The sequence below is a fragment of the Scyliorhinus canicula genome, chromosome 8 (genome assembly GCF_902713615.1).
Source record: "Scyliorhinus canicula chromosome 8, sScyCan1.1, whole genome shotgun sequence".
In the NCBI taxonomy this organism is placed as follows: Eukaryota; Metazoa; Chordata; class Chondrichthyes; order Carcharhiniformes; family Scyliorhinidae; genus Scyliorhinus; species Scyliorhinus canicula.
The window spans coordinates 116,195,019-116,483,376 of record NC_052153.1 but is presented as its reverse complement, the minus strand read 5'-3'; the positions used below and the strand labels follow the sequence as shown (position 1 = coordinate 116,483,376).

At 48.0% G+C, this 288,358-nt stretch overlaps 2 protein-coding genes across 4 annotated transcripts in view; one reads left to right on the top strand and one right to left on the bottom strand.

Moving 5' to 3' along the window:
• The window catches only part of man2a1 (mannosidase, alpha, class 2A, member 1), a 245,702-nt gene extending 202,794 nt beyond the window's left edge, over positions 1-42,908 (top strand). Inside the window, exons 17-22 of one of the 2 annotated variants that reach the window (XM_038805125.1) lie at positions 1,349-1,482; positions 9,389-9,530; positions 13,791-13,924; positions 23,936-24,136; positions 38,939-39,049; positions 40,407-42,908. In XM_038805125.1, coding sequence (XP_038661053.1) covers positions 1,349-1,482; positions 9,389-9,530; positions 13,791-13,924; positions 23,936-24,136; positions 38,939-39,049; positions 40,407-40,559 — 875 coding nt within the window. In that variant the 3' untranslated portion in view covers positions 40,560-42,908. The remainder of the gene's footprint in view (positions 1-1,348; positions 1,483-9,388; positions 9,531-13,790; positions 13,925-23,935; positions 24,137-38,938; positions 39,050-40,406) is intronic. The other variant, XM_038805126.1, reaches the window with a different exon arrangement.
• Positions 42,909-100,569: 57,661 nt separating this feature from the next.
• On the bottom strand, positions 100,570-242,540 carry tmem232 (transmembrane protein 232). Of its 2 annotated transcripts, XM_038805123.1 has the most exons (15): positions 242,383-242,540; positions 227,935-228,111; positions 220,344-220,415; positions 210,901-211,012; positions 208,750-208,855; positions 200,224-200,381; positions 190,458-190,557; positions 186,327-186,496; positions 176,934-177,112; positions 155,407-155,533; positions 143,261-143,477; positions 125,169-125,347; positions 115,570-115,817; positions 112,381-112,474; positions 100,570-100,852 (listed from the first exon to the last, which is right to left on the bottom strand). In XM_038805123.1, exons 2-15 carry the CDS (start codon positions 228,066-228,068, stop codon positions 100,634-100,636), a joined length of 2,115 nt encoding a protein of 704 aa, XP_038661051.1. In that variant the 5' UTR covers positions 228,069-228,111; positions 242,383-242,540; the 3' UTR covers positions 100,570-100,633. The 2 variants fall into 2 exon arrangements, with proteins under 2 accessions (XP_038661051.1, XP_038661052.1); XM_038805124.1 differs by lacking the exon at positions 220,344-220,415 and having other exon boundaries at positions 242,383-242,539.
• Positions 242,541-288,358: the final 45,818 nt, after the last annotated feature.

The window sequence follows — 288,358 nt, the reverse complement described above, 5'->3', positions numbered from 1 at the left end:
ATCTAACTGAATTGTGATAACAATGCCTGATATGGTCACCAACTGTCACTTCACCCCATTTGCCCTTCTTTGTTCCCCAAGATTAGGTATAGAATTGCATCTCCTCACGTTGGGTTGGTCACTAATTGGATTAAAACATTTTCCTGGACACACTGCATGAATCTTTCTCCCTCAGTTCCCCTTATGTTTTTTGATTCCCAGTTGATATTGGGATAGTTAAAGTCTCCTACTATTATTGCTCTCTTCTTCTTACAGGCAGAGATTTGTCTACATTTGCTCTTCTATCACCCATCACCATTTGGGGGTCTGCCGTATACTCCCAATAGTGTGACTGCCCCTTCTTTGTTGCTAAGTTCAAACTATAAAGCCTTGTTTGCTAATCCATTTCGTATATAATCCCTTCTCACAACTGGAATGGGTTCCTTAACCATTAGTGCTACTCCGCCTCCTTTCTTATCCCCCCTCTGTCCTGCTTGAAAACTCTATATCCAGGGATATTGAGCTGCCAGTTTTGCCCCTCCTTTAGCAGGTTTCCATTATACCAGTGGCATCCTGCTGCCATTTGTCTACCTATGCTCTTAACTCATCTACCTTGTTTGTAATACTCCTTGCGTTGAAGTACAAACAGTTTGACCCCACCATTTTCCCTTGCTGGACACTTTTAAAACTTTGCTTCTTCTGTTATTCCAAGTCTATCATTACATTTTCTACATCACTAGCTAAAGTTCTACCTCCATTTTACTGATCTGACTTTGACCTATCTGATCCTATTCCTAGGATCCCATCCCCTGCCATACTAATTTAATACTCCCCAACAGATCCAGCGAAAATCTCTGCTAGGATATTGGCCCCAGCTCTGCCTGGGTTCAACCCTTCCGGTTTGCACAGGTGCCACCTGTCCCAGAACCGGTCCCAGTGCATAAAGAATCTGAATTCCTCCCGGCTACACCATCTCTCCAGCCACACATTCGTCTGATCTATCTTCTTATTCCTTCTCTCTCTAGCGTGTGGAACTGTGCTGAATGATTCTCTGTTTTAAAGGACATTTTCATATTGTTTAATTCACACTTGTGTAATATTCATACAGAATCACACTTTGCATGAAGGTTTACAACTGTTGAGAAAAATGTAATTGGCAAGGATCAACAATCTGTGTTTTTCCATTAATTCTTAAGACAAAAATTGCTATCTCCTAAAGCAATAGCAAACAAAGTTGTAAATAAGATGACATATACAAGATGATTTGGTGCTTGATCTGGAGAAACTATGGAGTGCAGGAATGTAGAATCGCCCATATAGTTTTTGTGAATATGTGTATTCAATTTTAATTCTTTTTTTCCGAATACAGGGATTGATGGACTGTCACTGGAAATCTCTAATATTGTTGATATTAGGAGTGAAATAAATCAAGAAATTTCAATGAGGCTGATCACAGATGTTAAAAGCAACAATCAATTCTACACTGACCTGAATGATTTCCAGGTACGTAAACCATTTGAAAATAATGCATAAAGCTTTAAGCACAGTTCTGCCCAACTTAAATTAATGATTAATCTTAAGTGTTACAGAGTAGGATTTATACCTCACTTTCAAGAAACATATCATACAATGTTGTGAAATCAGGTGTGGCTGTTTTTATTTAGATTTTCACAGCGTCCATTCTTTTTGCTTCTAATTTTAAAGGTGGCATGCTGATGGAATTGTTGTGATAATTTAATTGAACTAAGTATTTGTTTTACTCATTTTAGTTTTTAATGCGTTTCTCACTATAATATTTATAGATTGCAGTATAAATATTTACTGTGATTATTGCTACAATATTCTGAGTGTTGTTACCAATATTCGCATTGAGAATACATACTCTCTATCGTGTTGTGCGATGCTACAACTGTGCCAAATGGGATAGACTTCGAATAGATCTAGCAACTCAAGACTGAGCACTGTGGACCATCAGCAGCAGCAGAATTGTATTCAACCACAATCTTTAAGCTCATTACCTGGTATACCCCCCACTCTATCAATACCAGCAAGCCAGAGAATCAAACCTGATTCAATGACGAGGGCAGGAGGGCATGCCAGGAATAACACCAGGTATACATAAAAATGAGGTGTCAACCTGGTGAAGCTACAATACATGACTACTTGCTTGCCAAACAGCATAATAAAAAATAATAATCTTTATTAGTGTCACAAGTAGGCTTACATTAACATTGCAATGAAGTTACTAAGCAGCCAGAAATAGACAGAGCTAAGCAATTTCATAACCAATGGATCAGATCTAAGCTCTGCAGTCCTGCCACATCCAGCCATGAATGATGGTGGAAAATTAAGCAACACACTGGAGGAGCATGCTCCATAAATATCCCCATCCTCAATTCTGGAGGAGTGCAGTACATCAGTACAAAAGATAATACTGAAGCATTCACAACAATCTTCAGCCAGAAGTGCCAAGTGGATGATCCATCTTGGCCTCCTCTGAGGTTCCAAGCATCACAGATGTCAGCCAATTCGATTCACTCCAGTTAATATCAAGCTGGAGGCACTGGATACTGCAAATGCTATGGGTCCTGACAATATTTCAACAACCGTACTGAAGACTTGTGCTCTCGAACTTATCGCATCCCTGACCATGTTGTTCCAGTACAGCTGCAACACTAGCATCTACCCAGCAATGTGGAAAATTGCCCAGGTATATTCTGTACACAAGAAACAGGGCCAATTCAAACCCAGCCATTTGCAACCCCATCAACCTACTATTAATCCTCTTTCAAGTGATGGAAGGGGTCATGAACAGTGATATCAAACGGCACTTACTCAGCAAGGACACTCACTTTGGGTTCCACCAGGTCACTCAGCTCCTGACCTCATTACAGCCTTGGTTCAAACATGAACACCTGAGGTGAAGTGAGAGTGCCTGCCCTTGTCATCAAGGCAGCATTTGACCGCGTATTGAATGAAGCAAAACTTCATTTTCTTCAAACTTCAAACATTTTCTGAAAACTTCAAGAGATAGAAAATGTCATTCCTAGCAAAACTGGAGTCAGTGAGAATTGGGGGGGGGGGAATACTCCATGATTTGGAGTTATAAAATCTGGTACAAAAGAAGATGGTTGTGGTAGTTGGAAGTCAATCATCTCAGCTCCCGAACATCATTGCACAAGTTCCTCGGGGTAAAGTCCTGTAGGCCCAACCATCTTCTGCTGCTTCATCAATTATCATCTTTCCATCAGCAAGTGGGTAGTGGGGGAGGGGTCGGCGTGGGACGTATGGAGGCTGTTCATACAAGGGCACCATTTTGGGGGCGTGGTAACTGCGCCTCTACCGTTCCTGCTGGCATGGTACTCCACCAGCCCCGTGGTGGTGGCGGTCCTGAGAGTCTGGGTGCAATGGAGGAGACATGTGGGAGCAGAGGGAGCATCGTTCTGGTCCCCAATCTGTGATAATCACCGGTTTGCCCCGGGAAGTATGGATGGGGGATTCCGGTTATGGGGGAGAACAAGGATTGAGAGGATGGGGGATATGTTTATAGAGGGGAGCTTTCCGAGTATGAGGGCGCTAGAGGAGAAGTTTGGGTTGGCGAGGGGAAACAAATTCAGGTTTCTGCAAGTGCGGGACTTCCTACATAAACAGGTGTCAACCTTCACGCTCCTACCGCTAAGGGGGATTCAGGATAGGGTAGTTTCCAGAGGGTGGGTAGGTGAAGGGCGCGTCTCGGACATTTACAAGGAACTTATGGGGTCAGAGGAGACGCAGACCGAGGAGTTGAAGCGCAAGTGGGAGGAGGAGCTGGGAGGAGAGATAGAGGCTGGTCTATGGGCGGACGCATTGAGTAGAGTCAACGTGTCTGCAGCATGTGCCAGGCTCAGCCTGATACAATTTAAGATCGTTCACCGGGCTCACATGACAGTGGCCCGGATTAGCAGATTCTTTGGGGTGGAAGACATGTGTGCAAAATGTGCGGGAGGACCAGCGAACCATGTCCACATGTTCTGGGCATGTCCGTAGCTCAGGGAATTTTGGCAGGGGTTTGCGGATGTCATGTCCACGGTGTTAAGAACAAGGGTGGCGCTGAGTCCAGAGGTGGCGATTTTCGGGGTGTCAGAAGACCCGGGAATCCAGGAAGAGAAAGAGGCAGATGTTCTGGCCTTTGCTTCCCTGGTAGTCCAGAGACGGATTCTATTCGCTTGGAGGGACCCAAAGCCCCCAAAGTCGGAGACCTGGCTATCGGACATGGCTAGCTTTCTCTGTTTGGAGAAAATCAAGTTCGTCTTGAGAAGATCACTGTTAGGATTCACCCAGAGGTGGCACCCATTCGTTGACCTCTTCGTGGAAAATTAATCATCAGCAGAAGGGGGGGGGGTTAGTTTACCTTAGAGTAGGGGGTTAATAAAGGTGCGACCTGTAAGGGAGGGAGACGGCTTTTGCACTATGTTTATAATTTCATGTACATTGTTTATTGTGTTGTTGTTATAATACCAAAACATACCTCAATAAAATATTTATTAAAAAAAAAAGAATCTTCTTTCCATCATAAGGTCAGAAGTGGGGATGTTCGCTAATTATTGAACATTGTTCAGTACCATTCTTGATGCTGAAGCAGTCCATGTCCAAATGGAACAAGACCTGGAAAATATCCAGACTTGGGTTGACAGTGGCAAGTAACATTCACGCCACACTAGTGCCAGCCAATGACCATCTTCAACAACAGAGGATCTAAGCATTGCCCATTACATTCAATGGCATTTCTATTGCTAAATTCCCCACTCTCAACATGCTAGGGGTTACCATTGACCAGAAACTAAATTTTACTAGCCATATAAATATTGCGGCTATCGGAGTTGATCAAAGAAAGAATAGAAGAATATGCAAATAGGGTTATAAGAAGAGGGGTGGAAGGAGGCTTGCAGGGAGCACAAACGCTTGGGCCAAATTTGTTGTTTTTGCACTGTAGGCGTGATGTAACTCACTGTAAACAAGCAAATAGTGGTAATAGAAAACTCACTGTAAACAAGCAAGTAGTGGCAATAGAAAATGGCAGACATTTCCAATTTCCCTTCTCTCTCCCCACACCCTCTATTCTCTCCTCTCTCCGCCTGCGACATGGTGCCTCACCCAGGGTTCCCGGTCCAATTCCAGCTTTGGTTGACTGTGAAGTTTGCACTTTCCCTCCGTGTCTGTGTGGGTTTCTTCCAAAGTCCAAATATGTGCAAGTTAGGTGGATTGGCCATGCTGAATTGACCCTTAGTGTCCATGGATGTAGAGGTTAGGTTATGGGGATAGGGTGTGGGCCTGGGACGGGTGCTCTTTCAGAGAGTCGGTGCAGACCTGATTTGCCAAATGGCTTCGTTCTGCTCTGTAGAAATTCTATCGTTCTAATAACCAATGTTTTTTTAAAATAAATTTAGAGTATCCAATTCATTTTTCCAAAAAGGGGCAATTTAGCGTGGCCAATTCACCTTCCCTGCACATCTTTGGGTCATGGGGGTGAAACCCACACAAACACTGGGAGAATGTGCAAACTCCACACGGACAGTTTGCCAGGGAAGGGATCAAACCTGGGACCTCGGTACCATGAGGCAGCAGTGCTAACCACTGCGTCACTGTGCTACCCTCCAATAACCAATGTTAATGAAAAATCTAAATCGGTTCTTGAAGAACAAAATAACTAACATAAGGCACTGAGAAAATCTTTACCAATTATTGAAATGGAATAGTTGACTGATCAAAGCAGGCTTGACGAGCCTTTTCGTCGGGGAGCCACATTTCAAAATGTTTCTTACTCAAGGGGCCAATGAGCAAATTTCAGAAAGAGTGTGTGTGTGTCCAGTTCACTCCTAATTTCAGAGTGCTTACTCACTCATCTTCAGCCCTGGGTGGGATGGCAGCACAGTGGTTAACACTATTGCTTCACAGCTCCAATGACCCGGTTTGATTCCTGGCTTGGGTCACTATCTAAGCAGAGTCTGTATCTGTGCGGAGTCTGCATGTTCTCCCCATGTCTGCGTGGGTTTCTTCCGGGTGTTCCAGTTTCCTCCAACAAGTTCCGAAAGACATGTTTGTTAGGTGAATTGGACATTCTGAATCCTCCCTCTGTGTACCCGAACAGGTGCCGGCATGTGGCGACTAGGGGATTTTCACAGTAATTTCATTGCAGTGTTAATGTAAACCTACTTATGACATTAATAAAGATTATTATCTACTGTGAGAGTGGATGAGAGCGCATGATGGTGTGGAGGTGGGGGGTGGATTAGCGTGAATGAGCAGAATTGCTCATTTAAATACCCAGAGGCTGGATTCACCCAGTACCCAAGACTCACCGGCCGTGCTTAGGAGACCTCAGCAGGATGGCGTTTACCACTGGTACACTCAAATGTGAACCAGTGGGAGGTCAGGGACAGGACGGGGTGGCACCGTGGCTCTGCCTGGCACCTTGGCGCTGCTAGCCTGGCACCTTGGCAGTTCCACCTGGGCACCCTAGCCCTGTCAGGGCGACAGGTTGGCCCTGACAGGTTGGCCGTGCTGGGAAGGGGCGAGGCTTTCCAGATCGAGGTGGGAGTGAGGGGGGGCTGAGGAGATTCCCAGAGCACCCCCCAACCCCCCCTCCCCCCACCCCCACCCCCCCCCCAAACCAAGATTAGGGGGATGGAGGGAAGTCAAAAACATGGGGAGGGCTTGAAAGGAGGGGGGTAAGAAGATTAGGTCTGCTGGACGACATAACACCCCCATCTGTGAGGAGCCTTTCCTGTTGCCGAGCAAGAATTCCTCAATGGGGAGAAACTTTCCAAGGCCAAAGAAAACAGCAAAGTGCCGCTGGATAGCAGGATTTTTCTCGGTGCTGAAGCTAAACGCCCGTTTTGCAGACTTTATCTTGAGTCTGCTGAATCGCGCCGTAATCCATCACACCTCGTGGATCATTCTTCCCAAGTAAATCACTCCCATCCTGCCAGCACTTATTTCCATTTTCTCAATAGTGCAACAAGAGAAGCCAGTTAAACTAAATTAAACTAAAAACAATTGACGGCTCCAAGTTGGGCACAAAAGTAGGAAAGAGTAAATAAGGATTGTTAAAATTGGAATAATTCACACTTCTACCTCCAACACTTAATCTGCTGATCACAAATAATTTCAAAATTGTTTGGTTTAGTTCTCTCCATCTATGTTACCATAAAATAGCTTGTAGATGACATTTGTGTCGAACTTCCATTGCAAGTTACACCAGGTGAAGCCACACGGAAATTCCAAGCAAAGATGTCCCTTATTGGTTTGGGACAATAGACATGCTGCTTTCCTGTAGAGGGTGCACTGTTCTTGTAGAAAGATCAGGATCTCATTGTTGCTTTGGCTGCAACAGGAATTGAATTTTCAATCTGTGAGAAAGTTGTGAATAAAGAACAAAGAACAAAGAAAATTACAGCACAGGAACAGGCCCTTCGGCCCTCCCAGCCTGCGCCGATCCAGATCCTTTATCTAAACCTGTCTCCTATTTTCCAAGGTCTACTTCCCTCTGTTCCCACCCGTTCATATACCTGTCTAGATGCTTCTTAAATGATGCTATCGTGCCCGCCTCTACCACCTCCGCTGGTAAAGTGTTCCAGGCACCCACCACCCTCTGCGTAAAAAACTTTCCACGCACATCTCCCTTAAACTTTCCCCCTCTCACCTTGAAATCATGACCCCTTGTAACTGACACCCCCACTCTTGGGAAAAGCTTGTTGCTGTCCACCCTGTCCATACCTCTCATAATTTTGTAGACCTCAATCAGGTCCCCCCTCAACCTCCGTCTTTCCAATGAAAACAATCCTAATCTACTCAACCTTTCTTCATAGCTAGCACCCTCCATACCAGGCAACATCCTGGTGAACCTCCTCTGCACCCTCTCCAAGGCATCCACATCCTTCTGGTAATGTGGCGACCAGAACTGTACACAGTATTCCAAATGTGGCGTAACCAAAGTCCTATACAACTGTAACATGACCTGCCAACTCTTGTACTCAATACCCCGTCCGATGAAGGCAAGCATGCTGTATGCCTTCTTGACCACTCTATCAACCTGCGTTGCCACCTTCAGGGTACAATGGACCCGAACTCCCAGATCTCTCTGCACATCAATTTTCCCCAAGACCCTTCCATTGACCATATAGTCCGCTCTTGAATTTGATCTTCCAAAATGCATCACCTCGCATTTGCCTGGATTGAACTCCATCTGCCATTTCTCTGCCCAACTCTCCAATCTATCTATATTTTGTTGTATTCTCTGACAGTCCTCCTCGCTATCTGCAACTCCACCAATCTTAGTATCATCTGCAAACGTGCTAATCAGACCACCTATACCTTCCTCCAGGTCATTTATGTAGATCACAAACAACAGTGGTCCGAGCACGGATCCCTGTGGAACACCACTAGTCACCCTTCTCCATTTTGAGACACTCCCTTCCACCACTACTCTCTGTCTCCTGTTGCCCAGCCAGTTCTTTATCCATCTAGCTAGTACACCCTGAACCCCATACGACTTCACTTTTTCCATCAACCTGCCATGGGAAACCTTATCAAACGCCTTACTAAAGTCCATGTATACGACATCTACAGCCCTTTCCTCATCAATTAACTTTATCACTTCCTCAAAGAATTCTATTAGGTTTGTAAGACATGACCTTCCCTGCACAAAACCATGCTGCCTATCACTGATAAGTCTATTTTCTTCCAGATGTGAATAGATCCTATCCCTCAGTATCTTCTCCAACAGTTTGCCTACCACTGACGTCAAGCTCACAGGTCTATAATTCCCTGGATTATCCCTGCTACCCTTCTTAAACAAAGGGACAACATTAGCAATTCTCCAGTCCTCCGGGACCTCACCCGCGCTCAAGGATGCTGCAAAGATATCTGTTAAGGCCCCAGCTATTTCGACCCTCGTTTCCCTCAGTAACCTGGGATAGATCCCATCCGGTCCTGGGGACTTGTCCACCTTAATGTCTTTTAGAATACCCAAAACTTCCCCCTTTCATATGACAACTTGACCGAGAGTATTTAAACATCCATCCCTAGCCTCAACATCCGTCTTGTCCCTCTCCTTTGTGAATACCAATGCAAAGTACTCATTAAGAATCTCACCCATTTCCTCTGAGTCCACGCATAAATTCCCTCTTTTGTCTTTAAGTGGGCCAATCCTTTCTCTAGATAATTAAACATTCAGTCCCTATGATTTGGTTCCCTTAAGCAAATGCCTGTCAATATCACTGTTGTTATTGTACCTACTAACTTTTGCCACTGGACTTTGTCTGCAAAAGTTAACTGTTAAGGCAAGTATTTCTAATAGATTATTCATACAAGTGTCAATTGATTTATAAAAGGTGTTCTTCAAACTGATCAGGTTCCATTATGATTCCAGATGCAGCCAAGGCAGACATTGAGCAAACTGCCTCTTCAAGCTAATTTTTATCCTCTAACAACAACAGCATACATTCAGGATAATGATGTACGTTTGACTCTGCACTCAGCTCAGTCCTTGGGCGTCGCTAGTCTAAAGAGTGGTATGTATTATTAAATTTCTTTCCTCATTCTGTCTAAAGAGTGATGTATTATTAACATTTCTTTCCTTTTTCTATCAAAATAACTGACATCACAGAAGTCTGCATTAATTTTCATCTGTTACTTGTCTACCTGGTCCATCACCCTACCTGTATCGTCTTGAAGTTTATCACTATCTTTCAGTCATTAATATGTATCAAGAAAAGTAGGGTTCTAACATCGACTCCTGGAGAACCCCACTATGTAATTTCCTCCAGTCTGAAAATGAACCATTCACCGCACCCTTTTATTTCCTCTCATCAGCTAATCTTGTACTACTATCCTTTTTATTCCATGGGCTCTAACTTTGCTGACAAGCCTGTTACGTGGCACTTCCTCAAATCTCTTTTAGAAATTAATATACACACATCAACTTATCAGCCCACTCTGTTATTTCATTAAAAAACTCAAGTAAGTTAGTCAAACATTATTTTCCCTCATCTTTGTTGGCTTTACTTAATTAATAACAGATTGATGAACGGGATGTTGTGGATGTCGCCTATGTGCATTTGAGGAAAGTGTTCGGCAAAGTCCCACATAAAAGGCTGGTCAACAAAATTAAGGCTTGTGCAATAGGAAGGCCAGTGTGCAACTGGATTTAAAAATTTGTCAGTAAACAGAGGTCGGCTTAAATGGGTTTAATTTAGTGTTTTGTGCAGGAAGGGGTACCTCCAGTAGAATTCACTTTAAACAAAGGTGTTTGCATATAAGGGGTTTTAGTTTCAGTTCAAACCGTGTTTCTATTATGCTAAGAGAGGATTTACGAGGGGAAAAGTAAACACGAGCTTGGAGAAAGAATGAGATTTTTGCATAACAACCAGGGGCTTCAGGGTAGAAATACCTTTGAGTGTTTTAAACTCAAATTAATGGCAGTTGGAAAAATGAAGCGGGACAGTGAACGATTCTCAGCTCTGCTAGAAGCAGGAAAGCTGCACAATAGAGTAATTTACATGAAAGCAAAAGGGCATTAGTTCTACAAGCCAGGGAATGAAAAAGAAGCTCCAGGGGTATTGAAGTAAAAATTAATAGAGAAGAAGTGCCATTGGAACTGGGTACCGTTTATTGAAGTAAAAGTCAGACCTGGGAAGTGAAGAGTTGATGAGGTTGGCTATAGAAAAGCCACATGTCTAAAGCAATCGTAAGATTTGGTCTCCTTATTTTCAGTTTTTTGAAATGATTGGGGACTGAAACTTTTGGGGACTGAGTACATGAGTTTTTGTGTTGGAGTTCGGGTGCATGTTGTAATTCAAGACAAAAGAATACTGAAAGGAGAGTTGTAGGGTGCGATTTATCAGCCTCATCGCACCTGACTTCCAACGCGAAGAGGCCGTTGAGTCTAGCAAGATTCATGACGCTCAAAATGTCTTGCGAGATTCAACAGATGAGATGTCGTGGTCTGGATCTCGCCCTCGTTGGTCAAGATCCACGTATGCATATTTAGATGAGCCATTAGGCTCACTTAAATACATCTATGCCAGATTCTCCTGGAACCTAACGGCTGGGCCTGGGAGACCTCACCTGAGTGCCATTTTGCAGTGGTCCACACAAACGTAACTGCACCTGCGGGAGTCTCCCAGGCAATTAGAAACCTCGGGTGGTCGGGCTCTGGACAGGGTAGAACCCAGGCACTCCTGTTGGCACTTGGCACTGCCAGGCTGGCAGTGGCTGGGTGCCAGATTGCCGGTGGCAGGGGTTGGCATGGGCTGCTTTGCCAATCAGAAGTGGGGGGAGGGAGGGTCTTAAGGACCCTGTAAGAGGAAAGGTGGGCGCAGTGGGGGGGGGGGGGGGGGGGGGGGGTGGTCCGGATGTCATGGTGAGGTCGCTAAGGGGTAAAAAAATCGGGGTGGCCTTTAAAAATGACAAAAGGATATATTGATGCAAGTACAGCCTAGATGGGGCATTCTCCGTCCAGGCTAAAGTTGAATAGCAGGGTCTTGGCTGAGAAAACTCTGATAAATGTGCCCTTAGTGGGACTCTTCTTTTGTCCTGTTGAATCGTGCCCACAAAACCTGGAGGCAGATTCTTGCTAAAACTGAGACAAAACCTTGCTTGAAAGGATATTTCGAAAACCTGGAGGTGGATCATTGATCGAACAGCTGAAAGAAGATTTTAAAGCATGTCTTTTTAAGAGTGGAGTTTGGAAACACTCATGTGACAAGGGGCAATTTGAGGAGACATCCACAGAAGTTTGAGTGAGTGGCATCTGCCACTTGGTTTCAGAGTGGGATGCTGACTGACCACAGTTAGGCTCTTGGGTACAGGGACTGCCTATTTATTGAAAACAGCATAGCATAAGATATATTTAGTACTTGTATTATTGTTAAAATCTGTGTACATTTGTGAAGATACATGGGAGTGAAGGTGTGTTGTATTATCGTCAAACATTTCATGTTAAATAATCTTTTGTTGTTAACAGCTAATTTGGCACTCCTGTGACTCTGTTCCTCTACATTTTATTTAAAAAAAATAAAAGTTACTGTCTTATGAACCAGGGTTCCATTCTGGGAACTTCCTGTCCAGTTGTAACATCAACTGGGATCATAACAAATTGGCTTCAGGACAGAAAGCAGTGAGTTGTGGTAGTTGGTTATTTTTCAGACTGGAGGGTGGTAGGCAGTAGTATTACACAAGTATTATTGCTGGGACCATTGCTTTTTTGCTAGATACACATGACCTGGATCTTGGAATAGAGTAAAATTTCAACATTTATCAACATTCAACATTCATACCATACTTGGAGGTGTGGAAAACAATGTGGTTGATACTAAATGACTGTAGCAGGACATGGATAGGCTGGTAGAATGGGTAGTCAAGTGGCAGATAGAATTCAATGCAAAGACGTTTGAGGGAATGCATTTGGAAGAAGGGATGGGAAAGGCAAAACAGTCTTAATGACACAATTCTAAAGATTGTGACCAGCACCGAAACGTATTGACTTACCTGAACCAGTGGTTGGGTTTTCACATGCATATACAGTAAACCTAATTGAGACCTTATTGCATTCTCTCTTGCTCTGACCTCCACTAATATCTTTCTCTTTCCCACAATAGCGCTATCATCTCTTTGAACACTCCGTGCCCCTTGTTTTGCCTGTCTCATGTTGCCTTGATTGAGTTATACTTCTGACATGAATGAACGTCTTTCCTCCCTGAGGTGACACATAATTCCAGAGATATTCAGATTAATTTACTTCCGCCAGTGATTAGCTGCAGTCTGGGTTGGAGTCTTGCTGTAACAGGTCGTAGGTAGCCTGCTGTAGTGCAAAGAATGGGCAGCTGTTACCTTTTTCAAAATGTGAATGATAGGGCCAGTGGAGAACTGCTTTTTGCCAGATTTTGCACAAGTCTTCTTCTTTTCATGTCCTGAAGCAAGTTTCTCTACCAACCTCTGGACACAGGGAACTAACTGACTAAAGGATTCAACAATTCATGAAGGCAAGTGGAAGGAAACATAGTGTGATGATTTTTCTCTCATTTTTCTCTCATTCATCCAACAACATATGGATGGATGCCGTTTACTTCATTTGGCTTGGCGAAAGGAACATTTAAATAATTTATTTAAGATTCTGGTATGTCTTTCATGTTCAAAGTGAGTAAGGCAACAAGCTGTTTTAGAACAAACCAATGGTGCTGCTAGAATTTGACACCACGAGAAAAATATTTTATTCTCATGGTGCTGTGGAGGGGGAAAAGCATGGATTTGGCAGAATTTGGAGACTGACCTCAAGTACAGTAGTGCTGGCGACAGATGTAGTATTTGGTTCCCTGCTGGATTCCTGGTGAGGTTGCAGTGGGGTGGCGGGGGCGGGGGAGGGGGGGGGGGGGGGGGGGACTTGCTCACTGGCCTCTTGTCTAAGTATCTTGACCGCAACTTTACAGTCAAGGGAAATCATCTCCTGTGATACATGTGCCAATGCAGTGTACTCTTTCCAGAGGGGTGGTTTATCCCACTTATGTTGTTAATAAATATTGCTATTTGTACCATCGCAATTGTTTAAATAATCCACTTTGAAAAGTGTGTGGGGTTAATTTTTCAAAAGTTTTATACAGGAATCCAGTACGCGTAACCATTAAAATCTATCTTATGTGCTAGTTTGATTTTGGCAAAATATTTAGCGTTTCATGGTGTCTTGATGTCCAAGAGGTTATTGAACATAGTAATTATATAAGCATCCATAATAAACTTGCAATTAGTAGTAAGTTAAAACTTAATTTACTTAACAGGTCAGCTGGAAGTCATAATGGATCGCAGACTGATGCAGGATGACAATCGTGGCCTAGGCCAAGGTCTCAAAGACAATAAAATCACAGCCAATTTATTCCGAGTTTTGTTGGAGAGAAGAATTGGAGGAGATATGGTAAGACTAATTGTGCAATGCCAGTATTAATTTCCTAAGCATGACTAACTAAGACATCTATATTTTTATAAAATATCTGAGCCATTGACATTTTCTCATCAGAAATAATAGAATTGAATGCAAGTGACATTTAAATCATTAAATTTAACAATTTTTATGGGAGTGCACATTACAATCATGGATAAATTGCGAAAATACATCCTAGGACATATTTTCCATTTTTATGTCCTCAGCAACATTGGTTACCAACAGCCACTGCAAGTCACTGGAGTCCAGTGTTGCTAAAGTCCTGGATGAGGGTGGGGTAGGGGGGGTGGTATTGGGATTATTTGAACAACAGAAGAAAGTCAGACTTCAAAACGTTTTTTAGGCCAGCTCTGTAGTACTGCGGATCCACAGCACAGTAATAGTTGAGGTATTGCTTAAGAGGTGCCAGGAAAGGCTCAAGCTGTTGCCTGCAATAATCAAAATAGTCTGATTAGGTCAGTGATATCGGTTGCAGGCAGGTGGAAGTTCTGTTCTGCTTCAAATCTATGCACCAAGGTCACAGTAGGAATTTCAGGCCCATAACATTCTATTTATTAGTTTGAGTCCAGTGGTAGAACTTTTAGGACCAACATGGATTCAGACCTGACTGCAGAGATTATCTAGACTACTTGAGAGAATTGCTACAGGAGTGCTGCATTGTCAAAGAGTTGGGTGGGATTCTCCTTTGTTCGACCCTGGACGTGATTGGATGGAGAATCAGTTTTGACGCCAAAATCATGGCCGCCGTCTGTTTCATGCCAAGTCGCAATTTTCTGGGTCCTCAACAGCAGCTTCAAGCGTTCCTCAACGCGCATACAGTAAATGCCGTTGGCATATCATTAGCGGGCCTTACCCAGTATTCTCCGGGGTCTCCGCGATTCTCCGCCTACACTGGGGCAAATTCCCGATGGCGGCGTCCACTTATTCTTTTAAAAATCATGAAACAGGTGCCGTGGCTGCTGAGGGAAAGAGAGAACAGGTATGGAAAATGTCCAAATTCACCTTAGTTTGTTGACAGGTGTACCGCTGGCTGGGGGGTGGCTTCTGCCAGGGCCAGGGGAAGTAGCGGGGATGTCCAGGAGGTGGGCCGTGGGATTGGGATGGACGGACACGGAACACCATTGCCGCAGCTGGAAAGGCAGCCATGCAGCTGCGCATGCTGCTGACTGCCCATTGTGAACTTAGGGCCACGGGTTGTATGGGTGTCCCCCCAGACCACTCAACCTAATGATTGGAGAATATTCCATTATATTCCTGACATGCCTTGTAGATGGTGGGCAGATTTTGGGGAGTCAGGAGGTATGTTACTTGCTACAGAATTCACAGTGCTTGACCTACTCTTGCAGCCATGATATTTACATAGCTGGTACAGTTTAGGTTTCTGAGCAAAGGTAAGCCCCCCAGGTTGATAGTAAGAGACGTTTATTGTTATTATTATTGTTCTTTACTGTTATAAACTTTTAACAGATTGTGGTATGGGGAGCACACAGCCCAGTCTACAGGTGTGGTACAGCAGAAATGCAAAAGTATTTTTTAAAGCAAAACAATGTTTATTCTATGAACTCAAGTTAACCTTTTTAAAACATACAGTGAACATCTTAGCAACCATTAATTCAAATACAACCCCCAAAGAATACAACACTAGGTAATCCTTAATAACTTCCCAAACAACATCCAGACAACAAAAGAAACACATTTTAACAGAAGCACATCAGGTTTACATTCATTACTGAAAACATTTATAATTCTGAATTCACCAAATGATCAAGAGATAGACTTTTCATGACAGAGAGATCAACAGTCCTGCTTTGTCTGGCTTCAGCTCCAACACTGAAAACAAAACTAAAACACAGATACACCCAAACTTTTCTCAAAGTGAAACTAAAAAGCAGAGCCAGAACTCAGCTCCACCCACACTCTGACATCACTGCAGTAACATGAGCATTCAAATATTTCTTAAAGTGACATTCTCATGACAGGTGGTGTTACCTGTTTAAAGTCCAGGGAAGGTTTGGGTTTGGACCGATGTTTGTGGCATGGGTGCGCCTGTTATATGTGGCATCAAGGGCGAGTGTGCGGACCAATGACATAGGTTCACGGAGCTTTGAACTGCAGAGGTACCTGCTGTTGCTGCTGCTGTTTGCGCTGGCTATAGAGCCTCTGGCAATGGCTCTTAAGGGGTCGGCAGAGTGGCGAGGGATTATGAGGGGACGAAGGGAGCATCGGGTGTCGCTATATGCGGACGACTTGCTATTGTATGTTTTGGACCTGCTGGAGAGCATGGAGAGGATCATGGGCCTGTTGGGAAGGTTTAAGGCATTCTCGGGATATTGGTTAAATGTAGGGAAACCCGAGGTGTTCCAGTGAATGAGTTGGGTCGGCCAGCCAATTTAGGGGGGATGCCATTTAAGGGGGCCAGAGACAGGTTTAGATACCCTGGGGATTTAGCTGGCATGGGAATGGACGATACGACACAAATGGATTTTAACAAAACTGGTGGAGGAGGCTAGGGAGGATCTCAAGAGGTGGGACACGCTACACTTGACTTTGGCAAGGAGAATCCAAGATGAACATTCTGCCAAGGTTCCTATTCATATTCCAGACCGATCTGTATACCAAAGGCCTTCTTTCGAAAACTAAACACGATTATTTCAGAATTTGTTTGGACAGGGAAGGCGCCAAGGGTTAAGAGGACCCTAATCAAGAGGCAGCAGGGAGGGTTGCCAACCCTGCTACATTACTATTGGGCAGCAAATGTGGAGAAGATGAAGCAATGGTGGGCAGGAGAGGGGGTAGAATGGGTTAAGGTGGCATAGGAATCCTGTAGGGGGTCCAGCGTAAGGGCTATGGTGACAGTGGCATTGCCAATGGCAGCAAGCAGATACTTGGAGAGCCTTGTGGTGCAGTCCACGGTGAAAATCTGGAACCAGCTGAAGAGGCACTTTAGGATAGAGGGGATGTCAGTGTTTTTTTTTTTAAATAATTTTTATTGGAATTTTTTGAAAAATATATATCAACAGAACAATAATAATAACAATAAACACCCCCCCGGCACCCGGTATCGTTGAGCCAGAAAGTCGAGGAAAGGCTGCCACCTCCTAAAGAACCCTTGTACCGACCCCCTCAGGGAAAATTTGACCCTCTCCAGCTTAATGAATCCTGCCATGTCATTGATCCAGGTCTCCACGCTCGGAGGTCTCGCATCTTTCCACTGCAGCAACATCCTCCGCCAGGCTACTAGGGACGCAAAGGCCAAAACATCGGCCTCTTTCGCCTCCGGCACTCCCAGCTCCACCCCAACCCCAAATATCGCGAGTCCCCAGCCTGGCTTGACCCTGGACCCTACCACCCTCGACACCGTCCTCGCCACCCCCTGCCAGAATTCCCCCAGTGCCGGGCATGCCCAAAACATATGGACATTGTTCGCTGGGCTCCCCGAACACCTAATGCACCTGTCCTCACCCCCAAAAAACTTGTTCATCCTCGTCCCGGACATATGAGCCCTGTGCAGTACCTTGAACTGGATGAGGCTAAGCCTCGCACATGAAGAGGAGGAGTTCACCCTCTCCAGGGTGTCCGCCCATGTCCCCTCCTCAATCTACTCCCCCAGCTCCACTTCCCACTTAGCCTTCAGCTCCTCTACCGACGCCTCCTCCACCTCCTGCATCACCTGGTAGATGTCAGACACCTTCCCATCCCCGACCCACACCCCCGAAAGCACCCTATCCCTTACCCCCCGCGGGGGCAGCGAAGGGAACCCCTCCACCTGCTGCCTAGCAAACGCCTTGACCTGAAGGTACCTGAACATATTCCCCGGGGGAGCCCAAACTTCTCCTCCAGTTCACCCAGGCTAGCAAACCTCCCGTCAATGAACAGGTCTCCCAACTTCCTAATGCCCGCCCTGTGCCACTCCAGGAACCCACCATCAATGTTCCCTGGGACAAACCGGTGGTTCCTCCGCAGCGGGGCCTCCCCTGTGTCGCCTCCACTGCCCCCAAATTTTGAGGGTAGCCGCCACCACCGGGCTCATAGTGTACCTCGTTGGAGGGAGCGGCAACGGCGCCGTTACCAGTGCCTTCAGGCTCGTGCCTCCACAGGACGCCCTCTCCATCCGTTTCCATGCTGCCCCCTCCCCATCCATTACCCACTTACGTACCATCGAGATGTTAGCCGCCCAATAGTACCCAGAGAGGTTGGACAGTGCCAGCCCCCCTCTATCCCTGCCCCGGTCCAAAAAGACCCTCCTTACCCTCGGAGTCCCGTGCGCCCAAACAAATCCCAGAATGCTGCTGTTCACCCTCCTAAAAAAGGCCCTCGGAATGAAAATGGGGAGGCACTGAAACAAAAACAAAAACCTCGGGAGCACCGTCATTTTAACGGACTGTACTCTACCCGCCAACGACAACGGCAGCATGTCCCACCTTTTAAACTCCTCCTCCATCTGCTCCACCAACCTAGTAAAATTAAGCTTGTGCTGAGTCCCCCAACTCCTAGCCACCTGAACCCCCAGGTACCTAAAACTCCTCACTGCCCTCTTTAGCGGGAGCCTACCAATCCCCTCCTCCTGATCTCCCGGGTGTACAACAAACAGCTCACTCTTGCCCAGGTTCAATTTATAGCCCGGGAAACTCCCAAACTCAGCAAGAATCTCCATCACCTCCGGCATTCCCCCCACCGGGTCTGCTACATACAGCAGCAAGTCATCTGCATACAGCGACACTCGGTGCTCCTCCCCACCCCGCACCAGACCCCTCCACCTCCCCAACTCCCTGAGAGCCATGGCAAGAGGCTCAATTGCCAACGCAAAAAGCAAGGGGGACAGGGGGCACCCCTGCCTCGTCCCATGGTGGAGCCTGAAGTACTCGGACCTCCTCCCATATGTCGCTACACTCGCCATCGGGGCCTCGTACAGCAACCTCACCCATTTAATAAACCCCACCCCAAACCCAAACCTCTCTAACACCTCCCACAAGTACCCCCACTCAACCCTATCAAAGGCCTTCTCCGCATCCAATGCCACCACAATCTCCGCCTCTCCTTCTGCCGCCGGCATCATTATTACATTTAGCAGCCTTCGCACGTTAGTGTTCAGCTGCCTCCCCTTCACAAAACCCGTCTGATTTTCATGTATCACCCCCGGCACACAGTCCTCTATTCTAGTGGCCAAGATCTTCGCCAGCAACTTGGCGTCCACATTCAGCAGTGAAATTGGCCTATATGATCTGCACTGCAAGGGGTCCCCGTGACATCGTCGGAGGCAAAACACCCCCCTCCCATGCCTCGTTAAAGGTCCGAACCAACAGGGGGCCCAACAGGTCCGCGTATTTCTTGTAAAATTCAACCGGGAACCCATCCGGTCCCGGCACCTTCCCCGACTGCATGTGGCCAATCCCTCTGACCAGCTCCTCCAACTCTATCGGCGCCCCCAGTCCCTCCACCTGCTCCCTCTGCACCCTTGGAAATCGCAGCCTGTCCAAAAAGCTCTCCATTCCCCCTCCCACCACCGGCAGCTCCGACCGGTACAGTTCCCTGTAGAAGTCCCTAAAGACCCCATTGACCTCTGCCCCCTGCCGCACCACATTCCCACCCCTATCCTTCACTCCACCAATCTCCCTAGCCGCGTACCACTTGCGAAGCTGATGCGCCAGCATCCTGCTCGCCTTCTCTCCATACTCGTAGACCGCTCCCTGCGCCTTCCTCCACTGTGTCTCCGCCTTTCTGGTGGTCAATAAATCAAACTTGGCCTGCAGGCTACGCCGCTCCCCCAGCAATCCCTCCTCTGGGGCCTCCGCGTACCTCCTATCTACACTGAACAGCTCCCCCACCAGTCTCTCCCTCTCCCTCCTCTCCCCCCTCTCCCTATGGGCTTGGATGGAGATCAGCTCCCCTCTAATCACTGCCTTCTGAGCCTCCCACACCATCCCCACCCGGACTGCCCCAGTATCAATGACCTCGAGGTACCTCTCGATACATCCCAGGACCCTCCTACACGCCTCCTCATCAGCCAACAACCCCACGTCCAGACGCCAAAGTGGGCGCTGGTCCCGCATCTCCCCCATCTCCAGATCCACCCAATGCGGAGCATGGTCCGAAATCGCAATAGCCGAATATTCGGCCTCCTCCACCCTCGGGACCAGTCACCTACTCAGGACAAAGAAATCAATACGGGATTAAACCCTGTGCACATGGGAGAAAAAAGAGTACTCCCGAGCCCTCGGCCTCCCAAACCCCCAGGGATCCACTCCTCCCATCTGGTCCATAAACCCCCTCAACACCTTGGCCGCTGCCGGCCTCCTGCCTGTCCTTGAACTAGAACAATCCAGGAGGGGATCCAGCACCGTATTGAAGTCCCCCCCCATGATCAGGACCCCCACCTCCAGGCCAGGAATGCGGCCCAACATACGCCTCATGAAACCAGCATCATCCCAATTTGGGGCGTACACATTTACCAACACCACCCTCTCCCCCTGCAGCTTACCGCTCACCATCACATATCTGCCGCCACTATCAGCCACCACCTCAGACGCCTCAAACGCCACCCTCTTCCCCACCAGGATCGCCACCCCCCGGTTCTTCGAGTCGAGCCCTGAATGGAAAACCTGCCCCACCCACCCCTTCCTCAGACGGACCTGGTACGCCACCTTAAGGTGGGTCTCCTGGAGCATGGCCACGTCCGCCTTCAGCCCCTTCAGATGCGAAAACACCCGGGTCCGCTTAACCGGCCCATTCAACCCCCTCACGTTCCACGTGATCAGCCGGATCAGGGGCACCCCGCCCTCCTCCCCCGTCGACTAGCCATGGCCCATCGACTGTTCGCCCCTGGTCACCCATTCGGCCCGTTTCCCACGGCGATAGAACCTCACCCCGACCCCCCCGACCCACACCAGCTCCTCCCTGGCCAATCCAGCAGCAACCCGGTATCCACCCCCCAAGGCTAGGACCCTTCCTAGCCGCGACGCTCCCTCCATTGTACTCCCGTGAGCCAGCTGACTTCTGCTGACCCCGGCAGCTCTCGCCCAAACTCCTACCCCTCCCGATATGAGGTCACCCCTCCCCCCTGCATCAGCTGCTTGGCACCGCTTCAGCGCGGGAAAACGGATCTGATATCCACGCCCCTTGCCACCAGCTCCACCCCCCTCGTCCCGCAGCACGGGAAACCAGAGGAAAGCCTGCGCTTTCACACTGCCCCACCCCACCCCCCCAACGCAGCTCCCAAACAGCAGTCCCAACCCATCCACCAACCCCGTACAAACAAAAACAGATCAACCACAAACCCCAATACCCCCCTTAAGATACAAAACCATAACCAACATCATCCGAAAGCGAGAGAAAAAAAAACAAACAGAATAACCAGCAACAGCATAAATAGTGATACAGAAAAAAACTCCCACAGCCCCCAATCTCTAGTTCGAGTCCAACTTTTCAGCCTACACAAAAGGCCCACGCCTCCTCCGGGGACTCAAAATAGTAATGCCGGTCCTTGTAGGTGACCCAGAGGCGCGCAGGCGGCAGCATGCCAAACTTCACCTGCTTGCTGTGGAGCACCGCCTTCGTCCGGTTGAACCCTGCCCTCCGCTTAGCCACCTCCGCACTCCAGTCCTGGTAGACGCGCACTACCGAATTCTCCCACTTGCTGCTCCTCACCTTCTTGGCCCATCGCAGCACACACTCCCGGTCACTGAACCGATGGAACCGCACCAGCACCGCCCGCGGGGGTTCATTCGCCTTAGGCCGCCTGGCCAGTACTCAGTGGGCCCCCTCCAGCTCCAGGGACAGATGGAAGGATCCTGCCCCCACCAGCGAGTTCAGCATCACGGCCACATAGGCCGGCAGGTCCGTCCCCTCCAGCCCCTCCTCGAGGCCCAGGATCCGCAAGTTCTTCCTCCTCGATCGAAACTCCATCTCCTCGAAACGATCTTGCCACTTTTTGTGGAGCGCCTCGTGCATCTCCACCTTCCCCACGAGGGCCGAAACCGCCTCCTCGTGCTCAGAGGCCTGCTGCTGCAACTCAAGTATCGCTGCACCCTGAGTTGCCTGGGTCTCCAGCAGCTTACTAGTCGTTACCTTCAGGGATTCCAACAACTCCCCTTTCAACTCCGTAAAATAGCGCAGAAGGGCCGCCTGCTGCTCCTCCGCCCACTGCCTCCACTCCTCAGGGGCTCCACCGGCCGCCATTTTGTCCACCTTCTCCCGCTTTTCCAGGGGAGCTGCTGCCGTTTTTCTCCTCGTCCCACTCCGAGTTCGCACCATAAATCTCGGGGTGTTTTGCTCCAGACCCCTTTATCCACCGGGAATCGTCGAATCAACACCGTTTGGGGCCCTTAAAAGAGCCCACAAGTCATTTAAAGCGGGAGCTGCCGAACGTGCGGCTTAGCTCCGCATAGCCGCAACCGGAAGAGGGGATGTCAGTGTTAACGCCGTTGTGTGAAAACCACGGTCTTGAGTAAGGAGGAATAGATGGCGCATATATGAAGTGGAGAAAAGTGGGGCTGGTTAAGGTGAGGGATTTGTATTTGGAAGAAGAGTTTGCCAGTATAGATGAATTGAAGTAGAGGGTAGAGTATCCGAGAGGAAGTGACTTCAAATACCTGCAGGTAAGGGACTTCGCGCAGAAGGTTTGGAAAGAGATCCCCAGGTTGCCGAGGTACGCCCTGTTGGAGCGACTATTGCTTCCAGATGCGGAAGGGGAGGGCAGGATTGGAGACATGTATAGGTGGCTGGGAGAACAGGGAGGTGAGCGGATGGTGAAGATTAAGGAGAAGTGGGTACGGGAGCTGGGAGAGGAGATAAACTGGGGAGTGAAATGAAATTAAATGAAAATCGCTTATTGTCACAAGTCGGCTTCAAATTAAGTTACTGTGAAAAACCCCTAGCAACCTTATTCCGGCGCCTGTTCGGGGAGGCTGGTACGGGAATTGAACCCACACTGCTGGCCTTGGTCTGCTTTACAAGCCAGCTATTTAGCCCACGGTGCTAAACCAGTCCCTAGTGGAGTGAGGCGCTACGAAGGGTAAATGCGACCTCCTTGTGTACAAGAATGAGCCTGATGCAATTCAAAATGGTACACAGGGTACACATGACTCAGACAAGAATGAGTGGGTTCTTTCAGGGAGTGGCAGACGTGTATGAGAAGTGTGGGCGGGGACCAGCGAATCACGCACATATGTTGTGGCGGTGTGTTCGCAGCACTAGCAAGGATAGTGGGGGAGGAGATTGAGCTGGATCCTTCGGTGGCAATATTTGGCATATCAGAGAAGCCGGAGCTGATGGAGGAGCGGGAGGGCTGATGTTGTGTCCTTTGCCTCTCTGATTGTCCGTAGACTAATTGTATTGGAGTAGCGGTCAGCAACGCCGCCGGGGGTAGCGGCCTGGCTGGGTGATTTATATGACTTTTTTCACCTAGAAAAGATCAAATATGAGTTATGGGGTTCAATAGAGGGTTTTGAGGCAAGGTGGGGGATGTTCATGACCGTGTTTGAGGAGTTGTTCGTCGTGGGGCGGGAGGGGAGAGGGTGTAGCATGGCCGATAAAGGGGGAAAATTTGTACAAACTGTATAGTTGTGTTTTGGGAGTTTGTTTCCTGAATTGTTTATATGTTGTAACTTTATATACGTTCGGAATAAAATATTTTTTATAAAATGTAAATCAATGTAAGTAACAGAACAGCTTAAGCATCTTAATTTATTCACAGTACATATTATACTGTATAACATTGATGATTTTTGCTATGGTTTAACTACCTTTTTGATAGTAACTGCAATTTATTTATGAGGGACTAGCAGGTAGATGGAAACCTTTATAAAATGATATAAATACCTTTTCAGACATTTGCACGGTTTCGCTTGAACATTTGTCACCATAGAATCCCTTTAAAATTCCAAGTAGATGTTCTTTACATATATGTAAATACATTGCTGTTCCTCATTGATTGTTGAAATTGAAGCCCAGATATTAATTTTTCATGTTGTGCATTTCTTTTTTAAGCAGGATGAAGGTAATAAGGCAGTGAATTACCCTTCTTTATTGAGCCACAAAATAAGTTCCTACCTGAATCACCCAATCATTCCAATGGTTGTGAACCTAAATGTAGATGGAATTCCTCCATTATTAAACTTATACAGGCCTCTTGTATCGTCCATGCCATGTGATATGCACATACTTAACCTGAGAACAATAGAAGGAAAGGTAAGGCCAAAAGTTTTGATTTAATTCTAAGCACTGATAACATTTGAAACATAAATCGTTATATATGATACATTGTAAATAAACTGTAACAGCATGAAAAACCTGCATTATATAGCACATTTAATATTGGAAGATGTCAAACAGTCGTTTGGTCGTGCAGAACTTGAATATTGCTGAAAAAAGAGACATTGCCGAAGTGTTTCATCTTGCACTCAAGACAAATGCAAGAATGGCAAATTTCAAATGATCACAACCATTTATACTAAAAGAGATTGGTTGGCAAGTCGACTCTAATTGGCTACGGTGTTGCCTTGGAGAAAGCAACAGCAAACTATAGGCTCCTCCAAGCACCCAAGCAATTTTAAAAAGGTCCAAGGCTTGAACATAGTTATTTTGTTTACAGAAATCGGTTCCCTGCGTATAAATGTATTTTGCTTCTAGCAACAGAAATGAGCCATATTATGAGCTCAACTGATTATGTTAGATTTGTTGTTAGTGTAGTTATTGGCAGACTTAGGATAGTTCAGCAATTTCTACCCAATAATAGAATTGCATCGAACAAATATTTCATTTTGGGTTTTTCACAAATGGGTTGGTTGAGTATGGTCTGGCCTCTGTCTACTGTGAACAATTGAAGGAACATTCTGTTTGATTCAATCGGCCAATTATTGGGATGTACAGCTTACGTATCTGCAATTGCACTGGCACTGAAATTCTTTCTCAATTGTGTGGTAGGCAGGATGTCTTTTTGGACTGACGCCATCATCGTGTTAGCGGAAAATACCACTCATATCACCACTGTTTAGTAGCAGCATGAAATGACTTGCTTAACTTGTTCAAATTTTTGAGATACTTTGCCTTTCCAGGGTAATTTGAGGTTAAAGGTCATTTTTCAGGTCCAAAGGCTTTCGGTCCTTCAATGATTGAGTGATATAAGCGAACAATGATCTGAACAAGATAGTGATTGTCTTTCAGGATGGGCAGGTTTCTCCGATTCTGCGGCTATGTCGGCAGGATCCGTCTGGGCTTACAACCAAAAAGTCGGTGCCGCCACCACACTGATGCTCTGCCCCCGCATCGGGGGCGGAGCATCGGGGGAGGGCCTCAGGTGACATCCTGCGGCCATCCCGACGGCGTGCGCCGTTTTTCAGGGGATGGAGCCTCGGAAAAAAGACACCACCCCTGATTCCGGCATAAAAATGTATTCTCCGGCCAATTGTTCAATGTGATTTTGGCGTCGGCATTCGGAGAATCCAGCCCGATTAGTTTAACGCACTCTACTTCTGCTTCAAGCTTGCACGGTGAGCAAATACCCAGGACTTTTTATAAGATTTGGATAAGGTCAAATCTTATGGCGCAATATGAATCCGAATGTCTATTTTGACTGGAGAAGGTTGGCTTGCGGTGGATAATAGTGCAGGACCCTGTTGTAATAAAACTTTAATAGTGATAACCCTTTTAAGAAGCTGACCATACAGATGAGCCAGGAACCTGGATTTTGTCAGGGTCTCTCTCTGCACTATAGTACCTGAGATGCCACTTATACCCTCCCCGACCTGTCCAAACCTGGTTCAATGACCGTGTTAAAGTCCTTACCATGATCAACCCCTGCAAGTCCAGGTCCGGGATCTTCCACAATCTTCCACAACACCCATCTCATAAACTCCACATTGTCCCAGTTTGGGGCATAAACATTAACCAAAACCACCGGTATTCCCTCTAGCTTCCCACTCACCATCATGAACCTCTGCCCCCCCCCCCCCCCCCCCACCCGAATCTGCCACAATGTTCTCAACCTCGAACACCACCTGCTTGTTTACCAGCACTGCTACATCCCTAGTCTTCATGTCCAACCCTGAGTGAAAGACCTGCCTGACCCATCCTTTCCTTCACCGTGCCTGATCCCCGACCTTCAGATGTGTTTCTTGCAAAAAGGCCACATCCACCTTCAAGCTCCTTTGACCGTTTGACTGCCCCCCCCCCCCCCTTCACCCCATGTCGATCAACCATATTCTTTCTTGAGCCAGCCCCTGACCTGTGTCACGCGACCCTCCAATCTCGCCCTTGGAAGCCCACCGTCATTACTCCTTTTCTTGCTGCGCCACAGCAGCCACACTTTGTCAGCAGCCCCCCCTTGCCCCATCCCCAAACAAAACAACAATCCCATTCCCCTGTTCTACAATAACCACCTGGCCACCCCCTCACTGTGCACCCGTTAGCTAGCCCGCCCAGCTAGCCTGGCAGCCCCTGTCCAAGGCTACTAAGCCTCCTACCCACCCCCCTGCTCGCATATCTCCATGGAACAAACAACAAAGAAACAAGAAAAAAGGTGCAGTCACCCTCGACGCACCCCACGCATCCCGCCATCTAACCCAACAAAAAACCTCAGAGGAGAAACGTTCTCCAACAAACATCAATCGAAAAGACAGAAGAAACAAACATCTCCTCACACCTCCTCCAAAGTTCAGTGTCCTTCTTCTCCTGCCAGTCCATTTTCTCTTAAAAATTCCATTGCCTCCACTGATGTTCTGAAATAGTGTTCTCGGCTGTTAAAAATCACCCAGAGGCGGGCCGAGTACAGCAGCCCAAACTTCACCCCCTTCTTAAAAGGGAAGCCTTCATCTGATTGAACCCAGCCCTCGGCTTCACCAGGTCCGTGCCCAGGTCCTGGTACACCCGAAGCTTGTTCCCTTCCCAGGCGCACCTCCTCGTCTGCCTCGCCCACCTCGTCTTCCTTATCCAGGAATCAATGGAGAAGCAACACCATTGGCCTTTGTGGCTTGTTCGCCTGTGGCTTCCTCCTCAGTGCCTTGTGTGCTCGGTCAACCTCCAGGGGCCAGTCAAAGGCCACCTCCCCCATCAACCTCTCCAGCATCTTGGCAACATACATGCCAGCATTCGCTCCCTCAATGCCTTCAGGCATCCCCACGATTAGTAAATTCTGTCTCCGGGAGTGATTCTCCATGTCCTCCATGTTCTCCTTTAACCGTTTTTGAGTCTCCCGCGTCACACCTATTTCGGCCGCCAACGAGGCAAGTTGTTCCTTGTTCCCCACCGTCTCCTCCACCTTCCAAATAGCCTCGCCCTAGGACTCCCGCCTCTGTTCCACGCAGTCAATTCCCGCCTTTAATGGTTCCACCTCCTTGGCTAGGTCCTCATGGGCTTCCGTCTGCCTGCTGAACTTCATGTTCAAGAAGTTCACCAGTTGCTCTGTTGACCACTGGGCGGGCAGGACAGTTCCTTTACCCTCCACCATCTTGACCTGTGTCGCAGAAAGAATTTCTTGCTCCAACTGCTTTCTTCTTTTTGTCACTTCTGGTCCGTGGATCCATCTACCAGCCAGACCAGTGGAGTTTAGCTTTTCCCAGTCACTTCTGCGCATTTTTTCAGCCAAACATCTACCCTACGCGGGGAAAAGGTCCAAAAAAACCGTCTCGAGCGGGAGCTGCCAAATGGGGCAGCATGGTAGCATAATGGTTAGCACTATGGCTTCACAGTGCCAGGGTCCCAGGTTCGATTCCCGGCTTGGGTCACTGTCTATGTGGAGTCTGCACGTTCTCCCCGTGTCTGCGTGGGTTTCCTCCGGGTGCTCCAGTTTCCTCCCACAAGCTCCAAAAGATGTGCTATTAGATAATTTGGTCATTCTGAATTCTCCCTCTTGTGTACCCGAACACGCACTGGATTGTGGCGACCAGGGGCTTTTCACAGTAACTTTATTGCATTGTTAATGTAAGCCTACTTGTGATAATAAAGATTATTATTATATACGTGGGACCACTCACTCCATGGCCGCCACCGTAAATCTGCCAAATGAAGATTCTTTGACGAAGAGGATGATGGTGGCAGATTTGAAAGGGCAAAAAAAAATACCTGAGGAGTGGGAACCATTTTTAGTGTCAGTTAGGTTGACGGCCAGAAAATGAAGTTGGATGGCTAGCACGTTCGTGAGAATAGAGATAAGAAAGCAGATAATAAGACGGGCTTGGCAAGGAGGTATGGGGAAAATAAGAGAGAAGCTAAAGGAAGATGATGGTTCAGGACCAGGGTAAAGGAGAAAGATGGACAAGGGATATGGATCCTTGCAAATGTTGGATGTGAGGTGGAATGGGCAGCGTGGATGGGTTTCAGGAGATATTGGTCATGGAGAAAAGCCAGGGGTATTTTTGCATTCCAGGATCATTGACTAGTGATTAGTTTTGACGAAGGGAGCAGGGCGATGATTTAGTTCAACCAGATTTAATGATGAATGAATAAACCAATGGTGCACTATGCCCATTGGAGTTAGGAGAGCAGAGATAAGGAAGGACCAGGACAGGAGGGAGTAAATGGTTTACTGGGTGCAAGAGCCTCAAAGATAGAAGTGAGTGATTCAGCAGCTGAAAAGGTGCAGAAGTATTGTGAATGGAGAGCCAAATGTTAGACAGTTGGAAATTGGAGATGTCTTGGATGTGAGTCTTTTTTCAGGGTCAGGCACAGAAGAAAATGATGTTGGAATGGGGAAGGGAAATGTGAGTTGATATGGAAGTTGAAACATGGAGATCAGAAATCACTCATTTTAGAGGTTGAGAGAGGGACCGAGCGAATGGAAGGAAACCTGCAAATTCCCCTCCAGATCACCCACCATCTTGACTTGAAACTTATATCACTATTGCTTCAATGTCACTAGGTCAAAAACCTGGGATTCCTCCTAATAGCATTTTACCAACATCACAAGGACTGTAGTCTGTAATATTCCTCTGAGTAGCATTGTACCAACATCACAAGGACTGTAGTCTGTAATATTCCTCCGAGTAGCATTGTACCAACACCACAAGGACTGTAGTCTGTAATATTCCTCCGAGTAGCATTGTACCAACACCACAAGGACTGCAGTCTGTAATATTCCTCCGAGTAGCATTGTACCAACACCACAAGGACTGTAGACTGTAATATTCCTCCGAGTAGCATTGTACCAACACCACAAGGACTGTAGTCTGTAATATTCCTCCGAGTAGCATTGTACCAACACCACAAGGACTGTAGTCTGTAATATTCCTCCGAGTAGCATTGTACCAACACCACAAGGACTGTAGTCTGTAATATTCCTCCGAGTAGCATTGTACCAACACCACAAGGACTGTAGACTGTAATATTCCTCTGAGTAGCATTGTACCAACACCACAAGGACTGTAGTCTGTAATATTCCTCCGAGTAGCATTGTACCAACACCACAAGGACTGTAGACTGTAATATTCCTCTGAGTAGCATTGTACCAACACCACAAGGACTGTAGACTGTAATATTCCTCTGAGTAGCATTGTACCAACACCATATGCACTGTAGTCTGGAATATCCCTCCTAATAGTATTTTACCAACACCACAAGGACTGTAGTCTGTAATATTCCTCCGAGTAGCATTGTACCAACACCACAAGGACTGTAGTCTGGAATATCCCTCCTAATAGTATTTTACCAACACCACAAGGACTGTAGTCTGGAATATCCCTCCTAACAGCATTGTACCGACACCATAAGGACTGTAGTTGGTCAAGAAGGTGGCTCACCCGCTTCTCAAGGGCAATTCAGGATGGGCAACGAATTCTGGCCTTGCCAGTGATACTCTCATGACATGAACAAATAAAAAAAAATGTTATTGAGAAACATGGGATCGAACACGTATGGGTAGTAGGGAACAAAAATTTAAAAAGAGATACAGGAGGGTAATACAAGGCGAAATACTCAAAGGAGCTTTTCATGGTAACTTAATTGCAGTGTTGATGTAAGCCTACTTGTGACAATAAAGATTATTTTTATATCATTATTGGGCTCATACCCCGGAGTCATACCCCCACAACATGGTCACAACGTGTGTCCACAGCGGCATAATGTCAGAATGGTGTGATACATGACTGGTCTCAGAAGGCATGCACCTTGCGAACAGTATTCCGAGGAGGGCTTGGAGATGAGCACAGAATTCACAGTGCAGCTCTGCACAGTGAGGGAGAGGTTGCTGCAGAGTGAAGACAGTTGGTGCCAGGGTGATGCCAGAGGTGTGCACCTGGGTGAAAATTGTTTCTTGGAGTACTTGCTGTGCGCTGGGGCGACCTTTAAAAAATGGCACCTGGATCATTGAAGCACTGGGGTGATGGTGGTGGGGGAAAATCGGAGACTGGCCTCCAGAAATACATCGTGGAACTCCTGCCTGCCATTTTACACTAAGACCTGCACTGTATGGCACTATAAAAAGCCATCATTACTGTCAGCAGGCTCAACACACATTTCCTGCCCGACATCGGACTTTGCCAATATCGGTGAAAATCTCGCCCTTGGTGAGTCTATATTTTGGAGCATTGCATTAAATTTTGGATATCCTACCTATAAAAGAATTTAGTTATGTTAAAGTATTCAAGCATTGAATTAAATTCCAGTACTTCAACCTCTAAGTCAGTGCTTCTCAAACATTTTCCTGGTGTGATACCAATTTAATGCCTCAGACTTTGTGTGACCCCCCCAAGTAAAACTTTGGGACTTCCGCTTGCGGCTATGCGGAGCTAAGCCGCACGTTCGGCAGCTCCCGCTATTTAGGGACTTTTGGGCCGTTTCGAGGGCCCCAAACGGCGCTGTTTTAATGCATCCCGGTGGGGGAAGGTGCCTGGAGGAACTTGCCCCACACTATATGGTGCTCACCCGGAGTGGGACGAAGAAAGAAGCTGCAGCAGCTCCCCCAAAAAAACGGGGGAAGGAAAACAAAATGGCGACCGTCGCAACACCCAAGTCTGGTGGAAGTGGGCGCAGGAGCAGCAGGCCTCTCTCCTGCATTGTTTTGCGGAGCTGAAGGCTGAGCTGCTGGACTCCATGAATGCAACTACGAACAAGCTGCTTGGGACCCAGGCGGCACAGGAGGAGTCTATTCGGGAGTTGCAGCAGCAGGCCGTTGAAAGGGAGGAGGAGGCCGTGGTCCTCGTGGGGAAAGTGGAGTTGCACGAGGCACTTCATAAAAAGTGGCAGGACCGCTTGGAGGAGCTGGACGTTCGCATGAGGCGAAAGAATCTGAGGATCCTGAGCCTGGCGGAGGGGCTGGAGGGGTCGGATCTCCCGGCGTATGTGACCACGATGCTGAGCTCGTTGATGGGAGCGGGGTCATTCCATTCGCCCCTGGAGCTTGAGGGAGCTCACAGAGTGATGGCCAGGAGGTCCAAGGCAAATGAGCCCCCGAGGGCGGTGCTGGTATGGTTCCATTGATTCAGTGACCGGGAGTGTGTGCTGCGCTGGGCCAAGAAAGAGAGGAGCAGTAAATGGAAGAATTCGGTAGTGAGGATCTACCAGGACTGGAGTGCGGAGGTGGCTAAGCGGCGGGCCGGGTTCAACCGGACGAAGGCAGTGCTTCATGCCAAGCAGGTCAGGTTTGGAATGCTGCAGCCTGTGGGTGACATACAAGGACCGGCACCACTACTTCGAGTCCCCGGAGGAGGCGTGGGCCTTTGTACAGGCGGAGAAGTTGGACTCGAACTAGGGTCTGGGGACATACTTTGGCCGTCGTTGTTTCCGCTATTGCTGTTTTGTTTCAACTTTTTTAACTTCGACATGTGTGTTATGTATGCTTGTTTTCTGTTTGCTCTGTTTACGGGTGGGTTTGTTTGTTGGGTATGGTTGTGGGTTAGGTGGGGAATGTTGGGGGTTTGTGTTTTATATGTTCTCTTCTGTACGGGGCTGGGGATTGAGGTGAAACTGGATTTTGGGGAACTGCGTCAGAAGGGTGGGGTGTGGCAGTGTGAAAGTGCGGGCTTTCCTCTGGTTTCCCGTGCTGCGGGGCAGGGGGGGTGGAGCTGGCGGTGGGGGCGGGGCCTCTATTGGTCTTCTTTCCCGCGCTGAAGCAGTGCCAAGGAGGTGTGGCAAGAGGGGGATGACCCCATGCCGGGAGGGGATAGGTTTTGGCGGGAGCTGCCGGGGTCAGCAGAAGTCAGCTGACTCACGGAAGTACCATGGAGTGTGCGTCGCGGCTAGGATGGGTCCTAGCCTGGAGGAGGTGGGGGGGGATACCGGGTTGCTGCTGGAATGACTAGGAAGGAGCCGGGGGGGGAAGAGGAGAGGCGTTATCGCCATGGGGAACGGGTCGGGCGGGGTGTGCTGGCCTGGGGCGAACATCTGATAAGCTATGGCTAGTCGGCGGGGGAGGGGGGCGGGTTGCCCTCTGATCCGGCTGATTACCTGGAATGTGAGGGGGCTGAACGGGCCGGTTAAGAGAACTAGGGTATTTTCTCATCTGAGGGGGTTGAAGGTGGACGTGGCTATGCTCCAGGAGACCCACCTGAAGGTGGCGGACCAGGTTCGTCTGAGGAAGGGGTGGGTGGGGCAGGTTTATCACTAAGGATTGACACGAAGAACCGGGGGGTGGCGATTCTCGTGGGGAAGAGGGTGGCGTTTGAGACCGCTGAGGTGGTGTCGGACAAGGAGGGCAGATATATTATGGTGAATGGTAGGCTGCAGGGAGAGAAGGTGGTGCTGGTGAACGTATATGCCCCGAATTGGGATGATGCTGGCTTCATGACGCGATTGTTGGGCCGCATCCCGGACCTGGAGGCAGGGGGCCTGATCATGGGGGGAGACTTTAACACAGTGCTGGATCCCCGACTGGACCGGTCCAGTTCAAGGACGGGTAGGAGACCGGCGGCGGCCAAAGTACTGAGGGGATAAATGGACCAGATGGGAGGGGTGGATCCCTGGAGGTTTGGGAGACCGAGAGCGCGGGAGTATTCCTTTTTCTCTCGTGTCCATAGGGTTTATTCCCGGATAGACTTTTTTGTCCTGAGCAGGGGATTGATTCCGAGGGTGCAGGATGCCGAGTACTCGGCCATAGCGATTTCGGACCATGCCCCGCACTGGGTTGATCTGGAGATGGGAGAGGCGCGGGACCAGCGCCCGCTCTGGCGCCTGGATGTGGGGATGCTGGCGGAGGAGGAGGTGTGTAAGAGGGTTCGGAGAAGCATTGAGGGGTATCTGGATACCAATGATATGGGGGAGGTCCGGGTGGGTTGGTCTGAGAGGCTCTGAAAGCAGTGATCCGGGGGGAGCTGATCTCCATCCGGGCCCAATGGGAAAGGAGGGAGAGGAAGGAGAGGGAGAGACTGGTGGGAGAGCTCCTGGATGTGGACAGGAGATATGCGGAGGCACCGGAGGAAGGGCTGCTGGGAGAACGGCGCAGTTTGCAGGCCAAATTTGACTTGTTGACCACCAGAAAGGCGGAGACACAGTGGAGGAGGGCGCAGGGCGCGGTATATGAGTATGGAGAGAAGGCGAGCAGGATGTTGGCGCATCAGCTCCGTAGGCGAGATGCGGCTAGGGAAATTGGTGGAGTGAAGGATGGGGGTGGAAACGTAGTGCAGAAGGGGACAGAAGTAAACGGGGTCTTTAGGTACTTTTACGAGGAACTGTACCGGTCGGAACCTCCGATGGGGAGAGAGGGGATGGAGAGCTTCATGAACAGGCTATGTTTCCCAAGGGTTCAAGAGAGGCTGGTAGAGGGGCTGGGGGCGCCGATAGAGCTGGAGGAGCTAGTCGGGGGGATCGGACAAATGCAGTCAGGTAAGGCCCGGCCGGACGGGTTCCCGGTGGAATTTTACAAAAAGTACGCGGACCTGGTGGGTCCCCTGCTGGTGCGAACCTTCAATGAGGCATGGGAGGGGGGGGCTTTGCCCCCCAACGATGTCGCGGGCACTGATCTCTTTGATCCTAAAGCGGGATAAGGACCCCTTGCACTGTGGATCATACAGGCCTATCTCGCTCCTTAACATAGACGCTAAATTGCTGGCGAAGATCCTGGCTACCAGGATAGAGGGTTGTGTGCCAGAGGTGATTCACGAAGATCAGACAGGATTTGTCAAGGGGCGGCAGCTCAACACGAATGTGTGGAGACTGCTCAATGTTATCATGATGCCGGCAGTGGAGGGGGAGGCGGAGATAGTGGTGGCGCTGGACGCAGAGAAAGCGTTTGATAGAGTTGAGTGGGGGTACCTGTGGGAGGTGCTGGAGAGGTTTGGATTTGGGGAGGGATTCATCAAATGGGTGAGGCTGCTTTACGCGGCTCCGATGGCGAGTGTAGTCACAAATGGAAGGAGATCGGAGTACTTTAGGCTCTATCGTGGGACCAGGCAGGGGTGCCCCCTGTCCCCCCTGCTCTTTGCACTGGCGATTGAACCGCTGGCTATGGCGTTGAGGGAGTCCGGGAGATGGAGGGGTCTGGTGCGGGGTGGGGAGGAGCACCGGGTATCGCTGTATGCGGACGACCTGCTGTTATATGTGGCGGACCCAGAGGGGGGAATGCCGGGGGTGATGGAGCTGTTAGCGGAATTTGGGGGCTTTTCGGGCTATAAGCTAAATTTAGGAAAGAGCGAGGTATTTGTAGTGCACCTGGGAGATCAAGAGGAGGGAATTGGGAGGCTCCCTTTCAGGAGGGCAGTGAAGAGTTTCAGGTACCTGGGGGTGCAGGTGGCCAGGAGTTGGGGGACTCTCCATAAGCTTAACTTCACCAGACTAGTGGAGCAGATGGAGGAGGAATTTAAAAGGTGGGACATGGTGCCGCTGTCATTGGCGGGCAGAGTGCAATCCGTCAAAATTTTTTTTTTTTTTTAATTTAGATTACCCAATTATTTTTCCAATTAAGGGGCAATTTAGCGTAGCCAATCCACCTACTCTGCACATTTTTTTGGGTTGTGGGGGTGAAACCCACGCAAACACGGGGAGAATGTGCAAACTCCACACGGACAGTGACCCAGATCCGGGATTCGAACCTGGGACCTCAGCGCCGTGAGGCAGCTGTGCTAACCACTAGACCACCGTGCTGCCCGCAATCTGTCAAAATGACGGTTCTCCCGAGGTTCTTGTTCCTCTTCCAGTGCTTGCCCATCTTGATCCCTAGGGCCTTTTTTAAAAGGGTAACCAGCAGCATCATGGGATTTGTTTGGGCGCATGGCACCCCGAGGGTGAAGAGGGTCTTCTTGGAGCGGGGTAGAGATGAGGGGGGCTGGCGTTGCCCAATCTCTCGGGATACTACTGGGCGGCCAACGTGTCGATGGTGCGCAAGTGGGTGATGGAGGGGGAGGGGGCAGCATGGAAACGGATGGAGAGAGCGTCCTGTGGGGATACAAGCCTGGGGGCCCTGGTAACGGCGCCGTGGCCGCTCCCTCCCACGAGGTATACCACGAATCCGGTGGTGGCGGCTACCCTCAAGATTTGGGGGCAGTGGAGGCGACATAGGGGAGAAGTGGGGGGCTCGATGGAGGCTCCGTTAAGGGGGAACCATAGGTTAGTCCCGGGGAACATGGATGGGGGATTTCAGGGATGGTACAGAGCGGGTATTAGACAGCTGAGGGGCCTGTTTATCGACGGGAGGTTTGCGAGCCTGGGGGAGTTGGAGGAGAAATTTGGGCTCCCCCCGGGAAACATGTTTAGGTATCTGCAGGTAAAGGCATTTGCTAGACGGCAGGTGGAGGGATTCCCTGCGCTCCCCACGAGGGGGGTGAGTGATAGGGTACTTTCGGGGGTCTGGGTCGGGGCGGGGAAGATATCCGATATCTACAAGCTTATGCAGGAGGTGGAAGAGGCGTCAGTAGAGGAGCAGAAAACAAAGTGGGAGGGGGAACTGGGGGAACAGATCGAAGACGGGACATGGTTAATTCTGGAGAGGGTTAATTCTTCCTCCTCGTGTGCACGGCTTAGCCTCATTCAATTCAAGGTGCTGCATAGGACCCACATGACTGGGGCGAGGATGAGTAGGTTCTTTGGGGGTGAAGATAGGTGTGTCAGGTGCTCGGGGAGTCCAGCGAACCATGCCCATATGTTCTGGGCATGCCCGGCACTGGAGGAGTTCTGGAAGGGGGTGGCGAGGACGGTGTCAAGGGTGGTGGGATCCAGGGTCAAGCCAGGATGGGGACTCGCGATCTTTGGGGTTGGGGTAGAGCCGGGAGTGCAGGAGGCGAAAGAGGCCGGTGTGCTGGCCTTTGCGTCCCTAGTAGCCCGGCGAAACATAAACTATGTTTGTTTATTTTATTTAAATTTGATTTATTTAATTTTAATTTATGGTTAAGTTCTCTTGTTGGGGTGGGTGGGGGTGGGTGGGATACATGTGATGTTACGGTTTGGGGGGAGTTGCGGGTGTTATGGGGCAGTTTGTTGCATATTATTACTTGTTATATTTTTATATTTTCTGTAAAAAATTCCAATAAAAATTTTTTTTTTTTAAAAAGTAAAACTTTGGGGGGTATGAGATTTATTGAGCATGGGTGGGGAGGTTTCTGTTGTTGAGGGGAGGCTTTTATTCTTGACCAGAGGGGTGGAGGAACAGGGTTTCAACATGGGAGGAATTGTAAAAGCAGGGGGCTGAATTCTCCGGTCGCCAAGGCTGGAATCGCATTCGGCAATTGGCCGGAGAATCAAATTTCCCGACCTGAATCGGGGGCGGCGCCGCTTTCACAATGCACTGCCTCCTCCAAAGTGGTATACTGATGGCCTCAGGACATTGCCTGAGGCCCACCCTTGATGCTCCGCCCCCGACCGGCCGAGTTCCCGATGGTGTGGGTCTCCCATGGTCTCACCTGTCGGGAACTTGGCGTGGTGGCTGCGGACTCAGTCTAGCGCCGCCACAGTCGGGGGAGGTCCAATCCACGGACAGGGGGGACCTTTTATCAGGGGCTGAGGGCACTGTGGGGGGGGTGGTCCAGGGAGCGCGAGCCAGCCAAAAGGGGAGCACTATTTCGAGGACTGGCCTCCGCCATGTAGCACGCCGTGGCTGCTGCAGGCGTGCGCATGCGCGGCCATGGACCCGGCAATTCTCCAGGCCATATCGGTAGCTAGAGCCAGGTGCTCTACGCTGCTGGCATGCTAGCCCCCTGCCAAATCGAGGATCAGTGGCCGTTTTATGCCATTTTGCCTAGTGTAAAACACCACTGTTCCCACGCCGGCGTGGGGACATAGCCTCAGAAACGGAGAATCCAGCCCAGGGTTTCTCAAAAAAGAACAAACACCAACCAATTCACCAGCTTCTTGTGCATTAGCAATCAGGCCTTGGAAAACCATGCCCACCAAGAAAAAAAACAAGCATTAAATGGGCCTTGCAACTGTCAAAGCTCGATCCAAGTTCACAAACCAACATTTGGGAAGCCCTACTCTAAGTTATGGGATTTACTCACTGAATAAAAAAATATTTTGTGTTGAAAAAAGATTTAAGGGTAAGAAAGGAAGGAGAACTGTCTTATAAAACACTGAGAAATAATGGAAGAGTTTATTTGCATTGAATAATGAACAGAACTGTAAAGTTGTCATAGTCCCGGTTGACCATAGGCTGCTTCCCCCTTTGAGAGAGAGAGCTGACTGGTGATGTAACCTGATGATCACCACACCTCAGGAGAGGGGCAAAGTTGAGAAGGCGAGGCCTTCAAATTGTAATACACAAGTTTAAAATGAAAAGCCTCAGTGAGACTGGGGATTACTGGTTTTGCACAGATAGGAGATTTATTAAACATACTCAAGATAAAAACAGTTGGTACAATATAAATTAACAATATAAATATGCCTATTGAGCCTTCTCAGTCATTAAAAACTCGTGGCTGATCTGATTGTAGCCTTAACTCCACTTTCTTTCCATCCATAAACCTTATCAGTAAATAAGGTGTGCAGGTTAGGTGGGGTTTGGGGATAGGGTGGGAGAGAGGACCTAGGTAGGGTGCTCTTTCAGAGGGTTGGTGCAGACTCGATGGGCCAAATGGCCTCCTTCTGCACTGGAGGAGTTCTATGAGTTCTAAGCTAAGTCCGAATTGAACTAATCAAGTAGTCCTTACCCTGGATGTTTATATTTCACAGCCCAATTCCTTAGTTAATTAACTCTTTAACCTCTTATTCTAAAGGATGGGATTAGACAACAGACTCATAGATGCAGCATGGTGGTGCAGTGGTTAGCAATGCTGCCTCACGACACTGAGGTCCCAGGTTCAATCCTGACCCTAGGTCACTGTCCGTGTGGAGTTTGCACATTCTCCCCGTGATTGCGTGGATCTCACCCCCACAACCCAAAGATGTGCTGTGTAGGTGGATTGGCCACACTAAATTGCCCCTTCATTGGAAAAAATGAATTGGGTATTCTCAATTTATAAAAATAAAGACAACGGACTCGCAACCTTCTTGTCCCAACCACAACGATGCCCACCATTGGCGGGAATAGAAATTCCTGGCCAAAGTTTTGAACAGTTAAGCCTTATTGGTGACACTGGTTATATATTAATCAGTATTATAATGATTTGACACATGCCTATGTGTGAGCAGCAGTAGCAAAGTGCAACAACTTGCCACTATTCCTTGGGTAGAAGCGTGACCTCCATGTAATTAAGTTGTTGTTTCAAGCACTTGGAAGGATAACCGTTTTGTTTTAATTGTCGTATTTTCCAAGGAGCTTCAAGGACAATTAAAGAAACTTGGTATTCAATGCTATCTCCTGTCAAAAAAATGAAAATATCATCCAAGAGCAAAATCTGTTGGATTAGCGAACAATATATAAACAGAATAGGCCACTGCTCATTCATGACTAGAAACATTTTAAGTAAGCAATGTCTCAGTGGTCTCTAACTTGATCTCTTAGGTTTACATAGTAACCTATTAATTTGTATGTGGAAGTTCAACTAATTTAAATAAATAAACAACGATAGCTGTGACAGCATTCGAAATTTTGTTAATTTATTTAACTGAAAATGTTACTGCACATAAAATATTCTATTCATTGTAACACATTAAAAAAGCTATAAATTGGGCCTAATAAAAAGTGATATGCCATTTCAGGATGAAGGAACTCCATCAGATGAAGCAGCCCTGATCATCCACAGAAGGGGTTTTGATTGTCGATTTTTAAACCAAATGACTGGATTATTTTGTTCTACCACTCAAGGCAAGGTAAGTGGTTCTGTAGGTAGCATCTGTATTCCTGTTATCAGGACAGGATTACAACTGTTATGTTTCTAGATATAGAAAGCTTAGATTAGTTATTGAAACTTACTGCCAATGTGTAAGAGAAATTTTGAATATTATCCTCCACAGATTAAAGAAATAGAATATGTAACTATTGAAAATAATTCATATTGGAGTGGATTTTTCAACCTGTGTTTGGCGGGCAGGAATGGCGGTAGGGGCAGAGAATTGAGGAAAGTCCCAAAACGGTTTTCACGGCAGCTGAATTTCCCCACTCAATTGTCCCTGCTCCCTGCCAATGACGTAATAGGGATCCCACCATGTAAGGTTGGGAACCTCATTAGCATATATTAACTTCTGTTGTATCTTTCCCACCACATAGGGATTCCCCCTAACTCCCACTTCGGCAGGCTATATAGAACATAGAACAGTACAGCACAGAACAGGCCCTTCGGCCCTCAATGTTGTGCCGAGCCATGATCACCCTACTCAAACCCACGTATCCACCCTATACCCATAACCCAACAACCCCCCCCCCACTTAACCTTACTTTTATTAGGACACTACGGGCAATTTAGCATGGCCAATCCACCTAACCCGCACATCTTTGGACTGTGGGAGGAAACCGGAGCACCCGGAGGAAACCCACGCACACAGGGGGAGGACGTGCAGACTCCACACAGACAGTGACCCAGCCGGGAATCGAACCTGGGACCCTGGAGCTGTGAAGCATTTATGCTAACCACCATGCTACCCTGCTTCCCTATATAACAGGTTTTGCAAAACAGTGACCTGAAAGATGGTCCCTGCGGGGGGGGGGGGGGGGGGGGGGGGGGGTGCACAGGTAAGTACAGCCTGACGGTGGGGGTGGGTGAGGAGGGGTGCGGTGTTTATACCTGGGCAGTATCCTGTCAGGGGACACTGCTGGAAGGAGTCTTCCTTTGGAGAGGTCTGTGGGGAGTTATCAGGGGTGACCTGTGTCCAGGGGTGGGGGGGGGGGGGGGAGGGGTTCCCTGGGAGGTGGAATGGGGGGATTCTATGCCTGTTGTTTTTTTTTAAATGTCACCCCGATCTTTTGAGAGCTATTGTTGCTGACAGGGCGGGTGTGACATCGTAGGACCCACCTCCTGGTTTCTTTTTAGTAAAGTGTTTGAAAATATGGCGGGAGAAGACGGCAGTGTGGCTGGCGGACAACACTCTGCTTTTCCTGCCGGAGTTCACACTTGGCCGAAAAATGGCAAATTCCTGCTCCGGCAACAACTGTGCTAAAAATGTAATATCTGCAATATATATATCTTGGACTATACTCAATCAACTGACTTTCAAACTTTTTCTTTTGCAGATTCCTGTGCACAATCTCTTTAGAGAATTAAAAATTAAGTACCTAACTCCATCAACTTTGACTTTGATGCATACAACACAAGATCACAATAATACTAGAGATATAAATCTGAATCCAATGGAAATAAGTACATTCAGAATTCGATTAAGTTGATCCTATCACCTCTTGGAATTACCGGACAACCTGTTTGAAGATCATATTGCAAACATTTGTCTGCTTGCAGTTATTGCAACCCAACAGAAAAGTAAACCATGTCCAAGACCAGTCGTGAATTTGAATTTAACTTTGTGAAAAAATAGTAAAGTTATAAAAAGGTTAAAAACAATTCAAGCAACAATAAAAAAAATTGTGACTACAAACTGCTTCCTTACAATGATGTAATTCTCGGGTTACATTATCAGCCTCATGCCTAACTTAATGCTGTCAGCATTTGAATGAAACAAATAAAACCCGTGAGAGTCTGCATGAAGGAGTAAACCTCACTCATTTAACCTTAACATTTCTAAGGTCAGTTTAGTTCTTATTGACTAGACCCCACTGTTCAGTTAGGAGCATGACCAAAAGGCTTATTGAATTCCCAAGTGCAAGATAATGATTTATGAGGCAAGGATTATGAGACCAAGATGACGTCTGAAATGAAAGCAGATTTCAAAATTAACACTGGAATATTTTTGAATTTGAAGTTCAGAATTATTGAGCATTTAGAATTCTGTCACATTACATGATTAGATGGGATAAGTGCAATGCTTCAACAATCAGTTGTAATGATAAACCTACCCACATGAACAACTAACACAATTAAATTATGTGTTAGTAAATGACATACGGGTGAATTTATGCCCCCAGCCTATTTGTGGGGTCACGTAACAAAGGACAGATGAGTAACCCACCTTCTTCCCGGCCACTCCCAAACTGTCCCCCATAATACTGTGGGTGGGTGAGATATTGGCCAGCCGGCCAACCCTTAGACCTATTGAGGGCCTTAACCACCCAATTAATGACCAGTTAAGGGCCTTCTGCAATAAGGTGTATGGTTGTGGAAGCAGAATGAAGAAGACAAACTCACCCTTCCACAACCTTGGGTTTAAAGGTGGGAAGGAATGGGAGTGTTTCCTCCTTTCGGGATGCTCTATTCCCATTGGTGACCCCTGCAAGATTGCAACCCTCCTGTACATTGTGCTTCCTCACTGGACTCCTGAATCGGATCTTCTACTGCTGTTCCACCTGAGGTTCCCAATCCCTCCTCAACCATAAACCCCAGTCTAACCTGTAAGTCAAGGATCCTTGGATTTTCTCTGGGCTGCTTGTCGCCCAAGCAGTGGCCAGTACTGAGTCCTGGTGCTGTGGGATTACTCAGCTGCTGGCCAATCAGATTGCCTGCAACAGTTGAAAGCGGAGCTTCCTTTCCCTGAGGGCAAGAAGTCCCACTCTCAACTTGTTAAAGCTGTCACCAGCACAATAACTGCTGTACACCCCTGTGAACATTAATCAGAATAGATGTTTTACTCTGAAGTTGCCACGTGTGATTCTGTGCCTTACAGATTTTGATGTACTGTTCTCTTTGCCCATATTTTGTAATTCAATCTCATAGTGGGATCTTTTGTACCTTAAAATTTGAATTTTATCAAAAATACATTGCAAGATGGATGCATGACAAAAGGTCATTCAGCTCATTTTAGATCATCTCTCTAGAAAAAAAACTCTCAACATTCAACTACTTCAGTTTTTGCAACCACCACCCTATGGAGAAATCCTCTTATTCCGGATATCAATTCAAAATTTTAATTTCACCAGTTTGATCTTGCATCCTTTCCTGCGTCATTTAATATTTTACTTACTTCTACAAGTCATTCTTTCAGTTCCCTATGAAGTGTATCCAGTCTTTTCTCATTATAATCTGGTCCGAGGGATCAGTCTGGTGATTTTCTCTGCATCACCTATAGGACTTGAATGTTTAACTTGTATCTCAGCAAACAAAACAATACCGAAAGTTTCATCTCATTTAACAGGGTCATAAATTCAAAGAATATTTAATGAGACTATATGTCATTATCTGGATGATATATCTTTTCATCTTTCATTTTCCATTTTCCAATGACCATTTGAATGTACCGATGTGACATAATAAGGTGTAAAAAAAGAAATGCTATTGACGCTATCATATTCTCAGTATTGCCACGGCAAATAAATGTATTAGAAAATTTTACATGAAATTGTACATAGTAGTCTTTCAGTTTTAAGTTACTTGCATGATTTTACCTAATGTAATATCAGAAGCATTTTGCTTATAAAAATGCTGGCAAATGACTTTTTTTCTGTTTTTAATGTGCATTCAATTTATCGAGAGATCCCAAAACAAACAATACTTGCACAATACAACCTGACCAGACTATTTTTTCAAACAATGCTGTAATACATTTACACTTGTATACAAATTTACACTTGTATATTGCTGTGACTACTTTTGGCAACACCCACTAATGTTAGAATAGTACTTGGCCTGCACTAAACTAGCAAAAAATGTCTTGTGCGTAATTGGCTGCTTTGCTTAAAGAGGCTCTTTGGGGGGAAAAGAGTAGATATCTGATAAAGCTAATGTGGCTTAATTTTTAATCACAGGCCATTGAATATTCTGAATGCTAATTATGTTTTGTTTTTACACATGCATTTCATATGCTCTTGTGTTATTTGGTATAATTATATTTTATTGGTTTCATGGGCCTTATATAATTTCAGGTTTGTGTACAAAGTTTATCTCACACAAAGTCATAGCATTTATTCTTTTATAGCAGATATTATTATTCATCTTGTAAAGAGAAGTCATTGGTAGTAATACAATGTATTTTCAGAGTTTTAGCTATTATCACAAATCAGTTGTTAGTAATCAGTTTAGCACCATTTTGGGTGAAAATCATTTTTACTTAACCCCTTAACCAGCATAAATATTTACCTACCTTTGGAAAGATTTTGTATAAAATGGAATTTTTGCATAGAAATGGAATTTAAGCACATTGTATAAAATAGCACTCAGTTGAATTAGGACAATAGAATCCTTACTTTTTATGCGGTGATCAAACTTTCATTTCAGAGTCTATATTTAATTTAATACAATATTGTTATATAATAAATAAAATGTTTCAAACAAAATTTCGTACCACTTAAAGTAAATTGAGGTTTTCAGTGTATGCTAGTAAAGGGGCTAATTTAATTTAAAGTGATTTCTTACAACTTATAAAGTTAATTATTTTTATACCATTACAGCAAATATTCTGACCTCACAGTTCAAATTAAAAATTATATTCAGCATAGAAATGGAATTTAAGCACATTATTATTGTATTGCATATGTTTAATGTAAACTATACATAATTTTTAATTTGGAAGGAATGATTTATCAGATTCAGTTCTAGAAAGCGGTTTTTTTGCCTTATGTATAACTCATAGAATATGGTAGGAAGAATAGGCCTGTAATTAAAAAGTTATGTACTATGGGGTTCCATTATTTGTTACTACATTTATTTTTTAATATACATTGTATTAGGAGGATTTTCTACTATGTATATCTATAAAATATTACATTTTAAAATGACATGATCAACTTACGGCGATTGAACAGGTTGTGCATTTATAGAGCAACAAAGATAATTTTGATACATCTTACAACTGATGTGGAACTGGTTGAAATGAAATTGAAAGCCTTGCTGTTTTGCATTACTATGTACTTAAGAATTTTTGAGCTTATAATTTACACTATAGTACTTTGTGTTATACACATTTACAAGGTTTAAAACACTTTTTCAATTGTTTGGGTTTTTCTAATATTTGGCAGGAAAATATCCTATCAAATAAACTGAATGTTCGGATTTACTTGTGTGTCGTTTAATACGAGGTTTAGTTTTGATTTACATGGCATCTTGTTATGACAAATCACTTCAAAATGTTTCATCTCTTGAAGTACACTGGCTGTGATACAGACAAAAATATGACAGGAATCAAAGTGCTCTTGGCATATTAAGACATAGGGCGCGATTTAATAGAGAGGTTTCTAAGTGTGGTAGCAAGTGGGAACTGTGGTGAGCTTCCCGATGGTCGACCCGGCAAGACTGTCAACAGTACCAAACATGAATTGGGCAACTTAGGCCGCAAATTATTGTCCTGAGGGATTTGCTGCCTGCCAGCTCCCCGCTAACCCCGCTCCCCGTAAGAAACTAGAGAGTTGTGAACATAGCCCAGTCCATCCCGCGAACCCACCTCCTATCCATTGACTCTGCCTACACCTCCCTCTGCCTACACCTCCCACAAAAGACCCCTCCCACCTGGGCTATTCTCTCTTCCAACCTCTTCCATCGGGCAGGAGATACAAAAGTCTGAGAACACGCACTAACAGATTGAAAAACAGTTTCTTCTGCGCTGTTACCAGACTCCTGAATGACCCGCATATGGAATGAACTGATCTCTCTACGCATCTTCTCTACTGTTGTAGCACTAGATACCGTATGCTTTACCCAATGTCTATGTCGGTGTATTTATATTGTGTATTTATATTATGTCCTATGTTTTTCATGTACGGAATGATCTGCCTGGATTGTACGCAGAACTACACTTTTCACTGTACCTCGGTACACGTGACCATAAGTCTAAATCTAATCAAGCAGTTTGGTGCACCGCTCAATGACAATGGTCTCCGCATTGGTCACCGGCCTCCGTACTAGTGTCAGTAGCTAAGTCCTAAGCGGACATTTCAACCAAGAGCCAACCGGCCATCCTGGGGTGGTCATTGAAGAGGCCGGGAATCTCCGACAGCACCAGGATGTAGCTGTCATGCACACTCCCACGGAAGTGTGCACACACATGCATGATCTGGAGGTGGTGGTCATGCATAGGTTGAACGATCAGGGAGTGGAAACCCCTTTGTGTTTATGAAGGACAGTCCCTGACGCCCCACTGCATTCCAGCCATTACTCCCTGGACCTGGGGCAGACTGGTGATGGCGGAGAAGCCTGCTGCCCAGGCATCCTGTTGGGCTTGGTCCAGGTCAAAGTTTATATAAGTGGCTACCCTGGCAAACAGAGCATCCATTATGTCACAAATTCACTTGTGGGCTGTAGCTTATGAAATGCCACACAACTCCCTGCTCGAGCCTGAGGCGTAAAAGATCATGGCTGTGGTGACCTTGATGGCTACCGGGAGCAGGAATCCTCCTCCATGTAGTGCCAAGTCCGCAAGGACATGGCACAGGTGTTACATGTCCCCTTGTTGAGGCAGAGCCTCCTGTGGCGCACGCTGTCCCGTCAGCTGCTTGAAAGACCAGCAACGCCTGTACACCCCGGGCCTTCACCAGTCTCCCCCTCTAGGCCCCTCCTTGGCCTGATGGGCGACCGGGTCCTCAGAATATGGGGCCTTGCACATGGGCTGCCACCTTGAGCCTCTGTTAAAGCTGCTGTCACTGCCTTCTCCCACGTCTGATCATCAGGACTGCCACCAGCACCGCGAGGGCAGTCTCCGGGAGTTCCAAGATAACATTGATCTTATGTAATATCTGTAAGGAATTGGTGAGGGTTAGAGACTTGACAACCAGCGAAGGATTCCACCCCGGGACCCTCCAGTCTCCCATGGCTCCCCTCCTACCCAACGCCCCCCACATTCTATGCCATCACTCGGTGCCATCCAACCTTCCCTGCCTGCCTGCCTGCATACCCCAGACCCTGTACCCCAGACACCTGTTTGTAACATTACCTGGACTGGGCACTGGTTCCCTCACCGGTGAACACACCCACCCTCTGGTTGTGGGAATGTCCCCAGTGCTGAGGCCCAGCCCCTGGGTGTTCGGATATCGGCCGCTGCATCTGTGGTGTTGAGTCCTCCAGTGTTCAGGCACAGTGTCCAGGCCTCACAGTCTGATTGGGATTGTAGGCAATAACTCCCACCTGCAATATGGCACCCCTACCCACGGGCATCCAATTGGGAGCTGTGAAGTGCTCGCTGTACTGCGATTGCCAATTTCCTATTAACAATAGCCTTCAGCTGTGCGGTCAGAGGCTACTACAGTCAATGGGAATTGTGAGTGGCCGATGGGACAGATAGGCAGAGCTGGATTTGCCCCCATTATATGTACACATCCATGCGGTGGCCTATTGGACCCATGGGTGCTGAGACCTCCCCACCAATGGCGTATCCCCCATGAGCACTGGAACAGCGACCCAGTGCCCATGGGCTCACTGTCCGGGATTTAAGATGACCACTCACCTCCTCGGATCCCCACAGCAGCCATTCCACTAGCTTCTGTTTTTAAAAAGGTGATCCTGGGTAGTTGTTCCCCACCCAGGGGCGATACCCAATCTAATGGAATTGCACAATGGCTACCCGGGGGTTTCCAAAATGAAGATGCTCACCAGGAGCTACATTTGGCAGCCCGGCTCAACACGGACATCACACACCAGGTTAAACAACATAACCTATGGCAGGAAAACCAGAAACTCCATAACACCCAGTGGAGTGCCCAGGTAGGCTATGGATGCGTGTGCATGTAGACTTTGCCGGGCCTTGCTTTGGGTCTACGTTCCTGATCTTGGTGGATGCGCATTCCAAATGAATGGAGGTACATAGCATGGCCTCTACGATTTCTATACCACCATTGAGAAACTTCGACAAAGTTTCAGCACACACTGCATACCAGAGGTCTTAGTCTCTGACAATGGCATGGCCTTCACTAGTGGGAGTTTCCAGCCCTTCATAAATAGAATGGCATCACACACATTAGGACGGTGCCATGTCACCTGTTGTCCAACGGATTGGCAAAGCAAGCAGTGCAGACCTTCATAACAGCATGAAGAAGCAGCCAGCCACATCTATAGAGAATACATTGGCACCAGGTAAAGCTTGTTATTTCCAAACTTGGCAGGGAGGGTGGAGTCCCAACAGGAAAATCAAAAAGGAAATCACGATGACATAAGGTGTTTAAGACTGGTGACACAGTCCATGTACTGAATTTCGGAGATGCAAGGGGACTGGTACACCACGTGCACATGTTCTTGTGCTCAAAGCTGGTGGGCTCCTGGAGGTCATTTTTTGATACTACGATGGCAGTCCGGAACATTGGGTTGGAGCCTTGCCCACTGGTAGTAGCTTTTGGGGTTTTGGATGTGCTAGAGCTCCGGATAGGGGCCGGGGCAGGCGTTCTGGCCTTTGCCTCGCTTGTGGTAAGGAGGCAGATGCTCTTGGGCTGGAGGTCGACCACACCGCCAAGCACCACGCTATGGCTGAGTGAATTGCTGGAGATTTTGCACCTCAAAAAGGTCAAGTACACAGCAAGAAGGTCTGTCGACGGATTTTACCTTAGATAGTGGTCATTTATAATGTACTGTGATCACTGTTAGCTGTTGGGAGTGGGATAGGGTAGGTGAGGGGGTTTAGTTTATATTTTTGTGGGGGGGGGGGGGTTATTGTTTGGTTTTTATAAACTTTGAAAAAATTTGTTAAAATTTCAATAAAAATATTTTTTTTTAAAAGAATTTTGGAGATGGCTCCAGTTGGGTCCTTGGAGTTACACTGGAGAAAACGGGGCCAGTATCCTACAAGGTAAAAGTCCAAGCCAGAGTTCTGAGGAAGCACCTAGACCACCTCAGAAGCAGGGAGCCTGACTCCGTTGAAGCCTCTGCTCCAATTCCAGTGGTGGCCATCACTGGTGCAAGGCTGCCGCCAGTAGCAGACCCCATGCCCATCTCCCCAAATGTGAGGACTCTGCTTCTGACATGGAGGCCAAGGAATCGGGTAGTCCCCCGATAGCCAATGTCAAAGAAGAACCCACATCAATGATCCTTTGGCTGCTCCCTGCAGAAACAAAGATCACCAATGCATTCCACACCTCCAGATCCGGCTCCCCCTGCTATGGACTGAAGGCTGAGTGAGAGGTGGAAGAGGTCTCTTTGCCATGGAAGCACCGGGTGTGAAACTGACTTTAGTGGGGAGGGATGTTATGATGGCTACAAAGGACACGGGGGATCGTCATAGTGTTCGTGGAGTACAAATTCCCCTGTTGAGCAGACGGAGGCTATCCCAACAGGAAACATTCAGCGGGAGTTTCAAACCCTAAGTCCAGGCTCAGACCGGCGATTCTGATGGACCCTGGGCTGTGATGTAAGCACTGCACACACAGCAGCAGTTCTTCTCGCTGTTCAAATAAACAGGAGTTTTATATGAAGCCCGGCCTTGGTGGAGTTATGACTAGTTCAAATTTATCCAAGGAACTACATTGGCAGAAGCAATTAAAATAACTATGGCAATAAACTTTTGTGCCATTGCTTCCTTTTGGACTATAGTTGGTGATATTTACTAACTGATTGAGTGCCCACTGCTACATTAAGCTTGTTGATATCTTATAGGTGTGAAATGTACATTATTTTGAAAGGGTTATATATTTTATAAACTGGTTGGATTTCCTCAAGAGACTTAAAGCAGGACTCATGCCCTATCCCTATGCACACTTTATTTGAGAACAAAGGCAACTTTGTCAACAGATAGTATTACTTCTTCAATGCTTAGTCAATACGTCATTCTGAATATAAACGCACTTTCCATAAGCCCAAATATGTTCACTGTCCAAAGCCAGGTGGCTGGATAGCTGATTAGCCAGGTAATTATGAGTTGAGCCCATGGTTCAGACAACAACCAGGTGCTACTGGAATGATATTCTTAAACTGGATACTTTCTTCCACATTCATAGATATTGGAGAAGGCTAATGGGAAGAAACACACTTGTCCTCGTTCTAAGAGATAGCATACATTATGCCTGGCCACTGGTTAGTTGGAAAGCAGACCAGATGGTACTAACCAGTTCTTGAAAACATTGAGTAACACCTGTCTGTATTCTAACTCCAATTGTTTGAAGTCTTGAAGCGACAACCCTCACCATTTTAATAGGAAAAAATTTCAGGGCCAGAGTACAGCCTCCATGCCAGAGCTTTGTCAGTCCTCAAATCATCTGCCGGGAAGGCCTTTGCTGCAGAATTTGCTGGAGTTTCTACAGGTTTAAGGTTGACTGCATAGCTGTGCACACATCAAAGATGGTTTTGCAAATGCAGCAAGAGTTTCCTCTAATTGAACCACTATCAACAACATATTCTGGGACACCAACAATTGTATAGACAATCTGGGTAGCACTGTGGTTAGCACAGTTGCTTCACAGCTCCAGGTTCCCAGGTTCAATTCCCGGCTTGGGTCACTGTCTGTGCGGAGTCTGCATATTCTTCCCATGTCTGCGCGGGTTTCCTCCGGGTGCTCCGGTTTCCTCCCACAGTCCAAAGATATGCAGGTTAGGTGGATTGGCCATGATAAATTGCCCTTAGTGTCCAAAAAAGGTGGGCTTACTGGGTTATGGGATGGGGTGGTGGTGTGGGCTTAGTTGGGGTGCTCTTTCCAAGGGCCGGTGCAGACTCGATGGGCCGAATGGCCTCCTTCTGCACTGTAAATTCTATGATTCTATAAGTAAAGTTGGGCATTGTTCCATTGGAAATCTGAAAACAAAGCAAAAAATACTGGAAATATTCAGCAGGCCCCGCAACATCATTAGAGAGAAACAGAATTAAAGTTTCAGCTCACTGATAGTTCATTAATAGCGATCAGTTTGGGTTCTGCTGGGGCCACCCATCTCCTGACATCATTACAGCCTTAATCCAAACATGGATGAAAGGGCTGAAATGAAGAAGTGAGATGAGAGTGACTGGCCTTGACGTTTGACTGAGTGATGGCATCAAGAACCCCTGGCAAAATTGGACGATAGTAGGTGATATTTTCATTTTACTATCGCCAGACCAACCACCTGGCTTTACTTTGGAACAATCATTTTGGTGTAAATCTCATGTTGAATGATGTAGGCTTTCAGTTAGTTGTGAAAAATTATTCCAGAATATAAGGGCTGGATTTTACAGCACCTCCCCCTCTCCCCCACTTCAAAGCCATCAGCAGGGAGCATTATATCTAGCCCAAAGTTCATATTGTATTCACACAATTCTTTCAGCTGAGGTAGTTTTCTCACAACTGCTTTGGTTATAAGCGGAGGGGAAGTAATCATTATCATAGAATTTACAGTGCAGAAGGAGGCCATTTGGCCCATCAAGTCTGCACCGGCTCCTGGAAAGAGCACGCTACCCAAGGTCAAAACCTATCCCCATAACCCAGTAACCCCACCCAACACTAAGGGCAATTTTGTACACTAAGGGCAATTTATCATGGCCAATCCACCTAACCAGCACATCTTTGGACTGTGGGAGGAAACCGGAGCACCCGGAGGAAACCCACGCACACATGGGGAGGATGTGCAGACTCCGCACAGACAGTGACCCAAGCCGGAATCGAACCTGGGACCCTGGAGCTGTGAAGCAATTGTGCTGTCCACAATGGTACCGTGCTGCCCGTGTGCTACCGTGCTGCCTGTATTTCAGAAGATATCAGTTGCAGGTTGAAATATAGTATGTAGAGTGAATGAACCTGGACACTTTTAATTTGAACAACTATTCGAAAATATTTATGGCCAAACACTGACAAAGAATAGTGTGATGAAATTAAGGATTATTAGAAAAAAAACTGATTCAATTCTTGTAGGGATTGACTCCCTTCCTCTGCAACTGGGACCAGATTTCTGACTTCATGACATTTGCTGACTATACTTTTAATGACATTTTAAATTTCAGTACTCTTCATTGAAAGCCGTGTTTAATATAACAAGATTGGATAGAGTACAATTAACCAGTAATTTGCAAGACACATTTTTGAGAAATGTATTATTGGTTTATCTAGTGAAACAACAGTTAATAGACAGTCCATTGAGAATTCTAAGGGTCTCAAGACATAAATCTCAATTTTTGTTACACGACCACAAGAGGCTGGCATTTCTATTGTGTTTGGTATTATACTTCACTCTCTATACATTAAGGAAGTTGGTGGGCGCGATCTACCGGCCGCGTTGTGCCCGAACGGGAGTGCAACGTGGCCAATAGATGCCGGGGGAGGCCAAATGGCAGAACCAAACCTTGCACGCCTAAGCAGGTTTAAAGCCCGCTTAGGAGTGCTGACCTGCAATCTATCAGCTCCTGGCAGCAACCGGCCTCCCCAGGGAGTCCTCAGCCGGCCGCCATTGAGTACTGGTCCACACAAAAGTGAACCAGGTGAAACGGCACCCAGGGGGTCACCTGGGCCATTGGAGGCTCCTGGGTGGTCAGGGACAGGTAGGGTGGCCCTTTGGCCCTCCCCTGAAACACAGCACTTTGGTACTGCCAGCATAGCACTGCCCAGGTGGCACTGCAAAGCCAGCATGAACACTTCCAGGATGGCACTGCCAAGGGTCAGGGCTTGAGGGAGGCCATGCCCGTGAAAGGAGGGTGGGGGGAGGGTTATGAAGTGTGGGGGTTGCATGGTGAGTATAAGGGGCCTCCGGAAGCTTGGGGGTTGAAGGGTGGGGGTTCTGGCAGGGGGGGGGGGTGAAAGAGGTCATGGGAGAGCCTGAAAAGCGGCCCTCAGCAACCCCATAGCAGGGTGTTATCACTTGAGAGGGTGTGGGATAATGCCCATGTGTGTAGGGAGTGACATAGCCCATGGGTGGGGGTACAAGCAAACCCTTTCAAAATGGTGGCCCGATCTTGCCGCTCTTCAGCCCCCAGTGATGTAAATAATTCTAAGTGTGGGCTTGACCAAGGCGAAACTCCATAGGGCCCAAAAAAGTGACTAAGAGTGGTTAGATAGGGGGGAGGGGGGGGGGGGGGACTCGCTGACAGAGTCGGGGTGAAACTCTCAGCAAAATCCACCACAAATGACATTTAGAAACCGTTCCGTTAGATCGCTCCGGTATATATGAGAAGTTATTATTCTCTGGGTGTAAGGAAGAAGAAAAAAGGTGAACACCCATACTGCTGAGTCACTGCCCAATTTGCTTTGTCTAGATATTTCCTGGAGTCCATTAATGAGTAAAACCATGGAAGGCTGGTGCCTACTGCAGGCACAAGCAAATAAATGGACAAGGTAAGGATGCAATGGCACCTCCTGCCTCATTTTCTGGTCTAACGGCTGAGCTAGTGCTCATTATGAAGGAAGTTTACAAGCACAGAACTTACACTAATTGAGAGATCTGAGAAGGGGTGGCAGCAACACCATGGAGTATTGGACCCTGGTATCTAGAAATGTATTTTGCCAACTATTACCTCTCATGATTTATCTGGATTAACAATGGATTCAATTATTATGCCAGGAGCAAAATACATTTTCTGATCACGAAGTTCCTCAGCAAGATAACTCTTATCAGTGCTAAAATATTTTGCTGATGTCTGTAGGTTACACGCTGTTCTCCCAACGGAAGGGAGTTGTACCAATATTTAGGATACAAATACATTTAGTAAAAAGAGCAAATGGGAAATACTGGAGGTGAAATTATTAGCAATCAAAATATATATTTATAATACCTGCGATTTTTTTAACTTTCAACAATTCTATTCAATATTCCTAGGATGGTTTCAGTATATTCCAATTCACTTTAGTCTTTTCCTTTTTTAATGACAATTTTCTTGAAGCAAAGAACAATATAATTACTCCACAACACAATCCAGTCCCTCGATAACATTCCTGTCACAAAGAAAAAAAGCACAGCATTAAAGACAGATTTTATTAATCTCCTGACTGAGTGTTATAATAAAAAACAGCATGTCCAAAGAACTGAAACATGAAATGAAGAAAATAACACAAGTGATGGAAGGTGTTGAAAGATATCTTAAAGGAACAAGTATTCTTCAGATCTTTCCATATGTCAGAATTTAGACAGCAATGGTTCCCAAACTGTGGGGTTACAGAAACAGCATTTAAGCACGCCATATTCCGAGGTAGCAATGGAGACTGTGAACAGGAGTCTGGATTCTCTGGCAGGACAGACCTAGACCCAGTGGATTGATACTACCAAACAACAACGTTGTGGGCAGTGAACCAAAAGGGCCTTTACCTTAGGAAGCGCTTTGATGAATGCCTTGTGGGCCTTGGATGTTAGTGTGCAGACTTGGTACAGACAGAGACCAGCAAGTGTAACTCAGTCATAGCGAAGTGTAGGAACAATTGGGAAGTCACTCAGTTAAGTTGAGAAGATGATTGGCAACTTCAAACTTTACTGTGTTTCTGACCCTGCCTGACTGTTGTACAAACTCCTTCAATCCACCCTGGTGACTCTGCTTCACAGGCATTGTCAACTTGACCAAAAGGGAAGATGACAGTGGTGGTGGGGTGTGGGGGATGTTGGTGATTGTATAAGTGGAGCTGATTACTGTGTGTCACTGACATTTACCACTGATGTGATATCATTAGAATTCTTGTGGCACTGTTATCAGGTCCTTGGGTCCAGATTCCAGCAGTTAACCTTCCTGGCCACCTCCCACACTCTTCTGAGGTCCTTGGGGGTCTTCCGACCTCCTGTGCATCCACAGCATCTCTGTTCCTGCCCATTTACATCACTGATGTCTGCAGTGCCACATTCATCACTATGGATGACTCTTGTCTGCGCTGGTGTTTACTTTGAAATAATTTATATTGGAGCAATGTTTTTGTGCAGTCTCCCTTTAAGATATAACCTGCCTTAAGAAGAACAGGTGGCCTGCACCATTGGATCTGCACACAAGTGCCCCCCCCCCCCCCCCCTCCCCCCGCTGTATACAGGGGCCTCAGCAGCATTCAGGGGTAGAAAGCAGCACAGCAGTATTCAGGTCAATGCGACAATCATTCAGATGAGGTGGCTACTGTAGCCATCTAAGATGGCCAGCTGCAAAGGAGCATGGGAATTATGTCCAACCCAGGACTCATGCAGATACACAGCCTATGTGTATCTAAAACACAGGTAACCAGACCTGACCGAAACCTCCGCTCGTTTGCATTTTAATGGCCCATTTTCCCAGGACAATAGAACACCAATCAAGCAACCGGTACAGCCACAGACTAATCGGCGCCACTCCCCTTACTCAGAAAGCACAACTGCCAAGGTCAATGACCGCTAAGGACCCGCCCAGCTACCAAGACACCTGCCCCTTTATTGGTTGAAATCGAAGAGAGTTATCAGAGCCCTGTTGAACTACTGGGTCCAAGGTTAAGGACCGCCCCAAAGAGCGCAAAATCCCAGGGGGATAAAAGAAAGCATAGCCATATGTTCTGTCTCTTTTGGATCCAGCCTGTGCCAACCCAATTGCAGCAGGAACAGCCAGCTAAGTTCAAGACCATCGATCGCTATCTGATGGATGAGCCCAGCAGAGACAGAGCTGCTTTCTTCGAAACTGCCAAGTGAAATACAGATAAAGGCCTTATCCATTTGCACAGTGCCGGTCGCCCTGAAGTTAAGTATCGGTTATTGTAGCTAATAAGTGTAGTTTAATATCATAGTAGATATTGTATTTGCATGTTGAGATACCTCTTGTGTATGTAAATAAACCATCTTTTGAACTAACTAACTGATTGTGTGGTCATTTGATCGATATAAGGGAAAGGCTTGTGGTTCACCAAGATAAAGGGCAGCACGGTAGCATAGTGGTTAGCACAAATTCTTCACAGCTCCAGGGTCCCAGGTTCGATTCCCGGCTGGGTCACTGTCTGTGTGGAGTCTGCACGTTCTCCCCGTGTGTGCGTGGGTTTCCTCCGGGTTCTCCGGTTTCCTCCCACAGTCCAAAGATGTGGAGGTTAGGTGAATTGGCCGGGCTAAATTGCCCTCAGGGCCCAAATTGCCCTTAGTGTTAGGTGGGGTTACTGGGTTATGGGGATAGGGTGGAGGTATGGGCTTGGGTAGGGTGCTCATTCCAAGGTCCGGTGCAGACTCGATGGGCCGAATGGCCTCCTTCTGCACTGTAAATTCTATGAAATCTATGAATAAATAAATAGAGCAACATTACGTGAAATTTGCCTGTTGTCTAACCTGATCTGAATGGGTGTGGGCACAATCTCCACACCCAAAAAATGTGTCTAACCAACATCTAATCATTTTTGTTTATACTCCGGAGTACCCTTTTAAATGTTGGATTTCTGGAAAGCTAAACCTGGGAGGGATAAACCTGACGGTATATTTTCTTATTCCCATCAACTTCAGGTTATCTTGAATCTTCGCTAAAATGTAATCTTCTTCAGTGTTGCTTCTCTGTGTGCTGTGGAGAGTAGGTGTGAAATGTTGTGGGGGTGAGCCAATCTAGCCCTTGCACAGCTTAACCAGTACTCCTTAAAGAGGCTGCTACAGGCAGCACACAGAAAAGCATGAGTTTCGTTTTATAAGATTTTATGAACTAGTTTGTATTCTTCCCCGTTTTAACTCTTAACTTTTGCCTTGGCTTCTCAGATGATCAGTCGGATTATCCAGCCCTCCCTCACTGTGGATGAGGGAGTTGCCGCTGAATGCTGCTTCAGCACTCGCACCTCAGCATCATTATGGAAATAAAGTCTAACCATGAAAATTAGTCAGATCTTGGATTGACTCAGTTGGGAGGGAGCTACTTCATGCCTGATGGAATTTTTCACACAAAAGTCAACTCAAGCGCTTTGAAAATATATTTTAAAATTCATTTATGGCATCGGTGGCTACACCAGCATTTATTGCTCATCTCTAGTTGCCCTTCAGAAGCTGGTGGTGAGCTACCTCTTTGAGCCGCTGCAGTCCCTGATGTGTAGGTACACCCACTGTGCTGTTAGGGAGGGACTTCCAGGATTTTGCCCCAGTGACAGTGAAGGAACAGAGATATATTCCCAAGTCAGGATGGTGAGGACTTGGAGAGGAACATCTAGGTTGTGGGGTTCCCAGGTATCTGCTGCTCTTGTCTTTCTGGGTGGTAGTGGCGTGGGTTTGGAAGGTGCTACCCAAGGAGTACACCCGGCTGCCATTGTTTGTTAGTGATGGAGGGATTGAATGTTTGTGGAAAGGGTGCCAATCAAGTGGGTTGCTTTTGTCCTTCCAGATGGTAGTGGTTGTGAGTGAGTTCCTGCAGTGTGTCTTGTGATGGTGTACATAGTTGCCACTGTGCGTCGGTGGTGGAGGAAGTGAATAATAATAATAATCGCTTATTGTCACAAGTAGGCTTCAATGAAGTTACTGTGAAAAGCTCCTCGTCGCCGCCACATTCCGGCGCCTGTTCGGGGAGGCCGGTTCAAGGAATTGAACCCGCGCTGCTGGCCTTGTTCTGCATTACAAGCCAGCTGTTTAGCCCACTGTGCTAAACCAGCCCCTCGTTCATGGAAGGGGTACCAATCAAGTGAACTGTTTTGTCCTGAATGTTGCTGAGCTTCTTGAGTGTTGGTGGAGCTGTATTCATTCAGGCAAGTGGAGAGTATTCCATTACTCCTGACTTGTGCCTTGTAGATGGTGGACAGGCTTTGGATGTCTGGAGGTGAGTTACCTAGCGACCCAAGCACTGCGCATCTGCCAGACTGAACTGTGGCACTGAAAGAACTTTGATTTTTTTTTGTCTCAATGTATCTACTCCCTGAAGTATACTTTCTTGTGATGAATAAAGCCTGATTTTTTTCTTATTGCTCTTATTTCTGTAACTTCCTCCAAATATATAATGTTCCTAACACTCTGTGCTACTCAAATGCAAGCCTCTCGTGCATCCCTGATTTATTTTCGCCCCAGTACTGAGGCTGTTTTTTTCAGCTGTCTAGTCCCCAAGTACTGCACCTCCCTCCAAGCATCTCCAACACTATTTAACTCTCCTCTTTCAGATGCTCCTAAAACCAATTTATTTTTCTAGACTTTTGATCATCTGCTCTAGTATCTCTTTGTGTGGTTCAGTATTAAATTTTGCCTGATAATATTCCTGTGAAACTATGTTAAATGTGCTATATAAATGATTGTTGTTGTTATGTAACTTCATTGAAACCTACTCGTGACAATAAGCAATTTTCATTTTTCATTTCATTTCATGTAGTAACAACGATAATTGTGCAGTCAAGGTAGTAGGCCGAGTGAGGGGGAGGTGGGAAATAAATGAGAAGTGGAAATGCTTTGAATGGAATTTCAACTTCCATGTGCGCTTTTTCCATCATCCCTATCACATCACTTCTGCCATTCTGCTGCAGATCATCGTGGTGGACATTGATGATACATTGGAATACCATGGATATGGTATCTATTGGTCTGTCTAAGGACATAGACATCTCTTGCACAGCTAGGCTAATGGGATGCATGAACTCATTTGAGAGCTGTGTTTGAATTTCGAAGGAGGAAGCCACACTCTCTACTACATTCTCATAATTACTTGCACCACCAATCATCCAGTAATAGGGTTGCACTTCTCCATCATCTATTGCAGAGAGTGTGCTTTGCATGCCTGTCCGTACCCGGCTAAGTTGTTGATGCCACTCTAATATTCTCCTTCTCAATGACAAGCCCTGGATTTCAGCATCTATATCCAGCTGTATAGAGCTGGAGAGGATTATTAACACAGACCCTATCCTGATATCAGTGTCTGCTTGTGCTCACTTGTGAACGAACTGCGAGTCAACAGGTGAAAATGCAACTCGCTGTCTAACGTGACACACTGAACTGTGGATATTTCCACCAGTGACAGTGAATCCTCAGAAAGAAATTAGTCCTGTGAGCAATCATCCTCATTTTTATCCAGTGACATTTGCTGTATACTTAATGCTTCCAGAAGACAAGAGAAAATAATATGAATTAGTTGTGGCAAAGTATTAACTGTTTCCATACCTCGCCTTCTCATCAATCAGTTATTCATGAAATAAAATCCAACATATGTGTCAGAGATATTTGTAATTCTGTCACCAGCCACCTTTGAGCTCCTACCTCTCTCTCTGATTGAGAGAGATGTGGATCTGCTTTTTATCTTCGAGCCATCCTATTCTACATCTGTGAGCTGGACTAATTGTGGTGGCAAACCTCAGGCCCAGACCCTTTTCCTTATATTTTGCGCTGTCTTGTCCTACAAGGGGCAAGAAAACCAGCCTGCAAGTGAGTGATGGTCAGGTATTCACCCATTGGTTGCAGTGCACTTGGTGATGGTGAGAATAAAGATACATCGCATTGCATTAAGACTCGGGTGAGTGACAATGATGGATGGATAAATGGACAAATGATGATGCTTGACAGAGCGGAGTTGGAAAGGGGTGGAGGCAGCGTTTAAAATCACTGGGATGTAAGTAAATACTGCTTTTCCTAACCAGATTAAGTCATTAAACTGTTTCCTGCACTGCATCCAAGACTAAGGTATAATGACCCTGCGGCTCAACTCCTCAGCTACCTCCAACTATGCCCTCTTGGTGAGAGGAATAAGTTACATTCCCTATTTACTGGGGAAGAATATGTCTCTTTTGTTCCTGATTGCACCAAGCAATGGTTCCACTGGGGCACCTTTTAATTGGGATGCTGTCCTTTCGCTATGTTCATTGGTCACCAAAACATCCTATCTCCTCCAGATTCCAGTTCCATGTTGTCCCATTGGATAGAGTTGAGATCATGTCCTACTGAAGTACAATACATTCTCTACACAGCTTGCAGGCACAAAACTGGTCAAACATTAACCTGCAGTCTCTTGGTAGACGCAGGACAGTATGTTTCAGCCTGATGTGAATGATACACACAGTCTCCAGTGGCTCCATGATCACATGACATGAGGCAGATAATAGAATTGCTACAGTGCACTGCTGCCTCACGGCATTAAGGGACCCGGGTTCAATCCCGACCCTGGATCACTGTCCATGTGGGGTTTGCACATTCTCCCCATGTCTGCGTGGGTTTCACCCCCACATCCCAAAGAAGTGCAGGGTAGGTGGATTGGCCGCGCTAAATTGCCCCTTTATTGGAAAAAAAAAGAATTGGGTACTAGACTTCATTGGTTGTATTCCGCTTTGGAACAAGCAGACCTTTTGAAAGGCATGAATTAAATACAAGTTTGTTCTTTCATTAAAACACAGCAAAGAACCAACCACTCATTTTTACAAAATGATCAGAGGGTTAGATAGGGTGGACAGCGAGAGCCTTCTCCCGCGGATGGAGGTGGCTAGCACGAGGGGACATAGCCTTAAATTGAGAGGTAATAGATATAGGACAGAGGTCAGAGGTGGGTTTTTTACGCAAAGAGTGGTGAGGCCGTGGAATGCCCTACCTGCAACAGTAGTGAACTTGCCAACATTGAGGGCATTAAAAAATTTATTGGATAAGCATATGGATGATAAGGGCATAGTGTAGGTTAGATGGCCTTTAGATTTTTTCCATGTCGGTGCAACATTGAGGGCCGAAGGGCCTGTACTGCGCTGTATCGTTCTATGTTCTATGTTCACTCACTCTGGGTTGTGATACAGAGTTCCACCAGATATATCAAGGTGCTAAAATCAAGACTTCAAAATGCCTATAGTTCAATAAAAATCATTGTAGACCTTTTGGTCTTATCTGTACCTCTTGCTGCAAATATTTTACTAGAATCATTAGCCATAACTGCAGGGAATATGTACAATCACCCATCAACAATCCTGATACACAACTCTTAGTCATCAAGGTAGGTATGATTGGATTGTCATAGAATCATTGAATCAGAGAATCCCCACAGTGCAGAAGCACGCCATTTGGCCCATCGAGTTTGCACCGACCCCCCTGATGCACTATCAATTACGAGAAGACAAGAGTAGGATGTAATCGAGGCTTTATTACACTGAGATGTGTGGCCTCCTACAGCAGCGGACGAAATGGCTGCTGTACGGAGAGCACACATATTTATACTCCGCCTACTGGGCGGAGCCAGCAGGCATGGATCTACCCCCGTACCTGTTGTACAGGGGCCTTACCGTAAAACACATATATAAACAGTATATACATCAGTGGTGACTACCACACCCCCGAAAGAGCACTCTACCCAGGTCCACTGCCCCACCCACCCCACCCCATGATAAAAGTGTCATGATCGTTTGCTGAGTGAATGGTGCGAGAGAAGGTGATTGGACATTTATGAATGAAAAGGCTGAATATTATGGCATGATTCAGTGGGATGGGTTTGATCCACAAAATGGGGGGATTGCTGACTCGTCCCCCTGCCATTGTAGTACATCAGACAATATGGCAATCATCCAATTGATGCTTGCATGGCAGGTTTTCAGACTACAAGGTTACTAAATTGCTATCCCCACCCAATCAGAAGTGGAAGGTGGATTGTCCGGTGGCTGAATTTACAGGCCATAACCTGGAAGAAGATCATGGCCATTAATTTAAAGGGTCACCTGTCATGGGATAGAGCCAGCAGCCCCTGCAATTGACTGCAGTTGAAAGCCATAAGAAAGCTTTTGATTTCTGCAAGGTTCTCAGGCATTGTCTGAAGTAAATATTATTAACTTGAATAATATTTGAAATTCTGGAGAGGCTTAAAATTAAGTGTTTTGGCAGGGAACTCACATGACATCAATTCTGATCACCTTCATAATGTTAAGATCTGATATTAAGCAGCTGATTCGTTCTAATATTTTTCCCTCCGTAGACGGCTCATGAGAAGGAAGTGATGGCTGTAGACTTGAGCAAATTGGCTGCCAATCACTGTGCAGATTATGCAATGCTCACATTGGACGCATGTTGAAATGACATTACCTGAGAATAAACATAATCTCAGGAGAAGCGAGTCCACAGTGGCCAGGAGAGAGATATGACTGCAGGTGGCCTGCCCAATCTGGCAGTTCCCATGCTGCTGGAGAAGGGGGTTCTTGCTGCTCTCCTCCATGGAATGGAGCTGTTCAATTGGCAGAGGCAAAATTGGAGGAAAGCCTGCAGCAGATGAGATTGCAAGGAGCATTATCCAGATGGGCAGGCTGTCTTTCCCAGGGTGGAGGGGTCAGTCACCAGGGGGCATAGGTTTAAGGTCCGTGGGGCAAAGTTTAGAGGAGATGTGCGAGGCAGGTTTTTTACGCAGAGGGTGGTAAGTGCCTGGAATGTGCTGCCAGGGGAGGTTGTGGAAGCAGATACATTAACGGCATTTAAAAGGCAAGTTGATAAACACATGGATAGGATGGGTATTGAGGGATAAGGCATAAGGAAGTGCTGAGGGTTTTGGCAAAGGTTGGTATCATGACCAGTACAGGCTTGGAGGGCCGAAGAGCCTGTTCCTGTGCTGTATTGTTCTTTGGTCATTGAAACCTGGCATGGTTACATTAATAATACATGTGTGGTTTTTGTGTTCAAAGGCCAGGAAACTTCCTCTTGGAAACCTTGTGAGTTTCTAATAAGTGGCCTAATGGTTATAAGGAGGCATATCTAATAATCCAAATAGCGCTGTTGAATCCAATCTAAATAGTGCTAATGGTGTTGAATCTTGTGTCCTTGCACACTCCATCAAGGCTATGAAGGACCAGTTAACTCTCTTACTTCTGTGTATCCTGAGCATGTGAACCATTGTATGCTGACACTGTCAGCCCCGAGGAACCCACACAGCCTCCGAGGAGGAAGAGGAAGTCTCGGAGTGTGCAGTGTCACATCCTCTTCCTGCACCTCAGCAGGGATTAGCGCAGTGAAACAAGGGGAAGCATAATCTGGTGAAGGCACTTCACAATTGCACGTGAAGTTGCCGGAGAGTGTGGAGGAGTGTTCGGGGTGAACTGGATCCCAGTTCGTTGATGACCCTCTGGAGTTCATAGATCATACAATTTATAGTGCAGAAGGAGGCCATTCGGCCCATCGAGTCTGCACCGGCTCTTGGAAAGAGCACCCTACCCAAGCCCACACCTCCACTCTATCCCCATAACCCAGCAACCCCACCCAACACTAAGGGCAATTTTGGACACTAAGGGCAATTTAGCATGGCCAATCCACCTAACCTGCACATCTTTGGACTGTGGGAGGAAACCAGAGCACCCAGAGGAAACCCACGCACACACTGGGAGAATGTGCAGACTCCACACAGACAGTGACCCAAGCCGGGAATCGAACTTGAGACCCTGGAGTTGTGAAGCAATTGCGCTAACCACTATGCTACCGTGCTGCCCGAGTTGTCTGGAAGGCGGCAGATACTGGGTGTCCAGCGTGAGTTACGTGGAGATTTGGTGGATATACCAGAGGGGTTTTGTGCTCTGGCACATTGATATACCTTCAATTCACCGAGAAGCAGAGAGAGCGAGTGAACAGTAGGCTTTATTAGTCATGAACTTGCCTAGCCAGAGTCAGTAGTACAGTAGTACAGATGAATGCCACCCACAAGAGGCCGGCTTATATTTTGCCCTGGTGTGGGTGGAGCCAGAGGCGGAGCCATACTGGCGTTACAGTACAGTACCTGGAAGCAGTTCATATCACCACTTCCAGGTCACAGGTTACAGGTTATAGTATCATGCATACATTATGGTGAATACATTCACCACATACAGACTATGGAAATCTCCATTCAGATAATGTGCACTGTGCTTACCCACTCTTCCCTACTCCGAGCTTCATTGCTGGAATGACTGGCGATTATCTTGGCAGGACGAACACACTACATTGCAAATGTGGGGTGAGCTCTGATCTGCAATCCCCTGCCCTGACACCGAGCTCAGGGGCCCTTGCACTTCTCCGCCGGGGTTCCCCCTCACTTCCTCTCTATCCTCATCATCGCACTCTAACTCCAGGACATCCTGGATGTACAGGGCTGCCTTGCTTTGTAACTTTAAGGCAACGTGTGCGGTTTATCGTTCCCTGAACTCTGGGGAAACCTGCCAGCACCACAAGGCCCCTGCCTCACTCAAGCTGACTGAAGGAGGCTAGAGAGGAAATTGCTGGCCTTGACAGAAATCTTTGGATCCTCACTGTCTTCAGGTGATGTCCCGGAGGACTGGAGAATAGCCAATGTTGTTCCTTTGTTTAAGAAGGGTAGCAAGGATAATCCAGGGAACTACAGGCCGGTGAGCCTTATGACAGTGGTAGGGAAATTACTGGAGAGAATTCTTCGAGACAGGATCTACCCCCATTTGGAAGCAAATGGGTGTGTTGGTGAGAGGCAGCATGGTTTTGTGAAGGGGAGGTCGTGTCTCACTAACTTGATAGAGTTTTTTGAAGAGGTCATAAAGGTGATTGATGCAAGTAGGGCAGTGGATGTTGTCTATATGGACTTCAGTAAGTGTGGTGATCCACTGTGTAATTGTGTGTGCGCCTGTATTAGGGGATGTACAGCAGTACCTGTATTAAAGGTTCGCCGGTAGCCCCTGCCAGCTAGCTCCGCCAACAAGGAGCCGTATAAATATGTATGAGTTCTCCTGAGTAGCCATTCTACCAGCTGCAGTCGGAGGATAAACATCTAACTGTAATAAAGCCTCTCTTGTACCCATTCGAGTCTTTAGTACAATTGATAGCGCATCAATTTATTACAGTTAGATTTTCCACATCATGGACATCAGGATCAAACCAGATCGCTTGCAGCTGGATCCGCAATCGCCGAATGCCAGAAAGGACTTTAATCACTGGCTGGCTTGCTTTGAGGCCTATATAAACTCAGCGACTCCCGAGCCGACGGAAGCTCAGAAAATCCAGGTTCTCTACTCAAGGTTGAGCTCCAGCATGTTCCCGCTGATACAGGATGTGCCGAATTACGCTGACGCCATGGAACTCCTTAAAGAAAACTACGTCCAGAAGACGAACACTCTATTTGCAAGGCATGTACTCGCCACTCGCGTACAACTACCTCGTAAGTCGATTGAGACTTCTGGCGGGCCCTTATCCCTCTCGTACGGGACTGTGACTGTCAGGCCATCATGGCCACGGAACATTCCAATCTCCTCATGCGTGATGCATTCATGAGGGGGATTGCATCGGACCCCATCCGGCAACGACTGCTCTCGACCTAACGGAGACGAAAGCTTTAGCACTCTCCATGACGGTCGCTTCTCGTAATGTTCAGTCCTACCCCGCTCGCCGCGCGGCCCACCCATCCTACCCCTCGTGGACCCCGCAACCGATCACCCCGACTGGGGCCGCTCCTGCACAATATGCCTGCGCTGCCCGCCACACCGCGCACTCTGGGGGTCCCCGCTGCTACTTCTGCGGCCAACAGAAGCACCCCCGCCAGCGCTGCCCGGCCTGCGCCGCCACTTGCAAATCCTGCGGCAAGAAGGGCCACTTTGCAGCGGTGTGTCAGGCCCACGCAGTTGCCGCTATCGCACCCGATTTCTCCACCTCGGGACAGGACCGCTCGACCTGGGTCGCTGCCGCTCCTCATCGGACTCCTCGGTTGATCGCTCGCTGCTCGCCTCCATGACGCTGGACCAGTCTCGTCCTCACAAGCTGCCCACCGCTTCGACGACGGTGCTCATCAACGGCCATGCGACCTCCTGCCTACTAGACTCCGGGAGCACCGATAGCTTCATCCAACCGGACACGGTAAGGCGCTGCTCCCTCGCGGTCCATCCCGCCAACCAGCAGATCTCCCTGGCCTCCGGATCCCACTCTGTCCCGATCCGGGGTTTCTGTGTGGTCAACCTCACCGTACAAGGCGTTGAATTCAGCGGTTTCCGCCTGTACGTTCTCCCCAATATCTGTGCTACACTATTACTGGGCCTGGATTTTCAATGTAACCTCCAGAGCCTCACCCTCAAATTCAGCGGGCCCCTACCCCCACTCACCGTTTGCAGCCTCACGACCCTCAAGGTTGAGCCTCCCTCTCTCTTTGCCAATCTGACTGCAGATTGCAAGCCCGTCGCCACCAGGAGCAGACGGTACAGCACCCGGGACAAGACCTTCATCAGGTCCGAGGTCCAGCGGCTGCTTCGGGAGGGTATTATCGAGGCCAGCAACAGTCCCTGGAGAGCCCAAGTGGTAGTGGTTAAAACTGGGGAGAAACACAGGATGGTCGTGGACTACAGCCAGACCATCAACCGGTACACGCAACTCGACGCGTACCCCCCTCCCTCGCATATCTGATATGGTCAATCAGATTGCACAGTACCGGGTCTTCTCGATGATTGACCTTAAATCTGCCTACCACCAGCTCCCCATCCACAAATCAGACCATCCATACACTGCCTTCGAGGCGGACGGTCGCCTCTATCAATTTCTTAGGGTTCCCTTCGGCGTCACTAACGGGGTCTCGGTATTCCAAAGACAAATGGACCGAATGGTTGACCGGTATGGACTTTGGGCCACGTTTCCATACTTAGATAATGTCACCATCTGCGGCCATGACCAGCAGGACCACGACGCCAACTGTGCCAAATTTCTCCACACCGCATCTCTCCTCAACCTCACTTACAGCAAGGAGAAGTGCGTGTTCAGCACTAACTGTTTGGCCATCCTCGGCTACGTGGTCCAAAACGGACTCCTGGGGCCCGATCCCGACCACATGCACCCCCTCATGAAGCTCCCCCTTCCCCACTGCCCCAAGGCCCTCAAACGCTGCCTGGGGTTCTTCTCCTACTACGCCCAGTGGGTCCCACAATACGCGGACAAGGCCCGCACATTGATACAGTCGACTCAATTTCCCCTCACGGCTGAGGCACAACAGGCCTTCGCCCGTATTAGAGCAGACATAGCCAAGGCTGGGATGCATGCAGTAGACGAGACACTGCCCTTCCAAGTAGAGAGCGACGCTTCAGATGTTGCCCTTGCCGCCACTCTAAACCAGGCAGGCAGACCCGTGGCATTCTTTTCCCACACCCTCCATGCCTCCGACCCTCCAAAATTCGACATTCGTCCGTTGAAAAGGAGGCTCGGGTGATCGTTGAAGCGGTGCGGCACTGGAGGCATTACCTGGCCAGCAGGAGATTCACTCTCCTCACTGACCAACGGTCAGTAGCCTTCATGTTCAACAACACGCAGTGGGGCAAGATCAAAAATTATAAAATCTTGAGGTGGAGAATCGAGCTCTCCACCTATAACTACGGGATCTTGTATCGCCCCGGCAAGCTCAACGAGCCCCCAGACGCCCTCTCCCGAGGTACATGTGCCAGCGCACAAGTAGACCAGCTTTGTGTCCTGCACGACAGCCTTTGCTATCCGGGGGCCACTCGGTTGTACCACCTCGTCAAAGCCCGCAATCTACTCCGTCGAGGAAGTACGGACAGTCACCAGAGACTGCCAGGTCTGTGCTGAGTGCAAGCCGCACTCCTACCAGCCAGACCGCGCGTGCCTGGTGAAAGCGTCCCGCCCCTTTGAACACATCAGTGTGGATTTCAAAGGGCCCCTCCCCTCCACCGACCGCAAGACATACATCCTTAGTGTGGTCGATGAATTTTCTAGGTTCCCCTTCGCCATCCCATGCCCGGATATGACGTCTGCCACCATCATCAAGGCCCTCGATTCCATATTCGCTCTGTTCGGTTCCCCCGACTACATCCACAGTGACAGGGGATCCTCATTCATGAGCGATGAGCTGCGTCAGTTCCTGCTCAGCAGGGGTATCGCCTCCAGCAGGACGACCAGCTACAACCCCCGGGAAAACGGGCAGGTAGAGAGGGAGAACGGGACGGTATGGAGGGCCGTCCAGCTGGCCCTACGGTCCAGAAACCTCCCAGCCGCTCGCTGGCAGCAGGTCCTCCCGGATGCATTGCACTCCATCCGGTCTCTACTGTGCACTGCCACGAATAACACACCCCATGAACGTGTTTTTACCTTCTCTAGGAAGTCAACATCCGGGATGTCGCTCCGACTTGGTTCGCAGCTCCAGGGCCGGTTCTACTGCGTAGGCATGTCCGACTCCACAAGGCGGACCCCTTGGTGGACAGGGTACGCCTGCTCCACGCAAACCCCCAGTATGCCTACATGGAGTTCCCCGACGGCCGCCAGGATACAGTCTCGCTCAGGGACATGGCTCCCTCGGGTGCCAATCGCACTCCCACACACCTCCCCACCCACGCGCCACCCACGCTCCCAGCACCAGCCCCACCAGGTCCATCCCTCCTTCCCCTGCCCACGCTAGAGGACGAGGAAGATTTCGGCACGCTCCCGGAGTCATCCAGCTACTGGCCAGCACCAACACCGCCAGCACCAACACCGCCAGCACCGATGCCGTCGATGCCGCCACCGCCTGTACAGACATCACCACCACTGTTACGTCGCTCCCAGCGAACTGTCAGACCACTGGACAGACTTAACCTCTGACGGGCACCGGGTTACAAGATGGACACATAATTTTTTATCCTCCCCTCTGTAAATAATTCACAATTTTGTATATAGTTCCACGCCACCCCGCCGGACTTATTTTTAACAGGGGGTGAATGTGGTGATCCACTGTGTAATTGTGTGTGTGCCTGTATTCGGGGATGTACAGCAGTACCTGTACTACAGGTTCACCGGTAGCCCCTGCTGGCTAGCTCCGCCCACAAGGAGCCGTATAAATATGTATGAGTTCTCCTGAGCAGCCATTCTACCAGCTGCAGTCATAGGATAAACATCTAACTGTAATAAAGCCTCTCTTGTACCCATTCGAGTCTTTAGCACAATTGATAGCGCATCAGTAAGGCCTTTGACAAGGTCCCTCATGACAGACTGGTACAAAAGGTGAAGTCACACAGGATCAGGGGTGAGCTGGCAAGGTGGATACAGAACTGGCTAGGTCATAGAAGGCAAAGAGTAGTAATGTAAGGGTGCTTTTCTAATTGGAGGGCTGCGACTAGTAGTGTTCGCAGGGATCAGTGCTGGGACCTTTGCTGTTCGTAGTATATATAAATGATTTGGAGGAAAATGTAACTGGTCTAATTAATAAGTTTGCAGATGACACAAAGGTTGGTGGAATTGCGGATAGCGATGAGGACTGTCAGAGGATGCAGCAGGATTTAGATCGTTTGGAGACTTGGACGGAGAGATGGCAGATGGAGTTTAATCCAGACAAATGTGAGGTAATGCGTTTTGGAAGGTCTAATGCAGGTAGGGAATATTCAGTGAATGGTAGAACCCTCAAGAGTATTGAAAGTCAGAGAGATCTAGGTGTACAGGTCCACAGGTCACTGAAAGGGGCAACACAGGTGGAGAAGGTAGTCAAGAAGGCATACGGCATGCTTGCCTTCCTTGACTGGGGAATTGAGTACAAGAATTGGCAAGTCATGTTGCAGCTGTATGGAACCTTAGTTAGGCCACACTTGGAGTATAGTGTTCAATTCTGGTTGCCACACTACCAGAAGGATGTGGAGGTTTTAGAGAGAGTGCAGAAGAGATTTACCAGGATGGTGCCTGGTATGGAGGGCATTAGCTATGAGGAGCGGTTGAATAAACTCGGTTTGTTCTCACTGGAACGGCGGAGGTTGAGGGGCGACCTGATAGAGGTCTATAAAATTATGAGGGGCATAGACAGAGTGGATAGTCAGAGGCTTTTCCCCAGGGTAGAGGGGTCAATCACTAGGGGGCATAAGTTTAAAGTGCGAGGGGCAAGGTTTAGAGGAGATGTACGGGCAAGTTTTTTACACAGAGGGTAGTGGGTGCCTGGAACTCGCTGCCAGAGGAGGTGGTGGAAGCAGGGACGATAGTGACATTTAAGGGGCATCTTGACAAATACATGAATAGGATGGGAATAGAGGGATATGGTCCCTGGAAGTGTAGAAGATTTTAGTTTAGACGGGCAGCATGGTCGGCACGGGCTTGGAGGGCTGAAGGGCCTGTTCCTCTGCTGTACTTTTTTTTGTTCTTTGTTCTTTGTGGTCCATGGAGAATTCAAAGTGGTGTCCTGCCCTTCAGAGCAATGCCTCTGTAAAGACATTAATGCAGTGGTGTGCAGCAGGCTGCGTGTTCCACTGAGGTCTCCACTTGCCTGAAAAGATCCAAAGGCAAAAAGATTCGGCGCAATAGATATATTTACAGCCACTGACATTGGGTGACCATTCACATGGTTTGAAGATACCTCCCCTATCTCACATAGAGAGGTCACTGTGACTCTAAAGAGCCCGAGTATTCTCTGCCATTATGTCTTAAACATCTGAAGGTAACTCATTCTCTGCCTATATTCTCGATTGGCAGCATTAGTTCTTGCTCTACGCCAGTGTTGTTGCAGTATCCTGCCTCCATCAGCGACTTGCTCTGACACAGGTCTGCCATCCTCATGCACTACCATGGCACCCTGCTTCCTGCCATCTGGCCTCCTGCCTGTCCGTCTCCTCCTTTCCTCCTCACTGGAGGATGTGTCTCTCACTGAGACCACTGTTCTTACAACCAAACAGGCTCAGGTGTAGATATTTATTGAAGCCTCAAAACAGCAAAGATATCCCCTTGAACAGTTTCCAATAGCAAATAACACTCATGGCAGCCTTTACAGCTAAGATCAAACAGCTGGTGACTTTTTAACCCATACTTACAATCATTCAGTGCAAAACCCGAGGCTCCACTTGGCGTGATTCACATTCTCCTAAATGACCCTCTTATTGACTGACCTCATTAACACTACACCCTGTATGCTTCAACCGATGCCAATGCTTATGTAGTTACATTGTATATATTGTGTTGCCCTATTATGTATTCTCATGTATTTTCTTGAATTCTGTTTAATTCCCTTTTCTTCCATGTACTGAATGATCTGTTGAGCTGCTTGCAGAAAAATACTTTTCACTGTACCTCGGTACACGTGACAATAAACAAATCCAATCCAATCCAATCCAATTCTCTAAGCATTTTATAGAAAGTATTATTCCAGTCAATTGAAACTTTAACAAGCTTGACAAACTAAATTAAATCAATTTGAATAAGGTGGGCAGGCTCCCAATTTCTAGAGCCACCTTCGGTGTATTATCATATTCCCGTATGATAACCTCAGGAACACGATCTGACATCATCGTCAGTGCGGGTGCAGTATACATCCATTTTCACCATGTATTATTCAGCCCAAAGTCTTTCCTAGTAATTTGAGGGGGTTGTTGCAGGGAGCTTCCAGTTCCACGTGCATTCCACCAATGCATCCAGTCAACTGTGCAAATTCTGTCTTCTGTTACAGTTGGATAACTTGCTCTTTTCCTGCTCTGTTCCATAGGTTCCATAGAAAAGCAAGGAACTATGCAGTCAGTTGAATAATGTTTCAGCGACCTTCTTCATACATTGGTGCTAATATGCCAAAGTACCCCAGATGCTGCATAGAATCAATAATAATAATAATAATTGTTTATTGTCACAAGTAGGCTTCAATGAAGTTACTGTGAAAAGCCCCTAGTCGCCACATTCCGGCGCCTGTTCGGGGAGGCCGGTATGGGAATTGAACCCGCACTGCTGCCTTGTTCTGCATTATGACCAGCTATTTAGCCCAGTGTGCTAAACCAGCCCCTTAGAACCATATTGGCCCGCCAAGTCGGCACCGACCCTCAGAAAGAGCACCCTACATAGGCCCACACCACCCCCACCTCCTCCCCCACCCTATCCCAGTAACCCCACCTAACCTGCACAGCCCTGGATACTAGGGGGCAATTTAGATTTACCAATCCACCTATTCTGGACATCTTTGGACTGTGGGGGGAAACTGGAGCATCCGGAGGAAACACACACCGACACGGGGAGAAAGTGTAAACTCCACACACTCAGTTACCCAAGGCCGGAATTGCATAAGAACATAAGAACATAAGAACTAGGAGCAGGAGTAGGCCATCTGGCCCCTCGAGCCTGCTCCGCCATTCAATGAGATCATGGCTGATCTTTTGTGGACTCAGCTCCACTTTCCGGCCCGAACACCATAACCCTTAATCCCTTTATTCTTCAAAAAACTATCTATCTTTACCTTAAAAACATGTAATGAAGGAGCCTCAACTGCTTCACTGGGCAAGGAATTCCATAGATTCACAACCCTTTGGGTGAAGAAGTTCCTCCTAAACTCAGTTCTAAATCTACTTCCCCTTATTTTGAGGCTATGCCCCCTAGTTCTGCTGTCACCCGCCAGTGGAAACAACCTGCCCGCATCTATCCTATCTATTCCCTTCATAATTTTAAATGTTTCTATAAGATCCCCCTCATCCTTCTAAATTCCAACGAGTACAGTCCCAGTCTACTCAACCTCTCCTCATAATCCAACCCCTTCAGCTCTGGGATTAACCTAGTGAATCTCCTCTGCACACCCTCCAGCGCCAGTACGTCCTTTCTCAAGTAAGGAGACCAAAACTGAACACAATACTCCAGGTGTGGCCGCACTAACACCTTATACAATTGCAACATAACCTCCCTAGTCTTAAACTCCATCCCTCTAGCAATGAAGGACAAAATTCCATTTGCCTTCTTAATCACCTGTTGCACTTGTAAACCAACCTTCTGTGACTCATGCACTAGCACACCCAAGTCTCTCTGAACAGCGGCATGCTTTAATATTTTATCGTTTAAATAATAATCCCGTTTGCTGTTATTCCTACCAAAATGGATAACCTCACATTTGTCAACATTGTATTCCATCTGCCAGACCCGAGCCCATTCACTTAACCTATCCAAATCCCTCTGCAGACTTCCAGTATCCTCTGCACTTTTCGCTTTACCACTCATCTTAGTGTCATCTGCAAACTTGGACACATTGCCCTTGGTCCCCAACTCCAAATCATCAATGTAAATTGTGAACAATCAATGTAAATTGTGAAATTGCATGGAAGAACTTTGTGGCAAATAATTCAAGAAGGTGCCACTTTAATTGTTACAGGGAATACAGTAGTTCCCTGGCTGCAGGAATTTTGTATCTGACTCTGGGATACTGCTATTTGACTTATAACACCACCAGATCAATATTCTTAGATCTAGTTTGGGAGGATAACTGATAGTCACTTATGCTACATCCATCAGTCCCATTTGTAAGCAGTGGAATAGGCTTTGTGGGTGGTTATTTGGATTGATAACTTTATCATAGCAGTCCATTGATAAATATTTTTTGTTGCAGAGTAGAAACTTAGCAACATTGGAGTACAAAAGCAATGTACTGTGGCTGCTGGAATTCTGAAATAAAACAGAAAATCCTGGACATGATCAGCAGATCACGCAGCATTTCTTGAGAAAGAATGAGTTAATGTTATATCTGTAACCTTTCATTCTGATATATAGACCAGCATTCCATGAGTCTTTTGATTATTTTCTGTACTGCTGATGAAATTTTAATAATCTGTGTACCAGGACCTCCAAGCTCTTCAGTTCCACATTATTTCTAGCTTTTCACCATTTGTAAAGTACACTGTTCTGCGTTTTTTAGGTCCAAAAGTGGATGACCCCATCTTTGCCTCTATTGAAATCCATTTGCCACTATCATGCTTGTTTACCTAATCTATCGCTATGTCTTTATAATTTTATACTTCCATCTAGCCTGCTTACAATGCTAATAATCTTTGTGTCTATCTGAATTTGGATATGTGGCTCTTTATTCCATCATCTAAGTCTAAGCAAGACACACTGCCCCACTTACTGGTCTCAAAATCCCTGAAGGGTTCTCTGCCATAGCTCTGATGGGGTGTAGGGGTAATCCCAGTTACATGGTCTGCTCATCATTTCTGGGAGTTTGTATATTAACATGTGAGGGGCAGAGCTTTTATATGTTTTATAAAACAGATTTCAGGCAGAGGGAGAGTCAGGGGACTAGGCCTCCCTGAATGGCTAATCCTGAGTCCCAGCTAAGCATGAGAACTTGATATTGCATTGCCAGTGTCGACTAAATGTGGTGAGACCTGCACAAAAGGACAAGGGGCTTTCAGTAGTGAAGTCTAGGATGGTTAATCAACTCGGATTCCTGAAGAAGAAGCCTTAAAAGAAAAGTTCTGATTGAGCCCCCCCCCCCCCCCCGCCCGCCCGCCCGCTTGGGCCCTGCTTAGGGAGATTGCAATGTCAGGGATAATACCCAATAAGCAAGTGGCTGTCCAAGTTTCTGGATGCAAGGAGCAGGTGAGTAGCAATGATTCACTCAATTTGGGGGGGGGGGGCGGTGTCAATCAGAACTTTCCTTTTAAGGCTTCTTCTTCATGAATCCGAGTTGCTTAACCATCCTAGGCTTCACCACGAAAGCCTCAGCGACGAGCAGAAACTTGGGATTTCAACACGTGAAATTCTGGACCACAGCTGTTACTGTCACAAGATAATATTAAAACAGACAGCCTTTGAAAGGAAAATCCATATTTTAACACAAAGAGCTCGTGATAGTTATAAGATTCATGTTGTCCAAATTAGGTTATGTTAAATTCAGTCTCAGTTGGCTACATGTTTCTAATCTGCAGCTCGATACGTGTCATTGATTATATATATCCGCATCTGCTTGACTGATGGGAATTGTGTTCTGCTTTACATACTTTCTTGGTTGATTGGGAAATGTTATTAAAGTGTCTTTCGCAAACCTCCACGCTTGGCTGAGTGATTGATGTCACTTCCTTAGCTAGAAGCTTTGTGTGGCTCGCAAGGACAGAGATCCTGCTTTGTTCCTTTTTCTAGACGCTTTCAAATTATTTTAAAGGCTAAGATGAAAAGTTCACAACATTTTTCAGAACTTAAGTTTTGAAACTTACAGGCAATATTTGTCCAATAGGCTTAAGTAGGTCAACACTGTGCCTCCAATTAACACAAATTCATTGCTGACTCCACTCAGATCAATGACCTGCTATTCACATCTAATGTAAGAGTCTGACCTGAATGTCCACACAAACAGCAAGAGTCCCTGACTTAATTAAAAAAAGGTGCCAAAGGCCCGAATCTGGGAGTCCCACTCTTGAACCTGGCCCCCACCATTTTCACAGGGAGGCTGTGGGGGGGGGGGGGGGGGGGGGGGGGTAGTGGGAAGAAAAGGGAACAGATTGTACTTTACACATCTGTGATTCACAGAGGCAACTGCACAAGTTAAAGTGCAGCTGCTTCACTGAAATGCAGTTTTTGTTAATGAGATGTCCAAATCATGATTTGTTCTAACTAGACCTATCAAGAGACAATCTAAAGTTCATAGAATCCCTATAGTGCAGAAGGAGGCCATTTGGTCCATCAGATCTGCACCGAATGTTCACTCGACCCATGTCCATCCCGCTCTATCCCCCTAACCTAATCTGCACATCCCTCAACACTAAGGGGCAATTTAGCATGGCCAATCCACCTAACCTGCATATCTTTGGACTGTGAGAAGAAACTAGAGCACCTGGAGGAAACCCACGCTGACACAAGGAGAAAGTACAAACTCCACACAGACAGTGACCCAAGGCCAGAATTGAACCCGGGCCCCTGGAGCTGTGAGGCAGCAGTGCTAACCACTGTGCCACCCAAGTTAGTGGAGTTCTTTGCAGAAATACGGTACCCTTTTGGATATGGTCCAGCAGCACCTTTTGAAAAAGCCAGGCGCTCTTTTCAATACAGTCCTGGGACACCTTTGGGAGAGGTCAGTTAGACTTTGGGATTCATGATGTGGAGATACTGGCGTTGGACTGGGGTGAGCACAGTAAGAAGTCTTACAACACCAGGTTAAAGTCTACCATGTTCATTTCAAACACTAGCTTTCGGAGCTTTGCTCCTTCCTCAGGTGAATTCCTCATTCACCTGAGGAAGGAGCAGTGCTCCGAAAGCTAGTGTTTGAAACGAACATGTTGGACTTTAACCTGGTGTTGTAAGACTTCTAACTGAGACTTTGGGATTGTTAGCTGTTGACATGCTTGTGTGTAAAAAGTAGATTAACTCATTGGAGCTGTCAAGCTCATTGGAACTGTTATGGGAGCAATTAAAGGAGCTATTAGGGGAACTTTCAAAGGAGCTATCAAGGAAGTTGTCAAGGGCAATGAAAAGCTGACAGAGAATTTAAATCTCCCGCCCTTTAAATATTAAAAATATTGACTGCAGTGTTAATAATATCAGTGATTGCTATTTTATCCTGTTTGTTGAAATAAGTTTAGGACTATCGATATAGATTTCTGCTGCATGACTGGTTTCACAACCTATCACAGTGAAGTGTCTATCAATTCAGTTTGATTGACAGCTCTAAGTGCTTTTAAAGCTTTGGATTGGGACTATGAATACAAATGGGTGTTGTTTAAGGGATTAAATGGTTTAAGGAATTTAAATGTGGTTTGTTTTTATCAATGTGAGTATCCTTCTAAATAATAAATTCATTGATAAATAATTTAATTTTATTTCCTCTCAGCATGAGCCCTGAGGTCTGCCCATGGTGGATGCTAAATGGGTTGACATGGAGACTGTAAAGGCAAAGGGAGGGGTAAGGGTTAGCATGAGTTGGCATCATATTAAAATAGGGACTATAAAGGTTAATAGGTGTGTGTGTGTGTGTGTGTGGGGGGGGGGGGGGGTGAAGGGCGAGGGCTCGAGGGATTTATTTTTGGTTCTTGGTTTTTCAGCAGCTAGGACAAAATGCTGATTCACCGAGGCCAGCCTTTTGCTCATCCTGCCTCCGCATGTGGCATCCAATATGTTTCCTCTGACCTGTTTTCAGAGGTATAACTCCCAATATATCTCTGCATTCCCTGAGCAGATTTTCAGAAGTCAGGTTTGCGGAGCCAAGTATTCGGTCAACTCTCCGTTCTCGATCCAGGAGCAAAAATTCAGGCCTTTGCGAACTGAGGCTTTATAACGTGGATTTTTCAGATCAACTCCGAACTAAGTATAATGATATATAATAATTTTTATTGTCACAAGTAGGCTTAACACTGCAATGAAGATTTTAGGCAGCACGTTAGCACACGTGGCTAGCACTGTGGCTTCACAGTGCCAGAATCCCAGGTTCGATTCCCCGCTGGGTCACTGTCTGTGTGAAGTCTGCACGTTCTCCCTGTGTCTGCGTGGGTTTCCTCCGGGTGTACCTGTTTCATCCCACAGTCCAAAGACGTGCAAGTTAGGTTGATTGGCCATGCTAAATTGCAATTAGTGTCCAAAAAGGTGAGAAGGGGTTATTGGGTTATGGGGATAGGGTAAAAGTGAGGGCTTAAGTGGGTCGGTGCGGACTCGATGGGCCGAATGGCCTCCTTCTGCACTGTATGTTTTATGTATCTATCCATCTATGTTACTGTGAAAATCCCCCAGTCCTCACATTCCGGCACCTGTTTGGGTACACGGAGGGAGAATTCAAAATGTCCAAATTACCCAACAGCACATCTTTCAAGACTTGTGGGAGGAAACCGGCGCACCCGGAGGAAACCCACGCAGACACGGGGAGAACGTGCAGACTCCGCACAGACAGTGACTCAAGCCGAGAATCAAACCTGGGACCCTGGTGCTGTGAAACAACAGTGCTAACCACTGTGCTGCTATGCTCATCTTCTTAATCAACTTTGTTCACAACTTTTACTCAAGGAACTTGTGTGTATGGCTGCTGAACTCACATGTCTGGACATTGGCAGACATGGTACTTGTCCTTTGGGTATGATCAATGTTGATGCAGCCTATAGTTAAGATTCAGAAAACTGAATATAGCAATCTTTAAGAGCTTAGCATTGTGTTAGCTGGAAATCTGCCTTACTCCCTGTGGTGGTATGATTTGCATAGCTGTCTGCTATTGGTGCAGAACACTGGCTTACCATTGGCCCTGGTCGGTCATGTGCCTCTCGACCGATTGGTGGAGACCAGTCATGTGACGGCTCCCCGATTGGTCGAGAGGCTGAGTTAACCCCGCCTCCAGAGCGAGGTATAAATACCCAGAACGCCCGGCGGTCGTCCATTTACTGTAGTCGACCGCTGGGCTAACTTCTAGCTTATTAAAGCCTAACTTTTGTACAGCAACTCGTCTTGCGTTCGATTGATGGTTCATCAAATTAATAAGCTAGAATTTTGAAGATGGAGCTCCGGATCAAGCCCGAATGCCTCCGCGTCAGCCCGCAAACTCAGAACGCTTCAGAAATCTTTAAACATTGGCTGGCATGTTTCGATGGATACCTGGCATCCGCAAACAGCCCCCCCACCATGGCACAGAAGCTTCACATCCTCCACTCCAGCGTGGGCATAGCAGCCTACGCGATGATCAGGGAAGAGAAAGATTACGATGCGGCCATGCTTAAGCTGAATGGACAGTTTCTTAAACCGGTAAACAGAGTATTCGCCCGACATCTGCTGGCTACCAGACAACAGTTCCCCGGTGAGTCATTAGACAAATTTTACCAGGCCCTCGCTGTCCTAGGGAGGAATTGCACCTGCCTCCAAGTTTCAGCCACGGAGCACATGGAACTTCTGATGAGAGATGCTTACGTGGCTGGGATGCAGTCTGCCGCTATCCGCCAGCGGATGCTGGAGCGAGACGACCTCAGCCTAACTGAGGCACGGACTCTCTCCACCTCCCTGGAGGTCGCCGATCTAAACGCCCGCGCCTATGTCCACAGCCGCGCTGCAGCACCCTGGGCCTCCTGGCACGCTTCCCCACCGCCATCCGCCGCTCCCGACCCCCCTCAGGCCTGCGCCGCAGAACGACCCGACAAGCCCGCGGGACCCCACTGCTATTTCTGTGGGTTCGCTAAACACCCTCGCCCGATCCGCCCTCTGTAAGGGCTGCGGGAGGAAGGGCCACTTTTCATCCGTCTGCCAGGCCAAATCGGTCGCTGCTGTACCGCGCAGCGACCGGGGATTCCCCCCCTCCGGGCCCTTGCGGGCCCTTCCAGTACACCGCGCCAATCTCTCCCCCCCGACCCCGGGCCCCTGCGTCCGGCCTGCGCACCTCCCCCTCTCCTCCGGGCCCTTCCAGCCCACCGCGCAACTCTCTCCTCGCCGCCCCCAGGCCCCTGCGCCTGGCCTGCGCGCCTCTCTGCCCCCGCTCTCAGCTGCTCCGGTCGGCCCGCCGGCACCGCTAACCCCGCCCCTAGCAACCACGAGGGCCCCGTGGGTGCCGCCATCTTGGGCCCCAGACGCCATGAGCAGGTCCTGGGCGCCGCCATCTTGGGGCCCCGACACCACGTGCGGGTCCTGGGGGCTGCCATCTTGGGACCCCGACACCACGTGCGGATCCTGGGCACCACCATCCTGGACTGGCTGGCCCGCAAGGTTCTGCCAGCAACTACTCGGCCGATGACGACTACGACGATGGTTCTTCTCCATGGCTCGCGGCCATTCAACTCGACCAGTCACGGCCACGCACGCTCGCCAAAACAGCGACGCTGATCCACCTCAACGGCCACGAGACGGGCTGCCTGCTGGACTCCGGGAGCACGGAAAGCTTCGTTCACCCTGCCACGATAAGACGCTGCGCGCTCCCTGTCCATCCGGTAAAACACAAAATCGGGTTAGCCTCAGGTTCGCACTCCGTCCGCATCACCGGCTGCTGCATCGCGGACCTCACGGTCCAAGGGAAGGTTTTAAAAAACTATAAACTCCTTGTCCTCCCCGACCTTTGCGCACTGGCACTCCTAGGACTGGACTTCCAGTGTAACCTGCAAAGCTTGACCTTCCAATTCGGCGGCCCTATACCCCCCTCACTGTCTGCAGCCTCGCATCCCTCAAAGTGGACCCCCCCTCCTTGTTTGCTAATCTCACCCCCGATTGCAAACCCGTTGCGACACGGAGCAGACGGTACAGCGCCCAGGACCGGACCTTCATCAGGTCCGAGGTCCAGAGGTTGCTGAAGGAAGGAGTCATCGAGGGCAGCAACAGTCCCTGGCGAGCCCAAGTGCTGGTGGTCCGGACTGGGTAGAAAAACCGGATGGTCATCGACTATAGCCAGACCATCAGACCAGTCTTCCAACGGGAGATGGACCGAATGGTCGACAAGTACGGATTACGGACTACCTTCCCGTATCTTAATAATGTCACCATCTGCGGCCACGATCAGCAGGATCATGACGCCAACCTCCAGATATTCCTCCAGACCCAACAAAAGAGACCAAAATCTCCACTGATGCCAGTCAGTCGGGCATTGGTGCTGTATTCCTACAATGAGACGAGGCCTTGTAATGGGCCCCAATTGCGTATGCGTCGCGGGCGATGACTCCAACAGAGCAGCGCTATGCGCAAATCGAGAAAGAGTGTCTCGGCCTTCTCACCGGAGTCGTGAAGTTCCACGACTACGTCTATGGACTTCCGCAGTTCACGGTTGAAACAGACCACCACCAGTTTGTAAATATTATCAAAAAGGACTTGAATGACATGACGCCTCGCCTCCAGCGTATCCTACTCAAGCTGCGCAGGTACGACTTTCAACTGATCTATACCCCGGGTAAGGACCTTGCCGTTGCCGATGCCCTCTCAAGGTCGATCACAACTCCATGTGATCATGACGGCTTCATTTGCCAAATAGACGCTCACGTTCAGTTTGCAGCCTCTCATTTGCCAGCTACGGATGCACGACTGATAGCAAATTCTCCGCGAGACAGCGGCTGATCCACTTCTGCAGCGGGTGATGCGCCTAATGTCGGATGGGTGGCTCAAGGGCAAATGCCCACAATTTTACAACGTCCGCGATGACCTGGCGGTTGTCAACGGGGTGCTCCTGAAATTGGATCACATCGTCGTCCCACAAAGCATGCGCCAGCTAGTGTTGGAGCAACTCCATGAAGGGCACTTAGGGATCGAGAAGTGCCGCCGCAGGGCAAGAGAAGCCGTCTACTGGCCGGGCATCAATGATGACATCGCCAATGTGGTGCTCAACTGCTCTAACTGCCAGCGTTTTCAGCCCGCCCAACCATGGGAGACCCTGATGCCCCATGAGCTCGTCACATCGCCTTGGACCAAAGTGGGCATCGACTAGTTCCATGCATTGGTCAGGGACTATGTCACCATCATGAACTACTTTTCCAGTTACGCGGAGGTCATCAGGCTGCACGACCTCACATCCTTGGCTGTGATCAGGGCGTGTAAGGAGACATTTGCCCGACATGGCATTCCGCTGACGGTCATGTCAGACAATGGCTCCTGTTTCGTGAGCCAGGAATGGGCCGGCTTCGCCCGACACTACAATTTCCAGCACATGACGTCCAGTCCCCTATACCCCCAATCCAGTGGGAAGGCGGAAAAGGGGGTCCACATCGTTAAGCGGCTACTCAGCGAGGCCGCCGACGCCGGCTAAGATTTCCATCTTGCTTTGCTGGCCTATCGCTCCGCCCTGCTCTCCACCGGCCTGTCGCCTGCTCAGCTGCTAATGAGCCGCACCCTCAGAACGACGGTGCCATCGATTCTCACTCCCAACCTCGATTATGTCCCCGTGCTCCACCGCATGCACATGTCTCAACTGCAGCAGAAAACTTCCTACGACTCACGGGCTGCTGACCTTCCCGACATCCATCCACGTGACGAGGTTCGCATCCACCTCCCGGATGGTGGCTGGTCTGCGCCTGTTGTCGTTCTAAGGCAGGTGGCCCCCAGCTCCTTCCTGGTCCGCTTACCGGATGGATCCATTCGGCGCCGCAACAGGCGTGCTCTTTGCCTGGTTCCAGGGTCGTCACGGGATCCTCCAACCAGCTCTCCTACTGATCCCGCCGTGGACTGTGTCCATAGCGGGATCATTGAGGGAGTTCATACTCCAATTGGCCAATCAATACAGCTAATTGGAGTTCATTACACCCCCCCCCCCCCCCCCCCAAGGTCCGAGGAATTCCTGGCAGCTGGCATTCCTCTGAGCTTCCTACTGCTCCTCATGTCTGGGTCTGTCACCTCTGTGTCGTCCGCCGGGTCGTTCTCCGAAGTGGGCAGGGTGTACCTTATAGGTGCCCGTCTTTTCGTTGACGACCTCCTTGGAAGTTGTTCTTCCTCCTCCTCGGGGAGAGGTGTCGCGGCGGCCTCGTCGAACGTGTCCACCTCCGACTCTGACGACTGGATGATGGGGTCTGGAGAAATTGCTCGGGGTTGGGGTGTGGGTATCCTTTCCGTCTGGGCTATCCCAGCTTGAGGCGGTCCTGCTTCGCCTGCCTCTAGGTATGATTCTGCTGCCTTTATTTGGTCTAGGTGTTTCTTCAGCACCTTACCTCCTATCGAAACCTCATAGGATATGGGCCCTGTTTGGGACTCTACCGTGCCTTTGACCCACGTTGGTCCATTCCCATAATTCTTGACCCAAGCCGGTGCCCCCACCTGGAAATGTCTCTGCTGCCGACTATTATCATGCCCCCTGCGTTGGGCTTCCTGTTGTTTCTCCACTTTCCCCGTTAAATTTGGGAAAAGGAGACTCAGCCTCGTTCGCAGCCGCCTTCCCATTAAGAGTTCAGCTGGCGGTATGCCCGTTGTGGAATGCGGTGTGGTCCTGTAATCAAACAGCCAGCGGGAGAGCTTTGTGTCCATTGACGCTGCCGGCTGCTTCTTGAGTCCCGCTTTAAGTGGCTGAACCGCTCTCTCTGCCAGGCCGTTGGTCGCTGGATGGTAAGGGGCCGTTTTGATGTGACGGACTCCGTTTTCCTTCAGGAATTTTCCAAATTCCCCACTTGTGAATGCCGTTCCGTTGTCCGACACCAATACCTCCGGAAGTCCATGTGTTGCAAACGAGGCCCTGAGCTTTTTAATTGTCGATGCTGTGCTTGCCGTATTTACCCGGTGGACGTCCAACCATTTGGAGTGGGTCTCCACTATCACCAAAAACATTGAGCCCATGAAAGGGCCGGCGTGGTCAATATGCAGGCGGGTCCACGGTCTGCCTGGCCATTCCCACGGGTGCAATGGCGCCGCTGGTGGCACTCTTTGCCCCTGTTGGCACTCCTGGCACCGACGTACCAAGGCTGCTATGTCTGTGTCCAAACCTGGCCTCCAAACATAGCTTCGAGCAAGCATCTTCATTTTAGACACCCCTGGGTATCCGTGATGTAACTCGGTTAAGATTGCCCGACGGCCCTGAGCTGGGGCTATTACCCGGGCTCCCCATAATAGGATACCGTCTTCTACGGTTATTTGGTCCCTTCTGCTCCAGTATGGGTGCATCTGGGGCTCCACTGGTCTTTCCAGTTCCCCTGTTAGCAGTAAATGCTTCACCTTGGCTAAAACTGGGTCTTTTTGCGTCCACAACCGAATATGTTGTGCGTCTACTGGTAGGGTGTTCAAAAAATTTAGAGTCATTACTGTCTCCTCTACTTTTGGTATTTGCGGCGGAGTGTCCGGGAGGGGAAGTCTGCTCAAAGCATCTGCATTTGCTACTCGCGTTCCCGGTCTGTGCTCCAGAACGTATCTATACGTCGCCAGTAGCAACGCCCAGTGTTGGATTCTAGCTGATGCAATCGGGAGTATTGACTTGTCTTCTTTTAATAACCCTAATAACGGCTTATGGTCCGTCACTATGGTGAATTTCCGCCCGTACAGATACTGGTGAAATTTTTTTACTGTGAATATCACCGCCAGTCCTTCCTTCTCGATTTGGGCATACTTCCTCTTAGCCATCGCCAAGGTCCTCGAAGCATAGGCTATTGGCCATTCTTCCCCATTCCTTCCTCTACGGGCTAAGACGGCTCCTACCCCGTAGGGGGATGCATCACAAGTGACCACCAATTCCTTCCTTGGGTCATAATGCTCTAGGACATTTTCGGATGACAGCTGTTCCTTAATGTCCCTAAATGCTCGGTTTTGGCGGGTGGACCATTTCCATTCTTGCCCCTTTTTTAGTAGCTGTTGGAGGGGTTCTAGGATGGACGCCCTATTTTCAATAAATTTTCCATAATAGGTTACCAACCCTAGAAATTATCGTAACTCCTGGACTGTGGTGGGAGCTGGGGCTTCTTTTACTGCCCTTACTCTAATGGGTGTAAGCCTGACTCGTCTACTTTATATCCCAGGTACGGCACTTGTGGGGCCAGAAAAACACATTTTTCCCTTTTTAGCCGTACACCTGCCTTTGCGAAACACCTGAGCACTTTCTCCAGGTTCCTTAAGTGTTCCCTGTTTGTCCTACCCGTGATTAAGACATCGTCCAGATAAATCGCCACCTGCGGTAGTCCCTGCAGAATATTTTTCATCGTACCCTGGTATATAGAGCAGGCTGATGACACTCCGAAAGGTAGCCTAGTATAACGAAAAAGGCCCTTCAGGGTGTTGATCGTAGCGAACTTCTGGGAGTCCTTGTCCAATTTTAACTGCAGGTAGGCGTGACTCATGTCCAGTTTCGTGAACAAAAGTCCACCTGCCAATTTGGCATATAGGTCGTCTATTTTCGGGATTGGGCATTTGTCCAGCAGTGCGTATTTGTTTACCGTCTGTTTGAAATCTCCACAGAGACGTATCGAGCCGTCTGGCTTCAAAATTGGTACCACCGGCGCTGCCCATTCCGAGAACTGTACTGGTCTGATAATGCCGTCGCGCCGTAACCTTTCTATTTTGTCATCTACTTTCTTCCTTAATGCAAAAGGTACCGGCCTGGCCTTACAAAATTTCGGAAGGGCTTCTGGGTCCACGTGCAAATTTGCTTTGGAGCCTATGATTTCCCCCAAACCTTCCTGGAAGACCTCCGGGTATTTTTGGAGTACTCAACTGCCCGCTTCCACGCTGGAAAATTTTCATCCAATCTAATTTTAGGTCTTTCAGCCAGTTTCGTCCAATTAAGCTCGGTCCGGAGCCCTCTACTATCGTCAACGGTAATCTGAGCAATTGTTTCTCATATTCCACAGGTACATGAATCGTGTCTAGAACTTCCAGGGGTTCCCCCGTGTAGGTTTTAAGTTTCGTCGATGTTTTTGTTAGGGTTAGTGGCTGGAGTCCATCTTTTATTTTTCTAAATGCTGCCACTCCCATTACTGATACGGCCGTACCCGTGTCTATTTCCATTATTGTCGGCCGCCAGTTCACCCGTGGGGTAATCTTAATGGGTTCTGCTTTCTTCGTTCCAATATTATATAATTGTTCCCCTTCGGAGGAGGATGGGGCGTCTAGGTTGTGTACTTCCCTGCGTCCCCACCTGCTATTCCTCTTTTGCCACCTTCTTCTAGAGTTTCTGTCGCTGTTACCCCACTCTGTCTGGTGCCAGAAACGGTCCTTCTCTGTTGGGGGAGCCTCAGCCGGTACTTCCCTCTGTCTCCAGTTAGTCCTGGCAGACTTGGGGGCAGTTCTGGGGTTTTCCTTTTTCCCTCTATTCCTCAGGCTTTTCCTGAGACCGGCTATCTGCCGTAAGACCCAGGCGTTAGGTAAGATTCCAGACTTAGTCACATAACCTGATCATGGGAGGGGACTTCAACACAGACACTGATCCGGAAGTCAAAATCTAGGATCAGGAGGAAGCCGGCTACGGCAAAGGAATTGAGGGGTTTTATGGAACAGATGGGGGGAGTAGGCCCATGGAGATTTGCACGGCCGAGGACGAAGGAGTTTTCCTTTCTTTCACATGTCTACAAGGTGTACTCTCGCATTGACTTTTTTGTTCTGAGCAGGGCGCTAATACTGAAGGTGGTGGTTATTGAGTACTTGGCAATTGCAGTGTTGGACCATGCCCCGCACTGGGTGGATCTACGGGTTAGTGTGGAGAGAGGGCAATGCCCGCTGTGGAGACTGGATGTGGGGTTGCTAGTGGACAAAGCGAACTGTGGGCGGGTTAACAAGTCCACCCGGAACTATCCGAAACAAATGATACGGGGGAGGTTTCTGCAGCGAAGGTCTGGGAAGCTTTGAAGGCAGTAGTCAGAGGGGAATTAATCTCAATACGGGCCCACAGAGAAAAGTCGGAACGGGTTGAGAGGGACAGGTTAGTTCAGGAGATACTCCAGGTGGACAGGAGATACACTGAGGCCCCAGACGCGGGGCTACTGAGGGAGTGGCGGAGGTTACAGGTGGGGTTTGGGCTGTTGATCACAGGGAAAGCAGTGGAACAGTTGAGGAAGGCAAGGGGGGGCGATCTATGAGTACAGGGAAAAGGCAAGCAGAATGTTGGCGCACCAGCTCAGGAAAAGAGAGGCGGCCAGGGAGATAGGTAAAGTAAAGAGTAGAGACTGTAAAACTGTCCTGGACCCAGAGGGGGCGAACGAGGTGTTTAAGGACTTTTACAGTAGATTATTTATATGAATTGGAGCCCCCCGCTGGGTGGAGGGGATGAGGCAATTTCTGGATCAGTTGAGGTTCCCGAGGGTGGAGGAGGACCTGGTGGAAGGGCTGGGAGCCCCAATTGAGATTGAGGAAATAATCAAGGGGCTGGAGGGCATGCAGTCGGGCAAGGCCCCGGGGCCTGATGGTTACCCGGTGGAATTCTATAAGACTTTTTCAGAGATATTGAGCCCACTGCTGGTGAGGACATTTAACGAAGCAAGAGGGAAGGGAGTCCTCCCCCCAACAATGTCGCAGGCCTCGATTTCATTGATCCTGAAACGGGAGAAAGATCCAGAGCAATGTGGGGTCAGACAGGCCAAATTCTCTACTGAATGTGGACGCCAAACTGCTGGCTAAGATACTGGCCACAAGGATAGAGGACTGTGTCCTGGCTGTGATAGGGGAAGACCAGACGGGATTTGTAAAGGGCAGGCAACTCAAGGCCAATGTTCAAAGGCTTCTAAATGTTATTATGATACCGTCAGAAGGAGAGGAGGTGGAGGTGGTGGTAGCGATGGATGCAGAGAAGGCTTCTGATCGGGTGGAGTGGAATTACCTGTGGGAAGCGCTGGGAAGATTTGGATTTGGTGAGGGCTTTATTGACTGGGTCCGGTCGCTCTATCAGGCAACAGTAGCGAGTGTGCGTACGAATCGGCTGAGGTCGGGGTACTTTAAACTGCACCGAGGGATGAGCCAAGGGTGCCCCCTCTCCCCATTACTGTTTGCTCAGGCCATAGAGCCATTACCATGGCGATAAGAGCCTCTAGGAACTGGAAAGGGCTCCGGGTCATGCTCTATGCAGGTGACCATCTCTTGTACACTTCGGACCCGTTGGAGGGGATGGGGGAAGTAATGCGAATCTTGGGGGAATTTGGCAATTTTTCGGGGTATAAATTGAACACGGGGAAAAGCGAGATGTTCGTGATCCAGGCAAGAGGACAGGAGAAGAGACTGGGAGAGCTACCGCTTAGAATGGTAGGGAAGAGCTTTCGATATCTGGGAATCTAGGTGGCCCGGGAATGAGAGGCACTGCACAAGTTAAACCTATCTCGGTTGGTAGAACAAATGGAAGAGGACTTTAAGAGATGGGACATGCTCCCACTATCACTGGCGGGGAGGGTACAGACCGTGAAAATGACGGTCCTCCCCAGATTTCTGTTTGTCTTTCAGTGCTTCCCCATCTTCATCCCAAAGGCTTTTTTCAAGCGGGTGAATAAGGTTATTTTGGGCTTTGTGTGGGCGAGTAAAACCCCGCGAGTGAAGAAAGTGTTGCTGGAGCGCAGTCGGGGGGAGAGTGGGTTGGCGCTGCCGAACTTCTGCAATTACTACTGGGCGGCTAATATAGCCATGATCAGGAAGTGGGTAGTGGAGGCGGGGTCAACATGGGAGCGGATGAAGGCGGCGTCATGTAAAGACAACAGTTTGGAAGCATTGGTAACGGCACCTCTGCCGTTCTCGCCGGCACGATACTCCACAAGTCTGGTGGTAGTGGCGGCTCTGAGAATCTGGGGGCAATGGAGATGTAAGAGAGTGGAGGGAGCATCGATTTGGACCCCGATTTGTAATAACCATCAGTTTGTAAAGGGTAGGCTAGATGGCGGGTTCTGGAGAAGCCCAGCAAATCATGTCCACATGTTTTGGGCATGCCTGAAGCTTAGAGGGTTCTGGCCGGGTTTTACCCGGCGATGAGCCCCCCCAACTAGGCTGATCACCTGGAATGTACGAGGGCTAAATGGGCCGGTCAAAAGGGCAAGCGTGTTCGCGCATTTGAGAGGACTGAAGGCGGATGTGGTAATGCTACAGGAGAAGCACCTTAGAGTAGCTGACCAGATTAGATTAAGAAAGGGATGGGTTGGACAGGTTTTCACTCGGGACTGGTCTCGAAGACTAGAGGGGTCCCGATCCTGATCAATAAGGGAGTGGTGTTTGAGGCGGGAAGAATAGTTTAGGATGTGGGAGGCCGGTACATCATGGTCAGTGGGATATTGGAGGGGGTGCAGGTGGTATTAGTAAATGTGTACGTGCCAAATTGGGATGATGTGGAGTTGATAAAGAGGATGCTGGGGAAGATACCGGACCTGGATTTGCATAAGTTGGTTATGGGAGGGGACAGTTAGACTGGTCAAGCTCAAAAACGGGCAGGGTGCCAGCAATGGCAAAGGAACTAAAAGGGTTCATGGAGCAGATGGGGGGGGGGGGGGGGGGGGGGGGGGTGGACTGGACCCATGGAGATTTGGGACGCCGAGGGTGAGGGAGTTCTCCTTCTACTCACACGTGCATAAAGTATACTCCTGGATTGATTTCTTTATTCTGAGCAGGGCTTTACTGACGGGGTTGGTGGACATGGGGTACTCGACGATCACAATTTCAGACCATGCCCCGCACTGGGTTAGCCTACAGGTTAGTAAAGACAGTAACCAGCGCCTGCACTGGAGGCTGGACGTGGGTCTTTTAGCTGATGAAGAGGTGTGTGGGCGGCTGAGGAAATGTATTCTGAACTACCTGGAAGGCAACGACACGGGGGAAATTTCGGCAGCAGTGGTCTGGGAGGCATTGAAGGCGGTGGTTAGAGGGGAGCTGATCTCGAGACGGGGGTAGACAGGGCAGAGACGGACCGACTGGTAAAGGAGATACTACAGGTCAACAGGAGGTATGTGGAGACCCCAGAGGCAGGGCTTTTAAGGGAACGACGGAGGCTACATGCGGAGTTCGGCTTGTTAACAACAGAGAGGGTGGTAGAGCAGCTGAGAAAGGCGAGGGGGGCGATTTATGAGCATGGAGATAAGGCCAGCAGAATGCTTGCACAGCAGCTTAGAAAGAGGGAGACAGCCAGGGAGATAGGGAAAGTAAAGGATGGGGACGGGGACCTGGTTGGAGACTTAGCAGGGGTGAATAAGGCGTTTAAGGAGTTTTATAGTAGGCTGTATGGGTCAGAACCCCCAACGGGGCCGGAGGAGATGAGGCACTTCCTAGGGGAGCTGAATTTCTCGAAGGTGGATGGGGAGCTGGTACAAGGGCTGGGGGCCCCGATCGGGATGGTTAAGCCCCGGTCGGGTACCCAGTGGAGTTCTATAAAAAGATCTCTGGGATACTGGGGCCGTTGTTGATGAGGACATTCAATGAGGCATTGGAGGGAGGGGGTGCTTCCCTGACTATGTCACAGGCCACGATTTTGCTGATCCTGAAGCAGGACAAGAATCCGGAGCTGTGAGGCTCCTGCAGGCCGAGATCCCTATTGAATGTGGACGCCAAACTGCTGGCCAAATTTTGTCCTCTAGGATTGTGGATTGTGTTCCGGACGTTATTGGGGAGGACCCGATGGGGTTTATTAAGGGAAGGCAGTTGGTGGCTGTGGTGATTGTGTATCAGTGTAGATGCAATACAACTGAGCAAGCACAAGAGGAAGCACGGGAGAGCTATAAATACAGAGGGACAGGAAGTGGGGACACACTTCACGGAAGGGAGAACTGGTAGCAGGACACAGACACAGGCAGGCAGCATTTGAGGTAGCTATAAGTTAAGCTCTGAAGACAGAACAAATTCACAATAAAGCATCTTCTCCAACTTTGAGACTACGAGCTTTATTAAGACACAAGGAACAACACATGGTACCAGTAGTGGCTTCAGAAGCTTAATACAAGATTACTCAAGGAAAAACTGCAGACACAGAAAGACCAAAATGGCATGGAGACCTCCTACTGGACATTCGACTTGGGAAGACCTCGCTTATTCGAGGATGTGGGTTGGACACCCACCTCAGCTGAACATGACAGGTAATGTAAGAAATGTCTGGAAATTATTTAAACAAATGTTTGATTTTTATATCATAGCTAATGATTTAGCAGCAGCCTCAGACGAGATGAAAATAGCAATGCTCATCGCAGGACATGAAGCTAGAAAAGTATATACTGGATTTAAATACTCAAAAGCAGAAGACAGCAACAACTTACAACTAATACTAAAAAAAATTTGAAGAGTACTTTATGAAATTTGAACAGCACTGTATGCTCAGAGGCCAAACTGCACAGAGACTGAGTGATGCAAAACTCAAACAATCACTATCAGAACAGAAAGGGTTCAGTCAAGAAATCGCGAGTGAAAAGTACAGATCAAAAGGAAGAATGAGTTTTTCACAGAGACAAAACGCTGAAATCCAGTTGACATCAAAAGGAAGAAGTAACTTGAATTTTTCACAAAGCCAAAACGCTGAAATCCAGTACAGATTGAAAGTAAAAGGTAACTTACAACTTTCAGAAAGAAAATCCGCTGAAATCCACAATAAAATGGCGTCGGAGCACATTTTACAGTCTCTGGGGCACAAAGAATGAAAGTCTGTGTCTACGCATACGCAGGAAACAGAAGCCGCGCATGCGCAGTTACAATCACCCATTTTGCGTTCTGCGCATGCGCAGTTTAAAAAAGTTCTTGTTGCTGATCGTTATGCGCAAGCCGCGCATGCGCAGTCTCAAAACGTTTTGGTCGCGGATCGTTATGTGCATGCGCAAGTTGCGCATGCGGAGTGGACACAAAATCTCACAGTAAAGGAAGGCCGATTTGCGCATGCGCGATTGATTCCTACGCATGATGTCACGAGCGGCATGACGTCTGAGGATCCGGACCACGCCCACTTATAAGGGAAATGCCCGAAAATTGAAAACAAGATATTTAAAGCTGTAAAGCCAAATCTTCTTGCCTCAGAAGACAGAAAAATGCCTGAACTTAAACCAGCAGTTGAAAATAACTCTCACAACACCCTGGAAAAAGCAGTCTGCACCACCCAAAGTGAAGAGAACAAAAAAAAATCCGAAACTAAAAAAGATGATTTGTTTTTCGAACAATACTACTCAGACGTGGCTGAGTTATTCGGATATGCTGATCACAGCATCAGCGACACGGTCGCAAAGCTCAACACAAATCTACTCGTGGTAGATGAATCCAACACCATGGTGCCATGGCAGATCGTCGATACATTGGATGACAGCAATACCCAAGACGATGACGACGCCACACAGAGAGCACAGAAAGACTCCACACAGAGAGCGATGACAGGCTCCACAGTGAGAGTGATGAAAGACTCCAAAAGGGAAGCAAGCAAACACTCCCTGGCGAACACCATGCATGAACAAGACCATGAAGGTCAACCCACCGTATCTGAGCAACCGCAAGCAGACTATGAAAGTCTACCAAGCTCACATAATCAAGAAGAAGACAATGTACATCTACCCACTGCATGCGAAAAAAGTGACAAGGTGATCACACTCGACATACAGGAGGTACAGGATCACAGCGGGACTGACAGTTCTCAGCCTGTCTGTACAGAAGCACAGAGTAGGGCCACCCAAGAGTCCAGAGAGACCACGTCAATAGAAACCATGAAGATTTTGACTCCAGAAGAGGAGCACCAAGAAAGCAAAGACGAGGAACCAAATCCACCACAAATGACTGCTGTCACCAGATCATTCTCACCATTCTCGAGACGAAACGTTCAATGTAGCAGATTCCACATAGGACACTCGCACCAATAACTGTGACAATGACTCAAATTATCCACACGGGACACTCATTGAGCATAACAAGAAAAACAAAAGCCACAAGAAGCACAGCAGAAACGAGAACAACAGCAAGAACAAAAGCAACATGAAGCGCGATAAGAACAACAAAAATCGCAAGAAGCACTGCAGAAACAAGAACAACAACAGCACCAACAAAAACTACAAGCACAACGACAAAAACTACAAGAAGAACAACAAAACCAACAAGAAGCATAACAAAGATAGCGACAACAACAAAGACAGGAACAACAGAAACAACAGCAATGAAACAACGACTTGTACGAAATGGTACAACTCTGCTCATGAAGGACAATGCCACAGCACACCGCAAAACAATGACAAGACTACAAACATGCCATGGGATGACAACGAATCGCACAAACTTACATCTGCTCCAGAACAAGCAAGCACACCAGCTTTCAAGGCAGTTGACATACTAAATCGATACCACAAGCACAGAAAAAAGTCCATGTCCGTCAACATCAGTGGTTCGACGATGCAAACACCATAGGATGACATATTGGTTACTTAAAATAACAAGAACACCGACAACATTCACAATGGAGTTGCAATATCAATATCACCACGTCAACAACAAAAAAGAAAAAACTCAGTGAACAAATCCATCAAGTTTGGACTCATGAATGTTTTTATTAAGATTGGACTCATAAATATAAATTGGCTGTGTAAAATATGCAATAGCACCATCACTTGTATAGATACACATATCATAAGTAATCTAACTGTTTTGTACAATTTTCTTTAACAGAAAATATGTAAAGAAAAAAGGGGGGATGTGGTGATTGTGTATCAGTGTAGATGCAATACAACTGAGCAAGCACTAGAGGGAGCACGGGAGAGCTATAAATACAGAGGGGCAGGAAGCGAGGACACCCTTCACGGAAGGGAGAACTGGTAGCAGGACACAGACACAGGCAGGCAGCATTTGAGGTAGCTATAAGTTAAGCTCTGAAGACAGAACAAATTCACAATAAAGCACCTTCTCCAACTTTGAGACTACGAGCTTTATTAAGACACAAGGAACAACACAGTGGCCAATGTAAGAAGGCTATTAAACGTGATCATGATGCCCCAGAAAGTAGGAAGGTGGAGGTAGTGGTCGCAATGGACGCAGAGAAGGCCTTTGATCGAGTAGAATGGGATAGCACAGAATCTCGCTTTACGCAGACGACCTGCTCCTGTATGTATCGGACCCAGCAGAGGGGATGGACAAAATCATGAGGTCTCCAGGGGAATTTGGCCGGTTTTCGGGGTATAAGCTAAATATGGGGAAAAGTGAGATGTCTGTTGTCCCGGTGGGGGGACAGGAGAGGCGATTGGGGGAGCTGCCATTTAGATTAGTAGGGGGAAGCTTTAGGTACCTAGGCATCCAGGTGGCGCAGGAATGGGAACGGCTGCACAAACTAAATCAGGCCAGACTAGTAGACCAAATGAAGGACGATTTTTGGAGGTGGGATGCGTTCCCGTTGCCACTAGCTGGGAGGGTGCACATGGTGAAGATGACGGTCCTCCCGAGATTCCTGTTTGTGTTTCAGTGTCTCCCCATCTTTATTCCGCGGTCCTTTTTTAAATGGGTCAACAAAGCGATCACTGGCTTTGTATGGGCGGGCAAGACACCGCGAGTAAAGAAGGGGATGCTTGAGTGGAGTCGGGGAGAGGGCGGGCTGGCGCTGCCAAACTTCAGTAACTACTATTGGGCGGCGAATATAGCCATGATCAGGAAGTGGGTGGTTGTGGGGGCATGGAAGCGTATGGAGGCAGCTTCATGTAAGGGCACCAGTTTGGGGGCGTTGATAACGGCGCCACTGCAGTTCCCGCTGGCATTGTACTCCACCAGCCCCGAGGTGGTGGCAGCCCTGAGAGTCTGGGGCAGTGGATGAGACATGTGGGAGCAGAGGGAGCATCGGTGTGATCTCCAATCTGTTATAATCACCGGTTTGCTCCGGGAAGGATGGACGGGGGGGTTTCGGAGATGGCAGAGAGCAGGGATTGAGAGGATGGGGAATATGTTTATAGAGGGGAGCTTTCTGAGTATGACGGTGCTGGAGGAGAGGTTTGGGTTGGCAAGGGGAAACAAATTCAGGTATCTGCAGGTGTGGGACTTCCTACATAAACAGGTGTCAACCTTCCGGCTACAAACACCAAGGGGGATGCAGGACAGGATAGTTTCCAGAGGGTGGGTCGGAGAAGGGACGGTTGCTTTCATTTACAAGGAACTTATGGGGTGAGAGGAGATGCAGACCGAGGAGCTGAAGCGCAAGTGGGAAGAGGAGCTGGGAGGAGAGATAGAGGATGGTCTCTGGGCCAGGCTCAGCCTGATACAATTCAAGGTCAACCACCGGGCTCACATGACAGTGGCCCAGTTCTTTCGGGTAGAAGATAGGTGTACAAAGTGTGCGGGTGGGCCAGCGAAACATGTCCACATGTTCTGGACATATCCAAAGCTTAGGAGATTCTGGCAGGGTTTTGCAGATGTCAGGCCGATGGTGTTAAAAACAAGGGTGGCACCGAGTCCAGAGGTGGAGATTTACGGGGTGTCGGAAGATCTGGGAATCCAGGTGGAGAAAAAGGCAGACGTTCTGGCCTTTGCTTCCCTGATAGCCCGGAGACGGATACTATTCGCTTGGAGGGACTCAAAGCCCCTGAAATCAGAGACCTGGCTATCGGACATGGCTAGCCTTCTCTGTCACTGTAAGGGTTCGCCCGGAGGTGGCAACCGTTCGTCGACTTCTTTGCGGAAAATTAATCGTCAGCAGAAGTTGGGGGGGAGGGGGGATGGAGTTCGTTTAGCTTAGAATAGGGGTATAATAAAGGTGGGACCTGTAAGGGAGGAAGACGGCATTTACACTATGTTTATAGATTCATGTACATTGTTTATTTTGTTGTTGTCGTTAAACCAAAAAATACCTCAATAAAATATTTATTAAAAAAAGAAATGAATGAGAAATATTATAACGAAAAGTAGGAAAACAAGGACAATAAATACGTGCTGCAAACCTTGTAGAATCGAGAGAGGCCCCTTGGCTAGCTAAGGTTCTCTCTCTTGTATTTGCTCGATATAAAATCTTTGTTTTCTTGAATCTCACATCCTCCAGAGTGATTATTTCCCATCACAACGGCTATTACACTGGACCTCTGTCAGATGACAAGGGAACAAACAAGAGGGAAAAATCTACTTGGTCTCATCCTCACCAATCTACCTGTTGCAGGTGCATCACTCAATGACAGTATCAGTAGGAGCGACCACCACACAGTCCTTGAGGAGACAAAATCCCATCTTCACATTGAGGTGTTATATGGCACTATAATCATGTTAAATGGGATAGGTTTCAAACATATCTAGCAAATCAAAACTGGAGATCCATGTGGTGATCTGGGCCAGGGTTTAGAGAACACCAAAGTGTATCACGAGTTCACCTGATCTACAACTGTTTATAGATTTTGGTTGAGGAGCACAAGGGCCTACCTTTCAGGTGTTATTCAACAAGGCCTTAAGCACTTTAAATTTAAAATAAAGTTTATTCTACAAATGCAGTTAACATTTCGATAAACACACCGTAGGCATTTTATCAACTACAAACTAAATACCCCACACAGCTACTGTACTCTATATTTAACCCTTAATAATTTCCCTTTACTGTTTCACTCAAGTAACAACATCCATAAATCAGACAATCCCTATTACCACAAAACAGTAGGTTTGAATTCCTTCCAGAACACAGTTATTACTTTGAAGTTATCAAGTGATCTGGAGACACCTTTTTAACATGCAGAGAGAGACTCCAAGATCCTTGTAGTCTGAATCCAGCTTCCAAATGTGTAAACCAAAAGTAAAACTCAGAGCCACAAACAGCTTCCAGCTCAAAACAAAATTAAAAACCAGAGCCACCGCCCAGCTCCACCCACACAATGATATCACTGCAGCCATTTGAGAAGACAAACAGTTCTTAAAGGGACATTTCCATGACAATGGGCCATCAGCAACAGCAGAATTGAATTTGACCCAGCATATACCCCATTCAATGAAGAGTGCATCAGGGCTTACCAAAAGCAGTATCAGGTGTCACCCTGGTGAAGCTACAACACAGGACTACTTCCACGTGAAACAGCATAAGCAGCAAGCAATAGAAATAAAAATAGAAAATGCTGGATAAACTCAGTGGATCTAGCAGCATCTGTGGAAAGAGAAACACAGGTGTTATCCAGAATTTTCTATTTTATTTCAAATTTCCAGCATCCGCAGTATTTGGCTTTTACTTTAGCGATAGGCAGAGTTAAGTGATCCCATAACCAGTGGATCAGATATAAACTCTGCAGTCCATCCACATCCAGTTGTGAATAGTGGTGGACAATTAAACAACTAAATGGAGAAGGAGGCTCCACAAATATCCTCATCCTCAATGATGAGGGAACCCAGCACATCAGTGCAAAAAACAAAGTTGAAGCATTTGCAACCATCTTCAGCCAGAAGTGTGAATGGATGATCCATCTCAGCTTCCTATAGGGTCCGCAGCATCACAGATCACAGTCTTCAGCCAATTTGAATCACTCCACGTGATATCAAGAAATAGCTGATGGCAGAGGATGCTGCAAAGGCCTCTGACAGCATTATGTCAATAGCACTGAAGACTTGTGCTCTAGAATTAGCCCCTAGCCAAGCTGTTCCAGTGGTCCAGCACCAATGCACAGTGGCAGCATTATTACCATCTTCAAGATGCACTGCAGCAAATCGCAAAACTCCTTTGACAACACCTTCTAAACCCATGACCTCTACCACCTTGAAGGACAAGGACAGCAGACACATAGGAACACCATTAACTGAAAGTTCACTTAAAAGGCACACACCATCCTGACTTGGAACTGTATCGCAGTTCCTTCACTGTCTTGGATCAAAATCCTGGAACTCTCTCCCTAACAGCACTGTGGGTGTATCTACACCATATGGACTGCAGTGGTTCAAGGTGGCAGCTCACCACCATCTTCTCGAAAGCAATTAGGGTTGAGCAATAAATACTACTCTACCAGGAATGCCCACATTCTATGGAAAAGTAAAAGGTCCATGTATCTGACCCATGTTCTCCAAGATGGCGTGGCAACTCTCTGCAAGCTGTCTCACACAGATACACTTCCTACATCTATTATAACTGTACTAACCTTTTAAAATTTAATTCTAACATTAATACTATCTCTAACCTTCCTCTTTTATGTTCCCTTGCAGGCCGGTAGATTCTCTGACATCCGTGGACCGGCCCACTGCTGCCTCATGGTGCCGAGGACCCGTTTGATCCCGGCCCTGGGTCACTGTCCATATGGAGTTTGCACAATTCCCCATTGTCTGTGTGGGTCTCACCCTAAACCCAAAGATGTGCAGGTTCAGTAGATTGGCCGTGCTAAATTGGCCCTTAATTGGAATTTCTTTATCAATCCAAAATTCTTTGGCTTCTGGAATGGTTCCTACAGTTTAGAGGGTAGCTAATATAACCCCGTTATTCAAATAGAAGGTCGAGAGAAAACAAGGAACTATAGTCCAGTGAGCCTAACATCGGTAGCAGGGAAGTTGCTAGAGTCCAGTATCAAGGATTTCATAGCATAGAATTTGGAAAGCAGTCGATAATCAGACGTCAGCATGGATTTATGAAAGGGAAATCATGCTTGACAAATCTATTGGAATCCTTTGAAGATGTGACTAGTAGAGCTGATCAGGGAGAACCAGTGGATGTGGTTTATGTAGACTTTCAGAAGGCTTTCGACAAGGTCTCACATAGCAGATTACTACGTAAAGTTAAAGTGCGTGGAATTGCAGGTTGTATCTTGAGATAGAAAGCTGATTAGCAGACAGGAAGCAAAACATTGGAATAAATGGATCTTTTTCTGATTGGCAGACAGTGACCAGTGGGGTACCGCAGGAATCTGTGCGAGGACCCCAACTGTTCACATTATTATATATTAATGATTTGGACAAGGGAATTAAATGTAGTATCTCCAAATCTGCAGATGATACAAAGTTGGATGGGGGGAGGGGGGGGGTGAACTGTGGGGAGAATGCAGAGATGCTTCAGCACGATTTGGACAGACTGTGAGTGGGCACATGCATGGCAGATGCATTATCATGTGGATAAATGTAAAGTTATCCGCTTTCCCCATGTTGGCTGTGAAGTAGATGGAGATGGACTCGGTGGAAATGTTGTGCCAATATGAATTTATAAGAACCGCGAACAAAAGGCAAAATAATTGAGATGCTAAAATAATTGAAATCTAAAATAAAGATTGATTTTTTTATCTAAAATAAAGATTGACAGGATTTGTGAAGGGTAGGCAGCTGAATACTAATGTGCGGAGGCTCCTCAATATGATTATGATGCCCTCGGTGGAGGGGGAAGCGGAGGTAGTGGCGGCTATAGACGCGGAGAAGGCCTTCGATCGGGTGGAGTGGGAGTATCTCTGGGAAGTGCTGCGGAGGTTTGGGTTCAGGGAAGGGTTCATATGTTGGGTCAGGCTACTATACAAAGTCCCTATGGCGAGTGTGGCTACGAACCGGTGGAGTTTGGAGTACTTTCGGTTGTACCGGGGGATGAGGCAGGGGTGTCCCTTATCCCCCTTGTTGTTTGCATTGGCAATTGAGAAGTTGGCCATGGCACTGAGGGAGTCCAGGAACTGGAGGGATTGGTTCGGGGGGGGAGAGGAACACCGGGTGTCGTTGTATGCCGATGACCTGTTGTTATATGTTGCGGACCCAGTGGAGGGGATGGCGGTCATGCGAATCCTTAGGGAGTTTGGGGACATTTTGGGGTATAAACTCAACGTGGGGAAGAGTGAGCTCTTTGTGGTGCATCCAGGGGACCAGGAAAGGGGGATAGACGAGCTTCCGCTGAAGAGGGCGGAAAAGAGCTTTTGGTACCTGGGGATCCAGGTAGCTAGGAGTTGGGGGGCCCTGTATAAGCTCAATTTGACACGGCTAGTGGAGCAGATGGAGGATTTTAAAAGATGGGATATGTTGCCACTCTCACTAGCTGGTAAGGTGCAGTCGATTAAGATGACGGTCCTTCCGAGGTTTCTCTTTGTGTTCCAGTGCCTTCCCATTTTGATCCCTAAGGCCTTTTTCAAACGGGTAAGCAGGAGCATCATGGGATTCGTGTGGGCAAATAAGACCCCGAGGGTGATGAGGGTGTTTTTGGAGCGTAGCAGGGGCAGTGGGGGGCTGGCGTTGCCGAACCTATATGGTTATTATTGGGCAGCCAATGTGGCGATGATTTGTAAGTGGGTAATGGAGGGAGAGGGGCAGCGTGGAAGAGGCTAGAGATGGCGTCCTGTGTGGGCACGAGTCTGAGGGCGCTGGTGACGGCACCGCTGCCACCGACAAGGTACACCACGAGTCCGGTGGTGGCGGCGACTCTGAAGGTCTGGGGGCAGTGGACACGACACAGGGGCGAGATGATAGCCTCGATTTGGTCCCCGATTCGAGAGAACCATCGCTTTGTTCGGGGAAGGATGAATGGGGGGTTTCTGAGTTGGCATCGGGCAGGGATCAAATGAATGGGGGACCTGTTCATTGATGGGGCATTTGCGAGCCTAGGGGTGCTGGAGGAGAAATTTGGGCTATCCCCGGGGAACGCTTTCAGGTATATGCAGGTGAGGGCGTTTGTGAAACGACAGGTGAGGAAATTCCCGCTGCTTCCAGCACGCAGGATTCAGGACAGGGTGATCTCGGGGATATGGGTTGGAGAGGGCAAGGTCTTGGCGATTTACCAGGAGCTGCAACGGGAGGAGGAGGCCTCAGTGGAGGGGCTGACGGGAGGAGGAGTTCGGGGAGGGGATCGATGAGGGGTTGTGGGCTGATGCCCTGAGCAGGGTTAATTCTTCCTCCTCTTGCGCCAGGCTCAGCCTGATACAGTTTAAAGTTGTTCACAGAGCGCATATGACAGGGGCGAGGATGAGTAGGTTTTTTGGGGTGGAGGACAGGTGTGTGAGGTACTCTGGGAGTCCAGCAAATCACGTCCATTTTTCTGGATGTGCCCGGGTTCTTGGGGTGGCGTTGGGGTTAGAACATAGGACGATACAGCGCAGTACAGGCCCTTCGGCCCTCGATGTTGCACCGACATGGAAAAAAAAAACTAAAGGCCATCTAACCTACACTATGCCCTTATCACCATATGCTTATCCAATAAACTTTTAAATGCCCTCAATGTTGGCGAGTTCACTACTGTTGCAGGTAGGGCATTCCACGGCCTCACCACTCTTTGCGTAAAAAACCCACCTCTGACCTCTGTCCTATATCTATTACCCCTCAATTTAAGGCTATGTCCCCTCGTGCTAGCCACCTCCATCCGCGGGAGAAGGCTCTCACTGTCCACCCTATCTAACCCTCTGATCATTTTGTATGCCTCTATTAGGTCACCTCTTAACCTTCTTCTCTCTAACGAAAACAACCTCAAGTCCATCAGCCTTTCCTCATAATATTTTCCCTCCATACCAGGCAACATCCTGGTAAATCTCCTCTGCACCCGTTCCAAAGCTTCCACGTCCTTCCTATAATGAGGCGACCAGAACTGTACGCAATACTCCAAATGTGGCCGTACTAGAGTTTTGTACAGCTGCAACATGACCTCATGGCTCCGGAACTCAATCCCTCTACCAATAAAGGCCATCACACCATAGGCCTTCTTCACAACCCTATCAACCTGGGTGGCAACTTTCAGGGATCTATGTACATGGACACCGAGATCCCTCTGCTCATCCACACTACCAAGAATTTTACCATTAGCCAAATATTCCTCATTCCTGTTATTCTTTCCAAAGTGAATCACCTCACACTTCTCCACATTAAACTCCATTTGCCACCTCTTAGCCCAGCTCCGCAGTTTATCTATGTCCCTCTGTAACCTGCAACATCCTTCCGCACTGTCTACAACTCCACCGACTTTAGTGTCGTCTGCAAATTTACTCACCCATCCTTCTGCGCCCTCCTCTAGGTCATTTATGAAAATGACAAACAGCAACGGCCCCAGAACAGATCCTTGTGGTACGCCACTCGTAACTGAACTCCATTCTGAACATTTCCCATCAACCACCACTCTCTGTCTTCTTTCAACTAGCCAATTTCTGATCCACATCTCTAAATCACCCTCAATCCCCAGCCTCCGTATTTTCTGCAATAGCCGACCGTGGGGAACCTTATCAAACGCTTTACTGAAATCCATATACACCACATCAACTGCTCTACCCTCGTCTACCTGTTCAGTCACCTTCTCAAAGAACTCGATAAAGTTGGTGAGGCATGACCTACCCTTCACAAAACCATGCTGACTATCCCTAATCATATTATTCCTATCTAGATGATTATAAATCGTATCTTTTATAATCCTCTCCAAGACTTTACTCACCACAGACGTTAGGCTCATCGGCCTATAGTTACCGGGGTTATCTCTACTCCCCTTCTTGAACAAAGGGACCACATTTGCTATCCTCGTGGGGTGTTTCTCGATTTGTGTTCTTATTGTTATAGGGGGGGCTATTGTATTTTGGGGAAATCCCTATGTATAATTCTTGCGCGTTGTGTTCTTGTTTTTTTTTCTGTAGGGGGCGTTTTTGTTTAAAATCGACTGAAAACTTGAATATATATATATATAAAAAGTCCACGCAGGATTTTAACAAGGTTTTAATATTTCTTGAATAGTTTTGTAAGATTAAAAATAGTAGTGTGGAGGAACACTATTACTGTGAAGCAGTTGATGGAATACATCAACTTTCAGTAACGTTGAATATTACTACAGCTTTATTGAGCTTGATTATTGTAATGTGCAAATGACTAGTCCCATGCTGGTACAGACAAGTACACTACATTTTTCTTGGTTCACATAGATAAATCTTTAATAGGACTCAGAACTGTGTTCATTGATTAATAATAGCATTTCAAAGATTTACTAACGTTGCATTTCTGCTGCCTTGTTTTAATGAATTCTGACAAAGGGAAAGTGGAATTTCATAGGGGGTTGATTTTTTGTAAAATTTTTCCTCCTTCCTCTTCATCATCTCATTAAAATCATCTGCGGTTATTTTCTGTTTCTCTTGGAGTTGAAGCTCCCTTTTCTTTTCTTCATCTTCCATTTTTGCTTGTAGCTCTTTTCGCCACTATCAGATGAAGAAAGACATTAAAGTTGTAGCATTATTTAAATATGATGAAATGGAAAAATAAACAAATAGAAAGAAGTGTAAGTTTCGATTTTAAAAAACCCTTAATGAGAGAATAACATCTAAAAACATAGAATTTACAGTGCAGAAAAGACCATTCGGCCCATCGAGTCTGGACCAGCCCTTTGGAAAGAGCACCCTATTCAAGCGCACATCTCCACCCTATCCCAGTAACCCCACCTAACCTTTTGGGACACTAAGAGCAATTTATGGCCAATCCATCTAACCTGCACATCTTTAGACTGTGGGAGGAAACTGGAGCATCCGGAGAAAACCCACGCAGACACGGGGAGAATGTGCAGACTCCACACAGACAGTGACCCAAGCCGGGAATCGAACCTCGGGCCCTGGAGCTGTGAAGCAACAGTGCTAACCACTGTGTTCCTGTGCCATTTTGAGAGATTTGTAGGAACCTGGGATCAAATTGGGCAATCCAAGGGATAGTATAGCATAAATAAAAAATAAAACACCATAGAAATGTGGATATTGCAATATTTAAATAGGAAAAAAGCTGACATCAGGGGCAGGATTCTCCACTCCCCGACGGCAAATCACGCTCGGCGAGGGGGGCAGAGAATCCCCGATGACGGCAAAATCGGGGGCTGCACCGCTTTTGCGATGCTCCGCCCCCTGAAAAGCAGCGTACTCGATTTCTGCGCTCCGGGTCCGCGGGCTGAGTCCGCCATGAAGCACGGCATGGCTGGTGCAGGCCGCCATGCGCATGCGCGGCCACAGACCCGGAAATGCTAAGGGTCGTATTAGTAGCTAGAGCTGGGAGCTCTACACTGCCTCCCTGCTAGCCCCCAGCAAAACCGCGAATCGGTGGTTGTTTTGCGCCAGTTTTCCTGGCGTAAAACAGTATTTTCATGCCGGCATGGGGACTTAGTCTCCCAAAATGAGAATCCAGCCCCAGAAGTGTGAAACATAATATAACAGAAAGTCAAATTGTTCAAACAGAAAGTAAGAACAGATGTTTCTTATACATAATAAACCTATGTGCCCATCCACACATATATACTCTGGCACCAGTTCTTCCTCTATTAATGAGACCAGACAGCAAGTGGAACACAACAACTACCTGGCATTGAATGGGTAGGGAGCATCCTGACCTGATACAAAAGGCATCACAACCATATCAAACAGGCTTGATGGATCAGATGGTCTTTTTCAGTCTGATTTTTTTTGTGTTGAAAGGCTTGTCCACCTTCAGGTTACTCATTTCAAAATGAAAATGAAAAATGAAAATCGCTTAGTCACGAGTAGGCTTCAATGAAGTTACTGTGAAAAGCCCCTAGTCGCCACATTCCGGCGCCTGTCCAGGGAGGCTGGTACGGGAATCGAACCGTGCTGCTGGCCTGCTTTAAAAGCCAGCGATTTAGCTGAGTGAGCTAAACCAGCCCCCATCTCAAGAATCTCAAGAATCCATGAATTCTACATTGTGCTTAATCTTCACATATGTTTCACAGTCAAAGTGCGTTTTGGGGCTGGAATAGAGCTCCCGTAGTGTTTTGAATGACATGTCCAAACCTTCTGATGGTATGCAAGAGCTGTGTTTAATGTATAGAAAGTTCTCATAATGAATTATTAACCATAGCAAAACTAAAGAGTGTAAATAAGCGTTTTTCAAACTCAGGGTTGAAGGCGGGTGTCAGAAGGGTCACGGAGCAATCGGTTGTGGTGTTGCCGATCGCTGGAAGAAGTCCCCAACAGCCGCAACCTGTTTTTAAGAATGTTGGCCATTAGCAGTCTCCAATTGATTGTGGTGTTTGAGAGGGTGGGTCGCCGTGAGGCTGGGCTGTGTGCTGGTCACTGTGCACGCGCAGGAGTGGGTGGGGACAGGGACTGATGGGTGTACATGTGGGCGTGCGATGCTAACAGCGGTGGCCGCAGCTTGGAGCTCCGCTCTGGTGCTCATCCTCTGCACGCTGCTCGGCTCGTCCCCCGCCACCAATCGGCAGGATGCAACCTGCGGCTCCGTGGTCAAGCTGTTCAATGGCCGGCACAACGTCTGCTTGCACTCCCAGAACTGTGGTGATATGCCTATGGCTATATCATAGATGGATGGTATGCAACCTCCAACCAGCAGGTGGCGGTGCAGGCACACCATGCGGTCTCAAGACCAAGGTCATGTGACCAGTGACTCCCATGTCAGGAGAGACACATCCGGCCATGATCAGAAGGTTGAGAGGGTAATAAGGCATACAAGTGGTCGGTGCTAGGTGCAGTTCCAGAGGAGTGACAAGCAGACTCCAAGATAAAGTGCTCTGCAACAGATTGCTATCTTACCACACGAGTCACAATAAAGATCCTGGTTTGGACAAGTCGAAGTGTTTGGTGGATTCCTTCTGATGCGACCATCAATTCACTCAAAGACACGTGTAGAAGCAAACCGAGGTTATAACCAGCTTAGAACAGTGCCTGCCTGCGACTGGTACAATACTGTGAACCTCCTACAGGTCAACTGCTCTTTATACTTCCTTTCAAGGGGAGGAGCCATGGGCAGAGCCCGTACATGCACCAACATATCCCCCTGTGGGTGAAGCCACACAATGGCCCATAGGTGGAGCCCACAAGGTCAACAACCTAACATAGCTGTAACACAAAGGCAGAACATGACACTAATACACTGGTGAATTACTAGTACTATACATTGACCGCATTCATCCCCTGTTAAAAAAATGAAGTCCGGCAGGGGTGATGGGCTCATAAGTTCAGCCGGTCCGGCGCATGGATTGTGCGCTGCGATCGCCGAAGCACTGGTGTTGCTGCTGGTCCCGGTGTTGGGCTCATCCATGCTGGCATCGGAAGTGGGGCATGTGCGGGCACAGGCCCGGACTCCGGGAGCGTCTCTTCTGGAGCTTCATTCCTGTGGACTGGTGTGGCGGGCGGAAGGGAGCGCGGGAGCCATATAGGGGCGGGGGCCCTGGACATGGTAGGTTGAGCGGGATATAGTGGGGGGCTGGGGTGGTGGTGGTGGAGCCTGCGGGCGCCAGGTCCCGGAGGGAGACGGTATCTTCTCGGCCATCGGGGTATTCGACATAAGCATACTGGCGGTTGGAATGCAGGAGCTGGACCCTCTCTACCAGAGGGTCGGTCTTATGGCTCCTGATGTGTTTTCTGAGGAGGACTGGTCCCGGTGTCTTCAGCCAGGACGGAAGCGAGGCCCCTGAGGTAGCTCCCCTAGGGAAAACAAACAAGCGATCATGAGGGGTCTCGTTTGTGGCCGTGCAAAGGAGGGACCTGATAGAGTGGAGCGCATTGGGGAGGACCTCCTACCAGTGAGAAACTGGGGGATTCCTGGAGCACAGGATCAGTAGGACAGTCTTCCAGACCGTCGCGTTCTCCCTCTCCACCTGCCCGTTTCCCCTGGGGTTATAAGTGGTAGTCCTGCTCGAGGCAATGCCCTTACTGAGCAGGTACTGACGCAGTTCGTCGCTCATGAACGACGAGCCCCGGTCGCTGTGGACATAACTGGGGAAACCAAACAGGGTGAAGACACTATGCAGGGCTCTAATGACAGAGGACGTGGTCATATCGGGGCAGGGGATTGCAAATGGGAAGCGGAGAACTCATCTATGATGTTGAGGAAATATGTATTGTGGTTATTGGAGTGGAGGGGTCTTTTGAAATCGATACTGAGGCGTTCAAAAGGCCGGGATGCCTTTACCAGGTGGGCCTTATCTGGTCGATAGAAGTGCGGTTTACACTCCGCACAGATCTGGCAGTCCCTGGTCATAGCTCTGACCTCCTCGGTGGAGTAGGGCAGGTTGCGGCCCTTGATATAATGGACGAGCCGGGTGACCCCTGGGTGGCAGAGGTCATCGTGGATAGCCCGTAGTCAATCATCTTGCACGCTCGCGCATGTGCGCGCGGGACAGGGCATCTGGGGGCTCGTTGAGCTTCCCAGTTAATATACTATATCGTAGTTAGAGGTGGAGAGTTCGATCCTCCACCTCAAGATCTTATCGTTCTTGATTTTGCCCCGCTGCGTATTGTCAAACATGAAGGCTATCGATCGTTGGTCGGTGATTAGGGTAAACCTCCTACCCACAAGGTAGTGCCTCCAGTGCCGCACGGCTTCCACGATAGTTTGGGCTTCTTTTTTGACTGAGGAGTGTCGAATTTCAGAGGTGGTGAGGGTGCACAAAAAGAATGCTACCCGTCTGCCTGCTTGGTTGAGGGTGGCGGCAAGAGTGACCTCTGATGCGGCGCTCTCCACCTGGAAGGGGACGGACTTGTCCACCACGCGCATCGCGGCTTTGGCGATGTCCGCCTTGATACAGCTGAAGGCCTGGCGGGCCTCAGTTGCCAGTGGAAAGATGGTGGCCTTGATTAGTGGGCAGGCTTTGTCCGCATAATTGGGGACCCACTGGGCGTAATATGAAAAGAACCCAAGGCACCTCTTCAGGGCCTTGGGGCAGTGAGGGAGAGGGAGTTGCAGGAGGGGGCGCATACGGTCAGGGTCTGGCCCTAGGACCCTGTTCTCCACTACGTAGCCGAGGATGGCTAGTCTGGTTGTGCAGAAAACGCATTTCTCCTTGTAGGTGAGATTGAGGGTTTGGGCGGTTTGGAGAAATCGGTGGAGCTTGGCGTTGTGGTCCTGCTGATCCTGGCCGCAGATGGTGACATTGTCCAAGTACAGAAATATGGCCCGCAGTCTGTACTGGTCCACCATTCGGTCCATTGCTCTTTGGAACACCGAAACCCCATTCGTGACGCCAAAGGGGACCTGGAGGAAATGGAAAAAGTGGCCGTCTGCCTCAAAAGCCGTGTAGTGGCGGTCCTCCGGGTGGATTGGGAGCTGGTGGTATGCAGACTTCAGATCCACTGTGGAGAACACCCGGTAGTGTGCGATCTGCTTTACCATGTCTGCAATCCGGGGAAGGGGGTACGCATCGAGTTGCGTATATCGGTTAATGGTCTGGCTGTAATCAACCACCACCCGGAACTTTTCCCCGGTCTTGACAACCACCACCTGCGCTCTCCAGGGGCTATTGCTGGCCTCGATGACTCCCTCCCGCAAGAGACGCTGGACCTCGGACCTAATGAACGTCCTGTCCTGCATGCTGTACCGCCTGCTTCTGGTGGCGACTGGCTTGCAATCGGTGGTGAGGTTTGCGAAGAGAGGGGGAGGGTCGACATATAGGGTCGCGAGGCTGCATATGGTGAGTGGGGGCAGGGGCCCCCCGAACTTCAGGGTTAGGCTCCTGAGGTTATATTGGAAGTCGAGTCCCAATAGGAGAGGAGCACAGAGGTCTGGGAGCACATATAATTTAAAGTTAGCGTACTCAGCGCCCTGTATTGCTAGGGTTGCAGTAGTGCACCCTTGGATTTGCACCGAGTGCGACCCAGAGGCGAGGGAGATGGTTTGTTGCGGCGGGAAAATTGGGAGCGAGCAGCGTCTTACCATGTCTGGGTGAATGAAGCTCTCTGTGCTCCCGGAGTCGAAGAGGCAAGGCGTCTCGTGCCCGTTAACCCGAACGGCCATCATGGAGCTCCGGAGGTTATTGGATTGTGACTGGTCCAGGGTGACCGCGCTGAGCTGCGGGTAGCCGGCGGCGTGGTCAGAGGTGCTGGGGCGGCCCCGCGATGACTGTCCACATTAATCATAGGCATCAAGCGGCGTAGTAGATGGCAGCCAAGATGGCGGCCCCCATTGGTCGAGCGTGGCGGGCGGTGAGGAAGATGGCGTCCAAGGTGGCGGCCCCCATGGATCGCACGTGGCCAGCCACATGGGGGAGGATGGCCAAGATAGCGGCCCCCGTGCGTCGCACGTGCTGTGAGGGCTGGAAGGTGGCTGCCCCCACTGATGGCAGGAGGCTGATGACGCGTCTGTAGGGGGCAGAGTCGGCAGACACGCTGCCACACTACGGGGTCTGCGGGCCTGTGAGTCTGAGGATCGGGCCTGTGAGTTCGAGTTCTTAGACCTGGCCAGGCAGACTTTTGCGAAATGTCCTTTTCTCCCGCAGCTGCTGCAGTTCGCGTTGACGGCCGGCAGTGCTGTCGGGAGTGTTGAGACTGGCCGCAAAAATAGCAGGGTAGCCCCCCATGGTGGGTGGGCGGCCGCGCGGCACAGGCCTGGGGTAGTCTTTGGTCGGGGGCCCACGAGGGGTTCGTGTTGTCAGCCGGGAACGCAGTAAGGCTCTGAAACGCAACCTCCAGAGAGGTGGCTAACGTTACCGTGTCGTCCAGGTCCTGGGCCCCCTTTTCGAGCAGGCGCTGTCTCACATAATTCAACCGGACTCCCACCACGTAGACGTCTCGGACAGCGAGTTCCATGTGCTGAGTGGCCGTAACGGCCTGGTAATTACAGTTGCGTGCAAGGGCTTTGAGGTCGCGTAGGTAGTCATCTAGTAACTCCCCAGGGCGCTGGCGGCGAGTGGTGAAGATGTGTCGCGCGTAGACCTCGTTCACGGGCCGTCCGTAGAGGCATTCGAGCGTCACGAGGGCAGCGGCGTATGAGGAGGTCTCGTCGAGCTGAAAAGAAATGCGATGGCTCACCCGTGCGTGGAGGAGGCTCAGCTTCTGTTCATCGGTGACAGATGGCGTGGAAGAGGCAGCGAGATAGGCCTTGAAGCATCGAAGCCAGTGCGAAAAAATGTCTTTTGCCTCCGCAGCCTGCGGATCGAGTTCCAGTCGATCAGGTTTGAGGGCTGATTCTATAGTTGTGTTTCAACTGATTAAATTGATGCGACCATCAATTCACTCAAAGACACGAGTAGAAGCAAACCGAAGTTTTAATCAGCTTAGAACAGTGCCTGCCTGCGACTGGCACAATACTGTGAACCTCCTACAGGTCAACTGCTCTTTATACTTCCTTTCAAGGGGAGGAGCCATGGGCGGAGCCCGTACATGCCCCAACATATCCCCCTGTGGGTGAAGCCACACAATGGCCCAGAGGTGGAGCCCACAAGGTCAACAACATAACATAGCTGTAACACAAAGGCAGAACATGATACTAATACACTGGTGAATTACTAGTACTATACATTCACCACACCTTTGTAAGGCATAGAAGACCAAACACAACAACGATGTGAAGTACTGGTCGGGAAGTGCATCTGACAACAGTAACAGTTACTGAACAGTGAGAGGCCTGACGATGATGAATACCGGTCAAACGAGGCCAGTCAATACAGCTCACACACATCATCACTGGAAGAAAGCTACAGTCATCACTTTGTGTCACACTCTCTGGAAAAACCAGGAAGTAAGTGCTTTTGGTGAGAATTGAGAAGGAGATTACTTCAATGGATAGTACATTGCAGTGGAACCTGTTAAAAATATTGTGACATTGCACGTGTTTGACAAGTTACTTCATCTTGTCTAAAGTCAATGGGCGGGATTCTCCGTTGCCCAACGCCGATATTGTAATCGGCGATCGGGCGAAGAATCCCTTAATCCGACCGAATCGAGAGATGTGCCTGTTTTCACATGCTCCGCCCCCTCCAAGACGGCATAATCGGGGGTATGACGCACGCCATTGGACGGCCTCAGGAGGTCACCTGAGGCCCTCCCCCGATACTCCACCCCCAATGGGCCGAGTTCATGACGGCGCAGATCACTTGTGCTTTTAGTTTTTGTCACCCTTGCATGGCGGCTGCGGACGGGGTCCTGCGCCGCCAGTCGGGGGAGGGGGGGGGGGGCGGGGGCGTGCCGCTGGAATCCGGACAGGTATCGTGCCTCTGGAAAGTATGATCCCATCACTGGTGGAGATGCAGAAACAGAGACAGAATCTACAGGAGGTGTCAGCAACTTTCCAGCACCTGAAGGTGTAGCTGGGGGAGTCCAACCGCCTTCAGGTGAAGGAGATGAAATATGTGGTACCCAGGCCAACACTGAATGGGTGATGTCCATGGTGGAAGGCCTGGGAAAAGATGTCAGAGCTATGGATTAAGGTGTCTAATGCTTGGGCAATCTGTGCTCTCGATGGTTGAGGCCAAGGGCAGGGGAGCCCAGTAACAGGCAGGAATGTACCGGGCACAAATGGACATTGCTGTGGCGCTTCAGAGCTTGGCCCAGTTACAAAGGGTCATGGCTGAGGACATCGAGAACATTACCTGAGTGTTGACTGTCCTGGGTCAGTCACAGAGGGACATAACACAGTACCAGAGGGACATGACCGAGGCAGTGAAGGACATGACTCATACTGAGGGACGTGTCCCAGTTTCCGAGCTCCATGGTTGAGGGCATCGAGACTCTGGTTCAGACCAGAGGGGGCCTCCAGGGCTGGCAGCCTCTGGAGCTCACTCTGGCCTCACCTCCTTCCCATGGAGTAGCCAGGGAGGCCATCGACCACTCCGATGAAGGAGGAAGTTTTGGGGCCCATGCCGGTGCCTCCCACAGGGGAGGTGCTGGGACACATTAGCTTCTGAATTCCCCCCCCTTCTGACATGGGTGCATCTGATGGGCAGCGGACAAAACAGGAAGGCACTTCGCCACCTGTGTCAACCGAATGTCAGCCGGACCCATGTAGGTCCAGGCCCTCCAGAGGGCGTCCACCAAAGGTATCTCAGGTCAGCGGACGTGAATCGCAGCAGGCCACCTCCACCCCTTTTGTGCTGTTTGGGGATAACCTAGACGGAGCGTTAGAAGATGGAAAATTAAACAGTTAGAAACCAGTTAAGCTGGCATGGGTGCAGCACATGGGTTAGAATTAGGGGTCAGGGCACATCAATGTATATAGTCACCATTAAACACTTTTTAACCAACATTCCTCAATCCTCTACCTGAAGGATGTTAGGGATTGAATGAACTGGGTTGAGATGTTAGAAAGCATTTCCTGGGCAGAGGCATCTGTGTACTTGATATGTAACAAATACCAAATATGTTTTATGTCTGTAGCAAACATCAAGAAAAAAATATATGCTCTCAGGTTAAAACATACGCAAAGCATGGTGGGACTTGACCACATTCTGACTTGACCACATTCCTTGGGAGAGCAGATCCACACTGAGTTAGGCAGAAACAGCCTGTTAAGTAGGAACATCTGTATCATTAGCCCCCAGACTATCCTCACGAATATGGACAATGGGATCAGCTACTGACAAATGTAAGGATAATGGGACCAGCCACTGACAGGATTACGATAAGGGGAAGTAGAGAAACAATGACTGGAGTCATGGGGTCTGATAATATCAGAAAGTCATGAATTAACCTTCAACTGCAGATTAAACCACCCCACCCTGCCTGTTAACAAATGATTGGGTCATGGTCAGCCATGCTGGGCTGTTACTTATCTGAAGAAATGTATAAATTATGAGGTTTCCTTTGGTTCTGTGGAGAAAGCTCGGGGTTAGTCGGAGACTCAGTCCCACTGGCGTAACAAATAAACTGTTTTGACTTTTGGAACAGACCTGAGTGCCGAGTGATTCTATCAGATTCATCAACGCTAACAGGGTGTAGAGGCTGTACTGGGTGGGGGGTGTGGGAGGGTTGTGGTGAAGTGTGTGGGTGGTGGAGGATGGCATGGGGCAGGTTCCCCCAGGGCACTTGAACGTTCCATCTGGGGTTACCCTCAGAGACATGGCAGGGAACAGGACGAGGTATGAGGCCGCCTTTTGTGACAGCTTACCCAGTGAGTGACTCATCCCCATGCACCACTTCCATAACTGCTCCACCACCCCACTTCCGCTAAGGATATATGGGCCCGTGAGATGGAATGACCAGCACACATAGCTGGACAGTGGAATGCGATCCCGAAGGCAGGAGTCAGACTTTTTCAAATGATGAGGAGCACCAGAGCTCATCTCACAGCGAATGATCATTATCCTCCGTCCCGTGGACAAGACCCACTGATACGGTTTGCCCCAGGCCAACACCCTGTCGTAATGCTGGTAGGATCCTCGGAGGGGGAATGGTGAGTTGGGGTGGTGGGATGGAGTGAGGTGTGGAAGGACAGGGAGATCCTGAGGGGGACACCCCAAATCCACGGAGCTGTCACCAAGTCACTTGCTGCACCCCCCCAAGCAAGCGTGACAATTTTGAAGACTTTTTAAAACTTGGCATACCATCTGTCTCTTTTAAATTGTGCCGTGTGACTTCCGCCTTAGAGGAGCGGGGCATCACGGAAGGGAGGTGTAGCTGTGTCCAACGTGCCAAGTAGATTTAAATGCATGCAAATGCCAGTTTTGCATGGCCCCGCCAGTGCAGAAAGACAGAGAAGACTCAAGCTACTGGGTTTTATTTTCTAAAAATGCAAAGTAATTTTAAAGCATTTTGCTACAAGGGTATCTCTCAGGCTGAAAAACTCGGAGGACAGCCATGTATTTTCAGAATGGAAATAAATGGAAATTCAGGCAAAAACATGAACGAATGGCCAATTGTATCTTTAAAACCAATGGTAAAAAAATTCTGATTGGTGAATACTTATCTTTTCTTGTTGTCCAGTAATAAAGGAACTTTGCAGATGTAGACTAATAGGGAGAGGGAGAATCAAAGGTAACTGACAGATCCAATAAACACAGATGGAGCAGAGATGGTCATACCAGCCAGTATTGAGTTTACATTATTGGTGATATTGACTAGTAAAGCTACACCTCTGCAGGGTTGGTGCAATCTCTCTTGACTAATCCGACTTTGGGTAACATCTGAAATGAATCAATATTAGACGTACTGATTCACTTGACTCCCTGGCTCTATACCTTTGGCAAAGTCATCTCTGTAGAATCATTATCCAAAGCTGCAACTCATTTAATGGGTCTTGGCAGAAAACTGAAGACAAAAATGCCAAAGAACAACATGTTGTGTTCAAAGAAAGGCACATCGAGTGCTGATACAGGCCACCTATCACTGAAGATATAACTGCATTTGGAACAACATTTGATGTCAGGGAATGCCAGGAGGCTTCCACATCTTCTCTCAATCGTTTCTCCCCACAGAAAAGACACTTTCAGACTGTTAACATCATAGTAAAATAAAAGTATAGGTGGTTATCAGCATGGCAATGAAAGAAAGACCAGCTCTCTGTCCATTTAAATGAAAAGTTAACTGAAGATTCTGAAGGCTGCATTGATGTAGTCCTATAAAAGGAAAGGTAATGTAAGTAATAATCCAAAGTTACAGATTCTAAAACATCTTTAAGAAATGTTGAGCCTTGCGTTTGTTCATTTGATTCATATCTGCAGTTTTAGAGGATGCTGCTGATGGCCCATTCCCACCGCAGGCTTCCTGACAGCGTGGGGCGGATTCAATGAGAAATCCCATTGACAGCAGTGGGACAATAAGATCGTACTGCCAGCCAAACGGCAGGCCATCTCCCACCACGGGAGGCCAGAGAATCTCACCCATGGTCTTACAGGAATAACATGATGACAATCAGCACAACTGACTTCATGTAGTTTGTCCAACAGAAAATAAGTTCAGTTCAAAACTAAACCCAATTAAAATAATCAGCTCCTAGAGTCATAAAGAACACGAATATAACTTATAATTACCCTCAACTAGATTTACTGGTAAAAATAAATTACCTGATCTTCCACTATTCTCCTCAGATTGAAGTTTGTACGAGAATTGAAATCAGGTAGTGATTCACGATCGGTTTGTGCTAACATTACTTCTTGCCTGAAATTAAACATCATAGTTACATTAACAATTTACTTTCAGAACAGCAAAAGAAAACTAAAACTCAGAGAAGGCAAAATATTCAATATTATAAGAATAGGTACAATGTTTCGGCTGCAAACAAAGCTTTAGGAGATGATAAATAGAAAGTTTAGAACACAAAGGAGGTTTGATTTTACTTTCACTATTTAATATGTGTAATTGGATGTTACTGTGCTTTTTGCCATCACTTTAGAATGGCTTTCACTGCAAGAATAGCTATCTGTAAGTTAAGGTCACTCTGATTCATTCTTCACATCACTAAAATGCTTTGTTTGAAATGATCAGTCCAGATACACACAGCCAGCTGGAGTACTATGCACGATGGTCCAGAAAACACAGTTATGATTGAAGTGGCTTTAAATTACCAAGGTTTAGATGTACTTACCTCAGTGCTAAAATTTTGCATTTTAATGGACTAATAGACCTACTTAACGATTAAATGCAGAATTAACATGTCACTATGAAAATTAAAATGTATCTTGCACTAATCAACTAAGCAGATGTATATTACTTATCCTATTCATATGAATCGAAAATATCCTCATAACATAATCTTTTCAAGTGTGAAGACCAAAATTAATTTCCTTCTCCATTTAGCCCACATAGATATTTTAATTAGTCCCTTGAAATGTAAAGATTTGTAAAAGACTATTTGAAAATATAACTGTGCCTCACTCTAGCAGTGTCTCTTTTCTTGTTGAACTGGACATACTGCTGCAGAAAATGTTTCTCAACACTCTCTAGGAACTCTTGCCCCTCTCTGCCCCTTCCTAACCCAGTCTATATTTGGGTAATTAAAGCTACTCTCCCATTTTTGCATTTTTCTGTAATTTCCCTGAAAATCTGTTCCTCTACATATATCCCATGAGTCGGTAGCCTGTGGACTGCACCAAACAATATGACTGCACCTTTTCTGTTTCTTAGTGCCAGCCAAATTGATTATGTTCTAAACTTCTTTGGAACATTATCTTTCTGTAACACTGCAATGCTCTCCTTAATCAATACCACCATCCTCCACTTTTCTTTGGTGTTGGGTAGGTTGGGGGGGAGGGGGTGTTGGTGTAGGGGGGGTCAGAGTTGGGGTGCTGTAGGTCATGGGCTCTTGGGGGATTCCTTTCTGTGTGGAGGGGTAGTCGGGTGGGGTGAGGGGAGGCCCATGGGGGGATCGGTCTGGGCATTTACAATACCTGTAGTTACGCAGAAGTTAGAAGAGGTTTTAATTTTTGAACTTTTTCGGAGTAAGTATTGGTGTAACCCTGACAGAACCATCCAAAGTTTGCAAATGAAATCATATTTTCGATGGTTCCCAGGACAGGGCAATTGTCCAGAGGAAGTTACATTTCTGGCCAATTGCTGTGCAAACCTTTACCTGTAAAGATCAGAGTGAGGTACCCCATTGTTCTTTGGTGTACCTCCAATTCTGATGGCGGGGAGCTCGGAGGGCATGGCTCTGTATTTCTATAACTATTAATGAACATCTATTTATTTTAACTTGTTTACTATTGCTTCATTAACGCCATAGTATATACGTAACACCATAGCCTCAGCTTTGCTCAATGTTGTATTGGATTGGATTTGTTTATTGTCACGTGTACCGAGGTATAGTGAAAAGTATTGTTCTGCACACAGTCAGAAAGATCATTCCATACATGAAAGAAAAACATAGGGCAAACATAAATACACAATGTAAATACATAGACACAGGCATCGGGTGCAGCATACAGGAGTGTAGTACTAATCAGTAGAGAAAATGTGTGAAGTGATCAAATCAGTCCTTCAGAGGGTCGTTTAGGAGCCTGGTAACAGCGGGGAAGAAGCTGTTTGTGAGTCTGTTTGTGCGTATTCTCAGACTTTTGTATCTCCTGCCCGATGGAAGAAGTTGGAAGAGTGAATAAGCCTGGTGGGAGGGGTCTTTGATTATGCTGCCCGCTTTCCCAAGGGAGGTGTAGACAGAGTCATTAGATGGGAGGCGGGTTTGTATTCACGACTTTCTGTAGTTTCTTATGATCATGGGCATAGCAGTTGCCATACCAGGCTGTGATGCAGCCAGATAGGATGCTTTCTATGGTGCATCAATAAAAGTTGGTAAGAGTCAATGTGGACATGCCGAATTTTCTTAGTTTCCTGAGAAAATATAGGTGCTGTTGTGCTTTCTTGGTCATAGCACGAGGTGGGTGGACCAGGACAGATTGTTGGTGATGTGCACACCAGCCCAGCTCCAGATAAACAACTCCCATGACTATGGATGGCACGGTGGCACAGTGGTTTGCACAGCTGCCGCACAACGTCAGACACCCGGGTTAAATCCTGGCCTTGGGTGACTCCGTGGAGTTTGAACATTCTCCCATGTCTGCGTTCGTTTCCTCCAGGTGTTCTGGTTTCCTCCCACATTCTAAAGATGTGCTGGTTAAGTGGATTGACCAAGATAAATTGCCCCTTAGTGCCCAAAAGGTTAGGTTCAGTTATAGGGATATGGTGGGGGTTTGGGCCTAGATACGGTGCTCCTTTGGAGGGTTGGTGAAACTCGATGGGCCAAAGGGCATCCTCCTGCACTGTAGGGATTCTATGACTTTTATGATTCAATGACCATCAATTTCCTTAGCCAGCAATATATTCAATGTAGATTTCTGTGATCTCCAGACTTTGCCTCTTTCCGCATTGACCATTTCACTGTTCTAGCTGCTTTGCCTTCCCTGACCTGGTTATATTATGTAGAATTCAGTCATGTTCCTCCCCTTTGCCCCCATCATGTTTCAAAATCTATCGACCATTTTTCACAGAAAGGATATGAAAAATCTTTTTTAAATAATCATAATGTATTCATGGGAGCTATAAAAAAAAAGATGGGGAACTGGTACTGTCATTCTCTCCCCGTACCTCCAATGTCTAACAATCAGTTTACACCATAACTGCTTACATAAAACAATAGATCTGTCCTTTTTAATGAAAAATAATTTTGGGAAAAAATAATTTTGTAGTTGAATTATTATGGCTGGAAAGTAAGAACAAATGCAGTTCTGAATAATTGAATACAATGTTAAATTTGTTCTTACCTGAGCGAAAGGCGTGCCGGTTTTTTTTCCACCTTCAACTGTTTCTGAAGTGGAGACCTGGAATGAATGGGTCGTGGCGGCTGCATCCGAGGCAAAGCGATATAAGGAACCACAGGAGGCAGGCAAAGCTGAGACAAAATGTTTGCTATTCGCCAACCCAGAGAGTGAATTGCCACTGAGCTCTTGAGAGATGATGATGTTTTGGAGTTTGTATTAATGAAAGGATTTATTGGGCCGTTTAATTCTGCCTAGGAAAATGTTTAAAAAGTGAAAAAATCAAGTGCAGCATGGATAAGCAATATTTATTCATTGACTATGTGTGATTAATAACGTATAACATGCTTGCAATGATTATTTATTTTCTCCACATCTTCCATAGCCGCACCATCAAGTTTGTGATGGACGAGGTAAATTACCTTGGAAATCCAATACGAGGGGTGTCCTCAATTCTTGTTTATTGGGTCACTTAGTTGCTCGCCATGGAGATTCACTGACTACACATTACATTATTTAAAGAGCATACACAAACGTCACTCTTGCAGTTGCCTACCTCCAGCTATCTGTGTGAGCTGCTCCATTTCAGGAGCATATGCACGATGATGAGTCACAAGGGCATATGTGATGTGACCATCAATTCACTAGACACACGATTGGAAGTAAACTGTGGTTTTAATAGTCTTACAACTGAGACTGCCTGTGACCAGAGGAACTGAGAGCAGGCTTACGGCTGCAGCACTTTATACTTCCGGTAGTAGGCGGAGCCATGGGCGGAGCCAAGGGTGGAGCCCTATACAAGCTCCTCATCTCCCCCTATGGGCAGAGCCACGCAACGGCTCACATACAGAGCCCACAAGGACATAATATAATGCAATGCAATACAGTGTGAATTACAATACAATATAATTCACCACAATATGCAAGTGTTTTGACCACTTTGCTAGAACATATATTTGTGCACATTATTTCTAACTGAATGTGTGTTTAAGTCACGAGTGCACTTCTAAAAGCTGTACACTTGATCTGTCCAGTATTTAGTGCAGCAAATCATTGATAAAATATCTTGGCACAAAATTCCAGTGAAAACACAGACAGATCATGAATCAGAGGGACTGTAAAACAGAACAGGTTCTGTGCTGTATGCTTCTAAAGTACACTACTTTTAGATGACGGCTCAGTGCTACTACTCTGAGTTAGAAGGTTCTGATTTCAAGCTGACTCCATAATTTCCATGCACACACCCATGTGCTGCCAGAACATATGAACAACTGAGTGGCACAGATATCAGCACTGAATCAATTACGTCAGAACACCCCATTCAACCGTCAAGTTGGAAATTCACTAAGTTTAAACAGGTCCTGTTGTGAGCAGACATATTCAGAAGACAAATATTTTGTTGACAAATGTTAACTAAACAAATGCAAACTACTGTCACTGCTGAAAATCTGAAATATTAAACAGAAAATGCTGGAATCACTTGGGAGGTCAGACAACATTTATGGACTTCTCTTGTTTTGTCTCTTTTCCTGTAAGTGTGAGATTATGGTCTGCTGTTCCTCCTCTTCATCCCCTCTAACCAAAATAGCATTCCAGACACCAAATCAACGTTGCCAACTGTATGTTCTACTGAAGATCCTGGTCAAAATTCCACTGTACAGCAGTTCACCATCAGTTACAACAGCCAAAACAACAAAACCAGCAGACCAGCTTGTAAAATGAACATACTAGTGATCTACTTGGAAGCAGTTTATAATCCCTTTAAATAATCCAGGAAATAGCATTCTTTTGACTTGCCACACCCATAATTTGTGGGCGTATTACTGAATTTGCAAACAACATTGTAAATGTATTTGCCAGCTACACATAAGCTGTTACTCTGTAATAACTGGAATACACCAATCAAAGTATATATTTTTTAAATAGCATCTGGGCCGAGATGCAGGTATAACACTCTGTAGTTTGTGTCCACATAGAACCATAGAAAGTTACGGCACTGAAAATGCCCATTTGATCAGCCCATGGTGATGGGCCAAAAAATAAAAACTAGCTGCCCATTTCAATCCCACTTTACAGCACCCAATCTTTAGGTACAGATCCAGATACCTTTTAAATTAGTTGAAAGTTTCTGCCTGCACCACCAAAGCAGGCAGTGAATTCCAAACACCTACCGGTGAAGAAGTGTTTTTTTCTCGTATCGCCTCTAATCTTTCTACCATTCATTTTAAATCTGTGTCTGTTGGTAATTGACCTCTCTACTGAGGGAAATAGGGCATTCCTATCTATGACATTCAGAATCTTATACACCTCATTCAGGTCACCCCTCAGAATCCTCAAGTCCAAGGAAAATAACCCCAGTTTATCCAATCTCTCCTCATAGCTGCAATTTTCAAGCCCTACCAACATTCCTATAAATCTCCTTTGTACTATCTCCAGGGCAATTATGTCTTTCCTGTATTGTGGCAATCAGAAGTGTGCACAAAATTCCAGCTGTGGCCTAACCAGTGTTTTATATAGTTCCATCGTCAAATCCCTGCTTTTATATTTTATACCTTGCCCGATAAAGGAAAGCATGCTTTCTTTACTAACTTATACACCTGTCCTGCTACCTTCAGGGACTTGTGGATATGCATTCCAATGTCTCTCACTTCCCCCACTCCTCCCAATATCCTTCCATTTATTGATGATTCCCTTGCTTTGTTTACTCTCGCCGAATACCTCACACTTCTCTGGATTGAATCTCATCTGCCACTTTGCCACTCACTCAATCAAACCATTGATATCATTCTGGAATTTACAGCTATCCCCTTTACAATAAACTACAGGGCCAATTTATAGTTCATCTGCAAATTTCCTAATCATGCCACCCACATTTGTCCAAATTATTAGTATATACAATAAACAGCAAGGGGTCCAACACTGAGCCCTGTGGAACACCACTAGAAACCATTTCCCATTTGTAAAAACAGTAGCACAGTGGTAGGCACTGTTACTTCACATCACCGGGGTCCCAGGTTCGATTCCCGGCTTGGGTCAGAGGCTGTGTGGAGTCTGCATGTTCTCCTGTGTCTGTGTGGGTTTCCTCCGGGTGCTCCGGTTTCCTCCCACAAATCCCGAAAGACATGCTGTGAGGTAATTTGGACATTCTGAATTCTCCCTCTGTGTACCCGAATAGGTGCTGGAATGTGGCGACTAGGGGATTTTCACAGTAACTCCATTGCGGTGTTAATGTAAACCTACTTGTGACAATAAAGATTATTAAAAATTAAAACATTATGTTTCCTGTTGCTGAGCCAATTTTGGATCCAACTGGCCACATTCCCCTGCACCCTATGGGCTTTCACTTTACTGACCAGCCTGCCATACAAGACGTTGTCAAATGTTTTACCAAAATCCATATAGACAACATACACTTCACACTCCTCATCAATCCTCCTTGTTGTTTCCTAAAATAATTTTATTACGTTTATAAGACACGACCTTCCCCAAACAAACCATGTCATCACTGAGTAATCAGTTATTTTCTAAGTAACAGTTTATCCTGTCTCTTGAAATTGATTCTAATAATTTGCCCACCACTTACTGGCCTATAATTATTTGGCCTATCACTCGCGCCCTTTGTAAATAGTGTTACAACATTCGCAGACCTCCAATTCTCTTGTTCTTCGGTGTATGTAGTGAGGGTTGGAAAATGATCCTCAGGGCATCCACTATGTCCTCCCTGACTTCCTTTAACAGCCTCGGATAAAATGCATCTGGCCCTGGTGATTTATCCACCTTCAAGGATATCAGTCCTTCCTCGCCCACTGTGATTATTATATTGAATATTTTGCACTCCTCTTTAACTAGAATATCTGCCTCAAACCGAAAAAAAAGAGGGAGAGGGACAGTACTTAAGGAGAGAACCAGACCTGTGACAGCCACTGTTCTGAGTGTGGATTTAAGAATGCAGCTGATTGGTGAGTACGTCCTCATGAATGTTTTTATTTTATTAAAGTAATTTATTATTTAACAGAGGGTTAGTCATGACGGTTGGTGGGGCTTGGTGTTCCGCCCGCAACATGTGGTCAATCATTAAGTCATGAATGCTGACAACATCCTTGACAATTGTGGCAGCACGGTAGCATTGTGGATAGCACAATCGCTTCACAGCTCCAGGGTCCCAGGTTCGATTCCGGCTTGGGTCACTGTCTGTGCGGAGTCTGCACATCCTCCCCGTGTGTGCGTGGGTTTCCTCCTGGTGCTCCGGTTTCCTCCCACAGTCCAAAGATGTGCAGGTTAGGTGGATTGGCCATGATAAATTGCCCTTAGTGTCCAAAATTGCCCCTGGTGTTGGGTGGGGTTACTGGGTTATGGGGATAGGGTGGAGTTGTTGACCTTGGGTAGGGTGCTCTTTCCAAGAGCCGGTGCAAACTCGATGGGCTGAATGGCCTCCTTCTGCACTGTAAATTCTATGATTAATCTATGAATTACATCTGCAGGAAGTACATCCAGCTCCACTTGCTGACTGAAGAAATGGATAGGTTTGAGCAGCAGCTGGAGGTAATAAGAAGCAATCAAATAGCAGAAGGCATTATAGAGACGTGGTCACATCCAAGGTACAGGAAGATAGATGGGTGACAGCTCAACGGGGCAGGCAGCCAGTGCAGGAGTCCCCTGTGGCTGTGCCCCTCTTGAACAAGTATGCCCTTTTGAATACTGATGAGGGGGGTGGCCCATTAGGTGACAGCAGCAGCAGTAGCCATGGCTGGCCCTGCTGTACAGAAGAGGGGGGAAAAGCATAATAGAGCAATACAAATTAGGGAATCGATAGTCAGGGGCATAGATAGGCACTTCTGTTGTCGCAAAAGAGTCTCCAGGATGGTGTGTTGCTTTCTTGGTGCCAGGGTCATGGATCTCTCCAAGCGGGTATAGGACATGCCGAAAAGGCAAACGGGCAGATGTCATTGTCCACATTGGTACAAATGACATAGGAAGAAAGAGCAGCAAGGTCCTGCAAAGACATTACAGAGAGTTAGGTAGTAAGCTAAAAAGTAGGACCTCCAGGGTAGTGGTCATTTCAGGATTATTCCCCGTGCCATGTGCTAGTGAAGCTAGGAATGGAGAGATACTACAGTTGAACACGTGGGTAAAGAACTGGTGTGTGTGGGGGGGGGGGGGGGGGGGGGGGGGGGGGGGGGGGGTGGGTGGGGGGCTTCAGACATGTGGATCATTTGTATGCCTTCCAGAGAAGGTGGGACCCAGACAAGCAGGACAGGTTGCACCTAAACTAGAGGGGCACTAATATCCTGGCTGGGGGGTTTACTAATGTGGTTCGTGAGGGTTTAAACTTGTGGGAACCAGAGCAGCAGGCCAGCAAGTGTAGAGACTGGGGACAATATAGCTAAGATGGAGAGCAGGCAGAGAGAAGTCACTGATCTCAGTGGGTCTGGAGGTCTGGAGTGCGTTTGCTTCAATGCAAGAAGTATAACAGGTAAGACGGATGAACTTAGAGCTTGGATCAATGTGGGGAATTATGATATTGATGCTATTACGGAGACATGGTTAAAGGAGGGGCAGAACTGACAGGTTAACATTCCGAGATATCGGTGTTTTGATGATACTGAGGGGTAGCAGAAATGGTGGGTGAGTTGCATTACTGGTTAGGGAACATATCACAGCTGTGATGAGGGTGGATATCTTGGAGGGATCCTGCAGTGAGGCACTATGGGTAGAGCTCACAATTAGGAAGGGTGCAATCACAATGTTGGAGTTGTTCTATAGGCCTCCCAACATCCAGCGGGATACAGAGGAACATATATGTAGTCAGATTCTAGAAAGAGGTGAAAATAGCAAGGTTGTTGTGGTGGGTGATTTTAATTTCCTCCATATTCACTGGGATTCCCTTTGTGCCAGAGGTCAGATGGAGAGCAATTTGTTAGTTGTGTCCAAGAGGTTTTTTTGAAATAGTATGTTGATAGTTCAGCCAGGGAGCAGACCTTACAGGACCTAGTATTGGGGAATGAGCCTGACCAGGTGACCAAAGTTTCAGAAGGGGAACATTTTGGGAACAGTCATCATAATTCCGTAAGTTATCGAATACTCATGGATAAGGACAAAAGTAGTCCTCAAGGAGGGTGCTAAATTGGGGGAAAGGTAACTACAACAGAATTCAACAACAACTGGAGAATGTGGATTGGGAGCAGCTGTTTGAGGGTAAATCCACATTTGATATGTGGGAGTCTTTTAAAAACCAGTTGATTCGAGTGCAGGACAGGCATGTCCCTGCGAAAATAAAGGACAGAAATGGAAGATTTAGGGAACCATGGATGACAGGGGAACCTTTGAGACTAGTCAAAAAGAAAAAGGAAGCATGCATAAGGTCTAGGCAACTAAAAACAGACAAAGATTTTGAAGAACATAGGGAAAGTAGGAACAAACTCAAACGGGGAGTTGGGAGGGCCCGGACCAGCCTCCCAGAACAAGCGCCGGAATGTGGCAACTAGGGGCTTTTCACAGTAACTTCATTGAAGCCTACTTGTGACAATAAGCGATTATTCTTATTAAAAGAGGCTGTGAAATGTCATTGGCAAGTAGAGGCAAGGAAATCCTAAGGCCTTTGATACATGTGTAAAGAGCAAAAGGGAAGCTAAGGAAAGAGTAGGCTCTCTCAAGGACAAAGGAGGGAAGTTATGCATGGAGTCAGAGGAAGTGGGTGAGATCCTTAATGAGTACTTTGCATCGGTATTCACCAAGGAGATGAACATGACGGATGTTGAGGTTAAGGATGTGTGTGTGAATACTCTAGAACATGTCAGCATAATGAAGGAGGAAGTGTTGAATATCTTAAAATGCATTAAGGTAGACAATTCTACTGGGCCGAATGGAATATATCTCAGGTTTCTGTGGGAGGCAAGAGATCATATAGCTGGGGCCTTAACAGATATCTCTGCATCATCTTTCATCACAAGTGAGGTTCCAGAGGGCTGGAGAATAGCAAATGTTATCCCTTTGTTTAAGAAGGTAAGCAGGGATAATGCAGGTAATTATAGGCCGGTGAGACTGCCGTCAGTGGTGGGAAGTTGTTGGGAGAAGAAAATGAGGGACAGGATTTATTCACATTTGGAAGCAAATGGACTTGTTAATGTGAGACAACATGGTCTTGTGCAGCGAAGGTCATGTATTACCACCTTGATAGAGTTTTTTGAGGAGGTGTCAAAATTAATTGATGAGGGAAAGGCTGTGGATGTCATCTAAATGGACTACAGTAAGGCTTTTGACAAGGTCTCTCGTGGAAGACTAGGACCCCCCCCCCCCCCCCCACCCCCCCAACCCACCGGCACTCACAGTTTGTCAGTTCTCTCTCTCTTTGTCAGTTCTCTCTCTTTCTTTGTCAGTTCTATCTCTCTTTGTCAGTTCTATCTCTCTTTGTCAGTTCTCTCTCTCTTTGTCAGTTCTATCTCTCTTTGTCAGTTCTCTCTCTCTTTGTCAGTTCTATCTCTCTTTGTCAGTTCTCTCTCTCTTCCAACAACCCCCCCCCCCCCCAAACCCACCGGCACTCGCAGTTTGTCAGTTCTCTCTCTCTCCCCGGCCTGTCACCCACCTCCACGCTGAACGGCGTCAACCATCAGCACTGGTTGACGCCGTTAAATACCTACTTTGATTAATGCCGACGTGACCCGTGGCCACGTCGGCGGGACTTCGGCCCATCCGGGCCGGAGAATAACGGCAGCACATAAAACCGTTGCATCCCGCCGGCCCCAGCCATTCTCCGAGGCGGGCGGCGGGATTGGCGGCACGCCGACTTCTGGCGGGTGGGAGAATTCTGGAAATGGCGGGAGCAGGGTTTCTCGGCGGCCCCGGGCGATTCTCCGACCCTGCGTGGGGTCGGAGAATTTCGCCCCAGGGGTGAAATAGCGGATGACCTCAGGATAATTTTTCAATCCTCAAGAGGTACAGGTGAGACCCCAGAGGATTGGAGATCTGCGAATGATGCACCATTATTTTACAAAGATGTGGGGGATAGCCAGAAAACTGTAGGCCGGTAAGTCTGACTTCGGTGGTAGGCAAATTACTGGAAACAATTCTGAGAAACACGATAAACTGTCACTTACAAAGGCATGGACTGATCAGGGATAGTCAGTGCAGTTTTGTTATGGGAAGATCATGCCTTATTAACTTAATTACATTTTTCAGGAAGTAACAAAGAGATTGATGAGGGAAGTGTAATGGATGTTGTCTACATGGATTTCAGTAAAGCATGTGACAAGGTCCCACATAGCAGGCTGGTCAGAAAAAGAACGTATGATGGGATACAGGTTGGATACAAAATTGGCTCAGTGACAGGAAACAAAGGGTAATGGCTGATGGGTTTTTTTGTGAATGGAAAACAGTTTCCAGTGTTGGGGCCCTTGCTATTTGTTGTAAATATTATTGGTTTAGACTTAAATGTGGGAGTCATGATTCGGAAATTTACAGATGAGACAAAAATTGGCAGTGTAGTTGATAGTAACAAGGATAGTGTCAAATCCAGAATTATAGCAAGGGTTTTGTTGAGTGGGCAGTGAAGTGGCAAATGGAATTCAAATTGGACAAGTGTGAAGTAATGCATTTGTGGGGGAATGTAAGCTACTCGTGACAATAAAGATTATTATTGGCGGGGGGCAACAAAGCAAGGAAATAATTAATAAATGGGAAGATTTTGAGCAAGTTAGAGTCCTTGGAGTGCATGTCCATAGATTCTTGAAAGTGACAGGACATGTGGACAAGGTGGTCAAGAAAGCATATGGAATGCTTTCCTTTGTTGGATGAGATATTGAACACAAATATAAAAGCAAAATACTGCAGATTCTGGACATGTGAATCTGGAAAAAGTCAGAAGGTCTGGCAACAACTGTGTTTCAAGTTTGTTTGACTTCTTCAGAGCTAAAGAGAGGTAGAAATGTGATGGATTATATGATGTATAAGAGGAGGTTGAGCTGCTGGAGCAGATTAGAAGGTCAGTGAAAGGTGGGAGTTAGGAGAAATTGCAAACAAAGATGTGTAAGTCATGAGATAGGGGAAGGGTTAATGGTGGGAAGGGCTATAGAATGTGCTTGTAGTGGCATGAAATTAAAATATCAGAACCAAAGTTAGTGCTTAGTGAAAGCAAAACTAAAGATCAAGTGACAAATGGACCAGTGTGGGAGGGGTGCTTGCATCGGGACAAAAAATGTTTTTCAATATAAAGCAAAGGATCAAGACTGATGGGCCCCATCAGTCTACTTTGAACCATAGTGATACCTAGTACAAAGGAAGATGGTTTTGATTGTAGGTCGTCAATCATCTCAGCTACAGGACATCACTGCAGGAATTTCTCAGCATAGTGTCCGAGGCCCAACCATCTTCAGCTGTTTCATCAATGATCTTCCCTCCATCATGTCAGAAGTTTGGACATAACCCTGTGCCAGATGGAATGGTTATACCCTAGTCCTTAGTCTATTGGTAAGACAAGTTGGTTGTAGTCATGAGTGTTAGGTAATGCATTATAGATCCTGGATATGTTAGAATGAGCATACTTGTTTCCAACTGAATTTATAGCAACTAAATTTTGACTAAACTACCCATACTCCCATATACACAATTACCTCAGCTACTTTAGTGGCTGCCAGGACTCGAGTGTCCTGCTCCAAACTTTGGTGTTTCTGCAGAGCATTCCATGCAGCGTTCCTTAACCCCTCTTGGTTTTTGTCACCATAAAGAATGTGACAGATCTTTTCCAAACTGTATGCTGCTCCATAGCGAACCCACCAGCCACTGTCCTGATCTGTGAATCAAATAATACAGGAAGCATTGTAATCAAACCAAACCAGGTACTTGAAAGTTTGTTTTGAAATAGCTTTGCTAATCGTTCATTTCATTTTATGTCGGTGAGACTGCGACATGTAAAATACCTACATACAGTAGTGGTTACACTTTAAAAGTAATTCTCTGTGAAATGTTGTGAAACATCCTAAAACACCCAAATAAACAGGAAAACTACCTTTGCCAATATAAATCCAAGTGTATACGGATTAGAACTATAACTACAATGTATTACTTTAGGGGATTTTAGAAGTGACACCTGCTCATATTGCAAGATTGAAACTGTTATTTCACCTTCTAGACATGCTTGTCATAGGGACCCATCAATTTCATTGTAGCTAAAACAGTGTAATTTTGCATTTGTTTTATTGTTCACTTGAACTATATAGGTCAATATATCATCGAAGAAAAAGTCATAGAGGTCTACAGCACAGAAAAGGCCTATTGGCCCATCATATGTGTGCTGGTCAAAACAACACCTATTTAATCCCATTATCAGCACTTGGCCCATCGCCTCGTTTGTGTTGGCATCACAAGTGCGCATCTAAATACTTCTTAAATGTTATGAGGGTCTCTGCCTCCACCACCCTTTCAGGCAGATAGCTCCAGCCTCCCACCATCCTCTGGGCGAAAACGTTGTTCCTCACAACCCCTCTAAACCACCTGCCCCTTGCCTTAAATCTATGCCCTATGGTCATTGATCCTTCCACGAAGGGAAAAGGTTTCTTCCTGTCTACTCTATCTATACCCCTCATAATTTTATACATCTCAATCATGTTACCGCCTCAGTCTTCTCTGCTCCAAGAAAAATAACCCCAGTCAATCAATCTTTCTTCTTCACTAAAACTGGTAAATCTCTTCTGAACCCTTTCAAGTGTTATCACATCCCTCCCAAAACGTGGATTCCAGAACTGCATAGAATACTCTAGCTGTGGCACAACCAACGTTTTATACAGTTCCAGCATAACCTTCCTGTTCTTAAAGTCTGTGCCTCGGCTAATAAAGGCAAATTACACATATGCCTTCTTAATTAATGTATCCACCTGCTCTGCTACTTTAAGGGACCGGTGTACATCGACACCAAGATCCCTCTGATCCTCGGTGCTCCCCAGGGTCCTGCAGTTTATCATGTATTATCTTGCCTTGCTTGTCCTGCCCAATTACATCACCTCACACTTATCTGGGTTGAATTTCATTTGCCACTGGTCAGCCATCTGACCAGCCATCTATATCCTCCTGTAATCTAAGGTTATCCTCCTCGCTATTTACCACCCCACCAATTTTCGTATCATCTGCAAAATTACTGATCAACCCTCCTACATTCATGTCTAAATCATTTATATAAACCACAAACAGCAAGGGCCCCAACACTGATCCCTGCGGCACAACACTGGACACAGGCTTCCAGTCAGAAAAATACCACTTGACCATCACTCTCTGCTTCCTGCCACTCAGCCAATTCTGGATCCAATTTACTAAATTTCCTTGCATTCCATGGGCTCTTACCTTTGCTATCAGTCTCCCATGTGGGACCTTAGCAAAAACCTTTTTGAAGTCCAAGTAGACTACGTCAAATGTATTTCCCTCATCTACACACTGGTTACCTCTTCGAAGAATTCAGTCAAGTTAGTCAAGCATGACCAACCCTGAACAAAACCATGCTGATTGTTTTTGATTAATCTCTGCCACTCCAAATGCAGCTTAATTCTGTCACTCAGGCCTTCTTCCAACAGTTAGAACTGCTTCCACCACTGAAGTTAAACTTGACAGGCCTGTAGTTTCCTGGTTTATCACTTCTTCCCTTCTTGAATAATGGTACACAATGGCTATCTCCCAGTCCTCCAGCACCTCTGCTGTGGCTAGAGAGGAATTGAAAATATTGTCAGCACCCCTGCTATTTCCTCCCTTGCCTCACTCAACAGCCTGAGATACATTTCCTCCGATCCTGGAGATTTGTCTACTTTTAAGCGTAGCAGACGACTCAGAACCTTCTCTCTGCCTATATTAATCTCTTTAATTTTATTACAGTCCTTCTCCCTGATATCTATATTTACCTTGTCCCTCTCACACCCAGAAACGTGATTGCTCCTTTTTGGTTTTTAAGTTCTACCCATATGGCTTTGGAAGAAGAGCCTTCTAAGATGTCTTCCCTCCTTACTGCTGTAATTGATTTCCTGATCAAAATTGCGACATCCCATCCTCTTTGACCTCCTTGCCAATCTCGCCTGAAGATTCTGTATCATGGATCTTGAGCTGCCAATCCTGTCCCCTCTCTCAATCATGTCTCAGTGACAGCAATGGCATCATATCTCCATGTTTTAAATTGTGCCCACAAATCATCTGCATTGCCTGTCAGACACCTTGCATTAAAATAAATACCATCCAAAGGGCAGCACGGTGGCGCAGTGGTTAGCACTGGGACTGCGGCGCTGAGGACCCGGGTTCGAATCCTGGCCCTGGGTCACTGTCCATGTGGAGTTTGCACATTCTCCCCGTATCTGCGTAGGTTTCACCCCCACAACCCAAAGATATGCAGGGTAGGTGGATTGGACACACTAAAAAAATGCCCCTTAATTGGAAAAATAATAATTGGGTAATCTAAAATTAAAAAATAAAGACTTATAAAATAAATAAATACCATCCAATCTTGCCAAACTCCCGTGCGACTTTATTGGTCTAAACATTCCATGCCTTCTTGACTCACTTGCTCTCTTCTAATTTTGGCTGTGCATCTATCGCTGCTGAACCTTCTCTCAGGATTCCAGCCCCCTAACAAGTTAGTTTAAACCCTCCCTAACAACATTAGCGAACCTCCCTGCAAGGACACTGGGCCCACTTTGGTTCAGATGCAAACCTTCTGCCTTGCACAGGTCCCACTGTCATCAAAAATGGTACCAATATCCCAGAAATCTAAAACCCTCCCTCCTGCACTATTTCTCCAACCAAGCATACATCTGGACTAACCCCCTATTTCAATACTCACTGATACATGGCACTAGGAGTAAACCAGAGATTAGTACCTTCCGAGTCCTGTGTTTTCCAATTTAATTCCTAGCTCCCTAAATTCTGCTTGCAGCACCTCATCCCTTTCTTTGCCTATATGGTTAGTACCAATGTGTACCACAATATCTATCTCTTTGCCCTCCCCTTCCCCTCTTCAGTATGCCCTGCATCCATTCAGTCACTTCTCTTACCCTGGCACCAAGGAGGCAACATATCTGGAGTCTCTTTTGTCAGAACCGCCTGTCTGTTCTACTTACAATTTAATCCCCCATCACTATATCCCTGCTGTTGTTTCCTCCTCCCCTTCTGTACAACACTACCACCTATGGTGCTCTGAGGTTGGTTGCCACTGCCTTCCCCTGCAGTTATCTCTTCCAACAATATCCAAAATAGTATATCTGTTAGAAAGGGGGATGGCCATAGGGGACACTTGCATGACCAGCCTTTCTCTACTCTGCTTGGTGGTCACCCATGGCCTTTCTGCCTGTTCAATCTTCAACTCACTGAACGTGCTATCAATCATTGTGGATGTTCCACAGTGAATCCACCCCCAGCTCCATCTCTGAAATGCAGTAGCCAGAGGCTGCAGCTGGAGCTGATTTGCCACTTAGTTCAGGAGGAGCATATCACGGATGCAAGCTCTACTGAAATGACTAACCTTAACCTATTTGTTTATTCCCTTTTTAACAAAAAACAAAACTATATAAGAGTACTACTTACTTACCTCCGAGGTCAACTTAACTTCTCTTACCGTATTTTGTTTACTTATATTACTTTATTATAATGACCCTGACTTTCACTAATTTGTACTGTTTCTCAGTTAATCCCTTCCTTCTGCTGCTCTATGATCCCAGTATTTAAACTGTCTCCGCTCTGTGATCCCAGTATTTAAACAGTCGCCGCTCTGTGATCCCAGGATTTAAACTGTCGCCGCTCTGTGATCCCAGTATTTAAACTGTCTCCGCTCTGTGATCCCAGTATTTAAACTGTCTCCGCTCTGTGATCCCAGTATTTAAACTGTCACGCTCTGTGATCCCAGTATTTAAACTGTCACCGCTCTGTGATCCCAGTATTTAAACTGTCCCGCTCTGTGATCCCAGTATTTAAACTGCCGCTCTGTGATCCCAGTATTTAAACTGTCGCCGCTCTGTGATCCCAGTATTTAAACTGTCTCCGCTCTGTGATCCCAGTATTTAAACTGTCGCCGCTCTGTGATCCCAGTATTTAAACTGTCGCCGCTCTGTGATCCCAGTATTTAAACTGTCGCCGCTCTGTGATCCCGGTATTTAAACTGTCCGCTCTGTGATCCCGGTATTTAAACTGTCGCCGCTCTGTGATCCCAGTATTTAAACTGTCGCGCTCTGTGATCCCAGTATTTAAACTGTCGCCGCTCTGTGAGTATTAAACTGTCGCCGCTCTGTGATCCCAGTATTTAAACTGTCGCCGCTCTGTGATCCCAGTATTTAAACTGTCCGCTCTGTGATCCCAGTATTTAAACTGTCGCGCTCTGTGATCCCAGTATTTAAACTGTCGCCGCTCTGTGATCCCAGTATTTAAACTGTCGCCGCTCTGTGATCCCAGTATTTAAACTGTCGCCGCTCTGTGATCCCAGTATTTAAACTGTCTCCGCTCTGTGATCCCAGTATTTAAACTGTCTCCGCTCTGTGATCCCAGTATTTAAACTGTCCGCTCTGTGATCCCGTATTTAAACTGTCCGCTCTATGATCCCAGTCTTTAAACTGTCACCGCTCTGTGTTCCCTGTATTTAAACTGTCGCCGCTCTGTGATCCCAGTATTTAAACTGTCGCCGCTCTGTGATCCCAGTATTTAAACTGTCGCCGCTCTGTGATCCCTGTATTTAAACTGTCGCCGCTCTGTGATCCCAGTATTTAAACTGTCACCGCTCTGTGATCCCAGTATTTAAACTGTCGCCGCTCTGTGATCCCAGTATTTAAATTGTCCCCGCTCTGCGATCCCAGTATTTAAACTGTCGCTGCTCTGTGATCCCAGTATTTAAACTGTCACCGCTCTGTGTTCCCTGTATTTAAACTGTCGCCGCTCTGTGATCCCAGTATTTAAACTGTCGCTGCTCTGTGATCCCAGTATTTAAACTGTCACCGCTCTGTGATCCCAGTATTTAAACTGTCGCCGCTCTGTGATCCCAGTATTTAAACTGTCGCCGCTCTGTGATCCCAGTATTTAAACTGTCTCCGCTCTGTGATCCCAGTATTTAAACTGTCGCCGCTCTGTGATCCCAGTATTTAAACTGTCTCCGCTCTGTGATCCCAGTATTTAAACTGTCGCCGCTCTGTGATCCCAGTATTTAAACTGTCACCGCTCTGTGATCCCTGTATTTAAACTGTCACCGCTCTGTGATCCCAGTATTTAAACTGTCGCCGCTCTGTGATCCCAGTATTTAAACTGTCACCGCTCTGTGATCCCTGTATTTAAACTGTCACCGCTCTATGATCCCATTCTTTAAACTCACCAATCTTTTCGAACCGCCCCCCATGAGTCACCCCACATCAGACATAGATGTGACATCACTCAGCACATGTTCTTGGTCCTTCTAAACAAGTCATTTGTTCCCCTTATTTTTCAGTTGGAGATTGGTGGAATGAAGATAAGTTTTTATCTATTAACATATGGACCAGGGTTCTCCATTCTGGAACTCAGTGCTCTTGTCAGTGGAGAATCGGTTCTGTGCTGCCCTTTTCCATACAAGTTTATGCATTGGGGGAGCACTTGCTGGATTCCATTGGAATCCCGGTATTGGGCCACCCGCTTTAGCAGGCGGCCCAATACTGAGGTCCGGCGATGCCCCCTCACCCCAGCCATAATGCAAGTCCTGTTTCCCTCCCCCCCCCCCACCCCCCCCCCCCCCCCCCCCCCCCCCCCCGCCACTCGCTAAAACGTAGTGGCATCCTTCCACCACCAAGGGAATATTTGGTCATCCACCCCAACGGCCCGCACGCATAAGGGTGAACCGACCCCCGCCCACCAATCCCCTTCAGCTCCCTCCCATTAGTCATCTCCTCCAGCCCCTCCCATCAGTCACCCTCATCAGTCATCCACATCAGATCCCCCCCCCATCAGAGACCCCTAGAGATACTATTTAACCCCTCGTCAGAGACCCCTGCCTGAAAGCTGAAGAGCAGTCAAAGCAGTAGTGAAAGATCACTGCATTTTCACTTCCCCTTCCCTAACATCTGCTGCCTCTGACAAACGTGTTTAAAGTAGTAGCTTTACAAGTGTCAGAAGTTTCCTCAAAAGCCAAGTACACTTGAAAGGGCTTCAAATCACTTGGCGGCCTTTGTAATGGAAAATTCCCACTGAATTTCACACAGAAATACATTTCACTAGCCAGTGACTTACCATTTTATTAGTCCTGAGACTGGTGTTTTGTGGATTCTTTAGCTATCTTTATCTTCACACTTTAATGCATCTCGAGAACCCTGCTTTGATGCTAACCACAATGTTTACAAACACTTGCTACAAGTGACAGCTCCTCACCATATCAAAAGGAGTGAAATGGTTTCACTTCCTCTTATTCACCGAGAAAGCACTTAGCTCCTTTTGATGGGAGAATAGGAAACTGTTTTGCGCCTGGCGAATCCTGCTATGTCAGGAGAATTGTGGGAGCGTCCCATAACAAAATTTGAGCCCAAACAGTTTAAGATTCTCCAGGCCCATTCCAGCTTTGACCTCGTCCAAACAGGGCGGGAAAAATATCACATCAAATCTGCATTCATTTTAATCTCATTTGTGAGATTAACGCTGAATGCAGCAGACTCCCGGTAATCTCCCCCCCCCTCCCCACTCCCCGAGAGCAAATCACCACTGGTCCTTAAACGTGGGGACCAGCTGCCATGGACTCCGATGGGGAGTAAGGAGGTGAGTACCCATCTCCACTTACCTTCAGGGAGCGAAATGGCACACAACTGCTGGCCAGTGCTGTGGCGGGGAGGGGGACTCTTCAAAGGAGCTGGAAGGCTAGGGCTGGGCTGGAATTGGCCAGGTCAGGAGTCTCCACTGGGATGGGGGTCACTTTGGGTTTGTGAAGCTTTGAAGCCTGCTTTCTTTCATGTTTAACATTTCATAGCAGGACAAAGTACAGCCTAAAATCCCTTCCCAGGACGGATAGATTCTGCTGCTTGTTTCTTGGAGAAGCGTTTCAGTCCCCTTGAAGTTTTAATAGGCTCTGTGGTTTCAATGTTGCACTATACCTGATTTTATCGCTTTGTACTTGATTGTTTATATACCATTTCATTCCCATTAAAGTTTCAACATGCTCTATGGTTTCAATGTTGCAGTGTGCCTGCTTTTACCCTTTGTACTTGGTTGTTTATATACCATTTCGTTCCCTGTGAAGTTTCAATAACCTCTGTAGTATCAGCACGGTAGCACAGTGATTAGCACCCAGAGGAAACCCACACAGACACAGGGAGAACGTGCAGACTCCACACAGACAGTGACCCAAGCCGGGAATCGAACCAGGGACCCTGGAGCTGTGAAGCAACTGTGCTACCGTACCGTGCCTACCGTGATCACGGCCGAAAAGATGCGACAGGTGTGCTGGAGCACCCATACAGCTAATGGGTCAGCTGGGGCCAGAGGGCACTAATATATACTGTGAATAGCTGGCGTCTAGCACTGATTCCTGTGGTACCCCACTAGTCATTGCCTGCCATTTGGAAAAAGACTTGTTTTTCCTGCTCTTTGTTTCCTGTCCGTCAACCAATTTTCTGGTTACGTGAGAGGCAAGGAAAAGAGTGAGGATGTGTGAGGTGCAGGGCTAGGGTGAATGTGTGCAAGTTGTGAGGGTCATTGGAGTCTGTGTGCAATAGGTAGGGAGGAAGAGAAAGTGTGTGCGAGAAGTGCTGGTAGAGAGAATGTGGTGGTATGAATGTGAGCACTGCCATTGGTGCAGAGCATGGGTTTCCCATTGGCTCTGGCTGGTCATGTGCCTCTCGTCCGATTGGCTGGGACTAGTTACGTGACTGCTCACCAATTGGTCGAGAGGCAAGTAGACCCCGCCTCCTGGCGTAGACCCTGGGTATAAGTACCCAGAGTTCCCAGCGGTCGGCCTTACTCTGTAGTCGACCACCGGGCTAACAACTAGCTGATCAAAGCCACAGTTCGGATCTTAATCGTGTCTCGAGTCCAATTGATGGTACATCAATTTAATCAGCTATAATTTTGGAATGGAGCTACGCATCAAGCCTGACTACCCCCACACCAGCCCGCATGCTTCAAATGCATCTGCAATCTTTAAACACTGGCAGGCGTGTTTTAATTGTCACCTGACGACTGCAGCCGGCAAGCCCACCAAGGAGCAGAAACTCCACATGCTCCACTCATGTGTGGGCACAGCGATATACTCAATGATTGAGGACGAAAGTGATTATGATGCGGCCATGGAGATCCTCAAAGGACACTTTCTCCGGCCGGTCAACGAAGTAAACGCCCGGCATCTCCTGACGACTAGACAACAGTTCCCTGGTGAGTCACTCGACGCGTTTTACCAGGCCCTCGCAGTTCGAGGGAGAACGTATGCGTGTCTCCAAGTTTCGGCGACGGAGCACATGGAACTTTTAATCAGAGACGCTTACGTTGCTGGTATGCAGTCCCCTTCTGTCCACCAACGATTGCTGGAGAAGAACACCCTCAGCCTAGCTGAGGCACGGACTCTTGCAACCTCCCTGGAGGGTGCTGACCTGAACGCCCGCGCATAAGCCCCCGGCCGCGCAGCAACCCCCTGGACTTCATGGCACGCGCCACCCCTGTCCTCCGTGGACCCCGACCCCCCCAGGCCTGCGCTGTGGGTCGCTCCGACAAACTTGCGGGGCCCCGTTGCTATTTTTGTGGTCTCTCCAAGCACCCCCGCCCGCGCTGCCCTGCCCACTTCGCTCTGTGCAAGAGCTGCGGGAAGAAGGGCCACTACGTGGTGGTCTGCCAGACCATGTCGGTCGCTGCTGTTCCACGCAGCGACCGTGGATCGCTCCCCCAGGCCCCCCTAGGGCCCAGCCCCGCGCACCAACCTCTCCGGCCCGCCTCCCGGCCCCCGCAACGGCCCCACGGTCCTCCCGACCCTCGCTCCCAGCTGCCCCGACCGGCCCGCAGACGCCGCTGACACTGCCCCCAGCTGCCACGAGGTTCCCACGGGCGCCGCCATCTTGGCCCCGGATGCCATGTGCGGGCCATGGGCGCCGCCATCTTGGGGCCCCGGCTCCACGTGCGGGTCCTGGGCGCCGCCGTCTTGGGACCCCGACTCCACGTGCGGGTCCTGGGCGCCGTCATCTTGGGCCAACACGGAAGGCCCTGCCAGCGATGACTCTGCCACCGAGGATGATCTGGAACTCTCACCACGACTTGCATCCATCAAACTCGACCAGTCGCGACCACGCACGCTCGCCAAGACTACGACAACGGTCCAGCTCAATGGACACAAAACGAGATGCCTGCTGGACTCCGGGAGCACGGAAAGTTTCGTCCACCCCGACACGGTAAGACGCTGCGCGCTCCCCATCCATCCGGTTAAGCATAAGATTGAATTGGCCTCGGGTTCGCACTCCATCCAAATCACCGGGTGCTGCATAGCGGACCTCACGGTCCAGGGGAGGGTCTTCCAAAACTTCAAACTCCTCATCCTCCCCCCGTCTATGCGCTCCGGCATATTTGGGCCTGGATTTCCAGTACAATCTGCAGAGCTTGACCTTTCAATTCGGCGGCCCTATTCCCCCTCTTACTGTTTGCAGCCTCGCATCCCTCAAAGTGGACCCCCCTTCCTTGTTTGCTAATCTCACCCCAGATTGTAAACCTGTCGCCACTAGGAGCAGACGATACAGTGCCCAGGACCGGACCGTCATCGGGTCCGAGGTCCAGAGGCTCATTAAGGAAGGAGTGATCGAGGCCAGCAACAGTCCCTGGCGAGCCCAAGTGTTGGTAGTTCGGACTGGGGAGAAAAACCGGATGGTCATCGATTACAGTCAGACCATGAAATGAAATGAAAATTGCTTATTGTCACGAGTAGGCTTCAATTAAGTTACTGTGAAAAGCCCCTAGTCGCCACATTCCGGCGCCTGTTCGGGGAGGCTGTTACGGGAATCGAACCGTGCTGCTGGCCAGCCTGGGTCTGCTTTCAAAGCCAGCGATTTAGCCCAGTGTGCTAAACAGCCCATCAACAGGTTTACGCAGCTGGACGCGTATCCTCTCCCTCGTATTTCCGACCTGGTTAACAGGATCGCGAAATACAAAGTCTTCTCCACGGTGGACCTTAAGTCCGCCTACCACCAGCTCCCCATCCGCATGAGAGACCGAAAGTACACCGCGTTTGAGGCAGATGGGCGCCTCTACCACTTCCTCAGGGTTCCATTCGATGCCACAAATGGAGTCTCGGTCTTCCAACGGGAGATGGACCGAATGGTCGACAAGCATGGTTTACGGGCCACCTTCCCGTATCTCGATAACGTCACCATCTGCGGCCACGACCAGCAGGACCACGACATCAACCTCCAAAAATTCCTCCGAACCGCAAAACTCCTTAATTTAACTTACAATAAGGATAAGTGCGTGTTTAGCATCGACCGTCTAGCCAGCCTTGGCTACATAGTGCGTAATGGAGTGATAGGCCCCGATCCCGAACGCATGCGCCGCCTGATGGAACTCCTCCTCCCCAACTCCCTCAAATCCCTCAAACGCTGCCTGGGCTTCTTCTCATATTATGCCCAGTGGGTCCCCAACTACGCCGACAAAGCCCGTCCCCTCATCCAGTCCACCTCCTTTCCCCTGTCGATGGAGGCCCGCCAGGCCTTTAGCCGCATCAAAGCGGATATCGCAAAGGCCACAATGCATGCTATCGACGAGTTCCTCCCATTCCAGGTCGAGAGCGACGCGTCTGACGTAGCTCTGGCGGCCACCCTGAACCAAGCGGGCAGACCCGTGGCCTTCTTTTCACGAACCCTCCACGCTTCCGAAATCCACCATTCCTCGGTGGAAAAGGAGGCACAGGCCATAGTTGAAGCTGTGCGATATTGGAGGCACTATCTGGCCGACAGGAAATTTACCCTCCTCACAGACCAACGGTCAATAGCTTTCATGTTCGACAATGCACAGAGGGGCAAGATCAAGAACGACAAGGTCTTGCAGTGGCGGATCGAGTTGTCCACGTACAACTACGATATCTTGTATCGTCCTGGGAAGTTCTTTTTTTTTTAATAAACAATTTTATTGAGGTAGTTTTTGGCTTTGTAAACAGTTACAGACATCAACAGAAAGAAAGCAAAAAAGGCAAAAATGTGCAAACATCCATGTACTTTCAATACTTCAATCGTAACATACTGCACAAACCCACTCCTTTCCCACCGGTACTACCCGCCATTTTTTCCCTCCTACTCTACTCTACTCTACCCCCCCTCCCCCTGCTGCCACTCACTCTCCCGCAAATAAGTCAATAAATGGTTGCCACCTCCGGGCGAACCCCTGTACAGATACCCTCAAGGCGAACTTAATTTTTTCCATACCCAGGAAACTCGACATGTCCGCAAGCCAAAACTCAGTCTTCGGGGGCTTTGAGTCCCTCCACACCAATAGTATTAGTCGCCGGGCTATCAGGGAAGCAAAGGCCAAAACATCGGCCTCTTTCTCCCCCTGGACTCCCGGGTCTTCCGAAATCCCAAACATTGCCACCCCTGGACTCATCACCACCCTTGTTTTTAGCACCCGGGACATGATCCCCGCAAATCCCTCCCAGTACCCCCTCAGCTTAGGGCATGCCCAAAACATGTGAATGTGGTTCGCTGGTCCTCCCGCGCACCTAGCGCATTTGTCCTCTATCCCAAAGAATTTGCTCATCCGAGCCACCGTCATATGGGCCCGGTGAATGACCTTAAATTGAATCAGCCCGAGCCTAGCACATGTCGTGGTCGAATTTACCCTACTCAGGGCCTCTGCCCACAGCCCGTCCTCCATTTCCCCGCCTAGCTCCTCCTCCCATTTAAGTTTCAGTTCCTCTGTCTGGGACCCTTCCTCCCTCATGAGCACCTTATAAATACCCGAGACTCTACTCTCCCCTTCTTCCCCCCTAGAGACTATTCTGTCTAGGATCCCCATTGGCGGGAGGCATGGGAAAGATGGGACCTGTCTACGAACAAAGTCCCGCAACTGTAGGTACCTAAAATCATTTCCCCTTACCAGCCCAAATTTCTCCTCCAAGTTCCTCAAACTCGCAAAGCTCCCTTCCAGGAACATATCGCCCACCCTTCCCACCCCCGCCCGCTGCCATAATCGAAATCCCCCATCCATACTCCCGGGGGCAAACCGATGGTTGTCTCAGATTGGCGCCCAAACCGACGTCCCCGTCTCCCCTACATGCCTCCTCCACTGGCCCCATATCCGCAGGGTCGCCACCACTACCGGGCTGGTGGAGTACTTGGCCGGCAGCAGCGGTAGAGGAGCCGTGACCAGGGCTGCCAAGCTGGAGCCCCTGCACGAAGCCGCCTCCACCCGCTCCCAGATAGACCCCGTACCCACCATCCACTTCCTTATCATACCAATGTTGGCCGCCCAGTAATAATTAATCAGACTCGGCAAAGCCAGCCTTCCCTCGCTGCGGTTCCTCTCCAACATCGCCTTCTTCACCCATGGGGATTTTCCCGCCCAAAGCTCATGATCATCCTGTTAACTCTTTTGAAGAAGGACTGTGGAACAAAGATCGGGATGCACTGAAAAACAAACAGAAATCTAGGGAGGATTGTCATCTTTACAGTCTGCACCCTCCCTGCCAGCGACAGCGGGAGTGCATCCCATCTCCAAACTCTCCCTTCATTTGCTCCACCACCCTGGCCAAATTTAACTTGTGCAGCCTGCCCCAGTCTCGTGCCACCTGGATTCCCAAATACCGGAAATTTTCCTCAACCAGCCTAAACGGTAGCCCTCTCAATCTGTTCTCCTGGACCCTTGCCTGTACCAAAAAAATTTCACTCTTGGCCGTATATAATTTGTATCCTGAGAACTGGCCGAACTTCCTCAACATTCCCAGTATACTTTCCATCCCGGCCTCTGGGTCCGACACGTACAGGAGCAGGTCGTCTGCGTAAAGAGAGACCCTATGTTCTACCCCGCCCCTCACCATCCCATCGTCCTGGGAAGTTCAACGAGCCTTCCGATGCCCTTTCCCGCGGTACCTGCGCCAGCGCGCAGATTGACCGCCTCCGCTCCCTCCACACTGACCTCTGCCATCCAGGGGTCACCCGTTTTTCCCATTTTAATAAGACCCGCAACCTGCCCTACTCCGTTGAGGAAGTCAGGACTGTCACCAGGGACTGCCATGTCTGCGCCGAGTGCAAACTGCACTTCTACCGCCCCGAACGAGTGCATCTGATCAAGGCATCCCGCCCCTTTGAACGTCTCAGTATAGACTTCAAGGGTCCCCTCCCCTCCAACAACCGTAACACATATTTCTTGAGTGTTATCGACAAATACTCCCGCTTCCCTTTCGCCATTCCCTGTCCCGACATGACCACAACAACCATCATAAAGGCCCTCCTATCCATCGTCTCCCTCTTCGGTTACCCCGCTTACATTCACAGCGACCGGGAGTCCTCCTTTATGAGTGACGAACTGCGTCAGTTCCTGCTCAGCAGGGGCATAGCCTCCAGCAGGATGACCAGTTATAAACCCCGGGTTAATGGTCAGGTCGAGCAGGAGAATGGTACCATTTGGAAGACCATCCTGCTGGCCCTACAGTCCAGAGATCTCCCTATTCCCCGTTGGCAAGATTTCATCCCCGACGCCCTGCATTCAATCCGGTCTCTCCTCTGTACTACCACTAATCAAACACCTTATGAATGTCTTCTTGTTTTCCCCAGGACGTTGTCCTCAGTATCCCCTCTCCTGACCTGGCTGGCCACCCCAGGGCCCATCTTGCTCCGGAAGCATGTGCGGGTGCACAAGTCCGACCCGTTGGTTGAGCGAGTCCAGTTACTCCATGCCAACCCGCAATATGCGTACGTGGAGTATCCCGACGGTCAGCAGGATACGGTCTCGCTTCGGAACCTGGCACCCGCCGGCGTGCGGCCTTCTCCCCCAACATCAACACACCCCCCAACCCCAATTCCACCCAGCGCCCCCCGCGCCCCAGCGCACATGCCCCCTCTCCCCCGATTACAGCGTCTCCACCACTGGCCCGGGGTACGGAGACACATCTACGACCGACGCTCCCGGAGGCAAGGACGACCATTGGCCCAACGTCACCGGCTCCACTGCGACGGTCCTCTAGAACACCACGGGCACCCGACAGGCTGATCGTGTCCATCTGATGCGGCCATGAGACATTTTGGACTTTGTTGTTATTCTGTTGCACCTTAAGTAGTATTGTTTTTTTTGCCATGAGCCAGTGGGTAGCCCACCTTTCTCGATTTTCGCTGCTCATACCACCAGTTCCCGGGCCCCCCCTCCCCCTCCCCCCTCTCTCTTCCACTTACACCCCCCCCGCCTTCTTTCTCCACAAGGGGTGAATGTGGTGGTATGAATGTGAGCACTGCCATTGGTGCAGAGCATGGGTTTCCCATTGGCTCTGGCTGGTCATGTGCTTCTCGTCCGATTGGCTGGGACTAGTCATGTGACTGCTCACCAATTGGTCGAGAGGCAAGTAGACCCCGCCTCTGAGACGGGGTATAAGTACCCAGAGTTCCCGGCGGTCGGCCTTACTCTGTAGTCGACCACCGGGCTAACAACTAGCTGATTAAAGCCACAGTTCGGATCTTAATCGTCTCTCGAGTCCAATTGATGGTACATCAGAGAATGTGCACAAGGAGTGGAAGGAAAAGAGTGTGTGTGTGAGGGGTGGGGGAAGAGAGAGTGTGTGAGGGGTGGGGTAAGAGAGAGTCTGTGCGAGGGGGTGTGATAAAGAGAGAGTGTTTGAGGGGTGAGGGAAGAGCATGTGCGTAAGGGGTGGGGGGGGGGGGAGTGCCTGCACGAGGGGTGGAAAGAGAATGTGTGCATGAGGTGTGGAGGATGAACGAGTGTGTGTGAGAGGAGTGGGGAGGAAGGCAGAATGTGTGAGGGGGTAGGGAGGAAGAGAGAGTGAATATGAGAGGTGAGGAGGAAGAGAGTGTGCGCGAAGGTGCGGGAGGAAGAGGAATGTGCGCGTGGGGTGAGGGTAGTGATGGGCAAGAGAGAGTATTTACAATTATGTAATCTCTTCCTGTTATATGTATAATTTTTAAGTTAAATGGCTGTGGCAATATATTCCGTCTAAACAGTCTTGCATTTTGATTTTTAAACTATTCCCAGAAACTTCAATGGACTATAGACTGTATAAACAATTGCCTCTGATGAACTGTTAGTAACATAAATGTTAAAATGTTGCAACGCCAATACCAAACTCAACGGCCTTTCTCGATGGTTGAATACTTTTGATGAATATTTTGCCTTATGGAAAAATAACCAACAGGTCGTTGTATGCCTTCGATGTCTAAATGTAACAGTACAACACCAACACCCACATAACTCGCATCAATGGCCACCTTAAATTGCTTGTCATAATTCAGTGTTGCTGAAACTGGTGTGGTGGTTAACACAGTTTTCAGACTGTCAAATGCCCCTGATATTTGGATGTCAATGAAATTTCCAGTTCTTTTTAAAAAGTTGAGCAACCACAGTGCTAAAATTTGCCATGACTTTTCTGTACAAACCACTCATATTCGGAAATCTCAGAACTTCTCTTCTCATTGATGGTTTTGGGAACCCCACCCCCATTAGCTTCGGTTTTCACATTCCATGGGGCCATCTGTCCATGTCCAACAGTATGACCTAAGAATGTGACTAGTTTACCAAGCCAGCCTCCTGTAGTTGATTGAACAATTCCTTTAAATGTTCCAAATGTTCCTTCCACGTTTGACTGAACACCGCCAAATTGTCAATGTACACTGCACAATTGTTTCGTCCAGGAATATCCATGGAATATTGCTGCCACATTCTTCATTCCAAATGGCATAACTTTAAACTGATACAGACCATTAGGCATTACAAAAGCCGAAACTTCCTTTACCCTTTCTGATAAGTTTACTTTCCTGTATCCTTTAAGCATGTCACGTTTGGGAACAAATATGTTTGTCCCACCTTTTCAATAGTCTTCCAAATGAGGAATAGAATACAAATCTGACTTTATAACTCTACCGACTTTCCTATAGTCCACACACAATCATCTGCGTTTGGTACCATCACAATAGGTGAGCTCCAATCGCTGCAACTCACTTCGACAATATAATTCTTAAGCATGCTTTCAATCTACTTTTGAACCTGTGCCAACTTTAGTGAATTGAGTCTTTATGGATGTTGCTTAATTGGTATAGAATTTCTTACTTCTACATCATGTATAATTACTTTTGTACTTCCTAGTTTATTCCCACATATGTTGCTGTAATAACTATTTCAAATCACTTTAATTTTCCTTTGAAAGGAAACTCATTAATTTATCCAAATTTCTTATTACTTCCTCATTGTCCTATCTAATTTGAGGAATGTCAAATTCAGAGTCATCTGGATTTATCTCTTCTCTGAGTTATAAGTAGTAACACACCCTTCTTCTTTCCTTCCCTATCAAAATACATTTTGAGCATATTAACATTACACAGTCTGTGAGCTTTCCTTCTATCTGGCATTCTTATTAAATTTACCTAAATCAATTTCCTTTCGATTTCATACGGCCACTAAATCTTGTTTTTATTGATTCACCTACCACTGGTAATAATACTAATACTTTCTCTCCATTAACAAAATTATGAATTTTTGATTTCTTATCTGCCTTTTTTCATCACATGCTGTGACAATTTTAAATGCTTGCCAGCCAACTCACCAGTCCTAGCTTTTTTTTAATGTATATATTTAGAGGACCTAATTATTGTTTTTCCAATTAAGGGGCAATTTAGCATCGCCAATCCATCTAATCTGCACATCTTTAGGTTGTGGGGATGAAAACCACGCAGACATGGGGAGAATGTGCAAACTCCACACAGACAGTGACCCAGGGTCAGGATTCAAACCTGGGTCCTCAGCACCATAGTCAGCAGTGCTTCCACTACGCCAGGTGCCGCCCGCCACCAGACCGAGCTTTCCGTAATGTTTGATGTGGAGATGCCGGCGTTGGACTCCGGTGAGCACAGTAAGAAGTCTTACAACACCAGGTTAAAGTCCAACAGGTTTGTTACAAACACTAGCTTTCGGAGCAGTGCTCCGAAAGCTGGCGTTTGTAACAAACCTGTTGGACTTTAATCTGGTGTTGTAAGACTTCTTTCCGTAATGTTTGACACATAGTTCACTAATGTAGTCTCAGAACGCTGACTCACCACTTCTTCTTAATCAATTTAAGTGATACGTCTCCCTCATGACCAAAAATCAATTTGAAAGGCCTGAATTTAGTTGATTTTCGGTGGTCCCCTGAACTCAGCAGGGCTGTTTGAACTCAGTGCTGAATTGATCTCAGTAGTGAAATTCAGGGCTTCTGTACCTTAATGAAGATTCTTCCATCTATTTGGTTGAACAAACACACTGTGCTGCTCACATATGTCACAGAATCCTCCAGGGTGTCATGTTACTTCGGATCTTTATATATTGTAAGTTGTCATTCAAAAGCTGACTAAAAGTCTAACTGTAAGCATGATGAATGGTAGAAATCAGTCGTTTACAACCAATTACAAAATCTGGCCCAGTAGGTTAGATTGTACAGACAGGACTTGAATGCAGATATGATAATAGCTAGAGAGATACAGAAATGTAACGTAATACCAGTTGTAGCATTATCATCACTTCTGGTGTTTTGCTACCAATTTTGATTTTTTAAATAATCTAATTTGCCTTCCTTACCACTTACCATCTCCTGGTGTTGTTGCTGGCTGAATCTGTAGAAGTTGAAGCAATCCTGGTGCATTTGTCCTATTAGGTAGCTTTGATGAATTTCCACACCCAATTAGAGCAGCCTTTTGGATTTCTGAGGTGCTGCCAAAGAGACAAATGTCTCCTAGTATACAGCAATAAAGATGACTTAGCTGCAAGGAACAAACATTCAGATCTTCTGTGCTCACATTTTCCTAGAATTGAAATACATCTCCTATTATATATTGGATTCACATTTTAAAGTTTGCAATACTAACAGCATGAATTAATGCAGTTCTATTGTACTATCATAATGCTGCCAAAGATTACCTTGTACACTTTTACAGTCTTATGTAAGAAAAGACAACTGGATAAGGAGTGTCCAATCTGCGTCAGAATCTGTTCTTTCCAAAACATAAGTCATTTGGCTGGGGTAGTGCATTCCAATCTGCAAAATTCTCTCCTGTACCAGGCCCCTCACAATTTTAAGTAAGGCACTATGGAAAAGCTGTTCTTAGAGGGAAATAAGTATGCAACCACAACAACAAATACAGGGCCTTTAACATTGTAAAATGTCCCAAGGTGTTTCACTGGAGGTACATCAAGAAATATGAGGACAGGTAATTAAGGATTTGCAAGAGACGAGAATGGCTAGCAAGGGGTAAAATTGTAGATGTTACAGAGATGGAGGGCCAAATACAAGGACGGATTTGAATTTTAAAATCAAATGTTTGCCAACCAGGAACTATAGTAGGTGAGCGAGCATAGGGCAAGTTTTTAAAAAATATTTTTTATTCTCCTCCTTTTTCACATTTTTCTCACAAATTTACACCCAACAATAAACAATAATCAGTGACGAATGTAATGTCAATCCCCATATCAATAACAACAATCCCATCCTCCCACCAAACCCCAGACATTAGCCCGCATGTTAACATAAACAAAGGACAAAAAGGAATCAGGAATCACCCATAGTCACCATTAACACATACAGTCCTTCTCCCTCCCAACCCTCCCAGCACCCCCTTCCCTCCAGTGTTCGATGTGATCCAATTCTCGAAAGTGCATAATGAATAAAGCCCATGAATTGTAGAACCCCACCATCCTTGCCCTCAGTTCAAATTTGACCTTTTCAAGCGTCAAGAATTCCAGCAGGTCCCCTTACCACGCCAGGGCACAGGGTGGAGAGGTTGATCTCCACCCTAACAGGAACCGCCTTCAGGCAATCAATGAAGCGAAGGCTTCAACATCTACCTCCACTCCCTTTTCAACACCGGCTGATCCAACACCCCGAATATGGCCACCCGAGGGCCCGGTTCAAGTGCACACTTTAGAGATTACCCTAAACACCTCCTTCCAGTAATCCTCCAGTTTTGGACAGGACCAAAACATATGAACGTGGTTTGTGCCCACCCCCCCCCCCCCCCCCCCAACCCACCCGCAACGTTCACAGATATCTTCTACCCCCCTTCTGAGCACAGGGCAAGTTGGACGACATGGCCTGAATTCTCCGAACCTCCGCGCCACAATCACGGCTGGCGCGGGGGCGGAGAATGGGGTGTCGGCCTCACCAGTCGCGCGAGCATACTCTAGGGGTACATCGTATACCGTATCGATGTTAGCTGAGGCCCTCCCCCCGATGCTCTAAAATGACCGGCCGAGTTCCCAACAGCGGGTGGGTCTCATGCTACTTTTTGTCGGGAACTGGGCGTGGCGGCTGCGGACTCAGTCCAGCGCAGCCACAGTCGGGGGAGAACCGATCCGCGGGCAGGTGGGACTTTGGCAGTGTCTGAGGGCACTGTTGGGGGGTGGTCTGGGGGTCGCAAGCCTGGCCAAAGGGAGGGCACTATTTGTCAGGCTGCGGCCTCTGCAGACCGCCGCCGTGCGCATGCGCGGTCACGGACCCGGAAATTCTCCAGCCGAATCGACAACTAGAGCCAGGTGCTCTACGCTGCCTGGCTGCTAGCCCCCAACCAAGCAGAGGATCCATGCCCGTTTTGCGCCGATTTTCCGGTCATAAAATGCCACCGGTCCCACGCCAGCATCAGGACATAGTCTGAAAATCAGAGAATGCAGACCAATGGCTTTCGTCTTTCCAATATTTAGGCTGGAACCTTCTGGCCCCGAAATGCGAGGACACGCCATGGGCCAGTTGAAAGTCCACTGATTTTCAGCTGAACTGGAGATTCCAGGGAAAATCCCTGTTTGGAGGGAATTTCTGTTCATCCAAACTGGACATCAGACAAGCAGTGTGATGTATCAAAGCGAGTGCAGTCCGTTAAGGTGAACATTTTGCCTCATTTTCTGTTCTTATTTGAATGCTTACTGTTTTTTTTGCCAAAAACGTTTTTGCATGGGTGGAGAAGCTGATTTTGTCCTTTATTTGGGCGGGTAAGCTTGCTAGAATTTGTCGAATGCTCCTGCAAAGAGACCGGCAGTCAGGGGGTTTGGCGTTGCTGCGTTTGAGCTACAACTATTGGGTTGCGAATGCAGAGAAGGTGTTGGGTTGATGTGGGGATGAGAATGAAATGTGGGCGAGGATGGAGTCGGGCTGTGGGTGCTGCCAACGGCTTTGCCTCCAACGGCCTTGCCTCCAACGGCCTTGCCTCCAACGGCCTTGCTGCCGTTCTCTTCAGGGAGGTATTCAGCTAAACCTGTGGTGGTTGCGATGTTGAAAATCTGGTGTCAATTTCGGCAGCATTTTAAATTAGGTAGGATGTGGAAGCGGGCAGTCGTGATAATCATTTTCTTTTTAAAGATGGTCTATTGGAGGTATTTTCAAATATATCCAAAAAACAGAAAGACTTGAAGGATCACAACAAACCAACAACAATGTAATAACATGTCTCAAGCTAACTTTACACAATCCTTTCTACCTCCCCCCCCCCCCCCCCCCCCCCCCCCCCTTTATCCAGTGTAACCCTTGACCCTCCTCCTCCCTCATCAAAGAAAAGATTGGGAGAAAAGAAAAAAAGAAGTCGATGAACAGCTTCCACCTTGTGGAGAACTCCTCGTCCATCCCCCTAATGGCGAACTTAATCTTTTCTAAGTGAAGAAATTCCACCAGGTCACCCAACACATGACCCTACCATTGGTGGCTCCAAATCCTGCCACTCAGCAAGTTCCTCCTCGGAGTTAGCAGGGACGCAAAGGCCACTGCATCAGCCTCTTTCCCCACCTGAGCATCCAGATCTTTCGACACTCTGTAGATTGCTACCCACGGGCTCAGTGTTACCTCCACTCCAAAAACCTTTGACAATACTTCCGTGACCCCCTTCCACAACCCCACCCAGAACATGTGGGTATGGTTCGCCGGTGTCACGGCACACCGCCCGCATTGGTCCTCTACCCCCGGGAGGAATTGACTCATCCTGGACGTCATTATATGAGCCTTGTGAACCACCTTAAATTGTATTAAGCTGAGGGCAGCACGGTGGCGCAGTGGTTAGCATTGCTGCCTCACGGCACTGAGGTCGCGGGTTCAATCTCGGCTCTGGGTCACTGTCCGTGTGGAGTTTGCACATTCTCCCCCTGTTTGTGTGGGTTTCACTCCCACAACCCAAAAGATGTGCAGAGTAGGTTGATTGGCCACGATAAAATTGCCCCTAAAACTGGAAAAAATGAATTGGGTACTCTAAATTTATATTTTAAAAAACTGTATTAGGCTCAATCTTGTGTATGACGAGGATGTGTTAATCTTGTGCAGGGCCTCCTTCCAAATCCCCTACCAGCTCCTCCACCCACTTTGCCGAATTTCCTCCACTGGTGCTTCCTTCTTTTTACTCAACTCAGCATAAATGTCCGAGATTTGGCCTTTCCCAATCTTGTCCTCTGCAAGAGCCTGTCCTGTAGCCCTGGGGCAACAACATTAGGAACCAACCCATCTCCTTTCTCAGGACGGCCCTGATCTGTAGTACCTGAACACATTCCCGTTTGGCAACTGATCTGCCTCTTCTAACTCCGACAAGTCCGCAAACTCCCCCAACAAACAGATCTCCAAAACACCCAATCCTCAACTGGACCCACTCCTGAAACCTAGTGTCTAGTCTCGCCGGGGCAAATCTGTGGTTATCACAGATCGATGCCCTCAAGTACATGTCCTCCATCTCAAAATACTGCTGGCACTGGTTCCATCCTCTCAGCGCAGAAATCACCACCGGATTCGAGGAGTATCTGTTCGGTGAGAACGATATAAGCACCGACACCAATGCTCTCAAAGAGGTTCTCTTACACGAGGCCTCCTCCATTCATCCCAACACTGACCCCTGATCCACCATTCAATTTCGAGCCATGGCAATGTTTGCTGCTCAGTAATACTTCTGTAAGTCTGATAGCGCCAGGCCTCCCCTCCTTCTATCTCTCTCCAGGATAGTCCTCCTGATTCGAGGGTCGTTCCTGCCCATATAAAGCTCAGAATCTCACGACTTGGGAAATAAAATTGGGAGATTTTGAAACACAAGCAGGAATTTTGGCAAGCTGGCATTTTCACTGTCAGTGACAGTGGCAACATAATCCCATCTCCTGAAGTGCTCCCTCATTCCCTCCACATGTCTCATCAAGTTTAAGTTATGGAGCTGAGCCCAGCTTTGTGCCACCTGTATTCCCAGGTAACGGAAACTCGACCCCACCAACTGGAACGGTAGCTTACTTACGCTTCCCTCCTGCCCCCTGCCATTTCTCGGAAACACCTCACTTTTTGCCATATTAAGATTGTATCCTGAGAAGTTACTAAACTCTGTCAGGATCCTGCTTCTCCTTCCACATCTCCCCCCATAACCGCCCGAACCCAGGACAGACACCTCCAACGTTAGAGAAATAGGGAAGAGAATAATAAAAAAGTTTTAAAAACATAAAGAAGCAACAACCAAATTGGCAACAACACAGTCCAGCATATTCACAACTTCCCGATCCAATCACGCAAAAACATGTTCACTTCCTCTGGAGTGTCCAAGTAGAACTCCTGGTTCTGGTTCATGATCCACAGTTGAGTACGGTACATTTAAAAAAAAAATATTCATGGGATTGGGCATTGCTGGCTGGGGCAGCATTTATTGCCCATCTCTGAATGCATTTAAGAGTGAACCACATTGATGTGGAGGTGGAGTCACATGTAGGCCAGACCAGGTAAGGATGATAGATTACCTCCCTAAAAGGACATTGGTGTACCGGATGGGTTTTTACAATGGCTTTATGGGTTGGCACAATGGTTAGCACAGCTGCTTCACAGTGCCAGGGACCCGGGTTTGATTCTGTGCGGCGTCTGCACATTCTCCCCGTGCCTGTGTGGGTTTCATCCAAGTCCCAAAAGATGTGCTTGTTAGGTGAATTGGACATTCTGAATTCTCCTTCAGTGTACCCGAACAGGTGCCAGTATGTGGCGACTAGGGGATTTTTACAGTAACTTCATTTGCAGTGAAAATGTAAGCCTGCTTGTGACATTAATAAAGATTATTATTGTTATCGTTTTCACCTTTAACTTTTACTTGCAGATTTGTATTGAATTCAAATTTCACCATCTGCCATGGCGGGATTTGAACCTGGGTTCCCAAAGCATGACTCTGCGTCTCTGAATTGCTAGTCCAGTGACAATACCACATTGCTACTGCCTCCCAAAATAACCCAAATTTCATGCCTTCCTTGTGCTTTTCCTTCCTTGCCTTGACCCTGTTAAATCCAGCCCGTCTCCTAGCCAACTCCACACCCCAATCTAGGTAAATTCTGACCACATTCCCTTCCCAGGTGCATTTCTTAGTCTGCCTCACCCAACACAATTTTCTCCTTATCCAGGAAACGTTGTAGATGCACCACCATTGCACCCGGCTGCACAGACACCTTTGGTTTCTTCCTCAGCACTCTGTGCACTTGGTCCACCTCAAGGGGTTGATCAAAGGCCCTATCTCCCATCAGCTTTTCCAACATGCGCAATCTAGTCTGTGGCCTGTGAACCCTTGATCCCATCTAGCAGCCTACAATACGAGGTTTTGGTGTCTCTCTTGATTCTCGAGCTCATCTACCTTCTCACATAGCTTCTTCTGCCTCTCGGTTCCCAAGGTGATCTCCGCCTCCAACGAGGCAAGCCGGTCCTCGTGGTCAGCCAGCGACTCCTTATTTTGTGAAGTGGCGCTCCCTGGGATTCCAGCCTTTGTTCCACCCTTTCAACAGTTGTCCTAATCAGGTGTTACCCTGGCAAGATCTTGCGAGGTTTCACGCCTCTGTTTCTGAAACTTTAGTGTCAGAAAGTTGACCAGTTGACTGGTTGACCGCTGAACCAGAATGCAGCCTGCTGCCAATGAGCCTCCAGCCACGCTCAAAAAATTCTCCCGGTTTGTCTGCTGTCGCCTTTTTCTCAAAGTTCATCTCGTCAGATAAGAAGCAGACTTACCCCGGTGGAGAGGATCTCGCACTCCTCACTGTTCTGGTTCCTCTTTTTTGCCGTTCATCTGCAAATGCACGTGCTCGAGACCAAATAGCGCTACCTCGCACGAGAGCCACCATAAACTTGACCACCTATGCCATGGTCGCCACCAGAAGTCTCCGCGGTTGTGCCAATCATTTGTTTGAGCTGGCAAGACTGGATACCAGGTTTAGGGGCTGGATGGATAAGGGGTTGGATGGCATGAGGGACTTGTTTCTAGTGGGGCGGTTTGCGAGCCTCGAGGAGCTGTCAGAAAAGTTTGGGCTTTCGGAGGCTGAAGGCTTTTGCGAGGAAGGTTTTTCTGTTGTTTCCAGTAGCCTCCACTGCAGCCTCCTCCTCCGTGCCCTGTGCGCCCAATCCACCTCAAGGGCCGATCAAAGGCCCCGTACCCCATCAATTGCTCCAAAATCCATGCCGCATTCTTGGCGGCATCTGCTCCCTCGATACCGTCGGGCATCCCAAATATCTTTAAATTCTGTCGTCTGGAGTGATCCTCCAACTTCTCTCTCAGCTTCTTCAGCTCTCCATCACCATTCCCAACTCCATCCAGCGAAGCCATCCGCTCCTCATGCTCCCCCATCGCCTCCTCCACCGTCTGTATCGCCAGACCCTGAGCCTCCAGCCTTGCCCCACTTTCGCAATCGCCACCCTAAGCGGCTCCACCACCTTAGCCATGTCTTCCCAGGCCTCCTTCCTCTGCTGCTGGAACTTATTATTTCAAAATTCCACCAGTTGCTCTGTCAACCACTGGGTGGGCAGTGCCTTGATTCCGCCATCTTGACCTGTGGCGCACCACAATAACTGCCCTGCTCCAACTGCTCTCTCTTTCTTTTGTTCCACCAATGGCACACCCCGCTGTGGGATTCCTGGGAAATCCTATTGATTATTGGCTGGCAGGGTGATTGCGGGACCGATGATACCCCTGCCAGACAATGGCGGGCCACCTCCACGTGTTTCACGGCAGGTTATGTGGGAAATCCCGCCCAGAATGTTGCAAGAGGATTTGAGTACAGAACTGGAATGTCTTACTGCAGTTATACAGCGCCTTGGTGAGATGACACCCGGAACATTGTGTGCAGTTTTGGTCTTCCTCCCTAAAAAAAGAAATACTTGCCATAGAGGGAGTGCAGTGGAGGCTGACGGGGCTGATGGCAGGTTAGGTGAGATTAGTTTGACTGGACCTGTATTCGTCAGAGTTTAGAATAAGGAGAGATCTTTTTGAAACTATAACATTCAAAATGGACAAACTGGGTGCAGGGAGGACGTTTTCCCTGCTGGAGAATCTATATTTAGGAGACACTGTCTCAGGATTAGTGTAGACCATTTAGGGCTGAGATGAGGGAAGTTTTCTTCACGTCGGGTACTGAACCTGTGGAATTCATTGCAGCAGAAGGCTGTGGAGGCCAAGTCACTGAATGTATTCAAGAAAGAAATATAGGGCGTGATCTTCTGGCCTCGTTACGCTCACGCTCAAGCATAACGAGGCCTGTGAATAGCAGGTGAGGCTAAAAACGAGATCCGCACTGGGTGGCAAACAGTTTGCGATGCAACCGGCCCACTCCCATAAGCAAAATCAGGATCACGCTTTAATGTGGCGAGAAACCAACTAACACCACTTAGGCCCCATTTCCATACAATCAGCAGGAGCGGCCCATTATCCACTGGCCTCCCATCATTCAGCGGCCTCCCCAGCAAGGGCTCAAACTTTGATGCCAATTAGTACATCTTTTTAAAAACGTGAACCTGGCAGAAGGACTTCTTGGGGAGTCGAAGAGGGGAGTAGAAATCTTTGCTCACAGGCAAAGAGCCCAGGGGTGCTGGGCTTGCCACCCCAGTATTTGGTGGGAGTTGGGGACCCTCCGCAGGGGTAGGCTGCCATGGGAGGGTTGGGGGATGGGGGAAGTGCTGGGGGGGCAATTGGGGGGGGGGGGGGGGGGGGGGGGGAGGCAATCACTTGCAGTACCACCATGCCATTCCCTGGATCTCAATCTCATTCTGGGGGCAACCCTTGTCCCTGCCTGTCTGCCCCACCGATCACCCATATGCGCTACCGACTGTTGAAGACTCTGGCTACGCGGCTGAAGGCAATCGCTAATACGGAATTGCCAATTGTATTTAAGTGAGCACTTGACACATGCCAAGTGGATCCCATGGGTAGGCGGACCATGTAGCATGTGGGTGTCAATGCCTAGCATTCCAATCACACTTTGATGCCTGGACACTGTCCTTGGACACTGTGGGAGGCAACACCACACATACAGCAGCCAACATCGGAACACCCAGGGGATGGGACACAGCTCCGGGGACATGACCACGGTTGGAGTGTGAATGGGTGCCACAGGGAGGGGGGGTTGTCTGGAGAGATGGGCAAAAGGTCCGGGGGTCAGCCCGCATTGCGGAAGAAAGTGACAGAGACATCATAATGATTGTGCAAAAAGTTGTTTAATGTGCTGTACAATACCCCACTCCCGATAGTGCCAGCCCCCAGCCCCCAACCCCACCCCTACCTACCCCCCACCCACCCCCTCCCTCCTGTGCCCTCAGTGATGTTCAACGTGCTTGGCCCTCCTAGCTCTACCAACACTACGTCTTGGTGTTTACCCAGGATGCATATCTGAGGTGGAAGCAGCCAGCTGCTTACCTTGTTCCATTGCCCTCGATGCCCCTGGCGGACGTTCTAAGGGGGCTCAGGGGCCGGAGGGCTCCAGCTCACTTGCCGGCAGCACGTGCACAACCGTGCCGCCCTATCCCGTGTGCTGCCTGCGAGATGTGGCCTCATCAGAGGGGTTGAACTTGGGGGAGCTGGTGGCCACCGTCGCCACTCCATGGAATGGGTCCAGGTTGGCAATCAGCGCCCCTCCTCCCAGTCGGTGCCCATAGGGCCTGGGGTTCACCTTGGGATGGAGGGGCAGCTGGTTCGAGTCTCGGCTGCCCTTGCATTATCTGGCTCTGGCGGTTCCCCATAGTCCGCACCATCGTGATGCTCCTCCGTGATTGGGCCATGCTCTCCAGTGCCTCAGCCATGCCCACCTGCGACTCGGACAAGCTCTCCAGCGCCTCAGCCATGAATATCTGAGAGCGGAACATGTCCCGCAGAACCTCATCAAGGTTGGTCTGGTGCTCGGCGATATCCCCCAGCGAGGCAGATATCCTGCCAAGACCCTCAGCCACGGCCATCACCAACTGCACGACGCCTTGGACACCTTTACTTATGGTGTCAATGTCGTGCACAAGGCTTTCCACTGTGGTCGGCACTCTAGCGGTGTTTGCCTCGGTGCCACTCATTGCTGGCGCCATCTCCTGTGCCAATAGCCTCTGGGACTCCTCCAAGCGGCTATGGATCTGCTGGAGTGACGCTGGCATCTCCCTCAGAATGTCCCGGATGCTCCCTATCATCTCCATCAGCTCCGAGTAACCCACTCAGCTGAGGCTCATCATCAGTCTGGGACCCAGCTGGATCTTAGGATCCAACAGGCCTCCGATTGCTGTCTCGCCTGGGGGTTCCTGCCGCCACCAGATGTACATCAGCAGCAGTATGGTACTCACCAGATTGTGCCCCAGAAACCTGACCACTAACATGTCCCACCGAGATGTGTGTATCCGCGCTGGTGGAGGGTGGGGATGACAGCTGTGCCATGGCTGGTTGCATCCTCAGTGCTGTCCTCCTCGGTGTTCTCCTCGGAGTTAGGAGAGGGGGCTACCCGGGATGTGCCGACACCGTAGGCTGCAGGATCTGCAGGAGAATGGACATGTGGTCAGTGGGGCAATAACAACTCACGTTTGACAGATCCTCTGGGTGGATCCCGGTGACTCCTCACCTCTGCGACGTCCGCCAACCTCTGTGTTGGTGGCCGCCCTGTCCCCGACCATAACGGTCACCTCCAGGGCCCGCTCCTCGAAGGAGGTGAAGATTCTCAAGTCTAGCACCCCTCCGCACCAAGGGGTATGGGGATAAAGTGGGAATATGGCATTGAGATAGAGGATCTGCCCTGATCATAATGAATGCAGAGCAAGCTCGAAGGGATGAATGGCCAATTCCTGCTCCTAGTTTCTATGTTTCTAAACTCCTTTGAACTATCTCCAATGCATTTGCGTCCTGTCCCATACGAAATAAAAAGACTAAAGCTGCACACAACATTCTAGACGTGACCTCGCAAATCCCCTGTATAACTGATGCATAACATTCTTACATTTATGATCAATTCCTCTCGTAATAAAGGAGAACATTCCATTAGCCTTCTTCGTTACTTGCTGCACCTGCATACTAACATTTCATGACTCATACATAATACCCTGTAACACCTAGATCCCTCTGCACCCCAGAATTCTGCAGTGGTTCTAGGTTTAATGAATAATCAGCCTTTTTATCTTCCTGCCAAATTGAACAACTTCACATTTTCCTATATTATACTTCATCGGCCAGATTTTTGCCCACCCTCAACTTATCTATATCCATCTGCAACCTCCTTAAGTCCTCTCCAGGAATATTTTCCTACCTATTTTTGTGTTATCTGCAAATTTAACCACCATGCCTTTGTTCCCCTCATCTAAGTGAGGGCAGCATGGTAGCACAGTTGCTTCACAGCTCCAGGGACCCAGGTTCAATTCCAGGCTTGGGTCAGTCTGTGCGGAGTCTGCATGTTCTCCCCGTGTCTGTGTGGGTTTCCTCTGGGTGCTCCGGTTTCCTCCCTCAGTCCAAAGTTGTGCAGGTTAGGTGGATTGGCCATGCTAAATTGCCCTTTGTGTCCAAAAAAGGTTAGGTGGGGATACAGGGATATGGTGGGGTGGAGGTATGGGCTCAGGTAGGGTGCTCTTTCCAAGGGCCGGTGATGACTTGATGGGCCAAAGGGCCTCCTTCTGCACTGTAAATTCTATGAATCTATGATATAAACTGTAAAACGAGACCCCAGCACAGAGCCCTTTGGGACTCCACTTGCCAAATCCTGTCAATCAGAAAAAGACACATTTACAGCGTACTCTGTTTTCTGCCAGCCAATCATCTATCCAAGTTAGTAGAGAGACACCATGAGCTCTTATTTTCCAAAACTACCTTTGATGTGGCACCTTATCAAATGCCTTCTGCCATTACAAAGCAAGCCACCATCAGTTATTTTAAATACATCTTTAAAACTTACATCTACAATACTTCAATGGTCTATGCCTCCATCCTAGCCTGGGTCTTAATGTGATCCCCAGATCCATCAGTGCGCCAGATATTGCAAATAGTTTGACCAAGCATAGCTACACACACCTATGTAGGTCTCTTTGAAGACCCAGGACATGGGAACTCCTGGCATATGAAATCCTCTCATGGAAATTGTCTTCAAGGGGCACGTTGAGGCACCCATCCCCACACATCTATCCAGAAAGATTTCCATTCAATTTACCCTGATTTCTGATGTTCTGCCCTACTCGGCTCTAATTACTTTGAGAATGGATCAGAACAGCAGCAAAGTTTTCTTGAGATTTAAACTTAAACAAATATAACAGGTGGGATTCTCCTTCCCGCCGGCAGCGGGATTCTCTGTCCCGCGAGCTGGCCAATGGGGTTTCCCATTGTGAGCAGCCCCATGCCGTCGGGAAATCCCTGGACGTGGGTATGCTGCCAGCGCAACAGAGAATCCCGCCGGTAGAGAATCCAGCCACATATACTTAAATTAAGAGAAAACTAGTTCTTAAAAGAATGGTCTGTAATATTTTGCATGCATACCATGTAGTTTCACCTTTACCTGGTTTAAACTGTGAGAGCTTAAATGTGAAATAAGAATTGTGCCCAGCTCTGTCAAAGCTTTCAAACAAGTCATGTTCATTTTGGCAGCTTCTCCTAGGAGCAGCAAACTAAGAGCAGAATCAATCCTGAAGATTAAAAAAAATACATTGTCACCTATTATTACTGTAGTTTGTCAATCACTTATTTTGTTCTTACACTATAAATCTTAAATTTTAACTGACAATACATACAATTTTACATATTATATTCTGTATAATGATTGTAATAATGGTCCTCCTTTGTACTAACAATTTTGAATAGTGCATATTTTCAGTGGACTATCCTGGAGGAATAAATTCTAAATAATACACATTGAAGACCCTGGAATTAAAGGGCATTGGCTAAGGGACAGATAGTAGAGAATAATAGTGAACCTTTTTTTGGCAGGATGAGAGCATACAGAGATGGTCCCCAGGGTTTGTGATAGGACAACTGTTCTGTGGTGTACATTAATAAACTGGATTTGGAAATACAAGGCACAACATATTTTTCTTCGTATGGATGGGAAAGCAATTATAATTTGATGTTGTGGTTAACAATCCATTCAACGCCTTCAGTTGAAGCAGTATGAATGGTGTGATGCCAGCAGGATTGGGTCTTTCAGGGTAGACGTTTAGTGTAGGCCGATGATCTGATTTGGATGGCCAGAGTCACAATTTGAGCTGGTGCTCATGTTCGATTTGTGGAGCAAGTAGCCACACAAAGAACAAAGAACAATACAGCACAGGAACAAGCCCTTCGGCCCTCCAAGCCTGTACCGGTCATGATACCACCCTTGGCCAAAACCCTCAGCACTTCCTCGTGTTATATCCCTCTATATCTATCCTATCCATGTATTTGTCGAGATGTCTTTTGAACACTAATGTATCTGCTTCCACAACCTCCCCTGGCAGCGCGTTCCAGATTTCTGTGTAAAAAAACCTGCCTTGCATATCTCTTCTAAACTTTTCCCCATGTACCTTGAACCTATGCCCCCTAGTGACTGACCCCTCCACCCTGGGAAAGAGTGCCTGTCCATCTACTCTATCCATACCGCTCATAATCTTGTAGACACCTTGCCTAGCCTGTCCTCAAGTGGTTGAAGGTCATCCAGATTTTCCGTGGAAGATTGAAACTTTGGCTCAAGAAAGGCAGGACTGAGTGTTAAACATTCCTGGATACAAGGTGTTCAGGAAAGATAAGAATCATAGAATTATAGAATTTACAGTGCAGAAGGATGCCATTCGGCCCATCGAGTCTGCACTGGCTCTTGGAATGAGCACCCTACTTAAGCCCACATCTCCACCCTGTAACCCAGCAACCCCACCTAACCTAAGGGCAATTTACCATGGCCAATCCACCTAACCTGCACATCTTTGAACTGTGGGAGGAAACCGAAGCACCTGGAGGAAACCTACGCAAACACGGGGAGAATGTGCAAACTCCACACAGCCAATGACCCAAGCCAGGAATCTAACCTGGGACCCTGGAGCTGTGAAGCAACTGTGCTAACCATTGTGCTACCATATCGCCCCTGAAAGAAACAAAGAAAAAGATGAGGGGCGGCGGTATTGATTAAGGACAGCGTTGCAGTGCTGGAAAGAGGCGCCTCAGAGGGGTCAAATTCACAATCCATTAGTCTAGAGCTAAGGAATAAAAAAGGTGCAGTTACATTGGTCAGAGTAATCTATACACTGCCAATGTATGTAAAGTAACAACTTTGTATGGTAATTATAGAGAGGTGCAAGGATTATAGAGTAGTGATAATGGGGGGCATTTAATTATCCAAATATAGAATGGGATAGTAGTAGTGTAAAGGGAAGGGAGAAGCATGAGTTCTTAGAGAATTCTACAGTAATATGTTTCCTGTCCAAAGAGAAAGGAGGCGCTGCTAGACCTGGTTCTAGGGAATGAGGTGGGCCAAGTGAACCGAGTATCAGTGGGAGGACATTTAAGGGACAATGATCATTATATCTTAAGTTTTAAATTAACTATAGAAAAAGACTAAGAACAATCCAGAATAAGAATAATTAACTAGGAAAAAGCCAACTTCAGATGCATAAGAATGGATCTATGCCGAAAAATTTGGAATCAAAGGTTGGCAGAAAAACATGAAGAAATAGTTTGAGTACAGTCAAGATATATTCCTCAGAGGAAAGTTAGGACAGACAAATCCAGAGCTCCCTGGATGACAAAAGAGCTGGAGGTTAAGATGGAGAAAAGAAGGTGTGCTTCCGCTAGATGTCAGGTGGAATGGAGAACCAGGCTATGTGCAGAAAGTCAGAGGGGAAGTGGAAAAACAAACAAGGGAAGCAAAAAGGGTGTACGGAAACTGGCGCCTAACATAAAAGTCAATCCTAAAGTCTTTTGTGAGCAAATAAATAATAATAATAATAATAATAATAATAAATAAATAATAATAAATAAATAAATAAATAAGGGTGGGAAAAGGAAGAATAAAACCCATTAGGGACCAAAAAGTGGATTTACGCATGAAGTCATTTTTGAGGTATGACATAAATACTTTGCATCTGGTTTTACCAAGAAACAAAGGCGCTATCCAGGCCACGGTGAAAGAAGAGGTAATTCATACACAAGAAAGATTTGCGGGACTAATGCTTCGCTGGCTAGGCCAGCATTTGTTGCCTATCCTTCCGCTGCAGTCTATGAGGTGTAGGTACACCCACTGTGCTATTAGGGAGGGAGTTCAAGGATTTTGACCCAGTGACAGTGAAGGAATAGTGATATTTTCCAAGTCAGGATCGTGAGTGACTTGGAGGGGAACTTCCAGGTAGTGGTGTTCCCATGTGTATGCTGTTGTCCTTCTAGATGGTAGTGGTCGTGGATTTTGAATGTGCTGTCTAAAGAGCCTTGGTGAGTTCCAGGAGTGCATATTGCTGATGGTATACACTGCTGTTGCTGTGCATCAGTCGTGGAGTGAGTGAATGTTTGTGGAAGGGGTGCCAATCAAGCGGGCTGCTTTGTCCTGGATGATGTTGAGGTTCTTCAGTATAATTGGAGCTGCAATCATCCAGGCAAGTGAAGAGTATTCCACCATACCCCTGACTTATACTTTGGGGAGTCAGGGGGTGAGTCACATAGAACATAGAACACAGAACATACAGTGCAGGAGAAGACCATTCGGCCCATCGAGTCTGCACCAACTCACTTAAGCCCTCACTTACACCCTATTCCCGGAACCCAATAACTCCTCCTAACCGTTTTGGTCACTCAGGGGCAATTTAGCATGGCCAATTCACCTAACCTGCACGTCTTTAGACTGTGGGAGGAAACCGGAACACTCGGAGGAAACCCACACAGACACGGGGAGAACGTGCAGACTATGCACAGACAGTGACCCAGCGGGGAATCGAGCCTGGGACCCTGGCGTTGTGAAGCCACAGTGCTAGCCACTGTGCTACCATGCTGCCCACTTACTCACCGCAGGAGTCCTAGCCTCTGACTTGGTCTTGTAGCCACAGTATTTAATGGTTAATTCAGTTCAGTTTGTGGTCAACGGTCACCCCAAGGATGTTAATAGCGGGGTATTCAGTGATGGTAATGCCATTGAACGTCAAGGTAGATGGTTTATTCTCTCTTATTGGAGAAGGTTATTGCCTGGCACCTGTGTGGCACAAATGTTACTTTCCACTTGTCAACCCAAGTCTGAATATTATACATTTGGACATGGGCTGATTCAGTGTCTGGGGAGTCGCGAATGGTGCTGAACATTGTGCAGTCATCAGCGGATATTCCATATCTGACCTTATGTTGGCAGGAAGATCATTGATGAAGCCACCAAAGATGGCTGGGCCTAGGACACTACCCTGAACTCCTGCAGTGATGTCCTGGTACTGAGATAACTGACCTCCAAATCCCTTCCTTTTGAAGTTCTAACTATCCCCTTTATAGTTCACAATGCTTCCAAGTTTCATATCAAACACACATTTTGAAAATGTGCCCTGCACACCAAAGTTTAGGTCATTAATATATATCAGGAAGACCAACGGTGCCAACACTGACCCCTGCAGTGGGGTTCCCAAATTTGATAGAGATATTCAAAATTATGAGGAGTCTGAGCAGGTTAAGGAGAAACGGTTCCCACTTGTGACGGATCGAGAAGGAAAGGACACAGATCAAAATAATCAATATGAGGAAAGCAATGTTCACACAGTGATAGGTTAATGTCTGGAATGCACTGCCTGAGAACGTAGTGGAGGCAAATTCAATCATAGTATTCAAAAGGAAATTACATTGTTATCTGAAAAGGAAGAAAGTGCAGGGTTAGGGAGAGAATGTCACTAGGTGAATTACTTATTCAGAGAGCTGGCACATATATGAGAGGCCAAATGACATCCTTCCGTGCTGTAACAATTTTGTGATAGTGAAAGACTTCAAGAGGGCATAGATGGGCTGGTTGAATGGGCAGACACATAGCTGATGAAATTTGATGCAGAGAAGTGTGAAGTGACCCGATTTAATGAGGAGAATGAAGAGAGGCAACAGAAAACAAAGGATACAATTCTAAAGGGGCTGCAGGAACAGAGAGACCTCAGGGTATTTGTGCCCAAATTGTTAAATGTGGCAGGTTGAGAAAGTGGTTAATAAGGCATCGAGGATCCTGGGCTTTAATAATAAAGGCACGGAGTACAAAAGCAAGTAAGTTACAGTGAACCTTATAAAATACTGGTTTGGCCTTAACTTGAGTATGTGTGTGCAATTCTGAACAACACACGTTAAGAAGGATATGAAACCGTACAAAGGATAGAGAAAAGATGTACAAGAACAGTTTCAGGAATGAGAACTTCAGTTATGTGACTAGATGGGCAAAGCTGGGATTGTTCTCTCTGCAGAAGAAACATCTGAGAGGGAATTTGTTAGAGGTGTTTAAAACCATGAGGGTTTTGGACAGAGTAGAGAATGAGAAATTGTTCTTAAAGGAAGAGTCGAAATGACAGGGTAGTGATTTACAGTGAATGACAAAACAATTAAAAGTGACACAAGGAATTTTTTAATGTAAAGATTTGTTAGGATCTGGAATGCACAACCTGAGAGTGTGATCGATGCAGATTTAATCATGCTTTTCAGAAGGGATTTGGTTAATTATCCAAATAGAAAAAAAACTTGCAAGGTCATGGGAAAAACAGGTGGGAGTAGAAATGGCTGAGATTTTCTTGCAGAGAGATGGCACAGACATAAGGGATAAATTACTTTCACTTGTATTGTAACCATTCTGCGATTCCATGAATAACTACAAGCATCTTCATTTGAGCTAGGTATGACTCCAACGACTTGAGAGTTCCCCCCCCCGCTGATTCCCACTGACTCCAGTTTTGCTAGGGCTCCTTGATGCCACACTTGGTCGAAATGCTGCCTTGACGCCAAGGGCAGTCACTCTCACCTCACCTCTGTAATTCAGCTCTTTTGTCCATGTTTAGATGAAGGCTGTAATAAGGTCTGGAGCCAAGTGGTTCGAGCAGAACACAAACTAAGTATTGGTGAGCAGGTAATTGGTGACTAAGTGCCATTGATAACACACTCAATTACACCTTCCATCACTTTGCTGGTGATTGGAAATAGACTAATTGGATACTAATTAGTTAGATTGAATTTTACTTGTGGGTAGACATAACTAGGCTATTTTCTACATTATCAGTTACGTTGCCTAGTGGCAGGGTTCACAAATGTACCTATATTACACCCATGGCTCTCCTTCGGGTGAAAACTGGGGTGAATATTTAAATTCTGCATTCAGGACATTTAGTAACCTGAACATCTGCAAAGTTCAAATAAATAGCGTGTTTCTATCGCTGTGGTCTATTGGTGAGCCTGTGATATTGTTATTTTTGTTTAATATAAGTCAGAGCTAGCAAGTACACCTCCTCCTGCCTCAGGAAGGCAGACAGTATTGTCAGAAACCCCTCACACCCAGACTTTGCCCTCTTCCATCAGGCAGAAGATACAGAAGTTTGAAGACCCACACATCCAGACTTAGGAACAGCTTCTTCCCCACAGCTACTAGACTCCTCAATGACTCTCCCTCGGTCTGATCTGCGCCTTGTAAGTACACTATTCCCGACACCCTATGCTGCTCTTGCTCATGTATTTGCTTTGTTTCATCCTTGTTCCGCACTGTAACTAATCACTATTTGTCGATGTACTTTGTCGATTACTCTTTTTGTCTACTGTGTACGTACTGTGTAGGTTTCCTTGGCCGTAGAAAAACTTTGGTACATGTTTGTCTCTTTTTAGGGGCAGCACGGTAGCATTGTGGTTAGCATAAATGCTTCACAGCTCCAGGGTCCCAGGTTCGATTCCCGGCTGGGTCACTGTCTGTGTGGAGTCTGCACATCCTCCCCGTGTGTGCGTGGGTTTCCTCCGGGTGCTCCGGTTTCCTCCCACAGTCCAAAGATGTGTGGGTTAGGTGGATTGGCCATGCTAAATTGCCCGTAGTGTCCTAAAAAAAAGTGAGGTTAAGGGGGGGGTTGTTGGGTTACGGGTATAGGGTGGATACGTGGGTTTGAGTAGGGTGATCATTGCTCGGCACAACATCGAGGGCCGAAGGGCCTGTTCTGTGCTGTACTGTTCTATGTTCTATGTGACAATAAATCAATCAATCCAGTATCAGCTGTTTGCAAAATGGCCATGAAAACACATTTTATGTGCTTTTAGATAGGTAATTTTAGTGATTGATGTATTGTCATAAACGTACCCCGCTGAATACATTTAAATACATTTAGAAAATTATGCCGCAGTCTTTTGACTGGAATTTCACTACCGAGAAAAGACGAGCAGCTCAAGTTGGGAAATTTCCTGACTCGGTAGACCAGATTTGGGTTAGACCCAATTTTCACTCCAGGGAGGCTGGGGCAAGATAGAGTCAACCTTTTCAGAGGATCAAGCAGCAGAGAATGGACAGTCATGGGGGCAGGTAAGTGCCAATACAGGCTGGTTAGGAGGCCTGCCTCAGTTCTCTGGGACTTTGTCCCAATTGTTTGTCCCAGCTGTTCGGCCCTCTAGCATTTACCCATGGCACCTCCAAGCCCATCCCCGTGCCCTTTCATACCTCATCCATGAAAACTCATCCCCCCATAAGTTAAATCTGGGCAAGGTGGTCGAGAAAATGAAAGGAGACTTCCGTAGGTGTGACATGCTCCCGCTGTCATTAGCGGGGAGGGTACAGACTGTGAAGATGACAGTCCTCCCGAGGTTGCTGTTTGTTTTTCAATCTCTTCCAATTTTTATCCACAGGGCCTTTTTCAGGAAGATGAATGCGGCGATCTCGGGTTTTGTATGGGCTGGTAAGACCCCAAGGGTGAAGAAGGTACTATTGGAACGGGGGCGCGGGGAGGGGGGCTTGGCCCTTCCGAATTTTATTAACTATTACTGGGCCGCCAACATATCGATAGTTAGGAAGTGGGTAGTGGGGGAGGGGTTGGTGTGGGAGCGAATAGAGGAGGCATCTTGCAAGGATACGAGTTTGGAGGCTTTACTAACTGCGCCCCTGTCGTTCTCGCCGGCTCAGTACTCCATGAGCCCAGTGGTGGTGGTAGCCCTGAGGGTGTGGGGACAATGGAGACAGCACATGGGATTAGAGGAGGCGCGAGTGTGGTCACCGATCTGTGATAATCACCGGTTTGTTCCGGGGGTACTGGACGTGGGCTTCAGGAGGTGGCAGCGGGCAGGGATTGAGAGATTTGGGGATCTCTTCATTGAGGAGGACTTTCTGAGTTTGGAGGCATTAGAGGAGGAGTTTGTGTTGCCGGGTGGGAATGGGTTTCGGTACCTGAAGGTATGGGACTCTGTCCGGAGGCAGGCTCCAAGATTCCCTCACCTCCTTCTAAGGGGGCTACAGGAGAAGGTGATGTCAAGAAAGGGGGTTGGGGAGGGGAGGGTTTCGGAGATATACAAGAAGTTGATGGAGTGGAAGGGGTCCCTATCAGGAGAGGAAGTGGAAGGAGGACAGAGTTCTGAGTGTGCAGTTCCACAGATCCTTAAAAGTGGCAGCACAGGTAGAAATGGTGGTAAAGAAAGCATTTTACATGCTTGCCTTCATAGGACAGGGTATCGAGTATAAAGCTCACAAATTATGTTACAGGTATATAGAACATTGGCTAGGCCACGTTTGGAATATTGTGTCCAATTCTGGTCACCACACTACCAGTAGAATGTGGAGGCTTTGGAGAGAGTACAGAAAAGGTTTACCAGGATGCTGCCTGGTATGAAGGGTATTAGCTATGAGGAGAGATTGAATAAACTGGAATTGCTCTCCCTAGAGAGACGCAGGCTGAGGGGTGACCTGATAGAAGTTTATAAAAATTATTAGGGGTATAGATAGGATGAACAGTTGGAGGTTTTGTCCCAGGGCGGAAATGACAATTACAAGGGGGCAAAAGTTCAAGGTGAGGGGGGAAAGATTCAGTGGAGATGTGCGGGGTAAGATTTTTATACAGAGGGTGGTGGTGGCCTGGAATACACTGCCACATGAGGTGGTTGAGGCAGATATGTTAGCGACCTTTAAGACTTATCTGGATAGACACACGAACAGACGGGGTATAGAAGGATACAGGCGGTTGGTCTAGATAGGACACGTGTTTGGCGCAGGCCTGGAGGGCTGAAGGGCTTGTTCCTGTGCTGTATTGTTCTTTGTTCTTTGAGTTGGGAGGGGAGTTGGAAGTCGGACTATGGGAAAGGCCTTGAAGAGAGTCAATTCATCCTTGTCATGTGCCAGGCTCAGCCTGATCCAGTTCAAGATGGTTCATAGGGCTCATATGACTGTGACTCGGATGAGTAGGTTTTTTGAGAAAGTAGAGGATAGGTGCGGGCGGTGTGGGGTAACCTGGCGAACCACGTACACATGTTCTGGACATGTCCGAAGTTGAGGGGATTCTGGCAGGGATTTGCGGACAGCATGTCAGAGGTCCTGGGAGGGAGGGTGACTCCAAGTCCGGAAATGGCAATATTTGGGGTATCGGAGGATCCAGGGGCCCAGGGGGGGTGGTGGTGAGAAGCCGATGTTTTGGCCTTTGTCTCCCTGGTGGCCCGGAAACGGATTTTGCTGGGATGGAGGGACTCCGTGCCTCCAAAGTCAGGACTGTGGGTTAGTGACATGGCAGGGTTTCTAAGGCTGGAAAAGATTAAGTTTGCCTTGAGAGGATCAATTCAGGGGTTTGCTCGGAGGTGGCAGCGATTTATCGACTTTTTTAAGGAAAACTGAAAGTCAGCAGAAAGAGAGTGGGGGGGGGGGGGGTAGAAAAGTGAGAGTCATGGCAGTGTGAAATAAGAGACAGGGAATTTAATATACGGGTAGATAGGAGCTAGGGTGGGGGGGGGTAGTTGGTTATGTTATTGTAATATTGTTGCGTGTGTCGGGTCGCTAGGCTGTTTACAATGTTAATTTGTTAAACTGTGAAAATTACAAATGCTTCAATAAAATGTTTTCTAAAAAAAAAGAAAACTCATCCCCCCCATTGACACATGCCCCTCGTAATCGCTCATGACACCTCCATAGCCACTCACCCAGTTATTCGCTATGAGCAGACAGGAGCCATGTGGACATGAAAAAAAAATGTATCAATCTAATAGAGGTCTCACTTGACAATGAAAAGAAATCCCACTGATGAAACCCATTCAGAGTTTTTTTTAAATCTCAAGTGATTAATCTCTTACAAAAACAACAAAAAATATATTCAAGTACTCCATCAATGGCAGCTAATGCTTTAATATCCTCTTTAAACTGTTAATCAAACTGTGAACTTAACCCCGCTGCTGAGACAATTTAAGCTTTTGTAACTCAGCCAAGTATTCATAATGAAATAATAGCCCTTTGGAAATATCAACAAATTTGTCTAATGAAACTGCGTGATCTGAAGTGTTTTTTCTAACCCACACTAGATGTGTTGTCAGTCAAAGGAGTTGAGCAGAGGACTTTTTTGAACTCTCAATGACAGCATGTTCATAGGGCAAGGTATTGAAAAAAATATTCAAATCATGACACTTAAACAGGCCTCATCACGCTTCAAAAACATTTATCTTCTCCATCAATTCATGACTCCCACATTGCAGTATAAGCACTTAAACCAGCCAAAATTGGATCTGTTGCAACTCAGGACTAAGTTCAAATGGCCCTGCTGAATGTGATTCATTCCCTGCCCCTTCCCCTATGGCAAAAAGTGGATCTGTTGGAAATGGGGGCAGTTCCTCTGCATCCTGATGGCCACTTTTAAAGACTCCCCCAAAATCCAGCTCTTTTAATGCAAAAATGTAAATGTTGATGAGAAGACAGTTTAAATCTCAACACAATTAAATGAAATGAAATGAAAATCGCTTATTGTCACGAGTAGGCTTCAAAATGAAGTTACTGTGAAAAGCCCCTAGTCGCCACATTCCAGCGCCTGTTCGGGGAGGCTGTTGCTTTTGATAGTAGCTAGTGGTGTCCCTCAGGGATCCGTGTTGGGCCCACAATTGTTCACAATTTACATAGATGATTTGGAGTTGGGGACCAAGGGCAATGTGTCCAAGTTTGCAGATGACACTAAGATGAGTGGTAAAGCGAAAAGTGCAGAGGATACTGGAAGTCTGCAGAGGGATTTGGATAGGTTAAGTGAATGGGCTCGGGTCTGGCAGATGGAATACAATGTTGACAAATGTGAGGTTATCCATTTTGGTAGGAATAACAGCAAACGGGATTATTATTTAAACGATAAAATATTAAAGCATGCCGCTGTTCAGAGAGACTTGGGTGTGCTAGTGCATGAGTCACAGAAGGTTGGTTTACAAGTGCAACAGGTGATTAAGAAGGCAAATGGAATTTTGTCCTTCATTGCTAGAGGGATGGAGTTTAAGACTAGGGAGGTTATGTTGCAATTGTATAAGGTGTTAGTGCGGCCACACCTGGAGTATTGTGTTCAGTTTTGGTCTCCTTACTTGAGAAAGGACGTACTGGCGCTGGAGGGTGTGCAGAGGAGATTCACTAGGTTAATCCCAGAACTGAAGGGGTTGGATTATGAGGAGAGGTTGAGTAGACTGGGACTGTACTCGTTGGAATTTAGAAGGATGAGGGGGGATCTTATAGAAACATTAAAAATTATGAAGGGAATAGATAGGATAGATGCGGGCAGGTTGTTTCCACTGGCGGGTGACAGCAGAACTAGGGGACATAGCCTCAAAATAAGGGGAAGTAGATTTAGGACTGAGTTTAGGAGGAACTTCTTCACCCAAAGGGTTGTGAATCTATGGAATTCCTTGCCCAGTGAAGCAGTTGAGGCTCCTTCATTACATGTTTTTAAGGTAAAGATAGATAGTTTTTTTGAAGAATAAAGAGATTAAGGGTTATGGTGTTCAGGCCGGAAAGTGGAGCTGAGTCCACAAAAGATCAGCCATGATCTAATTGAATGGCGGAGCAGGCTCGAGGGGCCAGATGGCCTACTCCTGCTCCTAGTTCTTATGTTCTTATGATATTGTTACTCATGATCCTTAATTTTTCTCCACTGTGTAAATAAGTGACATTTTGATCATCTTTCTTTCATTTTGCTTATTTAGGTCTCACTATTATGTTGGCTCTAACCATCTGTCGTTTGTAACTGAGTTTAATAATATACTATATCTATCTGTTCAAGTAGAGCATATGCTGAAGCACCAAAATACTGATATCTGTAAGCAAATTTACATTGGGATGACTGATTTTATCGATCCCTTGGCGTAACCTTATCCTGGTCAGCTGCCTCCCAAATTACCATTTTACATGTAACCCATCATTTAAATGCCTCAGACCAACTTTTACAGACGTACCATAGAACGAATCACAGCCCGGTATGGTAACTGCTCAGCCCAAGACAGGGTGAAACTAACAAAACCCAGTCCATCACACAAACCTGCCTCTCATCCATTGACTCCATCTGCACCTCCCGCTGCCTGGGGAAAGCGGGCAGCATAATCAAAGACACCTCCTACCCGGCTTACTCACTCTTCCAACTTCTTCCATTGGGCAGGAGATACAAAAGTCTGAGAACACACACGAACAAACTCAATAACAGCTTCTTCCCCGCTGTTACCAGTCTCCTACATGGTGCTCTTATGGACTGACCTCATTAACGCGAGACGCTTCACCGGATGCCGGAGTTATATAGTTACATTGTGTGCCTTATGTTGCCCTATAATGTAGTTTCTTTTATTTCCTTTTCTTTTCATGTACTTAATGATCTGTTGAGCTGCTCGCAGAAAAATACATTTCACTGTACCTTGGTACACGTGGCAATAAACAATATCCAATCCAATGGACATTTAATGTGCCTAATGAAAGGTCTCATGTGTTCACACTGTTGTGATTATTAAATTTATTACAATTGCTACTGTGATTGCATTTAAAATCTAATTGAATATTTTCAGAAATGCTTTATTTTTGTGCATACATCGTCTTTAGATCAGCAATTTATTTAGAGAAAATTACTGTGAAATTTGATGAGGTCCAAAACATGCACATTGATTATGATGCATGATTATCGCCTACTTGTTACTTCTGATGTCAGTAACATACAAATGTCTTGCTGCCTACTCATTTGCCTGATTGCAGCCAATGTTGAGTGACTGCATGGCAGAGCAGGGGCAGAACACTTGCAGCCACCAGCACAGATCGAGACACGACTGAATTTTGTACCAAGATCAATGGGATCTCGACTTCATGCTCAATTTCTAGTCAGGAAACCAGATATTATCATGGTGGGATGTGATTTGCGATTTTCTGAGAAGCAGTCAATTAAGAAGCCACACTCGGGAGCCCCATTCAATTAAGGACAATTAGTGAACCAGTGAACCAGGAGGTTCAATAGGAGAGCCCACTATGATATGTGGCTGGCAACCCCACTGGAAGAGATGGGTGCTGTCAATGTAGACATGATAACGTGAGAGTGTCTCAAATGGAGGTGCCCTTTGAAGGCCATGAGATATTGGAGCAGAAATAGACCATTCATCCAATTGTATCTGCTCCGCCATTCAATGAGATCATGGCTGATCTGATGTAATCTTCAACTCCACTTTTCCGCCTTAGCCCCATAACCCTCGATTCCCTTACATTAAAAATCTGTCTATCTCAGCCTTGAACATACTTAAAGACCCAGCTGCGACAGATCTCTGCTGTAAAGAATGCCACAGATTCACAGAGAGAAGAAATTCCTCCTCATCTCTGTCTTCAATGGGCGACCCCTTTCTCTGAGATTATGTCCTCTAGATCTAAACTCTCTGGTCCGAGAGGAAAAGGTCACTCAGCAACTATACTGTCATGTCCCCTGAGAATCCTAGATGTCTCAATAAGGTAATTCTCTCATTCTCCTGAACTCCAATGTGTACAGGCCCAATCTACTTGACATCGCCTCATAAGAAAATCCTTTCATATCCAGGGTCAATCTAGTGAATTTTCTCTGGACTGCCTCCAATACCAGTCTATCTTTCCTTAGATAAGGGGACCAAAACTGTTTATAGTATTCCAGGTGTGGTCTAACTGGTGCCGTGGATAGTCTCAGCAGGACTTCCTTATTTGTATACTCCATTCCCTTTCAAATAAAGGCTAACATTCCATTTGCCTTCCTAATTACCTGCTGAACCTGCATGCTAGCTTTTTTTGAATTATCCACGAGGACCTCCACATCCCTCTGTACTCTGTACTGCAGTTTTCTTCCATTTAAATAGTATTCAGCTCCTTTATTCTTCCTAGGGAAGTGCATAACTTCACATTTTCCTACATGATATTCCATTTGCCAAGTTTTTTTTCCACACAACTAGCCTTCCTAAATCCCACTGTAGACTCCTTGTGTCATTCTCACCACTTTCCTTCCCACCTATTTGAGTCATCCATAAACTTGGCAATAGTGCATTCACTTCCATTGTCCATAGTGGATTCACTTCCCTCATCCAAGTCATTAATATATATTGTGAATATTGTGACCACAGCACCTGTGGCACTCCACTGGTTACAGATTGCCATCCTGAAAATATCCCTCGTATCTCAACTCTGTCCTCTATCAGTTGGCCGATTCTCTATCAATGCTAATTATAAAATCCCTACAGGGCAGAAGGAGGCTATTTGGCCCATAAAGTCTGCATGGACCCTCTGGACACCATGGGCTCTTATCATATTAAGTAGCCTTTTGCTATCTTGTTATCTTATCAAATGCTTTTTGGCAATCCAAGTATATTACATCTACTGGTTCCCCTTCATCTATCTTGCTTGTTACCATCTCAGAATTCTCATAAATTTGCTCCATCATATTATGCATTTCTAAATGTTGTGCTATTACATCCTTTACAATGGACTCTAACATTTTCCAAATGACAGAAGTTAAGCTGACTGGCCGATAGTTAGTTGTTTCTAGTCGCCCTCCTTTTTTGAGGAGGCAGTTTTCCAAACCTCTGGGACTTTTCCAGAATTTAAGAATTCTATGATGTGGAGATGCCAGCGTTGGACTGGGGGTGAGCACAGTAAGAAGTCTTACAACACCAGGTTAAAGTCCAACAGGTTTGTTTCAAATCACTAGCTTTCGGAGCACTCCTTCCTCAGGTGAATGAAGAGGTAGGTTCCAGAAACATTTATATGGACAAAGTCAAAGATGCAAGTCGATACTTTGAATGTGAGCATTTACAGATCCAGAGAGAGGGGTAATCCCAGGTTAAAGAGGTGTGAATTGTCTCAAGCCAGGACAGTTGGTAGGATGTTGCAAATCCAGGCCAGATGGTGGGGGGTGAATGTAATGCGGCATGAATCCAAGCTCCCGGTTGAGGCCGTACTCGTGTGTGTGGATCTTGGCTGTAAGTTTTTGCTCGCCGATTCTGCGTTGTTGCGCGTCCTGAAGGCCGCCTTGGGGAACGCTTACCCGAAGATCAGAGGCTGAATGCCCTTGAAAATTTCTAGGAAGATTATTTCCAGTGCATCCACTATCTCTGTAGCTACCTCCTTTAACATCCTTGGATGCAACCCATCAGGCCCAGGGACGTATTGGTCTTTAGCCCCATTAGTTTCCCCCGTATTTTTCTCCCAGTGATTGTTTTTTTTTTTTTAAATAATTTTTATTGAAATTTTTCGATACAAACATTTACCCCTACTACATTTTAAATTATAACACAACAAATCCCCCCTGGAAAATCCTCCCCACGCCCTCCCCCGCGCGCACCCCCCCCACCCTCCCCCCCCCCCCCCCCGCGCTACCAGTCTAGCAACCAAACCGTTTTTCCCTTTCCGCCGATGGCCTCGGGCAGTCATTGCCCGCGACCCCCCGCTGACGTGCTCCCTTCGTTGCTATCCCCCCCCCCCCTCCCTTCCCCCCCCCCCCCTTTCTCCCCGGGTTGCTGCTGTTTCGGCCTCCAGTTCCTATCTCTGATCCAGAAAGTCAAGGAAGGGCTGCCACCGCCGGAAGAACCCCTGTACCGACCCTCTCAGGGCGAATTTGATTCTTTCCAATTGGATGAAGCTTGCCATGTCGTTTAACCAGGTGTTAACACTTGGTGGCCTTGTGTCCCTCCACTGAATCAAGATCCTTCTCCGAGCTACCAAGGACGCAAAGGCCAATATTCCGGCCTCCCTTGCCTCCTGTACTCCTGGCTCCACCCCAACCCCAAAAATCGCTAGCCCCCACCCTGGTTTGACCCTGGTTTCCCAGTGATTGTTATTGTATTTATTCCACCTCCACACCGCTTCTGTCCCTTGATTATTTATATTTGGAATGTTATTAGTGTCTTCCACCATGAAGACTGATGCAAAGTATTTGCTTAACCCCTCTGCCATTTCCTGGTTCACGATTATTATTTCCCCAGTCTCTTTCTCTCAGGAACCTATGTTCACTTTGGCCTCTCTTCTCTTTATATCTTTAAAGAAGCTCTTGCTGTCCATTTTTATATTACATGCTAATTTATCTTCTCCCTCTTTAATTTCATTTTGGTCATCTTTTGTTGATTTTTTAAAAAACGTTCCCAATCCTCTGGCTTACCACCAACCTTTGCAACATTTTACGTTATTTCTTTCAATTTAATACTATGCTGAATATCTTTGGTTAACCATAGTTGGTTTATCCACTTCCTAGAATCTTTCTTCTGTACTGTGATATATCTTTGTTGTAAGTAATTAATTAGTTTCCGAAATGTTTACCTTTGCTAACCAACTGTCTTTCCTGCTAAACACCTTTCCCAGTTCTCTCAAGCCATCTACCTTCATTCATTTAAAAGTATCCATATTTAAGCATAGCACAGTTGTTTCTGACTCAAGAAGAATTCCAAAGTGTAAAAAATAAGTGTGCATGTAGCTGCCAGTGCATCTGGCACTTGGACTTTAATGAGGGAAATGGTGAGTGAATTAAGAAGCCTTGCTGGCCCTTCAACCTGATGCTGGGGATCTGCCTCTAGGCAAAGGCTGGGTTTCACCCTCAGCAGAGAGTCTGTCCACCAGAGGGAAGAACCCTGCGGCTTTGTCAATTTGACGGCAATTGGGTATTTAATGGAGTGTAAATAGCTACTTGTTGGTGCCGTTCAACCCTGCGTTTGACAAGATTGCTTGGAAGCTTGGTTACAGTGGGGAACTACTTAACGAGATTTTCTAGATCTGCCTCCAAACTAGTCTCCACAGAACCAGGAAAATTCAACCCAATGTGTACTTAAAGCGTAGCTTAGATATGAGTATCGGTTTGGTGAGACACTAGTGACAAATGACCTTCAGGGCGAGAGTAGCACAGGTGCCAATTTGCCAGTGCTCAAAAACACACAAGCGTTCTCCTGGCCTTAACCACCTCCTCTTCACTAAAGACGTCCATTCTCTCCATATCTCCATCCCCATCAGGATGGTCTGAGGGCTTTTTCCATGGACGGAAGTCCAAACAGCTCTCCCCTGCCTGGCTGACTGTTCTCACATAAAGCAATATCTCCATTAACCTGTCTCACTTCTCTCGAATAAAGGGTGTTGCTTTGGATACCAGCATGGGCTCTCGATATGCCTGTCTTTTTGTGCGGTATGTGGAGCATTCCTTATTCCAGTTCTACTTGGGCCCCTTCTGGTACATCAACGATTGTATCAGTGCAGCTTCCTGCTCGCACATGGAACTGGAAAATTTCATCAATTTTGCTTTCAATTTCCATCCATCTCTCAATGCCACATGGTCCATCTCTGACACCTCACTTCTCTTCCTCGACTGCTGTCTCCATTTCTGAGGAATGGCTATCTATTGATATTGGTTATAAACTAACCAATTCCCAAAGCGACTTCAATTACTGGCTGCTGAGACTGACCAGTGCATCTATCAGTAGCCAACAGAGTGTGAAAACCACCTTCGATTGGACCAGCTGAAGGACAGCATTTTTCAAATTAAAAATGGCTGAACCTATCAACTACTGTTCCAAATGATGAACAATGACCATCTAGGCTGCAGGATAAAAATCTGCTCGGAAGGATATGACGAAAAACTATGCTATAGCAAGAAGATGTAATTCAAACTCCATTTTATGTCAAAGCTATCATCATCAGGGACCATGGGCACGATTCTCCGCAACCACGATGGGTGGGAGAATAGCGGGAGGTCCGTTCCCACACCTCCCTCTATTCTCACACCCCCCCCCCCCCCCCCCAAATGGCGTGTCCGGTTTTCCGACACGCCGCTCGGAGAAACGCGGGCCACCGTTTTTCACGGCGACTGGCGATTCTATACCTGTTCGCGACGGCGGCAACCACACCTGGTCACTGCCGTCGTGAACATGGCGCGCCAGGTAAGTGTGGGGCCTGGGGAGGGCGGATCGGGGATCGAGCACCATGATCGTGCTCGGGAGGGGACTGGCCCGACGATCGGTGGGCATCAAGGGGACCACTCTTTCCCCTCCGCCGCCCCGCAAGATCAAGCCGCCACGTCTTGCGGGGCGGCTGAGGGGAAAGACTGCAACTATGCATGCGCAGGTTTGAGCTGTTCAACCCGCGCATGCGCGGCTGACGTCATTAGGCTCTGCCGCGGCGTCATTCTTGGCGCACCGGGCCTTGAAGCCAGGGACAAGGCCCGGTGGCCGAGTTTCCCGGTACGGCCCTCCTAACCCCCCCGGGGAGAGGAGAATAGGGGGCCGGGAGAGGCTTCCAACGCCGTTGTGAACCTCTCCAGGTTTCACGACGGCATCGGGCCTTGCGGAGAATTCCGCCCCATCTGCGTGAAAAATGAAAACACAGATACAATGGCCACCTGATAAGAAACACTTTATTAATGCAATCGAAACCAGCCTCAGAATATCAGTCAGTCTGGGAGACAAAGAGACTCAATGGAAAAAAATTCCACCCAAAAAATAACAACCCTCCCTATAAATGTGCTAACAGGCAGAGAAGTGGGCTATCCTTTCACCTGATGATATGGTTCCAAGTGACATTTGCTACAGGGGCTCAACTACAACTTCTACTGGAGCAAAGCCAGAAACCTATTGTTACAGGGAGTAAGACACCGTAAATTCATCACCAGAAACTTCCAACCTCAATTTTCTTCACTAAACTAAAAATAATTATCAGACCTGCAAAGTTTCTGGGTTCCATCTCAACAGATAGTCGTATAGAGATTTCTTGGTTTCCTTAAAACCCTAAATACATATTGGACAGGATTTTCCGGTCCCCCCTTTACGTGTTTGTCAGCAGTGGGACTTTGTATTCCTGCTGCTTGTCAATGGAATTTCCCATTGTAGCTACCCCACATCGCTGGGAAACCCATGGGCAGGGTGTGCTGCCAGCGGGAAAATCAGCCCTTATCTCTATTGTAATCACCTTTTCTTGAATGTTTGTGTTTTGTATGAGTGAGTGGATGCTATTGCAAATATATTTTGGGTGTTGAGAAATAAAACATCTATTTCTTTCTTTTTAAAAAACTTATGAGAAAACCTGCCTTGAGTCCATCCTCGAGTCACAGCACTCAAAGAGGTCAAAACCATTCTTCAAAACACTTCTTGCTGTGTTTATTCACGAGGGGAAAAAGGGGAACATTAATAATGTCATTAGTTTAACAAAGCTACATTTCTTCAGCTTTGCAACAGGTCACAATGGGCTTTAGCCATCGATCTAGTTTATTTGTCTTTCCTTTCAATTTCAGGAAGGCACTAAAATCAAGGTTGATGTATTTTTGATATGCCAGCATGGACTCTAACAAACTCTTTGAGAAACTGTTCCTGAAGGGTTTTTAAAATCAAAATCATTACCTCAATACTACTGATTTCTCATATAATAATCTTTATTGATAATACAAGTAGGCTTATATTTTATTTATATGCACTGAAGTTGCTGTGAAAATCCCCTAGTTCAGGCATTGTCAAACTCGGGTGCACGACCCGCGGGTGGGTCGCGGGCGGGTGTCGGTAGGGTCGCAGAGCCATCCGTTGTGGCGCTCCTGATCGCGCAAATCTGCGCGCAACAGCCGGCTGTTAATAACGCCGGATGCAAGCGGCCTTCAAAGTGGCTGCGAACATGTAAAAAAAAATGCGACCGCCCTGCGCATGCATGCCAGATCATCGGCATGCAGCGCAGTAAAATTTTATAGGGAAAAAATGCAGAACTTTGGACAGATGGAGACTCATACTTTCTGACACTGGAAGGCTTCACGTTCATCCAACAGGTTCCATTGGAGGAGCGTGTACGAGGGTCAAAGGAACCCAAAACCATTTCCTCCATTTTTGTCAGCAGCAAACAAGGTAGAGAAAATAGTGGGTCGCGCAGGTCGGCCAGCATGGGTTGCAAAGATCGGCCGGCATGGGTCGCGAAGGACGGCCGGGTTGGGTCCCGAAGGTTGGCCAGTTGGTAAAAATGGGTCCCCGGAAAAAAAGTTTGAAGTACACTGCCCTAGTTGCCACATCATGGTGCCTGTTCGGGTACACCGAGGGAGAATTCAGAATGTCCAAAAGCACATCTTTCACGACTTGTGGGAATCCCATGCAGATACGGGGAGAACGTGCAGACTCCGCGCAGACAGTGACCCAAGCCAAGAATCTAATCCGGGTGCCTGGCATGTGAAGCAACAATGCTAACCACTATACTACTGTGCTGGCCTTGACTGTCAAATTCTAATGGGACCTCAAGGAAGAAATAACATATTACTGTGCAAAGGCCAAATTCCTTACAACTCAATATTAAAAAGAAAATGAATAAATTAATGAAACTAAAAAACAAAGATGAGGGGAGGGATTCTCTGCCCGCCGCACTTGTTTTCTGGTGTGGTGCGCCGCAGCAAGCAGTGGGATTCTCCCTCCAGGCAGCCGGCCAACGGGGTTTCCCGTTGTGGGCACCCCCACACCATTGGGAAATCTGCGGGCGTGAGTATTCTGCCATTGAAACGGAGGATCTAGCCGATTGAGAATCCAGCCAGTAATATTTGTATGCATGACTCTTTCGGGTGAGATACATACAGGGTATGATTGATAAGAACTTTTTCAAAAATGTACAGAAAGGGTAGGTACAATGTGCTAGCTACTGTATTGGGTGATAGTCATTGCAAGCAAGCCACTTGCCTTGCATCTCACAATGAGCTAGACACTGTTGCCTCTGGTCATGTTTAACTCTGTAAGTAAATGAACACATGGCCAAACCCACTGATTTATCGTACAATTTTGATTCTTATTCTCAATTCTTCTAAGCTAATTTGGAACGAATTCTTAGAATAAATTCTAATATTACAGCTTAAATCATATGTACATATAATGCCATTTAATCAATTCCATTCATCTATGCGGAACAGGTTGCAATGCCAAACAGATAAGGAGTATCACAGCTGATGGGTTTTTGTACATGTGCCTAAGTATGCCAAGGTATAGAGAATGAAATGGCCTGCCGTGGTTCACCATTGTCACTACAGCCATTTCTTCAAGATGTCAAAAAATTAAAAATTAATGAATAACTATTAATAAAATTTGGAAGCACACTATGAAAGAAAAGTACCACAATAAATTAACAGTGGGCACAGTTTTTTAAAATTGTCTCACATGTGTGACACAAATACGATACAGATACAGTTTTGCCTTGAGGCAAGTCATAAAATATTGCTCTTATTCTAAAGGATGCAATATTCAATGCCAGCAATATTTTTTCTTCCTGAATAGTATTATCATTTATCGCCTATTTTTTTTATTTGTTCATGGGACGTGAGCATCGCAGGCTGAGCCAGCATTTATTGCCCATCCCTAATTGCCCTTGAGGGGGGAGTTAAGAGTCAACCACAGTGCTGTAGGTCTGGAGTCACATGTAGGCCAGACGAGGTAAGGACAGCAGATTTCCTTCCCTTCATTAGTCAACCACATGGGTTTTCATGACAATTAACAATGGTGTCATGGTCATCATTAGACTTTTAATTCCCGATTTTTATTAAACTCAAAGTTCAAGATCTGCAGTGGCGGGGTTTGAACCCAGATCCCCAGAGCATGACCCTGGGTTTCTGGTTTCTAGTCCAGTGACAATACCACTATGCTACCGTCTCCCCTATTTATGAAACCTGGAGGCAAATGCAATGTTTTAATAATAATGACACTTACCAATTCATATTGCATAGTTGTTCCCTCAGGAGAAGATGTTTCAAAATATCATCCAAGAGTTGAATCTTATGTTTCACATAAATCCAAACCAGAAGGCATTCCCTGAGCACCGGACTGATGTTGCATGCTTTCTGTTGGGGCTCAGTCACTTGCCGATGACACTGGCAACCTGTTTTTAACTGAAGATGATAAAGGATGTTTTGTAAAAGTAATAATTCCAGTGTTGTCTGTACTTCATATGTTTGCAGATAACCTTCTTCAGGTGAAACTGAACATCATTTAATATGTAAGTTACTGTGATCATGTTGCTGTACGGATGGAATAAATATATTGAAATATAATCAAGAATAGCCAGGGGCAACGAACTAAGGTACCTGCAGCTTAAAAACTTCCTATGGAAGGAGGCAAGGACATACACACGATCACCACAGACACTACTAGAAGAGTTATTGACGCAAACATTCTAGGCAAAGGAAACTGTGGCGACATGTGCGAACGACTGGTAGAGAGGGCTGACAGCGTACTGGACACAACGATGAAGAAATGGGAGGAAAACCTTGGGCTCAAAATAGGGTGCGGACTCTGGAGTGAAGCACTGCATAGGGTCAACTCCACCTCCACGTGTGCAAGACTCAACCTAACGCAACTAAAGGTGGTACATAGAGCCCACTTAACAAGAACCTGAATGAGCAAGTTCTTCCCGGAGATGGAGGACAGATGCGAACGGTGCCAAGGGGCCCGGCGAACCACGCCCACATGTTCTGGTCTTGCCCCAGACTTGCTGGGTACTGGACAGCCTTCTTTGAGGCAATGTCCAAAGTGGTAGGGGTGAGGGTGGGGTCATGTCTGAAAGTGGCGGTCTTCGGGGTATCAGATCAGCTAGATCGCTTCATCGGGAGGAGGCGGACGCCCTTGCCTTTGTCTCCCCGATCGCCCACCGTAGAATCCTACTCAGCTGGCAGTCAGCAGCACCACCCAAAGTTGCAGACTGGCTGTCCGACCTATCAGAATCTCTCCAAATGGAGAAAATCAAATTCGCCTTCCGAGGGTCGGACGACAGCTTCCACAGAACATGGGAGCCATTCACCAACTGTTCCGGGACCTGTTTGTGGGCAACGAACAGGCTGAGGAATAACCAAGTAGCCAAGGGCCAGAGGAAAGTAGCAAAAACTTGAGAGAAGAAAAAGAAGGAGGGAAAGACTCGGGGGTGGGGGGGGGGGGGGGGGGGGGGGGGAAGCTGTGCAGAGGGGTAGCTAAACTCAATAGTAAAGAAATGTGATCTGCAGGGAGAGAGAGGGAGAGGGATGGGGGGGAATAAGGAAAGACAGGAGGTAAAGAACAATAGAGGGGAACCAGTGGGGGGTAAAAAATGGAAGAACACACAAAGCTTGTATAAAGGTATACTGTAAATGTCTCTCCAGTACCTCGATATATATACACTTCCCCAGTTTTCTCCCCACACCTTGTTTTTTCTTTACTCACTAGTTATGAGATTTTTCCAACTACATAGCGTTGTTTATCTTGTATGTACTATCTTCTCACTTTGTTTCTCCCCTGTACTTTTTTCATTTTTTTTCTTTTTTGTTTGTGTACACCTTTAAATATACTATGTTCGAAAACCCAATAAAATCATTTATATAAAAACAAATTAGAATCAAGAGGAACTTTATGTAAATGCATCAAATATTCACAAAATAACACTATCCCCAGCAATTCCGAGGATGTAATTTACTCACTGGTACAACAGTTTACCATGCTTCTCTCAGAAATCTATGCTCCATAGAAACTCAGCTCCAAATTTGTGGAGTGCCATTTTTGTATGCAAGCAAGCTGATAAACATACACACCGCTGAGCAATAACACCAAAGTAGCTGTCAGAACCATCTATTGGCATTTCATGTTGAGCTTTGTAGCATGGTAATGCAATTGAGGCAAAGTGCAATTGATCCTTCCGATAGAAAATATGACTTATTGATGTACACAACAGTTTTATTTAAAAAGATAAAAATGCCTGACCCATGAGTGTTCATGGAGCTTAGAAACTAAAGGCCAGAGGTTTTGCTACCCAGGTGTTCAGTCCGAGTCAGAAAATGTATCAATTTTTCCGAAATTTTACTCTGCAAGGATGGGGAAAGAGTGGAGCATGCTGTCCCCAGATGCTGATCGGAGGCAGCCACAGGGGCTGCTGAGTGCCACAATAGGCTACTTAAAAGGTCCATCTTGATTCTCTGGGACTTCAACTCAGTTGTTTTGTTATATTGTAGGCCCTCCAGTCCTCATTCCTCACACCCCATCAACCACTCAACCCATTCCCATGTCATCTAAATGCCCCTGTGCCAATGTAATACCAACCCATTTCACTCATCAATCCCCACGGCCCCTTATAGCTCAATGCCAATTTAATGCCAATTCACGCCAACACATCCACATTCTTAGCCGTTACACTCTCCATGTCAATTCATCCAGTATCCACACGGGCGGACATCAGGAACCATGTTGAAATGAAATTTTAAAAGGCCTAAATGTCTATTACAGTCCTCACTGTATATTTTTTTTAATGCTCCCGTTCATGAAAGCCTATTCAAAATTTTAAATCACCCCAAGTGCTTAATTCCTTATAAAAACAAAAAACTTTTATTCATAACGCCACATCAAAGACAACTAATCCTTTAATAGCCTCTTGAGCTGTCAATCAAAATGTCAACTTAGGACCCCTGCTGTGATAATTATAGCTTATGGAAAACCGGCAAGCAATTGTAACAAGATAGTGCTAACTGTAAAATACACAGAAACTAGGCCTTTTTTTGAAATCAATTTAAAGCACATGAAGGCTGGATTGTGTGGATAGTTCTTTCAGCAAGCTAGCGCTGGCATAATTGAAATGCTTCCATGATATTGCTGCTCTTGTTCTTCTGGGTGAAAGACGTCATGAGGCTGGGAGATGCTGCAATATCAGCTGCAGCCATAGTTCATGAGACAATCGGCGGAGTTTTCTGCTTTTTCTCCAGAGTAGCAGGAAAACAAGGTGGAAACCACCAGCCCCAAGGATGGCTTCCTCCACCCTAGTTTTAACCACATAGGACAAAAAAGATAAGGGTTGGGTCCCACTTCATCAGCAACTTCATGGCGACATGGTAGCACAGTGGGTAGCACTGTTGCTTCACAGCTCCAGGATCGCAGGTTCGATTCCCGGCTTGGGTCACTGTCTGCGTGGAGTCAGCACGTTCTCCCTGTGCCTGCATGGGTTTCCTCCGCAAGCTCTAGTTTCCTCCCAAAAGTCCCAAAAGACATGCTGTTAGGTGAATTGGATATTCTGAATTTTCCCTGTGTACCGAACAGGCGTCGGAATGTGGCGACCAGGGGCTTGTCACAGTAACTTCATGGCATTGTTAATGTAAGCCTACTTGAGACAATAAAAATTATTATTAAAGTTTTCAAAAGATCAGGGTGCCCCTTTAAAAGGCCGCTCCAATTAAAAAAGTAAATAAATAAAAATAGAAAAAAATCCAGGTAACCCCCACGGCACTTCCCCCACTGAACTCTCCGACACTTCTGCCGTGGATCTACTCCTCCCACCACCAAGGTGTCCCTCCCGAAACACCCACTCACACAAGACCCCCCTCCCCCACACGTAATAGCCCTCCAGAGCTGCCCAGCAGGCAGTGCCAATGTACTGCCGAGACATGGCCCTGCCCTTCCCCCCAGGTAGTAATGCTCACCTGCGCACTTCCGGTGGGTTCTACTGCCTAGGTCCACATTCTGGGGAGATTTTATGATTTAAAAAAAAAAGTATTTTCATTCCAATTTTCAACCATTTTACATGAAAATAAACACACCCAACACATTCGACCCCCCCCCCCCCACCCAAAGAGACTCCCCTCCCCCCTCATCCCCCCTCAACAGTCGACAGTAACCAACTCTCCAAAATGCCGAATGAACAAACCCCAACTCTTGTGGAACCCATAAACCCCCCCACCCGCCCCAGGCCAATTTCACCTTCCCCAGAGCTAAGAACTCCAGTGGGTCCCTCTGCCACGCCGAGGTACAGGGTGGAGAAGCTGACCTCCACACCAACAGGACCCGCTTGCGAGCAATCAGAGAGGCAAAGGCTAAAACAACTGCCCCCGCACCATCTGCAACTCCGGCTGGTGTGACATCCCAAATATAGCCTCCAGAGGGGCCCAGGCTCCACGTTTATGTGCAAAAACCCCAAGATGGTGTTGAAAACTGACCTCCACAACCTTTCCAACTTCAGGCAGGACCAGAGCATATGCACATAATTAGCAGGGCCTCTCCCACATCGCTCACGGATGTCCTTTACTCCCTCAAACAACCAGCTCATCCATGACGTTTTCAGGTGCACCCTGTACACCACCTTCAACTGTATCAGCCCCAGCCTCACACATGAGATCAAGGCATTCACTCCGCAGCACCTCACACCACAATCCCTCCTCCAATGCCGCCCCAAACTCCTCCTCCCACTTAGCCTTGATGGACACCTTATCCCTCTCCAAAATCCTCCCATAAATCGTTGAGAGGACCCCCCCCCCCTCTCCAATCTCCCCGCTGTCAGCACCTCCTCCAGCAACGTGGAGGCAGGCATTATTGGGAAGGTCAGAAAAATCTTCCTCGCAAAGTCCCGTACCTGCATGTACCAGAAACTCTCCTCGCGCACCAGCCCAAACTTCTCAATTAAATCCTCCAAGCGCGCAAACCGCCTTCCAAGAAACAAATCCTTCACCTCCCTCTCCCTCCATCCCCGACTCAAATCTGTGATTTTCCCCTGATCGGCATCACCCTTTACCTTGCTCCCAACTTAAAGTGCTGCCGGAACAGCTTTCAAATCTGGCTACTACCACCAGACTTCCCAAATACTTCTCTGGAGCCAATTGGAGTGGTACGGTTGCCTGCACCCACAACCCCGACCCCCTGCGAAGAACCCACCTACATCCTTACCCACAAAGCCCCCACCTCCGTACTCTATTCCTGTCCTTCTCTGCATTCACTGCCCAATAATATTATCGCCCTGTCAGTCTACTCCATCATCTGCAAAGTGATGGAAGAAGTCATTAACTATCAAACGGCACTTACTCAGCAATAACCTGCTCACAGGCGCTCAGTTTGGGTTCCTCCAGGGTCACTCAGCTCTTTAATAATAATCTTTATAAGCTTTATTAGTGTCACATGTAGGCTTACGTTAACACTACAATGAAGTTACTGTGAAAATCCCCAGTCGCCACATTCCGGCGCTCGACATCATCCAGGACAAAGCAGCCCACCTGATTGCTTCCCCTTCCACAAACATTCAAACCCTCCACCACCGACGAGCAGTGGCAGCCATGTGCACCATCTACAAGATGCACTGCAGTAACTCATCAAGGTTCCTTAGACAGCACCTTTCAAACCCGCGACCACGAGCATCTAGAAGGACAAGAGAAGCAGATACCTGGGAACCCCACCACCTGGAGGTTCCCCTCCAAGTCACTCATCACCCTGACTTGGAAATATATCACCACTCCTTCACAGTCGCTAGGGCAACATCCTGGAACTCCCTAACAGCACATTGGTCCACCTACACCTCATGGACTGCAGCGGTTCAAAAAGGCAACTCACCACCACCTTCTGAAGGGCAACTAGGGATGGGCAATAAATACTGGCCTAACCAGCGACGCCCACATACCGCCCCCCCACCCCACTATCCCCTTACACACATCCAAGCTCCTCAACGCAATGGCCAAGGGTTCCATTGCCAATGCAAACAGAAGGGGGGGGACATTGGGCACCATTGCCTTGTTCCCCGGTACAATGAAAAATACCCTGAATTCATATCATTCGTGTGCATGCTCACCATTGGCTCCTAAAACAGAAACCTCACCCACGCCGCAAACCTAGACCAAATCACAAACCTCTCCAACACCGCAATCAAACTCCACTCCACCCAATCAAACACCTTCTCTGTATCTAATGCCACCACCACCTCCAACTCATTTCCCTCTCTGAAGGAAGAACCACAATCAGCAGCCACCTCACATTCGGTGACAACTGTCTGCCCTTAATGAACCCCTTCTGATCCTCCCTAATCATCCTTGGAAGGCACACCTCCAACCTTAACGTCAGCACCTTTGCCAATATCTTGGCATCCTCACTGAGCAAAGATATGGGCCTATTCGACCCACACCACTGCGTCTTTATCCTTCTTTCACAGCAACAAGATGGAAGCCTGTCCCATCGTTTTCAGCAAAACCCCGCTAACCATAGCGTCCTTGATCATTTTCACCAGCAACGGTAAAATTCCACTGGGAACCCATCCGGCCCCGCCACCTTCCCCCTCTGTATTTTCCCGATTGCCGCCTTCACTTCCTCTACCCCCACTAACTCCCCTAGCCTCGCCTTCTCCATTTCACCCAACCTCAGGCACTCTAACCTTCCCAAAAACTCCCTCACCTCTCACTCATCCTCTGGCTCCAACTTATAAAACTCCTCAAACACCTTGTTAATCCACTTCAGGCCACCACCAACTCACCCGCCTATCCCAAACCCAAACTATCTCCCTCGCCGTTACTTGCCTACGTATCTGACCTGTCATAGACAGTCCTCTTTGCCCTACTCAGCTAACGCACTGTTTCCCTACTGACAAGAGGTTGAACATCGCCTGCAATTCCTTTCTCTTCACCAGGAGCCCCGGATCCGGGTCCCCTGCGTACCTCTCGTCCACCTCCTAAATCGTTGTCAACCATTGGAGTTCCTCCCTCTCCTCACTATCCACTTTAGACTTAAACGAAATCACCTCCCCCCTCACCACTGCCTTCAGCGCCTCCCAAACCACCAATAGTGAGACTACCCCAGTACAGTTGAACCCCACATCCAGCCTCCCCCCGGCTTCTGAGCCAATCCCTTCTCCAGTACCACGTCCATCGAACATGGAGTATGATCCAAAATCACAATTGCCAAATATCCTGCCCTCTTAACTCCAGCCAACAGCGCCTTCCCACCCCAAAAACGTTAATCCTCGAGAACACCTTGTGTACCGGGGAAAGAAAATGAATACTCCCGATCCCTCAGGTGTAGAAATCTCCATTGGCCAACCTCCCATCTCCCTCTCTCTCTCATACGCCTAGCCAATACCGCCCACCCCCCACACACCGATGGAGTCCGCGGGTACAGCTCAAACTTGTCCACCCCTCGGTTCAAGTGTGTTCCAATCCCCCCTACCTTAACACTTGGGTATCCAGATTCGGGATGACAGCCAGCATTTTCTTCCCGATCCCTGGGTCATCGCAATTGGGGGCATATACACTAATGCGCCACCAACCTCCACTCCATCGCATCCGTTACAATCAAGTACCTGCCCCGCTCCCCCGGGTCCGCCACCACCTTCTCCATCTGGAACCTCACCCGTTTGCCAACCAAAATTGACACCCCCTGGGCCCTACTGTCAAACCCCAGATGGAAACACCTGGCTCACCCAACAGTTCCTGAGCCTCATCTCGTCCTTCACTCTCACGTGAGTCTCTTGCAGCATCACCACATCAGCTGTCAAACACCTCAAGTGCAAGAAAACTCTTGCTCTCTTCACCGGTCACCCCAACTCCCTCATGTTCCAAGTCATCATTCTGAACGGGGGCCTCTCCCAGTGTCGATCCCCTCCGCCCACCATTTACACCTCCCAGGTCCATTGAAACCTGCCCGACCAGGCTCCAACGACCACGGCCCCTCCCCCCCACCACACACCCATACACTGGCCAATCTTCATTGGCTAGCCTGGTGGCCCCTTCCAGAGCACCCGCCTCCTCCCAACCACACCCCCAGTAACCCGGCCTCCCGTGTGCAGAAACCTTCCAACCCCTCCCACCCCACACTCACATCAAAAGCCAACTCCAACCCTCCAGCCATACAGTCAGAATGAAGAGAATAAATCCAGAGAACAATAAAGAAACACAAGTATAAAGAGAATCAAAAACACATGAAAAACCACCCGTTGAAAAAAAATTGATGAACAAAAATCAAAGAAAAATAATCAGCCCACACCGTCCAAGTTCAAATCAAGAATCTCATCTCAGTCCCAGTCCTTCAGCCTTCACAAAATCCTCCGACGTCTCCAAATAGAAGTCCTTTGAATCGTGAGTCACTCTCAGTCTCGCTGGGTAACCACACCGAACCTCACCCCACTGCTGTACAACGCTACCTTCACCAGTCCAAAGGCTGTCTGCCTTCCTGTCAATTCCGACATAAGATCTTGGCACATACGTATACCAATGACTTCCCACTTCACAGCCCGCTTCTACTTCGCCCAGTTCAAAACCTTCTCCTTCACATGGTAACTGTGGAAGCAGACTATGACCGCCTTTGGTGCTCATTCATTCTAGACTTTGGCCGGAGCGACTGATGGGCCCTGTCCAGCTCGTAGAGAGATGGCTCTTCCCCCTACCCCATCAACTTGTCAAACATGTCCTCAAAGTACTCAGTCGGCTTCCAGTCCTCCACACCCTAGGGCAAGTCCACTCAAAGTCTGTCTCCTCGACCTGTTCGCCAGGTCCTACACTTTGGCTCTTAGCCATTTATTGACCTCTGCAACCCTCTGCAGCACCTCACCCATCAAGGTGAACTGGTCGCTATGCTGCAACAGTGCCTCCTCCGCACCCTTCATCTTCCCTCCTTGCTCTAGCACCTTGACAGATGTCTTCGTCAATACAGCCTTTTAGAGAGGCCATCATCTCCCTCTGAAGCACCTCTAAATGCTAAGAGAACAGCCTTTCAAACTCTCCCGATACCACCTCGGTCAAAGTCTCAACCGTAATGGGGTCAGCCCACCCGACGAATGAGCACCGGCGTGCTTTCGCTCACCCCCTTCCTTCCCTGACTTTTCTTCTGGAGTTCCCAAAATTCCACTGATTCCTTAGATGTTCCCACACCAGCTCATCCAAAAAGTGCCCCTGAGACCAGGCAAAAAGATCCTGCACATCTTTAAGAACTTTACCTCTTATTTCATATTTTGGTAGAAAGAACATGGAGAGACAATATAAAATAAGGGGTAACGTTCTTAAAGGCATGAAGGAGCAGATGAACCTGGGTGTTCATGTGCATAGATCATTGAAGGTAGCAGGACAGTTGAAGAAAGCAGTTAATAAAGTATGCAGTATCCTGAGTTTATTAATAGGGCATGGAATACTCCACATTGAACTTCATCTGTCACCTGTCTATCCATTCCACCAACCTGTCTCTGTCCTTTTGAATGTTGAATGGATCCATTCAACATTATTTACAAAGTTAGTTCTGTAACTTTCCGAAAATTGTCAGTTACTATTATCAAAAGTTACTTTTATTTAACTATTTGAGTTTGAGGACTACACAATTTGATTTGGAATCAAAACATTAACATTCAAAATTCCTCACCTGGCTACATAAATTCGTGTTCAGTTCTTTATCCAAATCATCAGTCCCATGACAATATTCTCCACTTGGTCTCAGTGAACCACAAATTATTTCTCCTGTTTTAATAATGAAACGAATACCCAGCAAAACATTTGGATACGATTGATAACATACTTCACGCTCTGGAAGACCTAAGAACATAAAAATCATTAGAAATAAGGCATTTGATTATCAAGCCAAGAAGGATTAAATATATTTTTTTGAGGACAGCATTGATAATGATGTATTTGAAAGGGAGATGGACAGTATCTGAATAGAATCATTTGCAATGTCAGCTCACAATGTCACCCCTCAATTCGCCAGAACACCTGCTTGCAAAAACACTCCAAAGTATCTCCCCAAACTCTGCAATTGTCGTAATAGTCTAACTTACCTTACCTGGATGTTGGATGGCTCACCATATAAATAACATTAGCAGAGTTCCCCTTTGGAGCTGAACACATCCTCTTTTGTGCGTGTTCTCAGATGTTTGTATCTTCTTGCCAATGGAAGAAGTTGGAAGAGTGAGTAAGCCGGGTTGAAGGGGTCTTTGATTATACTGTCCACTTTCCCAAGGCAGCGGGAGGTATAGACAGATGGTTGGGAGGTGAGTTTGTGTAATGGGCTGGGCGGTATTCACGACTCTCCCTAGTTTCTCACGGTCTTGGGCGGAGCAGCTGCCATACCAGGCTGTGATGCAGCCAGATAGGATACTTTCTATGGTGCACCTGTAAATATTGGTAAGAATCAATGTGGATATGCCGAATTTCCTTAGTTTCCTGAGGAAGTATAGGTGCCGTTGTATTTTCTTGGATGTAGCGTTGATGTGGGTGGACCAGGACAGATTTTTGATGATGTGCACACCTAGGAATTTGAAGCTGTCAACCATTTCCACTTCGGCCCCATTGATGCAGACAGGGGTGTGTACAGTGCTTGCTTCTTTAGTTTTGCTGATGTTGAGGGAGACTTTGTTGTCGTTACGCCACTCCACTAGATTCTCTATCTCCCTCCTGTATTCTGACTCGTCGTTGTTCGAGATCCAACCCACTACGGTCGTGTTGTCAGCAAACTTGTAGATGGAGTTGAACAATAAGTTTTGGCATGCAGTCGCGTGTGTATAGTGAGTACAGTAGGGTCAAGTACTTGTTATTTCCATACACAGCAGATGAATAGATGAATTAGGAGCAAGAGTAGGTTATTCCACACAACCCGAGCTGCCACCCCCATTTGTCTACCACACTCTGGAAAACAGTGTTCCACATACTCACGACCCTCTGAGAGAGAAAAAACTCTTTGGGCGGAATTCTCTGCTCCCGTGGAAAATTGAGAAGACCGTCGTGAACTCGGCCGAGTTTCACGACGGCCTCGGAGGCCGCTCCTCTCACCTTATTCACCCCCACCCGGGGAGCTAGGAGTGGCGCTCCATTATTCTCGGTTGCCGGGCCTCGTCGCGCGCTGAGAATGACGCGGCCGGCACGCCTAATGACGTCAGCCGCGCATGCACAGGTTGCCGTCTACCCCTCCGCGGCCCCACAAGTCGTGGCTGCTTGATCTTGCGGGGCGGCGGAGGGGAAAGAGTGCGTCCCTTTGAGACGCAGGCCTGACGATTGGTGGGCACTGATTGCGGGCCAGTCCCCTCCCGAGCACGGCCGTGGTGCTCACTCCCCTCTCCGCCCCCCACAAGCTTCAAACCAGCATTTGCCGCCATGTTCACGACGGCAGCGACCAGGTGTGGTTGCTGCCGTCGGGAACCGGTCGGGAATGGCAGGTCGCTCAGCCCATCTGGGTCAGAGAATCGCCGGTCGTCGTGAAAAACGGCGAGCGGCGATTCTTCTGAGCAGGAAGGTGGGAGAATCGCGGGGGGCACCAGGGGAGCGTATCGTGAGTCGCTCGGCCCTCCCGCGATTCTCCCACCCGGCGTGGGGAGCGGAGAATCGCGCCCCTCATGTCCATCTCAAATGGGGGACCCTTGGCCGTGATTCTCCGCTCCCACGCCGGGTGGGAGAATCGCGGGAGGGACGCTCTGGCACCCCCTGTGATTCTCCCACCCCCCCCTCCAAAATGGCGTGTCACGCCGGCGGCAACTACACATGGTCACTGCCGGCGTGAACATGGCGCCAAAAGCTGTATTGTTGCTTGTGGGGGGGCGGAGAGCGGAGTGAAAACCACAACCATGCTCGGGAGGGGACTGGCCCGCGATCGGTGCCCACCGATCGTCGGACCGGCGTCTCAAAGGAACGCACTCTTTCCCCTCCGCTGCCCCGCAAGATCAAGCCGCCACGTCTTGCGGGGCAGCAGAGGGGAAGACGGCAACCGCGCATGCGCGGGTTCGAGCCGTCAACCGTCGTGACGTCAGCCGCGCATGCGCGGGTTGGAGCCGGCCAACCTGCGCATGCGCGGCTGACGTCATTAGGAGCGCCGGCCGCGTTATTCTCGGCGCGCCGGGCCTTGACGCCAGCGACAAGGCCCGGCGGCCCAGATTTACGGCACGGCCCTCCTAGCCCATTATGGGGGGGAGAATAGGGGGGAAAGAAGCGGCCTCAGGCGCCGTCGTGATCCTCTCTGGGTTTCACGACGGTGTCGGGCCTTGCGGAGAATACCGCCCCTTATTTTGAAACTATGTCCCCTAGTTCTAGTTTCTCCGATAAGGGGAAACATCCTCGCAGTATCTTATATGTTTCAATAAGGTCACCTCCCATTCTTCTAAACTCCAATGGATGCATGCTCAATTTGTCCAACCATTTTTTGTAAGATAACCCCCTCATCATGGTCGGCGCAGGCTTGCAGGGCCGAAGGGGCTATTCCTGTGCTGTATTTTTCTTTGTTCTTTGTTATCCCAGGTATCAGACTAGGGAACATTCACTGAATCACTTCTAATGCAATTATGTTCCTTCTTAAATAAGGAGACCAAAACTGTACACAGTACCCTAAATGTGGACTCACCAATGCCCTTTACAAGAAATGTTTAGAAAAAGTGTGAACTCTTGGTGTAATGCATGTAAGATGATGTGTGGTGACAAGAGAGTTGTAATAATGGTAATTGTGTAAATATGAAGATTAGGAGGTGATGTGTACACAACATTCTATAAATTGTTGCCCTGTATACTGTCCACAGTGGAACAAGAGTCCAACCATCCACTACTGAATCAAAAGTAATATACTGTGAATGCTGGAAATCTGAAATAGAAGCAGAAAATGTTGGAAATGCCCAACCGGTCAGGCAGCATTTGTGAAGAGAGAAACATTATTCAGGTTTAAAGTCAATTACCTCACACCATTGATGATGTGCACCACAAATAAGTAAATAAGATGTTACTGATACTTTTCAGACTACTTATCTGTTTATAATTCAAATGACCATTGCGGTGCATAAAATCCATACAGTAGACATATGCTTAGGTCAGAAATTACCAAATCTGAAACCAGTAAAACTGATGGTGAAACTAAGACCATCTAAAATGGGGAACATAATGCCTCAGAATTTTAAATGGCCTTTTCAACATAACTTGAAAAAGTTAATCTGCAGGGCGTGATGAAAAACCAACTAACAAAAGATCTTACAAGTCTCCGTAGCGCTCTTGAAGGCTGGTAGATATGTACTCAAGCCAATTATGTGTTCAAATCCATTCCAGTATATGTGTGTAATCTAATCTGGTGCTGTATTGAGGGAGCCCTGCATTGCTCAAGTCTCTCTTTTGAATTAGATGCCAGGTCTCAATTGACTGCAAGCCGATACACAATTTAAAGAAGGACAAGGAGTTTTCCGTGTGCATTGAAAACGTTACTCCTTTAGTCAACTCCACCAAAGTAAATTAACTGCATTTAAATTTTGTATTGACTTAGCTATATTTATCTATATAACAAGAGATTGCACTGCACAAGCAGTTTGCTCGTTGTGAAGTACTTTGGGACTAAAGAAGTGAGAGATGCTCTATATATCTGTACAGGAAACAAGAAACTTTTAGTTGATGGATTTGGCATGTTGCATTTCAGGTATCTATAAAAATAGCGGGCAACGGAATTCTTGTTTTAATTGTTTTAGTTGGAATGTGTTTGACAGAAATAATTCCTGTATGCGTAATAACTGGCAAATTGGTTTTAATATAGGCTTACCTGCTAAGTAAATATGAAGACGATATTTACATTCCTTAAAAGCTTGTACAAGTCCAGCCAAGTGGAAGATAAGCAATCTTAGAAATGTCAAAAATCCAAGCTATTGAAAGAGACAAAATAAATACTTTATTATAATAAGAAAAACATTGCAGGTTGGCTTCTGAATAATAACAAAAATGAGAAGAGTTAAATCTTTCAATATAACTTACTTTCAATAAAGGTTTTTGTAAAATCATTGAGTTGCCCGTTGTACAGGTTTCATTGAGATCTGCTATGTCAGATATAATCAGCTGGAAAGACGCCCTTGAATGGCAATCTCTGGCACCCAACCATTTAGATTAGTAAAGTAGCATTTCAATACCAAGGTTGGACCTAAATCAAGGTCTAGTTATCATAGAGTCATAAATGCTTACAGTATGGAGACAGGTCCTTCGGCCCAGCCTGTCCATGCCGCCCAGTTTCTGTCACTGAGCTAGTCCCACTTGCCCGCATTTGGCCCATATCCCTCTATACCCACCCTGCCCATGTATTTGTCTAACTATTTTTTAAAGGAAAAAATTGTACCCGCCTCTGTAGCCATCTGAGATAGCCACCTGCAAAGGACCATGGAAATTATGGCCAACCCAGGACTCAGACAGATACAGAGCTTCTGTATATTTAAAACGCAGGTAGCTAGACCTGATCGAAACCCCCGCTTGTTTGCATTCTAATGGCCCATTTCCCCAGAACAACAGGACTCCAATCAAGAAACCGGTACAGCCACACAGTGATCGGCGCCACTCCCTTTACTCAGAGAGCCCAACTGCCAAGCTCAATGACCGCTAAGGACCCACCCAGTCACCAAGGCACCCGCCCCTTTATTGGCCAAAATCGAAGGCAGTGATCGAAGCCTGTCGAATTATTGGGTCCAAGATTAAGGACTGCCCCAAAGAGCGCAAAACCCGAGAGTGATAAAAAGGGGACACAGCCATATGTTGCCTCTTTTGGACCCGGCCTGTGCCAGCCCAACTGCAGCATAACGACTAGACAACCAAGTTCAAGACCAACGATCGCTACCTGACGGATGAGCCCAGTAGAGACAGAGCCACTTCTTCAAACCAGCCACATGAGATCAAGATAAAGGCCTTATCCACTTGCACAGTTCCGGTCGCCTGAAGTTAAGTATAGGTTATTGTAGTTGGTAGGTGTGGTTTAACTTGTAGTATATTGTGTTTGTAAGTCGAAGTAACCCTTGTGTGTAAATAAACCATCTTTGAACTTGAACTAACAACTGGTTGTGTGGTCATTTGACCGATACCGATATACGGGAAAACCTTGTGGTTCAGTAAAAGAAATAGAAACACCCACAGTATTGGCGACGCTGTTGGGACATAACATCATACAGTAGTCCCCCGTTATACCGCGCTCCGCAATACCGCGGTTCGCGATATACCGCGGGGGGGCTGATGGACCCCAACTGTCAGTTGTGTCAATTTCAGCGGCGGGCTCACTTTGATCTGGAGAGGGAAGCTGCTCTCTCACTGAAGCAATCAGCCGGCCGCTGAAATTGACACTGCCGGCTGCTCTCTCCCTCCAATCCAACTTTTAAGTTTTAATGTTTCTGATTGGAGGGAGAGAGCAGCCGGCAGTGTCAATTTCAGCGGCCGGCTGATTGTTTCAGTGAGAGAGCAGCTTCCCTCTCCGGATCAAAGTGAGCCGGCCGCTGAAATTGACACTGCCGGCTGCTCTCTCCCTCCAATCAGAAACATTAAAACTTAAAAGTTGGATTGGAGGGAGAGAGCAGCCGGCAGTGTCAATTTCAGCGGCCGGCTCACTTTGATCCGTAGAGGGAAGCTGCTCTCTCACTGAAACAATCAGCTGGCCGCTGAAATTGACACTGCCGAGGGGGGGAGCGGGTGTTGGGGGGGGGAGGGGGGGGAGAAGGGGGAGGGGAGGGGGGGAGAAGGGGGGAGGAGAAGGGGGGGGAGGAGAAGGGGGGGATAAGAGGGGGGGGATAAGAGGGGGGGGATAAGAGGGGGGGGATAAGAGGGGGGGATAAGAGGGGGGGGATAAGAGGGGGGGGGATAAGAGGGGGGGATAAGAGGGGGGGAGAAGAGGGGGGAGAAGAGGGGGGGAGAAGGGGGGGAGAAGGGGGAAGGGGGGGGAGAAGGGGGGGAGAAGAGGGGGGGAGAAGGGGGGGGAAGAGGGGGGGAGAAGAGGGGGGAGAAGAAGGGGGGCGGGTGTTGGGGGGGAGAAGAGGGGGGGCGGGTGTTGGGGGGGGAGAAGAGGGGGGGAGAAGAGGGGGGGGGTGTTGGGGGGGAGAGGAGGGGGGGCGGGTGTGGGGGGAGAGGAGGAGGGCGGGTGTTGGGGGAGAGGAGGGGGGGCGGGTGTTGGGGGAGAGGAGGGGGCGGGAGAGGAGGGGGGGCGGGTGTGGGGGGGACCCCCCTGCGGGTGTGGGGGGGACCCCCCTGCGGGTGTGGGGGAGACCCCCCTGGGGGTGTGGGGAGACCCCCCTGCGGGTGTTGGGGGAGAGAGGAGGGCGGCCCTGCGGGTGTTGGGGGAGAGAGGAGGGCCCTGCGGGTGTTGGGGGACGGGGGAGGAGAGGGGGGGAGGAGAGGGGAGAGGGGGGGGGAGGAGGGGGGGGGAGGAGAGGGGAGAGGGGGGGGAGGAGAGGGGGGGGCGGGCGAGCCGGAGGGTGTGGGGAGGGGGCGAGCCGGAGGGTGTGGGGGGAGAGGGGGCGAGCTGGACGCTGTGGGGGAGAGCAGGAGGGTGTGGGGGAGAGGGGGCGAGCCGGAGGGTGTGGGGGGGGGGGGGGAAGAGGGGGCGAGCAGGAGGGTGTGGGGGGAGAGGGGGCTAGTTGGAGATTGTGGGGGGAGAGGGGGCTAGCCGGAGGGTGTGAGGTGGGGGGGGAGGGGAGAGGAGGAGACAGATCCCAGTGGGTGTTGGGGGAGAGGGGGCGAGCCGGAGGGTGTTGGGGGGGGAGAGGGGGCGAGCCGGAGGGTGTTGGGGGGGAGAGGGGGCGAGCCGGAGGGTGTGGGGGGAGAGGGGTCTAGTTGGAGGATGTGGGGGGAGAGGGGGCGAGCCGGAGGGTGTGGGGGGAGAGGGGGCGAGCTGGACGCTGTGGGGGAGAGCAGGAGGGTGTGGGGGAGAGGGGGCGAGCCGGAGGGTGTGGGGGGGGGGAGGAGAGGGGGCGAGCAGGAGGGTGTGGGGGGAGAGGGGGCTAGTTGGAGATTGTGGGGGGAGAGGGGGCTAGCCGGAGGGTGTGAGGTGGGGGGGAGGGGAGAGGAGGAGACAGAGCCCAGTGGGTGTTGGGGGAGAGGGGGCGAGCCGGAGGGTGTGGGGGGGGGGGGGGGGGGGGGAGAGGGGTCTAGTTGGAGGATGTGGGGGGAGAGGGGGCGAGCCGGAGGGTGTGGGGGGAGAGGGGTCTCGTTGGAGGATGTGGGTGGAGAGGGGGCGAGTCGGAGGGTGTGGGGGGAGAGGGGTCTAGTTGGAGGATGTGGGGGGAGGGGGGCGAGCCGGAGGAAAAATAAAAGAAATTGACACTGCCGGCTGCTCTCTCCCTCCAATCAGAAACATTAAAACTTAAAAGTTGGATTGGAGGGAGAGAGCAGCCAGCAGTGTCAATTTCAGCGGCCGGCTGATTTCAGTGAGAGCAGCTTCCTTCTCCGGATCAAAGTGAGCCGGCCGCTGAAATTTTAATTGGATCCACGATGGGGGTTTTAAATTTATTTAAAAATCTATGCTAGCGCTTCCCATTGTGAGTCTACGGTGGTCTGACCTCTCCCCCCGCCCCCCGTAGACTCACAATGGGAAATGCATAGATTTTTAAATAAATTTAAAACCCCCATCATGGATATCCGCGGCTCGGATACAACGCGGGTTGGGGTCATGGACCCCAACACCCGCGTTATAAAGGGGGACTACTGTATCATAAAAAGAGCCTCAGTATCATATTGGTGACTCTAAAGAGCAACATTATTGGTGACGCTGGTGGGATAGTATTTCATTAAATTGGCAACACCTGTACCACTGCCTCTGATATCTCGGTCCTGATGCTCACCACACTCTGTGTGAAAACATTTCCCCTCTGTTCTCTTTTGTATCTCTCCCCTCTCATCTTAAACCTATGCCCTCTAGTTCTAGACTCCTCTACCTTTGGGAAAAGATGTTGACTATCTACCTTATCTATGCTCCTCATTATTTTATAGACCTCTATAGGATCACCCCTACGCCTCCTACGCTCCAGGGAAAAAAGTCCCAGCCTCTCCTTATAACTCAAGACTAGTTATGGAACAAATATGACATTAATTTCTCTCAATGATTCATAGTTCCTTTACAAACAGCTAATAATAGCTGCCATGAAGCTGCTTGTGGGCTCACTTGAGTAGGACTATTTGCTCTCAAGAAGGAAATAAATATTAAGTACTGTATCCACCCTGGGCATAAGAGCCATGTTGAGATAAAAGACAATAAACATCAAACAATCTAATGCAGCCCCTCTCTTATACACTTGGTAGCGAAAAAAGAATCAATCATTCATAACATACATTCAAAGCACTTAAATCTCAGTGGTTAATCACGTAAATACAAACAAACTTCTACTCAGACCCCATATCGAAGACGACCAAATCATCTAATAGCTTTTTTAAGCTGTCAATCAAACTGGGAGTTCATATCGCACTGCGGAAGCAACTGTCGCTTTCGAACCTCAGCCAAGAAATCATAATGACATAACAATAGCCATTGGGGTCATGTCAATACAAAGCTCGATTGAAAATGCATGACAATATGCTACCTTTTTTTCTAACCTACACTTGCACAGTAGTTCTTGGGCGGCATGGTAGCACAATAGTTAGCACTGGCTTCATAACTCCAGGGTCCCAGGTTCGATTACCAGCTTGGGTCACTGTCTGTGCGGAGTCTGCACATTCTCCCCGTGTCTGTGTGGGTTTCCTTTGGGGACTCAGGTTTCCTCCCACATTCCAAAGATGTGGAGGTTAGGTGGATTGGCCATGCTAAATTGTCCTTAAGTGTCCAAAAAAGTGGGGTTACTGGGTTAAGGGGATAGGGTGGAGGTGTGGGCTTGGGTGGGGTGCTCTTTCCAAGGGCCAGTGCAGAACCGATGGGCCAAGTAGCCTCCTTCTGCATTGTAAATTTGATGAAATCAGTCCAGCAGAAGGTTATTAGTCAACCAGTTTTTTAAAAGTTAAAAAACAGGAGATTTAAAAAAACCTTCACACCATGACAGTAATGCAGACCGTGTCTGCCCTTCAAGAGCATTTACGTCTTCCCTATCAAACTGCAGATTAAGGCCCTTGGACCAGCCAAAAAAAAAGTCTATTTATAGGCAAAAATTGGATCTGTCGGAAATGGGGATTTCCGCATTTGAGTTCTCCCTGCCATTTTTTAAATATATATTTTAATTCCATTTTATGCATAAACAAGAACAAAACCCCTGAAATCCTCCCCCTCCTGAGCAAAAAGACCCCCAACAAAAAGACCCCCAACAAAAAGACCCCACCTCAACTCCCTCCTCCCTCCCCACAACCTAATAATTTACTTGACCAGCTCTTTAAAGTACAGAATAAACGGCTGCAATCTCCAGTAGAACTCCTCAATTGCTCCCCTCACGATGTACTTAACTTTCTCGAGATATAAAAACTACATAAGATCCCCCAGCTATACTGTGCCACGAGGTGGAGAAGCTGACCTCCAACCCAGCAGCACCTGCCTTTGAGCAATCAGCGAGGCGAAGGCCAGAACGTCAGCCCCGCTCCTGCCTTCAGCTCGGCAGGTCTGACACCCCAAATATGGTCCCTAAGGGACAGAGCTTCAGTTCAATTTGTAGAATCGCCGACATGGTGCTAAAGAAGGAGACCCAGAATCCCGTAAGCTTAGGACACCACCAGAACATGTGCGCATGATTAGCCGAATCCCTCCCAAAATTCCCGTACTCACCATCCACTCCAGCAAACAACCTGCTCATCCTGGATTTGGTTAAATGGGCTCTATGCATTACCTTCAACTGTATCAACACTAACCTCACACATGACGATGCTGCATTCACCCTACTCAGAGCCTCGTACTATACCCATCCTCCAGCTCCAACTCCAACTCCTTCTCCCACTTGGCCTTGAACCCCTCCACAGACAGTGCATCTTCCACCATAATCTTACTGTAAATTCCCGACATACTCCCCATCTCCATCCCTGACAGGGACAAAACTTTCTCCAGCAACGGGGACAGTGGCACCAGATTAAGTTGGAAGGACATTTTTTGCGAAATTGTGAACTGTGTTACCTAAAGATATCTGCCTGTGAAAGCCCAAATTTCTCCAACAACTCCTCCAAGCTTGTAAATCGCCCAGCCAAAAACAAGTCCCTCATCCCTTCCACCCATTCTCCTCCCATCCCCTAAACATAGCATCCACCTTGCTGGCTCAAACATGTGATTCACACAGATCGGTGCCAGCTTCGATACTGCCCCCCAATTTACTGCCCCCAATTTAAGATGCTGCCGAAACTATCGTGGTATCTTCAGCGTGGAGATCACCATCAGGTTTGCTGAATACGTCCCTGGGGAAAACGACAGCAAGGCTGTCACTAATACCCTTAATTCCAACACCCTACACGGCCCTGACTCCATCGCACCCATACAGCCTCAGGATCTCCCCCCCCACCGCCCCCCCACACCTTCTCAGTATTCGCCGCCCAGTTTTAATATATCAAGGATTTTGGCAGAAAAACCAGCAAACATTGGAACAGAAGGAGAACCATGGCAAAACATTAATCTTTATCGACTGAATTCTGCCCGCCAATGACAGAGACTATCCCACCTCTGTAGATCAGCCTTAACTCTACTCACCAAACTCTGAAAATTTGATTTCCAAAGCTGGGCCCAAACCCGAGCCACTTGCACCCCCAGGTACCTAAAATGAGAACGGGTTAAGTGGAACGGTAACACCCCCAGATTAGCTTCACTTCCCGGCAGAGTGATCGGAAAACACTAATTTTTCTCCCAACTCAATTTATACCCTGAAAAAGCATAAAATCCTTCAGCAGCACCCTGATATTACCCATTTTGGAGATCGGATCCATCATCAGCCTACAAAGACACCCTGGACACCCTGTATCCACCGTCCCTCCCCCTCGCATTATCCATTTCCAATTATCCAAGGCCTTCTGGCAAAAGCCAACGGTTCAATTGCCAACGTAAAACAAGAGGGGGGACATAGGGCACCCCTGACTCGTTCCCCTGTGCAGCTGAAAGTATCCCGAACTTACGTTATTTGTATGGATACTGGTCTTAGGTGCCTTGTATAACAACCAAACCCACAACATGAATTTAAGCCCTATTCCAAGTCGTTCCAAAAGCGCAAACAAATACTTCCATTTTATCTTATCAAAAGCCTTTTCGGCATCTAATGTCACCATGACCTCCTGCTCGCTCCCTTCTGCCGGGGACAATACCACATTTAAAAGCCACCTCACATTAGACGACAACTGTTGACCCTTCACAAATCCCATCTGGTCCTCCTCAACAAACAACCTTGGAAAAACTGTCAGGCCCAACTACTAACCGCCGAAATACAACATTTTAAAAAGTATTCCGAGTAGGAAGGAACTGAGTTATGTTTAAGTCAATTTCTCTTGCCCCCTGCCTATGACATTATGGTTCTAATTTTTTTTCTTCTTAAACCATTTATCTCAGCCATTGTGTATATCCTGATGAAAGAGTAGCTGCAATCCTGGCTTGAAAACTTCAACAGGTGCAATATTTGGAATATACATTTTTAAAGTTTTAAATAAGTGTTATGTCTGCGTTTGTTTGCAGAAACATCCTGGTTCATTGCCCCAAAATCAAAGATTTTTTAAAAAATATATAAATTTAGAGTACCCAATTATTTTTCTTTTCCAAATAAGGGGCAACTTAGCGTGGCCAATCCAACTAACCAGCATATCTTTGGGTTGTGGGGGTGAAACCCACGCAGACATGAGAATGTGCAAACTCCACACGGACAGTGACTCAGGGCCTTGATTCGAACCCGGGTCCTCAGCGCTGTAGTCCCAGTGCCAACCACTGTACCACATGCCACCCCTCAAAAGCGAAGATTGATACAATGGCGAAAACCGTGGATATAACAAAGCATATGAGCATAAATAACTAAGATCAAGGGAAATGCAAAGTTAAAAACTAGTTTTCATTGTTTGCTGCCTTATAACATATTAGTCAGAATGTAGCCTTATTGAAACTCCAGAGTGGAGTAATGTATGTTCAGTCTTGACGTACAACTATTGTCTATTTGGTAAAGTGGCCCTCGATTAAAAGAAAATCCTTTCCTTTGTAAATTGTTTAAAACATTTTACTCTCTAAAGAACCAGATATGACAAGCTGCATAAAACTCCTTTACCCTGAAAAGACGTATTGGCACTTCATTCAGCACTTTTCGTACTGTTCTAACTTGAGTTTTCAGAGAAACTGAAAGTCAAACAATGTAGTTTTTTTATCATGTGTCTAGTGAATTGTTTACTTCAGCATTGGAAATACAGAGACATTTCAACTCCGGAGGTTGGTCAAACTGTGCATTAATCAGTTCATCTGTAAACTGAAATGTTGCAGTACCTATTTTAGCAGCAGGGGTTGTTACTTGTTTTGGCAAAGAGAAATGTCAGGGAGGACCTCTTTTAGCAGAAGCCTGGTGTTGCTAATTTTTGCCTGCATGCCTTGGCAGTAATCTGACAAAGCAGATCACCGTCTGTTGTAGAACTCGTGATATCAGTGAAATTAAAAACCAGACAGATTCTATAACAAGTGAGTGATCCACCGCCATAATACTGCTCACGTAGTAAAGTCAATTCCCACAATTCAGTGCTTACCAGACTCACTTAACATGTCGTGGGGAAGGATGGCATGGTGGCAAATGGTTAGCTCTGCAGCCTCACAGCGCCGAGGACCCGGGCTCAATCCCGGCCCCAGGTCACTGTCCTTGTGGAGTTTGCACATTCTCCGCGTGTCTGCGTGGGTCTCACCCCCACAACCCAAATGATTATCATAGAATAGATTATTATCATAGAATTTACAGTGCAGAAGGAGGCCATTCGGCCCATCGAGTCTGCACCGGCTCTTGGAAAGAGCACCCTACCCAATGTCAACACATCCACCCTATCCCCATAACCCAGTAACCCCACCCAACACTAAGGGCAATTTTGGTCACTAAGGGCAATTTATCATGGCCAATCCACCTAACCTGCACATCTTTGGACTGTGGGAGGAAACCGGAACACCCGGAGGAAACCCACGCACACACAAGGTGGATGTGCAGACTCCGCACAGACAGTGACCCAAGCCGGAATCGAACCTGGGATCCTGGAGTTGCGAAGTAATTGTGCTATCCACAATGCTACCGTGCTACCCCGATGTGCTGGGTAGGTGAATTAGCCACGCTACATTGCCCCATAATTGTAAAAAAAGAATTGGGTACTCTAAATTTATTTTTAAAAATCATGTCAAAAGGTCTTGGGCCATACATCCTTCCAGTCCCATTACACACTCTCCATAACCTTATTACCTATCCTGCTGTATGGATTAGCCATCGGAGGTCCTAAATGTGAATATAACTGAGTCAAATTTCTGTAGACTTCTGTAACACTGATGCATTCATCCTAAAAAATATAACTACAAAGCTTTGGGAAGAAATTCATTTTCAACCACAGAATGTCTTGTCTTCTTTTTACACTATTCAGCTTACAACGGTTACGTGAGTCATTATTTTAATTTGATCATGTACCTTTATTATCTTGACTTCACATGTATAGAGATACGACTGCTTTACCGCATCAGCACAGATCCAGAACAAGACAGACTCAGCAAGGAAGAACAAAACAGGAATCTGGTCTGGGTGCAATGGTGCATGGTCCAAAGAAATCAAGAGAATGTCTAAAGCCTCTTGAGAAATAACAAAAAATAAAAAAATCAGTACAGAATCATACAGCATGTGCCCCATGGTCAAACAAATTAATAAAAAAATTATTTCCCATTAAACCTAATTAACTTTTCCACAATACTTTCTTGTATTATATTGAAACAAGGTCAAAAAGCTCAAAATTCCAATCAGGCCCTGGGGACGAACAGGATACTGAAAAATGGGGGCAGAACCAGAAATGTCTAGGCTTGTAGATGGATCTTTCACCTGTCTGATCCCCAAAATCAAGAGTTGGTATTGTGTTTGCATTATACTACCAGGTATCTGTTAATGAATTAAGAATTAAGAGCAGGAGTAAGCCATTTGACCCCTCAAGCATTGCGTCATTCAGGAAGATCATGGCGGATTTGGTTGTGGTCTCAACTCCACTTTCCTGTTCGTCGTCCATAACCCTCGACTCCCTTATCAATCAAAAATCTGTCTACCTCAGCCTTGAATATATTCAATGACCCAGTCTCCACTGCTCTGAAGAGTGGTGAGCCTGTGGAATCCATTGCCACAGGAAGTAGTTGAGGCCAAAACATGTATGTTTTCAAGAAGCAGTTAGATATAGCACAGGGTGAAGGAGATCAAGGGATATGTGGGAAAGTGGGATTAGGCTATTGAGTTAGATGATCGGCTATGATCGTAATGAATGGTGGAACAGGCTTGAAGGGCTGAATGGCCTCCTCCTGATCCTATTTTCTATTATAACCCCAATGGAGGTCCCGGGATCAGGACCATTAGGTTTCCCATGACCTCCCCGGATTATGAACTTCCCCTTGAAGGGGGCAGGGCTTCCCCTTAACAAGGAGAGCTCCAACTTGTATAACAACCCGGGCCTGGGTGCAGGTCGGGATGGAAATCCTCAGGGTAGTGAAGGAGTTTTGGATTCTTACTGTAATGAATCTTGTTTGTTAATTTCTACTTATCATCTATGCATTTTGTTTATCCTAGATTCAACACTGGGGACAAGGATTGAGTGGAGCTACCATTGGCACAGGTTGCTGCGCACCCAATCCACCTCGTCTAGGCTTTGTCAGGTCCAACTACTAACCGCCGAAATGCCGCATATTAGAAAGCTGAAACCTTTTAATGCAAGTACAGATATTGGGGGCAATACATAGAGGGCGCAATTCTCTGCACTCACGACGGTGCGGAGAATAACGGGGGTCGTAAATTTTTACGGCCACGCTAGTCTGACGCCCTCCCGCTATTCTCCCCCCCCCCCACGCCCGACTCCCGACACGAATCGCTGCCGCCGTTTTTTTACGGCGAGCAGCGATTCTCAGCTGGCCGATGGGCCGAAGTCCAAGCCCTTTACGGCCGTTTTTACGAACGGCAAACACACCTGGTCTGGCCGTTCGTAAAACGGCCGTAAAGTTCGGATCTTGGCAACCATGGCACTGATTGGCACGGCAGTACCACGGCCGTGCCAAGGGTGCCATGGGCCCGCGATCGGTGCCCACCGATCGCGGGCAGCGGGTCCGATTCCCGCGCACTCTTTGTCCTTCCGCCGCCCCGCTGTATCCATTCGCGGGGCGGCTGAGGGGCATCCCGGCCCGCGCATGCGCGGGTTTCGCGCAAATGCGCGATGACGTCATCCGCGCATGCGCGGGTTGGAGTCTTCCAATCCGCGCATGCGCGGTTGATGTCATGTGACGCGTCAGCCGTCGCAAACTCTGGCAAGCGGGCTTAACGAAATTCGTTAAGCCCGCGATGCCGGAGTTCACGGTCGCGGCATGCTAGCCCCGACCGGGGATCAGAATCGGTTCCCGGTCGGGGAGGGGGGGGGGGGGGAGGCTGGCATCAAACCCGCCCGTTTTTGACGCCAGCTTTACGATTTCTCCCTGTTTGGGAGAATCGCGCCCCAGAATGTTTGATATAATTTTTTTCAAACAAATCCGATTATCGGCGATGAGAGACAAACTGTGCTGTTGCTAATGGCTTGCAGAGGGCCTACCTACAGATAAAGAGCCTGACTCAGCCGGACCCCACAGATACCCGATCCCTCGCCACCCTGGTGGCCCTAGCGGGGGAGCATTTCGACCCAAAACCATCGCCTATTGTGCGCCGTTTCCGGTTCTACGTGGCTGCTCAGGCCAAGGCCTAGTCAGTGACTCCTTGGCCCACCTCCGAAAACTGGCTGAGACATAAAAATTTGAAGCAACGTTAAATGAGGCACTCCCAGATCGCTGGGACTGAGGACTCCGTGATGCGGCCGCGCAATTGAAATTAGTCTCTGTGGCACACCTGGACCTGCAACGCGCAGTGGAGATAGTGAGAAAGTGCTGAACAAGGGGTCAAGTAACTCCAGGGGATGAAATGAAATGAAATGAAAATCGCTTATTGTCACGAGTAGGCTTCAATGAAGTTACTGTGAAAAGCCCCTAGTCGCCACATTCCGGCGCCTGTCCGGGGAGGCTGGTACGGGAATCGAACCGTGCTGCTGGCCTGCTTAGTCTGCTTTAAAAGCCAGCGATTTAGCTGAGTGAGCTAAACCAGCCCCTGCTCAGGCAGTGCTCAGTCTGGGATGCCAAAGCAAGCACCATTCACACTCGGCTAGACCTGAGGAAGCTGGCCCCGGGCAGTGGAACACCTACTGGAGGAACACAGGCCACGGTTATAGAGGCCGGGAACGCAGCCAGACATTCTCCCCCAACCGTGAGGAACAGGAATACAATTACCGACCAGCGGGGGCTGTGACAGGTCGCAAAGACCAGGGGAACAGGAAGCCCCTTGAGGAAACAGCCCTCCCACCGACCCACCTGGAGTGACCATCCCCCACGTGATGGGGCTTACTTTGTGGAAGACGGCGATAGCACTTACCAGCACTTTACGCTGCATGGCTGCACCAAGAGTGGCGCCCATCCAGATCTCTCTGCAAATTAATGGACACACAATCTGCATGAAGCTCAAAACTGGGGCAGCAGTGTCTGTAGCCAGTCCTCATATGTTCGACCCCATCCGGTCTGGCCTTCAATCACTGACCCTGTTGGACACCAACGCAAGGCTGGCCACGTATGCGAGGGAACCAATGGCAATAGCGGGCACTTTGAATGTTCCGGTCAAGTATGACAATAATCTTTCTCTGGTCGTGGTCCACAGGAGCGGCCCGAACTTGCTGGGGTGTGACTGATTACACCACCTGCGGTCAGATTGGAAGCAGGTGTGCTGCATGCACCTACATGGCCCTGAAGGGGTTCTGATAAGATTTCTGTTGGTATTCCAGGATGGCTTGGGCACCATGAAAGGGGCTGTGGCCCGAATAAGCGTCGGCCTGATGGCTCAGTCATGCCACTTCCATGCCTGACCTGTTCTGTACACCTTATGACCCAAGGTAGACAGTGAATTGGACCGGATGGGGATTCATAAGCCCGATGCAGTTCTCCGACCGGTCGTCCAGTCAGGAAGCCGGACAGATCAGTGGGCTTATGTGGTGACTATATGATGACAGTCAACCGTGTGTCTAGACCCGGCCATTATCCCGTCCCTAGGATTGAGGATCTTTACGCAAAATTCAGCAGAGGTTAAATGTTTATTAAACTCGACGAGTCATGCTTACCTCCAGTTGGTTCTGCCCAACCCACCCACCTCCCCCCACCCCACCACGTCCAGACACTTCGTAACTATGAACACGCACAGGGGACGAAATGAATAAACCCACCTGCCCTTTGGGGTTTCCTTCACGTGTACAATATCCTACATGCTGGTCTATCTGGACGATGTCCTGATCATGGGCTCATCCGACCAGGAACACCTGCAAAACCTGGCCACGGTACTGAGATTTTTTGAGGAAGCCAGAGTCCGCCTCCAGCAGACGAAATGTGGCTTCAACGCCACTGAAGTTAGCTGGCCCATAGATCGCCATGTTTACACCTGGTGGGAGAAAAAGTACAGGTAATTCGGCAGGCTCCCGTACCAGGTGGCCCGACGAAATTCCGATCATTTCTGGGCCTGGTAAATTACTATGGCAAGTTTCTCCCAAACCAGGCCACCACCTTAAACCGCCCACCCCTCCCCATCGACTGTCCAACAAGATGCAACACTGGCAATGGGCCAGAGAACAGCAGGGAGCTTTCGCCAAGGTGAAACATCAGTTCTCCTCATCAAAATTGCTAACCCACTTCGGCCCATCATGACCACTCCTGTAAGGCGTCAGGACCATTCTGGCACACACCATGGACAATGGATCTGAGCGTCCCATCACCTTCGCCTCACAAACACTGGCCAACACAGAGAAGTGATATGCGCAGATCGAGAAGGTGGTTTTGGCCAGTGTGTTTGGGGGGTCTCTCCTTGGGCTCTTCAAGGAAGATCGAGCGATTACCACCCATTGCTTCCGCCTGCGATGGGCATTGCTGCTCGCAGCATTTGACTATGATTTGGAACACTGCTCCTGGGCCAAGATTCCCCACACCGTGCACTGAGCCATCTGCCCCTGCCGACCAGGCCACCTACACCAGCCACAGCCAGTGAGTTCATTGGTGCCCTCCATTTTATGGACTCGTTACTGTTCACGGGGTCCCGCATCCGTGGGTAGACCCAGATTGAATCTCAGCTTTACTGCGTCTGCCACCTGCTGCAGTATGGGGCTCAGCACCAAGCTTTACCACAGGCCCTGAAGACCAACACCACAAAGGTGCAGGAGCTAAACATAGAAGATGGCATGCTCCTTTGGGGGTCCTGCATGGCAGTCCCCGAAAGTGGACGCTGTCCACACCTGATGGACTGCTACAATGGACACCAGGCGAGTTCAAGATTAAAATGTTAACTCGCAGCTACGTGTGGTGGACTGCCATCGATATGGGCATCGAGCGGGTGGTTTAGCGCTGCATCCAGAATCAGGCACACCAGAATTTGCCATCTGCAGCCCTGCTCCCCTGCTCCACCCGTGGGAATGGCCAGGTCATCTGTGGTCTCGGATCCATATATGTGGACCGCTTTCAGGGCGCAGTGTTCCTTGTCCTCGTCGATGCCCACTACAAGTGGATGGAAGTCATCAAGATCCCATTCAGGCCATCATAGAGAAATTCCGGCAAATTTTCAGCACGCTCAGCATACCCGAGGTGCTGATATCAGATGATGGTACGACGTTTACAAATGCGGAATTTCCGGCATTAGTGTCCGCTAATGGGATCTGTCATATGAGGACCGTCCTATACCACCCGGCTTCAAATGAATTGGCCGAGCAGGTGGTGCGAACTTTTAAGTTCAGAATAAAGAAGCAGTCAACGGGTTCCCAGGAGACCCATTTCGCCAAGTTGTTATTCTGCTACCGGACAATCCTGCATGCCATGATGGGCATCGCGCCAGTGGAGATGTTGATAGGTCATCGCCTCCGCACCTGTTTGAGTCTCAGCTTTCTGGATATTGGCAGGAAAGTCCGCCACGCTCAAGACTGGACTGAGGCGGACCCAGACAGCCACAAGCCACTGCGCAGTTTCACCTCAGAGATGCGGTACACATCTGGAATTTAAGCGATGGGGCCACTCGAAACCCGGCGTCGTGATGCAGAAAACATGTCCCGTTTTCTACCAAATATGGACATAGGATCACGGGCGGAATTCTCCGTCCCCGCGATAAATCAGGAAGGCCGTCGTGAACTCGGCCGAGTTTTACGACGGCCTCGGAGGCCGCTCCTCGGACCTTATTCACCCCCACCCGGGGGGCTAGGAGCGGCGCTCCATACCTCTCAGCCGCTGGGCCTTGACGCTTGCGCCAAGGCGGCGTGCCGAGAGTGACGCGACGGCGGCGCCTAAGTGACATCACCCGCGCATGCGCAGGTTGGCCGGCTCCAACCCACGCATGTGCGGCTGATGTCACGACGGCTGACGGCTCCAACCCACGCATTCGCGGTTGCTGTCTTCCCCTCCGCTGCCCCGCAGGACGTGACGGCTTGATCTTGCGAGACGGCGGAGGGGAAAGAGTGCGTTGTTTTGAGATGTCGGCCCAACGATCGGTGGGCACCGATCGTGCGGCAGTCCCCTCCCGAGCACGTCCATGGTGCTCACTTCCCTCTCCGCCCCCCCCACAAGCTTCAAACGGCACTTTGGCGCCCATGTTCACGACGGCAGCGACCAGGTATGGTTGAACCGGCCGGGAACGTCAGGCCGCTCGGAGAATCGCCGGTCGCTGTGAAAAACGGCGAGCGGCGATTCTTCCGAGCGGGGGGTGGGAGAATTGCAGGGTGGGCGTGTCGTGAGTCACCCGGCCCTCCCGCGGTTCTCCCACCCGGCGTGGGGAGCGGAGAATCGCGCCCCACGTGTCCAATCGTCACATGGACCACCTCCGAAGCTGTGTGCTGGATACTCCAGCCGTACCGGCCATTGATTCAGCAATCCCACTTCAGTCATCTTCCACTGGCTGTCGAGGATCCAGAGGTCATTTTTGAGGACACCGAGATGCTGGATGAAGAACTGCCGAGTTCCAACTTGGAAACCGAGATGGACGTTCTGCCACCGCTGGGGACGCCTGTGCCAGCTCTCGTTGCCACACCAGCAATGCCACCACTGCCCAATTGCTCAAGATGCAAACACTGCTCCCCGGTCCAATATATGCCTTCTGATGCTGCAAGGTGTGTGCCCAATCACTGTTCACAGGCAAAACATTCACAAGGCTTACCCATGGATGTGTATGTTGCTCTGGGCTTAGGGGTGTGAGGGGAGAGGGAGAAGTAGGAGGGGGAGCTGGTAAAGGAGATAAATTGGGGAGTATGGAGCCAGGCGCTACATAGGGTAAATGTGACCTCCTCATGTGCGAGGATGAACCTGATACAATTCAAGGTGGTACACAGGGTGCATATGACTCAGGCGAGAATGAGTGGGTTCTTCCAAGGAAAGGCAGGCGAGTACCAGAAGTGTGGCCGGGGACCAGCAAACTACGCATATATGTTCTGGGACTGTGAGAAGTTGGAGAGATGCTGGGTGGGAGTGTTCACGGCACTAACAAAGGCTGTGGGGGAAGAGGTCAGGCGCGATATTTGGGACATCAGAGAAGCCGGAGCTGATGGAGGGGAGGAAGGCTGATGTCGTGGCCTTTGCCTCTCTGGTTGCCCGCTAATAGATCTTGTTGGAATGACGGTCGACTACGCCGCCGCGGTGATGGCCTGGCTGGGAGACTTATATGATTGTCTCCATCTAGAAAAGATTAAATTTGGACTCAGGGGTTCAGCGAAGGGCTTTGAGGCACATTGTGGGCTATTTGTGGCCATGTTTGAGGAGCTGTTTGTCACGGGGTGGGAGGAGGGGTGTGTGGGGTGAAAATGGGGAAAACTTTGTACAAACTGTATAATTGTGTGACAAGGAGCATGTTCCCCGGATTTTTCATGTTTTGTAACTGTTAGAATAAGTTTGGAATGAAATACACTTTTAAAAAATGAGTATGGGCCCAACCTGCTCAACCTTTCCTTATAAGACAACCCTTTAATTGTGAGAGAAATTGATTACAAAAGTAGAGAAATTATGCTACAGTTGTGGAGGTCACTAATGAGACCACATCTGCTGTATTGTATTCAGTATTGGTGTGATTATTTAAAGAAAGATGTAAATGCATTAGAAGCAGTTCAGAGAAGGTTTACTGGACTAATACCAGAAATGGACAGGTTATCTTATGAGGAAATATTGGACAGGTTAGGCTTATGTCCACTGAAGTTTAGAGGTGACCTGAGTGAAACCTTTAAGATCCTGAGGAATCTTAACAGGGTGGATGTGGAAAGGATGTTTCCTCTTGCTGGAGAATCTACAACTTTGGGGTCACTGTCTAAAAATACGAGCTCGCTTATTTAATTAGAGATTAGGGGAATTCTTTCTGGGCCGTGAGTCGTTGGAATTCTTCCTCAAATTGTGCTGGAAACAGAGACTCTGAATATGTTTAAGGCAGAGCTAGATACAATGTTAGGAATAAAACTTAACAGGTTTGAAAAGAATGAACATATACCGTTCTTAATAAATAGTACAAAATGAAGAAAATTCTTTGATCTAACCACATTTTACATATTGCGTCACAACCATTTTATTTTTTGTATAAATATATGTTTGAAAACATCTTGCCACATTTCTTCTTTAGCAAAATATTAGCGATCTCCATCTTTAGGTTATGGTTTAAGTTATATTTAAACATATTAGACTGGTTTTACTCACACCTATTTTCCAAAAAACAATTCAACAAACATTCTATACATGGTCTGAGGTGCCTTATATGTGCAAGTAATTTACATTTTAATTCTTGATTTTGCATTTTGATTTTAGTTCACTCATCCTGTTCTGCACCTCCAATACTGTACAGCTTAATTAATAAACGTGTTTATATCATGATCATTAATATTCTTTGAAGATGAGATTAAAAGCTTACCTTCCTGTATTTTCCCTTTACACTGAACCAACAAAGCTAGTTCTGTCCAAGCTAATGGCAGATTAACATGGTTTCCTGAGCCCAGTGTATTCAATCCAACTTTTCGCTAATACAAAAACACAATCAATGAGCATAATTTAGAGTTGCAGCATTCTGTATTTATTATTACTATAACTGCATCACTGGAACTTATATATTGTGGCGAGCCAGCAAAGGCAATATTTTTCTTCATGACATTTCTTATCAGTACTCATTTATTTGTTAAATATATTCAAGGCATTTTTATTTTGTATCGTAGCTTCCATATGTCAATGGCAGACGATAAAAGTGAGAATGATTCCTGGTCAGCCATGTGTTGGAAATAAATTGAGCCCCTACTATCACTATCCCTAGCTCTTGGCTGTAATATGCATGTAAGAGTGTATGGCCTGAAATTTTTGGATAGCAGGGTGACCCCCGCCACTTGGAGAGTCGGCGGAGAACATACATACTGCCATCAATAAGTCCAACAGGCATGCTGTCATTTTACACTCAAATGAGCATTGATTGGCAGCAGGCGTGACTTCGATATGGATTTCAAAGGAAATCCTGCCTTGGAGAGCTGACGGTCAATCAGATTGGCCAACAGCTCTCCAGTCCACCCAGACAAAGCGCTGCAGTGGCCAGAAAAAGTAATTGCAGCACCGTACCTGGGACTATATGCAAGAAGCCAGTGAGAGGGCGAGTTGTGGGGATCCCGGGGAGGGGAGGGGATGGCCTAGTGGACCATAGAGAGGGGGGGGGGGGAAACAATTGTATAAACAGTGGACAGGCTGGGGGGGGAGGAGAGATCAATAACTTGGTGTCAATAACACAAAGATCAATTCCTGTTCAGGACCTTTTTCGTTAACCTATCTGTAGTGGAGCTCATGGCACGATAGGTCAGACTTGCCTTCAGTCACAAAGCTGATGAGGAAAATCTGAGACTAACCTTTTTTCATAGAATCATAGAATTTACAGTGCAGAAGGAGGCCATTTGGCCCATCAAGTCTGTACCAGCCCTTGGAAAGAGCACCCTACTTAAGCCCACACCTCCACCCTATCCCTGTAACCCTACCTAACGTTCTTTCTTGAGTTTGTTGTTAACCAGTTAAAAATTATGAGAACTATGACAATTACTATCTGCCAGCATGACTTTTAATTAGGTTTACTGAAGTGATTTCCAAAAAAAATATTTAAAAATGTTACTCATCTCTCTCAAGATCATTAAGGCCAAGCAGGAAAGTAGAGTTAAGGCCACCATCAGATCAGCCAGGATCGTACTGAATGGGAGAGCAGGATCAATAGACTAAATGGCTCCGCCGGCTGCTATTTTTTTAATGACCACTTGATCTGGGGCAGCACGGTAGCAAAGTGGCTATCACTGTGGCTTCACAGTGCCAAGGTCCCAGGTTCAATTCTCCACTGGGTCACTGTCTGTGCGGACTCTGCACGTTCTCCCCGTGTCTGCGTGGGCTTCCTCCGGGTCCTCCGGTTTTCTCCCACAGTCCAAAGACATGCAGGTCAGGTGGATTGGCCATGATAAATTGCCCTTAGTGTCCAAAAGTAGGTTAGGAGGATAGGGTGGAAGTGAGGGCTTAAGTGGGTCAGTGTGATGGGCCGAATGGCCTCCTTCTGCACTGTATGTTCTATAATCAATCTTTTGGTATATCACAAGCTTTTCCTCAGTCACTTCCACCACCAGAATGCAGTGGACTGAGCAAGCCACCTGACTTGTCCAGTGAAAGCATTTGGAAGACGATGGTCCTGGTGGTCCCACGGCTCAGGTTGTGTCAGGAGTCAGAGGGTGAGCATTGGTGCATAGCGGTGTAATGGCCCTGGTTTAAAGAACGTAGTCCTTATTCTCAAAGTGGTGAACTGGCATGGTGTAAATAAAATATTTCTCTCGTGCCTTTCAGGACTTCAGGATGTCCCAAAACGCTATTACAGCCAATAAGTACTTTTGGAATCTAGTGACGAGTCATGCAGATGGTGAAAAATTCTGAGACCAAATGCTCCATGAGATTATTCCCATCTGGGTCACCTATTATTGTTTCTACTGTTAACACGTTAAACAAAGATCGCTCTGGTCATTAAAGCAATCCTTTCATTCAAAAATGGTTTGTTTAGAACCTTATTTCTGGTGAGCATTTTCTGAGCCATATCAATCATTTGTTCCTTTTCCTTTTGCTCTTTTGCACACTTCAACTCCTGAACAAATTCTTCTGTGACTTCAAAGGGATTTCTGAAATAATCAAATGGTAACATTAAAAATTGTTTCCTTTATGTAACTGAATGAAGAATTGCTAAAACTTTTTCCAGCTCATTCCAGCTACCCCAGACGAGAAGTTTTAGCCCATGTTAAATGAAGTGAATTTTGGGAATAATTTTATTACCTGACCATAGATTATATGGCTGAAGAATTTCTGAAATAACTAGACATAACCTTGAAACTGTCTTTCTTTTCTAATCTCAAAGTTGAAAGTCAGAACCCACCAGTTTGTGAGCCACAGGCAGTCTGTTTGTTCTGCAGATTGAATCAGACCCCAGCAGTGGTCAAAAACTTCAGTAAGAAGTCTTACAACACCAGGTTAAAGTCCAACAGGTTTATGTGGAATCACTAGCTTTCAGAGCTCAGCTCCTTCATCAGATGAGTCATGTGATGTAAGAATTCTTACTGTGCCCATCCCAGTCCAACGCCGGTATCTCGACATCAAAAACTTCAGGGTAGGTGAGCAGGTTGGAGAATTAGCTTCGAAAATTGCACCCCAGATGTTTCTCCTTTCCTCTGTGTTGAGCTTCACCTTTGGGTGTGTTATATAGTAATAGACCTGTCCTCACCCAGTGTTATACATCGACAAATCTGTCCCCAATAGTACTATACCCCACTGTTAGTGAGCAACCTGCCCCCACCAGTACTGTACCTGTGTTATACAGGGACAAGCCTGTCCCTACCAGTACTGTACCCCAGTGTTACAGTGACCAACCTGTCCCCACTAGTTCTGTACCTGTGTTATACAGTGACAAACCTGTCCCCACCAGTACTCTAACCCAATGTAATAAAGTAGCAGATTTATCCTCACCAGTATTGTAGCCCAATGTTACACAGCGACAAACCTTTATTACAATTAAGGGGCAATTTAGTGTGGCCAATCCACCTACCCTGCACATCTTTGGGTTGTGGGGGTGAGACACAGGCAGCCACGGGGAGAATGTGCAAACTCCACATGGACAGTGACCTAGGGCCGGGATCAAACCCTGGTCCTCGGCCCTATGAGGCAGCAGTGCTAACCACTGTGCCACCGTGCCACCCCATACAGTAACAGACCTGTCCTCACACCAGTACTGTATTCCAATGTTATAGTGACAGATCTCTCCCGACCAGTGATGCAAGGTAACAGACCAGTGCCCACCTGTACTGTATCTCCGTGTTATAGTGACAGACCTCTCCCCACCAGTACTCTACCCCAGTGTAATACAGTAACAGATCTGTCCTCACCAGTACTGTACCCCAGGGTTATACAACAACAGACCTGCACACACCAGTACTGTACATCAGTGTAATACAGTGACAGACCTCTTCCCACAACTACTGCACCCCAGTGTTATACTGTGACAAACCTCTCCCCTCGAGTACTGTACCTGTGGTATACAGTGACAGACCTCTTTCCACAAGTTGTGAACTGGCATGGTGACCCACCAGTACTGTACCCCAGTTTTGGACAAAATTTTTGAACTTCATGTTAGTTTTAATTAGATATGTTACTGGAGAGTCCTGGATTCATAATCTAAAGGTTGAGTTCAAATCCTATGAAAGCAAGTTGCAAAACTGAAATCAATAAATCTCAATTTCCAGATAGCATCAGAAAACTGACCTTAAAAGCCACTGCACTGCATTAAAAATCCAACTGATACACTAATGTCTCTCATAGAAGAGAAATTGCCTTTCAACATGCGAGTATAGTGCACAATACATGAGTAATGCTTAATTCCCTTTGCATAATCTAGCAACCAGGTCAGCTGTACACAGGCAACAAGGGATGGACAATAAATTCAGCAATGCCCACAACACAAAATGAAAAAGTTAATTATGGTAGAAGTATCAAGAAGTGGACAGCATCGGAAGTGCTATAAACCTATTCTATGCAAAGAATGCCTGGCCCAGATTTTGCGGTGGCATTGTGCTATCTGTGAAGTTTTTTGATCCTTCATATAACTTCCTATTTTCTGCCAGGACTTCCGATTCTGGCGGAAGCAGAAATGGGCTAGTGCCCCACCCTCTACTGGGTGAGTCCAGCGATTGCAGTAGAGTTAAAGGATGGCAAGGTGCCCCCTTTTTACAGTACAAACTGCTGCATTCAGGTAGGCTTTTAAAGATCTCAAATTTTGTGAATAAGTGTGAGTTAGTGAATGGATGAGTTCATAGGTGTGCCAGTGATTGGGTAAGCGGGTGACAGAGTGAGTACTTGGGTGAGTGGGCAGATGGGTCAGTGGACAGTGAAATCGGCATGGTCATCGGGTAGATGGGGAATCAGGTCACATGGTTAGCCAGGTCGTGAAAGTGGTTGCTTGGGGAGGTAGTTAGTTGGGTCAGATCAGAGAGGATGAAAGTGGAAGCAACAGTCTGGCAGATCAGGCGGAGGGATGATAGTTGGGGGGTGTCGGTCGTGGTATCAGTTATGTTGGATAATCTATGAGTTTGACTCATAACATTTTCTGGGTAATAATCCAGATATGCACATCTGGGCCAAGTATCTGACACTTGCCATGGATAGAACTTTTGCATTCTTTTTTATTGCCTTTTCAAAATTAATTCTTGGGATGTGGGTTTCACTGGCTAGGCCAGCATTTATTGCCCATCCCTACTTGACCTTGAGAAGGTGGTGGTGAGCTACCTTCTCGAACTGCGGCAGTCAATGTTGAGTAGGTACACCACAGTGCTGTTAGGGAGTGTGTTCCAAGATTTCCAGCAACCGTGAAGGAACGTCAATATATTTCCAGGTGGGAACATTTATAGAAGGGTAGCCAATCAAACGAGCTGCTTTGTCCTGGATGGTGTTGAGCTTCTGAAGTGTTGTTGGAGCTGCATTCATCCAGGCACGTGGAGAGTATTACATCACACTTCTAAGTTGTGCCTTGTAGATGATCTACAGGCTTTGGGGAGTGAGGTGAGTTACTTATTCTGGGATTCCTAGATTATGCCCATCCCTACTTGACCTTGAGAAGGTGGTGGTGAGCTACCTTCTCGAACTGCGGCAGTCAATGTTGAGTAGGTACACCACAGTGCTGTTAGGGAGTGTGTTCCAAGATTTCCAGCAACCGTGAAGGAACGTCAATATATTTCCAGGTGGGAACATTTATAGAAGGGTAGCCAATCAAACGAGCTGCTTTGTCCTGGATGGTGTTGAGCTTCTGAAGTGTTGTTGGAGCTGCATTCATCCAGGCACGTGGAGAGTATTACATCACACTTCTAAGTTGTGCCTTGTAGATGATCTACAGGCTTTGGGGAGTGAGGAGGTGAGTTACTTATTCTGGGATTCCTAGATTATGCCATGCTCTTGTAGCCACCATATTTATATGGCTAACGCAGTTTAATTTCTTGTCAATGGTAAACCCCAGGAGTTTGATAATAGGGGATTCAACAATGGTAATGCCATTGAATGTCAAAGAGCGATGATTAGATTCTCTCTTGTTGGGGTTTCCGGTGGCTGTGATGGATCAGTAGGCCACACATTTGGAAGCTCCCATTTTAAAGAGATTTTTCGGCTCTTTTGAGAGCCCAAAACGGAAATTTTTCGACGTCTCCCGGTGGGGGAAGGTGTGCTGAACGACTTTCCCTGCAGTCCATGACTCGAACTCGGAGTGGAAAGGTGGAAAAAACAGCAGCAGCTCCTCAGAAAAAACGGGGGAAGGGATCCAAGATGGCCACTGACAAAGCTCCAGAGGGGTGGAGACTCTGGGCCCAGAAACAACAAACTGATCTCCTGCGCTGCTTTAAAGAATTCAAGGATGAAGTACTGAGCTCTCTGCAGGAAACAAACAGAAGGCTGTCAGAGATTCAGTCCACCCAGGGTGCTGCCATCAAGAAGTTGCAGACGCAGGCCATTGAACGAGAGGAGGAGGCCGTGGTCCTCGTGAGTAAGGTGGAGGGGCACGAAGCACTCCACAAGAAGTGGCAGGAACGCTTTGAGGAGCTGGATCACCGCATGAGGTGGAAAAACCTGCGGATCTTGGGCCTTGCAGAGGGGCTGGAGGGATCGGACCTGACAGCCTATGTGGCTGTAATGCTGAATTCGCTAGTGGGGGCCGGATCTCTCCATCTGCCCTTGGAGCTGGAGGGAGCGCACAGGGTTCTGGCCAGGAGGCCCAAGGAAGATGAACCCCCGCGTGCGGTGCTGGTGAGGTTCCACCGGTTCAGTGATCGGGAGTGCGTGCTGCGCTGGGCCAAGAAGGTGAAGAGCAGCAATTGGGAGAATGGGGTAGTGCGGATCTACCAGGACTGGAGTGCGGAGGTGGCTAAGCGGCGGTCCGGATTTAATCGGACGAAAGACGTGCTTTATAGAAAAAAGATAAAGTTCGGAATGTTGCCGCCCGCGCGCCTGTGGGTAACTTATTCGGACCGGCATTATTATTTTGATTCCCCGGAGGAGGCGTGGGCCTTCGTGCGGACGGAGAAACTGGACTTGAACTAGGGGTTGGGGGTTGCGAGGTCGGCTGTAAGATATTAGTGCTGGATTCTGCTGTTGCTGTGTTCTCTTTTTCTTCTGTTGTTTTCTTCTTGTTTTAGTACTTTTGCAATTTTGATATGGTTATTTACGGAGGGGTTGTTCTGCTATGTTTTTGTTTTTGTGCTGTGGGACATTGTTTGGGCTGTGTATCTTGAGGGGAGGGTCGGGGGGGGTATGTTGTATTCTATGCCGGAGTGGGGGTATGGAGTGGGGCTGATATTTGGGAGCTGCGTCAGAAGGGTGTGGTGGGGCAGTGCGAAAGCGCGGGCTTTCCTCTGGTTTCCTGCGCTGCGGGGCTGGGGGGTGGAGATGGTGACGGGGGAGGCGGGGCCTTAACTGGTTCTTCCCCACGCTGGAGCGGTGCCAGGAGGAGGGATAGATTGGGGGATGATCCCACTTCGGGAGGGGTCGGGCTATTGGCGGGAGTTTCCGGGGTCAGCAGAAGTTAGCTGACCCACGGAAGTACAATGGAGGACGGTTCGCGGCTGGGAGGGTTCCTAGCCTGGGGGGGAAGGGAGGGGGGGAAAGGGGAATACCGGGTTGCTGCTGGTAGGGTCAAGAAGGAGCTGGTGGGGGCTGGGGGGACAGAGGTGAGGGGTTGTCGCTATGGGGACGGGGTCGAGCAGGGGGTGCTAGCCTGGGGCGGGCAGTCAACGGGCTATGGCTAGCCGACGGGGGAGGGGGGCGGGACGCCCTCTGATCCGGTTGGTCACCTGGAATGTGAGAGGGTTGAATGGGCCGGTGAAGCAGTCGAGGGTACTGGCTCACCTGAAGGGGCTAAAGGCGGATGTGGCAATGCTTCAGGAGACCCACCTGAGGGTGGCGGACCAGGTCCGCCTGAGGAAGGGATGGGTGGGGCAGGTTTTCCACTCGGGGTTGGATGTGAGGAACCGGGGAGTGGCGATTCTGGTGGGGAAAAATGTGTCGTTTGAGGCATCGGAAGTGGTGGTGGATAAGGGCGGTAGGTATGTGATGGTTAGGGGCAGGCTACAAGGAGAGAAGGTGGTACTGGCTAGTGTGTATGCCCCAAATTGGGACGATGCGGGCTTTATGAGGCATATGTTGGGACGGATCCCGGATCTGGAGGCGGGAGGTCTGATCATAGGGGGGGACTTTAATACGGTGTTGGATCCTTCACTGGATCGGTCCAGCTCTAGGACGGGTAGGAGGCCGGCGGCGGCCAAGGTACTGAGAGGGTTTATGGATCAGATGGGTGGAGTGGATCCATGGAGGTTTGTGAGGCCGAGGGCACGCGAGTACTCTTTCTTCTCCCACGTACATAGGGTCTACTCTCGGATAGATTTCTTCGTGGTGAGTAGGGGACTGATTCCGAGAGTGGAGGAGGCCGAGTATTCGGCCATTGCAATCTCCGACCACGCTCCGCATTGGATAGAGTTGGAGATGGGAGAGGTGCGAGACCAACGTCCGTTGTGGCGGTTGGATGTGGGGTTGTTGGCGGAGGAGGAGGTGTGTAGGAGGGTCCGGGCAAGTATTGAGGGGTACCTTGAGGTGAATGATATGGGGGAGGTTCAGGTGGGGATGGTCTGGGAAGCCCTGAAGGCAGTAATTCGTGGGGAGCTGATATCCATCCGGGCACACAGGGAGAGGAGCGAGAGGAGTGAGAGGGATAGACTGGTGGGAAAGATGCTGGAGGTGGACAGGAGATATGCAGAGGCACCAGAGGAGGGATTGTTGGGGGAGAGGCGCAGCCTACAGGCTAAATTTGATTTGCTGACCACTAGAAAGGCGGAGGCACAGTGGAGGAAGGCACAAGGGGCAGTGTACGAACATGGTGAAAAGGCGAGTAGGATGCTGGCTCATCAGCTGCGTAAGCGGGATGCGGCTAAGGAGATTGCTGGAGTGAGAGATAAGAGTGGGAATGTGGTGCGGAAGGGGGTAGAGGTGAATGAGGTCTTCAAGGATTTTTACGGGGAACTGTACCGGTCGGAGCCAACGGGGGAGAGGAGGGGAATGGAGAGGTTCCTGGACGGGCTTTCTTTCCCGAAGGTGCAGGAGGAGAAGGTGGAGGGGTTGGGTGCGCCGATTGAGCTGGAGGAGCTAGTTAAGGGGATCGGGCAGATGCAGTCAGGGAAGGCACCGGGGCCGGATGGGTTCCCGGTGGAATTTTATAAAAAGTTTGTGGACCTAGTGGGCCCCTTGCTGGTGCGAACACTCAATGAAGCGTGGGAGGGGGGGACTTTGCCCCCGACGATGTCACGGGCGCTGATCTCGTTAATTTTAAAGAAGGACAAGGACCCCCAGCAGTGTGGTTCATACAGGCCCATATCTCTCCTCAACGTGGACGCTAAGGTGCTGGCAAAAATCCTGGCCACCAGGATAGAGGACTGTGTGCCAGGGGTTGTGCACGAGGACCAGACAGGTTTTGTGAAGGGAAGGCAGCTGAACACGAATGTGCGGAGATTGCTGAATGTCATTATGATGCCGGCGATTGAGGGGGAGGCAGAGATAGTGGTGGCACTGGATGCGGAGAAGGCCTTCGATAGAGTGGAGTGGGGGTACCTATGGGAGGTGTTGGGGAGGTTTGGATTTGGTGAAGGGTTTATTAGATGGGTGAGGCTGCTATATGAGGCCCCGATGGCGTGCGTGGCCACGAATAGGAGGAGGTCGGAGTACTTCCGGCTTTACCGAGGGACCAGGCAGGGTTGCCCCCTGTCCCCCTTGTTGTTTGCACTGGCAATCGAGCCGCTGGTGATGGCATTGAGAGATTCAGAGAGGTGGAGAGGCTTGGTGCGAGGTGGAGAGGAACATAGGGTGTCGTTGTATGCCGACGACCTGTTACTGTATGTGGCGGACCCGGTGGGAGGGATGCCGGGAGTGATGGAGTTACTAGCCGAGTTTGGGACCTTCTCAGGTTATAAATTAAACTTAGGCAAGAGCGAGGTGGTTGTGGTGCACCCTGGAGACCAGGAGGAAGGAATTGGTAGGCTCCCGCTTAGGCGGGCAGGGGAGAGCTTTAGGTACCTGGGGGTGCAAGTGGCCAGGGACTGGGGGACACTCCACAAGCATAACTTTACCAGGCTGGTAGATCAGATGGAGGAGGAGTTCAGGAGGTGGGACATGCTGCCATTGTCGTTGGCGGGGAGGGTGCAGTCCGTCAAAATGACAGTGCTTCCGAGGTTCTTGTTCCTTTTTCAGTGCCTGCCCATATTTATCCCCAGGGCCTTCTTTAGGAGAGTGACTAGCAGTATTCTGAGTTTTGTGTGGGCACATGGGACTCCGAGAGTGAGGAGGGTGTTCCTGGAGCGAGGAAGGGATGGAGGTGGGCTGGCACTGCCCAACCTTCTGGGGTACTATTGGGCAGCCAATGTGTCAATGGTGCGTAAATGGGTGATGGAGGGGGGAGGGGCGGCGTGGAAAAGAATGGAGATGGCGCCATGTAGAGGTACGAGCCTGGGTGCCATGGTAACGGCACCGTTGCCGCTCTCCCCTAAGAGGTTTACCACGAGCCCGGTGGTGGCAGCGACCCTAAGAATCTGGGAACAATGGAGACGGCATCGGGGGGAAACAGGGGGCTCGATGGAGGCTCCACTGGGTGGCAACCATCGGTTCATCCCGGGGAACACGGATGGGGGATTCAGGGGGTGGCAAAGGGCGGGCATCAGCAAATTGAGGGACCTGTTTATTGGCGGGAGGTTTGCGAGCCTGGGGGAACTGGAAGATAAATTTGGCCTTCCCCAGGGGAACATGTTCAGATACCTGCAGGTAAAGGCGTTTGCTAGGCGACAGGTAGAGGGATTCCCTTTGCTGCCCTCGCAGGGGACGATGGACAGAGTGCTTTCGGGGGTGTGGGTAGGAGAGGGGAAGGTGTCTGACATCTATAAGGTAATGCAGGAGGTGGAGGAGTCGTCAGTGGAGGAGCTGAAGGCTAAATGGGAGGAGGAACTCGGGGAGCAGATAGAGGACGGGACTTGGGCGGATGCCTTGGAGAGTCAACTCTTCCTCCTCATGTGCGAGGCTTAGTCTCATCCAATTTAAGGTGCTGCACCGGGCCCACATGTCCGGGACTAGGATGAGTAGGTTCTTCGGGGGTGCGGACAGGTGCACCAGATGTTCGGGGAGTCCTGCGAACCACGCCCATATGTTCTGGGCATGCCCAGCACTGGAAGAATTCTGGAAGGGGGTGGCGGGGACGGTGTCGAGGGTGGTTGGATCCAGGATCAAACCAGGGTGGGGACTCGCGATTTTTGGAGTTGCGGTAGAGCCGGGAGTGCAGGAGGCGAAAGAGGCCGGTGTCCTGGCCTTTGCGTCCCTAGTAGCCCGTCGAAGGATTCTGTTACAATGGAAGGATGCAAGGCCCCCAAGTGTGGAGACCTGGATCAGTGACATGGCGGGATTTATAAAATTGGAAAAGGTCAAATTTGCCCTGAGAGGATCAATACAAGGGTTCTATAAACGATGGCAGCCTTTTCTGGACTTCCTGGCTCAGAGATAGGTAACTGGGTCAATAGCAGCAGCAACCCGGGGGGGATTTAAAAAAAAAAAAGATTCTCTTGTTGGAGATGGTCATTGCCTGGTGTCGTGTGGATGTTACTTTCTACTTGTCAGCCCAAGATGGATATTGTCCAGGCCTTGTTGCATTTGATCATGGATTGCTTCAGTATCTGCATTGTTGTGAAGGGTATTGAACATTACACATCTGTGAACATGCCACTTCTGACCTTATGACAGAAGGAAGGTCATTGATGAAGCAACTGAAGATGGTTGGATCCCGGGCACTACCCTAAGAAACTCCTGCAGTGATATCATGAGATAATTTACCTAAAAGTTGGAATAGGTTGGGGGGGAGAGGCATCCTTCTCCCACTTTCAAGGTACTGCTGTTTATTACCTGAGGTGCTTTGATGATTGCAGATAGTTTAATGGCTTTGTGATGAAACTCTGTCTGCAGAACAGCTTCTTGCTGTTAATTAAAAGCAAATAGAAAGCATGACTGACTCATAATGTGACCGTTACAAGTCCAAGTTCCTTTTCCACTTATGGATTGTTTATTAATATTTATTAGGTCGATTATACATCTTGTGTTGTGGATTTTGCACCTTAAGCATTTCAGACAGTCTCTTTGTATCAATTACCCTTTCAATTTCAAATTAGCCTTTTGAATTAGTTTTAGCAAAAGGCATAGAGTCAACATTTGTCTGGATGGTTCCTTTTGTTTTCTCTTGAGACAGGGTAGTGTTTCAATTCACAAAAGAAGTCAGGTTATCCTCCTATGGCCATCATTTTGCAACCGTTTGTAGTTAGGTTAAAATATAAAATGAGTTGTTAAGTTCAGAAAATACTGGCGCATGACACACTAAACTCAGTGTTGGAGATACTTGCAAAGTGTCCCAGGCAGTACCATTCAGCCCATCAAAAGTTTAAACTTTCCAGACAACTTCATGTGTGCACGCATCAGGACTGGTCACCTCAACAAATTGGGCGGCCTAAAGAAAGGGAGAACAGCACAGAGGGGAACTCAGCCATTGACATGCAAGTCTTGTCCAGTCACTGCATGATATGGGAAGAACAGTCAGTAAGCACTACAGCAGCAGTGGTTTGTCACAATCCTGGCATTATGGGGGCCTAGGAGGAGGGGTAGACTTGTAAATATAATTGAGATGTCATCTGAACACAAGGAAGGCAGCAGCCAGCAGCTGGAGAGTAACCCCCAAATTCAAAAATAAAACGGGTCGAAACGCAAGAATAGCAGGGCTGGCACTTCCGGTGGCTCTATGAAGGGGGAAGACACACATGGGGTGGCTCCCATAAGGGTACTTTATTTTTAGCCCTCTTTGCCCCGTTTTAAGGGTATTTTTGCTTAAACTTCCACATGATCTATGGTATAAGGTGTCAGATAAGGGAAATACCCAGAAGGACTAGGGCAAGGAAAGCTGAAGACAGTGGTTCATCGGCGGAATCAGGGGTTTCTCGAGGCTCTTCGGTGGAGAAGATGGCGCAGGCTTCTGCTGCAACTCTGGCCACTCCACTAACAGCATTGGAATTCAAAACGCTATGGGGGGGATTGTGTCCGGGGACGTCCGTAATTCTATGGAGGATGCCCTGGCTCCCATTTGATTGTCGTTACAAAAGACCAATGAGACGGTAAAAGTGCTTGGTGCTGCGATAAAGGGCGTGGAGACCTCTCTCTCTCTCTCCAGGCATTCTGCAAGCTGAGATTTTCCTGATGGCTGGTGCAAATAAAACACTGAGGGCCAAAGTGGATGATCTGGAGAACTGTTCTTGGAGGCAGAGTATTAGCAACATGGATTTGCCAGAAGGATTGGAAGGCCCAATTCCCACAGATAACTTTTCAAAAGATGTTTGGGAAGATGATGGGAGAGGCTGGATTCGTGAGCTAGATTGAGCCTACTGGACAGTCCGGCAGAAGAACCGTCACAACGAACCATCACAAGCTGTTATTGTAAGGTTCCACAGCTTCCAGGAGAAGGAACGGGTCCTGCGATGGGTAAAGGAATATCGGGACAATAGATGGGAAGGCCATGCCATCAGGCTTTTTAAGATGTTGGTGCTGAGCTGGCATGGAAGCGGGCAGTGTTTAACAAGACTAAAGCCACCCTGTTGAAGAGTGGAGTTCAATTTGGTGTGGTGTACCCGGTGCAGCTCAGGGTGACCTTTGAGGCGAAAGACTATTTTTCAATGTGCTGGAGAATGTGGATGCTTTCGTAAAAAAATGGACTGGGTGCGAATTGATTGTGGTTTCTGAATGTTGGGATGGGTACGGGGATATGGAGAGTTGTTAAGATTCCCTGTACATGTTCTTGGGTGGGATGATTGATTCAAAAGTTGGTTTTGGGTGGGGGGCTTAACATTACAGGGGGTGTTCTTTGTGCGAGGAATAGTTTGCTGATAGTGACTACAGATTTTTCTTTGTTGTGTCTTGCTGGTGGGCTTGGTGGCCATCTTGGGTGGGCCTGGTGCCTGTACTCTCTAAGGAATTGTTCGGTGACATGAAATGGCTGACTCTGGATCGAGATGGTGTGGGAGGCCCCCAATTTGGTTGGTCACCTGCAATGTAAGGGGTTGAATGGCCCGTGAAAAGGTCGAAGGTATTTACTCACCTGAAAGGTTTTGAGTGCTGATGTGGTGGTTCTGAAGGAGACTCATTTGGGGGTCAGGGATCAGATTATGTTGCGGAAGGGGTGGGTGAATCAAGTATTTCACTCGGGCTTCGACGGTAGGGCCTGGAGGGCAGCAATTTTGATCAATAAAAAGGTTCAATTTTCGGCCACTAAGATCTTGGTGGATCCTAGTGGTAGACATATGATTGTTGGTCGGTCCTTGGCAAGCACCTTGGTAGTCCTGTTCAATGTCATTGCACCAAATTAGGATGATATGGATTTTGTTAACAAGTTGCTGGTCTCCACTCCTGATTTGGACTTGCATCAACTAATTTTGGGGGAATGGGTGACTTAAACTGAGTTCTAGATCTGAGGATGGATCGATCTAAGTCCAAATCGCTGGACCCATCAAGGGTAGCAAAAGCATTGTTGATTTAATGGAGCAGATGGCAGGTGGGGGGCAGATCCGTGGCGTTTTTCGCACCAAGGGACAAAGATATTTATTTTCTCCCATCAGGTTTACTCACATTTCTATGGTGGGTAGGACTCTCCTCCCCTTGGTGGAACACCACTAGTCACCTTTCTCCATTTTGAGGCACTCCCTTCCACCACTACTCTCTGTCTCCTGTTGCCCAGCCAGTTCTTTATCCATCTAGCTAGTACACCCTGAACCCCATGCAACTTCACTTTTTCCATCAACCTGCCATGGGAAACTTTATTAAATGCCTGACTGAAGTCCATGTAAATGACATCTACAGCCCTTCCCTCATCAATTAACTTTGTCACTTCCTCAAAGAATTCTATTAGGTTTGTAAGACATGACCTTCCCTGCACAAAACCATGCTGCCTATCACTAATAAGTCTATTTTCTTCCAAATATGAATAGATCCTATCCCTCAGTATCTTCTCCAACAGTTTGCCTACCAATGACGTCAAGCTCACAGGTCTACAATTCCCTGGATTATCCCTGCTACCCTTTTTAAACAAAGGGACAACATTAGTAATTCTCCAGTCCTCCGGGTCCTCACCCGTGCTCAAGGATGCTGCAAAGATAGCAAAGATATCTGTTAAGGCCCCAGCTATTTCGTCCCTCGCTTCTCTCAGTAACCTGGGATAGATCCCATCCAGACCTGGGGACTTGACCACCTTAATGCCTTTTAGAATACCCAAAACTTCCCCCTTCCTTATGCCGACTTGACCTAGAGTATTTAAACATCCATCCCTAACCTCAACATCCGTCATGTCTCTCTCCTTGGTGAATACCGATGCAAAGTACTCATTAAGAATCTCACTCATTTCCTCTGACTCCACGCATAAATTGCCTCTTTTGTCTTTGAGTGGGCCAATCCTTTCTCTAGTTACCCTCTTGCTCCTTATATAAGAATAAAAGGCTTTGGGATTTTCCTTAACCCTGTTAGCCAAAAATATTTCATGACCCCTTTTAGCCCTCTTTATTCCACGTTTGAGATTTGTCCTACTTTCCTGATATTCCTCCAAAGCTTCATCAGTTTTAAGTCGCCTAGATCTTATGTATGCTTCCTGTTTTCATCGTAGCTCGTCTCACAATTCCACCCGTCATCCATGGTTCCCTAATCTTGCCATTTCTATCCCTCATTTCTATCCCTCATTTTCACAGGGACATGTCTGTCCTGCACTCTAATCAACCTTTCCTTAAAAGACTCCCACATTTCAAATGTGGATTTGCCCTTAAACAGCTGCTCCCAATCCACATTCCCTAGCTCCTGCCGAATTCTGTTATACTTGGCCTTTCCCCAATTTAGCATTCTTCCTTTAGGACCACTCTCGTCTTTGTCCATGAGTATTCTAAAACTTACAGAATTGTGATTGCTATTCCCAAAGTAATCACCGACTGAAACTTCAACCACCTGGCCGGGATTATTCCCCAATACCAGGTCCAGTATGGCCCCTTCCCGAGTTGGACTATTTACATCCTGCTCTAAAAAAACTCTCCTGGATGCTCTTGACACATTCTGCTCCATCTACGCCTCCAACACTACATGAGTCCCATTCAATGTTGGGGAAGTTAAAATCTCCCATTACGACCACCCTATTGCTCCTACATTTTTCTATAATCTGTCTACATATTTTTACCTCTACTTCACGCTCGCTTTTGGGAGGCCTGTAGTAAAGTCCCAACAATGTTACTGCACCCTTCCTATTTCTGAGCTCTACCTATATTGCCTCAGTGCTCGAATCCTCCATAGTGCCCTCCTTAATCACAGCTGTGATATCATCTCTGACCAGTAATGCAACTCCTCCACCCCTTTTACCGCCCTCTCTATCCCTCCTGAAGCATCTATGCCCTGGGATATTTAGTTGCCCATCTTGCCCTTCCCTCAACCAAGTCTCAGTAATACCAATAACATCACATTCCCAGGTACTAATCCAAGCCCTAAATTAATCTGCCTTACCTGCTACACTTCTCGCATTAAAACAAATGCGCCTCAAACCACCTGTCCCTTTGCGTTCATCATCTAGATACATAGAACATACAGTGCAGAAGGAGGCCATTCGGCCCATCGAGTCTGCACCGAGCCACTTAAGCCCTCACTTCCACCCTATCTCCGTAACCCAATAACACCACCTAACCTTTTTGGTCACTAAGGGCAATTTATCATGGCCAATCCACCTAACCTGCACGTCTTTGGACTGTGGGAGGAAACCGGAGTACCCGGAGGAAACCCACGCAGACACGGGGAGAATGTGCAGACTCCACACAGACAGTGACCCAGCGGGGAATCGAACCTGGGACCCTGGCGCTGTGACGCCACAGTGCTATCCACTTGTGCTACCGTGCTGCCCTAAATTTCTTCCCTGTCTACTCTTCCCCTTAGTCACAATGAGTTTATTATCTAGTACCTTACTGGCTTTAGTTGCTGCCTCTTTACTGACCTCTAACTTCCTAATCTGGTTCCCATCCCCCTGCCACATTAGTTTAAAACCTCCCCAACAGTGTTAGCGAAAGCACCCCCGAGGACATTGGTTCCAGCCCTTCCCAGGTGTAGACCATCCGATTTATAATGGTCCCACCGCTCCCAGAACCGGTTCCAATGTCCCAAAAATCTGAACCCCCTCCCTCCTGCACCATCTCTCAAGCCACGTATTCATTCTGACTATTCTTGAATTTCCACTCTGATTGTCTCGTAGCACTGGTAGCAATCCTGAGATTACTACCTTTGAGGTCCTACTTTTTAACTTATCGCCTAACTCCCTAAATTCTGATTGCAGGACCTCATCCCGTTTTTTACCTATCTCGTTGGTGCCTATATGCACAATGACAACTGGCTGTTCACCCTCCCTTCAATATGTCCTGCAGCCGATCAGAGACATCCCTGACCCATGCACCCGGGAGGCAACATACCATTTGGGAGTCTCGTGTTTGACCAAAGAAACGCCTGTCTACTCCCCTTACCATTGAATCCCCTATGACTATAGCCCTGCCAGTCTTTTTCCCGCCCTTCTGTGCAGCAGTGCCAGCCACGGTGCGATGAACCTGGCTACTACTGCCTTCCCCTGGTGAGTCATCTCCCCCAACAGTATCCAAAAAGGTATACCTGTTTTGGAGGGAGATGACCGCAGGGAACACCTGCACTTCCTTCCTGCTCTTTCTCTGCCTTTTGGTCACCCATTCCCTATCTCCCTCACCAATCCTAATCTGCGGCGTGACCAACTCACTGAATGTGCTGTCCACGACCCCCTCAGCATCGCGGATGCTCCAAAGTGAGTCCATCCGCAGCTCCAGAGCCATCATGCAGTCGAACAGGAGCTGCAGCTGGACACACGTCCTGCACATGAAGGAGTCAAGGGCATCGGCCGCGTCCATGAACTCCCACATTAACACGAGGAGCATAACACGGGTCTGGGATGTCCTGACATTTTTACACTTTACCTTAACTGATTACAAACATATCAAATAATGAATAAGTGAAAGACAAGGAGGAAGGCAATGGAGTCGATGGCCTCAGATTAGGATCCACTGCTGAAGAAGGAACTACCTTGAGATGGCTGAGAACCAGGGACGGAATAGATTGCGACTCTCCAGGCAGATGGATAGAGAGATGTATGCCCACCTTGCAACAGATCTCAAACCTCCTTGCACTTTTAGTCATGTCCTGCCAGTGATGACATGCCTCAATTGGCTGCAAACCACAGTATCTAACTTTTCAAATAGAATTCCTGACAAATGGTACCTCACTGGTACAAAAAGCTGTGGGTTTCTCTTCCACTGCTGGATTCCCCCAGCTACAGGACACCGTTGATTGTACTCCTGTGGTCGTCAAGGCATCCAGTGAGATTTAACAACAGGAAGGATTTTCACTCCCTGAACATTCAGCTGGCGTGCGACCACAAGAGCTTTCTACATGCGTGCATTTACTTTTCTGGCAGTTGCCATAGCTCCTTCATCCACCGTCAGTCCAGGGTTTGCTGCTCTTCATTCCAGCCACCAATGTACCTGGGTGGATTCTTAGAGACAAGGGATAGTGTGGCTACTCATCCCTTTATGCGCCCATTCCACCACCACACCCTCCCACCCCCCACCAGCCCGCCAATGAAAATCAGAGGCTATGAATGCTTCCATCCTGAGGTAGGATAAGAATCCAGAGGAAGTCCTAACATTGTTTCCCACCCCAGAAGGACAATCCTGCCCAGGAGCCTATTTATCTGCTGGTGAAATCTTCCGCCAGAATTTTAATGGCTGCACTCAAATTTCCAAGCACAGAAGAACAGCACTCCTGTTTAACATGGAATTTGCTTTAGAGAACTGCCACTGAATACTTAAATGAGCTGATCCTACAAATGATTTCACATCTGCAGAGCAATGTTGGCACAGATTCCTATTCATTGGTACAAATCTAGTGCATCTAGATGTGTGGAAATTCAGAGTTAAGCTCTTCATGGAACCCAGCCCAATCAAAGGCTGAAGCATGAGAAATATGATCCCCATTCTTGGCATGCTCAAAATAACTGGCTGGCTCATTGACAAAGTTTTTCACTGATAAAGTACACACACACTAGTCTCATCCATATGTGTAAACTCTCAAAACTGTGCACCCCAGCCAAAAGTCCAATGAACACAATTGCAAAAGTCAGCTCAGCAGTATGTAAAATGTCACAGTATTTACACTGGGCCCTGAATAACTCATGTCAGATAAACTATATTAAAATGTGCATCATTGTGCAGTGTTGAAGAACTATAATAAAAACTGCATTTTAAAAAGTATACACATAACACGATTATTTTCTTTTAATTTGTACTAAATATTTGTCAACCATATTTGATATGAAATAAACAAAATACATTCAGTGATTAATTAATTAGGCATTAAAGTGCTACCTAACCTTTTTGCAGCATCCTTTGAATGATTACGTTTCCGTGATTCTTCAGTGCTCTTCGCAAATGATTCTTGAAGTAGTAGGTCTGGGTGGGAAATGATCCCAAACCTGTGCACTATGGGGATCTTGAATATTGGCATCTTTACAGGCTAGTGATTGTGCATCATTTTTCAAAGTCCACACCTATATTCACAATAAATTCAAGATAAAAATATAGTAAACGAATACAAGCAGTAATGAATACTATAGAAGGAACAGCAAAGCAAAGTCACTTCAAGAGGATGAAATTATGTTTTCATTTACAATGCACAATTTAAGTGATGAGGAATACCAGGTAAATTGAGATATAGGAATAGATGGTTGCCTTCACTGCATTACGATAATCTGGGAGAATGGATCATCTGCACTTCATTAGAATATGTTCAAATTTAATTCGATTGATTTCATTAGACTGAAATATTGGGTAGGTTCTATAAAGAGCAAGCTATTCTCTCCGCAAAAGACCATCCAAAAAACAATGGATGTTTACTCCTTAATTACACCCTTTAACTTCCTAATTAGCACCAGTCATTTTACTTACAAAATATAATTTTAAAACAAACTTTTAAAAAAGCTAAATTTCAGTTTTCCATCGATTGTTTAGTTTGAATAATGTGAGGATGTTAGTAACAGCCAGCAACAAAACTAGATCACTGCTAGATGAATCACAGAAGATAACAGAATCATTTAGCACTGAAGGAGATCATTCAGTTTATCATGATTGTGTTAACTCTTTGACAGCCATCCAATTAGTCCCAATGATTTTAACAGTGCCTTGGAGGATAATTATGTCACACAATCAGAGAACTTTGTGCCACAGAATGAGGCCATTTGGCCCATTAAATGTTAACCAGTTCTCTGAAAAAGCCATCCACTTGGACCAATTCCTCTTTTTTCTATGTGTCCTTTTAAAATTATTTTATTCAAATATTTGCCTCTTCTCTTCAAAAGCTACTACGGCTCCATCGCTGTGGATGGCACGGTGACACAGTGATTAGCAGTTCTGCCTCACAACGCCAGGGTCTCGAGTTCAATTCTAGCCTTGGGTCACTGTCTATGTGGAGTCTGTATGTTCTCCCATTGTCTGCATGGGTTTCCTCCAGGTGTTCTGGTTTCCTCTGACAGTCCAAAGATATGCCGGTTAGGTGGAATGGCCATGTTTGCCCAGGGATGTGCAGGTTGGGTTATGGGGAGAGGGTGGGGTGGATGGGTGAGTGGACATGAATAGAGTGCTCTTTCAAAGGGTCAGTGTAGACTCAATGGGCCAAATAGCCTCCTTCTGTCCTGTAGGGATTCTATAATTCCCGTAAAACATTCTATGTATGAATTATTTTCATCTAAACTTTGTTCTTTTGGTGATGATTTTAAATTTATGTTCTCTAGTTACCAACTCACAACCACATGAAAAAAATGTATCTTGATTTAATGAAAATATTTTATTTTTTTAAATCACTATTAGACCATCACTTAACATTCTGTTCTTCAATCTTTTCTCATACCTAAAACGTGGGTGGCACAGAGGTTAGCACTGCTGCCTCACAGCAGCAGGGACCCAGATTCACTTACACCCTTGGGTCACTGTCTCTGTGGAGTTTGCACATTCTCCCCATGTCTGCGTGGGTTTTCTCCAGGTGCTCCGGTATCCTCCCACAGTCCAAAGATGTTCAGGTTAGGTGGGGTCACGAGGATAGAGCAGGGGAGTGGACCTAGGTAGTGTACACTTTCAGAGGGTCAATGCAGACTTGATGGGCCGAATGTTCTCCTTCTGCACTGTAGGGATTCTACGGTTCCCATCCATCTTACTGAATCTCTTAAATGCAGTTTTCTTAACTTGACACCTTCTTAAATTAGAACACCCGTAACTGGACATAATGAGGTATAAATTTATTTTTGGCGGTTGTATATAAAGGGAAATGGTGAATTGTCCTGATTTTCTGGTGTAACTATGTTAGCCATATCATTTAACAACCTATTTGCCTTGTTAATGGCTGTGTTGCTTCAGTTGGACATGTTGCATATTAAGTCTACGATCCCTAAGTTTCTTTTGGCTTCGTCATTCAAGGAGTTCATGTTGTGCTTATTTCTCTTTCATTTGAGAACAGATGGAATTGGAGGCAACCTATGAGCTTTGATTAAGAGATAGGAGAGAGAGCACGAAAATTAGAATTGTACTCTAATTGGCAGGATATGGCTAGTGGCGTGCTCCCCTGGGATCAGCACTGGGCCTCAGCTTTTCACTCTATTTAAAAATGACTTAGATGAAGGTATGGAGACTTGTACATCCAACTTTAATGATAATGTCAAGCTCTGTGGCATAGTAAATAGTGCGGATGGGTGCAAAAAGTTGCAAAGGAACATTAGCAAATTAAATGAGTTGGGAAAACTGTGACGGATGGAGTTTAATGTGACATATTTTGATCATCCATTTTGGACTCAAGAAAGACAAATTCAAAAAAGACAAATTTCCAAATGGCAGCAATCTAGGAATTATGAAGGAGTAGACAGATTTAATGGTTCAGTACCAAAATCATTAAAAGCTAGTAGACAGTGATGGAACCATCAATTCAGCGAACACGTGTAGTTGGATCTGAACAGAGGCTTTAATACACTTACAACAGAGCCAGCCTATTCGTTGTTGAACTTCAGATGAACTGGCAGGCTGGCTCTAAGGCACTGATCTTTATACATCTGTCCCAGGGGGATTAGTCCTGGGCGGAGCCAAGGGAGGAGCCCAGTACAAACTCTCGCGTACGCCCAGAGCAACTCCCCCTGGTGGTCGGATAGTGCAACTGCACTTACAATGGTGGATAGTGAACATATATACACGGAGTTATATTGGCAACTATATACATCATTGATCTTACAACAGGTAGATAACGAATATGGAGTGATATTGGCAACTATATATAGTGTGAATCACATTCATCACATTCACCCCCGGTTAAAAAAATCAAGTCCGGCGGGGGTGATGGCTCAAAGAGTCAGTCTGACGGTGGACGAATTGTCCATTTTGATCTGCGGAGCACCGGGGTTGCAGCCTCTTGTGGTGGCTGGGCGGGCGTCGAGGTCTGGGGTACGGTTGCCGGCTCCAGGGCGAGTCTTGTCCAAGCCTCATACACCTCCTGATCGAATGGAGACTGGGGGCGCGGGCTGGTGCTGGCGCTCAGGACTGGTGGGGCGAGCTTGCAGAATTGGGGGCGCAAGGGGGTGGCCGCATAGGGAACGGGGAAAGGAGTTCCTCGGTGGGGGTAGATGGGGGGCTGGATCCAGCGGGTGCCAGGTCCCGGAGGGATACTGTGTCCTGGCGACCGTCCGGGAACTCAACAAATGCGTACTGTGGGTTGGAATGAAGCAGGCGCATCTTTTCAACAATGGGGTCGGTCTTGTGCGCCGTGACGTGCTTCCTTAGGAGAACCGGGCCTGGCAGCCTCAGCCACGCCAGAAGTGAGACCCCTGTGGTAGTGCCCCTGGAAAAAATGAAGAGCCGCTCGTGGGGGGTTTGGTTTGTAGCTGTACACAGGAGGGGTCTAATTGCGTGGAGCGCGTCAGGGAGGACTTTCTGCCATTGGGAAACTTGGAGCTTCCTGGACCTGAGGGTCAGTAGGACGGTATTCCAGACCGTCGCGTTCTCCTTCTCCACCTGTCCGTCCTCCTGGGGTTGTAACTGGTAGTCCTGCTCGAGACGATGCCCTTGTCGAGCAGGTACTGACGCAGCTCGTCACTCATAAAGGACGCACCCCGGTCGCTGTGCACGTAGCTGGGGAAACCGAACAGGGTGAAGACACTATGCAGGGCCTTAATGACTGTGTGGGAGGTCATATCGGGGCATGGGATGGCAAAGGGGAATCGGGAGAACCCGTCAATAATGTTAAGGAAGTAAATGTTTTTGTTAGTGGAGGGGAGTGGCCCTTTGAAATTGATCGCAAGGCGTTCAAAGGGCCTAGAAGCCTTGACCAGGTGGGCCCTGTCTGGTCTATAGAAGTGCGGTTTGCACTCCACACAGATCAGGCAGTCCCTGGTGATCGCTTTTACCTCCTCGTTGGAGAAAGGCAGGTTTCGGGCTCTGATGTAGTGGACGAGCCGGGTGACCCCTGGGTGGCAGAGGTCATCGTGGATGGCTTTTAGGCGGCTGATTTGCGCGCTGGCGCATGTCCAGCGGGATAGGGCATCCGAGGGATCATTGAGCTTCCCCGGTCGATATTTGATATCGTAATTGTAGGTGGAGAGTTCAATCCTCCACCGAAGAATTTTGTCATTTTTAATTTTGCCCCTTTGCGAGTTGTCGAACATGAAGGCGACCGACCGTTGGTCGATAATGAGGGTGAACCTCCTACCTGCGAGGTAGTGCCTCAAGTGTCGGATAGCCTCCACGATGGCTTGTGCTTCCTTCTCGACTGAGGAGTGTCGGAGTTCTGAAACGGATAGGGTACGGGAGAAAAATGCAACGGGCCGCCCTGCTTAGTTTAAAGTGGCTGCTAGCGCTACCTCTGAGGCATCGCTCTCAACTTGAAAGGAAGTGGATTCATCCACCGCCCGCATGGCTGCTTTGGCGATGTCGTCCCTGATGCAGCTGAAGCGCCTCAGCAGACAGGGGAAATAGTGTGGCCTTGAAGAGTGGGCGGGCTTTGTCCGCATGTTGGGGGACCCACTGGCCGTAGTACGAAAAGAGCCCCAAGCACCGTTTGAGGGCCTTGGGGCCATGGGGGAGGGGGAGTTCTAAAAGGGGGCGCATGGGGTCCAGGTCTGGGCCCAGGACTCCGTTCTCCACGACTTAGCTGAGGATGGCTAGTCTGTTTGTGCGGAACACACATTTCTCCTTGTTATATGTAAGGTTTAATTTTTGGGCCGTCTGGAGAAAACGGTGGAGGTTGGCGTCGTGGTCCTGCTGGTCATGGCCGCAGATGGTAACATTATCCAGGTACGGAAACGTGGCCCACAGCCCGTACTGGTCTACCATTCGGTCCATTGCTCGTTGGAACACCGAAACCCCGTTAGTGACGCCGAAGGGAACCCAGAGGAAGTGGAAGAGGCGGCCATCGGCCTCGAACGCTGTGTAGTGGAGGTCCTCCAGGAGGATTGGGAGCTGGTGGTATGCAGACTTCAGATCCACCGTGGAAAATACCCGATATTGGGCGATCTGGTTTACCATGTCTGCAATTCTGGGGAGGAGATACGCGTCTAGGAGCGTAAAGCGATTGATGCTCTGGCTATAATCGACGACCATGCGGCATTTTTCCCCGGTCTTGATGACCACCACCTGAGCTCTCTAGGGACTGTTACTATAGAACATAGAACATTACAGCGCAGTACGGGCCCTTCGGCCCTCGATGTTGCGCCGACCTGTGAAACCATCTGAAGCCTATCTGACCCACACTATTCCATTTTCATCCATATGTCTATCCAGTGACTACTTAAATGCCCTTAAAGTTGGCGAATCTACTACTGTTGCAGGCAGGGCGTTCCACACCCCTACTACTCTCTGAGTAAAGAAACTGCCTCTGACATCTGTCCTATATCTACCACCCCTCAATTTAAAGCTATGTCCCCTCGTGTTGGTCATCACCATCCGAGGAAAGAGACTCTCACTGTCCACCCTATCTAACCCTCTGACTATCTTATATGTCTCTATTAAGTCACCTCTCAGCCTTCTTCTCTCTAACAAAAACAACCTCAAGTCCCTGAGCCTTTCCTCGTAAGATCTTCCCTCCATACCAGGCAACATCCTAGTAAATCTCCTCTGAACCCTTTCCAAAGCTTCCACATCCTTCCTATAATGTGATGCCCAGAACTGCACGCAGTACTCTAGGAGCGGCCGCACCAGAGTTATGTACAGCTGCAGCATGACCTTGTGGCTCCGAAACTCAATTCCCCTACTGATAAAGGCTAGCACACCATATGCCTTCTTAACAGCCCTATTAACCTGGGTGGCAACTTTCAGGGATTTATGTACCTGGATGCCGAGATCTCTCTGTTCATCTACACTACCAAGAATCTTGCCATTGGCCCAGTACTCTGCATTCCTGTTACTCCTTCCAAAGTGAACCACCTCACACTTTTCCGCATTAAACTCCATCTGCCACCTCTCAGCCCAGCTCTGCAGCTTATCTATGTCCCTCTGTATCCTATAACATCCTTCAGCACTATCCACAACTCCACCGACCTTCGTGTCATCTGCAAATTTACTAACCCATCCTTCTACACCCTCTTCCAGGTCATTTATAAAAATGACAAACAGCAGTGGCCCCAAAACAAATCCTTGCGGTACACCACTAGTAACTGAACTCCAGGATGAACATTTGCCATCAACCACCACCCTCTGTCTTCTTTCAGCTAGCCAATTACTGATCCAAACCGCTAAATCACCTTCAATCCCATACTCCCTTATTTTCTGCAATAGCCTACCATGGGGAACCTTATCAAACGCCTTACTGAAATCCATATACACCACATCAACCGCTTTACCCTCATCCACCTGTTTGGTCACCTTCTCAAAAAACTCAATAAGGTTTGTGAGGCATGACCTACCCTTCAGAAAACCGTGTTGACTATCGCTAATCAACTTGTTCTTTTCAAGATGATTATAAACCCTATCTCTTATAACCTTTTCCAACATTTTACCCACAACCGAAGTAAGGCTCACAGGTCTATAATTACCAGGGTTGTCTCTACTCCCCTTCTTGAACAAGGGGACAACATTTGCTATCCTCCAGTCTTCCGGCACTATTCCTGTCGACAAAGACGACATAAAGATCAAGGATAAAGGCTCTGCAATCTCCTCCCTGGCTTCCCAGAGAATCCTAGGATAAATCCCATCTGGCCCAGGCGACTTATCTATTTTGACATTTTCCAAAATTGCTAACACCTCCTCCTTGTGAACCTCAATTCCACCTAGCCTAGTCGACTGAACCTGAGTATTCTCCTCGACAACATTGTCTTTCTCCAGTGTAAACACTGACAAAAAATATCAATTTAACGCTTCCCCTATCTCCTCTGATTCCACACACAACTTTCCACTACTATCCTTGATTGGCCCTAATCTTACTCTAGTCATTCTTTTGTTCCTGATATACCTAGGGTATAGGGTAAAGCCTTAGGGTTTTCCTTGATCCTAACCGTCAACCACTTTTCGTGTCCTCTCCTCGCTCTTCTTAACTCTCCCTTTAGGTCCTTCCTGGCTAACTTGTAACTCTCAAGTGCCCTAACTGAGCCTTCATGCCTCATCCTAACATAAGCCTTCTTCTTCCTCTTGATAAGTGCTTCAACTTCCTTAGTGAACCACGGTTCCTTTGCTCGACAACTTCCTCCCTGCCTGACAGGTACATACTTATCAAGGACACGCAGTAGCTGTTCCTTGAAAAAGCTCCACATTTCGATTGTACCCATCCCCTGCAGTTTCCTTCCCCATCCTATACATCCTAAATCTTGCCGAATAGCATCATAATTGCCTTTCCCCCAGCTATAATTCTTGCCTTGCGGTATATACCTATCCCTGCCCATTGCTAAAGTAAACATAACCGAATTGTGATCACTATCACCAAAATGCTCACCTACATCTAAATCTAACACCTGGCCGGGTTCATTACCCAGTACCAAATCCAATGTGGCCTAGCCCCTTGTTGGCCTGTCTACATACTGTGTCAGAAAACCCTCCTGCACACACTGCACAAAAACTGACCCATCTATAGTACTCGAACTATAGTATTTCCAGTCAATATTTGGAAAGTTAAAGTCCCCCATAACAACTACCCTGTTACTCTCGCTCCTGTCGAGAATCATCTTTGCAATCCTTTCCTCTATATCTCTGGAACTATTCGGAGGTCTATAGACAACTCCCAACAGGGTGACCTCTCCTCTCCTGTTCCTAACCTCAACCCATACTACCTCAGTAGACGAGTCCTCAAACGTCCTTTCTACCGCCGTAATACTTTCCTTGATTAACAATGCCACACCCCCCCCCCCTCTTTTACCATCTTCTCTATTCTTACAGAAACATCAAAATCCTGGAACCTGCAACAACCATTCCTGTCCCTGCTCTACCCATGTCTCCGAAATCGCTACAACATCGAGATCCCAGGTACCAACCCATGCTTCAAGCTCACCCACCTTATTCCGGATGCTCCTGGCGTTGAAGTAGACACACTTCAAACCAGCGTCTTGCTTGCCGGTGCCCTCTTTCGAACTTTTAACCCTATCCCTGACCTCACTACTCTCAACATCCTGTACACTGGGACTACAATTTAGGTTCCCATCCCCCTGCTGAATTAGTTTAAACCCCCCCTGAAGAGCACCAGCAAATCTCCCCCCCAGGATATTGGTACCCCTCTGGTTCAGGTGAAGACCATCCTGTTTGTAGAGGTCCCACCTACCCCAGAATGAGCCCCAATTACCCAGGAAACCAAAACCCTCCCTCCTGCACCATCCCTGTAGCCACTTGTTCAACTCCTCTCTCTCCCTGGGCCCCATTATTACTGGCCTCTATGATCCCCTCACTGAGCAGCCTTCGGACCTCCGTTCTGATAAATACCCTATCCTGCAGGCTGCACCACCTGCTGCGGGTGGCTACTGGTTTGCAATCCGGGGTGAGGTTGGCGAAGAGAGGAGGGAGAGTGATGCGCAGCATGGCGAGGCTGTAGATAGTGAGTGGGGGCAGGGGCCCGCCGAAGCTGAGGGTGAGACTCTTAAGGTTACATTGGAAATCCAAACCTAAGAGGAGTGGCGCGCAGAGGTCGGGCAAGACATACAGTTCAAATTTGGAATATCTAGCGCCTCGAATCGTTAGCGTTGCTGTAGTGCGGCCTTGGATTTGGATGGAATGGGAGCCCGAAGCGAGGGCGATAGTTTGGTTGACGGGATAAATAGGGAGGGAACAGCGTCTTACCAGCTCTGGGTGTATGAAGCTCTCTGTGCTCCCGGAGTCGAAGAGGCACGACGTGTTGGACCCGTTGATCTGGACCTCCGTCATCGAATTTCTCAGATGCTTGGGGCGAGATTGGTCGTGAGTGACCGCGTTGAGTTGCGGGCCGCGTGGTGGGTGCCCGGGGGAGTCGAATTCTTCCGATCGGGCGTCCTGTCGAGTAGATGCCGCTGTGTTCTGGCGAGCTTGATGCAAGAACACTGCGCTGAGTTGCGGGCCATGTGGTGACTGCCCGGGGAGGTCGTACTCCTCCGATGAGCTGTTTGAGTTTGGGGATGCAGCTAGGGCCCGTGGATTGCACGTGGAGGGTGGTGATGAAGATGGCGGCCCCCATGAATCGCACGCGGCTGGCCACATGGTGGAGGTTTGCCAAGATGGCGGCCCCCATGGATCGCACGTGGCGGGAGGGGGCGGAGCCTTAGCGTAGGCTGCAGCGTTTCGTGCCCCGCGGGCCTGCTGGTGCTGGGGGCTATGTTTTTGGACTGTTGGGGTGTTGAGGGCTGGGGCCCTTCTGCCGAGGCACACACTAGCATAGTGGCCTTTCTTCCCGCAGCTGCTGCAGGTCGTGGATTGGGCTGAGCAGTGCTGCCGTGGGTGCTGGCTTTGTCCACAGAAGTGGCAGGCTGGAGCAGTTGAATAACTGGTTTGGGGAGCTGAATAGTGGCAGGCTGGAGCAGTTGAATAACTGGTTTGGCGAGCTGAGTAGCTGGCTGGGGAAGCTGAGTAATTAGCTGGAGCAGCTGGATAGCTTGAGTCGTTGACTGGGACAGTAGGGCGACCGGCTGTGGCAGCGCGATAGCTGGGGGGCCTTGCGGCACAGGCTTGGGGGGTCCTCAGGTCGGGGGCCCATGCGGGGTTAGCGGGGTCCGCGGGAAACGGGTTGAGGCTGCGGAAGGAAACTTCCATTGTGATAGCAGCCTCTATGGTAGTCTCTAAGCCCTGGGCCCCATTTTCTAATAGTCTCTGGCGTATATAGCTAGATCGAAGGCCCGCTACAAAGACATCCCGCACAGCAAGCTCCCTATGTTCGGCCACGGTTACGGCCTGGTAATTGCAGTCATTTGAGAGATTGTTCAACTCGCGTGCAAATTCAGCTAAAGTTTCAGTAGACCGTTTTCAGCGAGTCGTGAACACACGGCGGGCAAAGACCTTGTTCATGGGCCTAATATACATTTTGTCCAAAATCGCCAGCGCTGCGGTGTAGGAAACGGCTGGATTTAGTTGTGTAGAAATTCTGTGGCTTACCCTCACGTGCAGCAGGCTGAGCTTTTGTTCCTCCGTAGTTTCAGCGGTGCTGATTTCGGCCAGGTAGGCCTTAAAACATTTCAGCCAGTGGCAGAAGGTTTCTTTCGCCTCTGCATCCTGCGGATCGAATTCTAGACGTCATGGTTTTAGAGCGGATTCCATGCTTTACTTCGGCAGCTTCTTAAGTGTATTAAATTGATGGAACCATCAATTCAGCGAACACGTGTAGTTGGATCTGAACAGAGGCTTTAGTAAACTTACAACAGAGCCAGCCTATTCGTCATTGAACTTCAGATGAACTGGCAGGCTGGCTCTAAGGCACTGATCTTTATACATTGGTCCCAGGAGGAGGAGTCCTGGGCGGAGCCAAGGGAGGAGCCCAGTACAAACTCTCACGTACTCCCAGAGCGACTCCCCCTGGTGGTCAGATAGGGCAACTGCACTTACAATGGTGGATAGTGAACATACATACACGGAGTTATATTGGCAACTATATACAGCATTGATCTTACAACGGGTAGATAACGAACATATATACATGGAGTGATATTGGCAACTATATTTTGTGTGAATCACATTCACCACAGACAGATACAAAAAAATTAAGTCTAATGGAATGTTGGCTTTTATCTCAAGGGACCAGAAAACAAATCAGTGGAAGTTATGTTGCAGTTTAATAAAGTTTTAAATTGACCGAATAGAGAGAACTGCATTCTGTGCTGAGCACATTGCCTAAGGAAATATATCTGGGCCTTGGAACACATATCAGGAACACTGCCCCAAGCCCTTCATTAAAAGTTTAGCCTCTCCTACTCCAGGGTGTCCAGCCCCACACCTCCAAAACTATGAACTCCCCAAACCCATTATCTAGGCTTACTGTATGCCAAGATCCTTATTCTGCCGTCCAATATTCTACTCCCAGCTTTCCACCAGCCAACTGCTGCTTATCACCAGTTTCTTTGGAAGAGGAGCCATATTGAACTCAAAACGTTAATTCAGATTCACACTCCACGGATGCTGCCAGACCTGCTGAGCTTTTCCAGCACTTTCTGTTTTTATTATAGTACATAATTATTGTTTCCCCTTACCCTTAATAAACTGACAATCTCCTTTGTAAATATCACACCGAAAAACACCATCAACCCCATCTTAATTAATGTCTTCTGCTCCTCTTTATATCTTACGTCTTTCATTTACCCACTTTTATTTTATATTCTCACTTGGCTATTTGTTTCTGCCTTTTATTTCTGTTCCGCTCAACTTTTCTTATGTTACCAAAAGCAAAATGCTGCAGATACTGGAGGCGGGATTCTCTGATCCTGAGTCTAAGTGTTGACACCATCATAAATGCAGTTGCGTTTCCCGACGGCGTCAACATGGCCTCTGGATCAGCAATTCTGGCCCCTACAGAATTGCGTCGGGGCGGCATAGTGCGATTCGCAGCGATTCTCCTGCCCAGCCCCGGGCTGAGAGAATCCCGCCCAAATCTAAAATAAAAACAGAAAATGCTGGAAATACTCAGCAGGACTGGCAGTATCTGTGGAGAAAAAAACAAAGTTAACGTGCTGGATTCTCCGCCCCGCCAAGCCATATTTCTGCCCCAACCCGCTGGCGGGATTCTCCGTTACGCCGGCCGGTCAATGGGGTTTCCCACTGTGGGGCAGCCTCATGCCATCGGGAAACCCCCGGGTGCCGGTAAAACAGAGAATCCCGCCCAACATTTCAGGACTTTCCTTCAGAAATTCACTTTTGTCATCCCTCTACAAGTTTCTTTCACTCTTTATTCCTTTGAGCTCAGGTGTTCTTCTTTTGATGTAGAATGCCTTCGCTGTTTCCCTTACACTCTGATTTATCTATAAGTGTGCTGTATTATTTAATTCTCTGAAACAATAACCTCTCAACCGTTTTATCCCCCCAATTTAATTTTAACTGATCATGGCTATATTCTGCTTGTTTCAGAGATAAAATTGCAGGCATCTTCCTCAACCAGAGATATCACATGGCACTCTATTTCTATGATAAACAATAATTATAGCTCTTACTGCAATATTGTAGTTATTTTAATGTGCCTTTTGTCAATATCAATGTGTTTAGATTCTGTGTGCCCTGATATTTATTTAAAGTTTCCTCTAAGCCACTGGATCAGTTACCACTGTGGCTGACTGGAAATTGAACCTAATTATGTTCCAGTCAGTGGTTCTGGTATTTCTTTTGCCTTCTTGTCTAGAATTGGATGTAGCTCCTTCCATGTTTCACTACAAAAGCATTATAGATGATGTGTTTGTCTTTTTAGTCTTACATGGTTGTGCAGCTCACTGCCACTTCAATGCCGACTAGGAGGGCCAGTTGGCCTGGGCCTCAAGCTTAGGCACGTGTTAATTTTTTAGCATTTGAAAAGTTTCACAACTGGCTTTTACGCACATAAAGAAATAATATAGAGAAAAAAAGTAGGTTTTGTTGTTCCATATCGCATATCACACAGAGTCTTTGCAGCCTATCCTACTGGCGAGTGAAGGAGTGTAAGTATGTGCATACATTAAGGCAGCAGAGCTAACGCACGGTAGTTGTTGTAGTATTCGTTCGCAGTAATTCTTAATAATGGATAGTTTTTCAACATAAAGTCGTAAAAAATTAAAGCACATGGGATTAGGGATAGTGTATTGAGATAGCTAGCAAACTGATTGGGAAATAGGAAACAAAGAGTAGGAATAAACAGGTATTTTCCAAATGGCAGTCAGTGACTAGTGGGGTATCACACGGATCGGTGCTGCGACCCCAGCTATTCACAGTATATATTAATGATTTAGATGAGGGAACTAAATGTAATATTTTCAGATTTACAGATGACACATAGGTGGGGTGGTGAGCTGAGGAGGATGCAGAGATGCTTCAGTGTGATTTGGACAAGTTGAGTGAGTGGGCAAATGAATGGCAGAAGCAGTATAATTTGGATAAATGTCAGGTATCCACATTGGGAGCAAAAATGGGAAAGCAGATTTTTATCTGAATGGCCGTAAATTAGGAGAGGGGAATGTGCCACGAGACCTGGGTGTCCTCGTACACCAGTCACTGAAGGTAAGCGTGCAGGTGCAGCAGACTGAGATGAGGAGAAATTTATTCACCAGAGAGTGGTCAGCCTGTGGAATTCACTTCCACAGAAAGCAGCTGAAGACAAAACAGTAAGTAGTTGGATATAGCATTTGAGGAGAGGGGAATCGAAGGATATGGGGAGAAAGGAAAGATCAAGCAATTGAGTTGGAGGATCAGTCACGATCATAATGAATGGTGGAGCAGGTTTGAAGGGCCGAATGACCTCCTCCTGCTATTTTTTAGAGAAGGTATGTTGGCTGTCAGGAGGTTGTCGGGAGGTAGTTGGGTGGGTATTCCCGTGGGAGTTGGGGGTTCAGCAGGAAAAGTTAGAAGTGCTTTTAATCCTTCTACCTTTTCCTGGGTGACTATTCTGCTGACAATCGGAACAATCCGATTTAAATCGGGATGGTTCCCAACGCAGGATAATTGCCATTCGGAATTTGTAAGTTCTTGGGCAATTCTCGTGCGGTCCTTGTGGTGGGATTTCTGGGGTAGTAGTGAGACTTCCGGGGGGAAGTGGGAGTTTGGTGGAGAGAGTTTTGGGGACGGGATTTCAGGGTGGTGGGATGGGGGGGGGGGGGGGGGGGGGGGGTGGCAGGGACATTCAGGGTAGTGGAGGTAAAAGGGGACATTCGGGGTGGTAGAGGCGGGGGGAACATTCATGGTGGTGGAAGTGGGGGGGACATCAGGGTGCTGGAAGTGGGGGGAGCATCAGGGTGGTTGGAGAGGCATTCGTGATGTTGGAGATTGGGGGGGGACATTTGGGGTGGTGGTAGTGGGGGAGAACATTGGGGGTGGTGGAGATGGGGGGACACTCGGGGTGGTGGGGGAGGCATTCGGGGTGCTGGAAGTTGGGGGGATATTCAGGTAGTGGAGATGGGGGAAAATTGGGGGTGGTGGAGGTGGGGGGGGAAACATTGGGGGAACATTAGGGGATGGGGAAATATTGAGGGGGTGGGGAAATATTGGTGGGGAACCATGGGGGGGGGGGGGGGGGTATTCACGTTAGTGGTGTGTGGGGGGGGGTTATTCGGCTGGTATCCCACTGTGCATCGTGACGAGGTAGCAGAACCCAAGAGATTGGAAGTTCTGGGACATTCATGTTAAACGTTTAGATCCCAAGAAAGAGCGACTGTTTGGAAACAGAAAGGTGGATAATTACCCACCAGAATATGTGTGCGGCAGACCTTAAATCTCCGCGGGATCTTCGCTTTCTCCCCCTTTGGCCTTTAGCTCAGCTCGACCCCTCCACAAACCAGGCAACCTGAACTAACAGCGAGCGGCCCCGCGGCGGGCCCGGCTGATCAGAGCCGTCCTGACGCTGCCCGCTCCGCGCTGCCCATTGTGACCTGGCAGTTTCCAAGGCGACCCAGTGAAGCGCGAGCCGCGCCCAGCAGTGAGCAGCCGCCTGCAAAGGTGGCCTCAGTATAATGGACCTTGTTCGTTTTAAAGTATATTACTGGGTTTAACAAAAAATGTGAAGTGTTTTGGGGGGGCCACAATCCATTACACCTCATAAAAAATGCCATTATTTGTTATGAAATTCAAGCAGTTATGTGCTTTTGTCATTGTGCCAATTAATTTCTCAAAATGAATGAATGGTAAGCAGTCTAGTTAAGGCAAGTGAACTAAAATATTAATTGAGGGCTCGATTCTTCGGCCTCGTAACTCTCACTCAAGCGAAATGAGGCCAGTGAATAGAGGGAGAGGCCAAAAATGCGAAACTATGCCAGACGCCAAACAGTTTGCAAAGCAACCGGCCTGCTCGCGTAGGCAAAATCGGGGTCTCGCTGTAGCATGGTGAGAAATCAATTATCACCACTTAAGCCCAATTTCCAAACAATTAATGAGAGCCACCCCGGGCGGTATTCTCCGCCGGCTCCAAAAATCGCGGAGGCCGTCGTGAACCCAGCCAAGGTTCACGACAGCCTCCGGGGCCCGCTCCCCGCACCTAATTCACCCCCACCCGGGGGGCTAGGAGCGGGCCCGTCGTTCCCGGCCGCGACCTTGGCCGCCGGAAATGACGCCTGAACGGCGCTTCGCGGATGTCGCGAACCCCCTCATGCGCGATTCCGTCTTTCTCCACTGCCGCCCGGCAAGACGTGGTGGCTTGATCTTGCTGGGCGGCGGTGGGGAAAGAGTGCGTCCATTTTGGACGCAGGCCCGACGATCAGTGGCCACCGATAGTGGGCCTGTCCCCTCCGGAGCACAGTCGCGGTGCTCCCACCCAATTGGGCCCTTGGATGCCCCAAACGGGCATCTGGCGCCCGTTTCACGAATGCAGCGACCAGGTGTGGTTGCTGCCGTGGTGAAACGGGCATGAAGGGCCGGCCGCTCGGCCCATCGGGCTCGGAGAATCGCTGTTCGCCGTGAAAAACGGTGAGCGGCGATTTTTCCGAAAGGGGGAGGGAGAATCGCGGGGTCGCCGGGGGGGTGTGGGGGGCGCGTAAATAATGTCGGGAGGCCCTCCCACAATTCTCCCACGCCATGTGGGGAGTGGAGAATTCCGCCCCCCATATCCAATGGCCTCCCATCATTCACAGCCTCCTCAGCAAGTGCTCAGGCTGGCACCAATCAGTACTCCTTTTGAAAACGTGAACCTGGCAGAAGGGCTTCTGTTAGAAAGCCGAGGAGGTGAGTTCCATCTTTGCTCAAGGGAAAAGCCCGGGATGTTGGGTTTACCATCCTAATGCTCGCTGGGGGGTGGGGGACCCTCGGCTGGGGGTGGGGGAACCCTCCGCAGGGATAGGCCGCTATAGAAAACGGGTGTGAGGTGCCGGGAGTGGCAACCAGGGGTTAACTGCTCACAGTACCACCATGCCAACCCTGGATCGTTAACCCATTCTGGGGCAACTCTTATCCCTGCCCTTCTGCCCCACCGACCACCCATAATCCCCACCGACTGCCGAGGCCTCTGGTTGTGCAGCTAAAGGCTACTGCTAAAGAGAATGGGCAATCATGGTTAAGTGAGAACTTCACACAACCCAAGTGGATTCCCATGGGTGGGCGGGCCATGTCGCATGTGGAAGTCAATGCCTAGCACCGCACGGGTTGTGTCTGCTGTGTAGGCATTGGGGCTAACGGTATCGGCTATGGATCAGCATGTCCAATGCCTGGGGCATTCTGTGCTGGCACTGGCTAAGACCCAGGACAGGGTTTCCGTCTCACAGGCAACTATGTGCCAGAGCCACCTGGACATCGCAGCGGTGCTCCTGAGCATAGCCCAGTCACAGCTGGGAACGTCGGCGGCATTGCCCAGGTGCTGGCCGACACAGAGGGAGGTGGCCCAGTCCCAGAAGGTGATGGCGCAGTCACTGGCTGATGTGACAAACCCAGAATGTGGTGGCACAGTCAATGGGTGGTGTGGCGCAGTCCGAGATGGAGATAGTGCACTCCCTCTGCTCCATGGCCCATAAGAGGACCCTCGTCGAGACCAGAGAGGCCTTCAGGACTGGCAGCACCAGGTGCTGGGGGAGCCTGAAGGGATAGCTCCCCTCGCACGCCTGCCCTGTGAGGGAGGCCGGGGGCCATCAGGCACCCCAAGGAATGAGGAGATGATGGGCCCGTGCCGGTGTCCCCCAGGAGAGATGCCAGAGCACCTCGGACTTCCCCTCCTGTCCCTCCTCGGGGCCCCCTCCTGCTCCTCTCGCATCAGGTGGACAGCGGGCAGAAATGGGCGGAAGGTAAATTAAAGAAAGCTGGAGACAAAGTGTCTATGAGAACACAAATTAGACCCAAATCAAAGTCAAAATTATGAGCTGGGGACACAATTTGATAATAATGAAACTATAGAAATGACAGGAATCAAAAGTGACACCACGTTGAAATCAAAGCATTTTTGAACATCACAAAGGAAACAATGTAATCAGATCGATGACTGAGGTTATGCTCAAAATGAATACTTTGTCGTGTTAGAAAAATTCAGATTAAAGGTACCTTTTACAAACCAAGTGAAATAAAAGTTACTTTACAGTAAATTCATAAAAACTTAATAACTGTTAGAAAAATATATAAACCAGAAGAAAGGGGACAGCCAGCAGAGCCAGCTCTCACAGCTCGGTACATGGGAAAGATAGAACATAGCAACCGAGCATAACAGCGAATACATCTAAAGAAGACCAGATTTTAAAAAGAAGATTGATTGTCAAGTTGGGCCTGAAGGTCCCCTCAACCAACCAGAAGGATCCAGAAGCAAGATCTTTTTACCTTTCTGTAAAGACAGTGATTGCATCTTTTTTTTAAAAATAATTTTTATTGAAATTTTTACAAAATACAAAATATAAACATCTTAACTCTTTTGACATACAACCGCGGTAACACCCCATGAACAATACCCCCCCCAGCCTCAAGAGCAACTTCAAACAAAAGGAAAGAACAAAAACAAAGAAAAAGAAAAAAGAAAAAAACAAAAAAGAGAGAGATAGCACCCTCCACAAACCCATGTGCACAGTTCTCCCTCCCCCCAATCCTTACCCCCCCCCCCCCCCCCCCGGGTTGCTGCTGCTATCAGCCTATTTCCCTACCTTTCCACCAGGAAGTCCAGAAAAGGCTGCCACCGCCTGAAAAACCCCTGTACTGATCCCCTCAGGGCAAATTTCACCCTCTCCAATTTAATGAACCCCGCCATATCAGAGATCCAGGCCTCCTCTAGGAATGGTTGCCATCTCCTGAAACGCCCCTGCACTGACCCCCTTAGGGCAATTTCACCCTCTCCAATTTAATAAACTCCGCCATATCGTTGACCCAGGCCTCCACGCTTGGGGGCCTCGCATGCTTCCACTGAAGAAGAATCCTCCGCCGGGCTACTAGGGACACAAAGGCCAGAACACCGGCCTCTATCGCCTCCTGCACTCCCGGCTCCACTGCAACCCCAAAAATTGCGAGTCCCCAGCCTGGCTCGACCCTGGATCCCACCACCCTCGACACCATCCTTGCTACCCCCTTCCAAAACTCCCCCAACGCTGGGCACGCCCAAAACATATGGGTGTGGTTCGCTGGGCTCCCCGAGCACCTAGCACACCTGTCCTCTCCCCTGAAAAACCTGCTCATCCTCGACCCAGTCATGTGGGCCCTATGCAGCACCTTGAACTGTATGAGGCTAAGCCTCGCACAGGAAGAGGAGGAATTCATTCTCTCCAGGGCATCCGCCCATGTCCCATCCTCAATCTCCTCACCCAGCTCCTCTTCCCATTTACCCTTCAGTTCCTCCACCGAGGCCTCATCTACCTCCTGCATTACCCGGTATATGTCGAAATCCTCCCTCCTCCAACCCACACCCCCGAGAGCACCCTGTCCTGTACCCCATGTGGGGGCAACAAGGGGAACCCCTCCATCTGCCGCCTGGCAAATGCCCTAACGTGCATGTACCGAAACATGTGCCCCGGGGGGGAGCCCAAACTTCCCCTCTAACTCCCCCAGGCTCGCGAACCACCCCTCCACAAACAGGTCCCTCGACCTCCTAACCCCTGCCCTGTGCCAGCCCAGAAATCCACCGTGATTGCATCTTTTAAAAGAAAAAAATATAATAATAAAATAACTTAAAAGTTTTAACCTGAAACAGTGGTTATTACAAAGCCTACTTTACTTACTTAGCAACGCAGGACCCAGGATATCAATGCTACTAAGTGGTAAGTTGGTAAAATTCTTCTGTGAAGATATGGGTTATACCGGGGTATAATCTGAATCATTAATGGTTTCAAGAAGGAGGTAGATATATTTCTGATTAAAATAAGGGTTAAAGGATGTGGCGAACAGGTAGGGAGGTGGACTGGAGACCAGAAAGAAATTAGCCATCACCTGATTGAATGGCGGAGAAAGCTTGAAGGGTTGAATTGCCTACTTCTGCTCCTAATTCCTATGTTGCTATGGGGTGGTGCCAGAGGACTAAGGAATCATAAGCATCATACTCATATTCAAAGAAAGATGCAAGGATAAACCAAGTACAGGCCAGTCAGTTTAACCTCAATGGTGGGAACGTTTTAAGTATACAAAAAATCAAGGTGAGTGTTTATAAAACTCCAACTGGCCTCAACTGGTGTATTGTGTCCAATTCTGGGAACTGTATTTTAAGAAGGATGGAAAACAGAAAGTGCCAAAAAGTTTTCCGAAAATTGTTTCAGGGATGAGGGACTTCAGTTATGGGGAGAAGTTGGGGGTTGTTTTCCTTAAAGAAGACAATCTGAAGAGGAAATCTGATTTTAAAAATGTTCAAAATCATGAGGGTTCTAGACAGAGTAGATAGGGAGAAATTGTTTCTATGGACAGAAAGGTTGAGGATGAGAAGCCACAAATTTAAGGTGATTGGCAAAAGAACCAACGACATGTGTAAAAATGTTTTTATGCAGGAAGTGGTTAGGATCTGGAATTCCATAACTGAGTGTGTGTTGGAGACAGACACAATCAGGCTTCCAAAATGGATTGTAACACCTGTAGAAAAAATAATTGTAATGCTATGGGGAAAGGGCAGAGACTGAACCAGCTGAGTTGCTCTTGTAGAGATCCAGCACAGACATGCCATGCCAAATTGCCTCCTTCTGTGCTGTAACTATTCTACAATTCTACAAATCAACTATTATATAACCTGGAAGAATTGTTTGGAGCCTTGGAAAGTGAGAAGCGTAAAGGTAAAAGGACAGGTATTACATTTCCCATGCTTGCATTGGAGGGTGCTATATAAAGGCAATGGGTGTAGGGGTTTATTTGGGAGCGGAGGAACATAGCACAGCCCTTCAGAATGCTGAAAGGGAAGGGGATAGATATTGGTGGGGCCAACCTGCTCCAGCTGGCAGAAGTAGCAAAGGATGACCTGGTAAATGTGGAAGCTGGCCAGATGGAAGATAAGGAAAAGGGGAACTCTAACATATCACAAAATCACAGAATACTACAGTGAAGAAGAGGCCCTTTGGCCCATCAAGACTGCACTGATGCATGAAAGGCCTTGACTTGGCCACCTAATCTCACTTGCCAGCACTTGGCTCATAGTCTTGAATGTTATGGTGTGCCAAGTACTCATCCAGGTACTTTGTAAAGGATGTGCAGCATTCCAGGTCTAATACCACCCCAGGCAGTATATCACCACTCTCGGGTAAAAAAAGCTTTTCCTCAAGTCTCCCCTAAACCTCCCACCTCTCACTTTGAATTTATATCCCCTCGGAACTGACCCTTCAACTAAGGGGAACAGCTGCTCCCTATCCACCCTGTCCAAGCCCCTCATAATCTTGTACACCTCAACCAGATCACCCCTCAGACCTCTCTGGGTGGCATGGCGGCACAGTGGTTAGCACTGCTGCCTCATAGCTCCAGGATCCTGGGTTCAATTCTAGTTTCGGGTGACTGTGTGGAGTTTACACTTTCTCCTCGTGTCTGGGTAGGTTTCCTCCGGGTGCTCCGGTTTCCTCACATCCAAAGACGTGTAGGTTAGGTGGATTGACCATGCTAAATTGCCCCTTAGTGTCCAAAAGGTTAGGTTGGGTTACTGGGATATGGTGGAGGCGTGGGCTTAAGTGGGGTACTGTTTCCAAGGGCAGACCCGATGGGCCGAATGGCCTACTTCTGCACTAAATTCTATGATTCTAAATAACCCAAGCCTATCCAACCTCTCTTTATAACTTAAATGTTCCATTCCAGGCAACATTTTGGTGAATATTCTCTGCACCCCATTCAGTGCAATTACATCCTCTCTATAATGTGACAACCAGAATTGCACACAGTATTCCAGCTGTGGCCTCACCAAAGCTCTGTACAGCTCCATCATGACCTCCCTGATTTTGTAATCTATGCCATGATTGATGAAAGCGAGTGTCCTATATGTCTTTGTTACCACCCTATTAACCTTCCCTTCTGCCTTCAGAGATCTATGGACAGACACACCAAGGTCCCTTTGTTCTTCAGAACTTCCCAGTGTCAGACCTTTCATAGTATACTTCCTTGTCATATTACTCCTTCTAAAGAATATTACCTCTACTTTTCAAGGTTAAATTCCAACTGCCACTTATCTGTTCATTTGACCATTCTATCTATATTTTCCTGTAACCCAAGACTCTCAATTCACTGTTAACCACCCGGCCAATCTTTGTGACATCTGCAAACTTACTGACCCTACCCCCACAGAGTCATCCACGTCATTTATATAAATGACAAATAATAGGGGGCCCAACGTGGATCCCTGTGGTACGCCACTGGTCACTGGCTTCCAGACACTAAAGCAGCCATCTATCATCATCCTCTGTCTCCTACCACTAAGCCAATTATGAATCCACCTTATCAAATCATCTTGTACTCCATGTGCATTTGCCTTCTTAATAAGTCTCCCATGTGGGATCTTGTCAAAGGCTTTGCTGAAATCCATGTAAACTACATCAACTGCACTACCCTCATCCATACACTTGGTTACATGCTCAAAAAATTCAATCAAATTGTTAGGCATGACCTCCCTCTGACAAAGCCATGCTGACTATCCCTGATCAAACCTTGCCTCTCCAAGAGGAGATAGATTCTCTCCTTCAGAATCTTCTCCAGTAGTTTCCCTACCACTGACGTGAGACTCCCTGGTCTGTAGTTCCCTGGCTTGTCTCTGCAACCTTTCTTAAATAGTGGGACCACATTAGCAGTTCTCCAGTCCTCTGGCACCTCCCCTGTGGCTAGAGAGGAATTAAAAATTTGGGTCTCAGCCCCGGCATTCTCCTCCCTCTGGGATGAACAGTCAAGGTTAATCATGGTAGAGGAAATAAGACATATCAAGCACTGTTATGAAAAGTTGCACTGTCTGAATTGATGCAACGGAAACTCGAAGAATAGATTAGATGCCTTCCAGGAAGTAGGGTGTAAAGAAGCAAGGGAGCTCTGGGACTTACTGGGCTTATAGTGAGTATTACTTGATAGCCCATCTCCAGAAATGGACATGGAGAAGTTGAGGAAGGAAGCAAAGAGTCACAGATAGACCATGTTAAGGTTAGAAAAGGGTGGAAACTTTGGAAGCAAAGCCAATGTAAATATCTAGTTCAGGAAGAGAGCAGGAAGCAGCACACTAGTCAATGTGGAAAAATAGGAGTTGAAAGAGGGAAACAGTAGAATTGAAACAAATATTGTTTCACATATTCCACAAAATGGCAGGTACAGCTAGAACCCATTCAGGTTCCTGTTGTGAAGCATATTATCTGGAGGGAGTAAGTGGAGTCAAAGGGGAAGATGTTCCATTTGAGAACATGTGCTCTTGTTTAGAGCAGCACACTTTATATGTGCCAGCACCTTCTGCCCAGCACCAGAGCAGGATGGGCCAAGAAAGTCAGCCCCATAATTAATAGAATCTACAGTAGAAATTACATCATTTGGGAAATTGTAAAATGTTCGTTAATTGAGTTGCATTTCAAGGTAAAAATGCATTTTTTCCAACCAGGGGACAGTTGACTGGAATGGAAGGGAAAATCGTGCATGAAATAAAATGAGAAGCTGACCCATTATCACCTATTTCTCACCCAGTGGGAACTGTTAAAGTCAGCCCCTAATGGTGTAGAAATTCCCTTGAATGACAAGTTAACAAAGTAATTTGTTAATATTAGTTTTTTCTTTAAAATAACTTTTATTCAAATTTTCACATTTTCACAAAAAAGAAAACAGTAACAGAAAATTCTAAGAACAAATAGAACAAACCCCCCCCCCCCATATACAAAAGAGAAAAAATAAATTAACGGCCGTCGTTGGCAAAGATTAAACCCAAAACAAAAACAAAGAGACAAACCCCCCCCCCCCCCCCCCCGGGTTGCTACTGCTGCTGACCTCTTGATTTTACCGTTCTGCCAGGAGATCTAGGAATGGTTGCCATCTCCTGAAAAACCCCTGCACTGACCCCCTTAGGGCAATTTCACCCTCTCCAATTTAATAAACTCCGCCATATCGTTGACCCAGGCCTCCACGCTTGGGGGCCTCGCATGCTTCCACTGAAGAAGAATCCTCCGCCGGGCTACTAGGGACGCAAAGGCCAGAACACCGGCCTCTTTCGCCTCCTGCACTCCCGGCTCCAGTGCAACCCCAAATAATGCTAGTCCCCTGCCTGGATTGACCCTGGATCCTACCACCCTCGATACCGTCCTTGCTACACCCTTCCAAAATTCCCCCAGCGCTGGGCATGCCCAGAACATGTGGACATGGTTTACTGGGCCCCCAGAGCACCTAATACACTTGTCCTCGCTCCCAAAAAACCGACTCATCCTTGTCCCGGTCATATGAGCCCTATGCAGCACCTTAAACTGTATGAGGCTAAGCCTCACACAAGAAGAGGAGGAGTTCACCCTTTCCAGGGCTTCCGCCCACGTCCCCTCCTCAATCTCCTCACCCAGCTCCTCTTCCCATTTACCGTTCAGCTCTTCCACCGTGGCCTCGTCTACCTCCTGCATCACCTGGTACGCTTCCGAGATCCTCCCCTCTCCAACCCACACCCCCGAGAGCACCCTGTCCTGAACCCCACGCGGTGGCAGCAGAGGGAACCCCGCCACCTGCCGCCTGACAAACGCCCTTACTTGCACGTACCTAAAGGTGTTCCCCGGGGGGAGCCCAAACTTCCCTTCCAGCTCACCCAGGCTCGCGAACTTCCCGTCTCTGAACAGATCCCCCAGCCTCCTGACACCTGCCCTGTGCCAACTCAGGAACCCGCCATCAATTCTCCCCGGAACAAACCGGTGGTTCCCCCGTATCGGGGACCCATCGAGGCCCCCACCTTCCCTCTGTGCTGCCTCCATTGCCCCCAAATCATGAGGGTAGCTGCCACCACCGGGCTCGTGGTATACCTCGTTGGAGGGAGCGTCAGCGGCGCCATTACCAGCGCTTCCAGGCTCGTGCCCACACAGGATGCCATCTCCATTCTCTTCCATGCTGCCCCCTCCCCGTCCATTACCCACTTATGCACCATCGCTGCGTTGGCAGCCCATTAATACCCACAGAGGTAGGGCAACGCCAGCCCCCCCCCCCCCCCATCCCTGCCCCGCTCCAAGAATCCCGTCTCACCCTTGGAGTCCCGTGCCCACACAAACCCCGTAATGCTCCTGTTAACCTGCCTAAAAAAGGCCTTCGGTATAAGGATGGGGAGGCACTGGAACAGGAACAGAAACCTCGGGAGCACCGTCATCTTGACTGACTGCACCCTACCTGCCAGAGACAGCGGCAACATGTCCCACCTCTTAAACTCCTCCTCCATTTGCTTCACCAGCCTTGTGAGGTTATGCTTATGCAAGGCCGCCCAGCTCCTGGCCACCTGAACCCCCAAGTACCTGAAGCTCCTCTCCGCCCTTTCCAGTGGGAGCCTCCCAATCCCCCCCTCCTGGTCCCCACAAACCACAAACAGCTCACTTTTCCCAAAGTTAAGCTTATACCCTGAGAAATCCCCAAATTCCCGCAGAATCCCCATCACCGGCATTCCCCCCACCGGGTCTGCCACATACAACAAAAGGTCGTCCGCGTAGAGCGACACTCAGTGCTCCTCCCCACCCCGGACCAGGCCCCTCCAATCCCCCGACTCCCTCAGCGCCATAGCCAGGGGTTCAATAGCCAGCGCAAAAAGTAGGGGGGACAGGGGACACCCCTGCCTCGTCCCTCGATATAATCGAAAATACTCCGACCTCCTCTTATTCGTGGCCACACTCGCCATCGGGGCCTCATACAACAGCCTCACCCAACTGACAAACCCCTTACCAAACCCAAACTTTTCCAGCACCTCCCACAAGTACCCCCACTCGACCCTATCAAAGGCCTTCTCCGCATCTAGCGCCACCACTATCTCCGCCTCCCCTTCTATCGCCGGCATCATTATAACATTCAAGAGCCTCCGTATATTAGTGTTCAGCTGCCTCCCCTTCACAAACCCTGTTTGATCCTAGTGGATAACCTGCGGCACACAGTCCTCTATTCTCTTGGCTAAGATCTTTGCCACCAACTTGGTGCCCACATTCAAGAGTGAGATCGGCCTGTATGACCCACACTGCAGGGGATCCTTGTCTCGCTTAAGAATCAAGGAGATCAGCGCCCGAGACATCGTCGGGGGCAAAGCACCCCCCCCCCCCTCCCTTGCCTCGTTGATGGTCCTAACCAACAGGGGGCCCAGCAGATCTGCATACGTCTTGTAAAATTCAACCGGGAACCTTGGCCTCGCGAACCTCCAAGGATCCACCTCTCCCATCTGGTCCATAAACCCCCTCAGCACCTTAGCCACCGCAGGCCTCCTACCCGTCCTAGAACTGGATCGATCCAGTGGCGGATCCAGCACCGTGTTGAAATCCCCCCCATTATCAGGCCCCCCACCTCCAAATCTGGAATCCAGCCCAACATGCGCCACATGAAACCCGCATCATCCCAATTCGGGGCATATACATTGACCAGCACCACCCGCTCCCCTTGCAGCTTGCCGCTCACCATCACGTACCTCCAGCCGCTGTCTGCCACCATACTCGACGCCTCAAACGACACCCTCTTCCCCACCAGGATCGCCACCCCCTGGTTTTTTGCATCCTGCCCCGAATGAAACACTTGGCCCACCCACCCCTTCCTCAACCTTCAGGTGCGTCTCCAAGCATAGCCACATCCGCCTTCAGCCCCCTCAGGTGCGCGAACACACGGGACCGTTTGACCGGCCCATTCAGAACCCTCACATTCCAGGTGATCAGCCGGATCGGAGGGCCACCTGCCCCCCTCCCCCGTCGACTAGCCATCACCCTTCCGTAATCCGTCATGTGCCCACGACCCCGCTCAGTCCGTTCCCCACAGCGACAGACCCCCATCCCGACCCCCTCTGCACGCTCCAGCTCCCTCTTGGCCATTCCAGCAGCAACCCGGTATCCCCCAATATCCCCAATAGGGCCGCGAACCCCACCCAAACCCGCAGCCAGTGAAATAATAAAAATCCCAACATGATATGATAAAACACCCAAGTAAACAGATAACAGTCCCGAAAAGCAGAAAAGAAAAGACAGAACAGCAAAAAACATCGTCCAATAGAACCAAAAAAAGCGAAAGGATATCAAGGAGGACAAAGCCTCCGGGCTGCATATAACGTTCCCCAGCCCCCAGTCTTCAGTTCAAGTCCAGCTTCTCTGTCTGGACAAAAGTCCAGGCCTCCTCCGGGGAGTCAAAATAAAGTTGGCGGTCTTTATATGTGACCCACAGGCGTGCCGGCTGCAACAGGCCAAACTTGACCCCCTTCTTGTGGAGCACTGCCTTCGCCCGGTTAAACCTAGCCCTTCTCTTCGCCACCTCCGCACTCCAGTCCTGGTAGATCCTGATCTCCGTATTATCCCACTTACTACTCCTCTCCCTCTTCGCCCAACGAAACACACACTCACGGTCGACCAAGCGTTGAAAGCGGACCAGCACCGCCCTGGACGGCTCGTTCGGCCTGGGCTTCCGCAGCATCACCCGATGGGCACCCTCCAGCTCCAGGGGTCCCCGGAACGGCCCCGCGCCCATCAGCAAGTTCAGCATCAGGACCACATAGGCCCCCAAATCCGAACCTTCCAGCCCCTCCTGGAGGCCCAAAATCCGCAGATTCTTCCGGCGGGAGCGATTCTCCATCTCCTCCATCCTTGCCAACCATTTCTTGTGAAGTGCCTCGTGCGACTCCACCTTCACCGCCAGGCCCAGGAGTTCGTCCTCGTTCTCCGAAGCCTTCTGCTGCAGCTCCCGAATCTCCGCAGCCTGAGCCGTCTGAGTCACCCTGAGCCTGTCCAGCGATGCCCTCAACGGCTCCAGGATCTAAGCCTTTAGTTCCTGGAAGGAGCGCAGCAGCAGCTCCTGCTGCTCCCTCACCTACTGCTGCCACGGTGCCGGTTCCCCGCCCGCCGCCATCTTGTCCTTTCTGCCTCGCACCTTCTTCTGCTGTAAAGTTGATTTTCTGGTCGCTCCACTTCTAGTCCAGCCCATCCACCAGCCGCCAAGCACAGAGGCTGCGTTCCCATCCGGGCAAAAGTCAAAACAGCGCCGTTGTGGGCCCTTAAAAGAGTCCGAAAGTCCAAAAATAGCGGGATCCACCGAACGTGCGGCTTAGCTCCGCATCGCCGCAACAGGAAGTCTTGTTAATATTAGTTAATGACCTAATTGAAATAATAAATAGGGCAATTTTAACCCAAACCTTTAAGACATTTGTTAACAATGACACACAAAGAATATTGAATTGTTATTGTTAAAACCCATATACAGTTGGAGGTTTACCCCACTGGTGTGCTACTTAGCGCTAGGCTGCTTCCTCACATCATAGTTTGGGGCATGATGTAACTGAAACATTTCTAAGTGACATTTTGGGCATGATATTACTTGATGGCCACGTTGGCGAGATCATGACCAGTATTTAACGGCATTTAGTGCTAAAATTGAGCCCCCATGGGCTTCTCACCATTACTGGCCATCTTGCAGTCTGATTCGCCAAATTTGGCCTCAACAGCTCACCAGTAACAAGGAGGAGCTGCTTTTAAACACTTCCTCACCACTCACTCCCAGTCAACACACAAGCATGGCAGCACACAGACATGCTCCTCGCTTTGGGCATGCCAACTTGGCCAGACATCTGGATACAGTGGAGGTGAGACAGGACATCCTGTTCCCCCAAGAGGGTCGGGAGGCCCAGTAGCAGGGTCAGCAATGCCGCCTGGAAGGCAATAGCAGTGGCTGTCAGTCGGGAAGCACGATGAGGAGGACCACCGCACAACGTAGGAAAAACCAACGACCTCCACCGAAATGCAATGGTAAGTTACCATGTCTCCCCTGGCATCAGTTCTGTCTGTCCTCAAATTCCCAAATATCCCCCCCCCCCCCCCCCCCCCCCCCAGAAGTCACTGGATGACACCTCACACACTTCCCACATCTGATTTTCGTGCTTATTCCTCAGGCACCCATCAGCACAACCCCTTCATGTCCAGTCGTGGTACCTACACATGCCACCTGCCATAGACCCCTCGATCCATCAAGTGTGCGGTTCACAAAGCCTTCTCTTTGTCCCCGCAGAAAAAGATAGCCCAGAATAGGCGGGAAAGGGCCAAGATGGGGGGGGGCAGGGTACCTGAAATTCAAGTCCTCACCCCCTATGAGGAACAGGCCTTCGAGGTCGCGAGATTGACCGAAGAGAGAGCAGTCACCGACAGTGAGGTTTGCCTGCGCTGCAGAAGTGAGGATCCACTGCGTTGCAAGCAGTGGGTGGACTATTTCACAACATGAAACCTGGTCCCACCTCTGCACTGGAAAATCGAAAGTTGATGTTAACCGAGTGGCACACTAGAATCCAGGTACGTGTAAATGTAAACAGCAAATGTCTGAGAGAGAGTATTTCAGACATGAAAACTTGTGGAACTATTGGTAAGATGCCTGCTGCCTTCCCAAGAAAATGAAGGGGAAAAGGCCATTTTGCAAGAAATGTAGAAGCAAAGCTGAATACAAGAGGGAAGCCTGACAAACCACATGTGGTGAATGTGATTCACACCGGATTATAATCTGTATATGCATGTGTCTATATTGTAAGTGCAGTTGCACTACCTGTCCTCCAGGGGGAATAGCTCTGGGAATGCTCGAGTTGTACGGGGCTTCTCCCTTGGCTCTGCCCAGAACTCCTCCCCCGGAAGCTGTTGTATAAAGATCAGTGCCACATGGTCAGCCGGCCAGTTCACCGAAAGTTCAATGGCTAATAGGCTGGCTCTGTTGTGAGTATATTAAAACCGCTATTCTAATCCTACAAGCACGTGTCCGTAGAATTGTTGGTTCCAACACCACATAAAGGAGAAAGAGATGAAAATTGCACATTTGTGAGATGAATTGAAGAAGATGCAGAGAGTGAGGGCGTGAACAACAATCTGTCAATGGGAGTAACACAAGAAAGCCCCAATGATTGTTGGTGGTGCAGAAGTGAGCATTATTGTAGTTACAGACAGTGACAGTAATGTAATCGACAGAGCTTTGTGGGAGGAACTGAAGACAAAGAGAATCAAATGCATATTTTGCAAAACGTGTCAAAAAGCTCTATCCTTACACATCCAAAACCCCATTTCAAACTTCAATTTTTCATTGCAAGTGAGAGAGCTGGGGTTCGGAGTGTAGAGGCAGTATTTGTAGTGATTGAGGACAATGCTTAGAAGCAGGGAAACTGCCAAAGCCTTTAAAAAAATTATTTCAAGTGACATTGGGGTCACTGGTTCGGCCAGCAGTTATTGCCCATCCCCAAATGCCTTTCAGAAGGTGGAGATGAGCTGCCCTCTTGAAGCGTTGCAGTCCATGTTGTGTAGGTACGCCCCCATTGGGACAGGAGTTCCAGGAGTTTTATCCAGTCACAGTGAAGGAACGGCGATATAGTTTCACGTCAGGATGATTTGTGGCATGGAGGGGAACTTCCATGGTGGTGGTATTCTCATGCATCTACTATTCTTGTCCTTTTAGGTGGTAGAGGTTGTAGGTTTGGTAGATGCTGTGGGGCCTTCATGACTTTCTGCATGCATCTTTTACATGATACATGCTGCTGTTGCTGTGTGTCAGTCGTGGAGGGAGTGAATGTTGAAGATGGTGGATGGGCTGCTTTGTTCTGGACTTCTTAAGATCATAGAAGTCCTACAGTGCAGAAGGAGGCAATTTGGCCCATCGACTCTGCACAAACCATCCAAAAGGACACCCTATCCATGTCCACTCCCCCATCCACCCCACCCTATCCCCATAACCCAACCTACACATCCCTGTGTAGGGGCAATTTAGTATGACCAATGCACCTATCCCGCACATCTTTGAACTATGGGAGGAGAGCGGAGCACCTGGAGGAAACCCATGCAAACACTGGGAGAACATACAGACTCCACACAGACAGTCACCCAAGGCAGGAATTGAATCCGGGTCCCTGGCGCTGTGAGGCAGCAGTGTTAACCACTGTGCCCCTGAACAGTCTTGATCATTGTTGGAACTGCAGTCATCCAGGTACGCGGAGAGAATTTTATCACACTCCTGACTTGTGCCTTGTAGATGTTGGACAGGTTTGGGTAGTCAGAAAGGGAGTTATTTTCTGCAAGGTTCCCAATGTCTGATCTGATGTTGTAGGCACAGTATTTATATGGTTGGCCCAGTTCAGTTTCTAGTCAATGGTAACACCAAGGGTGTTGACAGTAGGGGATTCAGCGATGTTAATCATTTGATGACAAGGGGAGATAGTTGAGTTCTGTCTTGTTGGAGATGGTCAATTGGCACTTGACTGGTGCAAATGTTATTTGCCACTTATCAGCACAAGCTTGAATGTTATCCAGGTCTTGCTGCATGTGGACACAGACTGCTTCGGTATTTGAGGAGTCATGGATGGTGCTGAACATATGAGGAGCTGTTCGTCGCAGAGGGGTGGGGGAGGGGGCGGTGGGTGATGGGAAGAGGGGGTGTGAAAAAGGAGAAAATCTGTACAAACTGTATAGCCGATTGTTGGGAAGTATGTTTCCTGGGGTGTTTATTTGCTGTAACCTACTTTGATACAAGTTTGTAATAAAATGCGTTTTTTTTAAAAAAAGAATTGTGCTGAACATTATGTAATTATCCGTGAACATCCCCACTTCTGATCTTTTAATGGAGGGAAATCATTGATGAAGCAGCTGAAGATTGTTGGCCTGGGAGGCTACCCTGAAGAGCTGTGATGTTCTGGGACTGAGATGAGTGACCTCCAACACCAACAGCCATCTTCCGGGCAATAGTAAGGGATGACATCGGTGCTATGGAGGATAAGGTTGAATCCATTTGGGTGGAAATCAGGAATAGTAAGGCGAAAAAGTCACTGATAGGAGTTGTCTATCGGCCACCAAATAGTAACGAGATGGTGGGGCAGGCAATAAACAAAGAAATAACTGATGCATGTAGAAATGGTACAGCAGTTATCATGGGGGATTTTAATCTACATGTCAATTAGTTTAACCAGGTCGGTCAAGGCAACCTTGAGGAGGAGTTTATAGAATGTATCCGCGATGGTTTCCTAGAACAGTATGTAATGGAACCTACGAGGGAACAAGCGGTCCTAGATCTTGTCCTGTGTAATGAGACAGGATTGATTCATGATCTCATAGTTAGGGATCCTCTCGGAAGGAGCAATCACAATATGGTGGAATTTAAAATACAGATGGAGGGTGAGAAGGTAAAATCAAATACTATCGTTTTGTGTTTAAACAAAGGAGATTACAAGGGGATGAGAGAAGAACTAGCTAAGGTAGATTGGGAGCTAAGACTTTATGGTGGAACAGTTGAGGAACAGTGGAGAACCTTCCAAGCGATTTTTCACAGTGCTCAGCAAAGGTTTATACCAACAAAAAGGAAGGACGGTAGAAAGAGGGAAAATCGACCGTGGATATCTAAGGAAATAAGGGAGAGTATCAAATTGAAGGAAAAAGCATATAAAGTGGCAAAGATTGCTGGGAGATTAGAGGACTGGGAAATCTTTAGGGGGCAACAGAAAGCTACTAAAAAAGCTATAAAGAAGAGTAAGATAGAGTATGAGAGTAAACTTGCTCAGAATATAAAAACAGACAATAAAAGTTTTTACAAATATATAAAACAAAAAAGAGTGGCTAAGGTAAATATTGGTCCTTTAGAGGATGAGAAGGGAGTTTTAATAATGGGAAATGAGGAAATGGCTGAGGAACTGAACAGGTTTTTTGAGTCGGTCTTCACAGTGGAAGACACAAATAACATGCCAGCGACTGATAGAAATGAGTCTATGACAGGTGAGGACCTTGAGAGGATTGTTATCACTAAGGAGGTAGTGATGGGCAAGCTAATGGGGCTAAAGGTAGACAAGTCTCCTGGCCCTGATGGAATGCATCCCAGAGTGCTAAAAGAGATGGCTAGGGAAATTGCAGATGCACTAGTGATAATTTACCGAAATTCATCAGACTCTGGTGTGGTCCCGGTGGATTGGAAATTAGCAAACGTGACACCACTGTTTAAAAAAGGAGGTAGGCAGAAAGCAGGAAATTATAGGCCAGTGAGCTTAACTTCGGTAGTAGGGAAGATGCTGGAATCTATCATCAAGGAAGAAATAGCGAGGCATCTGGATAGACATTGTCCCATTGGGCAGACGCAGCATGGGTTCATAAAGGGCAGGTCATGCCTAACTAATTTAGTGGAATTTTTTGAGGACATTACCAGTGCAGTAGATAACGGGGAGCTGATGGATGTGGTATATCTGGATTTCCAGAAAGCCTTTGACAAGGTGCCGTACAAAAGATTGCTGCATAAGATAAAGATGCATGGCATTAAGGGTAAAGTAGTAGCATGGATAGAGGATTGGTTAATTAATAGAAAGCAAAGAGTGGGGATTAATGGGTGTTTCTCTGGTTGGCAATCAGTAGCCAGTGGTGTCCCTCAGGGATCCGTGTTGGGCCCACAATTGTTCACAATTTACATAGATGATTTGGAGTTGGGGACCAAGGGCAATGTGTCCAAGTTTGCAGATGACACTAAGATAAGTGGTAAAGCGAAAAGTGCAGAGGATACTGGAAGTCTGCAGAGGGATTTGGATAGGTTAAGTGAATGGGCTAGGGTCTGGCAGATGGAATACAATGTTGACAAATGTGAGGTTATCCATTTTGGTAGGAATAACAGCAAACGGGATTATTATTTAAACAATAAAATATTAAAGCATGCCGCTGTGCAGAGAGACTTGGGTGTGCTAGTGCATGAGTCACAGAAGGTTGGTTTACAAGTGCAACAGGTGATTAAGAAGGCAAATGGAATTTTGTCCTTCATTGCTAGAGGGATGGAGTTTAAGACTAGGGAGGTTATGTTGCAATTGTATAAGGTGTTAGTGAGGCCACACCTGGAGTATTGTGTTCAGTTTTGGTCTCCTTTCTTGAGAAAGGACGTACTGGCACTGGAGGGTGTGCAGAGGAGATTCACTAGGTTAATCCCAGAGCTGAAGGGGTTGGATTATGAGGAGAGGTTGAGTAGACTGGGACTGTACTCGTTGGAATTTAGAAGGATGAGGGGGGATCTTATAGAAACATTTAAAATTATGAAGGGAATAGATAGGATAGATGCGGGCAGGTTGTTTCCACTGGCGGGTGAAAGCAGATCTAGGGGACATAGCCTCAAAATAAGGGGAAGTAGATTTAGGACTGAGTTTAGGAGGAACTTCTTCACCCAAAGGGTTGTGAATCTTTGGAATTCCTTGCCCATTGAAGCAGTTGAGGCTCCTTCATTACATGTTTTTAAGGTAAAGATAGATAGTTTTTTGAAGAATAAAGGGATTAAGGGTTATGGTGTTCGGGCCGGAAAGTGGAGCTGAGTCCACAAAAGATCAGTCGTGATCTCATTGAATGGCGGAGCAGGCTCGAGAGGCCAGATGGCCTACTCCTGCTCCTAGTTCTTATGCTAAGTATGACGCAAACCAGTGGAGAATTTCCCTCTGATACCCATTGACTAGTTTTACTAGGGCTCCTTGATGCCACATTTAGTCAAATGTTGCTTTGATGTCAATGGCAGTGACTCTCATCTCGCTGCTTTAGTTCAGCTACTCTTTATTTTATTTTTAAATTTAGTGTACTCAACTATTGTTTTCCAATTAAGGGGCAATTTAGCATGGCCAATCCACCTACCCTGCACATCTTTAGGTTGTGGGGGCAAAACCCACGCAAACTCCAGGGTCGGCATCGACTCAGGGCTGGGATCGAACCTGGGACCTCAGCGCCATGAGGCAGCAGTGCTAACCACTGCACAACCGTGCTGCCCTCTAGTTCAGCTAATTTGTCCCTGGTGGACTATGGCTGTAATGGACTCAGGAGCTGAGTGGTCCTGCTGGAACCCAAACTACACATTGATGAGTCGATTATTGCTGAGTAGGTGCTACACATTAAATTGAAAGTGAATTCTGTGAAATTCTATGTGAAGTGCGATTAATGTAAGAAATTGTTAATATTATATTGTATATAAGGAGCAGAGTGGCGCAGCGGAAGCGTGCTAGGCTCATAACCCAGAGGTCGATGGATCGAAACCATTCTCTGCTGTTTATATTCTCACTCACACCAATATTATATTGTATATTTGTTTCAGTAATGTTATTAAAATCTCTGGTGTAAGATATATACATGCAGTATGTCTGCAAAAGCTGTGATAATGGGGGCAGCATGTCGGCTCAGTGGTTAGCACAGCTGCCTCGCGGCGCCGAGGTCCCAGGTTTAACACCGGCTCTGGGTCACTTTCTGTGTGGAGTTTGCACATTCTCCTTGTGTTTGCGTGGGTTTCGCCCCCACAACCCAAAGATGTGCAGAGTGGGTGAATTGGCCACGCTAAATTGCCCCTTAATTGATAAAAATGAATTGGGTACTCTAAATTTATAATAAAAAAGAAAAAGGAAAAAAAAGCTGTGATTAAGGGGTCATAAAGTGAGGGAATCATTGATTTAAACCATTTAACTGTTTACAGATAGATGACTGTAATGGGGAACATTGTTTTGATTTTGGAGGATGCCTGGGTGTAGATAATTTATAAGGGATGGTGCTTACATGGAGAACAGTCGGTAGCACTGTTGCTTCACAGCACCAGCTTCCCAGGTTCGATTCCCACCTTGGGTCACTGTCTGTGCCGAGTCTGCGCATTCTCCCTGTGTCTGAGTGGCTTTCCTCCAAGTACTCAGGTTTCCTCCCACAAATCCCGAAAGACGTGCTGTTAGGTAATTTGGACATTTTGCATTCTCCCTCTGTGTACCCGAACATGCGCCGGAATGTGGCGACTAGGGGCTTTGCACAATAACTTCATTGCAGTGTTAATGTTTGCCTACTAGTGACAATAAAGATTATTATTATTAGTAGTAGTTCTCATGGATAAACAATTCATGGGACACATTAGTGGAAGGAGACTGAAGAATGCCTTCTGATGTACTTAAAGGGTGGAGCCCGATCGATCTGTAGTTTTGCAGTTTGCCATAGATTTTTATTCTGACAAGACAGGGTTTCAGCTGGCTCCTAGAAGGTTCTCTCTGAAGTATTTGCACAGAGCAAAGCAAGTAAACCTGATAGTTAGCTTTATTTATTTATTTATTTATTTTTTATAAATTTAGAGTACCCAATTACCTTTTCCAATTAAGGGGCAATTTAGCATGGCCAATCCACCTATCCTGCACATCTTTTGGGTTGTGGTGGCGAAACCCACGCAGACACGGGTAGAATGTGCAAACTCCACACGGACAGTGACCCAGGGCCGGGATTCGAACCCGGGTCCTCAGCGCCGTAGGCAGAAATGCTAACCACTGTGCCACCATGCTGCCTGTTAGCTTTATTTATAAGTGGTCTTTGAACTATATTGGTTTGCTTAATTAGAATATATCTATAGTTACAGGAATAGGGATCAAGCTTTTTGCCCCTTTTATTTAAGAACTGTTTTAACTGTGAAAGTGTTACTTTGTTGCTAATGTGATTGATTCTGTGTTTAAATTAAAATTTGTTTGACATAGAAGGTACCTATTGGTTACTCCTGGGGGTACTCCTGAAAGATACCTTTCCTCACAGTTCTCCAAATTGAAAATCGTTGAGTTTCTCATCTGGGATCATTATGGAAGCTTAGAGAGGAGTTTGACCGGCGTTTCAAGGAATTGGAAGTTGCGCAACCAACAAGTGAGATTACGAGAATGTGAAGCCTGTACACAGAATACCTTTTTGTCTGAGAGGGAAAGTTGATGCAAAGATCAAGGAGCTAATCGACCAGGATGCAATGGAGCCAGTTGAAGGGCAACACTGTGTGTGAGGTCTGTTGTGGTCATGCCTAAACCAAATGGTGATGTCAGGCTCTGTGATAATATGCAACAGATGATTGAAATAACAGTAAGAGAATTTCAACTGTGAAGAAACTCTTTCGAGAGTTGTCAATAAACAATGGATGCGATTCTCCCAAAGGGAGACTGAGTGCCGACGCTGGAGTGAAACCCGGAGTGCTTCACTCCGGCTTCGGAGGCCGCTCTTCACCCCTTATTATCCCCCCCCCTCCCCGGGGGGGGGGGGGGGGGGGGGGGGCTAGGAGCGGCGTTGCGAGAAACTCGGCCGCCGGGCCTTGACACTTGAATCAAATCAGCGTGCCGAGAATGACGCAGCCGGCGACGCCTAAGTGACATCAGCCGCGCATGCGCAGGTTGGCCGGCTCCAACCCGTGCATGCACGGTGGCCGTCTTCCCCTCCGCTGCCCCGCAAGACGTGGCAGCTTGATCTTGCGGGGCGGCGGAGGGGAAAGAGTGCGTCTCTTAGAGACGCCGGCCTGACGATCGGTGGGCACCGATCGCGGCCCAGTCCCCTCACGAGCACGCCCGTGATGCCCGATCCTTTCTCCGCCCCCCACAGGCCCCACACTTACCTGTCGTGCGCTGTTCACGCCGGCAACGACCAGGTGTGGTTGCCGCTGGCGTGAACCCGTCCGGGTCGTCAGGCCGCGGCGATTCTCCGAGCGCGTGTCGCAAAACACAACATGCCATTTTGGAGGGGGTGGGAGAATCGCGGGGGGTGCCAGGGCGGCGTGGCGTGATTCGCCCGGCCCTCCCGCGATTCTCCCACCCGGCGTGGGGAGCGGAGAATCGCGCCCAATGTATTTTCCAAAATAGACTTAAAGTCGGAATATTACCAGCTGGAGCTTCATCCTGATTCAAGGAAGCTGAGATTTGGTTTTGTTCAATTGCAGTCAGCAGGACTTACAATAAATGTAGTAAAGTGCTTTCTGGGCATGACAGAGCTAATGTTCATCAGGCACAAACTTGCAAGTGGCGCGATCAATCCAGCAAAGACACGACAGAAGCAACACCAGAACCATAGCCAAGTGAGAAATTTTCTGAGATATGTGAACTGTTGTGTCAAGCATATCCGACGCTTCATTGCCCAGGCTGATCCACTAAAGAAGTTGACAAAAACAAATGAACAGATTTGATGAAGACCAGAAAATTGCTTTTGAAGCTTTGAAAGACAGTTTGGCAATGCTGGAACCCTGAGATACTATGATACAAGTGCACCAACGAAGGTCTGATCAGATGCTACTCCAGTAGAATGAGGAGCAGTGCTGGTGCAAATGCATGCTGAAGGGAAATCATTGCCCAGGAGAGCTGATCTCTGACAAATGTGGACAGAGAAAGAGGCTCTGGGATTGGTGTGGGCATGTGAAAGATTTCATCCGTCCTTGCTTGTCATTGAGTTTAGATTAGTTACGATCACAAGACATTTGAAATTATTTATTCTCCAGATTACAGCATGTGCCAGAATCAAAAGATGTGTTTTGAAACTGGGATAGACAGATTTTTGATCTCAGGAAATTAAGGAATATGGGGAGTAGGTGGGAAAATTAAGTTGAAGATCATGATTGTGTTGAATGGCAGAGCAGGCTCGATTGGCTATGTGGTCTACTCCTGCTCCTATTTCTTATGTTCTTGACTTCAACAGTACACGTATACGGTGGTTCACATTGCTGGCAAAATGAACATCGCTGACTAGCTATCATGTCTACTGAGGAAATATCAAGCACAAAGATCCTCACCAGAGATGGAAGCTGAATCATTTGTGCAGTTTGTGGGTGTTCATGTCACACCCAAAGCAATTACCACTAGAGAGATTGAAAGAGAATCAGAAAAAGATCCAGAATTGGGTGATATCTGTCAGGGAATCCAAGCTGGAAACTCTAAGAATTGCCCACTCAAGGCATACAATTGCTACACAAGATGAACTATGTACAACTAGGAAGAGTGTTCTCAGCGACAGCAGACTTACATACATAGATACATGGAAGGTAGGAGCAGGAGGAGGCCTTTTGGCCCTTCGAGCCTGGTCTGTCATTTATCACGATCATGGCTGATCATTCAACTCAATAGCCCAATCCTGCTTTCTCCCCACTAAGGACTTGTAGTGCCACGGAGGTTTTCGCCTAGATTGGTGATGCTAACTCATGAAGGTCACTTGGTCACCAGGGCGGCAAGGTGGATAGTTAGCACTGCTGCCTCACAGTTCTAGTAACCCGGGTTCGATTCCAGCCTTGGGTATCGGTCTGTGTGGAGTTTGCACATCCTCCCCGTGTCTGCATAGGTTTCCTCCGGTTGCTCCGGTTTCTTCCCACAGTCCAAAGATGTGCAGGTTAGATGGATTAGCCAGGCTAAAATTGCCCCTAGAGCCAAATGAAGTGCGGGTTAGGTGGGGTTAGATGAGAGGGCGGCCGAGTGAGCCTAGGTAGTGTGTTCTTTCAGAAGGTTGGTGCGGGTAATGGGCCAAATGGCCTTTTTCTGCACTGTAGGGGTTCTTTGGATCTATGGTAGGGGTTGGTACTAAAGCAGAATTTACAAACCAAAGTATGGAGAAAGATGTGGAGCGGGTTTTAACTGAATGTGTCATGGATGTCAACCTGTCTGCAGACCAAATCCACCAGAACCAGTAACCAGTATGTTGCACACTGTTACTGGCTGTACCACATGAGGATACAGCAGGTGACTTCTTAAGCCCATTTCCATTAGGAGAGTTCATGCAGTGGTATTGACTACTACAGCTATTACTATTAGTAGTTGTGATGAAATAAAGAAAACAGTGTGCATTAATGAAGTATTTGTAAGGCACAGATTCCCAAGCACTCACTATTCAAACAATGGTCACAATTTATTTCACAGATTGTGGCACTAACAATTGCACACAAAGACTTGAATCGGTACAAGAGAGGCTTTATTACTGTGAGATGTTATTCCTTTGGCTGCAGCTGTAGAATGGCATCTCAGGGAAACTTATGAATATTGATACTGCTCCCTGTGGGCGGAGCACACACATATATATACAGTAGTAGATCACCACATTCATCCCCTGTAAAAATTGAGTCCGGCGGGGGTGACGTGAAACTATAATACATAAACGTGATCTATTTACAGAGGGGGAGGGGAAAGAAAAACCAAGTATCCATCTTGCAACCCGGTGCCCGTCACAGGTTGAGTCGGACCGGCGGTCGGACGGTTCGTTGTGAGCGACGCAGCAGTGGTGGCGACATCTGCGCAAGCGGTGTCGGCATCGACGGCGTCGGTGCTGGTGGTGTTGGTGCTGGTGGTGTTGGTGCTGGCCAGTGGGTGGATGACTCCGGGAGCATGCCGAAATCTTCCATGTCCTCTAGTGTGGGCAGGGGAACGAGGGATGGACTTGGTGGGCTGAAGTTTGGGGCTGAAGTTAGGACCCTCTGGTGGACAAGGTACGCCGGCTCCACGCGAACCCCCAGTATGCCTACGTGGAGTTCCCCGACGGCCACCAGGATACAGTCTCGCTCAGGGACATGGCTCCCTCGAGTGCCGATCCCATGCCCACAAACCTCCCTACCCACGCGCCACCCTCCTTTTCCCTGGCGCCCCAAACTTCAGCCCCACCAAGTCCACCCCTCATTCCCCTGCCCACACTAGAGGACATGGAAGATTTTGGCTCGCTCCCGGAGTCATCCAGCCACTGGCCAGCACCAACACCACCAGCACCGACGCGTACCCCCTCCCTCGCATATCTGATATGGTCAATCAGATTGCACAGTACCGTGTCTTCTCAACAATTGACCTGAAATCCGCCTACCACCAGCTCCCCATCCGTAAATCGGACCGTCCCTACACTGCCTTCGAGGCGGACGGTCGACTATATCAATTCCTTAGGGTTCCCTTTGGCGCACTAACGGGGTCTCGGTATGTCAACGAGAAATGGACCGAATGGTTGACCAGTACGGACTGCGGGCCACGTTTCCGTACTTAGACAATGTCACTATCTGCGGCCACGACCAGCAGGACCATGACGCCAACCTTGCAAAATTTCTCCACACTGCATCTCTCCTCAACCTCACTTATAACAAGGAGAAGTGCGTGTTCAGCACAGACTACTTAGCCATCCTCGGCTACGTAGTCCAAAATGGACTACTGGGGCCCGATCCCGACCGTATGCGCCCCCTCATGGAGGTTCCCCTCCCCCACTGCCCCAAGGCTCTCAAACGCTGCCTGGGGTTCTTTTCTTACTACGCCCAGTGGGTCCCACAATACGCAGACAAGGCCCGCCCACTGATCCAGTCCACACAATTTCCCCTCACGGCCAAGGCACAATAGGCCTTCGCCCATATTCGCTCAGACATAGCCAAGGCCGGGATACACGCAGTAGACGAGACACTGCCCTTCCAAGTAGAGAGCGGCGCTTCAGATGTCGCCCTTGCCGCCACTCTAAACCAGGAAGGCAGACCCGTGGCATTCTTTTCCCGCACCCTCCATGCCTCCGAAATCCGACATTCCTCTGTTGAAAAGGAGGCCCAGGCAATCGTTGAAGCGGTGCGGCACTGGAGGCATTACCTGGCCTGCAGCAGATTCACTCTCCTCACTGACCAACGGTCGGTAGCCTTCATGTTTAACAACACGAAGCGGGGCAAGATCAAAAACGACAAAATCTTGCGGTGGAGAATCAAGCTCTCCACCTTTAATTACAAGATCTTGTATCGCCCCGACAAGCTTAACGAGCCCCCAGACGCCCTTTTCCAACATTATGGACATCAGAATTAAGCTCGATCGCCTACAGCTGCAGCCGAATGAATAACATAGAACATAGAACAGTACAGCACAGAACAGGCCCTTCGGCCCTCGATGTTGTGCCGAGCAATCATCACGCTACTCAAACCCACGTATCCACCCTATACCCGTAACCCAACAACCCCCCCTTAACCTTACATTTTAGGACACTACGGGCAATTTAGCATGGCCAATCCACCTAACCCGCACATCTTTGGACTGTGGGAGGAAACCGGAGCACCCGGAGGAAACCCACGCACACACGGGGAGGACGTGCAGACTCCACACAGACAGTGACCCAGCCGGGAATCGAACCTGAGACCCTGGAGCTGTGAAGCATTTATGCTAACCACCATGCTACCGTGCTGCCCATTACATCTCATGGTAATAAATTGTGGCGTTAACAAATGCACACAAAGACTCAAATCGGTAGAAGAGAGGCTTTATTTCCGTGAGATGTTATTCCTTCGGCTGCAGCTGTAGAATGGCATGTCAGGGGATCTATGAATATTTATACTGCTCCCTGTGGGCTGAGCTTTCCGGCAGGGGCTTACCGGAAAACCTGTAATACAGGTACTGTCGTACATCCCCTAATACAAGCACACACATATATATACAGTGGAAGATCACCACACAGATATTTGCAAATTGCAAGTCACAGGCATTCATCATCACAGAGTGACTCCTAAATGACCACAAGAAAAGGTAGAAGTAGAATGACAAAACCAATCCTTAGGAAAAATGATGAGGATTGCTGAGGTTGAGGGCATGGATTGGAAGGAGGCATTGCTATCATATCAGGCCACGTATAGAGCAACTCTGCACACTTCAATGGGAAAGAGCACTGCGGAGCTGCTATTTGGATACAAAATATCTATCAATAAGCCAGAGCTGAGCTACATCAACGCTGGACATTATCCAGTACTTGGATAAGATAATGTAAGGTACGCTCTGTACTACATGGCATCCCACACCGCAGCCCTCTGGCATCTTGTAAAAAGTCCACAGTGTTCCAGTGGCTTCCCATACATCAAACGGAGTGGCTTGAGCTGAAGGCGAGGCTCACCACAGCCCCAGTACTGGTGCTCTTTGACCCAACCAAGGATACCAAGATGTCCACAGACGCAAGCCAGGACAGCATTTGGGCGGTGCTCCTTCAGAGAGACGACTCCTCGTCCTGGGCTCCAGTGGCATATGCCTTCAGGGCCATGACTCTGACCGAACAACAGCATGCCCAGATCGAAAAAGAATGCTTCGGTCTCCTGACAGGAATAGTCAAGTTTCATGACTTCATATACGGTCTGCCAAAGTTCACGGTGGAAACAGACCACAGGACCTTAGTCCACATAATCCAGGAGGATTTAAATGAGATGACACCTCGGCTGCAGCAAATTCTTCTTCGTCTCCGCTGATATGACTTCGAACTCGTCTACACACCGGGTAAGGAGGTGATCATCGCCGATGCCCTATCCCGATCCATCACCACGCCGTGTGAACAGGGCGACTTCATTCACCACACTGAGGCACAGGTACAGTTGTGTGCCAGCAACCTCCCAGCCACTGATGAACGAGTTATCCAAATATGTGAAGAAACTGCCAAAGATCCTCTACTGCAGCATGTGATGCAACACCTCACCCATGGCTGGCAAAAGGGGAAATGTCCCCAGTTCTTTAACGTTAAGGACGAGTTAACGGTTGTTGAGGGGATCCTTCTCAAACTGGATAGAATCGTCATTCCCCAAAGCATGCAAACCATGGTGCTCAGACAGATCCATGAGGATCACCTTGGGGTCGGGAAATGTTGATGCAGAGCTCGGCAGGCAGTTTACTGGCCTGGCATCAGCCAGGACATTTTCAACACGGTCCTCAACTGCACAACATGCCAGAAGTTTCAACCATGCTACCGATTTGGCAGCACGGTAGCATGGTGGTTAGCATAAATGCTTCACAGCTCCAGGGTCCCATGTTCGATTCCCGGCTGGGTCACTGCCTGTGCGGAGTCTGCACGTCCTCCCCGTGTATGCGTGGGTTTCCTCCGGGTGCTCCGGTTTCCTCCCACAGTCCAAAGTTGTGCAGGTTAGGTGGATTGGCCATGCTAAATTGCCCGTAGTGTCCTAAAAAGTAAGGTTAAGGGGGGGGGGTTGTTGGATAACGGGTATAGGGTGATACGTGGGTTTGAGTAGGGTGATCATTGCTCGGCACAACATCGAGGGCCGAAGGGCCTGTTCTGTGCTGTACTGTTCTATGTTCTATCTCAGCCCAAGAAAACATTGCAGCAGCACGGGATCGTGACCTCTCTGTGGTCCAAGGTGGGGATAGACCTCTTTCACGCAAATGGGTGTGATTACGTGCTTTTAATCGACTACTTCTCCAGCTACAGTCGGACCTCACGTCCAAGTCAGTCATCAAAGTCTGCAAAGAGACATTTGCCAAGCACGGGATACCACTCACAGTAATGAGTGACAACGATCCATGTTTCTGCAGCCAAGAGTGGTCCGACTTTGCATGATCCTACCACTTCAGGCATATCACATTCAGTTCCCATTACCCGCAATCAAACGGGAAGGCCGAGAAGGGGATCCATATTGTCAAGCGGCTGCTTTGCAAGGCTGCAGACTAAGCCTCTGATTTTAACCTGGCGCTGTTGGCATACAGGGCAACCCCCTCTGTTGACTGGTTTGTCTCCGGCGCAGCTGCTCATGAACCGCATCCTGCGGATGACTGTTCCAGCCATCCATGTTCAAGACCTTGACCACCTCACGGTGCTGCAGAAAGTGCAGCGATCCAGGGACCAGTAGAAGATCATGTATGATGCTCATGTCACGAATCTGCCTGCGTTGGCTCCAGAAGATGTTGTTCACGTCCAGTTGCCTGAGGGAGGTTGGTCAGCCCCAGCTGTTGGCATCAGACAGGCTGCCCCCAAGTCTTTCGTTGTTCAAATGGCTGATGGCTCCATTCTTCGGCGCAACAGGAGGGCGCTGCGCAGAGTTGCCTGCCCACCACCTGACCGTACTTCTCCGCATGTCATCATGCCGCCTCAGGACATCTGGCACCACGTGGCCACCGATCTGGCAGCAATCCCGCCTGTCCACGAGGCCACCGATCTGGCAGCAATCCCACCTGTCCAGGTGCCGGCGTCCCCCCTTCCGCCTCTGAGGTGATCGACAAGGATTTGTTGCCCATCACAAAGACTGAATCTATAGACTTGAATCCTGTAAATTTTGTTCTGTTTGCTCTGTATCTGCACGATAGACACCCTCCCCTGTTCATTCACTCACCATTTGTACATAGTCACACATGTATATACAGCTACATTCCAAAATTTATTTCAAAAAGGGGAGATGTCATAATATCCACTCATGGATATAATGAGATGCAGACAGGCAGTGATTGACACACAGGATAACCAATGAACACACATGACACAGAACAACCAATCACAAGACAGGACACTACCACTTTAAAACATACGAGGCATTAAGACTCTGCCTCTTCTCACTGGATACAGATACAGAGATAGTTAGAGTGCACAAGGCCATGAGCACCTTCTACATGTGAAAGAGAGATAGTATAGTCAAGCCAGTCTGAGGTTATCAGTATAGATTAATAGAGTGTCAACCCACAGCAGATTATGTACAGCAACAAGCAAGTTCAATAAAACAGTGTTGGACCATCTCCTGTGTCGGACGCCTGATTCGAGTCTCACTGCATCCAGTTGCAGTCGATGTTAGACCAACTCAGATAACACATCGCTACATATAGGATCACCTGACCTGGGAAGGGGTTTTTTGAAGGTTAGACTGCATATTTCAGGAGTTAGCCAGCATGACAGATTAACTGATGTGGTTCCTTCAATTAAATCTTCCACTTTGTGTATTGTTCTTCCAGTCTGAGATTTGACAGTGGTCTTCTGAGTGTATTCCATAACATGGCCCTCCAGAAAGGTTTTGATATTGAAGTGAGTGAAGTGCTAGATCGACATAGTTCACCAGAGGAGGAGGATTAGAAGCAAAGCAGAACATTGCCCAGTGCTGTGCAGGGTGGTCAGCAAACCTGTAAAAGGAGTTCAGGCTCTCATCAGGGTGATGTGAGGGCCATGGCACATCTGATGCAGGTATGTTGCACCTGAGAGCTATTGATCCAGCAAACTGCATTCTCTGGTATTCACTTTACTCTGATTATGAGAGCACATCCAACATATAACTTTGAATTGTTCCATACGTACCATCAATAAGTGGAACACATCTCTCTAAGCAGTCTCAGTGTCCCCAGTCAAGACCATTACTTCCCTTTGCCGCTTCTCCCTGGTTTTGCAATCAAATAACAGAAGCTCACACATCTGGGACCATACACCAACACATCCAATGTAATTAAAATTTAACAATTTACAGAAGAACAAATCAGAAGCACCCAAGTTAACCAGCCAATGCAATGACAGAAGTGATGACCTCTGCCCTTAGCCAGTTCTACGCTGGCCGAAGCTGAGGTGAAGGCAGCCTGCTCACTGGTCTTGGCTTGCGGCTGAAATGCATGATAATATTTTTGAGCCAGTTCATGAATTAGTTAAAAAAATTTCCACTCAGCATGAACTTGGCTCAACTCTTCTCTCACCAGAGCAGCAGCTTTATCATTCTGCCATTTTAGTTTCCATTCCAGAATTCAAAGTCTTCCTCATAGATCCACTTGGATCAGTATTAGTTACAGCCAAGTCATTTATTTTAAAGCACCACCTTCCTTTGTTTTTCCATCAACCTGGAGTGTTACTGCTGTATTCTGCTTTGACATCTGTGGCTTAGTTTCTGCCAGAAGGTTTAATTCAGGCAGCTTCAATTCGATTCCAGCTGTTTTAAACTCTTTGTTTTCAGTCTGGGGATTTAATGTTCTTTTAACTTCAGCAGTCTGAGCTTCGACTCTTTGAACATCTCTTTTCTTGACAACTATTAACTCAGTTGGCTGGACAGCTAGTTCATGAAGCAGATTGAGACCAACAGCACGGGTTCAATTACAATACCGGTTGAGGTTATTCTCAACCTTGCCCCTCGCCTTAAATGTGGTGATCCTCGGGTTAAATCCCCACCAGTCAGCTCTCCCCCTCAAAGGGGAAAGTAGCCAATGGTCATCTAGGACCATGGTAAATTTACTTTTTTTCAGAAACAGGCATATGTTTTTCTGAGTCCTTTGACCTCGCAGGTGCATCCTTATCTTTAACAAATTCAATGGATTTTGTGTGAAGTTTCAAATAATAATAATAATAATCACTTATTGTCACAAATAGGCTTCAATGAAGTTAAGGCATTATATAAATGCAATTCTTTCTTCAAATGTGAGAAATCTGTCTTTACTGCCACCTACTGTTCATTTCCAAATTGAAATATAACTTTGTTTTTAACTATTAAAAATATCCCAAGGTGCATAAAAATGCTAAACCAAAGAAGGGGTAATTACGAGCGATAAAAAACGCTTGATCAAAGGAATGGGTTTTTAAAGGAGAATTGAGTGAGGTAAAGTGGCAGGAAAATTTAAATAGAGAATTTCAGATCGTAGGTGTCAAGGGACCAAAGGATCTGCAGCGATGCTCGAGGCCAGCCCTTACCAGACACACAAAGGCCAGAATCAAAGGAATAGCGAGTTTCTGGGATGTCATACAGGGTTGAAAAATACCATAAAGACAGAATGGGTTGAGGCTATTGGATAGGATTGGATTTGTTTATTGTCACGTGTACCGAGGCACAGTGAAAAGTATTTTTCTGCGAGCAGCTCAACAGATCATTAAGTACATGGGAAGAAAAGGGAATAAAAGAAAATACATAATAGGGCAACACAAGGTATAAAATGTAACTACATAAGCACCGGCATCGGATGAAGCATACAGGGTGTAGTGTTAATGAGGTCAGTCCATAAGAGGGTCATTTAGGAATCTGATAACAGCAGGGAAGAAGTTGCTTTTGAGTCTGTTCATGTGTGTTCTCAGACTTCTGTATCTCCTGCCCGATGGAAGAGTGAGTAAGCCGGGTGGGAGGGGTCTTTGATTATGCTGCCCACTTTCCCCAGGCAGCGGGAAGTGTAGATGGAGTCAATGGATGGGAAGCAGGTTTGTGTGATGACTGGGCAGTGTTCACGACTCTCTGAAGTTACTTGCGGTCCTGGGCCGAGCAGTTGCCATACCAGGCTGTGATGCAGCCAGATAGGATGCTTTCTATAGTGCATCTGTAAAAGTTGGTAAGGGTTAATGTGGACATGACGAATTTCCTTAGTTTCCTGAGGAAGTATAGGCACTGCTGTGCTTTCTTGGTGGTAGCGTCGACGTGGGTGGACCAGGACAGATTTCTGGAGATGTGCACCCTAGGAATTTGAAGCTGCTAACCATCTCCACCTCGGCCCCATTGATGCTGACAGGGGTGTGTACAGTATTTTGCTTCCTGAAGTCAATGACCAGCTCTTTAGTTTTGCTGTGTCGATGGTTTAGTTTTGCTGGCATTGAGGGAGAGATTGTTGTCGCTGCACCACTCCACTAGGTTCTCTATCTCCCTCCTGTATTCTGACTCGTCGTTATTCAACATCGGGCCCATTATGGTCGTATAGTCAGCAAACTTGTAGATGGAGTTAAAACCAAATTTTGTCACGTAGTCGTGTGTGTACAGGGAGTAGAGTAGGGGGCTACTTACGCAGCCTTGCGGGGCCCTGGTATTGAGGACTATTGTGGAGGAGGTGTTGTTGTTCATTCTTACTGATTGTGGTCTGTTGGTCAGAAAATTGAGGATCCAGTTGCACAGTGGGGAACCAAGTCCTAGGTTTTGGAGCTTTGCTATGGGCTTGGCTGGGATTATGGTGTTGAAGGCGGAGCTGTAGTCAATAAATAGGAGTCTGATTTAGGAGTCCTTGTTGTCGAGATGCTCTCGGGATGAGTGTGGGGCCAGGGAGATGGCGTCTGCTGTGGATCGGTTGCAGCAGTATGTGAATTGCAGTGGATCAAGGCGTTCTGGGAGTATGGAGGTGCTGTGCTTCATGATCAACCTCTCATTACGACTGAAGTCAGGGCCACCGGATGGTAGTCATTGAGGCACGTTGCCTGGTTCTTCTTTGGCACCGGTAGGATGGTAGTCTTCTTGAAGCAGGTGGGGACTTCGGAGTGGAGTAGGGATAGGTTAAATATGTCCGCGAACACCTCTGCCAGCTGGTCCGCGCAGGCTCTGAGTGCGTGGCCAGGGATCCCGACCGGGCCCGTCGCCTTCCGAGGGTTCACTTTCAGGAAGGCCGATCTGACTTCGGAAGCTGCGATGGTGGGTATGGGCAAGTTATGGGCTGCTGGGGCACTCGACAGCGGATTGTTGGTTACCTACTCGAACCGAGCATAGAATGCATTGAGTTAATCGGGGAGGGGTGCGCTGCTGCCAGAGATACTGCTCGGCTTCGCTTTGTAGCCCGTTATGTTGTTTAGTCCTTGCCACAACCGGCGAGAGTCTGTCTGTGACTCTAGCTTGGTTTGATATTCTCTATTGGCATCTCGGATGGCTTTGCGGAGGTCGTACCTGGATTTCTTGTATAGGTCAGGGTCGTCTGACTTGAACACCTCAGATTAGGGGCTGGTTTAGCACACTGGGCTAAATCGCTGGCTTTTAAAGCTGACCAAGGCAGGCCAGCAGCACGGTTGAATTCCCGTACCAGCCTCCCCGAACAGGCGCCGGAATGTGGCGACTAGGGGCTTTTCACAGTAACTTTAGTGAAGCCTACTCGTGACAATAAGCAATTTTCATTTTCAACTTTTCATTTAATCTGTCCTTCAGTAGAGAGTTAATCTCGCAATTGAGCCATGGTTTCTGGTTGGGGACGTACGTACTGCTTTCTTTGGCACGCAGTCGTCCACACATTTGCTGATGAAGTCTGTGACGGTGGTGGGATACTCATTTAAGTTGGTTGCTGAGGTCTTAAATATGGACCAGTCCGCTGACTCTAAGCAGTCACGTAAGAACTCTTCTGTTTCCTCGGACCAGCACTACACGACCTTTTTAGCTGGATTCTCCCGCTTGAGTTTCTGCTTGTATGCCGGACGTAGGAGCACCATCTTATGGTCTTAAATGTCTTGAAACCACGTTGCTTCAGTCCAATCTGCAGACCGCCGCGTTTCCCTCGCTTCCTTGGAGGGCGGATGCGGCTGGATGATACTGGGATCCGATGGGAGAAGTCTGACCTTTTGGAAGGTAGGTCGTTGCGTCTGGCGGAGTCCAGGGCTCTGGTAAGGACCAGGATGCTGGTTACGTTTCCGGGGTCGCGTCTGGCAGGGTCCCGGGCACTGGTTGAGGTAGAGGGGTTGCTAGGGAGGCATGTTTCTGATCCAGATGGGTCCCAGCGTTCTGCGGGCATGGGAATACCTTGCAGCGCGTTCGGGTCCTCGTGTGGGGTTTCCGCCATTTTGGGGATCCTGGGTCGTGGGCAGGGGCTTCCTGAGGCAGGTTGGGCTGGGTCCCATGGTCTGTTCCCTCCCTGGGCACTCCTGGGCTCGGGTCTTAAAGTAGGCCCGGTAGGACCTCCATGTGGATTTTTCTTTCTTCCATCTCCAGGTAGGTCGAGTTGTTGGGCGGGCCTCTCCGGGTCGGGTCGCTGGGTGGGTCTCTCGGGGTCGAGTTGGGCCAGGTCACGTCGTCGGGGGTCGGGTCGGGAGTTCTGGGGACTGGGCCGAGCGATCCGGGGGCTGTCGGCGGGGTTGTTAGGCTGGGTTGGGAGCTCCGAGGTCCGGGTCGGCTCCAAATCGAGGTCGGGGCCTCACTTCCAATTTGGGCCCGAACCACTTCCAGGTTGTGGAGGTCAGGTCGGGTCGGGTTGAAAGGTCTCCACGGGCCTCGGAGGATGTTCAAGCCTGCAAGAAAAGATAAAAGAGAAAGGCTAGTAATAATGTTAGTCTTAGAATTAAATTTTAAAAGATTAAAACGAGTATAAGTTAAGTAAAAAGTGGATCTGTTGGGGAGAGCTCGCAGAGAGTCTCCTCGCTCCGGTGCCATCTTATTGTGTGGAAGAACTCAGTCAGGGATGCGAATTGTAAATTTCTTGCCCTGGGATCGATAGAATAGAAACATAGGGCGCAATTCTTCCAAAAGAGAACAAAGTCCCCTAGCGAGCGCATTGAGCCGAGTGTTTCCCAGTGCTCGCAGTGCCAAGAAATTGTGCCAAGGCCCCCAAAGCAATCCTTGACCTACCCCCCAGACCGAATGCACTATGAGAGGGTCTCGGGTGCCCGTAACCCCCAACCACCCCCGCCCCCAACACCCACACTAGCTTGACACCTTGACAGTGCCCCTGATCCCCTACGAGACCTCCATGAATGCCGTTCCATTTGATTCCCATTTGTGGAGACCAGTGCTGAACGGCCCATGCCTGTGGTGGTATGAATAGGAGCACTGCCATTGGTGCAGCGCACTGGTTTCCCATTGGCTCTGGCTGGTCATGTGCCTCTCGTCTGATTGGCTGGGACTAGTCATGTGACTGCTCACCAATTGGTCGAGAGGCAAGTAGACCCCGCCTCTGAGGCGGGGTATAAGTACCCAGAGTTCCCGGCGGTCGGCCTTTCTCTGTAGTCGACCACCGGGCTAACATCTAGCTGATTAAAGCCTAAGTTTGGACCTTCATCGTGTCTCGCATCCAATTGATGGTACATCAATGCCCAAGGTATCTGAGGCAAAGGGGTTGATTACCAAAGCCTCAGGTACTCTCATATGCAGGTTTGCCAAAAATATTCACATCGCAATATCTTGCAAGATCGCATTGGTTCTTGTGAGGCGTTGCGAGCCGGGTAGATTCCAGGACCAGGGTCTTCCGGCTTCCAATGCACTGCGCTGAGCTGCTTTTTGGGCGCAGCATGGCTGTTGGACTGCACCCTAAGAATTGTCAAAGCACAGGAGGCCATTTGACCTGTTGAGCTCATACTGGCTCTCTCTGTAAGAGCAATTTAGTTTGTGCTACTCCCAGAACCTTTTCCTGCAGTCCTTCAATTTTCTGTTCTCATAGGTGCTTATCCTTATGGTGCAGGCTCGATGGGCCGAATAGCCTCCTTCTGCACTGTAAATTCTATGAATTCAATTTTGAAAGACACAATTGAATCTGTCTCCACCACACTTTCATGCAGTGCAATCCAGTTCGTAACCACATGCTGCATAAAAAATATTTTTCCACATGGCACTTTTGATTTATTTGCCAATAACTTCATACTTGTGTCCACTGGTTTTTAGTCCTAATGTCTACCTTGTCTAGACTCCTCATGATTTTGAATACCTCTATAAAACCTACTCTCAACCTCCTCTCCAGGGCAGCATGGTAGCATAGTGGTTAGCACAGTTGCTTCACAGCTCCAGGTCCCAGGTTCGATTCCCGGCTTGGGTCACTGTCTGTGCGGAGTCTGCACGTTCTCCCCATGTCTCCGGGTGCTCTGGTTTCCTCCCACAGTCCAAAGATGTGCAGGTTACGTGGATTGGCCATGATCAATTGCACTTAGTGTCCAAGAATGGTGATGTGGGGTTACTGGGTTATGGGAATAGGGTGGAGGTGGGGGCCTGGGTAGGGTTCTCTTTCCAAGAGCTGGTGCAGACTCGATGGGCCAGAAGGCCTCCTTCTGCATGGTAAATTCTATGCTTCAACCTTCTTTCCTTGAAGAAGAATAATCCCAGTTTCTCCGATCTATCTAGGCCAGGGTTTGATGAACCACCGGACGTACTGCTGGACAGGATGTTTGCTGATGTGTATATAGTTGTAATCAGTTCAGATTATTCTGTTTCAGAACGCAGTGCATTTATTTGCTGTTCACAACGTCCAATACATTAAATTTCTGGAGACTGTAGAATATGATTGAGCATGGGTACACTTTTAGCAACAATTATACATAGTTATAATTGCAAATTAGATATTAATTCAATTTATCTTTATTATTGATTAAAACTGACAACAGCTTCTGGCATTCAAACAGGCAGAGTTAAATGAAGAAATCCGGATGTTGCTATCAGTGATACCCTGCTCCACCACAGGCACATCCAGGGATGGTGCAGGAGGGAGGGTTTTGGTTTCCTGGATAATTGGGGCTCATTCTGGGGTAGGTGGGACCTCTACAAACAGGATGGTCTTCACCTGAACCAGAGGGGTACCAATATCCTGGGGGGGAGATTTGCTAGTGCTCTTCGGGGGGGGGGGGTTTAAACTAATTCAGCAGGGGGATGGGAACCTAAATTGTAGTCCCAGTGTACAGGATGTTGAGAGTAGTGAGGTCAGGGATAGGGTTAAAAGTTCGAAAGAGGGCACCGGCAAGCAAGATGCTGGTTTGAAGTGTGTCTACTTCAACGCCAGGAGCATTCGGAATAAGGTGGGTGAGCTTGCAGCATGGGTTGGTACCTAGGATCTCGATGTTGTGGCGATTTCGGAGACATGGGTAGAGCAGGGACAGGAATGGTTGTTGCAGGTTCCAGCATTTAGATGTTTCTGTAAGAACAGAGAAGATGGTAAAAGAGGGAGGGGTGTGGCATTGTTAATCAAGGAAAGTATTACGGCGGCAGAAAGGACGTTTGAGGACTTGTCTACTGAGGTAGTACGGGCCGAGGTTAGGAACAGGAGAGGAGAGGTCACCCTGTTGGGAGTTGTCTGTAGACCTCCGAATAGTTCCAGAGATGTAGAGGAAAGGATTGCAAAGATGATTCTCGACAGGAGCGAGAGTAACAGGGCAGTTGTTATGGGGGACTTTAACTTTCCAAATATTGACTGGAAATACTATAGTTCGAGTACTATAGATGGGTCAGTTTTGTGCAGTGTGTGCAGGAGGGTTTTCTGACACAGTATGTAGACAGGCCAACAAGGGGCGATGCCACATTGGATTTGGTACTGGGTAATGAACCCGGCCAGGTGTTAGATTTAGATGTAGGTGAGCACTTTGGTGATAGTGATCACAATTCGGTTATGTTTACTTTAGCAATGGGCAGGGATAGGTATATACCGCAAGGCAAGAATTATAACTGGGGGAAAAGCAATTATGATGCTATTCGGCAAGATTTAGGATGTATAGGATGGGGAAGGAAACTGCAGGGGATGGGTACAATCGAAATGTGGAGCTTTTTCAAGGAACAGCTACTGCGTGTCCTTGATAAGTATGTACCTGTCAGGCAGGGAGGAAGTTGTCGAGCAAGGGAACAGTGGTTCAATAAGGAAGTTGAAGCACTTGTCAAGAGGAAGAAGAAGGCTTATGTTAGGATGAGACATGAAGGCTCAGTTAGGGCACTTGAGAGTTACAAGTTAGCCAGGAAGGACCTAAAGGGAGAGTTAAGAAGAGCGAGGAGAGGACACGAAAAGTCGTTGGCGGATAGGATCAAGGAAAATCCTAAGGCTTTCTATAGGTATATCTGGAACAAAAGAATGACTAGAGTAAGATTAGGGCCAATCAAGGATAGTAGTGGAAAGTTGTGTGTGGAATCAGAGGAGATGGGGAAGCGTTAAATGGATATTTTTCGTCAGTGTTTACACTGGAGAAAGACACTGTTGTCGAGGAGAATACTCAGGTACAGTCGACCAGGCTAGATGGAATTGAGGTTCACAAGGAGGAGGTGTTAGCAATTTTGGAAAGTGTAAAAATAGATAAGTCCCCTGGGCCAGATGGGATTTATCCTAGGATTCTCTGGGAAGCCAGGGAGGAGATTGCAGAGCCTTTGTCCGTGATCTTTATGCCGTCTTTGTCGACAGGAATAGTGCCGGAAGACTGGAGGATAGCAAATGTTGTCCCCTTGTTCAAGAAGGGGAGTAGAGACAACCCTGGTAATTATAGACCTGTGAGCCTTACTTCGGTTTGGGTAAAATGTTGGAAAAGGTTATAAGAGATAGGGTTTATAATCATCTTGAAAAGAACAAGTTGATTAGCGATACTCAACACGGTTTTGTGAAGGGTAGGTCATGCCTCACAAACCTTATTGAGTTTTTTGAGAAGGTGACCAAACAGGTGGATGAGGGTAAAGCGGTTGATGTGGTGTATATGGATTTCAATAAGGCATTTGATAAGGTTCCCCACGGTAGGCTATTGCAGAAAATACGGAAGTATGGGATTGAAGGTGATTTAGCGGTTTGGATCAGTAATTGGCTAGCTGAAAGAAGACAGAGGGTGGTAGTTAATGGCAAATGTTCATCCTGGAGTTCAGTTACTAGTGGTGTTTTGGGGCCACTGCTGTTTGTCATTTTTATAAATGACCTGGAAGAGGGTGTAGAAGGATGGGTTAGTAAATTTGCAGATGACACGAAGGTCGGTGGAGTTGTGGAGAGTGCTGAAGGATGTTATAGGTTACATAGATAAGCTGCAGAGCTGGGCTGAGAGGTGGCAGATGGAGTTTAATGCGGAAAAGTGTGAGGTGGTTCACTTTGGAAGGAGTAACAGCAATGCAGAGTACTGGGCTAACGGCAAGATTCTTGGTAGTGTAGATGAACAGAGAGATCTCGGCATCCAGGTACATAAATCCCTGAAAGTTGCCACCCAGGTTAATAGGGCTGTTAAGAAGGCATATGGTGTGCTAGCCTTTATCAGTAGGGGGATTGAGTTTCGGAGCCACAAGGTCATGCTGCAGCTGTACATAACTCTGGTGCGGCCGCTCCTGGAGTACTGCGTGCAGTTCTGGTCACCACATTTTAGGAAGGATGTGGAAGCTTTGGAAAGGGTTCAGAGGAGATTTACTAGGATGTTGCCTGGTATGGAGGGAAGGTCTTACGAGGAAAGGCTCAGGGACTTGAGGTTGTTTTCGTTAGAGAGGAGAAGGCTGAGAGGTGACTTAATAGAGACATATAAGATAGTCAGAGGGTTAGATAGGGTGGACAGTGAGAATCTTTTTCCTCGGATGGTGATGACCAACACGAGGGGACATAGCTTTAAATTGAGGGGTGGTAGATATAGGACAGATGTCAGAGGCAGTTTCTTTACTCAGAGAGTACTAGGGGTGTGGAACGCCCTGCCTGCAACAGTAGTAGACTCGCCAAATTTAAGGGCATTTAAGTGGTCACTGGATAGACATATGGATGAAAATGGAATAGTGTAGGTCAGATAGGCTTCAGATGGTTTCACAGGTTGGCGCAACATCGAGGGTCGAAGGGCCCGTACTGCGCTGTAATGTTCTATGTTCTATAGTTGCAGTCTTTGCCAATGAAATCTGTGGAGAAATCAAGTTAGTTAATTCAAGAAACCCTGATTTTTTTAATGGTTATATAGTGCTGAACAACTACACTATCCTGTACATGTAATATTACAAATGTGGAAATTCATTCCTTCAGGAGAAAGATAATTTTTCAGACTTTTCTTCAAAAAATATTTTCAGACTCTTAATTGAAATGTATTTTATAGTTCTTGTTTTGTTTCATGTTCTGATTTGCTGAATGCTCGAGTGAGAATTATTCAATCAGATTGCTTGAAATGTTTCTGCATGTCCTGCTCAGAAACACTAAAGAGAGGGCTGTAGAGAGGGTTACATTTAAAAAGATACAAAAGAAAGGAGCGCCGGGATTCTCCGAAATCCCGGCCAAGTGTTGATGTCGCCATAAACACCGGAGTGGTGTATGCTCCTCCGGTACCGAAAGACGGCCCTGCACGGCCGCCGCGGGTCCGCACATGCGCGCGACAGCCGTCTCCGCGCCGGCGCAAGCGTGTGGTGGCCATCTCTGCGCCGGTGCCGCACAACATGGTGGAGACCTACAGCGGGCCTGCACAGTAGGTGGTACGCACCCTCCAGATCGCGGGCGCCTGCCGATCGGTTGGCCCCAATCGCGGGCCTGGACACCGTGGAGGTCCCCCCAGAGTCAGATCCCCCCACGCCCCCACCAGGACGTCCACCACGGCCGCGGGTCCGAGCTCCCGCCGGGTTAGAACCAGGCCGGCAGGACTCGCCGAAACTCGGCGGGAATTTGGATGATCGCCGGAGAATCGCTTGCCGGCGTTGGAGTGGCATGGCAGGAATTTCCCACATCACCAGCGATTCTCTGACCCGGCGTGGACTGGGAAAATCCCGGCCGAGGTCTCTCCCGGCAAGCCAGTAAAAGTCTGTGGATGATGAGGTGAATGGTGAAGCAAAGAAATATTGGCAGCCTCACCAGGAGGAGACAGCTGGCAATCCTGAGGGGTGGGGGTCATTTCACCCAGGCCACGCTTGTAAACACTCGTACTAATTCATGGCCACACACCCAAGCCAGGAATTGAACCCGGGTCCCTGATCCTGTGAAACAATAATGCTTTATTAAAATTCATGCAAATTACGGTTTTGCATAGATCCACTGGACCTAGGCCTGATCCAATGTGTCAGAATCGGCGCCGGGTGGGAAATGGATTTTTTCCATTTCACATGATTCTCCGCCCAATCGTAACTCTCGCTTCCAGCATCGCAAAGTGAAGAATCCAGCCTATGTGGAATGTAAATAAAGACCAGCAGAGGGGGCACTAAGTCACTGTAATGATCAATATGACATAGTCTGCGACAAATTGTTTTTCTACAGATTATCTGGAAGTGAAGAACTTCTGGTAAAACAATGTGACTGTTATTGTATTTAGCTGATCTCCTTTCTTCCATTCCACTTTTAGAAGAAACCATTATCTGCATTATGGCAGGGATAATGGGGGTGAAATATGTGTACAGTGGTATTAGAATTATTGAAAATAGAGACAATTAACCTTTTAAACCTCTCACTCTCCAGTTCTGAAATTATTTTACCCTTATTGGTAACAGTGATTATGTTTTATTCAGTGTAAGTAAAATGTGACACGTGCTAATGTCAAAGTGCAATGCCATTACCATTAGACCATGGGTAAAAGCAATCTCCAATTACTACTTCCTGGTCACGCCCAGGTACTGTTGAATCAGTCAGTATGTCATGTGATACATCTATAATGAACACAACTCATACAATACACCTAGCTGAAGCAAAGTACAACAAACACTGGAAATCTGAACTAAAAACTAAAGAGAAACACTGAAAATGCTCAACAGGTCAGGCAGCATCAATGGAGAGCATTGCCATTTCAGGTTGATAACTTTTCAAGGTTCTGTTCCTAATTCATATGTCTGTATCTCTCTTCTAGTTTTGAAATGATGTGGAGATGCCGGCGTTGGACTGGGGTGAGCACAGTAAGAAGTCTTACAACACCAGGTTAAAATCCAACAGGTTTGTTTCGAATCACTAGCTTTTGGAGCACTGTTCCTTCCTCAGGTGGCTCTCCCTACACATGCTGCCAAACCTGCTGAGATTTTCCAGCATTTTTTCTTTTGGTTTCATGACCCATACTTGACTGGGTCCTTATCCTTTTTCAATAGCAAAGAAATGGATGTCTGTCCCATTGCTTCTGGCAATACCCCTTTCGCTACCACGTCCTCAAACATCTCCACCAGCAGCAGCGCCAACCTATCCAGAAATGTCATATAAACCTCCATCGGGAAACCATCTGGATCCGGTGCCTTACCTGTCTGCATGTTCCCTATTGCCGCCCTCACTTCCTCCACTCTCACAGGCTCCTCCAACTCTCACCTCTCCTCCTCTCCCACCTCAGGACACTCCAACCACCCCAGAAATTCCCTCATGTCTGACTCATCCTCCAGAGGCTTTCTTATAAAACTCTTCAAACCCCTTATTCACCTGATTTGGTGCAACCACCAATTCCCCTGTCCTGTCCCAGACCCCAACAACCTCCCTTGGCCGCCTGCCGGCCCACCTACAAGCAGCTGGCTTTCCCCCCATACTCAAATACAACATCCTTCGCCCACCTTGATTGCCAAATCACCTTTTCCATGGACAGAAAGTCAAAGCTCGTCCTCAGCTCCTTCCTCCTCACCCGAAGATCCGTGGTCAGATCCTCTGCATACCTTCCATCCACCTCCAAAATTTCCTCTACCAACTGTTGCCTTGCCTCTCTTGTCTTCCTGTGGACCTGAGTGTTAAACAAGATATCCTCATCCCTCACTACTGCTTTCAACACTTCCTACATCACTGATGGTGACACCTTTCCATTCTTATTAAATCCTACATTGTTCTCAATTGCCCTTTCCATTTTGGTGCAAACATTTGGGTTCACCAACAACCCCATGTCCAACCTCCAGGCAGGCACCTGTGCCGGCCCCTTCTCCAGGACCACATCCACCCAATGTGAAGCATGGTCCGAGATGACAATCACAGAATATTCTGCCTTTCTCACCCTGGCCAACAATGCCTTTCCCAGAAAAAGAGAGTCAATACTTGAATACAGATTGTGTACTGGCGAAAAGAACGAATACTCCCTCTGTGCAGGGACCTCCACGTGTCAACCCACCCCACACACCCATCTCCCTCATAAATGCAGTCAACACCTTTGTCTCCCCCCACCAAGGAGGTCAGCCAACGTGGCACCGACCTATCTACCTTCTGATTCAGTACTTTATTCAAGTGTCCCTGAGTCCCCCCCGTCCCCCCCCCCCCCCCCCCACTCCACTCCCCCAGTATTAATTGGTGCATATCCAAATTTTTGGAACCTGTATGGGCAGGTTTCGATGGGCCAACATCTTCTTCCTGCAGCACGGTAGCACAGTGGGTAGCACTGTTGCTTCACAGCGCCAGGGTCCCAGGTTCGATTCCCGGTTTTGGTCACTGTCTGTGCAGAGTCTGCACGTTCTTCCTGTGTCTGCGTGGGTTTCCTCCGGGTGCTCCGGTTTCCTCCCACAAGTCCCGAAACACGTACTGTTAGGTGAATTGGACATTCTGAATACTCCCTCTGTGTACCCGAACAGGTGCCCGAACGTGGCGACTATGGGTTTTTCACAGTAACTTCATTGCAGTGTTAATGTAAGCCTACTTGTGACAATAAAGATTATTATTATTAAATCCTACATTGTCCCAATTCGGGGCCCTAACCCTAACCGGCACCACCAACCTCCCCTGCAAAGCAGCAGTTACTATTACGTATCTATCCCCCTGATCCGCCATCACATTCTCCATCTGAAACCTCACTCTCTTAACCACCAGTATCACTACCCCCGGGCCCTTCTATCAAAGCTCGAGTGGAATGCCTGACTTACACAACTCTGCCGAAGCCTCACCTGGTCCTTCACCCTCAGATGGGTCTCTTGCCAGCACCACATCGGCTTTCAAACTCTTCAAACGTGAGAAAATGTTTGTTCTCTTCACTGATCCCCTCAACCCTCGCACGTTCCATGTCACCGCCAAGACCGGGGGGGGGGTCTCTCACCCCCTTCCGCCCCTCCCGTCAGTCATAGCCGCTACTCCTAGCCCTACCCAGCAGGCGGGACCCAGCCCTACCCCTAGTCACTGTCAGCCACCTGTCCCTCCCCCGTCCCTTCCCAGAAGCCCCCAACCACATCCTCTCGAAACTACCTCACCCAGGTCCCCTGTCCCCCCACCATTCACACCTCCCATGCCCTTCGAAACCTTCCTTCACCTTGCTCCCATTCACTAGGCAACTTCCATCTGCTAGTGCGGCGGCCCCTGCCAAAGCCTCCTCCCCCACAAAGTAGAAACAAACCAACACCCTTACACCCCCCACACCCGAACCTTCCAAAATCCCAACACAATGATCCCTCAAACCCAAAAGCAGCAAATCCCAAACACATACATCCCTTCCCAAACCGATCCCTTCCCAAACCGAGCCCTTCCCAAACCAAACCCTTCCCAAACCGATCCCTTCCCAAACCGATCAACTCCCAAACCGATCAACTCCCAAACCGATCCCTTCCCAAACCAAACCCTTCCCAACCGATCCCTTCCCAAACCAATCAACTCCCAAACCAATCAACTACCAAACCGATCCCTTCCCAAACCGATCCCTTCCCAAACCGATCCCTTCCCAAACCGATCAACTCCCAAACCGATCAACTCCCAATCCGATCCCTTCCCAAATCGATCCCTTCCCAAACCATCCCATCCCAAACCGATCCCTTCCCAAACCCATCCCTTCCCAAACCGATCTCTTCCCAAACCAATCTCTTCCCAAACCGTTCTCTTCCCAAACCGACCCCTTCCCAAACTAATCCCTTCCCAAACCGATCCCTTCCCAAACCCATCCCTTCCCAAACCGATCTCTTCCCAAACCGATCCATTCCCAAACCATCCCATTCCAAACCGATCCCTTTCCAAACCCATCCCTTCCCAAACCGATCCCTTCCCAAACCGAGCCCTTCCCAAACCAAACCCTTCCCAAACCGATCCCTTCCCAAACCGATCAACTCCCAAACCGATCAACTCCCAAACCGATCCCTTCCCAAACCAAACCCTTCCCAACCGATCCCTTCCCAAACCAATCAACTCCCAAACCAATCAACTACCAAACCGATCCCTTCCCAAACCGATCCCTTCCCAAACCGATCCCTTCCCAAACCGATCAACTCCCAAACCGATCAACTCCCAATCCGATCCCTTCCCAAATCGATCCCTTCCCAAACCATCCCATCCCAAACCGATCCCTTCCCAAACCCATCCCTTCCCAAACCGATCTCTTCCCAAACCAATCTCTTCCCAAACCGTTCTCTTCCCAAACCGACCCCTTCCCAAACTAATCCCTTCCCAAACCGATCCCTTCCCAAACCCATCCCTTCCCAAACCGATCTCTTCCCAAACCGATCCATTCCCAAACCATCCCATTCCAAACCGATCCCTTTCCAAACCCATCCCTTCCCAAACCGATCCCT

Bases quoted from the DNA above. Each gene is read 5' to 3' on its own strand.
- tmem232 (XM_038805123.1), bottom strand. From the start codon at position 228,068: ATGCCAATATTCAAGATCCCCATAGTGCACAGGTTTGGGATCATTTCC. The intron at 143,478-155,406 runs GTAAAGGTGAAA...TTTCAATTCTAG, and splicing joins GCTCTCACAGTTTAAACCAG to GAAAATGTGAGCACAGAAGA. The intron at 125,348-143,260 runs GTAAGTGGTAAG...TTTGATTCACAG, and splicing joins AGCAACAACACCAGGAGATG to ATCAGGACAGTGGCTGGTGG.